At 43.7% G+C, this 245,000-nt stretch overlaps 9 protein-coding genes, 1 long non-coding RNA gene, 6 other non-coding genes and 2 pseudogenes across 28 annotated transcripts in view; 3 read left to right on the top strand and 15 right to left on the bottom strand.

Moving 5' to 3' along the window:
* Window positions 1-29,225: 29,225 nt before the first annotated feature.
* Window positions 29,226-34,001, bottom strand: LOC139373149 (toll-like receptor 13). Its single transcript, XM_071113295.1, has 2 exons — window positions 33,756-34,001; window positions 29,226-33,369 (listed from the first exon to the last, which is right to left on the bottom strand). Exon 2 carries the CDS (start codon window positions 33,339-33,341, stop codon window positions 30,432-30,434), a length of 2,910 nt encoding a protein of 969 aa, XP_070969396.1. The 5' UTR covers window positions 33,342-33,369; window positions 33,756-34,001; the 3' UTR covers window positions 29,226-30,431.
* A 4,330-nt stretch (window positions 34,002-38,331) lies between these two features.
* On the bottom strand, window positions 38,332-69,228 carry LOC139372263 (uncharacterized). Its single transcript, XM_071112023.1, is given in 6 exon segments — window positions 38,332-44,507; window positions 55,905-56,064; window positions 65,538-65,590; window positions 65,691-65,709; window positions 65,711-68,639; window positions 69,021-69,228. Coding segments are annotated over 5 exon segments (6,081 nt in total). The 5' UTR covers window positions 68,612-68,639; window positions 69,021-69,228; the 3' UTR covers window positions 38,332-41,559.
* Window positions 69,229-72,145: 2,917 nt separating this feature from the next.
* On the bottom strand, window positions 72,146-73,144 carry LOC139372262 (zinc finger BED domain-containing protein 4-like; annotated as a pseudogene).
* Window positions 73,145-78,091: 4,947 nt separating this feature from the next.
* LOC139373145 (toll-like receptor 13) lies at window positions 78,092-114,865 on the bottom strand. Of its 2 annotated transcripts, none has more exons than XM_071113293.1 (2): window positions 81,763-82,001; window positions 78,092-81,378 (listed from the first exon to the last, which is right to left on the bottom strand). In XM_071113293.1, exon 2 carries the CDS (start codon window positions 81,348-81,350, stop codon window positions 78,441-78,443), a length of 2,910 nt encoding a protein of 969 aa, XP_070969394.1. In that variant the 5' UTR covers window positions 81,351-81,378; window positions 81,763-82,001; the 3' UTR covers window positions 78,092-78,440. The 2 variants fall into 2 exon arrangements, with proteins under 2 accessions (XP_070969394.1, XP_070969393.1); XM_071113292.1 differs by lacking the exon at window positions 81,763-82,001 and adding an exon at window positions 114,831-114,865 and having other exon boundaries at window positions 78,345-81,378.
* LOC139373146 (toll-like receptor 13) lies at window positions 87,902-90,845 on the bottom strand (annotated as a pseudogene).
* On the top strand, window positions 93,911-124,710 carry LOC139373148 (radixin-like). Its single transcript, XM_071113294.1, has 14 exons — window positions 93,911-94,224; window positions 98,550-98,639; window positions 114,641-114,724; window positions 115,832-115,927; window positions 116,554-116,676; window positions 117,585-117,736; window positions 117,865-117,948; window positions 118,103-118,249; window positions 118,838-118,934; window positions 119,155-119,318; window positions 119,728-119,858; window positions 120,659-120,912; window positions 121,058-121,294; window positions 121,433-124,710. Exons 2-14 carry the CDS (start codon window positions 98,628-98,630, stop codon window positions 121,595-121,597), a joined length of 1,746 nt encoding a protein of 581 aa, XP_070969395.1. The 5' UTR covers window positions 93,911-94,224; window positions 98,550-98,627; the 3' UTR covers window positions 121,598-124,710.
* Window positions 124,711-126,582: 1,872 nt separating this feature from the next.
* On the bottom strand, window positions 126,583-129,113 carry LOC139372261 (probable ribonuclease ZC3H12C). Its single transcript, XM_071112022.1, has 3 exons — window positions 127,258-129,113; window positions 126,952-127,058; window positions 126,583-126,818 (listed from the first exon to the last, which is right to left on the bottom strand). The coding sequence occupies exons 1-3, from the start codon at window positions 127,260-127,262 to the stop codon at window positions 126,583-126,585; spliced, it is 348 nt and encodes a 115-aa protein (XP_070968123.1). The 5' UTR covers window positions 127,263-129,113.
* Window positions 129,114-130,632: 1,519 nt separating this feature from the next.
* LOC139372502 (uncharacterized) lies at window positions 130,633-134,003 on the bottom strand. The gene is made up of 3 exons (XR_011627462.1): window positions 133,949-134,003; window positions 132,193-132,496; window positions 130,633-131,995 (listed from the first exon to the last, which is right to left on the bottom strand). It is a non-coding gene; the product is annotated as an uncharacterized lncRNA (long non-coding RNA).
* Window positions 134,004-141,188: 7,185 nt separating this feature from the next.
* On the bottom strand, window positions 141,189-190,628 carry LOC139373143 (mitogen-activated protein kinase kinase kinase kinase 4-like). 8 transcript variants are annotated; one of them, XM_071113285.1, is made up of 32 exons: window positions 190,135-190,615; window positions 189,716-189,781; window positions 170,079-170,135; window positions 165,388-165,513; window positions 165,103-165,213; window positions 164,574-164,664; window positions 164,261-164,391; window positions 164,021-164,075; window positions 163,788-163,866; window positions 163,126-163,301; window positions 162,692-162,764; window positions 162,231-162,441; window positions 161,539-161,700; window positions 161,348-161,434; window positions 156,599-157,189; window positions 155,196-155,351; window positions 154,364-154,594; window positions 153,568-153,674; window positions 153,343-153,470; window positions 151,867-151,964; window positions 150,929-151,107; window positions 150,450-150,561; window positions 149,933-150,229; window positions 148,227-148,344; window positions 147,812-147,982; window positions 147,400-147,543; window positions 147,142-147,276; window positions 146,916-147,016; window positions 146,652-146,801; window positions 145,465-145,624; window positions 143,744-143,883; window positions 141,189-143,643 (listed from the first exon to the last, which is right to left on the bottom strand). In XM_071113285.1, exons 1-32 carry the CDS (start codon window positions 190,189-190,191, stop codon window positions 143,560-143,562), a joined length of 4,584 nt encoding a protein of 1,527 aa, XP_070969386.1. In that variant the 5' UTR covers window positions 190,192-190,615; the 3' UTR covers window positions 141,189-143,559. The 8 variants fall into 8 exon arrangements, with proteins under 8 accessions (XP_070969386.1, XP_070969385.1, XP_070969387.1 ...); XM_071113284.1 differs by having other exon boundaries at window positions 156,599-157,207; window positions 190,135-190,397; XM_071113286.1 differs by having other exon boundaries at window positions 148,227-148,317; window positions 156,599-157,207; window positions 190,135-190,397.
* A 1,116-nt stretch (window positions 190,629-191,744) lies between these two features.
* Window positions 191,745-199,343, bottom strand: LOC139372501 (LON peptidase N-terminal domain and RING finger protein 2-like). The gene is made up of 10 exons (XM_071112228.1): window positions 198,647-199,343; window positions 197,171-197,289; window positions 196,920-197,057; window positions 196,464-196,788; window positions 196,169-196,274; window positions 195,965-196,079; window positions 195,727-195,848; window positions 195,425-195,583; window positions 194,017-194,329; window positions 191,745-193,752 (listed from the first exon to the last, which is right to left on the bottom strand). Exons 1-10 carry the CDS (start codon window positions 199,341-199,343, stop codon window positions 193,552-193,554), a joined length of 2,295 nt encoding a protein of 764 aa, XP_070968329.1. The 3' UTR covers window positions 191,745-193,551.
* A 6,856-nt stretch (window positions 199,344-206,199) lies between these two features.
* trnan-guu (transfer RNA asparagine (anticodon GUU)) lies at window positions 206,200-206,273 on the bottom strand. The gene has a single exon. It is a non-coding gene; the product is annotated as a tRNA-Asn (tRNA).
* A 377-nt stretch (window positions 206,274-206,650) lies between these two features.
* On the top strand, window positions 206,651-206,724 carry trnan-guu (transfer RNA asparagine (anticodon GUU)). Its single transcript has one exon. It is a non-coding gene; the product is annotated as a tRNA-Asn (tRNA).
* A 307-nt stretch (window positions 206,725-207,031) lies between these two features.
* trnak-cuu (transfer RNA lysine (anticodon CUU)) lies at window positions 207,032-207,104 on the bottom strand. The gene has a single exon. It is a non-coding gene; the product is annotated as a tRNA-Lys (tRNA).
* Window positions 207,105-207,557: 453 nt separating this feature from the next.
* On the bottom strand, window positions 207,558-207,630 carry trnam-cau (transfer RNA methionine (anticodon CAU)). The gene has a single exon. It is a non-coding gene; the product is annotated as a tRNA-Met (tRNA).
* Window positions 207,631-211,018: 3,388 nt separating this feature from the next.
* trnak-uuu (transfer RNA lysine (anticodon UUU)) lies at window positions 211,019-211,091 on the bottom strand. Its single transcript has one exon. It is a non-coding gene; the product is annotated as a tRNA-Lys (tRNA).
* Window positions 211,092-213,229: 2,138 nt separating this feature from the next.
* On the bottom strand, window positions 213,230-213,302 carry trnak-uuu (transfer RNA lysine (anticodon UUU)). Its single transcript has one exon. It is a non-coding gene; the product is annotated as a tRNA-Lys (tRNA).
* Window positions 213,303-216,384: 3,082 nt separating this feature from the next.
* LOC139373142 (autophagy-related protein 9A-like) lies at window positions 216,385-228,663 on the bottom strand. Of its 5 annotated transcripts, none has more exons than XM_071113278.1 (20): window positions 228,504-228,663; window positions 228,047-228,175; window positions 227,134-227,281; window positions 226,986-227,029; window positions 226,641-226,705; window positions 226,369-226,518; window positions 226,007-226,148; window positions 225,754-225,894; window positions 225,495-225,615; window positions 222,237-222,412; window positions 222,015-222,137; window positions 221,681-221,868; window positions 221,399-221,552; window positions 221,008-221,187; window positions 220,616-220,822; window positions 219,960-220,180; window positions 219,755-219,872; window positions 218,749-219,037; window positions 218,495-218,637; window positions 216,385-218,421 (listed from the first exon to the last, which is right to left on the bottom strand). In XM_071113278.1, the coding sequence occupies exons 3-20, from the start codon at window positions 227,237-227,239 to the stop codon at window positions 218,413-218,415; spliced, it is 2,577 nt and encodes an 858-aa protein (XP_070969379.1). In that variant the 5' UTR covers window positions 227,240-227,281; window positions 228,047-228,175; window positions 228,504-228,663; the 3' UTR covers window positions 216,385-218,412. The 5 variants fall into 5 exon arrangements, with proteins under 5 accessions (XP_070969379.1, XP_070969380.1, XP_070969382.1 ...); XM_071113279.1 differs by having other exon boundaries at window positions 228,102-228,175; window positions 228,504-228,657; XM_071113281.1 differs by having other exon boundaries at window positions 227,134-227,284; window positions 228,504-228,655.
* Window positions 228,664-235,405: 6,742 nt separating this feature from the next.
* The window catches only part of LOC139373141 (unconventional myosin-X-like), a 59,697-nt gene continuing 50,102 nt past the window's right edge, over window positions 235,406-245,000 (top strand). The window contains exon 1 of the mRNA XM_071113277.1: window positions 235,406-235,479. Coding sequence (XP_070969378.1) covers window positions 235,459-235,479 — 21 coding nt within the window. The 5' untranslated portion in view covers window positions 235,406-235,458. The remainder of the gene's footprint in view (window positions 235,480-245,000) is intronic.

Genomic DNA, 245,000 nt, shown 5'->3' with positions numbered 1-245,000 from the left:
AGAGGCATCAGCGGTTACAAAACGGGGCTAGCAAAGGGCGATTGCAATTCTATGAATTATGAACAGCTAATTGTTTTTATTCATGAGCTGTGTGATTGATATTAGGGGAAAATGAAAGTCTCTAATTGTCCCCTGATATGAGGAATGTCCTATAGAACTGGACGGTCTGCGAGGTTTCAAATAGACAATTCCCATAGGGCGTCTTTGTGATGGTCCGCTGACGACACATCACTCAAAATAATTCACATTGCATTGTTGTTCTCTGATGGTCTGTGACTTTTTGGTTCGGAGTTGTCTGCCATGCAACCATTGTTGTTACATCCCGAATTCAGAATCAATATGGATATGCAGCTACAGTCTACGGATGGAAAATGAATGTGACTTTAAAAAAAATATCCTGTATATTTTCCACATTTTTCAGAGCGCATGAGATCACCTGACAAGCAGATTTGCTCCACTCTACCCCTCCTCCTTCCCCCCGTGAGGCACCACGTGACCCATAATTAAAACCCAGGAGGGGGAACACCTTAACTGACTCAGGTAAGCGTAAATGAAAAGGCGGGAGGAAAAAGCTGTAATGCGATGAGTGCCAGTAGCAGCAAAGCAGCACATACCTGATGCCATTAAATGCATTTCCCCTGTGTGTCAGCCCCATCCATTTGTCAGCTGCTAACACTGCACGCTTTATTAAAAAAACTCATCCGCTTCAATTAACTGGCCCTGCAAAGCAGTTGAACTCCGCTTTAATCCTGTCAAGATGTTTAAACAGGCAGAGTGTTACATACAGTAGGAGGACATCATTTCAAAGCCCTGTCAGATTTCTTTCTCTCTTAGGTGGAGCAGTGGCACTGTATTGGCCCATGTGAGTTTGCAGCTTTTACCTCGTAGACATGTGCTGCGAGCCTCAGTTCTAGCTCCACTGACGTGACACAAGCTTCACAAGACCCAGTGTGTTTCTGCAGCTTCCTGTGGAGCCTCAACCCCCTCCCACCTCGCCCCTTCTGAGGGGAGGTGGCTGTTGGCACGGTGCTGTCGCCAGGGGAACCTGGGTGGGTGGCGCCGACAGGGTAGGGAGAGAGGTGTAAATTGGGTGAGTGCTGGATGCAAAGCCGTTAGTGGAAGCTGGGGAAGTTTCTCTCGCTGCTTTGTGCCACACACTTACACCCCTGGAGGGGATAGGATGATGAGATGGAGAGAGAAAGAGAGAGCGAGCGAGAGAGAGAGGTGTGGCGGGGGAGGGTCATGGGGTCATGCGATCATGATAGTGATTGTGATTGTGGGTAAACAGGTATTCCCCCCCATCAGCTCCCATTTATCAATTTGACGTTAATGAAATATGAAAATGTAATCAGGGAAACAGAATTTGAAAGGCAAGCAGGTGTGACTCTGCCTTTGATCGTAAGCGCTCCCCGCCGTAATTACGCCCGGAACCGTTCTCCACCATCAGGGGGCCAGTTCCAGATTATGTATTTTTAATCAGAGTTGTTAGCATCCTTGATGGATGCCCATTTACTCAACTCTAACCTTGGATGACGTCTGTCATCTTCACTAGCTGTGCATTAACATGGCTGTCCTGGACATTACTGCGAGGTGAGCCTCCTTCGACAAACCCCCACTAGAGCCACATTTATATGAATATATGCTCCTCTGGCCCCCATGCCTTACCTACAAACTACCCTGATCTACTGTACTGTAGGCTACTGCAGATTCAGCCAATTACCAATGTGGCCTTTGAGGCAAGATACTAAACCCTGGCCATTGTATAAGGGTTGTTTCATGTATGATGAAACCCACATGTATTACGACCTTTCATATGTTCAACCCTCTGCCTAATGATTACATGATACACACTGCGGCTGCATACTCTCAGTAGAACACACAACATGCCACCTAAACATATATCCACACAGTTCATTTAGAGACAAAACGATGTGTGTTTGTCTTCCCAGTGAGTGTGGGCCTAACTGGACCGTGTGCTAACCTCACACAGCTGCATAACCCCCTTGAGGGTGTGTGACACAGGCGACTGTTGAGAAAACACTGACTGCACACTGAGCCTTTCGTTTCCGTACAACAGTGTTCTGGCATACGCAGGCCTAGCGCTACTGCTCAATCTCTGACTCCGTCAGATAGAGTTACCATCAGCTGTATACTGTAGCCTACACTGTCAGGTTGATGTCATTGCATTCCATCGAGTTCTGCTGCTAAGATTTGTTTGTGAAAATCCTAATTTATTCATACCTCAGCTGAAATATACTCTAGTCCACGCGACATGCAGGTTTCATATGCTGGCGGTTTGAAGAACACATGGAATGGAAAACCAGAGCTCCAGTGTCTCTAAATATCCCTGTCAATCAAAACCCGTTTCCTCTGAGTGCGTTTTCTATCTGTCAAGGGTCATAGAGAGTGAGGATGAGGCCTCCTTTCCATCCATCTCTCCACCGCTCCCTCCCTCCCCCCCCGGATCCTCGGAGGTGTATCTCCACCTTGTGCATTTCGTCTAGGCATGACCTGTTGCTAGGTAACCCTGGGTCACAGCTGCACACTAAAGCGGACCCTTTTTTATTTATCAGTGAGTTATGTGGGAGACAGGCTGTAATTTATTAGTTTGATATCGCAAGGCAGAGCAGAGTTTGGGATTATAAAGGAGAGGGCCTATTGCTCATCAGAAAGCTCATTCTGAGTCCATGCTGGGTCCCACTTGACAGCATTCCACTCAGACCATCATAAAATTGTAGATTCACAAGCTTTTTTAACAAGTAAATGATCCAAGTATTAACGGATACAAAACACATGGTAATTGCTTTTTTATAGATTTGGTCATAGAGCAAATGTTGTCTGACCTTCTGACCTTGAAAAGGTAGCTAACTAGTTTCGGTGTAAACTTGTTTCAATGTTTCTATAATTTCATATTTGCTTTGTGAGAGGAATGTTACCAATATGTATTGGTAATGAGGCAGTTATTGTGGAAACAAGTGGCCCTTTTCAGTTTCATACATTTTCTACAATTACATTGACAAGAAGCAAAAAATGAACTGTGTTATATTTCCATGATTTAATCTTGATGTTCCAACACTTTGGTGCTGCATTAATTCCTGCTGCATCTGTTGTAGTTGAATGTGCCAAGCAGGCAGGCATGGGCTCCCTTTCCCTGTGTTTACCTCGTTGGCCTAATGAAAGCACACGGTCGCATCCTGGTCTCACCAATGACGCGCTTTGTTAAATTCTCCCTCTAATGTGCGTGTGATGAATATTTCTCAGATGGTTCCTCTAGGCCATATCTGATCAAAACAAATGCACCTGCACTTTTTGCAACTGCAAGTCCCCTGAGACCAGTAAAAATTGACTCCCTGGCTTCCTCCACGAGGCAATTATGTGCCATCTGTTCCCTTCTTGGTGGTTCCAGCTCGTTTTGTTTCTGCGATTGTTCCCCTAATATCATACCCCTGAAAGTGTTAAAAGAGGGGGGGTACACAAAATGAGGAGTGGCATCGGAGGAATTAATCGAATCTAGTGACAGAACCAGATCCGCACCTTTGAAAGACGATAGTCCCACTGGAGAGAACAGACTATTACCATATTCATGAACTGATATCCAGAGATGCAAAATAATAAGATATAATGTGGAATGTGACTTTTTTTTGTCCATCTCTGGTACTCAACGAATAATGTTATTTTCTTAATTATTTAGCTACGCTTCAGTCGCCCTGTATGCGGGGGAAACCTGACATGACTAGAATTAAATAGATCACATTTGGTAATAACCCCTATGTGGCGTTGTCGTATATGTTTGTAATATAAGGCACGATGCATCACATCATTTTTTGTTACAGTAACTATTGGTCCCATTACTCTCTGTCACACAAACAGAAGCGAGAGGCATGTAGATTTAATTGCACCCTGGTTGGAGGCGGGCGGGCAGCTGGGCTGTGGAGTTTAACAGTCGTATCAATAACATGCGAGGTCTGATACGACTGTGGGCCAATATCATTTCCCATTGATGCTGACAGACCGACGATAGTAATAGTCAGTCAGACGGGCCCAGACGGGCCAGGCAGGGAGCCTCCAGGACTCGGTGTGACACTCAAAAACACGGACGTCTGAGGACCCATCTGTGTCTAGGGAGAAGTTTCACCACGTGTGTGTCGCTCCGTAAAGAAGAGTCGGACAGAGAATGCTGGATCTCAGAGAGGAAATAGCTGTTAGCATCTGAGGCTAAAGAGGAAGCAGAGGAATGAATGGTCTTATCAGTGGTTTGGCGTGGAGGGCGCTCATCTAGCAGAGGACACAAAGATCAACTGGTACTGAGATAGTTAGTTACAGTACATAGTGTTAAGATGTGATGGTAGGCCTACCTATTTAATCTGAGTTTATAATATAACATGGGTGTCATATCTTCCTGACAGCCTTTATGTCAGAGAGCATAAGAAAACGTATCATATCCAAGTTGATAGGTAATATGTTTACTCCCAGACGCATCGGTGCATAAACTACACCTCAGTGTTTCACAGTTCAAACAAGTGCTGGTTCCTTCTTCATGATGAGTCATATTCTTGGGTCCCCCAGGAGGGAGCCTAGCAACAGAACAAACACAAGACAGGATTAAACGCTGATCATAATAAAGAGGACGAGAAGGATAGATACTGTGATGCATGACTGGGAGACCTACCTCAGCACCAGGCCAGCTAGAACAGCAGCGGACCATGGGCCCAAACCAGTAGACCCAGTGTTAGGAACAGTAGTTAGCCACCACAACCGGCCCGGTGTTAGAGTAGTTAGCCACCACAGTAGACCCAGTGTTAGGAACAGTAGTTAGCCACCACAGCCGGCCCAGTGTTAGAGTAGTTAGCCTCCACAGCAGGCCCAGTGTTAGAGTAGTTAGCCACCACAGCAGGCCCAGTGTTAGGAACAGTAGTTAGCCACCACAGCAGGCCCAGTGTTAGAGTAGTTAGCCACCACAGCAGGCCCAGTGTTAGAGTAGTTAGCCACCACAGCAGGCCCAGTGTTAGAGTAGTTAGCCACCACAGCAGGCCCAGTGTTAGGGACCGTAGGTAGCCACCACAGCCGGCCCAGTGTTAGAGTAGTTAGCCACCACAGCAGGCCCAGTGTTAGAGTAGTTAACCACCACAGCAGGCCCAGTGTTAGAGTAGTTAGCCACCACAGCAGGCCCAGTGTTAGGAACAGTAAGTAGCCACCACAGCAGAAACAGTGTTAGGAACAGTAGGTAGCCACCACAGCAGGCCCAGTGTTAGAGTAGTTAGCCACCACAGCAGGCCCAGTGTTAGAGTAGTTAGCCACCACAGCAGGCACAGTGTTACAGTAGTTAGCCACCACAGCAGGCCCAGTGTTAGAGTAGTTAGCCACCACAGCAGGCCCAGTGTTAGAGTAGTTAGCCACCACAGCAGGCACAGTGTTACAGTAGTTAGCCACCACAGCAGGCCCAGTGTTAGAGTAGGTAGCCACCACAGCAGGCCCAGTGTTAGAGTAGTTAGCCTCCACAGCAGGCCCAGTGTTAGGAACCGTAGGTAGCCACCACAGCAGGCCCAGTGTTAGGAACCGTAGGTAGCCACCACAGCAGGCCCAGTGTTAGGAACAGTAGTTAGCCACCACAGCAGGCCCAGTGTTAGGAACTGTAGGTAGCCACCACAGCAGGCCCAGTGTTAGAGTAGTTAGCCACCACAGTAGGCCCAGTATTAGAGTAGTTAGCCACCACAGCAGGCCCAGTGTTAGAGTAGTTAGCCACCACAGCAGGCACAGTGTTACAGTAGTTAGCCACCACAGCAGGCCCAGTGTTAGAGTAGTTAGCCACCACAGCAGGCCCAGTGTTAGAGTAGTTAGCCACCACAGCAGGCACAGTGTTACAGTAGTTAGCCACCACAGCAGGCCCAGTGTTAGAGTAGGTAGCCACCACAGCAGGCCCAGTGTTAGAGTAGTTAGCCTCCACAGCAGGCCCAGTGTTAGGAACCGTAGGTAGCCACCACAGCAGGCCCAGTGTTAGGAACCGTAGGTAGCCACCACAGCAGGCCCAGTGTTAGGAACAGTAGTTAGCCACCACAGCAGGCCCAGTGTTAGGAACTGTAGGTAGCCACCACAGCAGGCCCAGTGTTAGAGTAGTTAGCCACCACAGTAGGCCCAGTATTAGAGTAGTTAGCCACCACAGCAGGCCCAGTGTTAGAGTAGTTAACCACCACAGCCGGCCCAGGGTTAGGACCAGTAGTTAGCCACCACAGCCGACCCAGTGTTAGAGTAGTTAGCCACCACAGCAGGCCCAGTGTTAGAGTAGTTAGCCACCACAGCAGGCCCAGTGTTAGAGTAGTTAGCCACCACAGCAGGCCCAGTGTTAGAGTAGTTAGCCACCACAGCAGGCACAGTGTTAGGAACAGTAGTTAGCCACCACAGCAGGCCCAGTGTTAGGAACCATAGGTAGCCACCACAGCAGGCCCAGTGTTAGAGTTGTTAGCCACCACAGCAGGCCCAGTGTTAGGAACCATAGGTAGCCACCACAGCAGGCCCAGTGTTAGAGTAGTTAGCCACCACAGCAGGTCCAGTGTTAGGAACAGTAGTTAGCCACCACAGCAGTCCTAGTGTTAGGAACAGTAGTTAGCCATCATAACAGGCCCAGTGTTAGAGTAGTTAGCCACCACAGCAGGCCCAGTGTTAGGACCAGTAGTTAGCCACCACAGCCGGCCCAGTGTTAGAGTAGTTAGCCACCACAGCCGGCCCAGTGTTAGAGTAGTTAGCAACCACAGCAGTCCCAGTGTTAGAGTAGTTAGCCACCACAGCTGACCCAGTGTTAGGACCAGTAGTTAGCCACCACAGCAGTCCCAGTGTTAGAGTAGTTAGCCACCACAGCAGGCCCAGTGTTAGGAACAGCAGTTAGCCACCACAGCCGGCCCAGTGTTAGGAACAGCAGTTAGCCACCACAGCAGACCCAGTGTTAGGACCAGTATTAGCCACCACAGCAGGCCCAGTGTTAGGACCAGTGTTAGCCACCACAGCAGACCCAATGTTAGGACCAGTGTTAGCCACCACAGCCGACCCAGTGTTATGACCAGTGTTAGCCACCACAGCCGAGCCAATGTTAGGACCAGTGTTAGCCACCACAGCCGAGCCAATGTTAGGACCAGTGTTAGCCACCACAGCAGGCCCAGAGACTGGCTGGATTCATGCAGCACCCTGAAACACCTCCACTGAACCACATACACTGAACAAAAACATAAATGTAACATGCAACAATTTCCAAGAGTGAAATCTGTGGATCGACGCTGTTGTACACGTTAATCCAGAGCATCCCCAAGCATGCTCAATGGGTGACATGTCTGGTGAGTATGCAGGCCAAAAGGAAGAACTGGGACATTTTCAGCTTCCAGGAATTGTGTACAGATTCTTACAACATGGGGCCGTGCATTGTTATGCTGAAACATGAGGTGATGGCGGTGGATGAATGGCCTGGCAATGGGCCACCGAATTTCGTCACGATATCTCTGTTTATTCAAATTGCCGTCGATAAAATGCAATTGTGTTCGTTGTCCGTAGCCTATGCCTGCCCATACCCTAACCCCACCACTACTACTCTGTTTACAACGTTGACCAGCAAACCGTTCGCCCATACGACACCATACACGCTGTCTGCCATCTGCCCGGTTGAAACCAGTATTCATCCGTAAAGAGCACAATTATCCAGCGAGCCAGTGGCCATCGAAGGTGAGCATGTGCCCACTGAAGTCAGTTAAGACATCGAACTGCAGTCAGGTCAAGACCCTGATGAGGACGACGAGTACGCAGATGAGCTGACAGTTTGTGCAGAAATTCTTCAAATGTGCAAACCCACAGTTTCATCAGCTGTCCGGGTGGCTGGTCTCAGACGATCCCGCAGGTGAAGAAACGAGATGTGGAGGTCCTGGGCTGGCGTGGTTACATGTGGTCTGTGGTTGTGAGGCCGGTTGGACGTACTGCCAAATTCTCTAAAACGACATTGGGGGCGGCTTATGGAAGAGAAATGAACATTCAATTCTCTGGCAACAACTCTGGTGGACATTCTTGCAGTCAGCATGCCAATTTCACGCTCCCTCAATACTTGAGACATCTGTGGCATTGTGTTGTGTTAGAGAACTGCACATTTTAGAATGGTCTTGAATTGTCCCCAGCACAAGGTGCACCTGTGTAGTGATCATGCTGTTTAAACAGCTTCTTGATATGCCACACCTGTCAGGGGGATGGATTATCTTGGCAAAGGAGAAATATTCACTAACAGGGTTGTAAACAAATTTTTTCACAAAATTTGAGAGAAATATGCTTTTTTGTGTGTATGAACATTCCTGGGACATTTTATTTAAGCTCATAAAACACGGGACCAACACTTTGCATGTTCTGTTTATATTTTTTTTCAGTGTAAGATTGAAGGAACAATGATGTTAAAAAGTTTAGTGAACATATACATTTCATACACTTTGTTGTGGAACAGTAATAACATTCCACCATCCTGCAGGTGGACTGCTGTTTATGTAGCATTGGAGACTCAGGATGTTGGACAGTGACGCACTCACCCTCCCAGAATACCGACGGTGACAGTCAGTGGGATGCAGAAAGGTGCTATGAGGGTCTTGCTCTGCCTGTTGACGGCACTCATGCAGACCGTTAGTAAGTGGCCTCCACTAGAAAACAAGAGTGAACAAGTAAAATAAAGTATTCCTCTATACTATTGTAGGCCTACTCCATACCAGAAGTAACTACCAACTCATAGAGATGAAACTACAATTTCATATTTTTTTCCCCCTTCTTTTTTAAACAATTTAATATGTCACTACCAACCTCACTGCTGTTGTGATGGCTATGCAGATGGACAGAGCAACCCCATATGCCACAGCTGGCTGCAGTGTCCGTTGGGTTTTTGATCACTGAAACCAATTGGTGAAAATGAAGAGGGCTGTGCCGGGAAACTCTGCAATGCACGGTTCTTTTCAGGTGGTTTCTCACATTCACCTTTGCATGTATGCACGGGCTGTATTGGTGTACCGAACACGGCTAATTTTGGTTGTTTGACAAAGTTAGTGACACAATTACCCTAGCTAGCTACAGCAGCTAACATGAAAACACACTCTCATTCCTTAGCAGCGGAGTTAGCAAACATTTTTCTCAAAACATTCCAATTCGGAGCGCAATAGAAAAATACGATCGGTTTCAAAAAAGGGGATGGAGTCCCCTTGCTGCTGACAGTTTTTGAATTAGCTTGATTGTTTTAAAATCAATATAAACAATGTAGCTAAGTTGCTCAAGTCAAGGGGAGTTATGCAAATTGCTCAATTACACCCACAGTGCGAAAGCAAGCCAACCCAAACAGATCTATATGGGCTCACAGATATCATCAATATCAGAACAGCAGTAGCAAGTCATTCAAATTATCCTGCCTTTGCTATCTGCCGACATCTAGTGGTTAGAAAGTGCAAGGGAAATTGTGTTCCACCTGTGCTCTCTAAATCTATTTGACTAAGATTGTGCAGCGCCTCCAACATAACGCATCATCATGATGCAGCCTATTTACCTTTTGACAAGTTATAACCTTGCAAGGACATGGGATGGTTGACTGTGGCAATCTGCTTTATAGCGAAACCCACAGTACAGAGATTTTAAATGGGATGGGGCTATCTTACATCTTGTCATGTGATCTGTATTAGGCTAGGGAACTTGAATTTGACAAAGATACACACGGGTTTGAAATGGGTTTGATATGGGTTTGACAGAGAGTTTGTGTGCATGAGAGAAATTGACAGTGTAAGGGAATGTAGAACTATTTTGAAGAGTGAAGAATGGGGAGAAAGAAAGAAAGAGGGATAGCGGGAAAGGGGCTGAAGGGGGTGTGAGGGAGAGGTGTGGACGGGACAGAGGAAGGATGTGACACTGTAGGACGCGGCACAGAGAGCAGTGGAGGAAAAGGAGTGCACCTGGCCCAGGTAAGATCCTTTCTGCTCCATTTAATGAAGGCTAATCAAACTAATAACAAAATACAGGAAGTACTATAACTTTGCATGAATAGGTTTGCACAAGTACTGTGCCCGATATGTCAATGAACTCTTGACAGATTTCTTTGTGCTATAAATTGAAATAGATTTTACTGTAAGTTAACTGTAATGTTTTGGTATTGTAATGTCAACCTTTTCCTTGATTATCGTTTTAAGTAAACCTATAAGGATCTTTTGGGGGATCTTTTAAAGAGGTATTTCTGACATACAGCATTTTGTCAGTTATCATACTTACACAGTAGTGGATGTTGATCACTTGATACTGGTGAAGGTGTCCTCAATAGGAATGTTATCGTTAAATTTTTCCACTCAACACCTCAGCTAGTGCCATGCAGGTCCCTGGGTAACTTAGCAACCAGGGTCCCTCATTCAACATTTAACTGGGTAATGTGAGAGGGGACCGGTAGCTGCACTCTAACAAAGTGACTGTTATTTTTTTCACACGGACACAAAGGCCTATTTTCCCACATTCCATCAAACAAGTACGCGTCTGTACACCTGTCAGTTCTTCTTTGGACTCGTTATATTCAGCAAAATGTGAATTGGGAGGGAAGTTTCTCTTTTCAAATGTGTATATTTTTCCCTGTGATGTTTTGTTCTTTTAAATATGTTTTATTCCAATTGCGTGTTCTGAATGGGTCAATTTGGTTATTTTTTACACAGGTTATCTGTTTTTACACGGGTTATCTGTTTTTACACGGGTTATCTGTTTTTACACGGGTTATCTGTTTTTACACGGGTTATCTGTTTTTACACGGGTTATCAGTTTTTACACAGGTTATCTGTTTTTACACAGGTTATCTGTTTGTACACGGGTTATCTGTTTTTACACGGGTTATCAGTTTTTACACAGGTTATCTGTTTTTACACGGGTTATCTGTTTTTACACGGGTTATCTGTTTTTACACGGGTTATCTGTTTTTACACGGGTTATCAGTTTTTACACAGGTTATCTGTTCTTACACAGGTTATCTGTTTGTACACGGGTTATCTGTTTTTACACGGGTTATCTGTTTTTACACGGGTTATCAGTTTTTACACAGGTTATCTGTTTTTACACGGGTTATCTGTTTTTACACGGGTTATCTGTTTTTACACAGGTTATCTGTTTTTACACGGGTTATCTGTTTTTACACAGGTTATCTGTTTTTACACAGGTTATCTGTTTTTACACAGGTTATCTGTTTTTACACGGGTTATCAGTTTTTACACAGGTTATCTGTTTTTACACAGGTTATCTGTTTTTACACGGGTTATCTGTTTTTACACAGGTTATCTGTTTTTACACAGGTTATCTGTTTTTACACAGGTTATCTGTTTTTACACGGGTTATCTGTTTTTACACGGGTTATCTGTTTTTACACGGGTTATCTGTTTTTACACGTGTTATCTGTTTTTACACGGGTTATCTGTTTTTACACAGGTTATCTGTTTTTACACAGGTTATCTGTTTTTACACGGGTTATCTGTTTTTACACAGGTTATCTGTTTTTTACAAAGGTTATCTGTTTTTTACAAAGGTTATCTGTTTTTACACAGGTTGTCTTTTTTTACACAGGTTATCTTTTTTTACACAGGTTATCTGTCCTAGATAAATACAAAAGAGAATGAAGATGCATCATGGGATTCTCTATTCAATACACGAGAAACTGTGTTTTTACCCATTCACACTCTGAGGTCACATGTTTCCAGGGGGACCTTATTGTGCAGGGCACTGAGGTAAACTGATACCCCACTCTTTCATCCTAGAAAAAAGCCCTGTTGTTTTGCTTCTGGGGCTGAAAGTTTTCTCTAACTAGGGCTTCATACTTAGCCTACAGTGCTGTGAAAAAGTATTTGCCCCCTTTCTGATTTTCTCTATGTTTGCATATTTTCTATAATGAATGTTATCAGATCTTCAACCAAAACCTAATATTAGATTAAGGGAACCTGAGTTTACAAATAGCACAAAAAAAATGATAGTTATTTTATTTATTTAATTAACAAAGTTATGTAACACCAATTACCAGTGTGAAAAAGTAATTGTCCCCTTACACCCAATAACTGGTTGTGCCACCTTTTAGCTGTGATGATTGCAACCAAACGCTTCCTGTAGTTGTTGATCAGTCTCTCACATCACTGTGGAGGAACTTTGGCCCATTGCTTTAACTCAGCGACACTTCTGGGTTTTCAAGCATGAACTGCTCGTTTCAAGTCCTGCCACAACATCTCAATTGGGATTAGGTCTGGACTTTGACTGGTCCATTCCAAAACTTCAAATGTTTAGCTTTTTAGACATTTTCATGTAGACTTGATTGTGTGTTTTGGATCATTGTTTTGCTGCATGACCCAGCTGTGCTTCAGCTTCAGCTCACAGACAGATGGCCTGACATTCTCCTGTAGAATTCCCTGATACAGAGCAGATTCCATGGTTCCTTCTATTAAGGCAAGTCATCCAGGTCCTGAGGCAGCAAAGCATCCCCAAACCATCACACTACCACCACCATGCTTGACCGTTGGTATGAGGTTCTTGCTGTGGAATGCAGTGTTTGGTTTTCGCCGGGCATCATGGGACCCATGTTGTCCAAAAAGTATACTTTTGAATCATCTGTCCATAGAACATTCTTCCAAGCGTCTTGATGATCATCCAGGTGCTTCCAAGCGCTTTTTTTGGCAAACTTCAGTCAACGTTTTGGACTACTGGCGAAAACCAACAGTCAAGCATGGCGGTGGTAGTGTGATGGTTTGGGGATGCTTTGCTGCCTCGGGACCTGGATGACTTGGCTTAATAGAAGGAACCATGGAATCTGCTCTGTATCAGAGAATTCTACAGGAGAATGTCAGGCCATCCGTCTGTGAGCTGAAACTGAAGTGCAGCTGGGTCGTGCAGCTAGACAAAAATAGAGAAAATCAGAAAGGGGGCAAATACTTTTTCACGGCACTGTATATCCACACACGCCATGCAGATTTTCAAAACCAGTTTCCTCGGACAGTGATATATAATGTACATAACATCATTCTGGTAGCCTACGTCACACATTAGGCATCTGACATGATCTGCTGTCCCTTATAGGCACTTGATGTTTGTACTGAAAGACAGAGCTCAGTTTCAGTGCCTTGAGCAGATAAGCAGTGCTGTCCACATGTGGCGACAATAGTGGTCTGTGTTCCGATTGCAAACAACCATTTTGAGTCATTTAGTAATAAGTGAAACTAAGAGACAATGCTGGTCCCAAGGTGACCGGCGAAGCGTTGAGAGTTACAGCGGCCGAGAAGAAGACAGTGTCAATTGAAAAAAATAACATACAGAAGGTTCTTAGGCTCTATATGTTGTATTCAGAGGTATCTGCTGGCACTGCTGCAGAACATAGTGTCTAACCTAAAGGTCTAAGAACATGGTGATGACATGGGAGTACACACTAGAATACTGAGAAACGGAGTACAGTTACAATGCCTTGTCTCAATTATCATAGGACCACCGGAATGTAACTGAAATAATGAAACCTAAGCACTTTCTAAGCCTGTCTTTCTTCTGCAGGTGAGTCCTAGACATTTGTTTTCTGTTCATTGTCAGAGCAGAAACATACACCTCTTTTTTGAGTCTGTTGTTCTTTGATTACCAAAGTGTCTGTCGCTGTTTGAGTAAAGATGTGGTACAAATCACAGGAGGTTAGTGGCACCTTCATTGGGGAGGATGGGCTCGTGGTAATGGCTGGAGCAGAATTGGTGGAATGGTAGAACGGTTTCAATGTGTTTGAAACCATTCCATTTGCTCCGTTCCAGACTTTATTATGAGCCTCAGTATCCTCCACGGGTACAAATGTAGTCTTTCCTTGTCACTCAAATGTGAGTGAGTCACCCTTTTTCTTGCTGATCATTTTACAGAAATTCAACTATTTCACGCTCTTTCCCCAGGATTCAACAGCAAGCTGAAGATTAAAACATACCAGACCAACAAAAAGATTCTCCAACTTTTCCTCCATGATGATAATGAGTTCTCACTCCGAGAGAAAAGCCTCCTTCCCTGGTCTCTCAGTCCTGGTGTCACCCACCGCCCTGTCACCCACCTCCCCCATACAGCGAGACCTAAACTCCCCCAGGGGGTCCATCTTCGCACCCCTATCCCTTACCGATCCACCCAGCTGGGTGATGCTGGCCCTCTGCAATGTAGAGCAGGGCGAGAAAGAGCTGCAGAGCCTTAGAAAACGACAGACGAGTGAGGTGGAGGAAATGAACCGAGAGCTTGACAACGCCATCATTGAGGCTCAGAGACAAGAGCGCCGACTGCTGGAAAAAGTTGAGCAGGACCACCGAGAAGCCCAGCGGCACCTGGAGCAGGTGAAGAGGGAGAACGCTGCGGCAGTGCGGGTTGGACAGTCCCTGGTGGACCGGCAGCTCCGCAAACTGGGCCAACTGAAGGAGCAGGTCCAGAGATGGGGTGGAAGCAGTGGGGGACCCAATAAGAACCAGCTTCAGAGGGGTGTGGCAGAAGTTACACAGCCTTGGGAAATCTCCCTCTCCTTAAAGAGGGTCACTTTTCAGCCCGGTACGCAGCTGAAGGACGTTAGGTTAGGGGAGGTACAAGTCCAGGATCAAAATCTGAACTACCCTATTGGTGTCTGCGGTGAAACAGGGAAGAAATGTGCTCTTCACTCAGGGGAGATGAAGTTTGGAGACCGTGGATCATTTGAAGTTCGGAAGGACCTTTCATCCACATCAAATAGTGGGAGCATGCGTGTAGTCAGGAAGCTCCGCCTGTCCACCACAGACAAGGATGAGCCAAAGTCACCAGTCTCAAAGCCACCGCTCAGTCCCCGGCATCGAGGAGCATCTCAGTCATCCATGGATGAGGAGCTAGACACACATGGCCAGGACCTTTTCCTGGCTATCCCTCCAATCTCCAGCCAAGGGGAGTCGGAGGTAGACGAACCAGAATGTGGACAAACTGGAATCAAGAAAAGCTCCATCCTCAAGTGTCAGAGAAAGCAAAATACACTGGTTCTCATCCCCAGCGAGGAACCCTCCTGCCCTCCAGAAGGCGGCAGATCTGAACATAGTGACCAACCACAGACCTCTCTCAAGACCAGCCGTGGAGAACCCCATCCCAGGTACAGCCTCCTGGACCTATCTTCAAGATGCGCGCGCTCACATCAAAGCCTGTCACCCAGCAAATCCCCCCGTGGAACATCCACTAATGGGGGAAGTCCCCCATCCCCGGCTGGCAGTGAGGACTGCTACAACTACATCACCATCCACTCTCCTAGTAACAATGTCTCCCTGAACCAGGAACACCGACGCGCCATGTCGATGGCGGACCTCTCCAGGAAGACCCGTCCTTTGATCAATGGGGGAAAGGGTGCTCACCTGGGATTTAAGAGAGACAACCACTCCTGTCTATCATCTGCCTCCTCAACCCTGGAGCAAGGGAATGGATCTGAGTCTGGCGGCAGAAGCCCCACAAGCTCGGATGAAAGAGAATCAAGATACCAGGGAAGGAGTGTAGGTTCTAACTGTGTGAGTCGATCTCTGTCCATGTCGGCTATTGACGCCGAAAGCCACCCTATAGCCAAGGAGAAACAATCAGACAATAGAAGGATAGACAAACCAGAGCCAATCCTGAGAGACCTGGAGGAGGAAGCAGGTTCAAGTGCCTTTGAGTCAGCAAATCTGATCAAGCAGTTTGGAAAGCAGGGCTCAGGGCGCTCCGACTTCAACCTGCCCAGCGGGCTCCACGCCACTGTCAAAGGGCAGCTTTTTGTGGTGGACTGTGGAAACGCCCGAATTCAGGTGACCGACCTTCAGAAGTATGTTGTGCAGCAGGTGTCCCCTACTGGAACTGAGAGATCTGCCCGCATCTGCAACTACTTTGATGTGGCTGTGAACAACAAGGGCCTCATTGCGCTGACCTGTGCTGCAGAGCGTGCCGTGTTGGTGTTCAGCCGTCATGGACGCCTCCTCCAGACCTTCGGGGGTAACATGATAGGATCCACCCATGAAGAGCTAGATGCACCAAGGGGAGTGACCGTCACCCGTCTGGATGAGTTCCTGGTGGCCGACATCAAGCGTGGAACTCTAACTGCCCTGATGCTGGACCCCAAGACAGGCGCCAGGCTGGAGCGCACCATAATCACAGGATTCCACAGGCCCTACCTGGTGTCTGCCTGCCTGACCTCTGGGCTGATGGCTGTGTCTGAGCGGGGCAATGAGACTGGCTGTGCGCCTTGCATCCGAGTGCTGGAACCTGGCTGGAACACCATCCGTGTCCTGGGGTTGTGCTCCGGCATGGGGCCTGTCCTGGCCTGCCCCTGGGGCCTCAGCATCGATAGTGATGGGGATGTCTTGGTGGCAGACTGGGGCAGGTTGCACCGCGTCCTGCTGTACCCTGCCAAGGGCCTAGGCTGGCCCCTTGTTACCCAGGGTCTGAGCAGCCCCCGAGGCCTGGCCCTGCTGCCAGAGGGCCAGCTAGTGGTGTCAGACAGCATGAACCACTGTATTAAGATCTACCAATACAAGTGAGACACTGGCGGGGTGAAGCTGTCAAGATGAGGGTGGAAAGATGAAGATGGTGAAGAAGTAGGCATTCTCTAGTCAACACCGATGCAGATTTCAGTAAATAACAACTACTTTGGCATAATCCTAGAGGATCCTGTTAAGAAGTTCATGTTCTTCTAGAAAAAAAGTGAATCATAAGTCACAATGAAGGGTACAAATTGCAAAAGAAGACAGACTGTATAGAGTTGTGGAGAACAGTAGAGAAGATTACATCTTTATTACCGCAGAGGACAATTTCATTTGCAGCAAACATTTTGGCTTGTTTTTAATTTGCCCATTGTCTTAAATGTGATAATCATAGTTTAATAATGAACCAAATGAAAATGGTGAAGAATAGCTGTATATAGCAAAAATATATTTAGCAGAAGCATAGTTGTATTTTAATAGCTACTACAGTGTAGAGCAGCAGTGAATTATTTACACCATATAACACAAAATTAAGGGTCCGTGCTGTCCGGAACCCTTGGGACATCCCTACCCCATAAATGTTTAAGGTAACGATTAAGGTCAGGGTTAGGTAAGGGTTATGGTTAAGGTTAAGGTTAGGTCTAGGGTAAGGGTAGAGGTTAAGGATACGCTTAGGGTTAGGTTTTAGAGTAGGCATGTCCCAAGGATCCCGGATAGCACTGACCCAAAACTAAGGGTGGAACTTTGTATCTGTTATTAGAGTTCTAGGTATTTCAATGAAAATTCAAGACACATTTTAAATGGCTTGCTGTTGTTATGAGTAGTTGATTACTCACAAAATTAACTAACTGTTCGCAAAATTGGCCATTTTATATAATGTGTAACAACAGGGTATGTGATGTTGCTGTAATTTCACCTCTGCCCCTACAAAAAAAAGATTGCCGTTTTGAAACTGCAGTAAAGTGCAGTAACTGCCATCGATTGTGATATTTTGGACGCAGTAATTGCAAGATTACTGCAGTAAAAAGAAAATTGTATTTTGGACACAGTATTTGCAGCATACTGGGGTTCTACTGCACTCTAACTACATTTATACTACAGTGTACTGCAGTTACTGTACACTGCAGTCTGACTGCACATTTGTTTCATAAGGTTGAAGTCTGAAAGCTTTTGAAATGCTGTCTATCCCCAGTAGTTATGTTGTGAAACACAGTAATGTGTAATAGCCTACGCTATGGTAATGACTTGGAATTGAATACATTTATCATGAGACTGCCACCTCAAATATAATCAAATATACTGTGGATTTAATCACATTTTATGTGTATTGATTGTCAATTACATTGTAAATATTTAATTAAACTTTGGATTGGGTTTAAATCTTTATTGCAATGTACTCGTTCTTTATTTTGACTTGTTTCTTAGAAATCCAGTGTCTAAAGTTTCAAATGATAGAACAAAGATAAGCAAGGGTCCTTCTCTCACAGACTGTTGTTTATCTCCCTGTCTGACTCTGATCTCTGCTCCTACTGTGTGAACTCACTTGTCCAAAGTCCTGGCTAAAAAGTGTGCCACTTGGAACCGAGAAATGATATTTCATCTGACCAAATGATGTTGGCCAAACTAGATTAATGTGTAACATCCCAACAGGTTCAATATTTTACTTTTATCATAATATAATTTGCCATATAAACGTACAGTTGGATTTATACTCATGCTTTATGTGCTCATATTGATTGCATTGTATTAGATGCATATATAAAACAGTTTCCGCTAAATAATTGTTTTGCAACAGCAAGAAGTCCTACACTCCCCCTGCTCTTTCAGTAAACAGAGCACAGAACTACCCACACTCCTACACACAGAACTACCCACACTCCTACACACAGAACTACCCACACTCCTACACACAGAACTACCCACACTCCTACACACAGAACTACCCACACTCCTACACACAGAACTACCCACACTCCTACACACAGAACTACCCACACACAAAAAACACATAGGGAAATCCACCCCCTCACAGGCAGATCCAGTGTAAACGGTCTGGTCAACTCCTGCTCAGGCACCTTTCTCAGCTCAGCTCTCTTCGGTACCTGGACCCAGAGGAGGACCGCTCAACGTGATGCTTCTCTCCCAAACACTCTGCCTGTGCTTGGCACTAGCACTTAGCTATGCTGCGTGAGTACTGCTGATCAACTGCTAAGCCTTTACATGTTAGTCATTTAGCAGACACTCTTTTCCAGAGCCACTTACAGGAGCAATTCGGGTTAAGTGCTTTGCTCAACAGCACATTGACAGATTTTTCACCCAGTCGGCTCGGGGATTCGAACCAGCGACCTTCGGTTACGCTCTGAACCGCTGTGCTACCAAAGTGGCATCCACGTTCAGTGTAGCCACAGCTAAATACACTGCCTCTACATTGCCTCTGTACCATGCTTTGTTAAACTGTTACTTTATTCAACACATTGTGGGCTTCGCTGTGCTGTGTTAAAAAAACACAAAAATAAAAAAATCAAACATGACAGAAGATGCAGGACATTGACCGGTCTGCCACCCCTAGGATCGTAGCCAGAGAGGCCCCACTACCCATCTCCGGCATCGAGGCAGGCATGTGTGTTAACATGTTGTTTTAATAGAAAATTTGCCAAATTTGCTGTCAAAACATATAATCACATGTTAAAGTAATTGTCCAGTGAGTCAATAAAATGATTGACTCATCCGATACTATTTTCTGTGGCCAAAGCATACATTTGAGAAAAAAACACTTCAGAAATGCCATCTTAAATTTTTTATCTCAAACAGACCGTTTCAAAAATGCTTGCTGTTTCCTCATAGAGGATGATATCCTCAGCGTTCTACTCACATTAATATTTGTAATGATCGGTATATGTCAAAACCATTCTGTTGTGTTGGGGTAACTAACACAGAAAATGTGCATATAAACAGACTTAATTTCAAAAAATGTGGAAGGAAAAGTATTTATCTCATATTGGAATTTATTGTAGGTCATATTTCATATAAATCTGGAAACAGGCAGTTACTTTAACTTGACACCACAACTCACAAGTCACCCAAACAATGTTTTTTTAAGGTTCAAATAATATTTTATCACATTATTGTTTAACATTTTTGTATGACAGAGATGAGTTAAATTAAAAAGATGCAAAGAAAACTGAAATGGTATGATTGTATTGCATTCATTCATGAGATAATTAAGATACAGGAAAAATCAAGTAACACATTCAGATGAGTAATTCTACAGTATGACCAGCAAAAATAAGTCTTACAGGTACATGTGATCATGAACGGGATAATTAGGTGTCGTGTCTTAGGTACTGCCGGATTAAGTGATATGACATGCTATTCTATAAAATAATTTCTCCGTAATTAATATTACCTGATTGAGCTAATGATGTAAATGTAATTAACTAGAGAGTCAGGCACCACGAAATAATATTTATAGAGCTGTTATTATTAAAGAAAGAAAGAAAGAAATAAGAAAAGTACTATAGAGTTTATAACTAAATATGAAATCTATACAAAACCTCAAGGTAAAGAAGGAAATAAGACAAGTACTATAGAGTTTATAACTAAATATGAAATCTATACAAAACCTCAAGGTAAAGAAGGAAATAAGACAAGTACTATAGAGTTTATAACTAAATATGAAATCTATACAAAACCTCAAGGTAAAGAAGGAAATAAGACAAGTACTATAGAGTTTATAACTAAATATGAAATCTATACAAAACCTCAAGGTAAAGAAGGAAAAAAGATGAAGGTAGAAAAATAGTGATTTTATAAGCATTACCATTAATTATGAAAATAAATATGTTGCAGTTCATAGGGATGGTAAATGACTGTAGATAATGGATCCCATACTATGCAACATATATAACATTATTGATGAGACTGATTCAAGATTAACCCAGGTTATTGTTAGATAAAATACAGTGGACTCCCGAAGGAGAGATTTCATTAGTACAGAAAACATATGCTATGTTTAGCAGTGTTTTGGCTTTATCTAATCATTTGATGGTTTGTCTTTAAATAGTAGAAAGATGACAAGGGTATATGGCATCTGTTGTGAACCAGGATCATTGAGAGTATCGGGATAATTAAGTTGAACTATATAATTATCTTATAGATTACTAAATAGAAATGTTGAGTTCTATAAAATTCATTAGTGCAAACAGGGAGACAGTGAGACAGTCAGTCAATATTTGGAAACAGAAACCATATCTGGTACTGACAGTATTAGCTGCGGCATCAGGAAGCAGATGCGGATGCGAAAAAGGCCGGTTTTAAACCATTAAAGCAGCAGTTGTTAAAAGAGGAAGTTAAACATAGACATAACTATATTGAAGGATTGTCAGTCTAAGAGCACCAGTGAAAGAGTGGGGGCTCGTCCAGGATCCATGTGCAAATTTATTAGGTCAGTTAGACAACGACACAGGAGTAGGGGAATGGGACTTTACATGGAAGCATATAATGCAAAGAGAGGCTAACCTAGAAAAGACTAGTCAAAGAAAAAAGACAGCCGCAGTGCGAAGAGTGGACACCTCAGGTGGGTTGTCCTGGTTGTGGACCATCGTTGTGGTCCCCATCTGGTGGTCGACCCGGATAGGGTTTCTGCGAATGAAGTCCGCTCCATGGCTGGACAGCAGTTGTCCAGTTGGTGGTCGCTGTTGCAGTCCCCCCCTCTGGTGTTTGACCCGGGTAGGGTGTCTGCAAATGAAGAAGTCCGCTCCATGGCTTGGCAGCGGATGTCCAGATTGGGATCGCCGTTCCGGACCCGTCGTCTGGTCCTCCAGACTGGAAGATCTGGGCAGTAACTTAGGCAGATGTTAACAACGCACACACACTCATGAAATATATCATTACATTTCCTCCCAAATGAGCGGCGTTGTGGTTGTATGGGGAAGTTGTTTATGGCTCTATCACCGAAGAAAATGAAACAAAATGAATGAAAGCATAAACAAAACAAAATATAGTTATGCCCCCTTAATCATCTAATTGGACTGTATTCTATCTACGTCCAAGGTCTTGGCAAAATGACCCTATCATGGCATTGTCTAATGTCATATCTAGGGCTTTCCTAATTTGCGGGGTGTTGCTTAGGGTACTATCCTAAGTTGATAACTATATGATAAGTCTACAGCTGTAAGGCACTAGTTTTGGACAGTCAACAGGGATGACCTATTCGACTTCTGAGAAGAAAACTTGTGATTGCTGTAGCTGTAGAGTTAAAGGCCTCAAAATAAATGTTCAACTTTACTAAGGCTGGTATTTTGCTCGGACCCTTAAGTGATCCTAGCATAAATCCTAATTGGATGTTCCGTTGTGCATGTGAGTTCATGCTTACGCAAGCGCACATGTCAAGGGAAGGAGACCAAGTATCCTGGCAGATTACAACTTGAGAATGAGTCTGACTGAGAATGAGTCTGACGTACTCAGGTAATTTTCAGGTCAATGCCTGGAGGTCAGTCAGAATTGGTGTCGAGTAAGTCTGTAGTGGTTTTACAACCAGTCACTGTCTTCCACTATTGTAGTGGCAGTAGGTATGAAGAAGGATACTTCACAGCTATGTTATCCGCGGAGGAGCTAACCTCATGATGGAAGTACTCTAAGTATTAGACCAGTCGTACGTGGTGTGATCGTGATTCATGACTTCTAATAACTTTTCTCCTGAACGGAGGGTTCTATTTATTAGTGGCGTGTGTTAACCATTGGAAGAGTGCAATGGAGATTCCCTTCCCCATGTTGCACTCCGAGTGACTCCTATGTCGCTACTATCAACAGCAGTTTAACTTGTGAGGTTACTAATCCTCTTACTGAGTGTTGCTGGACTGACTGTAGTATTGGTACTGGTACTCAAGGGGTCCAGTTGTCCTACCGATTTATTCTGAAATGTTATCCTACAGGAATACATGATTAGAGCATTTTACTAGTTGTCTTGTAGTGACTACTACACATCAAATCAAATCAAATGTATTTATATAGCCCTTCGTACATCAGCTGATATCTCAAAGTGCTGTACAGAAACCCAGCCTAAAACCCCAGACAGCAAGCAATGCAGGTGTAGAAGCACGGCAAGGAATGATTATTGTTGCCATTTGTTTTGAAGGTGGACAAGTCCACTGGACTTCCTTTACGACCAGTGTGGTACACCTCAGTACTATCTGAGATGTGTTCTAAGATAATCCCCGTCTAGGGGCCTGTCTGCTCCTCACTGTTCTCAAAGGGGAGTTTACAACTAGATTTGATTTATGCTCTGGTTGCCTCGTAAGGTGTTGTCCGTAGTCTCGACCCCCCTCCACAGGCCTCGATAAGGCTTATCATGGGTCTGGGCTACTATTCCCCCCCTTTGTATCTCGGGATCCCCCCACCAGCGGGTGGTGTTGGTATCTGAGAAAAGTTCGGACCCCATGTACGAGTTGTCAGTGGCCGCGTTATTATGAGAGTGGCTGTAACCTTTCAACCAAATCTCCTGGTGTTTGTGCTTCAACACCCTCAGTGGCTGTCGAGGTCTGTCAGTCACTACCGCGTCCGCGTGTGGCAACCTCTTCAGTACCTGCAAACTGAGATGAGGATGTCGGTCTGTGATATCGCAAAGTGTTTCACCAGTGGGAGTCATCGGGTCAGTTGCTGGAATGACGCCATTAGTGTCATTGTAAGGGTTGACAGTCCCCCACAAAGCGGAAGGTGTGTCATCGGATAATTCATCTCAACTACCGTATTGCAGGACTGCAAGGAGGAGGGAAGTTGCTCATTCACAGAGACAACTGGCTCGAAATCATGAAAATAATTTTCAATCAGATTAGCTGATGGAATGTGTCGAGATATCATAATATCTCCTTGGATCGGATTCTGCACCAAGTGTTTTCTAAACGTCTTTTTCCCAAGGGGTGCTTTCGACAGATACCCCTCGTGAATGACTGCGATGCAGCTAGCGTTAGGGGGAGACAGTGTGGTCGGTGGAGAAGGCACTGTAGATTGTGACCATACCTGGTTGGTTTTCCAATCCATCAATGGGAGTAATCGATCCATCAAGTATGCTCCAAGTAGCAGGTGCACAGTTTCGAGGCTGGTAACATACACAGGGTGAACGAGCGATACGTCCTTGAAGTGTAGTTTCAGCATGACTCTCAATGTGAGAGGCGAGGTAGTCTGAGTGACCCCTCGAAGTGTAGTGTCGCATCGTTCCACTTTTAACCAACGTTTAGTTGGCTTCAAAGCTGTTTTTAGATCATCAAACAATATTTGAGAGATGAGTGATATTGTCGCACCCGAATCAATTAGCGCATGACAAGTTAAGCAGTCCGCCAGGACTGTTTCCAGGTATGGTCGTTTCGATTCGTGTTTAGTGGACATATTCCCTACAAAGTGGAGTGGTCGTTCGCAACGACGTGATGTGTCAATTCTGTTCAAGGTGGAAGCAAATCGACTTTTCAGATTTTGAGTGGGCTTGGCTTTAACGAAGCGTTTCACCTTTTTCTTCGCAACCTTTGTATCAGAGTCTATAGACAAAGCCCGTGGGCATGTTTCTTGATCAAGCGGGCCCTGTATAGGGTCTCGAGTGAGAGCGGGAGAAATTTGAATTTTAACGTCCTGCTGTCCGGTAATTCCTCGTCTAGTCCTTGTGACTTATCTTTTACCCTTTTCTCAAAAGTTTCTCGCTTTAGTTCTTCACGTAGTGGAACTTCTGGAGAACATTGGTCTACGTTTTGATCATCCTTCAACCCTTTGTTACCCTTGTGCTCTGACACTTGGTGTGGGTTGGGTGCAGGAACGTGGTGAACAGGTCGATTGTAGCGGTAGTCGTTTTGATGGCGACGTACTTTACAGTTATTTTGACCGCAGAGGTCATTGGAATCATGGTTTCGTGGTAGAAACTGTTGGTGTGCGTCATCTCTCAACGCTCCAATACCTGATAATGCACCCTCTAACTGGAGTGAGTGCTCCTGGTCAAACTTCAAAACCAAGTGGTCAGGGCTCTTAGCGTTGTGAGCTTTTGATGCCTCAAAAGCTGTGCTTGCAAGCTCTCTGAGTTGTAAGATAGGCAAGCCAACGTGGGCGGCAGGGCCCAAGTAGGTAATGATGGTAGGATACATGTTCGACAGGAACATTTGTTTAAATGGTAACAGGTCTTCCATGCCTGTTTCAGTGAGTAGGCCAAAGTAAGCTGAACGAAGCATATGATAGTAAGCTTGTGGGTTTTCATTCTGAGCTTGTTTGACCGTGTTAGCCAGTGAGCTATCATGTTTGCAAGTTGCAGAACCACTGAATTCTAATTTCAGAGCTGTGGCAAGTTTAGCATAGTCATTTAGCACGTGTTGCTGTTGTAGGCGAATTAACCTTGTCACGTGTCTATTCGACGTTCGCTTCAACAGGTAAACCCTGTCAGAACCCGTAGCGTTCGGGTAGCCATCCAACGCATCCTCTATGTCAGCTAGGAACGTCTCAGTATCGTTTGGCTGACCTGGAATGGGGTCAAAGGTGGGGAAATTCTAGACGAGTTTGTCAAGGTAATCCGCGTCAAGCAGGCGGAGAGGGTTGGCTTCATCCTGTGGGGAAAGTGGGGCCGAAAGGCCAAGAGGAGAAGCCAAGCTTTGGCTTTGTTGGCCAAGATGCAACATATTACTCAGTGCCAAATGGCCAAGAGGAGAAGACTGAGGGACACATGATGGAGGCAATGTCTGAAACCTATCGTCTTCATTCCTTTGAGTACCGGGCTCCGGTTGCTTGGATGGATAGTCACGATGTAGAGCGTGACCATTCTGGACTTCCTCCAGATGGTACCTAGGGGTGGTATTCTGCTGCATTGCAGAGTCCACTTGAGTGCTTAGAACACTGATTTTGGACACGTGAGTGTCGCACTTGCTTCTTTTGGTCTCAAACTTATCTGTCATGGTTTGCAGATAGAGGTCTTGAGTACGGATCGAGAGATTCAGTGATGAGATTTCTTCCTCTTGCTTGGAAATCTGGATTTCCATCTTCATCACCCGAGTTCTCTCATCATTCATTTGGTCAGTGACTTCAATGAGTTCTGCTGATTTGTCATCCAACTTAGTCATTGTGTTCATCAATTGATTGTCTTTGGTCTGCAGAATTTTGAGTAGAACCGTGTTACTCTGAGTAACGTTCAACAAAACTGCCTGCATGTTATCAAATTGCGCGCTCCTGTTTGTAGATAACTCAACAGATTTATCTAGTTTGGAGTGGACTGCATCGTATTTAGTTTTGGCTAAATCGAGTTGTTCCTGGAGACCACGATTTTGTTGAAGAGTTAGTGCTCGTTCATCGTCATAAGTATTTGCAATTACTTTTAATTGTTCCGATTTCAAACGCAGTTCCTCGACTAGCAGAATGTTTTCATTTCCTGCTTTTGTCAATAGTTGCTCAGTTCTCTCCACCTGTCCCCTGACGCAAGAGCACAAAAAAAGAGCTTTGAGGATGGGTGAACTTGATGGAAGATTTGGGTTTAGATGATGCATAGACACAGACACCAGAAGCACTACAACTAGCAACTAGCACTGAAGTGCAACTCGCACTTCAGTGTGAGGATACGAGGATACGCCGCTTTAAAAATATAATTCAGAGCATGGGTTGACTTGGTCCTGAAGAAAGAGTATATAAGAAGCATGCTTTCAATGGAAAGGCATGATAGTGCTACTTGACTTATCACTGACAGACAGCTCGTGATACTTCAACTATCATCAACCTAAAAGGTAAATATCTGACTTTCATACTCTAGAACAATTGTATCTCTTGACTTCTGATTTCTGGATGAGACATACTGAGACTGCTACCCAGTACACTCCTTGTGCTGAATACATCCAGTTCCTAACAGGAGTGGATAAATAGCAACAGTGGTGTTGCAAAGGGTCTTGGTCTCAAACCGTTCTCTTCACTAATCAGTAAATCATAGTACAAACTTCTAGTAGGAGAAACAGATACTGAGTGATTGGATAAGCCTCTAGAACAATTGTGAGTGGAAGAACATACTCTTTGGGGACCAACCAGGTCAACCTACGCTAAGGTAATTAACCGCTTGTTGTAATACATATATAAGGCATTAATAGTAGTAAGTGTTTTGATGATGTTTGATGTTATAGATTAAGAACCAAAAATAAACTGTTTTAACGTGTACAACTGTGTGAACTGCAAACATTGAATAAAAGGTAAAAACTAGACCCAAAACCCTAGGGGAGAGAACACCTCTGACACTCCCAATCTAGGGAAACAAGTCTAGGTTCTACACTAAAGACAATATAATGGTTTGGACAGAATAATAATTTTATTGTAATAGTAATACTCTATATTAATACTCAAGCAGTATTAGTCGACGGACATAGACTGTAAATCGTAACCAAGTTACAGCTTGCGTGAGTCCAGATATAAGAGCATACCAAGGGAAAGTGAAAGTAAAGATTGATATTATCTAGGATCCCGAAACAAGCCTAACGGCATCACACAAGGCTAATCTCCGAATAAAAGGGCAGGATACATAACCAGGTCAGTCTGGACCGGACCTGTGAGTCACCTGTTAGCAGGGTGACATAAGAACTTGAGTGAGACGACTTGTATCACTCTTGACGGGGGTACCTTAACGGTCCTATAGCAAAATCCCCTACCGCGACACCCCTCATGTTAGCCATGTCTGGCACGTGCTTCAGCTGTGCACTGTGGTATTGGACCGATGCCACATTTTTATGGCGATACATTAGTGCAAAAGTGGGGAGTACCATCACAAAGCCTGTGTTTGATGGTTGATTTTGGAGAGCGTTCGCAATTTCGGCAGTTTTTTTCTCACTCATGACATAATTAGGGTTGGTATCGCTGCTGAGGTCAGAGATCAATCCTTTTATGGGTGGAGGTTCACTAATTAGCGGAGGAGTGGTGACCACCTCCTTTGATAGCTTGCACATTATTAGAAAAATTTAGAGGAAATATTTTCCTATTTTGTTCAAAGTTTGGGTTTGCAATTCATTGGAAGCTGCAAAGACAAGTTTAATCTATTTATAGATGTTGATGAACTATCAGTACTGTACCAGTAATGTGGAAGTTGGACGTGAATGTATTTGCAAAAGCAAATTTAATTAATTAATCAATGCCAATGATTAATCCTACCTGGGTAGGCTATCTGGGTATTAAACTTTAATTACCCTGAGAAGTTGCTTCATCTAGGTTAATATGAGAAGTTTAAAAGTGTCTCATTTGATTGGAAGAACATTAAGGTATGTTCAACAATTTAATTTATTGAATTGAATGAGACGATAATCCGTACAATCTCCATTGATTGGATATCATAAGTGTAAACAGTAGATCAAATGTTGGGAACATTCAACACTGTGGTACACTTCTCCCTAAGGCCGAAGCCACATGGGATTCCAGCTGGGGCGGGACTTCTGTCAGTACTGGATTACTGAATGGTTTTGCAAAAACCAAATGTTCCTGATTGATCAATTTAATGATAAATCAGACCTGTATAGGCTAATTGGGAATTAAAATTGAATTAACCTGAGAAGTTGCTTCATCTAGGTTAGTTTGGAAAAAGTTTACAATGTTTTATTTAGAAAACTCATCAATTTGGACATTATTTCAAATATCTATTTCAGAATGTAAATTGCCAGATTTACACTTATTAGTTCAATTGGATAAGACGTTGATATCCGTCTGGATATCATTAGTAATGACTTGAGTGTGACCTGAATAATTCTTCATGAAAGAATATACTAGGGCACATCAACGGTCAATGATTTCACACACTGAAATCAAACGGAACTACCCAGGGCGGGACTTCCGTTCCGCAAGGCGGAGGAATTTCAATGTAGCACAAGAAAACAAAATGGCTATTTCCCTTGTTAGCTTTAGCATGCAAGCTAAATCCTCCCTTGTGCCTGAAAATGCAGCACATAGGATTCCCTTGGCAAGGGAAAGGTTTTACTTATAACGTATTATGTTCAAACCCTTTTCTGCGTTTTTTGACAATGTTTTAACCGGAACACGCGGCAACAACTAAATGCGCCTTGGTCTACTCACGAGAGAGACAGAGATACATATCGCTGGTCAAGCTTACATCTCCTGAATTTCAATCGGCTGGTTCTTTGTCCTTGCTCGACAAATTAATAATGACAGAGCCTACCCGCGTCTGAAACGCACCAGGCAGAAATAGCCCTGCGTTTGGCCAAACACTCTTTTTCTCAGATTTCTATAATTAGCTTTATCAACCCTCAGAAATGTATTCGCTTACGTTATCCACTGACTACGTCAGAGAACAACACAGAGGCGGGGAATCCTCAGCACACACACACCCAATAATGCTTGTCTCTAATCACTCCAAAAATGTGTACGATAAACTTGGTATATTATGTAATCTGCTTTTCTATTTTATACAGGCTGAATCAAAATGAAAGCATCATTCTATTTTAGATTCCTATCAGGGGGCTCCAATAATGTCGTGCCTTTGGCTATGCCGGATTAAGTAACATGACATGCTATTCTATAAAATAATTTCTCCGTAATTACTATTACCTGATTGAGCTAATCATGTAAATGTAATTAACTAGAGTCGGGCACCACGAAATAATATTTATAGAGCTGTTATCTTCCGAATAAACTCTTAAAGACATAGTAATATTTTACATCAATAGCAGTCAATATTAATCGTTACCTTAATTCAGTCTCATCTGAAAGTTGTAAATTCTTGGTTATCTGCACGAACCCTGGCTAACAAGTTGAATCAGCAATACAAAATTGGGTTTAATTATTTATTTACTAAATACCTAACTAATCACACATAATTATACATACACATAATTAAATCATAACTTGATTACAAATTACATCATAAAGGAAAACGTCCCTAGCGGGCGGAACAGATATGACAGCTTGTTACACAAAGAAAAGGGCTGGGTTAGAGTGAAAGAGCGGGAAGAGTGAGGAACAAAGGGGCGAAGCTGTGCTATCGTAAATACAGTATCTTATGCATTCTAAATGACCGCCCATTTGGAAAAGGAAAATGCAATAAATATTTACTCTGAGTTTCGGTAGGTTGGTGGTAGATGGAAGGCCGTGTTGCCCAACCGAGTCCTTTGTCCTTTGAAGAATATCTCTGCTGGTAAATTGAATATGTTGTATAACGTCGTTGTGTGGTAGACGGGATAGTCTGTCTGTTCCTTCCTAACCCTCGTTTGCAGCGGCTGTTGCTAACTCAACGGCTAGGAGGTATCACTTCTGTAGTGAATAAGAGTTCAAAGTCCATACCAATCGCAACCAAAGCTCATGCTGATGTTGGCTTCGTTCTGTAGTTATTATCTGGACCATTCTGACATCGGACCGTCGTCCTCGGAACAGGAGGTTACATTGTCGTCAAGGATTTATATAGGAAGGGAGAGAAGGGCGTGTTTGAAAAGATTTATAGACCATGTCCCTTCACAGGGGCGGGCCACTGATTGAGCAGAGCCCTAACCTTATGAAAACCCAAATCTCACATTTTAGAAGCTAAAATCACATTTCATCCCATCACAAATAATTTAATATTCAAACATTTAAATTGAACAACAATTCCATGTGAATCCGATAACTCTGATGTGTAGACTTTCCACTGTAGAGTTTATGCCATCTTATCATTGATGAGAATGTCTCAGATGACAACCGAACTGACATCATATTCATTAAGTACCACTGCATATGTTCAGTTGGTCGGAATACCAGAATATAGTTAATTTCCCCCCACCTTCTGATGTTCGCAGAATCTCTATGTTAACCAAGGGTTTTGCAAATGTAACATCAGTAGGGTAGAGAGAGGAAAAAGGGGGGAAGAGGTATTTATGACTGTCATAAATCTAAGCCTCAGGCCAACGTCATGACATATGTGTAAGCATTTCTTAATGATATTCTCATGCAGATGTAAAGAAAAGGTTCAAAGTGTGATGGTTGTTTCAAATCAACATGTCACTATCACAGAGCCTGCACCCCAGAGAGGATGGGATTTTCTTCAGCAGGGCCGTCCTTGGTCTCTAAAGCCAGCCGTAGTTGCTGCCAGAAGACCGCGGTGTGCTCCCCAACTCTGGGCCAGCTCAGGTATGTGCGTTTCTTCACTAGCTTCCTCATCCGGTGGTAGGGTGACAGCTGGTGGGTAGGGATCTCCTCCAGGAACACCAGAATCAGGACGTCCTTCTGCTCATCAAAGAGCCGGAAGCTGGCCACCTGGATCTCCCGGGAGCACCACTCACTCTCCAGGTAGCGGTGGCTGATGACACAGATGGTCTTGCGGCTTCCGTAGATGCCGTCCATAATGTTGTCTATGATTGGTTTGCCTGGCTGGAAGTCCCGGTGGTGGAGACACAGCTTCCAACCCTGTTCTCCCTCCAGCTCTGGCAGAAGCTCCCTCAGGACCCAGGGCTCATCGTGGGCGTTGTAGGAAATGAAGGCATCGTACTGACAGCCATGAGGCTTGTGCTTATTCCTTTGCTTGGTGTCATAGAGGAAAGCCAGGAAGAGGTAATAGCCGTAAATGACCTCCCATTTCAGGAAGTGGTAGGCAAAGGATGCTATCAGGGTGAGGAGGACCAGACAAGTGGTAGAGATGTAGTAGTAAAGTCCTAAGTCCACTGTACAGAACTGAAGCTCAACATCCAACAACTTGGTGTCCTTTAGATCGGCAGGATAGTTGCAGGTAAATTCTCCTGCACCAACAACTTGTGTTTGGTTGTTGCTCTCCATCCACTGGACAAACCAAGCATCGCTGCAGCCACAGGTGAAAGGATTATCTTGCATGTCCAGGTATGTCAAGGCAGGGAGAGATTGCAACACTGTCTCATTGACTGTTGTTATGTCATTCTTTCTCACCTGCAAGAAAGTGACTCTACTGAGGTTTGCTCCTTTGAGGAAATCTAAGGACTGAAGTCGGGCTTTGGGCAGATAAAGTCTGTTGAGACTTGGGGTTGGGTGAAACAGCTTTGGAGTGAGGGCTGTGAACTCATTCTTACTCATATCAAGGAACCACAACTGGGGTGTGTGAATGAATGTGTCTGGGTGCAGGTCCTTAATGTTAAGACTCCCTGCCTGGAATGACAATAAAGATGTCAGACCTTCAAGAAAGTTGATTGGTAGATGACACAGTCCCTTGTGACGCTGACTAAATATCAAAAGGTTCTCCAGAGATGTCAGATGAGAGAGGGGTGGAGGGTCTAATTTATCATCATTTACATATGTGATGTAATTACAGGATATATCAAGAGTTCTTAAGTGTGGAAGTCCCGTGAGCACAGTATTTCTTATGTCTATTTGAGTGATCTTATTTGACTGGAGTCTAAGTTCTGTAAGATTCACCAATCCCTCAAAGGCTCCATCTTCAAGACTAGCAATCTGATTGTCAAATAAAAGCAGGGTCTTGAGTGATGCTAAGCCTTTAAAGTCTCCTTTAGAGATTGAGCTCAGCTTATTGTATGACATCGACAAAAATTCTAGTTTGTGCAAACCACTCATGAAGTCATCATTCAAGGCCAGGATTTTGTTTGATCCCAGTTTAAGGATCCTTAAGTCTTTCAAATCCTGGAATACACATCCTGGTAGGTTGGAGATTTGATTGTGGAAAAGAAAGAGTTGTGTGAGTCCTGTAAGATTGGAGAAATCTGAGCAGCCCAGTTTATGGATGATATTGAAGCTGAGATCCAGGAGCATTAGTGTGGATATATTTCTTGAGGCATCTGGTACGGAAGAAAGCCTGTTGTGGCCCAGTCTCAAGGTACTTAGTTGCTCCATTGATCTGAATGATACCTCTGACAGCTGAATAATATTATTATTTTCTAAGTCCACTTCGGTGACTTGTTTACATGACTGCAGAAATTCCTCAGACAAAGCACTTATGTTGTTATGATGCAGTCGGAGCAAGCTAAGTGTGGGTATATTGCAGGCAAAATCAATGAGAGCCTTGACCCTCTCTTCACTAATGTCATACAGTCTCAGATGGACTAATGAGGAGTTGACTGTCTGCAGCACCATAGCCATCCTCTCCAAAGACATCTCAATCCCGCTCAGGTTGAGACTTTTGACGTTTCTCAGAAAAGACCTGTCCAGGACATCCCATTCCATGTGTCCAAGTTGGCCACAGTAGGCGATGTCTAACACCTCAAGGTAAGGAAGAACATCTGTCGTGATCCTGAAGACTCCCAATGGATTCCGGGATAAATCCAACAGCCTCAGCTCTATAGACATGTTTGATATTTCTTGTGATTGGAAAGAGGTGAACCTGTTGCTCCCAATGTACAACTCCTGTAAGTGTGGTAATTGTACGATGGGCTGAACTTCCTTCATATTATGAAGGTTGTTCTTGGTTAAATTCACTGTCTTCAAACTGGAGAGAGGCTGAAATGATGAGGAGCTGATGGTTGCAATGAGGTTGTTGTCCAGATGTAGCAGGGAGAGGTTGGCTAGGCCCTGAAACAAATGGTCTGACAGGGTTGTGAGTCTGTTATGAGCCAGATTCAACTCTCGAAGCGCCTTTAGGGGTAAAAGAGCGTCATTGTCCACTTGAGAGATCTGGTTTCTGGACATGTTTAGAATTTTGAGGTTTGACAGTCCTTTAAAATCCAACCTTCTGATTTTGGAAATATTATTCATGGCCACATCTAAAACACTTACTTTACAAGGAATATTTATAGGCATGACTTCAATATTCCTGTTATAACAGAGTACTTTCATGTTAAAGTTGTCACTGAGATTACCCCGGATTGTGCAGTTTTTCAGGAAGTACCCACATACTGGATCAGCAAGAACCCAGCAATACATCAGGAAACAAAGACAGAGTCTCAGCTGAGAGAATGTAGACCCACTTCGTTCTCCTGGCATGGTTATCTTGAGTGTCATTGTGAGGAGCTTGACATCTACTTCAGATCTAAAGAGAAAAACAAAGACAAATACAGTGACTAGCTGTTACATCATTTGGGGGATGGAAATGTAACATAATTAAACAATTTAATGAAGTTGCAATAACACTGGTAGCTGTTGGTATTGTGGTCCTCAAAATAACTGACAGATTATTATTTATAGGTCATCCAAATTATCAACATAACTCACAAAAAGTTTGCTTTACTGATAAAGACAAACTAGAGTAGAAAGGAAAAAAGGTAAAGACCACTATCAAATTAGAAATGAGTAGATAAGGGTAATAACATTGTCTGAATAAGAATAAAACACACATTTGTATGATATTTTTGAAGAGATAGACCAACAAAAGACAACTAAAAACAGCCAGACTACATAGTAATAATTTTTACTCACAATTGTCAGAGGAAGACAGTCACAGTGAGCACAAGTGCAGCATAGGACTGTAATCACCTGAGTCCCGGTTCTACCACCCTGCTCCAAAGAGCACTTCCCTGGCATTTTACTTCACTAAACTTTATTCAAAATGTATCTTGGTATTTGTCTAGATTGATTTCTCACAAACAGCTACAACACAAGTGAAAACGAAACAGACTGGGTTGACCTGACACACAGTTGACTAAGGGGCTGAAAAGAAGAAGTGACAGAGAGAGAGTCGGGGGGGAAGTCAGGCTTGTTTGCTCTCTCTTGGACCGTATAAAATACTGATGCTGACCATATACGGGAACTTTCCGAGACCTGAGATATTTATTTCCTAGAACTAAGAACATTCTGATCCAAACATCAAACGGGTACTAACACTGACACGTTTTACATTCCAGAGAATGTAATGTTAATTTCTTTATCAGAAGTCGCCTCCAACACTGTTTTCTAGAATTTGGCAGGACATCCAACCGCCGACCACGCCAGCCCAGGACCTCCACATCCGGCTTCTTCTGAGACCAGCCACCCGGATAGCTGATGGGTTCCACAAACTGTCAGAAAGCATCTCATCTGCGTCCTCCTCACCAGGGTCTTAAACTGCGTCATAACCGTCTTTATTGGGCAAATGCTCACCTTCGATAGTCACTGGCATGCTGGAGTGTGCTCTTCACAGGCATTTTAGAGGAGTGGGACAACTTTATGCGAAGTGTGTCGCTCTGCATGAGGCAAATGGTGGTCACACCAGATACTGACTGGTTTTCTGATCCATGTCCTACTTTCTGTGACCAGCAGATACATAGCTTTTTTACCAGTCATGTGAAATCGATAGGTTAGGGACTAATTCATTTATTTAATTTGATTTATTTCCTTATATATTTTTTTTATTTGACCTTTATTTAACTAGGCAAGTCAGTTAAGAACAAATTCTTATTTTCAATGACGGCCTAGGAACAGTGGGTTAACTGCCTGTTCAGGGGCAGAACGACAGATTTGCACCATGTCAGCTCGGGGATTTGAACTTGCAACCTTCCGGTTACTAGTCCAACGCTCTAACCACTAGGCTACCCTGCCACCCCATATGAACTGTAACCCAGTCAAATCTTTGAAATTGTTGCATGTTGCATTTATATTGATGTTCAGTGTAACATAAGGTAAAAGTTATTGAGCAAACATCCCAGAAATGGAGAAAAAAAATAGTAGATCTACCTTGCTTGTATGTACTTTATGGTGTAATATAACTAACATGGATACTGTTTCCCTTTGTGCACTGACTTTCCCCTTGTTATTGTTCTATTTCTCATTCATACTTCATAGACTTTATTTTATCCACAGGTGAGAGGAAAGAAAATGGAATAAAAGGGAGAATGACGTCGCTCTCATATCAAGGTGTGTGTGTGTGTGTGTGTGTGAGTGCATGCGTGCGTGCGTGTGTGCATGTGTGTGTGTGTGTGTGTGTGTGTGTGTGTGTGGCAAGAGTGGTAGTAAAGGTGTCATTCTCAGAAAGAATGAAGGAATATTAATATGAAGAGGGATGGCCAGGGGGATGAGTGAGTTAACATAAGTGAGAATAAGGTTATAGAGAAAACAAACTGAAATTGGACTTGTCTGATCCATCTCACAATTGGACCAAATAAAATACTGACGCTGAACATATAAGGGCACTTATAAGAACTGAGACATTTGCTGGCTGAGCTAGCTAGATATTTCTACCCAGAGACCACCAAAGAAAATCCTGATTGGATATTTTTTTCTCTTCAGTATTAACCTTTCTCTTTCCAACACAAACTGAAGAGATGAATTCAGAAGGTCATACAAATTATTGTAAATATTACATAGAAATTTAAACAGAATTTTGTTTCAAATATATCAATACAATTGTAAATCCTTAGGCTTTTTCTGAAGGCATAGAAAGTCCTCGCGGTTCCCCACTGCTGAATGTCTCTCTCAATTCCTTGGTCAAGGAAGATGACTGAACCACAGTTCTCAGAGACACTTCTGTCTACTTTGTGTAATAACAGTTTGTGTCCAGTAGATGACAAAGTATACAAAGGAATGTGTTCGTAAAGAAATCTCAGAATGCAATTCTAATGCAGCATATAACTTTCAAGATGATAGGTGTTTAGGCTCCCAAATGAATAGCTAAACAAAACCAACTGATGAAATTGAAACCCAGTCCCATAGAGATGACAATTATAAGACTGTCCATAATGTGTAAGTGTTTGGTTAGAATTCAGTGCATTTTCATTGAAGATTATTGAGTCAGGGAGAGAGTCATTTCATTCAGATTCAGATCAGATTGTTTAATAGTCACTAGAACAGGGTTGCAGGTGTGATTGCAGGGTAGAGTGAAAATCTTCGGCTTCGACCTCCAACATGCAGAGCTAGTAAAATAAAATAATGGAAAGGGTGATAAAAACAATAGAAATAGCACTATGTACATAATGACAACAATGGCATGCATGGTTAGATCATCTGTGAAGACAAGACCTTCATGGGAAAGTGTTCAGTGATTTACAAAGCAGGTATGAATGAAGTTTTCACAGACATCATAGCAGACATAGTCCTTATTTGTGAGCCAGAACTGATACCACATTGTGATACAACAGTAGATCTACCTTGCTTGTATGTTCTTTATGGTGTAATATAACTAATATAGATACTGTTTCCCTTTGTGCACTGACTTTCCCCTTGTTATTGTTCTATTTCTCATTCATACTTCATAGACTATATTTCATCCACAGGTGAGAGGAAATAAAATGCAATGAAAGGGAGAATGACGTCTCTCTAATATCAAGGTGTGTGTGTGTGTGTGTGTGTGTGTGTAAGGTTAAAGTTAGAATTAGTGTTAGTGTTAGAATTAGGTTTACGGTTATGGTTAGGAGCTAGGTTTAGTTTTAGGGTTAGTAGCTTGGGTTAGGTTCAGGGTTATGGTTAAGGTTAAGTTTTCGTTTTGGGGTTAAGGTTAGAGTTAGGGTACTCCATCTGTAAATAGCTCACCCAATCTACTTACCTCATCCCCATATTGTTTTTATTTATTTTTCTGCTCTTTATCACACCAGTATCACTACTTTCCCATCATCATCTGCTCATCTATCACTCCAGTGTTAATCTTCTAAATTGTAATTACTTCGCTACTATGGCCTATTTATTGCCTTACCTCCTCACGCCATTTGCACACACTGTATATAGACTTTCTTTTTTTCTATTGTGTTAGTGACTGTACGCTTGTTTATTCCATGTGTAACTCTGTGCTGTTGTTTGTGTCGCACTGCTTTGCTTTATCTTGGCCAGGTCACAGTTGTAAATGAGAACTTATTCTCAACTAACTAGCTTACCTGGTTAAATAAAGGTCAAATAAAAAAATAAAAAGGGTAAGGGTTAGATTTAGGGTTAGGGGTTAGGGAAACTAGGATTTTGAATGAGACTGAATTGTGTGTCCCACATGGTTAGTTCTACAATACTGTGTGTGTGTGTGTGTGTGTGTGTGTGTGTGTAGAAGAAGCAAAACAGGGAGTGGGAGTAAAGGTATCATTCTCAGAAAAAAACACGAATAGAAACACAAAAAAGGGTGTCCTGGGGGATGTTTTAACGAAAGTGAATGAGGAAGTGAGACAGACCAAAATTGGACTTTGTTTGACCTTTATGGTGAAACTAAACTGATATGGATACTTTGTGTGACTTTCCCCTTGTATTTATCGTTCTTTCTCATTCATACTTCATGGATTTTATTTCATCCACAGGTGAGAGGAAAGAATATTGAATAAGTGGAGAGAGAAGGACATAAGCACTACAGGAGGCTGGTGAGAGGAGGACGACTCATAATAATGGCTAGAATGGAGTGAATAGAATTGTATCAAACACATGGAAACAACGTGTTTATGTGTTTGATACACTCTTAGTAAAAAGGTACTATCTAGAACCTAAAAGGGTTCTTCAGCTGTCCCCATAGTAGGAGCCTTTGAAGAACTCCGGGTAAAACCATTTTGGTTCCAGGTAGAGCCCTTTCCACAGAGGGTTCTACATGGAACCAAAAGGGTTCTACCTGAAACCAAAAAGGGTTCTACCTGAAGAACCTGAAGCTGCTGAAGAACCCTTTTGAAACCATTTATCTAAGAGTGTACCATTCCATTTATTCTGTTCCAGCCATTACATTGAGCCCATCCTCCTCAATCAAGTTGTTACAAGCCTCCTGTGATAAGGACCTGTCTGCCACCTCTAGGGCAGTAGCCAGAGAGGCCCCACTGCCCATCTCCGGCATCAAGGAAGGCATGATGACATCAAAGTGTATGTGGGCTCTGAGTACTACCACTAGGAGACACCCAGGCTACTGGCTTTCAGCAGGATCCGCCCAGAGCCTAACAAAATCCCCCCAGACATGATGGGCTGTGTGGAATAGTCAGTGTGTGTGCGATCACTGTTCGATGAATAACAACTGTGAACATCTGTACAACATGGTGTCTTATTAGAAAATTATCCAAACCTGCTGTCAATACATATAATCACGTGTTAACTCAAACAACACAATACACAAGTCACTCGAACAATGTTCTTTGAACGCTTCAATTGATACTTTATTATCACATTTTATGCTGAACATTTTGTATGACAGATATCAAATGTACAAATAAACTGTAAAAGTGTGATTATATTGCATTAATTTAGTAACAAAATCAATAATATCTATGACAAGGAAAAAATAAGCTAATATGATCATGAATTGGCTTATTCAATTTACAAATATAAGCATTTCCTACCCTCTAAAAATGTTTTTGGATAAAATATTGAATTCGCCCTTTACTACTAAAGCCCATAGAAACGCATTGAATAACATACTCATAAATGTAAAAATAAAATAAAAAGACTTTCCAAAAATAAATCATACGGAATAAGGTTTTTGATGTGTCTGTCCCAGTGCTTAATTTAGCCTTTAGTTAATTCTCCGGCCCCCAGAAAGAAAAGTAACGTGAAAAAGTAAATTTTTAAGGTGGGACTAATATTCTAAGAGTTGATTTTGGTTGGTTTGACCCGGGTTATTGGTTTACGTAACATTGTAAGCAATGTTTGAGACCAACGTGTGGCCTTGGCTGTGTGAGAAGCGGTCAGTATGTCTCACATAACTAGAATAAGTTTCACTTTCTATGACCTCTCTCCCTCTCTCTACTCTGATAGACATGAGCCTGCAACTCACATCTCTCATTTATTTCCTCATAGAATCATAGCCATGCGGAGGATTCTGAATGAACTGCAGCACCCTTGATACATTTAAATACATTTGCCAAAGTTATATTATTACTGCTGTCTGTTCAGAAATTGATTAAATCATTCAGAATAGCCCACTACACCATAACAATAATGTATAATTTAGTGACAGAGGATCAGTAGCTGTGGATTGTAACCTAATAAACAAAGAATAGCCTACATCCGGGAACGAGTGGCAAATCTGTCAGTGAAAAAACACCATGCAGAAAAAACAGGCCTTTCGCAATATTTGAATATTTTAAGTTCAAATCAAGCGAAAACACAGGTTGTAAGGCAAATTACTCCTGCTGAAAAGAGAAGACTCTGCTGTAGGCTACCAAAATATTTGATCAACTTCGAAGTATTATTTTTACAAAAGAGAGAGCGAGAGGGAGAGGCTTTTGGCACGAGCATCGGCCATCACCAGCGAGGTAGCTGAGTGAGTCAGTCAAACTGGAAGCATTTTTAGGACTATAAGGACTATAATTTGCCTACAATATGTGTCTTCACACAACTAGGCCTAGACTATTGATGGATTCAAGACAAGGTCGTTTTTAATTGATCTCAGATTTCTCAGTTTGTCAGTGTCAAAGTAGCCTGTCATTTCGATAATTTTTGCGGTACTAAAAAAGATTCTGGCAAAGTCTCCAGTCAGGTAAAATGACATAAAATTGCTGAAATTCATTTATAAAAGACTAACATTTTCCCGGACCCAAGGCTACTAAACATGTTCTCCATGTGTGCAACTTCTATAAGTGCCTTAATTCTACTGCTCTGCTCTATGCCACTACGCAAATGTGATGATATGCATGCAAAGATTTATTATGAGGGTAATTAATTTTTTTCATTCGTTCCGGTACCTTAGAACTCCCCAGGTCACCTGACTCTCGAACTCACTTTTTATTGTTCCGGCACCTCCCGATTTACAAATTAAGCACTGGTCTCTCCGATATCTAGGAGATACAAGAAAGCTGACTTTTTAAAATATATATTTTTAAATGTAACCCCTTATTTTTGTTAGAAGAAAACTACCTTCATACTTCAATTAGTTTGTATGGGTTACCTTCAGCTGAGACCTGTTACAAAACGGAGAACATCACCTTGTTCGTAAAAGTCTCCCCTTTCCATAGAGTGGAATCAGGCTGGTTTCCCTTCAGATCAGGCCTGTGTCTTTCCATAGAGGGGTCATAATAGTTTGTAGGCCAAACCGTTTCGGATGTTTCATGGTCTGACAAACATCGCTGTAGCTCAGCCACCTTCCACTGCAGATGCGGAAAGCCAACATAAACGGTTGCAAACCTAGTCTCAGAGCATTTCGTATTATTCTGTATGTACAGTGCATTCGGAAGGAATTCAGACACCTTGACTTTTCCCACGTTTTGTTACGTTACAGCCTAATTTTAAAATTGATTAAATAGGGTTTTGGTACCCTTCCCCAGATCTGTGCCTCAAAACAATCCTGTCTCGGAACTCTAGGGACAATTCCTTCGACCCCATGGCTTGGTTTTTGCGCTGACATGCACTGTCAACTGTCGGACCTTATGTAGACAGGTGTGTGCTTTTTTAATCATGTCCAATCAATTCAGTTTACCACATATAGACTCCAGTTAAGTTGTAGAAACATCTCAAGAATCAATTGAAACAGGATGCACCTGAGCTCAATTTCGAGTCTCATAGCAAAGGGTCTGAATACTTATGTAAAAGGTATTTCTGTTGAAACATTTTATTAAACTAGCTTCAATGTCAAAAAAACACATTTTGCTTTGTCATCATGGAGTATAGTGTGTATGATTATTTTTTATTAATTTAATACATTTTAGAATAAGGCGTAATGAAATGTAGGAAAAGTCAAGGGGTCTGATTACTTTCTAAATGCACTGAAAATCCGAAACAGTCCATTTAGTATGGTATGTTAGTTTTGGCATAGTTGCATATGACAGATGGGTGGGCATATGGTTGCGAGATCGAATCTCATCACGGACAACTTTAGCATTTTGGCTAGTTCAACTACTTACTACTTACTAACTTTTTGCTGCTTTGTAACTACTTAGCTTATTAGCTAAGTTTTGCATTAATACCATAAAAAATACCATAAAAAACATAACATATCAAACTACATTTGGCCTTGAAGATAAATGTACAGAATAATATCAATTTGCTCTGAGACCCATGCAAAGAAACTGATATCTCTAGCTTAAACTAACTTTGATGGGGATTTTTTTCATATGTTACTTAGATTGACCCATGGGCACATCAATACTCTTAGGAACTTCTTAAAGATGCACTCCATGATGATAAGCACAATAAAATCATAACATACTGTATAGTATGAAATACATTTGTAACATATCGTAAGAATAGGCAAAAAACACTTTAGATGACGTGATACACAGAAAACTGGGACCACTTCTGGCTCGTGAGCACCACTTTCAAAACAACTGGCTGAAATTAGACAAAAGTGTGAGAGTGCATCTTCAATATTCTCATGTAAATATACAGAAAAGGTTCAGAGTGAGGTGTCACTATCAACGTGTCACTATCACAGAGCCTGCACACCAGAGAGGATGGGATTTTCCTCAGCAGGGCCGTCCTTGGTCTCTAAAGCCAGCCGTAGTTGCTGCCAGAAGAGCACAATGTGCTCCCCATTCCTGGGCCAGCTCAAGTACGTGCGTCTCTTCACAAGCTTCCTCATCCGGTGGTAGGGTGACAGCTGGTGGGTAGGGATCTCCTCCAGGAACACCAGAATCAGGACGTCCTTCTGCTCATCAAAGAGCCGGAAGCTGGCCACCTGGATCTCCCGGGAGCACCACTCACTCTCCAGGTAGCGGTGGCTGATGACACAGATGGTCTTGCGGCTTCCGTAGATGCCGTCCATAATGTTGTCTATGATGGGTTTGCCTGGCTGGAAGTCCCGGTGGTGGAGACACAGCTTCCAGCCCTGCTGTCCCTCCAGCTCTGGCAGAAGCTCCCTCAGGACCCAGGGCTCATCGTGGGCGTTGTAGGAAATGAAGGCATCGTACTGACAGCCATGAGGCGTGTGCTTTTTCCTTTGCTTAGTGTCATAGAGGAAAGCCAGGAAGAGGTAATAGCCGTAAATGACCTGCCATTTCAGGAAGTGGTAGGCAAAGGATGCTACCAGGGTGAGGAGGACCAGACAAGTGGTAGAGATGTAGCAGTACAGTCCTAAGTCCACTGTACAGAACTGAAGCTCAACATCCAACAGCTTGGTGTCCTTTAGATCGGCAGGATAGTTGCAGGTAAATTCTCCTGCACCAACAACTTGTGTTTGGTTGTTGCTCTCCATCCACTGGACAAACCAAGCATCACTGCAGCCACAGGTGAAAGCATTATCTTGCATGTCCAGGTATGTCAAGGAAGGGAGAGATTGCAACACTGTCTCATTGACTACTTTTATGTCATTCTTGCTCACCTGCAAGAAAGTGACTCTACTGAGGTTTGCTCCTATGAGGAAATCTAAGGACTGAAGTCGGGCTTTGGACAGGTACAGGCTGTTGAGCCTTGGGGTTGGGTGAAACAGCTTTGGAGTGAGGGCTGTGAAGTCATTCTTACTGACATCAAGGAACCACAACCGGGGTGTGTGAATAAATGTCTTTGGGTGCAGGTCCTTAATATTGAGACTCCCTGCCTGGAATGACAATAAAGATTTCAGTCCTTCAAGAAAGTTGATAGGTAGATGAGACAGTCCCTTGTGACGCTGACTAAATATCCTGAGGTTCTCCAGAGATATCAGATGAGAGAAGGGTGGAGGGTCTAATTTATCATCATTTACATATGTGATGTAATTACAGGATATATCAAGAGTTCTTAAGAGTGGAAGTCCCGTGAGCACAGTATTTCTTATGTCTGTTTGAGTGATCTTATTTGAGTCCAGTTGAAGTTCTGTAAGGTTGACCAATCCCTCAAAGGCTCCATCTTCCATACTGGCAATCTGATTGTCAAATAAAAACAAATTATTGAGTGATACTAAGCTTTTAAACTCACCTTTTCTGATAGAGCTCAGTTTATTGCCTGCCATCAACAAAGTCTCAAGTTTGTGCAACCCATTCATGAAGGCATCATGCAAGGTCAGGATTTTGTTTGATCCCAGTTTAAGGATCCTTAATTCTTTCATATCCTGGAAAACACATCCTGGAAGGTTGGAGATTTGATTATGGAAAAGAAAGAGTTGTGTGAGTCCTGTAAGATTGGAGAAATCTGAGCAGCCCAGTTTATTGATGATATTGAAGCTGAGATCCAAGACCTTCAGTGTAGGTACATTTCTTGTGGCCTTTGGCACGGAAGAAAGCCTGTTGTGGCCCAGTTTCAAAGTCCTTATCTGCTCTAACGGTCTGAATGAAAAGTCAGACAGCTGAAAAAGATGAGTATTTGAAATGTCCACTTCTATCATGTGCTTACATGACTGCACAAATTCCTCAGAGAGATTACCTATGTTGTTATATTCTAGTCTTAGCACATTGAGTGTAGGTATATGGCAGGCAATATCAGTGAGAGCCTTGACCTTTAGCCTTGAGCCGTTTACAAGGTCTTGCAATCTCAGATGGACTAATGAGGAGTTGACAGTCCGCAGTACCATACCCATCCTCTCGAAAGACATCTCAATGCCACTCAAGTTGAGACGTTTGACGTTGCTCAAAAAAGACCTGTTCAGCACATCCCATTCCATGCTTCCAAGTTGGCCACAGTAGGCGATGTCTAACACCTCAAGGTAAGGAAGAACATCTGCCGTGATCCTGAAGATTCCCAATGGATTCCAGGATAAATCCAACACTCTCAGCTTTAAAGAAGTGTTTGATATTTCCTGTGACTGGAAAGATGTGAATCTGTTGCTCCCAATGTACAACTCCTGTAAGTGTGGTAATTGTACAATGGCCTGAACTTCCTTCATATTATAAAGGTTGTTCTTGGTTAAATTCACTGTCTTCAAACTGGAGAGAGGCTGAAATGATGAGGAGCTGATGGTTGCAATGAGGTTGTTGTCCAGATGTAGCAGGGAGAGGTTGGCCAGGCCCTGAAACAAATGGTCTGACAGGGTTGTGAGTCTGTTATGAGACAGACCCAGCTCCTGAAGAGCATCTAGGTGTCCAAGAGCCTCATCATCCACTTGAGAGATCTGGTTTTTGGACATGTTTAGAATTTTGAGGTTTGATAGGTCTGTAAAATCCAACTTTTCGATCTTGGAAATCTTATTCATGGCCAAGTCTAAATTGCTTACTTTCCGCGGAATATCTAAAGGTATGACTTCAATATTCCTGTTATAACAGAGTACTTTCATGTTAGAGGGGTCACTGAGATTACCCCGGATTGTGCAGTTTTTCAGGAAGTACCCACATACTGGATCAGCAAGAACCCAGCAATACATCAGGAAACAAAGATCGAGTCTCAGCTGAGAGAATGTAAGCCCACTTCGTATTCCAGGCATGGTTACCTTGAGTGTCATTGTGTCAGAGGCTTCCCACTGAGCCCACACTGGTTGAATCAACGTTATCTCAATTTAATGATGTTGAACTCACGTGGAATAGACTTTGAATTGACGTCTGTGCCCAATGGCTTGCCGTCTTCTTCAGTTCTACAGTAAATAACAAAGAATAATATAGTGACTAACTGTTACATTTGGGGTCCTGATATATAGCATAATTAGACAATCGAATGAAATTGCAATAACATTGATAGCTGTTGGTATTGTGGTCCTCAAAATTTCTGACAGATTATTAATGATAGGTAATCCACATTTTCAATATAGCTCACAAAAAGTTTGCTTCACTGATAAAGACAAACTACAGAACCAGTCAAAAGTTTGGACACACCTACTCATTCAAGTGTTTTTCTTTATTTTTTTACTATTTTCTGCATTGTAGAATACTAGTGAAGACATCAAAACTATGAAATAACACACATGGAATCATGTAGTAACCAAAAACACGTTTAACAAATCAAAATATATTTTATATTTGAGATTCTTCATAGTAGCCAACTTTTGCCTTAATGACAGCTTTGCATACTCTTTGCATTCTCTCAACCAGATTCACCTGAAATGCTTGTTCAACAGTCTTGAAGGAGTTCCCACATATGCTGAGCACTTGTTGGCTGCTTTTCCTGCGGTCATCTCATCCTGCGGTCCAACTCATCCCAAACCATCTCAATTGGATTGAGATTGGGTGATTGTGGAGGCCAGGTCATCTGATGCAGCTCTCCATCACTCTCCTTCCTGGTCAAATAGCCCTTACACAGCCTGGAGGAGTGTTTTGGGTCATTGTTTTGTTGAAATACTATATAGTCCCACTAAGCACAAATCAGATGGGATGGCGTATCGCTGCAAAATGCTGTGGTAGCCATGCTGGTGAAGTGTGCCTTGAATTCTAAATAAATCACTGACAGTGTCAAAAGCAAAGCACCCCACACCATCACACCTTCTCCTCCATGCTTCACGGTGGGAACCACACATGCAGAGATCATCCGTTCACCTACTCTGCGTCTGCATCTCAACACAACGGTTGGAACCAAAACTCTCAAATTTGGACTCATCAGACCACAGGACAGATTTTCACCGGTCTAATGTCTATTGCTCGTGTTTCTTGGCCCAAGCAAGTCTCCTCTTGTTATTGGTGTCCTTTAGTAGTGGTTTCTTTGCAGCAATTCGACCATGAAGGCCTGATTCACGCAGTCTCCTCTGAACACATGATGTTGAGATGTGTCTGTTACTTGAACTCTGTGAAGCATTTATTTGGACTGCAATCTAAGGTGCAGTTAATTGCCTATTTTTGAGGCTGGTAACTCTAATGAACTTATCCTCTGCAGCAGAGGTAACTCTGGGTTTTCCTTTGGCAGTCCTCATGAGAGCCAGTTTCGTCATAGCGCTTGATGGTTTTTGCGACTGCACTTGAAGAAACTTTCAAAGTACTTGACATTTTCCGGATTGATGGATTTTCATGTGGATGATGAACTGTTGTTTCTGTTTGCTTATTTGAGCTGTTTTTTTACATAATATGGACTTGGTCTTTTACCAAATCTTCTGTATTCCACCCCTACCTTGTCACAACACGACTGATTGGCTCAAACACATTAAGATGGAAAGAAATTCCACAAATTAACTTTTAACAAGGCACACCTGTTAATTGAAATGTATTCCAGGTGACTACCTCATGAAGCTGGTTGAGAGAATGCCAAGTGTGCAATGCTGTCATCAAGGCAAAGGGTGGCTACTTTGAAGAATCTCAAATCTCAAATATATTTTGATTTGTTTAACACTTTTTTGGTTACCACATGATTCCATATGTGTTATTTCATAGTTTTGATGTCTTCACTATTATTCTACAATGTAGAAAATAGTACAAATAGAGAAAAACCCTTGAATGAGTAGATGTGTCCAAGATTTTTACACGTACTGTTCATCAGAGAGGATAAAAGGAGACCACTATCAAATTAGAAATGAGTAGAAAAGGGTAAAAACATTGTCTGAATAAGAGAAAACACAAAACATATTGTATCATATTTTTTTTAGGAGATAGACTTGCAAAAGACAATGAAAAATATAGGCAAAATACATAGTAATTATTTTTACTCACAATTGTCAGATGACAGTCACAGTGAACGCTAGTGCAGCATAGGACTGTGATCACCTGAGTCCTGGTTCTACCACCCTGCTCCAAAGAGCACTTCCCTGCCTTTAAACTTCACTATATTAACCCTTTGTTTAAAAAATAGTTTTGTCTTGGTCTAGGATAGATTTTGACTTGTAAGCAGAGATCCAGCACAAAGTGACTGGGTAGACTAGACACACAGTTGATTAAGTTAAAGGGACAGAGGAGGGGAAGTGAGAGAGAGAGAGAGAGAGAGAGACAGAGAGAGAGACTCAGTGAGCATATGTAGCCTTGCTATTGAGAATGGCCGCCTTAGGCAGACCTGGCTCTCAAGAGAAGACAGGCTATGTGCACACTGCCCACAAAATGAAGTGGAAACTGAGCTGCTCTTCCTAACCTGCTGTCCAATGTATGACCATATTAGAGACACATATTTCCCTCAGATTACACAGATCAACAAAGAATTTGAAATCAAATTTGAGTTTGATAAACTCCCATATCCACTGGGTGAAATACCACCGTGTGCAATCACAGCAGCAAGATTTGTGACCTGTTGCCACAAGAAAAGGGCAACCAGTGAAAAACAAGCACCGTTGTAAATACAACCTATATTTTCTCTTTTGTACTTTAATTATTTGCACATCATAACAACACTGTATGTAGACATAATATCACATTTGAAATGTCTTTATTCTTTTCAAACTTTTGTGAGTGTAATGTTTATTACTGTTACGTTTTAATTGTTGGTTTCAGTTTAGCATATTATCTGCTTCACTTGCTTTGGCAATGTTAACATATGTTTCCCATGCCAATAAAGCCCCTTAAATTGACATCGACATTGAAATAGAGAGAGAGAGCGTGAGAGAGAGAGAGGGAGAGAGAGAGAGAGAGAGAGAGAGAGAGAGAGAGTGAGAGATAGAGGGAGAGAGAGAGAGAGAGAGAGAGAGAGAGAGAGAGAGAGGGAGAGAGAGGGAGAGAGAGAGAGAGAGAGAGAGAGAAAGAGAGATAGAGAGGGAGAGAGAGAGAGAGAGAGAGAGAGAGAGAGAGAGAGAGAGGTGTCATTTTCAGAATTTTTGGGGGAGGACAGTCGATTTACCATAAGTGAGGAGGAAGTGAGAAGAAAGTTATTGAGCAAACATCCCAAAATTGGACATCAGAAGAAAATACTGTTGCTGACCCCAATAATAAAGTGAATTTAGAATTCAGAAATCATTTCTGAGAACTAAGATCCAAAGCACATTCTGATCCAAAATTCTAACTGGTACTAGCACTTACTAATCACCAGCTGTTGATGAAATACAAAATGCTTTGATTGCTGCTCACCCAAACCAGTAAATCTCTGAAACATCAAGTTATGTCTTATTGCTTGGTCAAGGAAATGTCTAAACCCGTGTTTTAGATGACACACTTCTTCGTGTCTCCTTAGTGTAATAACAGTTTATGTCCACTAGATGACGGAATATGCAAAGGAATGGGTTAGTAATGAAGGATCGGGATGGCAGGGAAAGCAACATGGATAGTAACTTTTTCAAGAGGATACGCATTTTGGCTCCCGACAAATATAACCAAACAAAGTCAACTAATGAAATGTAAACAAAGAGTTTCACAAAGCTGAACATTATAAGTATTAGACATTGGTCCTGAATGTGTAACTCTCATGTTTGAATTCATTGCATTGCCTTGGAAGATTATTGAGTGAGGGAGAGTTATGTGTGTGATACTCTGTGAAGACAAGACCTTCATGGAAAATGGTTCCGTGATTTACAAAGCAGGTATGAGAGAAGTATTCACAGACATCATAGCAGACATAGTCTTTATTTGTGAGACAAAACTGATGTTCTTTATGATGTTCTATATGGTATTGTGGTCCTCAAAATAACTGACAGATTATTATTTATAGGTCATCCAAATTATCAACATAACTCACAAAAAGCCTGCTTTACTGATAAAGACAAACTACAGTAGAAAGGAAAAAAGGTAAAGACCACTATCAAATTAGAAATGAGTAGATAAGGGTAATAACATTTTCTGGATAAGAATAAAACACACATTTGTATTATATTTTTGAAGAGATAGACCAGAAAAAGACAACTAAAAACAGCCAGACTACATAGTAATCATTTTTACTCACAATTGTCAGAGGAAGACAGTCACAGTGAGCACTAGTGCAGCATAGGACTGTAATCACCTGAGTCCCGGTTCTACCACCCTGCTCCAAAGAGCACTTCCCTGGCATTTTACTTCACTAAACTTTGTTCAAAATGTATCTTGGTATTTGTCTAGATTGATTTCTCACAAACAGCTACAACACAATGTGAAAACTTAACAGACTGGGTTGACCTGACACACAGTTGACTAAGGGGCAGAAAAGAAGGGGCAGAAAAGAAGAAGCGAGAGAGAGAGAGTCGGGGGGGAAGTCAGGCTTGTTTGCTCTCTCTCACAGTTGGACCGAATAAAATACTGATGCTGACCATATACGGGAACTTTCCGAGACCTGAGATATTTATTTCTTAGAACTAAGAACATTCTGATCCAAACATCAAACGGGTACTAACACTGACACTTTTTACATTCCAGAGAATTTCATGTTCATTTCTTTACCAGAAGACACCTCCAACACTGTTTTCTAGAATTTGGCAGGACATCCAACCGGCCTCACAACCGTTGACCACATGTAACCACACCAGCCCAGGACCTCCCCATCCGGCTTCTTCACCTACGGGATTGTCTGAGACCAGCCACCCGGATAGCTGATGAAGCTGTGGGTTCCACAAACTGTCAGAAAGCATCTCATCTGCGTCCTCGTCATATTCACCAGGGTCTTAAACTGAATGCAGTTTGGCGTCGTAACCGACTTCAGTGGGCAAATGCTCACCTTCGATAGTCACTGGCATGCTGGAGAAGTGTACTCTTCACAGCCATATTAGAGGAGTGGGACAACATTCCACAGGCCACAATCAACAGCCTGGCCAACTTTATGTGTCACGCTGCATGAGGCAAATGGTGGTCAAACCAGATACTGACTGGTTTTCTGATCCATGTCCTACTTTCTGTGACCAGCAGATACAGTGCCTTGCGAAAGTATTCAGCCCCCTTGAACTTTGCGACCTTTTGCCACATTTCAGGCTTCAAACATAAAGATATAAAACTGTATTTTTTTGTGAAGAATCAACAACAAGTGGGACACAATCATGAAGTGGAACGACATTTATTGGATATTTCAAACTTTTTTAACAAATCAAAAACAGAAAAATTGGGCGTGCAAAATTATTCAGCCCCCTTAAGTTAATACTTTGTAGCGCCACCTTTTGCTGCGATTACAGCTGTAAGTCGCTTGGGGTATGTCTCTATCAGTTTTGCACATCGAGAGACTGACATTTTTTCCCATTCCTCCTTGCAAAACAGCTCAAGCTCAGTGAGGTTGGATGGAGAGCATTTGTGAACAGCAGTTTTCAGTTCTTTCCACAGATTCTCGATTGGATTCAGGTCTGGACTTTGACTTGGCCATTCTAACACCTGGATATGTTTATTTTTGAACCATTCCATTGTAGATTTTGCTTTATGTTTTGGATCATTGTCTTGTTGGAAGACAAATCTCCGTCCCAGTCTCAGGTCTTTTGCAGACTCCATCAGGTTTTCTTCCAGAATGGTCCTGTATTTGTCTCCATCCATCTTCCCATCAATTTTAACCATCTTCCCTGTCCCTGCTGAAGAAAAGCAGGCCCAAACCATGATGCTGCCACCACCATGTTTGACAGTGGGGATAGTGTGTTCAGGGTGATGAGCTGTGTTGCTTTTACGCCAAACATAACGTTTTGCATTGTTGCCAAAAAGTTCAATTTTGGTTTCATCTGACCAGAGCACCTTCTTCCACATGTTTGGTGTGTCTCCCAGGTGGCTTGTGGCAAACTTTAAACGACACTTTTTATGGATATCTTTAAGAAATGGCTTTCTTCTTGCCACTCTTCCATAAAGGCCAGATTTGTGCAATATACGACTGATTGTTGTCCTATGGACAGAGTCTCCCACCTCAGCTGTAGATCTCTGCAGTTCATCCAGAGTGATCATGGGCCTCTTGGCTGCATCTCTGATCAGTCTTCTCCTTGTATGAGCTGAAAGTTTAGAGGGACGGCCAGGTCTTGGTAGATTTGCAGTGGTCTGATACTCCTTCCATTTCAATATTATCGCTTGCACAGTGCTCCTTGGGATGTTTAAAGCTTGGGAAATCTTTTTGTATCCAAATCCGGCTTTAAACTTCTTCACAACAGTATCTCGGACCTGCCTGGCGTGTTCCTTGTTCTTCATGATGCTCTCTGTGCTTTTGACGGACCTCTGAGACTATCACAGTGCAGGTGCATTTATACGGAGACTTGATTACACACAGGTGGATTGTATTTATCATCATTAGTCATTTAGGTCAACATTGGATCATTCAGAGATCCTCACTGAACTTCTGGAGAGAGTTTGCTGCACTGAAAGTAAAGGGGCTGAATAATTTTGCACGCCCAATTTTTCAGTTTTTGATTTGTTAAAAAAGTTTGAAATATCCAATAAATGTCGTTCCACTTCATGATTGTGTCCCACTTGTTGTTGATTCTTCACAAAAAAATACAGTTTTATATCTTTATGTTTGAAGCCTGAAATGTGGCAAAGGGTCGCAAAGTTCAAGGGGGCCGAATACTTTCGCAAGGCACTGTACATAGCTGTATTCCCAGTCATGTGAAATCCATAGGTTAGGGCCTAATTAATTTATTTCAATTGATTTATTTCCTTATTTGAACTGTAACCCAGTCAAATCTTTGAAATTGTTGCATGTTGCATTTATATTGATGTTCAGTGTAACATAAGGTAAAAGTTATTCAGCAAACATCCCAGAATTGGAAAAGAATAGTAGATCTACCTTGCTTGTATGTACTTTATGATGTAATAGAACTAACATGGATACTGTATTTCTCATTCATACTTCATAGACTAAATTTCATCCACAGGTGAGATGAGGTGAGGTGTGTGTGTGTGTGTGTGTGTGTGTGTGTGTGTGTGTGTGTGTGTGTGTGTGTGTGTGTGTGTGTGTGTGTGTGTGTGTGTGTGTGTGTGTGTGTGTGTGTGTGGTAAGATGGTAGTAAAGGTGTCATTCTCAGAAAGAATGATGAGTGAGTTAACATAAGTGAGAAGAAGGTTGTAGAGAAAACAAACCGAAATTGGACTTGTCTGATCCATCTCACAATTGGACCGAATAAAATACTGACGCTGGACATATAAGGGCACTTCCTGAGAACTGAGACATTTGCTGGCTGAGCTAGCTAGATATTTCTACCCAGAGACCACCAAAGAAAATCCTGATTGGATATTTTTCTCTCTTCAGTATAAACCTTTCTCTTTCCTACACAAACTGAAGAGATGAATTCAGAAGGTCATACAAATTATTGTAAATATTAAATAGAAATGTAAACAGAATTTTGTTTAAAATATATCAATACAATTGTAAATCCTTAGGCTTTTTCTGAAGGCATAGAAAGCCCTCGCGGTTCCCCACTGCTGAATGTCTCTCTCATTTCCTTGGTCAAGGAAGATGACTAACCAGATTTCTCAGAGACACTTCTGTCTACTTTGTGTAATAACAGTTTGTGTCCAGTAGATGACAAAGTATACAAAGGAATGTGTTCGTAAAGAAATCTCAGAATGCAATTATAATGCAGCATAGAACTTTCAAGATGATAGGTGTTTAGGCTACCAATGAATCACCTAACAAAACCAACTGATGAAATTGAAACCCAGTCCCATAGAGATGACAGTTATAAGACTGTCCATAATGTGTAAGTCTCAGGATAGAATTCAGTGCATTTTCATGGAAGATTATTGAGTCAGGGAGAGAGTCATTTCATTCAGATTCAGATCAGATTGTTTAATAGTCACTAGAACAGGGTTGCAGGTGTGATTGCAGGGTAGAGTGAAAATCTTCGGCTTCAACCTCCAACATGCAGAGCTAGTAAAATAAAATAATGGAAAGGGTGATAAAAACAATAGAAATAGCACTATGTACATAATAACAACAATGGCATGCATGGTTAAATCATCTGTGAAGACAAGACCTTCATGGGAAAGTGTTCAGTGATTTACAAAGCAGGTATGAATGAAGTTTTCACAGACATCATAGCAGACATAGTCCTTATTTGTGAGCCGGAACTGATACCACATTGTGATACAACAGTAGATCTACCTTGCTTGTATGTTCTTTATGGTGTAATATAACTAATATAGATACTGTTTCCCTTTGTGCACTGACTTTCCCCTTGTTATTGTTCTATTTCTCATTCATACTTCATAGACTATATTTCATCCACAGGTGAGAGGAAATAAAATGGAATGAAAGGGAGAATGACGTCTCTCTCATATCAAGGTGTGTGTGCGCACGTGCGTGTGGAGGGTTAAGGTTAGAATTAGTCTTAGTGTTAGAATTAGGATAAGGGTTATGGTTAGAAGCTCGGGTTAGTTTTAGGGTTAGGGTTAAGGTTAAGTTTTGGTTTTGGGGTTAAGGTTAGGGTTAGGGCAAGGGTTTGTTTTAGGGTTAGGGTTAGGAGCCAGGGTTAGGTTTAGGATTAGGGTTAAGTTTTGGTTTTGGGGTCAAGGTTAGGGTTAGAGGAAATTAGGATTTTGAATGGTACTAAAGGAATAAAAATGAAGGAATAGAAACATAAAGAAGGGTGTCCTGGGGGATGATTTAACAAAATAAATGAGGAAGTGAGAAAAAGTTCATGAGCAAACAGACCAAAATTGGACTTCTGAATAATTGTATGACGGTGAAACTTTATAGTGAAACTGAACTGATATGGATACTTTGTGTGTCTTTCAATTGTATTTGTTATTCTATTTCTCATTCATATTTCATAGACTTTATTTCATCCACAGGTGAGAGGAAAGACCATTGAATAAGTGGAGAGAGAAGGACATAAGGACCACAGGAGGCTGGTTAGAGGAGGACAGCTCATAATAATGGCTAGAAAGGAGAAAATGGAATGCTATCAAACACATGGAAACAACGTGTTTATGTGTTTGATACACTCTTAGAAAAAAGGTGCATTCTAGAACCTAAAAGGGTTCTTCGGCTGTCCCCATAGTAGAAGCCTTTGAAGAACTAGTTTTAGTTCAAGGTAAAACCCTTTTGGTTCCAGGTAGAGCCCTTTCCACAGAGGGTTCTACATGGAACCAAAATGGTTCTACCTGAAACCAAAAAGGTTTCTACCTGGAACCTAAAAGGTTTCTCCTATGGGGACAGCTGAAGAACCCTTTTGGAAAAAAAAATTCTAAGAGTGTACCATTCCATTTATTCTGTTCCAGCCATTACATTGAGCCCATCCTCCCCAATCAAGGTGTTACAAGCCGCCTGTGATAAGGACCTGTCTGCCACCCCTTGGGCAGTAGCCAGAGAGGCCCCACTGCCCATCTCCGGCATCAAGGAAGGCGTGTGCAGCCTACATCAAAGTGTATGTGGACTCTGAGTACTACCACTAGGAGACACCAAGCCTCCTGGCTTTCAGCAGGATCCGCCCAGAGCCTAACAAAATCCCCCCAGACATGATGGGCTGTGTGGAATAGGAGTCAGTGTGTGTGCGATCTCTGTTCAATGAATAACAACTGTGAACATCTGTACTCAATGGACAACATGGTGTCTTATTAGAACATTTGCCAAATCTGCTGTCAAAACATAAAATCACCTCACCACAATACACAAGTCAATGTTTTTTTAAAGGTTCAAATAATACAATCTAGCTCCATCAAAGATACAAGCATTTCGCTACACTCGCATTAACATCTGCTAACCATGTGTATGTGATAAATAAAATTTGATTTGATTTGATTTAACTAATCCAAGATTTATCGTCGGTATTGTTTCCAATGAGAGCAGAACAAGCAAGGAGGTGGCCAGAGCCCAGCACATGCTTGTGAGATCCTATTGGCTTGTTATAGCATGTATTTGCATATATCCTTTAGGGAAAGTCTACTCTGAAGTGGGAATGTTCAATAACTCAATTCACCCTTGCACTCCTAAACAGCTCGATTTAAAAAAAAACTTTGGCAAAGGATCAAGTCTACAGAACTTAGATCATTCTGTCCGTAACAGACTATACACTACATTAGAAGTCGACCGATTATGATTTTTCAATGCGGATACCGATACCGATTAATCGGCCGTAATATATATATATATACAGTCTTGGCCAAATGTGTCACGTTCTGACTTTAGTTCCTTTGTTTTGTCTTTGTTTTAGTATGGTCAGGGCGTGAGTTGGGGTGGGCAGTCTTTGTTTGTTTTTCTATGTTGGTTTTTGAGTTTGGCCTGGTATGGTTCTCAATCAGAGGCAGGTGTCGTTAGTTGTCTCTGATTGAGAATCATACTTAGGTAGCCTTTTTCCACCTGTGTTTCGTGGGTGTTTATTTTCTGTTTTGTGTGTCATCACTAGACAGGACTGTTTCGTTTATTTGTTCTTCCTAGTCGTTCTTTTGTTTAGTGTTCCGTTTTGATTATATTAATAATCATGAACACTTACCACGCTGCACCTTGGTCCTCACCTTCTTCCACCGACGACGGCCGTTACAAAATATTTTGAGAATGACAAATATTAATTTTCACAAAGTCTGCTGCCTCAGTTTGTATGATGGCAATTTGCATATACTCCAGAATGTTATGAAGAGTGATCAGATGAATTGCAAAGTCCCTCTTTGCCATGCAAATGAACTGAATCCCCCAAAAACATTTCCATTGCATTTCAGCCCTGCCAAAAAAGGACCAGCTGACATCATGTCAGTGATTCTCTCGTTAACACAGGTGTGAGTGTTGACGAGGACAAGGCTGGAGATCACTCTGTCATGCTGATTGAGTTTGAATAACAGACTGGAAGCTTCAAAAGGAGGGTGGTGCTTGGAATCATTGTTCTTCCTCTGTCAACCATGGTTACATGCAAGGAAACACGTGCCGTCATCATTGCTTTGCACAAAAAGGGCTTCACAGACAAGGATATTGCTGCCAGTAAGATTGCACCTAAATCAACCATTTATCGGATCATCAAGAACTTCAAGGAGAGCGGTTCAATTGTTGTGAAGAAGGCTTCAGGGTGCCCAAGAAAGTCCATTAAGTGCAGGACCATCTTCTAAAGTTGATTCAGTTGCGGGATCGGGGCACCACCAGTACAGAGCCTGCTCAGGAATGGCAGCAGGCAGGTGTGAGTGCATAGCTCTTGTAATGTAGATCCAGGGCGGTTGCCAGCACCAGGCACTTTGTCTCCTCAGCCTTGGAGAACCTCCTTGTCAGACTGTCCAACAGGGTCTCCGTAAAGTTTGATGCCTTGAGTAGAAGAACCCTCCTGCTGCAGCATCAGCTTCAGCACCGACACACTGGGGATGATGCATGCGGCAGTAGAGTTGGAGTGGCTCATCTCCAGTGTCACCTCCTCCATAGGTGCCATAGTCTCAATTAGGTTAGAGACAATGTCCCACTGTGCAGCAGACTAACTGCTGATGTGTCCGTATTCACCTGCATACACTTTCAGTGCACGCCTCTGTTCAAACATCCTCTGCAACATGTGTAGTGTTGAGATCCAGAGAGTTTGAACTGCTTACATGATGCTGTGTTTGGGAAGGCCAAGCTCTTCCTGAATGGCCCTCCCCCTCTGTTTGGCCAGTACAGAGTAGTCAAAATGAGTTGCACAGCTCTTCAACATGGCAATAATGTCTAGCACAGCTCTCTGACTGGATAGGCCATCATTGATTACAAGCTGTAGGGTGTGTGCACTGCAGCTGAAGTCTGGAAGCTCTGCCAGTCTCATACCTTTCACCATGTTTGCCCCACTGTCCCTGAGGACCAGCACTACACATTCTGTGTGGATTTCCCAGTATTCCAACATAGTCAAAAACATCTCTCTTATGTAGTTTCCTGTGTGTGATCCAATCATAGTCTTGACATTCAGCACAACCTGCTTTCTTGTCCAGATATTGTCAATGAAATGTCTAGTAAGGCTCATTAGGGACTCTGTAGTGCCTGACCAGCAGGCAGTTGTGAATGCCATGTGTGGAGTGTTCACTGGTGCCACAAGATTCTTCACTTTCATCACAACTCTTTCATGTGTTTTATCTAGCATTTCTGATCAAAATAATTTTTCATCTTTGATCCTGGGTTCAGCAAGAGTAATCAGCCGCTGAAAACCAACATCAGACACCACTGTGAATGGCTGGTTGTCAGTGGCAATCATCTCAATAATTGTTTTATCCATCTTCTTGGCCCTTGGGTCTTTGTCCTGCCATTTTGCTTGTTTATTAAAAAGTTGTATGATTGTAGCCTGCGATGTCTGTGAATTGTCTGTATCACATTTTCCTTGTAAAGAATTTGCGTTAGCTTTTTTCATCATTGGACTTTTGGATGGGTGTTCTTATGGTGATTCCACAGGTTAGTGATATTTTTTGATTTAGCCGTTCCCGGCGCCGACAGAGATGGCCGCCTCACTTCGCGTTCCTAGGAAACTATCCACTTTTTTTTGTTGTGTTATTTCTTACATTGGTACCCCAGGTAATCTTAGGTTTCATTACATACAGTCGGGAAGAACTACTGAATATAAGAGCAACGTCAACTCACCATCAGTACGACCAGGAATATGACTTTCCCGAAGCGGATCCTGTCTTCCACCCAGGACAACGGAATGGATCCCAGCCTGCGACCCAAAACAACGACATCGTAAAAGAGGCAAACGAAGCGGTCTTCTGGTCAGGCTCCGGAGACGGGCACATCGCGCACCACTCCCTAGCATACTACTCGCCAATGTTCAGTCTCTTGACAACAAGGTTGATGAAATCCGAGCAAGGGTAGCATTCCAGAGGGACATCAGAGACTGTAACATTCTTTGCTTCACGGAAACATGGCTCACTCGAGAGACGCTAACGAAATCGGTGCAGCCAGCTGGTTTCTTCACGCATCGCGCCGACAGAAACAAACATCTTTCTGGTAAGAAGAGGGGCGGGGGCGTATGCCTTATGATTAACGAGACGTGGTGTGATCACAACAACATACAGGAACTCAAGTCCTTCTGTTCACCTGACTTAGAATTCCTCACAATCAAATGTCGACCACATTATCTACCAAGGGAATTCTCTTCGATTATAATCACAGCCGTATATATGGCCCTGAACAAACTTTATTTGATTCTTTGCAAACTGGAAACCACATATCCTGAGGCTGCATTCATTGTAGCTGGGGATTTTAACAAGGCTAATCTGAAAACAAGTTGTAAATTGTATCAGCATATCGATTGCGCAACCAGGGCTGGTAAATCCTTGCATCATTGCTATTCTAACTTCCGCAACGCATATAAGGCCCTCCCCTGGCCTCCTTTTGGAAAAGCTGACCACGACTTTGTTGCTCCCTGCTTACAGACAGAAACTAAAACAAGAAGCTCCCGCGCTCAGGTCTGTTCAACGCTGGTCCGACCTATCTGATTCCACGCTTCAAGACTGCTTCGGTCACGTGGACTGGGATATGTTCCGCATTGCTTCCAACAACAACATTGACGAATAAGCTGATTCGGTGAGCGAGTTCATTAAAAAGTGCATTGATGATGTCGTTCCCATAGCAACGATTAAAACATTCCCAAAACCAGAAACCGTGGATTGATGGCAGCATTTGTGAAAAACTGAAATCGCGAACAACTGCTTTTAACCAGGAAAAGGTGACCGGAAACATGACCGAATACAAACAGTGTAGCTATTGCCTCCGCAAGGCAATCAAACAAGCTAAGCGTCAGTTTAGAAACAAAGTAGAGTCACAATTCAACGGCTCAGATACAAGAGGTATGTGGCAGGGTCTACAGTCAATCACGGATTACAAAAAGAAAACCAGCCCCGTCACGGACCAGGATGTCTTGCTCCCAGGCAGACTAAATAACTTTTTTGCCCGCTTTGAGGACAATACAGTGCCACTGACAAGGCCTGCAACCAAAACCTGCGGACTATCCTTCACTGCAGCCGAGGTGCGTAAAACATTTAAACGTGTTAACCCTCGCAGGGCTGCAGGCCCAGACGGCATCCCCAGCCGCGTCCTCAGAGCATGCGCAGACCAGCTGGCTGGTGTGTTTACGGACATATTCAATCAATCCTTATCCCAGTCTGCTGTTAACACATGCTTCAAGAGGGCCACCATTGTCCATGTTCCCAAGAAAGCTAAGGTAACTGAGCTAAACGACTACCGCCCGTAGCACTCACTTCCGTCATTATGAAGTGCTTTGAGAGACTAGTCAAGGACCACATCACTTCCACCCTACCTGACACCCTAGACCCACTCCAATTTGCTTACCGCCCAAATAGGTCCACAGACGATGCAATCTCAACCACACTGCACACTGCCTTAACCCATCTGGACAAGAGGAATACCTATGTGAGAATGCTGTTCATCGACTACAGCTCAGCATTTAACACCATAGTACCCTCCAAACTCATCATCAAGCTCGAGACCCTGGGTCTCGACCCCGCCCTGTGCAGCTGGGTACTGGACTTCCTGACGGGCCCCTCCCAGGTGGTGAGGGTAGGTATAACAAGATATCCACCCTGCTGATCCTCAACACTGGGGCCCCACAAGGGTGCATTCTGAGCCCTCTCCTGTACTCCCTGTTCACCCATGACTGCGTGGCCATGCACGCCTCCAACTCAATCATCAAGTTTGCGGACGACACTACAGTGGTAGGCTTGATTACCAACAATGACGAGACGGCCTACAGGGAGGAGGTGAGGGCCCTCGGAGTGTGGTGTCAGGAAAATAACCTCACACTCAACGTCAACAAAACAAAGGAGATGATTGTGGACTTCAGGAAGCAACAGAGGGAGCACCCTGCTATCCACATCGATGGGACAGTAGTGGAGAGGGTAGTAAGTTTTAAGTTCCTCGGCGCAGACATCACGGACAAACTGAATTGGTCCACCCACACAGACAGCGTCATGAAGAAGGCACAGCAACGCCTCTTCAACCTCAGGAGGCTGAAGAAATTTGGCTTGTCACCAAAAGCACTCACAAACTTCTACAGATGCACATTCGAGAGCATCCTGTCGGGCTGTATCACCGCCTGGTTTGGCAACTGCTCCGCCCACAACCGTAAGGCTCTCCAGAGGGTAGTGAGGTCTGCACAACGCATCACCGGGGGCAAACTACCTGCCCTCCAGGACACCTACACCACCCGATGTCACAGGAAGGCCATAAAGATCATCAAGGACAACAACCACCCGAGCCACTGCCTGTTTACCTCGCTATCATCCAGAAGGCGAGGTCAGTACAGGTGCATCAAAGCAGGGACCGAGTGACTGAAAAACAGCTTCTATCTCAAGGCCATCAGACTGTTAAACAGCCACCACTAACATTGAGTGGCTGCTGCCAACACACTGACTCAACTCCAGCCACTTTAATAATGGGAATAGATGGAAATTGATGTAAAATATATCACTAGCCACTTTAAACAATGCTACTTAATATAATGTTTACATACCCTACATTTCTCATCTCAAATGTATATGTATATACTGTACTCTATATCATCTACTGCATTTTTATGTAATACATGTACCACTAGCCACTTTAAACTATGCCACTTTGTTTACATACCCTACATTACTCATCTCATATGTATATACTGTACTCGATACCATCTACTGCATCTTGCCTATGCCGTTCTGTACCATCACTCATTCATATATCTTTATATACATATTCTTTATCCCTTTACACTTGTGTATAAGGTAGTAGTTTTGGAATTGATAGGTTAGATTACTCGTTGGTTATTACTGCATTGTCGGAACTAGAAGCACAAGAATTTCGCTACACTCGCATTAACATCTGCTAACCATGTGTATGTGACAAATACATTTGATTTGATTTTGATTTGATTTGCTGACCCCGTGCTTACATCTTTATCACAAATAAGACACCTTGCTTCCCCTGGTGCAAATTCAATGTAATAGTCCCACACTGGTGCTCTGCCATCTGTAAAATGTATATAATTGTACACACACGCACACACATACACACACACACACACACACACACACACACACACACACATACACAGTGACAAGGATACTGAAGAGTCTGCTTAGGAGACACAAATACTCTCAACTGTTTGAATAATGAAAATAGAGTTTAAGTTACCTGTGATGAATGTTGAAAACAAAAACTGTCATTTCTTTATGCAGGAAATCCTATTTTAATAATGGCCATGGTACAAATTGACTACCAAAGTGTGAGTCATAATCCCCATTATACCTTCCAGTAAAATCTGAAAAGTGATTCCTTCATTCATTTATTCCATCTGATATTTTTATATTGACTTCAAATAAGGTCTGGGTTTCGTGTCGGCTTACACCACCTTGACAATTTGATAACTGTGTAGATATCCATAGGACAAAGTAACTCTAATCAATATTGACTAAATATAAGCGAAGATTTAAAAACAATTGTAGAGTGGCTTTATGAAAATATTTTGACAAACGTTACCTTATCCTAGTGAGATTTACACGAGTATCAAAACGCTGAGGCGGTTTAAGCACTAAACAGACCTTATTTGAAGTAGATCAAGACATTCTCTATGGAAGACATGAACGGTAAAATAACGAAGGAACCCCTTTCAAGTTCAGCCGCAAGTTATTACAGGAATTATAACGCGTCGACTATTTCTCTCTATACCATTTGTATTTCATATACCTTTGACTATTGGATGTTCTTATAGGCACTATAGTATTGCCAGCCTAATCTCAGGAGTTGATAGGCTTGAAGTCATTAACAGCGCTGTGCTTCAAGCATTGCGAAGAGCTGCTGGCAAACGCAGGAAAGTGCAGTTTGAATGAATGCTTACGAGGCTGCTATTGCCTACCACCGCTCAGTCAGACTGCTCTATCAAATATCAAATCGTATACTTAATTATAATATAATAAACACACAGAAATACAAGCCTTCAGTCATTAATATGGTCAAATCCAGAAACTATCATTTCAAAAACAAAACTTTTATTCTTTCAGTGAAATACGGAACAGTTCCTTCAAATTTATGTCATAATTATGTAGAGTTCTGGCAAATTAGTTTGCATCGAGCCAGGCAGCCCAAATTGTTGCATATACCCTGACTCTTTGTGCAATGAAAGCAAGAGAAGTGAAACAATTTCACTAGTTAATATTGCCTACTAACATTAATTTATTTTAACTAAATATGCAGATTAATTGATCGACCTCTACACTACATGACCAAAAATATGTGGACACCTGCTTCAAGAACATCTCATTCCAAAATCATGGGCATTAATATGGAGTTGGTGCCCCGTTTGCTGCTGTAACAGCCTCCATTCTTCTGGGAAGACTTTCCACTAGATGTTGGAACATTGCTGCGGGGACTTGCTTCCATTCAGCCACGAGCATTAGTGAGGTCGGGCACTGATGTTGGGCGATTAGGCCTGGCTCGCAGTCAGCGTTCCAATTTCTCCCAAAGGAGTTTGATGGGGTTGAGGTCAGGGCTCTGGGCAGGCCGGTCAAGTTCTTCCACACCGATATCAACAAACCATTTCTGTATGGACCTCGCTTTGTGCATGGGGGCATTGTCATGCTGAAACAGGACAAGGCCTTGACCAAACTTTTACCATATAGTTGATAGTACAGCATCGTCTAGAATGTCATTGTATGCTGTAGCATGAAGGTTTCCCTTAACTGGAACTGAGGGGCTTAGCCAAAAGCATGAAAAGCAGCCCCGGACCATTCATTCGGGCAGGTAGCATTCTCCTGACATCCGCCAAACCCAGAATCATCTGTCGGACTGCCAGATGGTGATGCTTAATTTATCACTCCAGGGAACGCGTTTCCACTGCGCCGGAGTCCAATGGCGGCAAGCTTTACACCACTCCAGTCAACGCTTGGCATTGCGCATGGTGATCTCAGGCTTGTGTGCAGCTGCTCGCCCATGGAAACCCATTTCATGAAGCTTCTGATGAACAGTTATTGTGCTGACGTTGCTTCCAGAGGCAGTTTGGAACTCAGTAGTGAATGTTGCAACCGAGGACAGACCATTTTAACGAGCTACGTGCTTCAGCACTCACCGGTCCCGTTTTGTGAGCTTGAGCGGCCTATCATTTCGCCGCTGAGCCTTTGTTGCTCCTATATATTTCATCTTCACAATAACAGCACTTGCAGTTGACTGGGGCAGCTCTAGCAGGGCAGAAATTTGTCACACTTCCTTGTTGGAAAGGTGGCATCCTATGCCACATTGAAAGTCACTGATATATTCAGTAAGGCCATTCCACTGCCAGTCTTTGTCTGTGGAGATTGCATAGATTGCATAGCTGTGTGCTCAATTTTATACACCTGTCAGTCACGGGTGTGGCTGAAATAGGAGAATCCACTCATTTGAAGGGGTGTCCACATACTTTGCATATATAGTGTATTTTCTTATCATATTTTATGCTGAACATTTTGTATGACATATTATAATTAAAATATGCCAATAAACTGAAATAGTTTGATTATAGTTTGCATTAATTTCTGAGATAAATGAGATCAAATGTAAAAATCAAGAAAATCTATGACAATGAAAAAAAAGTATCACTTATTCAATTTCCCATTACACATTTAAGCACATGTTACAAATATAAGCATCTCTTAATCTCTTAACTAAGCTAACATAAGGAATTGTTTTAAATGGTTATAACATAGATCTTTTGGGTATTACATTTGGAATTTTATGACCCCTTTAAGTTTCAAAAAAATATGTTAAAAAATGATTTGATAAAATATTGAATTTGCCCTTTACTATTGTAGCATATAGAAACGCATTGAATAACATACTCATAAATTACTAAAAAGACAATCCAACAAAAATCCTAAGGAATAAGGTTTTGAAGTGTCTGTCATATATGTAGAAGATCTAAGGAAGCTCAGGAAATGTTTCTGTTTTTTTGGACACATATTTAACCCCTTATTTTTGTTGGGGTTAAAGTGTTCTCCGTACTTCCATTCGTTTCTATGGGTTACCTTCAGACGAGTCCCATGAAACTTGTGGGGATCGTAGAGTAAAACAGAGAACACCATCATGTTAGGGAAAGTCTGCCCTTTCCATAGAGTGGAACCGGTAGATGAGATGAGTCCGAGTGTCTTTCCAAAGAGGGGTCATAATAGTTTGTAGGCCAAACCGTTCGGACTCTACGGACGTTTTCGTGAGAAGATTTTCAGGATATCTCATGGTATGACAAGCTTGGTAGCTTGGTCACCTTCCACTGCAGATGCGCAAGGCCGACACAACAGGTTGCAAACCTGGTCTTAGAGCGTTTCGTATTATTCTGTACTTAAATCCGAGACACTCCATCTAATATGGTATGTTACGTTTCTCATGATTACATAAGACAGATGGGTGGGTGTATAACACAAATGTCTAGCAACCAAAAGGTTGCAAGTTGAAATCTCATCATGGACAATGCTAGCTAGTTAGCAACTTTTCAACTGCTTACTACCTTTTAGCTACTTTGTAACTACTTAGAATGTTAGCTAACCCTTCCCCTAACCCTTACCTTAACCCTTTAAACTAACTCCTAAACTTAACCTTAACCCCTAGCTTAGCTAATGGTATCCACCTAGCCACCTAGCTAGATTTCATAACATATATTATGTTTTGCAAATTTGTAACATATTGTACATATTGTGACTAGGGGGCAGTATTTTCATTTTTGGAGAAAAAAAACGTTCCCGTAGTCAACGGGATATTTTGTCAGGACAAGATGCTAGAATATGCATATAATTGACAGCTTAGGATAGAAAGCCTGAGAAAAATCCAATCCGGAAGTGCCTCATGTTTTGAAAGCGCTGCGTTCCTATCTGTCCCTAATGAGCAGTGAATGGGCTATCAACCAGATTACTCTTTCTCCATATTCCCGAAGGTGTCTACAGCATTGTGACGTAGTTTTACGCATTTATGTTGACGAATACCCGTAAGCGGCTACATTGCGCAAGTGGTCACCTGATGCTCCCAGAGAAATTCTCTCGTAAAATACAGAGGTAGCCATTACTCCAATTGGTCCTACTGAAAAACGATAGATATTTGAAAAACACTTTGAGGATTGATTATAAACAACGTTTGCCATTTTTCTGTCGATATTATGGAGCTAATGTGGAATATTTTTCGCCGTTTTCGTGACTGCAATTTCCGGGCGATTTCTCAGCCAAATGTGAAGAACAAACGGAGCTATTTCACCTACAAAAATAATATTTTTGGAAAAAAGGAACATTTGCTATCTAACTGGGAGTCTCCTGAGTGAAAACATCTGAAGCTCATCAAAGGTAAACGATTTAATTTGATTGCTTTTCTGATTTCCGTGACCAAGTTACCTGCTGCTAGCTGGACAAAATGCTATGCTAGGCTATCGATAAACTTACAAAAATAATTGCCTAGCTTTGGCTGTAAAGCATATTTTGAAAATCTGAGATGACAGGGTGATTAACAAAAGGCTAAACTGTATCTCAATATATTTCATTTGTGATTATCATGAATAGGAATATTTTCTAGGAGTATTTATGTCCGTTGCGTTATGCTAATTAGTGTCAGGCGATGATTACGCTCCCTCATGCGGGATGGGGAGTCATTAGAGGTTAATACCTTAATATATACCATACAAAACATAACATATCATACTTAATGTGGTCTTTCAGATAAATGTACAGAATAATACGAAATGCTCTGAGACCAGGATTTTTTTATTATATTACTTTGATTGATGCATTGGTGCGTCAGTACTATTAACGATTTCTTAAGATGCACTCCAGGATGCAGGGCACAGCAAAATCATAACATACTATTATGATTCATTAGATTCGTAACATGTCATATCATACAAATGAGTTTAAAACACTATAGATGACGTGTTACACAGAAAACGAGGACCACTTCTGGCTCGTGAGCACCACTTTCAAAACTACTGGCTGAAATTAGACAAAAGTTTGAGAGTGCATCTTCAATATTCTCATGTAAATATACAGAAAAGGTTCAGAGCGTGATGGTTGTTTCAAATCAAGGTTTCACTATCACAGAGCCTCCACCCCAGAGAGGATGGGATTTTCCTCAGCAGAGCCATCCTTGCTCTCTAAAGCCAACCGTAGTTGCTGCCAGAAGACCCCGGTTTGCTCCCCAGCTCTGGGCCAGCTCAGGTATGAGCGTCTCTTCACTAGCTTCCTCATCCGGTGGTAGGGTGACAGCTGGTGGGTAGGGATCTCCTCCAGGAACACCAGAATCAGGACGTCCTTCTGCTCATCAAAGAGCCGGAAGCTGGCAACCTGGATCTCCCGGGAGCACCACTCACTCTCCAGGTAGCGGTGGCTGATGACACAGATGGTCTTGCGGCTTCCGTAGATGCCGTCCATAATGTTGTCTATGATGGGTTTGCCTGGCTGGAAGTCCCGGTGGTGGAGACACAGCTTCCAGCCCTGCTCTCCCTCCAGCTCTGGCAGAAGCTCCCTCAGGACCCAGGGCTCATCGTGGGCGTTGTAGGAAATGAAGGCATCGTACTGACAGCCATGAGACAAGCGTTTATTCCTTTGCTTGGTGTCATAGAGGAAAGCCAGGAAGAGGTAATAGCCGTAAATGACCTGCCATTTCAGGAAGTGGTAGGCAAAGGATGCTACCAGGGTGAGGAGGACCAGACAAGTGGTAGAGATGTAGCAGTAAAGTCCTAAGTCCACTGTACAGAACTGAAGCTCAACATCCAACAGCTTGGTGTCCTTTAGATCGGCAGGATAGTTGCAGGTAAATTCTCCTGCACCAACAACTTGTGTTTGGTTGTCGCTCTCCATCCACTGGACAAACCAAGCATCACTGCAGCCACAGGTGAAAGGATTATCTTGCATGTCCAGGTATGTCAAGGCAGGGAGAGATTGCAACACTGTCTCATTGACTACTGTTATGTCGTTCTTGCTCACCTGCAAGAAAGTGACTCTACTGAGGTTTGCTCCTATGAGGAAATCTAAGGACTGAAGTTGGGCTTTGGACAGGTACATTCTGTTGAGCCTTGGGGTTGGGTGAAACAGCTTTGGCATGAGGGCTGTGAACTCATTCTTACTGACATCAAGGTACCACAACCGTGGTGTGTGAATAAATGTGTTTGGGTGCAGGTCCTTAATATTGAGATTCCCTGCCTTGAATGCCAATAAAGATTTCAGACCTTCAAGGAAGTTGATAGGTAGATGACACAGTCCCTTGTGACGCTGACTATGGATCTGCAGGTTCTCCAGAGATGTCAGATGAGAGAAGGGTGGAGGGTCTAATTTACCATCATTTACATATGTGATGTAATTACAGGATATATCAAGAGATTTTAAGCTTGGAAGCCCCATGAGCACAGTGTTTCTTATGTCTATTTGAGTGATCTTATTTGAGCCCAGGTTAAGTTCTGTAAGGTTGACCAATCCCTCAAAGGCTCCATCTTCCATACTGGCAATCTGATTGTCATATAAAAGTAAAGTCTTGAGTGATGTTAAGCTTTTAAACTCTCCTTTTCTTATAGAGCTCAGTTTATTGCCTGCCAAATTCAAAGTCTCAAGTTTGTGCAAACCATTCATGAAGGCTTCATTCAAGGTCAGGATTTTGTTTGATCCCAGTTTAAGGATCCTTAATTCTTTCATATCCTGGAAAACACATCCTGGAAGGTTGGGGATTTGATTATGGAAAAGAAAGAGTTGTGTGAGTCCTGTAAGATTGGAGAAATCTGAGCAGCCTAGTTTATTGATGATATTGAAGCTGAGATCCAGGGTCTTCAGTGTAGGTAGATTTCTTGTGGCCTTTGGTACGGAAGAAAGCCTGTTGTGGCCCAGTTTCAAAGCACTTATTTGCTTTATTGATCTGAATGAAAATTCAGACAGCTGAGTAAGACCAGTATTTGATATGTCCACTTCTGTCATGTGTTTACATGACTGGAGAAATTCCTCAGAGAGATTACCTATGTTGTTATATTCGAGTCGGAGCACGCTGAGTTTAGGTATATGGCAGGCAATATCAGTGAGAGCCTTGACCTTGAGCCTTGAGCCTTTGACAAGGTCATTCAATCTCAGATGGACTAATGAGGAGTTGACAGTCTGCAGTACCATACCCATCCTTTCGAAAGACATCTCAATGCCACTCAAGTTGAGACGTTTGACGTTGCTCAGAAAATACCTGTTCAGCACATCCCATTCCATGCGTCCAAGTTGGCCACAGTAGGCGATGTCTAACACCTCAAGGTAAGGAAGAACATCTGCCGTGATCCTGAAGATTCCCAATGGATTCCGGGATAAATCCAACAGCCTCAGCTCTATAGAAGTGTTTGATATTTCCTGTGACTGGAAAGAGGTGAATCTGTTGCTCCCAATGTACAACTCCTGTAAGTGTGGTAATTGTACGATGGGCTGAACTTCCTTCATATTATAAAGGATGTTCTTGGTTAAATTCACTGTCTTCAAACTGGAGAGAGGCTGAAATGATGAGGAGCTGATGGTTGCAATGAGGTTGTTGTCCAGATGTAGCAGGGAGAGGTTGGCTAGGCCCTGAAACAAATGGTCTGACAAGGTTGTGAGTCTGTTATGAGCCAGACCCAGCTCCTGAAGAGCCTCTAGGTGTCTGAGAGACCCATTGTCCAATTGAGAGATCTGGTTTCTTGACATGTTTAGAATTTTGAGGTTTGATAGGCCTTTAAAATCCAACTTTCCAATTTTGGAAATGTTATTCATGGCCACATCTAAAACGCTTACTTTCCGTGGAATGTCTTTTGGTACGACTTCTAGGTTCCTCTTTTCACAGAGTACTTTCATGTTAGAGGGGTCACTGAGATTACCCCGGATTGTGCAGTTTTTCAGGAAGTACCCACATACTGGATCAGCAAGAACCCAGCAATACATCAGGAAACAAAGAAAGAGTCTCAGCTGAGAGAATGGAGAACCACTTTGTTCTCCAGGCATGGTTATCTTGAGTGTCATTGTGAGGAGCTTGACATCTACTTCAGATCTAGAGAGAAAAACAAAGACGAATCCATTAACTAACTTACATCCTTTGGGGGCTGGAAATGTAAAATAATTGAACAATTCAATGAAGTTGCAATAACACTGGTAGCTGTTGGTATTGTGGTCCTCAAAATAACTGACAGATTATTATTTATAGGTCATCCAATATATCAACATAACTCACAAAAGGTTTTCTTTACTGAAAAAGACAAACTAGAGTAGAAAGGAAAAAAGGTAAAGACCACTATCAAATTAGAAATGAGTAGATAAGGGTAATAACATTGTCTGAATAAGAATAAAACACACATTTGTATATCTTTGAAGAGATACACCAGCAAAAGACAATTAAAAACAGCCAGACTACATAGTAATCATTTTTACTCACAATTGTCAGAGGAAGACAGTCACAGTGAGCACCAGTGCAGCATAGGACTGTAATCACCTGAGTCCCGGTTCTACCACCCTGCCCAAAAGAGCACTTCCCTGGCATTTTACTTCACTAAACTTTGTTCAAAATGTATCTTGGTATTTGTCTAGATTGATTTCTCACAAACAGCTACAACACAAGTGAAAACTAAACAGACTGGGTTGACCTGACACACAGTTGACTAAGTGGCAGAAAACAAGGGGCAGAAAAGAAGAAGCGAGAGAGAGAGAGTCGGGGGGGAAGTCAGGCTGTTTGCTCTCTCTCACAGTTGGACCGAATAAAATACTGATGCTGACCATATACCGGAACTTTCCGAGACCAGAGATATTTATTTCCTAGAACTAAGAACATTCTGATCCAAACATCAAACGGGTACTAACACTGACACTTTTTACATTCCAGAGAATTTCATGTTCATTTCTTTACCAGAAGCCGCCTCTAACCTCCATTTCTCATTCTTACTTCATAAACTATAAAATGTATAATCTGTCTCATATGAAGTGTGTGTGTGTGTGTGTGTGTGTGTGTGTGTGTGTGTGTGTGTGTGTGTGTGTGTGTGTGTGTGTGTGTGTGTGTGTGTGTGTGTGTGTGTGTGTGTGTGTGTGTGTGTGTGGAGGGTTAAGGTTAGAATTAGTGTTAAGTTTAGAATTAGGTTTAGGGTTATGGTTAGGAGCCAGGGTAAGAGGTTAAGTTTTGGTTTTGGGGTTAGGGTTAGAGGAAATTACGATTTTGAATGGGACTAAAGGAATAAAAATGAAGGAATAGAAACATAAAGAAGGGTGTCCTGGGGGATGATTTAACAAAAGAAATGAGGAAGTGAGAAAAAGTTAATGAGCAAACAGACCAAAATTGGACTTCTGAATAATTGTATGACGGTGAAACTTTATAGTGAAACTGAACTGATATGGATACTTTGTGTGACTTTCCCCTTTTATTTATTGTTCTATTTCTCATTCATATTTCATAGACTTTATTTCATCCACAGAGGGGAAAGACTTTTGAATAAGTGGAGAGAGAAGGACATAAGGACCACAGGAGGCTGGTTAGAGGAGGACAGCTCATAATAAAGGCTAGAATGGAGAGAATGGAATGCTATCAAACACATGGAAACAACGTGTTTATGTGTTTGATACACTCTTAGAAAAAAGGTGCATTCTAGAACCTAAAAGGGTTCTTCGGCTGTCCCCATAGTAGAAGCCTTTGAAGAACTAGTTTTAGTTCAAGGTAAAACCCTTTTGGTTCCAGGTAGAGCCCTTTCCACAGAGGGTTCTACATGGAACCAAAAGGGTTCTACCTGAAACCAAAAAGGTTTCTACCTGGAACCAAAAAGGTTTCTCCTATGGGGACAGCTGAAGAACCCTTTTGGAACCATTTTTTTCTAAGAGTGTACCATTCCATTTATTCTGTTCCAGCCATTACATTGAGCCCATCCTCCCCAATCAAGGTGTTACAAGCCGCCTGTGATAAGGACCTGTCTGCCACCCCTGGGGCAGTAGCCAGAGAGGCCCCACTGCCCATCTCCGGCATCAAGGAAGGCGTGTGCAGCCTACATCAAAGTGTATGTGGACTCTGAGTACTACCACTAGGAGACACCAAGCCTCCTGGCTTTCAGCAGGATCCGCCCAGAGCCTAACAAAATCCCCCCAGACATGATGGGCTGTGTGGAATAGGAGTCAGTGTGTGTGCGATCTCTGTTCAATGAATAACAACTGTGAACATCTGTACTCAATGGACAACATGGTGTCTTAGAAAATTTGCCAAATCTGCTGTCAAAACATAAAATCACATCACCACAATACACAAGTCACTCAAACAATGTTTTTTTAAAGGTTCAAATAATACAATCTAGCTCCATCAAAGATACTGGTAACTAATCCAAGATTTATCATTTCAATTCAATTCACCCATTTCAATTTCAATTCACCCTTGCACGCCTAAACAGCTCGATTTAAAAAAATGTTTTGGCAAAGGATCAAGTCTACAGAACTTAGATCATTCTGTCCGTAAAAGACTATACACTACATTAGAAGTCGACCGATTATGATTTTTCAATGCGGCTACCGATACCGATTAATCGGCCGATATATATATACAGTCTTGGCCAAATGTGTCACGTTCTGACTTTAGTTCCTTTGTTTTGTCTTTGTTTTAGTATGGTCAGGGCGTGAGTTGGGGTGGGCAGTCTATGTTTGTTTTTCTATGTTGGTTTTTGAGTTTGGACTGGTATGGTTCTCAATCAGAGGCAGGTGTCGTTAGTTGTCTCTGATTGAGAATCATACTTAGGTAGCCTTTTTCCACCTGTGTTTCGTGGGTGTTTATTTTCTGTTTTGTGTGTCATCACTAGACAGGACTGTTTCGTTTATTCGTTCTTCCTAGTCGTTCTTTTGTTTAGTGTTCCGTTTTGATTATATTAATAATCATGAACACTTACCACGCTGCACCTTGGTCCTCACCTTCTTCCACCGACGACGGCCGTTACAAAATATTTTGAGAATGACACAAATATTAATTTTCACAAAGTCTGCTGCCTCAGTTTGTATGATGGCAATTTGCATATACTCCAGAATGTTATGAAGAGTGATCAGATGAATTGCAAAGTCCCTCTTTGCCATGCAAATGAACTGAATCCCCCAAAAACATTTCCATTGCATTTCAGCCCTGCCACAAAAGGACCAGCTGACATCATGTCTTTGATTCTCTTGTTAACACAGGTGTGAGTGTTGACGAGGACAAGGCTGGAGATCACTCTGTCATGCTGATTGAGTTCGAATAACAGACTGGAAGCTTCAAAAGGAGGGTGGTGCTTGGAATCATTGTTCTTCCTCTGTCAACCATGGTTACATGCAAGGAAACACGTGCCGTCATCATTGCTTTGCACAAAAAGGGCTTCACAGACAAGGATATTGCTGCCAGTAAGATTGCACCTAAATCAACCATTTATCGGATCATCAAGAACTTCAAGGAGAGCGGTTCAATTGTTGTGAAGAAGGCTTCAGGGTGCCCAAGAAAGTCCATTAAGTGCAGGACCGTCTTCTAAAGTTGATTCAGTTGCGGGATCGGGGCACCACCAGTACAGAGCCTGCTCAGGAATGGCAGCAGGCAGGTGTGAGTGCATAGCTCTTGTAATATAGATCCAGGACGGTTGCCAGCACCAGGCACTTTGTCTCCTCAGCCTTGGAGAACCTCCTTGTCAGACTGTCCAACAGGGTCTCCGTAAAGTTTTGATGCCTTGAGTAGAAGAACCCTCCTGCTGCAGCATCAGCTTCAGCACCGACACACTGGGGATGATGCATGCGGCTGTAGAGTTGGAGTGGTTCATCTCCAGTGTCACCTCCTCCATAGGTGAAACTATAAGGTTAGAGACAATGTCCCACTGTGCAGCAGACTAACTGCTGATGTGTCCAAATTCACCTGCATACACTTTCAGTGCACGCCTCTGTTCAAACATCCTCTGCAACATGTGTAGTGTTGAGATCCAGAGAGTTTGAACTGCTTACATGATGCTGTGTTTGGGAAGGCCAAGCTCTTCCTGAATGGCCCTCAGCCTCTGTTTGGCCAGTACAGAGTAGTCAAAATGAGTTGCACAGCTCTTCAACATGGCAATAATGTCTAGCACAGCTCTCTGACTGGATAGGCCATCATTGATTACAAGCTGTAGGGTGTGTGCACTGCAGCTGAAGTCTGGAAGCTCTGCCAGCCTCATACCTTTCACCATGTTTGCCCCCTGTCCCTGAGGACCAGCACTACACGTTCTGTTTGGATTTCCCAGTATTCCAACATAGTCAAAAACATCTCTCTAATGTGTGATCCAATCATAGTCTTGACATTCAGCACAACCTGCTTTCTTGTCCAGATATTGTCAATGAAATGTCCAGTAAGGCTTATTAAGGACTCTGTAGTGCCTGACCAGCAGTCAGTTGTGAATGCCATGTGTGGAGTGTTGACTGGTGCCACAAGATTCTTCACTTTCATCACAACTCTTTCATGTGTAGCATTTCTAGCATTTCTGATCAAAATAATTTTTCATCTTTGATCCTGGGTTCAGCAAGAGTAATCAGCCGCTGAAAACCAACATCAGCCATTTTGCTTGTTTATTAAAAAGTTGTATGATTGTAGCCTGCGATTTCTGTGAACTGTCTGTATCACATTTTCCTTGTGAAGAATTTGTGTTTGCTTTTTTCATCATTGCTTCCTTATGGGCTTTTGGATGGGTGTTCTAATCGTGATTCCACAGGTTAGTGGTATTTTTTTATTTAGCCGTTGCTGACCCCATGCTTACATCTTTACCACAAACAAGACACCTTGATTTCCCTGGTGCCAATTCCATGTAATAGTCCCACACTGGTGCTCTGCCATCTGTAAAATGTATATAATTGTGCACACATGCACACACATACACACACACACACATACACATACACAGTGACAAGGATACTGAAGAGTCTGCTTAGGAGACACAAATACTCTCAACTGTTTGAATAATGAAAATAGAGTTGAAGTTACCTGTGATGAATGTTGAGAACAAAAACTGTTATTTCTATATGCAGGAAATCCTATTTTAATAATGGCCATGGTACAAATTGACTACCAAAGTGTGAGTCATAATCCCCATTACACCTTCCAGCAAAATCTGAAAAGCGGTTCCTTCATTCATTTATTCCATCTGATATTTTTATATTGACTTCAAATAAGGTCTGTGTTTCGTGTCGGCTTACACCACCTTGACAATTTGATAACTGTGTAGATATCCATAGGACAAAGTAACTCTGATCAATATTGGCTAAATATAAGCGAAGATTTTTTTTTTAAATTGTAGAGTGGCTTTATGAAAATATGTTGCAAACGTTACCTTATCCTAGTGAGATTTACACGAGTATCAAAACGCTGAGGCGGTTTAAGCACGAAACAGACCTTATTTGAAGTAGATCAAGACATTCTCTATGGAAGACATGAACGGTAAACTAACGAAGGAACCCCTTTCAAGTTCAGCCGCAAGTTATTATAGACATTATGACCGACGACTATTTCTCTCTATACCACTTGTATTTCATATACCTTTGACTATTGGATGTTCTTATAGGCACTATAGTATTGCCAGCCTAATCTCAGGAGTTGATAGGCTTGAAGTCATTAACAGCGCTGTGCTTCAAGCATTGCGAAGAGCTGCTGGCAAACGCAGGAAAGTGCAGTTTGAATGAATGCTTACGAGGCTGCTATTGCCTACCACCGCTCAGTCAGACTGCTCTATCAAATATCAAATCGTATACTTAATTATAATATAATAAACACACAGAAATACAAGCCTTCAGTCATTAATATGGTCAAATCCAGAAACTATCATTTCAAAAACAAAACTTTTATTCTTTCAGTGAAATACAGAACAGTTCCTTCAAATTTATGTCATAATTATGTACAGTACTGGCAAATTAGTTTGCATCGAGCCAGGCAGCCCAAATTGTTGCATATACCCTGACTCTTTGTGCAATGAAAGCAAGAGAAGTGAAACAATTTCACTAGTTAATATTGCCTACTAACATTAATTTATTTTAACTAAATATGCAGATTAATCGATCGACCTCTACACTACATGACCAAAAATATGTGGACACCTGCTTCAAGAACATCTCATTCCAAAATCATGGGCATTAATATGGAGTTGGTGCCCCGTTTGCTGCTATAACAGCCTCCATTCTTCTGGGAAGACTTTCCACTAGATGTTGGAACATTGCTGCGGGGACTTGCTTCCATTCAGCCACGAGCATTAGTGAGGTCGGGCACTGATGTTGGGCGATTAGGCCTGGCTCGCAGTCGGCGTTCCAATTCCTCCCAAAGGAGTTTGATGGGGTTGAGGTCAGGGCTCTGGGCAGGCCGGTCAAGTTCTTCCACACCGATATCAACAAACCATTTCTGTATGGACCTCACTTTGTGCACAGGGGCATTGTCATGCTGAAACAGGACAGGGCCTTGCACAAACTTTTACCATATAGTTGGTAGTACAGCATTGTCTAGAATGTCATTGTATGCTGTAGCATGAAGGTTTCCCTTCACTGGAACTGAGGGGCTTAGCCAAAAGCATGAAAAGCAGCCCCGGACCATTCATTCGGGCAGGTAGCATTCTCCTGACATCCGCCAAACCCAGAATCATCTGTCGGACTGCCAGATGGTGATGCTTAATTTATCACTCCAGGGAACGTGTTTCCACTGCGCCGGAGTCCAATGGCGGCAAGCTTTACACCACTCCAGTCAACGCTTGGCATTGCGCATGGTGATCTCAGGCTTGTGTGCGGCTGCTCGACCATGGAAACCCATTTCATGAAGCTTCTGGCGAACAGTTATTGTGCTGACGCTGCTTCCAGAGGCAGTTTGGAACTCAGTAGTGATTGTTGCAACCGAGGACAGACCATTTTAACGCGCTACGTGCTTCCGGTCCCGTTTTGTGAGCTTGAGAGGCCTATCATTTCGCAGCTGAGCCTTTGTTGCTCCTATATATTTCATCTTCACAATAACAGCACTTGCAGTTGACCGGGGCAACTCTAGCAGGGCAGAAATTTGTCAAACCTCCTTGTTGGAAAGGTGGCATCCTATGACGGTGCCACATTGATCTATTCAGTAAGGCCATTCCACTGCCAGTCTTTGTCTGTGGAGATTGCATAGATTGCATAGCTGTGTGCCTGATTTTATACACCTGTCAGTCACGGGTGTGGCTGAAATAGCAGAATCCACTCATTTGAAGGGGTGTCCACATACTTTGCATATATAGTGTACTTTATTATCATATTTTATGCTGAACATTTTGTATGACATATTATAATTGAAATATGGCAATAAACCTAAATAGTTTGATTATATTGCATTAATGTATGAGATAAATGAGATCAAGTATAACAATCAAGAAAACCTATGACAATGAAAATTCAATTTCCCATGAGACATTTAAGCACATGTTACAAATATAAGCATCTCTTAATCTCTTAACTAAGCTAACATAAGGAATTGTTTTAAATGGTTATAACATAGATCTTTTGGGTATTACATTTGGAATTTTATGACCCCTTTAAGTTTAAAAAAATATATTAAAAAATGATTTGATAAAATATTGAATTTGCCCTTTACTATTGTAGCATATAGAAACGCATTGAATAACATACTCATAAATGACTAAAAAGACAATCCAACAAAAATCATAAGGAATACGGTTTTGAAGTGTCTGTCATATATGTAGAAGATCTAAGGAAGCTCAGGAAATGTTTCTGTTTTTTTGGACACATATTTAACCCCTTATTTTTGTTGGGGTTAAAGTGTTCTCCGTACTTCCATTCGTTTCTATGGGTTACCTTCAGACGAGTCCCATGAAACTTGTGGGGATCGTAGAGTAAAACAGAGAACACCATCATGTTAGGGAAAGTCTGCCCTTTCCATAGAGTGGAACCGGTAGATGAGATGAGTCCGAGTGTCTTTCCAAAGAGGGGTCATAATAGTTTGTAGGCCAAACCGTTCGGACTCTACGGACGTTTTCGTGAGAAGATTTTCAGGATATCTCATGGTATGACAAACACTGCTGTAGCTTGGTCACCTTCCACTGCAGATGCGCAAGGCCGACATAACAGGTTGTAAACCTGGTCTTAGAGCGTTTCGTATTATTCTGTACTTAAATCCGAGACACTCCATCTAATATGGTATGTTAGGTTTCTCATGATTACATAAGACAGATGGGTGGGTGTATAACACAAATGTCTAGCAACCCAAAGGTTGCAAGTTGAAATCTCATCATGGACAATGTTAGCTAGTTAGCAACTTTTCAACTGCTTACTACCTTTTAGCTACTTTGTAACTACTTAGAATGTTAGCTAACCCTTCCCCTAACCCTTACCTTAACCCTTTAAACTAACTCCTAAACGTAACCTTAACCCCTAGCTTAGCTAATGGTATCCACCTAGCCACCTAGCTAGATTTCATAACGTATATTATGTTTTGCAAATTTGTAACATATTGTACATATTGTGACTAGGGGGCAGTATTTTCATTTTTGGAGAAAAAAAACGTTCCCGTAGTTAACGGGATAGTTTGTCAGGACAAGATGCTAGAATATGCATATAATTGACAGCTTAGGATAGAAAGCCTGAGAAAAATCCAATCCGGAAGTGCCTCATGTTTTGAAAGCGCTGCGTTCCTATCTGTCCCTAATGAGCAGTGAATGGGCTATCAACCAGATTACTCTTTCTCCATATTCCCGAAGGTGTCTACAGCATTGTGACGTAGTTTTACGCATTTATGTTGACGAATACCCGTAAGCGGCTACATTGCGCAAGTGGTCACCTGATGCTCCCAGAGAAATTCTCTCGTAAAATACAGAGGTAGCCATTACTCCAATTGGTCCTACTGAAAAACGATAGATATTTGAAAAACACTTTGAGGATTGATTATAAACAACGTTTGCCATGTTTCTGTCGATATTATGGAGCTAATTTGGAATATTTTTCGTCGTTTTCGTGACTGCAATTTCCGGGCGATTTCTCAGCCAAATGTGAAGAACAAACGGAGCTATTTCACCTACAAAAATAATATTTTTGGAAAAAAGGAACATTTGCTATCTAACTGGGAGTCTCCTGAGTGAAAACATCTGAAGCTCATCAAAGGTAAACGATTTAATTTGATTGCTTTTCTGATTTCCGTGACCAAGTTACCTGCTGCTAGCTGGACAAAATGCTATGCTAGGCTATCGATAAACTTACAAAAATAATTGCCTAGCTTTGGCTGTAAAGCATATTTAGAAAATCTGAGATGACAGGGTGATTAACAAAAGGTTAAGCTGTATCTCAATATATTTTATTTGTGATTATCATGAATAGGAATATTTTCTAGGAATATTTATGTCCGTTGCGTTATGCTAATTAGTGTCAGGCGATGATTACGCTCCCTCATGCTGGATGGGGAGTCATTAGAGGTTAATACATTAATATGCACCATACAAAACATAACATATCATACTAAATGTGGTCTTTCAGATAAATGTACAGAATAATACGAAATGCTCTGAGACCAGGAATTTTTTATTATGTTACTTAGATTGACGCATTCGTGCATCAGTACTATTAACGATTTCTTGAAGATGCACTCCAGGATGCAGGGCACAGCAAAATCATAACATTCTATTATGATTAATTAGATTCGTAACATGTCATATCATACAAATGAGTTTAAAACACTATAGATGACGTGTTACACAGAAAACGAGGACCACTTCTGGCTCGTGAGCACCACTTTCAAAACTACTGGCTGAAATTAGACAAAAGTTTGAGAGTGCATCTTCAATATTCTCATGTAAATATACAGAAAAGGTTCAGAGTGTAATGGTTGTTTCAAATCAAAGTTTCACTATCACAGAGCCTGCACCCCAGAGAGGAAAGGATTTTCCTCAGCAGAGCCATCCTTGGTCTCTAAAGCCAGCCGTAGTTGCTGCCAGAAGACCCCGGTTTGCTCCCCAGCTCTGGGCCAGCTCAGGTATGTGCGTCTCTTCACTAGCTTCCTCATCCGGTGGTAGGGTGACAGCTGGTGGGTCGGGATCTCCTCCAGGAACACCAGAATCAGGACATCCTTCTGCTCATCAAAGAGCCGGAAGCTGGCAACCTGGATCTCCCGGGAGCACCACTCACTCTCCAGGTAGCGGTGGCTGATGACACAGATGGTCTTGCGGCTTCCGTAGATGCCGTCCATAATGTTGTCTATGATGGGTTTGCCTGGCTGGAAGTCCCGGTGGTGGAGACACAGCTTCCAGCCCTGCTTTCCCTCCAGCTCTGGCAGAAGCTCCCTCAGGACCCAGGGCTCATCGTGGGCGTTGTAGGAGATGAAGGCATCGTACTGACAGCCATGAGGCGTGAGCTTATTCCTTTGCTTGGTGTCATAGAGGAAAGCCAGGAAGAGGTAATAGCCGTAAATTACCTGCCATTTCAGGAAGTGGTAGGCAAAGGATGCTATCAGGGTGAGGAGGACCAGACAAGTGGTAGAGATGTAGCAGTAAAGTCCTAAGTCCACTGTACAGAACTGAAGCTCAACATCCAACAGCTTGGTGTCCTTTAGATCGGCAGGATAGTTGCAGGTAAATTCTCCTGCACCAACAATTTGTGTTTGGTTGTCGCTCTCCATCCACTGGACAAACCAAGCATCGCTGCAGCCACAGGTGAAAGGATTATCTTGCATGTCCAGGTATGTCAAGGCAGGGAGAGAACGGAACACTGTCTCATTGACTACTGTTATGTCGTTCTTGCTCACCTGCAAGAAAGTGACTCTACTGAGGTTTGCTCCTACGAGGAAATCTAAGGACTGAAGTCGTGCTTTGGACAGGTACATTCTGTTGAGCCTTGGGGTTGGGTGAAACAGCTTTGGCGTGAGGGCTGTGAACTCATTCTTACTGACATCAAGGTACCACAACCGTGGTGTGTGAATAAATGTGTTTGGGTGCAGGTCCTTAATATTGAGATTCCCTGCCTTGAATGCCAATAAAGATTTCAAACCTTCAAGGAAGTTGATAGGTAGATGACACAGTCCCTTGTGACGCTGACTATGGATCTGCAGGTTCTCCAGAGATATCAGATGAGAGAAGGGTGGAGGGTCTAATTTATCATCATTTACATATGTGATGTAATTACAGGATATATCAAGAGTTCTTAAGTGTGGAAGTCCCGTGAGCACAGTATTTCTTATGTCTATTTGAGTGATCTTATTTGACTGGAGTCTAAGTTCTGTAAGATTCACCAATCCCTCAAAGGCTCCATCTTCAAGACTAGCAATCTGATTGTCAAATAAAAGCAGGGTCTTGAGTGATGCTAAGCCTTTAAAGTCTCCTTTAGAGATTGAGCTCAGCTTATTGTACGACATCGACAAATATTCTAGTTTGTGCAAACCACTCATGAATGCATCATTCAAGGTCAGGATTTTGTTTGATCCCAGTTTAAGGATCCTTAATTCTTTCAAATCCTGGAAAACACATTCTGGAAGGTTGGAGATTTGATTGTGGAAAAGAAAGAGTTGTGTGAGTCCTGTAAGATTGGCAAAGTCAGGGCAGCCCAGTTCATGGATGATATTGAAGCTCAGATCCAGGATCTTCAGTGTAGGTAGATTTCTTGTGGCCTTTGGCACGGAAGAAAGCCTGTTGTGGCCCAGTTTCAAAGTACTTAATTGCTCCATTGATCTGAATAAAAGCTCAGAAAGCTGATTGATATTATTATCACATACGTCCATTTCGGTCAACTGTTTACATGACTGCAGAAATTCCTTAGAGAGAACACTTATGTTGTTATGATGCAGTCGGAGCAAGCTAAGTGTGGGTATATGGCAGGCCATATCAGTGAGAGCCTTGACCCTCTCTTCACTAATGTCATACAGTCTCAGATGGACTAATGAGGAGTTGACAGTCTGCAGCACCATACCCATCCTCTCCAAAGACATCTCTATCCCGCTCAGGTTCAGACGTTTGACGTTGCTCAGAAAAGACCTGTCCAGCACATCCCATTCCATGTGTCCAAGTTGTCCACAGTAGGCGATGTCTAACACCTCAAGGTAAGGAAGAACATCTGCCGTGATCCTGAAGATTCCCAATGGATTCCGGGATAAATCCAACAGTCTCAGCTCTATAGAAGTGTTTGATATTTCCTGTGACTGGAAAGAGGTGAATCTGTTGCTCCCAATGTACAACTCCTGTAAGAGTGGCAATTGTACAATTGGCTGAACTTCCTTCATATTATAAAGGTTGTTCTTGGTTAAATTCACTGTCTTCAAACTGGAGAGAGGCTGAAATGATGAGGAGCTGATGGTTGTGATGAGGTTGTTGTCCAGATGTAGCAGGGAGAGGTTGGCTAGGCCCTGAAACAAATGGTCTGACAGGGTTGTGAGTCTGTTATGAGCCAAACCCAGCTCCTGAAGAGCCTCTAGGTGTCTGAGAGACCCATCATCCACTGAAGAGATCTGGTTTCTTGACATGTTTAGAATTTTGAGATTTGATAGGCCTTTAAAATCCAACTTTCCAATTTTGGAAATGTTATTCATGGCCACATTTAAAACGCTTACTTTCCGTGGAATGTCTATAGGCATGATTTCTAGGTTCCTTTTTTCACAGAGTACTTTCATGTTAGAGGGGTCACTGAGATTACCCCGGATTGTGCAGTTTTTCAGGAAGTACCCACATACTGGATCAGCAAGAACCCAACAATACATCAGGAAACAAATACAGAGTCTCAGCTGAGAGAATGTAGACCCACTTTGTTCTCCTGGCATGGTTATCTTGAGTGTCATTGTGAGGAGCTTGACATCTACTTCAGATCTAAAGAGAAAAACAAAGACGAATACAGTGACTAACTTACATCCTTTGGGGGCTGGAAATGTAACATAATTGAACAATTCAATGAAGTTGCAATAACACTGGTAGCTGTTGGTATTGTGGTCCTCAAAATAACTGACAGATTATTATTTATAGGTCATCCAATATATCAACATAACTCACAAGAAGTTTGCTTTACTGAAAAAGACAAACTGGAGTAGAAAGGAAAAAAGGTAAAGACCACTATCAAATTAGAAATGAGTAGATAAGGGTAATAACATTGTCTGGATAAGAATAAAACACACATTTGTATGATATTTTTGAAGAGATACACCAGCAAAAGACAACTAAAAACAGCCAGACTACATAGTAATCATTTTTACTCACAATTGTCGGAAGAATACAGTCACAGTGAGCACTAGTGCAGCATAGGACTGTGATCACCTGAGTCGCGGTTCTACCACCCTGCTCCAAAGAGCACTTCCCTGGCATTTTACTTCACTAAACTTTGTTCAAAATGTATCTTGGTATTTGTCTAGATTGATTTCTCACAAACAGCTACAACACAATGTGAAAACTTAACAGACTGTGTTGACCTGACACACAGTTGATTAAGGGGCAGAAAAGAAGAAGCGAGAGAGAGAGTCGGGGGGGAAGTCAGGCTTGTTTGCTCTCTCTCACAGTTGGACCGAATAAAATACTGATGCTGACCATATACGGGAACTTCCCGAGACCTGAGATATTTCCTAGAACTAAGAACATTCTGATCCAAACATCAAACGGGTACTAACACTGACACTTTTTACATTCCAAAGAATTTAATGTTCATTTCTTTACCATAAGCCGCCTCCAACCTCTATTTCTCATTCTTACTTAATAAACTTTATTTCATCCACAGGTGACAGGAAAGACAATGCAATAAAAGGGAGATTCTCTCTCTAATGAAGGTGTGTGTGTGTGTGTGTGTGTGTGTGTGTGTGTGTGTGTGTGTGAGTGTGTGTGTGTGTGTGTGTGTGTGTGTGTGTGTGTGTGTGTGTGTGTGTGTGTGTGTGTGTGTGTGTGTGTGTGTGTGTGTGTGTGTGTGTGTGTGTGTTTGTGTGTGTGTGTGTGTGTGGCAAGAGTGGTAGTAAAGGTGTCATTCTCAGAAAGAATGAAGGAATATTAATATGAAGAGGGATGGCCAGGGGGATGAGTGAGTTAACATAAGTGAGAATAAGGTTATAGAGAAAACAAACCGAAATTGGACTTGTCTGATCCATCTCACAATTGGACCGAATAAAATACTGACGCTGAACATATAAGGGCACTTCCCTTAGAACTGAGACATTTGCTGGCTGAGCTGCTAGATAATTCTACCCAAAATGCTCATTGGATATTTTTCTTTCTTTTTTTCTCTTCAGTATTAACCTTTCTCTTTCCAACACAAACTGAAGAGATGAATTCTGAAGGTCATACAAATTATTGTAAATATTACATAGAAATTAAAACAGAATTTTGTTTCAAATATATCAATACAATTATAAATCCTTAGGCGTTTTCTGAAGACATAGAAAGCCCTCGCGGTTCCCCACTGCTGAATGTCTCTGTCAATTCCTTGGTCAAGGAAGATGACTGAACCAGAGTTCTCAGAGACACTTCTGTCTACTTTGTGTAATAACAGTTTGTGTCCAGTAGATGACAAAGTATACAAAGGAATGTGTTCGTAAAGAAATCTCAGAATGCAATTATAATGCAGCATAGAACTTTCAAGATGATAGGTGTTTTTGCTCCCAATGAATCACTTAACAAAACCAACTGATGAAATTGAAACCCAGTCCCATAGAGATGACAGTTATAAGACTGTGCATAATGTGTAAGTCTCAGGTTAGAATTCAGTGCATTTTCATGGAAGATTATTGAGTCAGGGAGAGAGTCATTTCATTCAGATTCAGATCAGATTGTTTAATAGTGACATGAACAGGGTTGCAGGTGTGATTGCAGGGTAGAGTGAAAATCTTCAGCTTTGAAATCCAACATGCAGAACTAGTGAAATAATATAATGAAAAGGGTGATAAAACAATAGAAATAGCACTATGTACATAATAACAACAATGGCATGCATGGTTAGATCATCTGTGAAGACAAGACCTTCATGGGAAAGTGTTCAGTGATTTACAAAGCAGGTATGAATTAAGTTTTCACAGACATCATAGCAGACATAGTCATTATTTGTGAGCCGGAACTGATACCACATTGTGATACAACAGTAGATCTACCTTGCTTGTATGTTCTTTATGGTGTAATATAACTAATATAGATACTGTTTCCCTTTGTGCACTGACTTTCCCCTTGTTATTGTTCTATTTCTCATTCATACTTCATAGACTAAATTTCATCCACAGGTGACAGGAAATAAAATGCAATGAAGGGGAGAATGACGTCGCTCTCATATCAAGGTGTGTGTGTGTGTGTGTGTGTGTGTGTGTGTGTGTGTGTGCGCGCGTGCGGAGGGTTAAGGTTAGAATTAGTGTTAGAATTAGGTTTAGGGTTATGGTTAGGAGCTAGGGTTAGTTTTAAGGTTAGGGTTAGGAACCAGGGTTAGGTTTATGGTTAGAGTTTAGGTTAAGTTTGGGTTTTGGGGTTAGGGTTAGGGCAAGGGTTAGAGGAAATTAGGATTTTGAATGGGACTGAATCGTGTGTCCCCACAAGGTTGGTTGTGTGTGTGTGTGTGTGTGCGCGCGCGCTCACGTGCGTATGTGTGTGTGTGTGTGTAGCAGAAGCGAAACAGGGAGTGGGAGTAAAGGTGGAAACAACGTGTTTGATACACTCTTAGAATAAAGGTGCTATCTAGAACCTAAAAGGGTTCTTCGGCTGTCCCCATAGTAGGAGCCTTTGAGGAACTAGTTTTAGTTCCAAGTAAAACCCTTTTGGTTCCAGGTAAAACCATTTCCACAGAGGGTTCTACATGGAACTAAAAGAGTTCTACCTGGAACCAAAAAGGTTTCTCCTATGGGGACAGCTGAAGAACCCTTTTGAAAAAAAAAATCTAAGAGTGTACCATTCCATTTTTTCCGTTCCAGCCATTACAATGAGCCCATCCTCCTCAATCAAGGTGTCACAAGCCACCTGTGATAAGGACCTGTCTGCCACCTCTAGGGCAGTAGCCAGAGAGGCCCCACTACCCATCTCCAGCATCAAGGAATGCAGGGCAGAGTAGCCTAGTAGTTAGAGTGTTGGGCTAGTAACCGAAAGGTTGCAAATCTGTCGTTCTGCCCTTGTTCCTAGGCTGTCATTGAAAATAAGAATGTATTCCTAACTGACCTGCCTAGTTAAAAAAGAAGGTGGGGCTTATTCTTACAAAAGAGAGAGACCATCACCAGTGAGTCAGCTGCGCATCATTGGGTGAGTCAGTCAAACTGGAAAGCATTTTTAGGACTATATTTTCTTCTGCATATTGTAGCCTACAATATGTGCCTTCACACAACTAGGCCTAGACTATTGATGGATTCTAGACAAGGTCGTTTTTAATTGATCTCAGATTCTCCTTTTGTCAGTGTCGAAGTAGCCTGTTATTTCGATAATTTGTGTGGTGATAAAAATGATTCTGGCAAAGTCTCCAGTCAGGTAAATGAAATGCATTTATAAAATGCAAACATTTTCCCGGACCCCAGGCTACTAAAAATGTTCCCTTCCATAAGTGACTCAATTCTACTGCTCTATGCCACTATGCAAATGTGATGATATGCATGCAATGCTTTATTTTTAAGGTAATTCATTTTTTTCATTCGTTCCAGTACCTTAGAACTCCCCAGGTCACCTGACTCTCATGCTCACATTTTGTTCCGGCACCTCCCGATTTACAAATTAAGCACTGGTCTCTCCGATATCTAGGAGAAATAAGAACGCTGAATAAATCTTTTTGTTTTTTGGACACATATTGAACCCCTTATTTTTGTTGGCACAAAACTACCTCCATACTTCAATTTGTTTGTATGGGTTACCTTTGGATGAGACGTGTGACAAAACAGACAACATCATCATGTTTGGGGGAGTTTCCCCTCTCCATAGAGTGGAATCGGTGCTGGTTTACCTTCAGATGAGGCCCATGTCTTTCCATAGAGGGGTCATAATATTTTTTAGGACAAACCATTTCGGGATATTTCATGGTCTGACTAACACCGCTGTAGCTCAGCCACCTTTCACTGCAGATGCGGAAGGCCGACATAGGTGGTTGCAAACCTGGTCTCAGAGCATTTCGTATTATTCTGTACGTACAGTGCATTTGGAAAGTATTCAGACACCTTGACTTTTCCACATTTTGTTACGTTACAGCCTAATTTTGAAATGGATTAAACAGCTTTTTTCGCCCTCATCAATCTACACACAATGCCCCATAATGACAAAGCAAAAACAGCTTTTTTGAAATGTTTGGAAATATATTATAAGAAATTTAAACTGAAATATCACGTTTACATAAGTATTGAGACCCATTACTCAATACTTTGTTGAGGCAACTTTGTCAGCGATTAAAGCCTCAAGTCTTATTCTTGGCACATCTGTATTTGGGGAGTTTCTCCCATTCTTCTCTGCAGATCCTCTCTGTCAGGTTGGATGGGGAGTGTCACTGCACAGCTATTTTCAGGTCTCTCCAGAGATATTCGATCGGGTTCAAGTCCGGGCTCTGGCTGGGCCACTCAAGGACATTCAGAGACTTGTCCCGAAGCCACTCCTTCGTTGTCTTGGCTATGTGCTTAGGGTCGTTGTCTTGTTGGAAGGTGAACCTTAGCCCCAGTCTGAGATCCTGAGCGCTCTGAAGCAGGTTTTCATTGAGGATCTCTCTATACTTTGATCCGTTCATCTTTGCCTCAATCCTAACTAGTCTCCCAGTCCTTGCTGCGGTAAAACATCCCCACAGCATGATGCTGCCACCACCATGCTTCACCGTAGGGATGGTGCAGGTTTTCCTCCAAACGTGACGCTTGGCATTCAGGCCAAAGAGTCAATCTTGGTTTCATCAGACCAGATAATCTTGTTTCTCATGGTCTGAGAGTCCTTTATGTGCCCGCTGAGGAGATGGTTGTCCTTCTGGAAGGTTCTCCCATCTCCACACAGGAATTCTAGAGCTCTGTCAGAGTGACCAATGGGTTTTCGGTCACCTCCCTGAGCAAGACCCTTTTCCCCTGATTGCTCAGTTCGACTGGGCGGCCAGCTCTAGGAAGTCTTGGTGATTCCAAACTTCTTCCATTTAAGAATGATGGAGGCCACTGTGTTCTTGGGGACATTCAATGCTGCAGAAATGTTTTGGTACCCTTCCCCAGATCTGTGCCTCAAAACAATCCTGTCTCGGAGCTCTACGGACAATTCCTTTCACCTCTAGGCTTGGTTTTTGCACTGTCAACTGTGGGACCTATATAGACATAGCCTTTCCAAATCATGTCCAATCAATTGAATTTACCACATGTGGACTCCAGTCAAGTTGTAGAAACATCTCAAGAATGGTCAATTGAAACAGGATGCACCTGAGCTCAGTTTCGAGTCTCATAGCAAAGGGTCTGAGTCTTTATGTAAAAGTTATTTCTGTTTTTTTAAATTATTATATTAGCTCAACCCTTCAAAAAACCTAATGTTGCTTTGTCATTATGGAGTATTGGGTGTAGATTTATGAGGATTAAAAAAATAAAAAATTCTACTAAGGCTGTAACGTAACAAATTGTTGGAAAAGTAAAGGGATCTGAATACTTTCTGAATGCACTGTGAATCCGAAACAGTCCATTTAGTATGGTTTGTTAGGTTTGTCATCGCTGCATATGACAGATGGGTGGGCAAATAACTTAAACATCTAACAAATCTCATCACGGACAACTTTAGCATTTTAGCTAGTGAAGAACTGTTCAACTACTTACTACATTTTTGCTAATTAGTAACTACTTAGCTTATTAGCTAACCCTTCCCCTAACCCGAAACCCTTTAACCTAACTACTAAACTTAACCTTAACCCCTAACCCTAGCCTAGCTAACGTTAGTGAGTTAGCTAACATTAACCACCTAGCCAACTAGCTAGATTTCAGAACATATATTATGTTTTGCAAATTTGTTACATATTGTAAGTTTTGTATTAATACATACCATACTAAACATATCATACTAAATTTGGCCTTGAAGATATATGTACAGAATAATATGAATTGCTCTGAGACCAGTTTGTCGGAAGCAGTGGATTGAGAACCAGCCCATGCAAAAAACCTGATTAAACTGACTTTGATGGGGATTTTTTAAAATTATGTTACTTAGATTGACGCATGGGCGCAGCAATACTCTTAGGAACTTCTTAAAGATGCACTCCATGATGATAAGCACAATAAAATCATAACATACTGTATAGTATGAAATACATTTGTAACATATCATAAGAATAGGCAAAAAACACTTTAGATGACGTGATACACAGAAAACTGGGACCACTTCTGGCTTTCAAAACAACTGGCTGAAATTGTACAAAAGTTTGAGAGTGCATCTTCAATATTCTCATGTAAATATACAGAAAAGGTTCAGAGTGAGATGGTTGTTTCAAATCAAGGTTTCACTATCACAGAGCCTGCACCCCAGAGAGGATGGGGTTTTCCTCAGCAGAGCCGTCCTTGGTCTCTAAAGCCAGCCGTAGTTGCTGCCAGAAGACCCCGGTTTGCTCCCCAGCTCTGGGCCAGCTCAGGTATGTGCGTCTCTTCACTAGCTTCCTTATCCGGTATTAGGGTGACAGCTGGTGGGTAGGGATCTCCTCCAGGAACACCAGAATCAGGACGTCCTTCTGCTCATCAAAGAGCCGGAAGCTGGCCACCTAGATCTCCCGGGAGCACTACTCACTCTCCAGGTAGCGGTGGCTGATGACACAGATGGTCTTGCGGCTTCCGTAGATGCCGTCCATAATGTTGTCTATGATGGGTTTGCCTGGCTGGAAGTCCCGGTGGTGGAGACACAGCTTCCAGACCTGCTTTCGCTCCAGCTCTGGCAGAAGCTCCCTCAGGACCCAGGGCTCATCGTGGGCGTTGTAGGAGATGAAGGCATCGTACTGACAGCCATGAGGCGTGAGCTTATTCCTTTGCTTGGTGTCATAGAGGAAAGCCAGAAAGAGGTAATAGCCGTAAATTACATGCCATTTCAGGAAGTGGTAGGCAAAGGATGCTACCAGGGTGAGGAGGACCAGACAAGTGGTAGAGATGTAGCAGTAAAGTCCTAAGTCCACTGTACAGAACTGAAGCTCAACATCCAACAGCTTGGTGTCCTTTAGATCGGCAGGATAGTTGCAGGTAAATTCTCCTGCACCAACAATTTGTGTTTGGTTGTCGCTCTCCATCCACTGGACAAACCAAGCATCACTGCAGCCACAGGTGAAAGGATTATCTTGCATGTCCAGGTATGTCAAGGCAGGGAGAGATTGCAACACTGTCTCGTTGACTACTGTTATGTCATTCTTGCTCACCTGCAAGAAAGTGACTCTACTGAGGTTTGCTGCTATGAGGAAATCTAAGGACTGAATTCGGGCTTTGGACAGGCTGTTGAGCCTTGGGATTGGGCGAAACAGCTTTGGAGTGAGGGCTGTGAACTCATTCTTACTGATATCAAGGAACCACAACCGGGGTGTGTGAATAAATGTGTTTGGGTGCAGGTCCTTAATATTAAGACTCCCTGCCTGGAATGACAATAAAGATTTCAGTCCTTCAAGAAAGTTGATAGGTAAATGAGACAGTCCCTTGTGACGCTGACTAAATATCCTGAGGTTCTCCAGAGATGTCAGATGAGAGAAGGGTGGAGGGTCTAATTTACCATCATTTACATATGTGATGTAATTACAGGATATATCAAGAGATTTTAAGCATGGAAGTCCCGTGAGCACAGTGTTTCTTATACCTATTTGAGTAATCTTATTTGAGCCCAGGTTAAGTTCTGTAAGGTTGACCAATCCCTCAAAGGCTCCATCTTCCATACTGACAATCTGATTGTCAAATAAAAGTACATTCTTGAGTGATGTTAAACTTTTAAACTCACCTTTTCTGATAGAGCTCAGTTTATTGCCTGCCAAATTCAAAGTCTCAAATTTGTGCAAACCATTCATGAAGGCATCATTCAAGGTCAGGATTTTGTTTGATCCCAGTTTAAGGATCCATAATTCTTTCAAATCCTGGAAAACATATGTTGGGGATTTGATTGTGGAAAAGAACAAGTTGTGTGAATCCTGTAAGCTTGGAGAAATCTGAGCAGCCTAGTTTATTGATGATATTGAATCTGAGATCCAGGATCTTCAGTGTAGGTAGATTTCTTGTGGCCTTTGGTACGGAGGAAAGCCTGTTGTGGCCCAGTTTCAAAGCACTTAATTGCTCTATTGATCTGAATGAAAATTCAGACAGCTGAGTAAGACCAGTATTTGATATGTCCACTTCTGTCATGTGTTTACATGACTGCAGAAATTCCTCAGAGAGATTACCTATGTTGTTATATTCGAGTCGGAGTACGCTGAGTGTAGGTATATGTCAGGCAATATCAGTGAGAGCCTTGACCTTTAGCCTTGAGCCGTTTACAAGGTCTTGCAATCTCAGATGGACTAATGAGGAGTTGACAGTCTGCAGTACCATACCCATCCTCTTGAAAGACATCTCAATGCCACTCAAGTTGAGACGATTGACGTTGCTCAGAAAATACCTGTTCAGCACATCCCATTCCATGCGTCCAAGTTGGCCACAGTAGGCGATGTCTAACACCTCAAGGTAAGGAAGAACATCTGCCGTGATCCTGAAGACTCCCAATGGATTCCGGGATAAATCCAACAGTCTCAGCTCTATAGAAGTGTTTGATATTTCCTGTGACTGGAAAGAGGTGAACCTGTTGCTCCCAATGTACAACTCCTGTAAGTGTGGTAATTGTACGATGGGCTGAACTTCCTTCATATTATAAAGGTTGTTCTTGGTTAAATTCACTGTCTTCAAACTGGAGAGAGGCTGAAATGATGAGGAGCTGATGGTTGCAATGACGTTGTTGTCCAGATGTAGCAGGGAGAGGTTGGCTAGGCCCTGAAACAAATAGTCTGACAGGGTTGTGAGTCTGTTATGAGCCAAACCCAGTTCCTGAAGAGCCTCTAGGTATCCAAGAGCCCCATTTTCCACTTGAGAGATCTGGGTTCTGGGCATATTTAGAATTTTGAGGTTTGATAGGCCTTTAAAATCCAACTTTTCGATCTTGGAAACCTTATTCATGGCCAAGTCTAAATTGCTTACTTTCCGCGGAATAGCTATAGGTATGACTTCAAGATTCCTGTTATAACAGAGTACTTTCATGTTAAAGTTGTCACTGAGATTACCCCGGATTGTGCAGTTTTTCAGGAAGTACCCACATACTGGATCAGCAAGAACCCAGCAATACATCAGGAAACAAAGACAGAGTCTCAGCTGAGAGAATGTAGACCCACTTTGTTCTCCTGGCATGGTTATCGTGATTGTCATTGTGTCAGAGGCTTCCCACTGGGTACACACTGGTTGAATCAACGTTATTTCCACCTAATTTCAATGAAATGATGTTGAACCAACGTGGAATAGACGTTGAATTGACGTCTGTGCCCAGTGGATTGACGTCTTCTTCAGTTCTACAGTAAATAACAAAGAAAAATATAGTGACTAACTGTTACACGATTTTGGTGCATATTACATAATTAGACAATCTAATTAAATTGCAATAACATTGACAGCTGTTGGCATTCTGGTCCTCAAAATAACTGACAGATTATTATTGATAGGTATTCCTATATATATCAACATAGCTCACAAAAGTTTGCTTTACTGATAAGGACAAAGTATAATAGAGGGAAAAAAGGAGAAGACCACTATCAAATTCGAAATGAGTAGAAAAGGGTAAAAACATTGTCCGAATAAGAGAAAACACAAAACATATTGCATCATATTTTTTAGTAGCTAGACAATCAAAAGACAATGAAAAACATAGCCAAAATACGTGGTAATCAGTTTTACTCACATTTGTCAGAGGACAGTCACAGTGAACGCTAGTGCAGCATAGGACTGTGATCACCTGAGTCCTGGTTCTACCACCCTGCTCCAAAGAGCACTTCCCTGCCTTTAAACTTCACTATATTAACCCTTTGTTTAAAAAATAGTCTTAGTCTTCGATAACTTTTTGACTTGTAAGCACAGATACAGCACAAAGTGACTGGGTAGACGAGACACACCGCGTTGATTAAGTTAAAGGGACTTAAACAACCACCCGAGCCACTGCCTGTTCACCCCGCTATCATCCAGAAGGCGAGGTCAGTACAGGTGCATCAAAGCTGGGACCGAGAGACTGAAAAACAGCTTCGATCTCAAAGGCCATCAGACTGTTAAACAGCCACCACTGACATTGAGTGGCTGCTGCCAACACACTGACTCAACTCCAGACACTTTAATAATGGGAATTGATGGAAATTGATGTAAAATATATCACTAGCCACTTTAAACAATGCTACTCAATATAATGTTTACATACCCTACATTACTCATCTCATATGTATATGTATATACTGTACCCTATATCATCTACTGCATCTTTATGTAATACATGAATCACTAGCCACTTTAAACTATGCCACTTTGTCTACATACCCTACATTACTCATCTCATATGTATATACTGTACTCGATACCATCTACTGCATCTTGCCTATGCCGTTCTGTACCATCACTCATTCATATATCTTTATGTACATATTCTTTATCCCTTTACACTTGTGTGTATAAGGTAGTAGTTTTGGAATTGTTAAGTTAGATTACTAGTTGGTTATTACTGCATTGTCGGAACTAGAAGCACAAGCATTTCGCTACACTCGCATTAACATCTGCTAACCATGTGTATGTGACAAATAAATTTGATTTGATTTGATTTGGAGAGAGAGAGAGGAAATGTGTCATTCTCCTTTTTGGTTGAGGAACAGACGATTTACCATAAGTGAGGAGGAAGTGAGAAGAAAGTCAATGAGCAAACATCCCAAAATTGGACGTCAGAAGAAAATGCTGTTGCTGACTTCAATAATGAAGTAAACTTAGAATTAAGAAATCATTTCTGAGAACTAAGATATAAAGCTCATTCTGATCCAAAATTCGAACTGGTTCTAGAACTTACTAATCTTCTGCTGTTGATGAAATACAAAATGCTTTGATTGCTGCTCACCCAAACCAGTAAATCTCTGAAACATCAAGTTATGTCTTATTGCTTGGTCAAGGAAATGTCTAAACCAGTGTTTTTGAAGACACACTTCTTCGTGTCTCCTTGGTGTAATAACAGTTTATGTCCACTAGATGACGGACTATGCAAAGTTATGTGTTAGTTTAAGAAGGCTCAGGATGGCAGGGAATGCAACATGGAATTAGTAACTTTTCAAGAGGCTGGCTATTTAGGCTCACAACAAATATAGCTTAACAAAACCAACTGATGAAATTTAAACAAAGAGCTTCACAGAGCTGAACAATATAAGTATTATAAATTTGGTACATATTTTGTAACTCTCCTGTTTGAATTCATTGCATGGCCTTGGACGATTATTGAGTGAGGGAGAATTATTTGTGTGCAGTGGTGTAAAGTACTTAAGTTACAAAATACTTTAAAGTACTACTTAAGTAGATTTTTGTGGTATCTGTACTTTACTATTTATATATTTGACTACATTTACTTCACTACATTCCTTAAGAAAATATTGTACTTTTTACTCCATACATTTTCCTTGACACCCAAAAGTACTCGTTACATTTTGAATGCTAAGCAGGACAGGAAAATGGTCCAATTCACGCACGTATACACCAATAAATCCCTGGTCATCCATACTGCCTCTGATCTGGCGGACTCACTCAACACACATGCTTCGTTTGTAAATTATGTCTGAATGTTGGGGTGTGCCTCTCTGGCTTTCCGATTTTTTTTTTAATGGTGCCATCTGGTTTGCTTAATATAAGGAATTTAAAATTAGTATATTTTAAACCAAATAGCTTTAGACTTTTACTCAAGTAGAATTTTTCTGGGTGACTTTTACTTTTACTTGAGTAATTTTCTCAAGTATGATGATTGGGTACTTTTCCCCACCACTATTAGTGTGACAAGAACTTCATGTTAAATGGTTCCGTGTTTTACAAAGCAGATATGAGAGAAATATTCACAGACAATCATAGCAGACATAGTCTTTATTTGTGAGACAAAATTTATGTTCTTTATGATGTAATATAACTAATATAGATACTGTTTCCCTTTGTGCACTGACTTTCCCCTTGTTATTATTCTATTTATCATTCCTACTTCATAGACTATATTTGATCCACAGGTGAAAGGAAAGAAAATGGAATAAAGGGAGATAGAAGTACATGTCTTACTCATATTAAGGTGTGTGTGTTCAACCTGGCTTCAGAACAATTCGTAGGATTTGGTATGTTGATTTTCTCCCTCCATTTAGTATGATATATTGTGTGTATACACCAATGAGTGTATACACAACTATGACTGTATAGTGTACACCCACTGACACTGTTAGAATACTCTATTTTAAAGTTGGGGGAGTTCTCATCGCTGCTGCTGAGCAGAGCAGAGCGCGTACCCCCACATATTAAATCAACCACGCCTGGCCTCGACTAGTCCGACCGCCATATTGAATGTCTTCGCAAATCGCCTTACGGTGGATCTCAATTGCACGGTTTTCTCACTCATGTCCGTTCTAAACAGGCTTCACGAGCAAATTGGAGGTGACAAGAGTACATTAAATATATTCGTATAGTTTACAGCGTGGATAACCTGAAAGCATTGAATTCTCCGAATTGTGTCGGTCTTTGAAGCTGTAGTTCTTCACCAGAGGTGAGTTTGTCTCCTTTGAAGAGCTTCTGCAAGATGATGGAAAAGGGACGATTTTTGTGTACTCCGCGTGTTGTAAAAGTTGGCTAAGGCAGGCCTTCATTTCAAACTTAATACTGATACATGTGTGAGAGAAATAAAATGTATTTATCTCTGAAAACCGTTTTTTGGAAGATAAGCTACTTTTATTATTTGCGCAGTAAGAGTTTGCACTTAGATGAAAGCACAACATTAGGCTATGGGACACGCGGTCACATCTGTCTCGCGAAGATTTCAAAACCTGACTTATCTTGCTTGCAAAAACGTTTTTGTTAGTGTGACATGCACTGCCTCGTGTTTTTAGAACTGAAACGTAGCCTATAATATCATTCCAGTTTTCCCTAGCCATAGTGCATCATTATTAGCAAGTATAATTTCATTTCATTCGTTGGGTTAACCTGTTACAATGTAGCATTGGCGCGTTTTGACGGTTGTCATCTATTGCAATGGGAGGCTAGTGACTAGTGTAACCAGTGTTGCAATGATTGTAACAATTTTGCTCGACGCGATCACGGTCTATACATTACAGTCTAGAACAAATAATTCCGTTACTTTCTACAGGCGCCAATACTTTAGTAACGTTACCCCAGTGCCATAAACACCGGTCCTACCCAACGTTTTTTATGCATGACCATATTTTTGTACTGTACATAAGTGCTTGAACCCTCTATCTTACTAAACTTAACTCAATTTACCATCTACTTGAAACATGTTGAGGGTCATTAATGGTAATGAGTATGCACTTGAAATGAACCAAATATTGGGAGTGTTTGCCCATGACTCAATGCATTGCATCAGAGGTGCAAACAATGTTACAACTTATCACTGACGGTCTGATAGGGCTGGGACTTGTTAGTGTCATTGGCAAGCAAACCAAACATAAAGCATATTTAACTTCTCTCCATTTTATCCCTCCATTACCCAAAAGGCTCAGGCTTTTCTGTTTACATCTACACGGCCAGCGCCCCTGTCTCAGTGAGCCATAGCTCCAGCTGACCTGCTCTCACATGGGGCCAAAGCTGTCACTTACATCACAATGGCTAACTGTGAACTTTAACACATTTCCACAAAGCAACTGTATAGATTATGCAGAGGTTGTTGATTCTGCTCTTCACAAGTCCCCATTGTCAGCCCTAGCTATGAGAACTCAATTTCCCAGTTGAATAACATCAGTATACACTAAGTGTAAAGGCGTTATCACTTCATGCTTCAGTTTGACTGGCGTCTAGCTGGTTGAACCGAACGAGTGTGCTCGCATAGTCCCTTACAAGACCTTTTTTAGAAAAACTAGAAAAAAGCGTCAATAGTACTGTTTGTGCACCTTGAGATGCTGTAGACAATATACGCTTCCTCAAACTAGTTAGAATTAATCTAAAATTACTCAATTAATCTGTAATTCGTTTTGACTTTTTTTCCAAGGATGTTTGGTGCAGTATTTCTCAAGTGAAAACATTTGCATGAAAACAAGTCGCGTCTTGTTGAACGGCAATACACTTAATTGAATAATCCCTACTGTTGACCAATCACCTACGAAGGGGCCCTGACTTCGGCTGCCTACTTCGGCTTGTTTCAAAAAACTGTTTTGGATGGAATGCATGCAGAAGCCGTAACACTGGTGTTAGTCGAAAAGCAGCACTGGGCAAAAAGGGTCAATATCAGGGGGTGTCTTTATCAGTATTGTCGTGTCTTTACTATCATTAAATGAAGACTTTTAGTTTTTATCAAAGATTCACTGTAATTAGTATTACTCAATTAAACTGATTAATCATGTAACTGTAATTAACTAGGAAGTCAGGGCACCAAGGAAAATAATTCAGATTACAGTTATAATTTTCCTAATACAACTTTTCAGATATTTTCATATCTGATCAATAGTCTTCTGAATTAATGAATTATTTATTTTTACCTCCCGTTAGTCTCATTCCAAACATTGTAAATGGATGGTTATCTGCACAAACCAAGTCTTCACTATGAGTCATCTATACATCAATTGTCTTAAATCACTTATTTATTAACTAACTAAACAGTCCCAAATCACATTACACAATTTTACAAACAGTATCATCCTTACTCATTCATCTTATACACCAATTAGATGTAAACCTCATATCTGAGGCTATTATATAAACAGCGTTATGGTAATATGTCCGTATTGTCTCCCATGAGTTCCACACAATTGTACCAAACGGACCAGTTCGTAGCTGGATTCTTCACCGATCTTTTATACCTTCTCCAGAACATACATGTTGTTTGGACCTCAAGTTCTGTGAGGTGGAAGAAATTCCTTTGTTCTCTATGAAAATTCACTCTGTCTCTATACTGTGGCCATGAGGAGATAATCTCCTCCAGGAATTTACGACCTCTCTCTGACCACAGCAGCCTGTGTGTAGGAGACAGGGAGAGGGGGATGGAGCTTGTTGTACCCAAAGAGGGCAACGTCATGACAGTATATATCCGGATATCTGACATTTCATTAGATATAAGGAGTAGACATGCTCCAGAAACGTATGTCCTTCATTTAATATATTGAGATAGGATATTCTCCCTAATGGGACAGTTTCTACAGGCATCCAATCCGGACCTCAGAAATCTCCCTACTACTGTATGAGTCCAGGGAGATATCTGGGGTGAGATCCCTTCAAGACATGCCCCTGATGAGCGTGCACCCGCTTACATATTTGTAGAACATTTTAACTCAGGAAATGGTATGTGTCAACATGCTGACATATCTTAGCCTTTATGCTTAGTCATGAACTAATCCACATACTTTCAGAAATGTATCCTATCTGTAGTCACTACCTGATCATTTATGGATCCGTACTTATCCCCAAATAATTCATTTCAATAGATATCCTTACATGATATGTAATATTCATCCTCATATGTCTGATCGAAAATGGACTAAATCAGACTCATGATCAATGTCCAGCATCCAAATGATTTGACCTGTTCAGGCACCAAAAATCATTGTGCTTCTTCACATGAAGGGGACATATCTGAGCATACAGCACCATATTCAGTAGTAGGCTACAAGGCACGGAAAAGCAAATGTTGTCAGATTTAATCCAAATCCAAAGAAATATGTTACTTCTTTTTACAAAAATGCAGCATAGTAAATCCAGAGCTCCAATCAGAACACCTGTTTTCTGTAAAGATACAAACGTAGGCCAATCTTTGCTAAAAATGTATTTGATTTATTTAACAGAAAATAAGTTGCACGCCCTCAATCCCCCTGCCAGCCCTGTTTGTTAAGGGCGATGTGTGCAGATTGGGTCGTCAGCGGCGGTCCCTGGCAGTCCAGACCCTACGGTGGTAGTGTTGGTCTGTGATCCACTCCAAACTGTCAATGCATAAGTCATTCATCAAAATTGTCGATATTGCAAGAAAATATTGTAATTTCGTATAATCATCCAACAAGGTAGCTATGTACCTGCTTCATTCATGATGAGAAAACGAACTGGTACAAACTAGCTAGCCAAGTTGCTGGTTAGCTATCTTATATTAACCAGTAATACAAAACACACCCAAATATATTCCCTGAAGAGAAAGAAATGTTATTTGTTAGCTAGCTAGGCTACCAGTTAGCTTTTACGCTCCCCCAAATTAGCTAACCTTCTTGTTGCTAGGCTACCAGTTACAGTGCTTTTAGCTTGCGGTTTTGCGTGTGCCTTTAAGTAGATGGAATACAAAAAGTTCACCAAGTGTCAAAGAATTATATGGATTTAATATTTGTAAAATTATTGAACATGTCCTCAAAATTCAAATAAGCATCAGAAATTGTCCTTATTTAGCATATCAAAAAGCATATCAGGATACTGATTATGAACCAGCATATGCATTGCTGGTGCCGAGAAAATATACTATGCAGGCCTACTGTCAGTATTTGTCATCATATAGAGAAAATAAGATGTCCACATAGGCCTATCTCGGGATATCTAATGACTCAATATCCGGCCATATCATGTATGATATCCGGAGGGAATCCCAAAATGATTTGTGCATGAAATAGAAATATGGATTTCATATTTGACAAATTATTGAGCATGTGCAGAAAACTCAGAAATCCATCAGAAATGGTCATTTATGTATTTCTGTCCTTTGGTGACCCTGACACCACAGTGACAATATCATCGTCACCCTCTCTACCCACTGTCCTAAACTCCCTTTCCTCTCTTTCATCCGTTCCCATTTGCCCTGGTTTCTCTGTCTCATCCATGCGTCAGCTGTTCTACCTGCATTAGATCTGCTACAATGTCCCCATAACTGAACTGATCTTCTCTGTCTCCCAGGTCCTGTGAAACAGGGAAGCTATCCGTCCTGTGAGTTGTCTTCTCAGCTGCCGGGTGAAGGGAGGAGAGGAGACAAACATGCCGAAACCGGTAAGACCTCAGAAACTGAACTATGAACTGAATTATAATGCAGTGGAAAGGACGAGATAACCAATTCTAAACCATCTGTGGTCTTCATTGGACAGACTGCTTCCTGTCCAGTCGATGGGAGCTTAGTTTGTACTGCTGGCAACACAAGGGATGTGGTTTGACTTCCTACTTGGGCCACATGCACTGACCTGACTATTGACTGTGTAAGATGCTCTGGGTAAGACTAGTGTCTTGAGTGTACGGGAAGTGTGTATGCGCTTGTACCTCCCACCCTTGCCCTTGATGGTTCCCTTCCAAGACCCATGGTGTGATGTATTGTAGGCCTGTGTGTATGTCTGCCTCCCAGGCTCTCAGCCCATCTCAGGCACAGACACAGGGCCAGAGGCTCTGCAACACTGCTGCTATTGTTTCCAGCTAATTGGACAGAGAGAATACCAGGGCCCTCTGCTGTACAAGAAACGCCAAAACAAACCGTTCAATGCAGTGCATGGTGTCAGATGTCCACTGAACATTCTCACTGTTTCTCCTAGTTTCTCTGTTCATGTCTTAAGAAGCAGGTCGGGACATGGAGTTAGAGGATGAGTCATGTGGTTATGTTGCACAACTCCTGCTTTGATTTAATTCTTAGTTATAAGGGGTTTGGTTTACGGTCCCTGGAGGAAAACTCTGTAGGGGAGAGAGTGTTTTGGAAGCCCTGGTAGGGGAACTGTTCTTGCCTGAGACTGAAGTTAAGGAGGGCTGGTTTAGGCTCTTGTCAAATGATTAAGATGGCAGTTGGCTATACACACTCCTCTCTCCTTGTGGATATATTGGGAATCTGGGGTGGTGGGGGAATGGCAGTGGAGAGAGGCGCAAACATGCACTGATGATGTCGTTATCCTCTGACTCTGTCTCCTGAGTCATCAGTGCACCGTCCCAGCACAGCGCATAACAGGAACAGGCCAGGCATCCTTTTCTATAAGGACAATGTCACTGTCAAAAGCACTAGAAAATAGTATGTCTCCCAGAGTTTGTCAGCCACCCAGGGGCTACTCAAAGGCTCTTAAAAACTACCATTAATCCTTAGCCTACAATTCCCATGCCCCCACGGCAATCTAATTAACATACAGTGCATTTGGAAAGTATTCAGCCTCCTTGACCTTTTTGACATTTTCTTACATTATAGCATTATTCTAAAAAACATTCTCATCATTCTACACATAATACCCCATAATGACAGTGAAAACAGGTTTCTCAATGTTATCAAATTTATTAAAATAAAAACAAAAGTAATTTACATAAGTATTCAGATTCTTTGCTATGACTTGAAAGTGAAGTAGTTCATCCTGTTTCAATTGATCCTTCAGATGTTTCTACAACTTGATTGGAGTCCACCTGTGGAAAATTCAATTGATTGGACATGATTTGGAAAGGCACACACCTGTCTATATAAGGTCCCACATTTGGCGGTGCATGTCAGCAAAAACCAAGCCGTGGAGTCGAAGGAATTGTTCGTAAATCTCCGAGACAGGATTGTGTCGAGGCACAGATCTGGGGACGGGTACCAAAACATTTCTGCAGCATTGCAGGTCCCCAAGGCCTCATTGTTAAATGGAAGAAGTTTGGAACCACCAAGTCTTTCTAGAGCTGGCCCCCCTGCCAAACTGAGCAATTGGGGGAGAAGGGCCTTGGTCAGGGAGGTGACCAAGAACCAGATGGTCACTCTGACAGAGCTCCAGAGATCCTCTGTGGAGATGGGAGAACCTTCCAGAAGGTCAACCAGCTCTGCAGCACTCCGCCAATCAGGCCTTTTATGGTAGTGGCCAGACAGAAGCCACTCCTCAGTAAAAGGCACATGACAGCCCACTTGGAGTTTGCCAAAAGGCACCTAAAGGACCCTGATCATGAGAAACAATATTCTCTGGTCTGATGAAACCAAGATTGAAATCTTTGGCCTGAATGCCAAGTGTCACATCTGGAGGAAACCTGGCACCATTCCTATGCTGAAACGTGGTGGCAGAGGCATGCTGTGGGGATGTTTTTCAGAGGCAGGGACTGGGAGACCAGTCAGGATCGCGGGGAAGATGAATGGAGCAAAGTACAGAGATCCTTGATGAAAACCTTCTCCAGAGCAGGGGTGGGGTGAAGGTGGGGGTTCACCTTCCAACAGTACAACAACCCTAAGCACACAGCCAAGACAACGCAGGAGTTTTTTCCGTTCAAGTCTATGAATGTCCTTGAGTGGCCCAGGCAGAGCCCAGACTTGAAAATAGCTGTGCAGCTACGCTCCCCATCCAACCTGACAGAGCTTGTATTTTTTTGGATACCTTAAGGGGTCTTAAAATTCCAAATCAAATATCTAAATAATTATTGGTTTGACCATCTTAAAACAATTCCATATGTTAGCTTAGAACCCTTCCCCCAGCTTAGAAGGGTCTTAGACTCTGGGTTAACCCAGCTACAATTCATGATGGGGTCAGTTAACCTGTTTTTAAAATTGCTCTGAGGATGGAACATTTTAATATGTTCAAAATGGCTTTGGGAAGTCAAATGGCTCATAACTCATAATGGCAGACTGCTAGGTAGAGCTGAGAGGCCACGTGCTTGTTTTGTACCCCAGGCCAGGCCTGTGTTTTGCTGTGCTGGTAGCCTACCTCTGGGGTAGTGGTAACAGTGTGAGGTCAGGGGGGTTGGGGTAGCCTATACTGAATAACCTGCATTATTCATTGGACATAAGAACTGCCACACTCTGACCCCCCCCCCCCTTCCCGTGAGCTCGGCGGGGGTGTGTTTGACCCAAAAGACCCCACAGGAAGGGGCCCCTGCAGGGACGTGCCTGTTTTAAAAAAATAAAAAAAACTTGTTTGCTGCAGAAGGGGTTGAGTGTGAATTGGGCCCATATAAATGGGCTGTGTCAACATCCTGTGGAAGAAGGGTAAGGGTCGAAGTAGGGTGAGGGGCTGTAAGTGGGGGATGGCTAGCTTTGTTTTCCTGCTCTATTTCTGTCTGCTAGTGAAAGCTCTGCAAGGCCATAGTGAGCTCTGAGGGCCTTGGTGAGCTCTGCCATATCACATAGATAAACCAACAACACCAAGTTGGAGAAGCATCCATTATCCTCACTCCTGCCTGTCGAAGTCCAAACAAACTGACTGGACCCTAGTTAACGTTCTAGCCTGCCCAGCACTGCACAGTCCAGGGCTGTGTTCAGTACAAAAATGTCATGTTTAATTTAACTGAAACGGTGCTGTACCGAACAACCAGTTGAAAAACCGGGAGGGGTTGGATTGTGCGTTCAAAATCCACCGCTGCCCTTTTTAAATATCACTCATTGCTTCAAGCCACACCCACCGACCGGTGCAAACGTATCTGTCCAAGTACATACCAGAACGTTTTGGAAAAATGTGTTGTTCATTACAAACCGTTCCACAACGTAGCAAACGTTCAAGCGAACTGAACACACCCCTGTTCTATGAGTCTGAGTGGAGTGCCTCCTGATCCTGAGTACATGTGTAGGTGGGGGTCCTCCCCTCTCTCCCCAGTAGGGGGGTTAATCAGCCGGACAGACAGCTGCTCAGTGCCCAGCGGGCCAGATTAGCAACTCCTCTCTGACTAAAGGAGAGCAGTCCTGTGTGTGTGTGTACGCTTGTGCGAGGCCTCTCGGCAAAGCCTTTGTAAACAGCTTATGGACAAACAGCTGCACATTTACTGAGGGGGTTGTCTGAGAGAAGACTCATCCTCTAAACAACATGGAGAGATACCATGACGAGCAACAGGATAAAGATTCTGACTGAAAAGTGGCTCAACTAACTTCTCTAGAACTCTCTCTCATACACACACACAAACTGTGTGGTCCAATAGGCCTTCCCTTTATCACCACTCTATTCATGCATGGCCTCTGTGGCATTCGGCTGTCCACATTTAGCTCTGCCCTACTGGCTCAGTCACATGGATGGTGGGAAACATGACCGCTAGAGGCAAAAGACGGATCCCTTTGACCATGTCCCTCACACCCACACACACCTGATCACACTCCCAATTGACTTATATGAGTCCTCCTTAGATTTTTGTGCCGTTTTCTTCTAGGCCAGAATCAGAACCGGTGCTATCTCCAAGAGAAAGTGCTGCTGTACTTTTTTTATTTTTATAGGTTGAAATCCACCAGTGGTGTTTTCAGAGGACATGATTAGCTGTGTGGGTGCTGTAGCACGTCTCTCCTCCCCCTTCCTTCTGTCCACACACGGGACAGCCAGGGATTATGGAGAGCCGTCTGTCTGCCTGGCTATAGCTAGACTACTCTCTTCTCCTTCACACTCCGTGGGCTAGTTGTGTTTTTGGCTCAGATACATATATGCAGGCATACACACACGCAAGCGCTCGCCACACACATACAGAGATACAGACAGACAGGCAGACGCGCACACACACAGGGTGAAGTCTAACAAAGGTCAGCACTTTCACAGCTGATTGCTGTTGGCAGGCAGCCCCCACACAAACATCAGGAAAGGGACATACAAGACTTCTGTCGGAAACACAAGTTAAGCACTTGACTCCCCATAACAGCTTTGTCACTCTGATACCCAACAAGGCGTCCGTTTGTCCTGCCGACACTGCATGTTGCTACTTCATTATGTAACGAGACAAAGGCATGGTCTGTCCGAGTCAGTTTATCACTGTTGATTAGTTCTTTAGGAAAGACTTGTTACTTTTAACCCTTTAACGAGTACGATCATGTATTTGTGATCATTGTTGAGTGGTGCCTGCAGCGTATGATCACAAATGTGTTTGAAACAGTAGCAACAAATGTCACCTTTTATTGTAAAAGATAAATGCGAACTTCCATCATCCAAACAGCACGGAACACATCCACAGCATGACAAGTCATGTGCTCTGGTTCTTGTATACACTAACAAGTACATCAACAATTTGTAATATGCTGAAAAGTGGCTAAACTAACAGAAGCAAAATTCTTTGATGGCGGCCATGTTTTTGTTTCTTTGATGCGCCGGAAACTCCCCAATCCCAGAAAGTTCAAGACAAATGGGAACTCTGGGGGGGAGCTCTGACTGGGGGAAATTGTTTTTGCACTGTCATCCAACTTGGAATTTCAACTCGGGAACTCGTTCCTCTTTCTAGAGCTCTGACTTTCTGGCCTGAAGATCATTGACGTCATGATTTTATCTAGTATTTGTCAGAGTTCACAGGTGTCTTGAAAGCCCCATAAATCAGTCGAGTGAACTATCCCTTGTTATAACGTCTTTGGTCTGACAGATGCTTACATGACAACCAGAATGCATTGTATGACGTCAAGAAACATGGCGCCACACATAGCCGGCAAATAGCTTAGCATTAGCTCATCATAATCAGTGCAACATTCAAAGTAATTTACACACATGTCCATTACAATCTCTGCAATAATTCAGAAAGCAGGATTTGCCACCAGTACTTGAAAACGTGAATAAAACAGTAAATACATTAGGATCCATACATGCATACGGTGTGCTACAGCAGAAAGGACAACACGATATACAGAAAATAGAAACTTACTTTGATAGGAACGCACACATATCTAAAGTCCAATTTGTAAGGAAAACAAACATGAAAGCAATGCGGGTGCTGTGGGAAAATGTTGTGTAAGACCTGTTCGGACTAGATGTGCAATGTCTTCATACTTGATCTGGGTAAGTGCTTGGGCTCTCGTTGAAGAGAGAAGTTTGTTCGACTCCGTAAAGCCTCAAACAAATTGTCTGCAACAGCGAAATGGGCTGCTACTTATGTGAATTAACGAGGAGATGGAAAAACTTGTTAGAATATCATTTGAAATTAAGCTTGCCTTGGTTTGAGGGCAGCATGTGTAACTGTTCTGTTGTGTAACAATCACAACAATCAATTTTGTAACAGTGAGAGCATTCTGACATCACGCACGTGAATAAACTCACGCAGGGGCGACGGTTTGAGATTTTCCTCCACCTCTAAATTTTGCTCGCCTGAAGTAGAATATATTGTGATAAATTGCAGGCCACACTACTTGCCTAGAGTTTTAAGCTATACTTTTCGTGGCTGTTTATTTACCACCACAGACAGATGCTGGCACAATGACCGCACTCAGTCAGCTGTATAATGAAATAAGCAAACAGGAAACCACACACTGAGGCGGCGCTCCTAGTGGCCAATGCAGGGAAACTTTAAATCAGTTCTAACAAATTTCTATCAACATGTTAAATGTGCAACCAGCGCTAAAAAAATTCTAGATCACCTGTACTCCACACACAGAGACGCGTACAAAGCTCTCCCTCGCCCTCCATTTGGTACATCCGAAAACAACTCTATCCTCCTGATTCCAGCTTACAAGCAAAAATTAAAGCAGGAAGCACCAGTGACTTGGTCTATAGCAAAGTGGTCAGATGAAGCAGATGCTAAACTACAGGACTGTTTTGCTATCACAGACTGGAAAATGTTCTGGGATTCTTCCGATGGCATTAAGGAATACACCACATCAGTCACTGGCTTTATCAGTAAGTGCATTGAGGACGTCGTCTCCAGTGACTGTACTTACATACCCCAACCAGAAGCCATGGATTACAGGCATTCGCACTGAGCTAAAGGGTAGAGCTTCCGCTTTAAAGGTGCTGGAAGCTTACAAGAAATCCTGCTATGCCCTGCGATGAATCATCCAACAGGCAAAGCGTCAATACAGGGCTAAGATTGAATTGTACTACACCGGCTCCGACGCTCGTTTTATGTGGCAGGGCTTGCAAACTATTACAGACTATAAAGGGAAGCACAGCCGCGAGCTGCCCAATGACAAGAGCCTACCAGACGAGCTAAATCACTTCTATGCTCGCTTCGAGGCAAGCAACACTGAGGCATGCATGAGAGCATCAGATGTTCTGATGACTGTGTAATCACGCTCTCCGTAGCCGACGTGAGTAAGACCTTTAAACAGGTCAACATACACAAAGCTGCGGGGCCAGACAGATTACCAGGACATGTGCTCCGGACGTGCTGACCAACTGGCAGGTGTCTTCACTGACATTTTAAACATGTCCGAGTCTGTAATACCAACATGTTTCAAGCAGACCACCATAGTCCCTGTGCCCAAGAACACAAAGGCAACCTGCCTAAATGACTACAGACCCGTAGAACTCACATCCGTAGCCATGAAGTGCTTTGAAGGCTGGTAATGGCTCACATCAACACCATTATCCCAGAAGCCTAGACCCACTCCAATTTGCATACCACCCAAACAGATCCACAGATGATGCAATCTCTATTGCACTCCACACTGCCCTTTTCCTCCTGTACAAAAGAAACACTTATGTGACAATGCTATTCATTGACTATAGCTCCGTGTTCAACACCATAGTACCCTCAGCTCATCACTAAGCTAAGGATCCTAGGACTAAACACCTCCCTCTGCAACTGAATCCTGGACTTCCTGACGGGCCGCCCCCAGGTGGTGGGATGGGTAGCAACACATCTGCCACGCTGATCCTCATCACTGGAGCTCCCCAGGGGTGCGTGCTCAGTCCCCTCCTGTACTCCCTGTTCACCCACGACTGCATGGCCAGGCACGACTCCAACACCATCATTAAGTTGCAGACGACACAACAGTGGTAGGCCTGATCACCGACAACGACAAGACAGCCTATAGGGAGGAGGGCAGAAACCTGGCCGGGTGGTACCAGAATAACAACCTATCCCTCAACGTAACCAAGACCAAGGAGATGATTGTGGACTACAGGAAAAGGAGGGCCGAGCATGCCCCTATTCTCAACGATGGGGCTGTAGTGGAGCAGGTTGAGAGCTTCAAGTTCCTTGGTGTCCACATCAACAACAAACTAGAATGGTACAAACACACCAAGACAGTTGTGAAGAGGGCACGGCAAAGCCTATTCCCCCTCAGGAAGCTAAAAATATTTGGCATGGGTCCTGAGATCCTCAGATCCTCAAAAGGTTCTACAGCTGCAACATCGAGAGCATGGTTGCATCATTGCCTGGTACGGAAATTGCTTGGCCCCCGACCTCGAGGCATGACAGAGGGTAGTGCGTACTGCCCAATACATCACTGGGGCTAAGCTGCCTGCCATCCAGGACCTCTACACCAGGTGGTGTCAGAGGAAGGCCCTAAAAAGTGTCAAAGACCCCAGCCACCCCAGTCATAGACTGTTCTCTCTTCTACCGCATGGCAAGCGGTACCGGAGTGCCAAGTCTAGGACAAAAAGGCTTCTCAACAGTTTTTACCCCCCAAGCCATAAGACTCCTGAACAGGTAATCAAATGGCTACCTGGACTATTTGCGTTGTCCCCCCCAACCCCTCTTTTACGATGCTTCCACTCTCTGTTTATCATATATGCATAGTCACTTTAACTATACATTCATGTACATACTACCTCAATTGGCCTGACCAACCAGTGCTCCCACACATTGGCTAACCGGGCTATCTGCATTGTGTCCCGCCACCCACCAACCCCTCTTTTACGCTACTGCTACTCTCTGTTCATCATATATGCATAGTCACGTTAACCATATTTACATGTACATACTACCTCAATCAGCCTGACTAACCGGTGTCTGTATGTAGCCTCGCTACTTTTATAGCCTCACTACTGTTATTTTTCACTGTTTTTTATTTCTTTACTTACCTATTGTTCACCTAATACCTTTTTTGCACTATTGGTTAGAGCCTGTAAGTAAGCATTTCACTGGAAGGTCTGCACCTGTTCTGTTCGGCGCACGTGAGAAATAAACTTTGATTTGATATTTTGAAAAGGTTAGGAAAGACTTGTTACTTAACGGGGGCCTTGTGGTGGTTGTTTGGTTTATTGGTGTACATAATCTCTTCTAATCACATCCTCTGACTGACAGCTAATTGAGGGAGGGGACCTGACTGGAGTTCCTTAGAGGAAACACCTCAAGTAACCTTAACCCAGGAGGTCACCCACCATGAGAGGAAGTTGAACTTGCTAGTACTTTTATAGGTTGCTTAGGACAGGCATTAAAGCAGGGATTTGGAAGTCTAAATGCCTTTTATGCTCGCTTCGATGAATATAACACTGTCTTGCATGAATGCCCCTGTTTTTCCGGATGACTGTGTGATCTCACTCTGAGGCCGATGTGAGCAAATCGTTTCAACAGGTTAACAATCAGACTGAATACCAGGGCATGTTCTCAAAGCATGCGCAGACCAGCTGGCAAGTGTTTTCATGGACATTTTCAATCTCTCCTTGTCCCAACATGTTTCAAGCTGATCACCATTGTCCCTGTTCCCAAGATCTCCAAGGTAACCTGCCTAAATGATTATTGCCCTTAGAGCAACTATGTGAGAATGCTGTTTTATAGACTACATCTCAGCCTTCAACACCATAGTCCCCTCCAAGCTCAACACCAAGCTAGGGACACGGGGACTGAACACCTCCCTCTGCAACTGGATCCTGGACTTCCTGGCAGGTTGGCCCCAGGTGGTGAGGGTAGGTAACAACACCAACGCTGCGCTGACTCTCAACACGGGGATAGGCTAACGACACCGGTGGTAGGACTGATCACCGACGGTGATGAGACAGCCTATAGGGAGGAGGTCAGAGACTTAGCACTGTGGTGCCAGGACAACAACCTCTCCCTCAATGTCATTGAGACTAAGGAGCTGATCGTGGACTAAGAGGAAGCGTTTGTTGCTGAACTGGTATTAAAGGCCCTAACGTGTGTCAGGAAAACATTACAAGGCTACCTGCCGCCCCTGATATCAGCATGACACAACAGGAACTGGGATTCGTCGGACCAGTCAAAGGTTTACAAGTCCTCAATTTTCCAGTGTTGGTGAGCGCATGCCCACTTGAGCTACTTTTTTTTCTTAGCTGATGGTAGTGGAACCTGGTGTAGTCATCTGCTGCAATAGCTCATCTGTGAGAAGGATCAACGAGTTGTGCGTTCCGAGATGCCGTTCTGCACACCATTGTTGTACTGCACCGTTATTTGCCTGGTTGTGGCCTGCCTGTTAGCGTGCACGATTCTTGCCATTCTCCTTCAACCTCATCAATAAGCTGTTTTCGCCCACAGGAATGCCACTTACTGGATACAATTGTTTTTTTTGCGCCATTCTCGGTAAACCCTAGACACTGTTGTGCATGAAAAGCCCAGGAGGGCAGCCGTTTCTGAGATACTGTATCTGGAGCGCCTGGTGCTGATCATGCCACGCTCAAAGTCACATTTTGCCCATTCTAATGTTCAATCAAACAGTAACTGGATGCATGTCTGCCTGCTTTATATAGCAAGCCACAGCAAAGTGACTCGATCCATTTTTGTGAACGAGGGGTATACTTAATAAAGTGAGTGTACACCGCACACACATACCGACACGACCACATAGTGAAGTATGTTGCTATGAAAATCAAGCATGTACAGTGACTTCGGAAAGTATTCATTTTCCCACATTTTGTTACAGCCTTATTCTAAAATAAAATGTAAAACAATCTTTAGCAATCTACACACAATACCCCATAATGACAGTGAAAACAGGTTTTTAGACATTTTTGCAAATGTATAAAAAACACATACTTTATTTACATAAGTATTCAGACCCTTTGCTATGAGACTCAAAATTGAGCTCAGGTGCATCCTGTTTCCATTGATTACCCTTGATGATTCTACAACTTGGAGTCCACCTGTGGTAAATTAAATTGATTTACATGACTTGGAAAGGCACACGCCTGTCTATATAAGGTCCCACAATTGACAGTGCATGTCAGAGCAAGAACCAAGTCATGAGGTCGAAGGAATTGTCCGTAGAGCTCCGAGCCAGGATTGTGTCTAGGCACATATCTGGGGAAGGGTACCAAAACATTTCTGAAGCATTGAAGGTCCCCAATAACACAGTGGCCTCTATCATTCTTAAATGGAAGAAGTTTGGAACCACCAACACTCTTCCTAGAGCTGACTGCCTGGCCAAACTGAGCAATCGGGATAGAAGGGCCTTGGTCAGGGTAGTGACCAAGAACCTGATGGTCACTCTGACAGCGCTCTAGTGTTCCTATGTGGAGATGGGAGAACCTTCCAGAAGGATAACCATCCCTGCAGCACTTCACCAATCAGGCCTTTGGCCACTCTACCATAGACGGAAGCCACTCCTCAGTAAAAGGCACATGACAGCCCGCTTTGAGTTTGCTAAAAGGCACCTAAAGACTCTAAGACCATGAGAAACAAGATTCTCTGGTCTGATGATTCAGGCCAAAGATTGAACTCTTCGGCCTGAATGCCAAACGTCACGCCTGGAGGAAACCTGGCACCATCCCTACGGTGAAGCATGGTGGTGGCAGCATCATGCTGTGGGGAAGTTTTTCAGCGGCATGGACTGGGAGACTAGTCAGGATCGATGGCAAAGATGAATCGAAGAAAGTACAGAGAGATCCTTGATGAAAACCTGCTCCAGAACGCTCAGGACCTCAGACTGGAGTGAAGGTTCACCTTCCAACAGGACAACGACACTAAGCACACAGCCAAGACAACGCAGGAGTGACTTCGGGACAAGTCTCTGAATGTCCTTGTGTGTCCCAACAGAGCCCGGACTTGAACCTGATCTAACGTCTGGAGAGACCTGAAAATAGCTCTGCAGCAGCGCTTCCCGTCCAACCCGATAGAGCTTAAGAGAATCTGCAGATTAGAATGGGAGAGAGTCCCCAAATACAGGTGTGGCAAGCTTGTAGAGTCCTACCCAAGGAGACTCCATGCTGTAATCGGTGCTTCTACAAAGTACTGAGTAAAGGGTCTGAATACTTATGTAAATGTGATTTTTCAGTTTCTTTTTAATTACGTTAGCAAACATTTCCTAACATTTTTGCTTTGTCGTTTTAGGGTATTTTGTGTAGATTGATGGCGGGGGGCACAATTTAATCAATTTTAGAATAAGGCTGTAAAGTAACGAAATGTGTAAAAAGTCCAGAGTTCTAAATACTTTCTGAAGGCACTGTACATACACTTTTACACTCATCATTTGCCTTTCTTCATTTTACTTGTATTATTATCAATCCTCATACGTAGTCACTTTACTGTATCTACCTCAAATACCTACCTGTTATCTGCCTCAGATATCTGCCTCAGATTTGAAATATCCAATAAATGTTGTTCCACTTCATGATTGTGTCCCACTTGTTGTTGATTCTTCACAAAAAAATACAGTTTTATATCTTTATGTTTGAAGCCTGAAATGTGGCGAAAGGTCGCAAAGTTCAAGGGGGCCGAATACTTTCGCAAGGCACTGTATATAGCTCCACATTGAGCCAGTACTGGTACTCTCTGTATATAGCTCCACATTGATCTGGTACTCTCTGTATATACAGTGGGGCAAAAAAGTATTTAGTCAGACACCAATTGTGCAAGTTCGCCCACTTAAAAAGATGAGGCCTGTAATTTTCATCATAGGTACACTTCAACCATGACAGACAAAAATGAGGGGAAAAAAATCCAGAAAATCACATTGTAGGATTTTTAATGAATTTATTTGCAAATTATGGTGGAAAATAAGTATTTGGTCAATAACAAAAGTTTATCTCAATACTTTGTTATATACCCATTGTTGGTAATGACGGAGGTCAAATGTTTTCTGTAAGTCTTCACAAGGTTTTCACACACTGTTGCTGGTATTTTGGCCCATTCCTCCATGTAGATCTCCTCTAGAGCAGTGATGTTTTGGGGCTGTTGTTAGGCAACACAGACTTTCAACTCCCTCCAAAGATTTTCTATGAGGTTGAGATCTGGAGACTGGCTAGGCCACTCCAAGACCTTGAAATGCTTCTTACGAAGCCACTCCTTCGTTGCCCGGGCGGTGTGTTTGGGATCATTGTCATACTGAAAGACCCAGCCACGTTTCATCTTCAATGCGCTTGCTGGTGGGAGGTATTCACTCAAAATCTCATGACACATGGCCCCATTCATTCTCTACTTTACACGGATCAGTCGTCCTGGTCCCTTTGCAGAAAAGCATGAGGTTTCCACCCCCATGCTTCACAGTAGGTATGGTGTTCTTTGGATGCAACTCAGCATTCTTTGTCCTCCAAACACGACGAGTTGAGTTTTTACCAAAAAGTTATATTTTGGTTTCATCTGACCATATGACATTCTCCCAATCTTCTTCTGGATCATCCAAATGCTCTCTAGCAAACTTCAGACGGGCCTGGACATGTACTGGCTTAAGCAGGGGGACATGTCTGGCACTGCAGGATTTGAGTCCCCGGCGGCGTAGTGTGTTACTGATGATAGGCTTTGTTACTTTGGTCCCAGCTCTCTGCAGGTCATTCACTAGGTCCCCCCGTGTGGTTCTGGGATTTTTGCTCACCGTTCTTGTGATCATTTTGACCCCACTGGGTGAGATCTTGCGTGGAGCCCCAGATCAAGGGAGATTATCAGTGGTCTTGTATGGCTTCCATTTCCTAATAATTGCTCCCACTTGATTTCTTCAAACCAAGCTGCTTACCTATTGCAGATTCAGTCTTCCCAGCCTCTACAATTTTGTTTCTGGTGTCCTTTGACAGCTCTTTGGTCTTGGCCATAGTGGACTGTTTGAGGTTGTGGACAGGTGTCTTTTATACTGATAAGTTCAAACAGGTGCCATTAATACAGGTAATGAGTGGAGGACAGAGGAGCCTCTTAAAGAAGTTGTTACAGGTCTGTGAGAGCCAGAAATCTTGCTTGTTTGTAGGTGACCAAATACTTATTTTCCACCATAATTTGCAAATTAAATTCATTAAAAATCCTACAATGTGATTTTCTGGAAAAAAACATTTCTCATTTTGTCTGTCATAGTTGAAGTGTACCTATGATGAACATTACAGGCCTCTAATCTTTTTAAGTGGGAGAACTTGCACAATTGGTGGCTGACTAAATACTTATTTGCCCCACTGTAGCTCCACATTGATCTGGTACTCTCTGTATATAGCTCCACATTGAGCTGGTTCTTTCTGGATATATAGCTCCACATTGAGCTGGTTCTTTCTGGATATGTAGCTCCACATTGAGCCGGTACTGGTACTCTCTATATATAGCTCCACATTGAGCCGGTACTGGTACTCTCTGTATATAGCTCCACATTGAGCTGGTTCTTTCTGGATATATAGCTCCACATTGAGCTGGTTCTTTCTGGATATATAGCTCCACATTGAGCTGGTTCTTTCTGGATATGTAGCTCCACATTGAGCCGGTACTGGTACTCTCTATATATAGCTCCACATTGAGCCGGTACTGGTACTCTCTGTATATAGCTCCACATTGAGCTGGTTCTCTCTGGATACATAGCTCCACATTGAGCTGGTTCTCTCTGGATATATAGCTCCACATTGAGCTGGTTCTCTCTGGATATATAGCTCCACATTGAGCTGGTTCTCTCTGGATATATAGCTCCACATTGAGCTGGTTCTCTCTGGATATATAGGTCCACATTGAGCTGGTTCTCTCTGGATATATAGCTCCACATTGAGCTGGTTCTCTCTGGATACATAGCTCCACATTGAGCTGGTTCTCTCTGGATACATAGCTCCACATTGAGCTGGTTCTCTCTGGATACATAGCTCCACATTGAGCTGGTTCTCTCTGGATACATAGCTCCACATTGAGCTAGTTCTCTCTGGATACATAGCTCCACATTGAGCTGGTTCTCTCTGGACGTATAGCTCCACATTGAGCTGGTTCTCTCTGGACGTATAGCTCCACATTGAGCTGGTTCTCTCTGGAATATATAGCTCCATTGTGTATTTTATTCTTGTTACTTTTTTAGTGGTATTCTTTTTAAACTCTGCAGCATTGAAGGGCCAGTAAGCAACCATTTCAAGGTAAAACATACACCAGTTGTATTTGCCGCATGTAACAAATACAATTTGACTTGATTTGTCTGCCCAATATACATCTGTTAGCATGTTTGGTAGATAGGAAGACGTTTATCATAGTTCTAGCTCTAGTCTACTTGCCTTTTCCCGTGCTTTACTAGGATGCAGGTGGAGAGGGTGCTTTCATAGGAGAATGCTGAATAGTTAGTGGGGCAGAGCGAGCGTACAGGAGGTTTCATGGCTAATTAATGCTAGCGAGACAGAGGCAGATGCACAATCTCTACAGTGTGATTAATGTGAGAGTCACAGTACTGTGCTGGATATTGAAAAGTTTTCTGGATAATTAATGACGTGTGTGTGTGTGTGTGTGTGTGTGTGTGTGCACAGCACTGTGTGTTAGGGTAAACGGGGATAGAGAATGTGCGTGTAGTATTCCTGTCCTGAGGTTTCATGGGTAATTCATGATAAGAAGAGGGGAGAGCAAGGGAAGCTGCTTTTCTCAGTGGGCGACTAAGGTACTGTAACTACACAGTAATGTAGTAACACTATGGATTGGAGTGCATCTGGCCACCACTCTGCATCATCTTTCTCTCTTGCCAGGGTGCTGCATCTCTTTCTCTCTCTGTATCTCACTGTGTATCTAATTTATTTTCCCCTGTCTCTCCAGTGAGGTGTGTGTCAGTCACTGAGGATGCCCTCGCGGTCAGGCCTGTTCTGTCAGCTGTGTGTCAGGTCTGGTGCCAGGCCAGACTAGTGCAGCTCAAACAGCAACAGCCAATGGCTGGCCTCGCTCCTCTGCTCCGCCTCACAGGGAGGAGGAGGCGGCCGTAGGAAGGGGAGCAGTCACTCAGTGCTGAGAGGGCAAAAAGACACACACACACTTTTGCATACACAGGCACTGCATTAGCCCATGCACACACACACAGACAACGCTCCTTCAGTTCTCTGTCTTGCTGGAAGGCCTTTTGTTGCTCCCTTGAAGAGGATTCAGTCTAATGCACTAAAACTGAATATTAGTTTGTTCATTTCCACCAAAATGGCTGACTCACTGCCATTTTAAATGTGTTAAAGCTGCGTCTGACACTTCCTGAAACGCTGACCATGGCACACAGTGGTGACGGTTTCACGTGAAAAGTTGACAGCCTGCAGTACAGCAACACAGTGAATGGAAATGTACATGCAAACTGGCAAATAACATGCAAACTTGTTTTGTAGATTAATGTGCGGGTCACCACCATGGATGCAGAGCTGGAGTTTGCCATTCAGCCCAACACCACTGGCAAACAGCTCTTTGACCAGGTAAGCAAGGACCAGGACTCGATACAAACTGAGAATTCACATAACTTAACCTAATAGAACTATAGTATGAAACATCATCTCATGTAAGATCAAGTGGGTGCTTTACCTTGTTCCTGGATGAGGTTCATTTCTCCCTTTTGTTGCTATTATCATGGAAGATCAGTCTTTTGATATACACAGTCCTGATTGACGTGTAGTCAGTTACTGTTGTCATAGTACCAGTACTGTTCTCCTGTCATGATGGAGCAGCATTACTGACAGCATTGCTGTAGTTTCACAGCTTTGAGGGTGCATTGGAGGTCATTGAAAGACAGACTGTTTTCGGGATCTTTATTGTTGGCTAGATCTTTTCTGCAACTTCTCAGCCTGACACTGGAGGAGGATGCTGTAATGTCCAATCCTCATTTCTATCCCTGTTGAGGTTCCTATGTGCCTGTACAGCTACTCTGTAACACATGTTAGCGATATCGCCTTGACCACAAACAGTACCAGAGCATTTTCTCACAAACAGAAGCTGGAGAGTACGTAGGAGGGCTGAAGAACTGTAATGAATGAGGCCATTGACATGTGCAGGCAGGTGGCGACTGTCCTGGACTGTGTGTCCAGCTGTCTTCTCACACTTCAGTGTGTTTTGTATTCCCAGTACACACACAGTCCATTTCCAGGGATTCATCAGGAGTTATGGACGTCCGCCTCATTGCCCTCCTCTGCAGTAACAGGCGGAGTGAATCTAAGTAGCTTGTTGCTGCGTGTCAACTGGCTGACCTATTAGTCACCATCCCAGAGTTTTTAACGGTGAGCCTGAGGCCCATTATGGAGAAGCTATGCCACAGTGGGCTCATCGCTGCCGAGGAGCCTCCAGTCAAGCGGAGGCTAAAACACCCCTCTCAATCTCTATTAAACCCGCATTGCAGTATTTATTTACACAGTAGCATGCGAGCCTAACTTCCATCCTAGTCGCACACAATCTGATAACTTTTGTCATGAAACAAATGGTTGCTAGCATGTTGCGTTCTATGACTTTTCACATGAGAAATGTATGACTTTTTCAGTAATCCCACCCTCCCAACTGTTTAATGGTGGAGTATTGTCTGATGTTGTTAACAGGTGGTGAAGACGGTGGGGCTTCGAGAGGTCTGGTTCTTCGGACTGCAGTACGTGGACAGCAAGGGTTACAGCACGTGGCTGAAGCTTAATAAAAAAGTGAGTTCTCTCTCTCTCTCTGTTTCCAGAGCGGCTGCCAGCAGTCAGTTTGAGCTGGTTATTAGGCTGTCGTCAGGGGGCCTCAGATGTGTACTTTCACAGGCTTCCTGTGAAGACCCTCCGAACCCCAAAAAACTGCTCTGAAGTGCCGTAAAAGACAGCGCGAGAGAGAGTGTGTCAGTGTGTGTGTGTTGGAACTTGTTCAGTAGTCGTAGAGCAGTGTGGTTCTGTCAGGGTGATCTACAACAGGATTTATTTTAACAGCTGTCTCCAGTGGAAAGTGTTCTGATTCTAGGCCCCGGAGTCTGGGACGTAAGCGGCTGTAAAGAGGGTCCAATCCTATCACTAATTAGGACAAGATTAGATAACATAAGTTTGTTCATACCTTTATGGCGTCATAACCAACTTCTATGATTTACCTTCATAGCCCAGATTATAAAGATTAGATTGTAAAGCTTCTGGATCAAAGATGGATGCTTACTTATTAGCCAGCCACGTTTTTGTTTGTCAGTGCAGATAAAGGAGAGGAGACAAGGCGATAGAAGGCACTTCAGACTACTGAGACTTGTCTACCTCCTAGTGGTCTTGTTGTCTGTACAGGGCTTTAAAGGTGTTGTCCTCTCCAGGTGACAGCCCAGGATGTAAAGAAGGAGAACCCTCTGCAGTTTAAGTTCCGGGCCAAGTTCTTCCCCGAGGACGTGTCTGAGGAGCTGATCCAGGAGATCACACAGAGACTCTTCTTCCTGCAGGTAACTGACACCAGTTGTGTTCTAATACTCATATTAACCACACTATTTGTGAGGTAAATTGAGAATGTAGAATGCTTATTGGTCATAGTATGGATATATTTAGTATGCCCAAAGTTCCCAGGATGTTGTAGTACATTAGCCAAAATACGAAGTATACAAGTATACAAACAGTGGACACTATTTCTGCGCTTTTAGGGCCCATAATGCAATTCTTCAGAATATGGGCGCGGCTTCACAGCATTTTCAAATTTGGCGTGAAATATGCCGAAGTCCGGCGAGAGCAGATACAAATTCAATGCTTTAACTAATTATGACAAATGTAATAAGTTACCGACAATTTGTTAGGTACGCTAGCCTTATAGCATATCATTAAAGCAGTTGCTTGTATGTACTGGTATGTTAGCTATCTACCTAACGTTAATTGGCTACTAATACATCGAACTTGCCAGGATTTTAACTAACTACCCAATGTTTATTGACTTGATTATTCACGGTATGCTAAGTGTATAGTCGTTGTGCATTTTCAATGGACATTGTTAATTAAGTCTAGCTAGTAATTAATAACAAGCAAGCAAGAAGTTGCAAAGCCACAGCATCAACTTCCGGTGGACCGGCGAAGCACTAGTACACTCAACTGAATAGGATACCGTTTGTTTAGTGTGCTAAAATGAACTAATAGTATGGGTATTCGAACACAGCTTCTGTCAAAACACACTGATGAGTTCTAAGTCATCAGTATTTTAAGTCTTGACGGTCAAGAACAGACATACTCGTACTATGTTTACTCGTAGTGTCTTAATGCCAAATCCTTCCTAAATTCAATGCTCAGTGGGTGAGGTGAGGTCACATGACCTCTACTTTATTTTTCTCTTTCTGTTTTCCACTCTCCTTTTGGCTTCTCTGACCAGGTAAAGGAGGCCATTTTGAACGATGAGAACTACTGTCCCCCGGAGACTGCCGTGCTGCTGGCATCCTACTCTGTCCAGGCCAAGTACGCCGACTACAACAAAGACAGCCACAAGCCTGGCTACCTCACCAATGACAGACTGCTGCCACAGAGGTGAGTGGCCACTGGCCAGAAGCAGGGATGTCCCGGAGTCATGCACCATCCACATACTAACAAGGAATCCTGGAATGTTTTTTAAAAATTGTATTCAAATTTCCTCTGGAATGTTCTATGTTGTGTAGAGTCCTGGAGCAGCACAAGCTCACCAAGGAGCAGTGGGAGGACCGGATACAGACCTGGCATGAGGAGCACCGAGGCATGCTCAGGTCTGTGTGGATTTCCTTCTCTTTCTCTGTGTTAGTTTATGAGGGTTATTGGGAGAGGTGTTTTTGTCTCGTAGAGGATGCATTTTTCTGAATGGTTCCCCCACAACGAGACAGTTCAATGTCAGAAACGTAACGCTGACGTGTTTTCCCCCAGAGAGGACACAATGATGGAGTACCTGAAGATAGCTCAGGACCTGGAGATGTACGGAGTCAACTACTTTGAGATCAAGAACAAGAAGGGGACAGAGCTGTGGCTGGGAGTGGACGCCCTGGGACTCAACATCTACGAACACGAAGACAAGTCAGTCTCACTACTACAGCTGTATCAACCATGGCTGGCCTATTGGAAATCTACTGTAATGATAAGCAGATGTTTAATCAGATTTCGCCTAGTTGTTCTACTTTACAAACTGGTTTGAGAGTGTTGGGGTGACTGAAAGATGTCCAAGAAGGAAAGAAAGGGAAGGATGAGTAAATGTTATTTTTAGCAGTAGAGGAGAGAGGGGTGGGGGAAGAGAGTAAGTGGGGTCTGTTACTCTTCCTGTCTTCCTCCCATTCGTGGGTGGGACACGACTGACACAGCTTTGAAATGGTTTCCTGTCCTGCCACTCAGACCCATTCCCTTTCCCAACACTGACCGCAGATCAGCTGGTAGACAATAATTCAGTGCCCATCTCTTGAGTAGAGACTTGCATTGGCAGGACTGGAATTTGATCACAGATCAGTATAATATACTGCAATCGACATGGATTTGGACGTCTCTAGCATATCATCGCCATCTGCTGGCATCTTTTATAGCACAATATTTTACACCCCAAAATAAAACTTAATTTTGAGAATTGAAAACTGTCTGTGTGCATCAATGACCAAATATCAACATCCCCCCCAGACTGACACCAAAGATTGGCTTCCCTTGGAGCGAGATCCGAAACATCTCCTTCAATGACAAGAAGTTTGTCATCAAACCCATCGACAAGAAAGCTCCAGTAAGTCTCCCTTTGTCTGATTTTTTTTTTCCCTATACGATCCCAAAACAACAAGATGTGGGTGGAGGCACAGATCCCTTTTCCAGAACACTTTAAGAAGTAGTAGTGAATTATACTCTAAAGAGTTTATCATATTCTCTGTTGTCAAACATAGTAATCTCATGGTCTACCTAGCCATCCTAACGGTTTCCCCTGAACCCGGTCTCCTGTGTCCCTGTAGGACTTTGTGTTCTACGCGCCGCGGTTGCGGATCAACAAGCGGATCCTGGCTCTGTGTATGGGGAACCACGAGCTGTACATGAGGAGGAGGAAGCCTGACACCATCGAGGTGCAGCAGATGAAGGCCCAGGCCAGAGAGGAGAAACACCACAAACAGCAGGAGAGGTACAGGAGGAGCACACACACACACACACACACACACACATCTTACGCAAGCACACGCACTTTACTTTCAGAGTCATGGCTATATGTTGACAGAGATGAAAGCCTATGTAAAGATACATTTGTGTTGTATAGTTGTACCTTTCTAACAAACAACCATATCAACTTTTCAGAATATTTTATAAAGTCAATATGAATCATCCAGAATGTTGATATTACATGCAGACGTTAGCAGGACATCATGTACGATACATTGCCATGTCAGTTTGATACTTTGGATATTACAGTACACTTTAATAAGATACAAAATCACCATTGATGTGACGATGAAAAACACACCCATATAGTGCTTCGTTGCAAGGGTTCATTTCCTAGCAGTTAGATGATATATCCCTTCATCAATTCCTGTCAGAGCCCAGCTGGAGAACGAGAAGAAGAAACGAGAGCACGCAGAGAAAGAGAAGGAGAGAATAGAGCGAGAGAAGGATGAACTGATGGAGAGACTGAGGCTGATCGAGGACCAGACGATGAGGGCCCAGAAAGGTATCAGTCTGCCTCTTCCCACAGCGCCCCTGACCTTCAACCCACTAAAGTTCCTCCTATCTCTGTACTAGTGAAGACATGTTATAAGGCCAGATTAATTCAGCCTTCATGCAAATAAGAGCCTTTTGCTCCTCTTATTTGCCTTAGGGAATTAGATATTTACTTTGTGTTTAAAATCTTTATTGTCCCAGGGCAATATCAGGTGCAAATGTTGCACTGTTGCAAATGTTGCACTGTTGCAAATGCTACGTAAACCTGTCTTCACCTGGAGTGTTTTCGTGGTGTTGATAGGATGTGGGCTCAACATGGGGCTGTTGGTTGGTCAATGTCAGTCAGTATGCCAATGGGACCTGACCCTAACCTTCTAGACTGGTCCTCACTGCACCACGGTACTAAACTCTCATCTCTTACTTCTTATAGGACTGTTCTCAGCACCAGGTAAACATTAAGTCCACTCAGAAACACTTATTTAAACCCTCTCCCTCCTGACCCTTCCACATGACCTTATAGACTTGGGTGGTGTGTTGAAAGAGAAATCCATGTTGTGCTCTTTTTGTTCCGTACTGTTTTTACTGTTGTGTGGGTCCTCTCTCACTTTTTATAGCCATTTCCTGTCTTATTATATAATTTTTCCTTTGTTCTTAAAGTTGATCACATTTGTGAGATCATGGCTGACTGAGCCTCTCATTGGTCACATTTTACAAATTGTGGGTGCTGCTGGACATGGTTTGAGGAAGAAGACATTTTTTTTTTTTTTTTTGATGTCTAACGGACTTTGTGTATTTTGTTCATGGTCACAGAGTTGGAGGAGCAGACACGTAGGGCCCTGGAGCTGGAGCAGGAGAGGAAGAGAGCCAGGGAGGAGGCGGAGAGGCTGGAGAGGGAGAGACAGGCAGCGGAGGAGGCCAAGGCGGAGCTGGCCAGGCAGGCCGCTGACCAGATGAAGAACCAGGAACAACTGGCCGCTGAGCTGGGCGAGTTCACTGCCAAAATAGCCCTGCTGGAGGAAGCCAAGAGAAAAAAGGATGAGGAGGCCACTGAATGGCAGCAGAAGGTAACTACCTCTCTACATTCTGTGTCCTGGTTACAATATAGACTCTATAGAATCAGTCTGTTGTATACAGTATGTTGTACTGAAATTGTTCCTGAATAAGTCCCATAACTCCCCTCTTCTCGTCCCTGTCTCACCTTCTCCCCAGGCCATCTCAGCCCAGGACGACCTGGAGAAGACCAAGGAGGAGCTGAAGACGGTGATGACGATCTCGTCGACGCCAGCGGGCGGCTCCACTGAGAGCGAGCACGAGGAGCAGGATGAGAACCACGCAGAGGACGCCGCCGAGCTCTCTCTGGAGGGCGTGAGCGCCCTGGACCTGCGCAGCGAGGAGGAGCGCGTCACTGAGGCCCAGAAGAACGAGCGCCTCAAGAAACAGCTGCAGGTCAGCCCCCTCTGACCTCTAACCTTTAACACCACAAGACCCGATGACCTCCACTTAAAGGGCTTTGTTTAGTTGCTGGATGGCGTTAACTGGCATTGAGAGGTTTCAATCATCTCTCTCTACTCTCTCTTCCCCCAGGTGTTGAGCTCAGAGCTGGCTGAAGCCATAGACGATACCATGAAGACCCAGAATGACATGCTTCACGCGGAGAACGTGAAGGCCGGGAGAGACAAGTACAAGACCCTACGTCAGATCCGCCTGGGCAACACCAAGCAGCGCATCGACGAGTTTGAGTCCATGTGATCTGGTCTGGGTTCCCCCATCCGTCCATTGGCGACTCGCTTTTCGTCAAAGCAACAGGCGCTGTCCCTCCTACACTCCCCCCTTTTCCCCGTACCCATAACCGCAAAGGTTCCAGAGGGCACGGCCGCCACCGCCTCAAACTTTGCCAAAGCTCTGCCCGCATCTCCATCAGGAATCGCCCAATCGGGTGCAAGCAACGCTTTGCACCGTTCTGAACATGCTATTCTCCTTATATTGCAAAGAATACGTCTGTGCTTTGCTTTCAAATATCTAATACGGAGACACAACAAAAACCAAAATGGGGAAGATTGGATTTTTAAGCGAACAAGGCCATCGGAAGCTTTTTTTGTTGTTTTTGCCGGTAAGCTAGTATGCAATGCTTTAGTGTTACTGACTCTGTCTTCAGTTGAACGTATTGATGTTGTCTGGTACTTTCAAAACCGTTTTTGTTCTGATCTATGATTCTGACACGTTTTATTGAAGCCCTGTTTCTTAAGTTCTCTGTGCTCATTGGTCCAAGGCTGGTAGAGAGGCTTGTGTTAGTTATGGGATCGATCCATTCAGTTATGTTGTGAACAATTTCAAAACATTGAATTGTTTTAACAAATGAGCCTATGGGTAACAGGGTTGACGTGTTATGCCCGACCCACTCCGTCTCCTACCACAAAATGGCCAAAAAGAGTAGAACCAGCTCACCTGCTTTTACACTATCATTTGACTATTAGATGTTCAATTTTTCTTTTGGAGAAAAATATATTTAGAAAGGAATATTTTCAACATATTAAAGTGAGAGTTCAGTTGTCGTAACAGGGTTGACCTTTAAAATGAGAGACCAGGTTTTTTTTTTTTGTAAACTTAAAATGAATCACTAATCACATGAAATAAAGTCTTCAGAAATGTCTTCGTCAAAGCAACAAAATAACTATTGCTGAACAATGATGGTGAAAGCCTGGGGAACTGTTGATGTTAAGTGGGTTAAAGTCTTCCTGGAAGTCGGAGGCACGGAGAGGAATGTAGACTTTTGCCACTAAGTCTTTATTCATATAAAAAATCTGATTTATTGAATTTACCGTGGAGTCTATATTAAAGGGCACTTCATTGAAAAGAACAGGCTTTTTAAAATTCTATATTGATGCACCATTTCTACTTAAAATATCAAAGGGATGCAAAAAGGAAGTGGCTTTGTGGAACGGCCCTACTATCTAGACTGAGCATCAGTGCAAAGCCACTACACCAGTCTTGAGGAGAGGTGTGAGTCTTGATGAATAAGTTGTAGAATATAGCGAGATTTGATTTGGTGCTCAAGGATACATAATGTAGTAAAGCACATTTGGTCGGAGATAAGCTGATCGTATGATGAAGATAAGCTAATTGGTTAGGCGTGTGCGCGTAGGTAGGAAGAGAGTGAAAGCTGTTTGTTTAGCTCCTGTGAGCTGACTCCTAGTGTTTCATGTCCAGTCACCATAGATGGTTTTTACTGTCTACCAGCTCACAAAGGCCCAGGAAAGATGGACAGAGATGCTTAAGTGCCGTGAGAGTGCCAGTATGTCTCTGTCTCTGCATCGTAGTAACTTTTGAAGAGGTATACCATGGTCTTTCTGGCTGGAGAGCACATGAAAACGTCAGTCCTTGTCGGAGAAGAGATCTCTACCTCAATACTGTAACCACAGTGACTGACCCAATCAAACACTCAGTCTCAATCCCCTCCCACAGATTCTGAGTTTTGACTGTGGCTTGGCTAGTTCAGACTAGGAGGCGATGTTGCTTTATTGGTTAACATTTCAACCAAAATAAGAATGCTATTTTTATGCCAGATGTACTTTCAAGCGGTGACTCATTCAAGTGTCACTAGTGGAGACAATTGATCAAAAAATGTTTTACACGGTGGCCTCTTTGATACATCTACCTTTTGTTTTGTGTTACTAAAGTTTCTCTGAACTACACCTAAATTATCCAGAAGATCAAAGGTCAAGCAATCCAGCACCAAGGACGCGGCTGTGAGTCTGTATTTTCTGTAGTGGACAGTTGTGATACTGTGCAGTAGTGAGGTTGAGGACATCAGTGACCCAGGCTGTGTAGACATGGTGTCTGTGTCCTGTGGTAGTGGAGCTGGTTTGACTGGTTATTGTTAAGAGCTGTTTGGACACGGGACCTGCATCTGTCTGCTGACAGCCAACTGGGGCCAGAATAGGACAGTCATGTTTCTTCTCAGCTGCTGGACAGATCTGCTCACTGTTCTCTCTGCCACAGCTGTCAGCAGGATGGATGGAAACCCAATGGCAGAGTGCCACCAATTTAGGACTGTGAAGAGACAGACGGGTGCAGATGTCAGAGGTGAATGTGCCCCCCTATCTATTTGCTGTCATTAGAGGGACCCAACCTCTTGCCCCCTTTTTTTCAGACCTTGATCTTTTCTCACACAACCTTTTTACTCGATCCAACTCAAATTAACTCCAGTTTTGTGGATAAATGTTACTGATGCGTTTTGAATGAACCGGAGTGTTCAGTTTTTATTTGCAATCAGATGACGTGATTATTTGTTATGCTACACTAGATAGGTGGTTTAAGTTGAGATCTTTAAAGCCAGAGTTTTAATAAAATAAAGCACTTGTTTGGATCCGGAGGACACTGAAGGGGCTTGACCCAAACCTGCCTTTTTGTTAACCCAGTGAGTGTCCAAATATAGGGGTTGTATTTGCCATAGCAGGTGAAAAAAAAACTGTGCTTCCAACTGTTATTTTTTTGTAATGTGTTCCAAGATCAAACTATCTACCAGCATGCATCAGTAGCTCACTGGAGGTGAAAAGAGAACTACTCTACATGCCACCATCCCCCATATTGTTGAGTTGTGCTTTTCCCATTGGCTGAGCCTGTTAGCCTGCTTGTTTGACCTCCAATGAGAACCGTGATGCCTCTTTTGGAAACAGCGGTCATGTTTGCTGTTCAGTTTTTCCTTACGTTTATAAAACTAGTGTTTCTGTAAGATGGACACAGATGGACCTCAGTCCATTGGTTTCACAATAAAAGTAAAAAATTACGTTTTTGTTTACCAATCATTTAAACAAACTACATTTTATCTCTGACACCAGTAAAAGATATGTTTAAGTGATTTTGAATGTGTCAGTCCTTCTTTAGACATTAACCTCAAACAACACTGTTCATTCATGCAGGGCAGACAATTCCATCTTGATGCTTAGTGATAAGAACATGCAATGAGCAGTTGATGTACATTTTCAGATCTAAAGATTTTCTCACAAAAAGCAGTGTCATATCTGGTTAACTGCCACAAACATCTGATTACAACAGGAAAGGTCAAGCCAAATTAACCATTTAGTTAACTACAGTAATTGACTTTTTGTCGCACATCAAATATTTTGCTCATTGCCGTTTTTCAAACTTGTTCTGACAGCTCAACCTCGATGGAAGAATGAATTGTTGGATTAAACCATAGACATTGTATCTGTCCCATTATGGAGTCTGAGGTCACGGGTAGCGCCATTGCGGCCGTTTCCATTTTCAAGTAGTCAATTTTCTTTGAGTTGGCAAACATGGAAAGGGTACATACAGTCACCTAGAGTGTGTTTGAACAGGCATACAGTCAAGGTTGGTGATTTACTGCCACCTGCAGTTATGGAGTGTTTCCTCACGCGTATAATTCATTGGTTGACCCCTCCCGATGACCTGGTTGGAATTATGTGATCCTTAACCCATAGGAAGTCCCACCCAGCTGACTACTTCAAAATGGTGAAAGGTCTCCATGGCGCTGCCCATGCTAAAACAGGCTTTTGCGCACTACAGTCCATCTCTGGATGAAACCATGTCAGTCCGTGTACAGGGGAGTCAAATAAAGTATTTGGGGCTGGATAAAGGTGTGTCACACAGGGTTGCCAGTTCAATTCCAAATGTGATTAGTTATAACAGTGCAAATATGTGAAAAAACAAGTGGTGCAGTGCACTGGGACGGATCAGGTGGTCACAGGTTCTAATCTTGATGAGGCCGGAGGTTTGAAGCCTGGTCTGTTGGATTAAGGTTGATTTTTTTTTAACCCAACCTAATCACATTTGTCTCTGCCCTCAGAATTAGATGACAGGACAACTCCAATCTGTAGTAGAGTAAATGTTATTCTAGTACATCATGAAATTCTTGGTCTGGTGTTCTGGAAATTACAATGACTGACTATTTGCGTCACAGTGTAGGACAACTCATCACATCTGACTGCAAGACTGCATTACCAACAAAACAAGGACAACCAATTGTTAATGAAGAATACAAACCAAAACTATATTTAATAGGCATGGAGTTGTCAAGCTAATAGAATACAACAGAACTGATACATCAAGCTCAACAAAACAAATCTGATACAATAAGATTGAAAAGACACGAACACTTGAATAAAACATGGGTAACACTTTAAGGGTCCGTAATAAACAAAGTTAATTATAAACCATTCATAAGGCATTTACAAACAGTACACACCATTTATTAATCATCCTGTCAGTTTATTCTTTTACCAAGTACTCCTGAAATGTCTACCAATGTCAAGCCCCTCTTTTTGGGAGAAATGACACGTCACTCAATATGTATAAAGTATAAATAGCGCTCACTTTAGATTAGGGGCTTCAAAAAGACAACTAATGTTTAATTACAGACTATTAAAAGAAAGTGTTACCAAAACATGCATAAGTTTGCTGAACATGGTTCAGAGTATTACATGTGTCGTAAAGGCATGACTTTTTGCCCTCACTGACACAGTGCCAGAGAGAAGGTTCTTCGTTACAAAATAAAAAGGTTGTATTGTTTTTTAACCAACCCACTGCATATTTCAGGCAGAGGGACCTAGAGGGTCATCAGGAGACATAGGGAGGAAGTGAGAGAGAGGAGAGGAGTTTGGAGAGGGAGAGAGATTATTAACATACTTAATCCTATACAGCCAAGCATTAGCATAATGAACATCATACCACTTCTAGGCTAAGGCGGAGTCGTATCACTCCTTCCTTACTTGTCGTTGACAAACTGAGTACATGAGCAGCCGCTCGTCAATTAACTTCTTCCACTCTGGCTTCTCACAGGCCAGGTCGCGGTAGTTGTCGTTAGAGACGATGATGCCGTTGGACTTGTAGGCCAGCTTGACGATGAAACGGTCGTCACCCGGCGACCCTGGACCCGACAAGACGGAGTGAACACCAAGATCTTGTCCTTCTCCAGACGACGCAAAGTATCCTGGTCTAGACACACAGACAGAGACACAGACAGACAGAGACACAGACAGACAGAAAATTGGAGAACCGTGTAATCCAGTGAGCACTGAGGCCCATCTGAGAGTTCACCTACGTGCGTGTGTGTGTGTGTTTACCTGTGATGAGGGCATCAGGGCGAGACTGCTCTTTCTTCCAGGACGGCACAAATACAGTGATGTCACGGTGACCTCGCTCCAGGAACCAATCAACAGCCAGCTGGATGCTGTAGCAGGAGAACACCTTATTGCCGTGGCTACCAGAGACAGACGTTAACTACCTTACAGGCTCTAGCATCATATCAACAATATGTAGGTGACTTTGACAACAGTTACACAACTACCTTAACATAGACCAAGCAACGGGCTACAATGGAGGAAATAGGCATTGTGTGTTTTCTGTAATCATGGTGCATAGACCCTCACCTCATTGCCACGTTGCTACCGTCCAGGACGACGGGCCGCAGGTTGTCCTTGTCCCCAAGGAGGAGGTCTGTCTAATAGGGGGAGTCTGACCTCCCCTGCTGCGCCTCCACATACCCACAGGTAGAAGAGGAGGAGCAGGAGGATGAGGGGGCGGGCTGTGAAGCTGTGGACCCAGTCAGCTGTTGGTTTGTCTCTGCCTTTACGGCCCAGTTTGACCAGCTCTCCCAGTATGTTGTTGATGAGTGTGTACGGTCCCAGCTTGGCCAGCACCAGCTCCTCTGCGTAGCCCAGCTTCAGGGCAAACTCCAGCTTGGACTGGTGCTCCCTCAGGGCTTCCCCGGATGAAGGCTCCCCCGACAGAGGGTCAGGAGGCCCCTCGGACCCCAGGTTCACACAGGGAGTCCTGTGTTGGTGGATGTTTGGATCAGGCACACCTCCATCTAGCTCAGATACGGACACTCCTCCAGCCGGGTTAGAACCAGTGCTGTTTCAGGCTGAATCTGGGTCACTGTCAAAGCCAGCGCTCTCCTCCCTCTCCTTCCCCCCAGGCGTGGGCAAGCTGCAATTTCCACTGCCCTCGCAGGCTGAGGCCTGACCCCGGAGGACCACTCCCACCACTTCTACCCCCGTCTTACCGTGTCCACGTGAGTGAGTGAGAGAGAGGTTCAAAACAATTGAAAGAGTATTTCAGTGAGTAAAGCCAAAAGACCAGTTGAGTTCCATTACACAAGGCTTGACTTCAGTTCAAAAACAATAGGGAGGGAATCCATGCTCATAAAATGTCTCGTTAAAGTTTGAATCTCACGAGACATACATCTCATACACACCTCTGGGGTCAGTAAACTGATGAGAAACTTCAACAGGCTTGACTCTATCGACACCTGGGAGATTCATTTCTTGGCTTTAGTGAGAACAGGTAGACGGATCTGTGAGCTTCACCCGAGAGAGCAGAGAGAGAGAGCAGAGAGAGACAGAATAATTGAATATACTAAACTAATGATCCTCCATAAACCAATATTTTACATTTTGGACAAATTGTACTGCAATAAATACAGATCTTGACATATGCTCTGCGACAGACTGCTGTCTTACAATACTTCCCATATGTTTCCTATGTTTTCATAGTAAATAAGGCCATGTCTAGGCTACTCAAACGCTGAACCATATTTGGTTGTTGGATGTGACTAGCTGACCTGAGCCGAGCTCCCCAGCAGGGCACAGATTGGCTGAGACAAAGCGGGGTGCGATCCTGGGGGTGCCCTGTCCTAATTAAGAGGGGCCAGCCACAGCGTGCCACCTCCCGCCCAGCCCACGTCACAACACATCAATCTCAGGGGAAACAGAGGCTGCTCTGTTTAAACACAAATAGCCGTTATGTGTTGGGCTAAGGCCCGACTCCCCCCGTGCTTCAGGAGCATATGGTTCCTCCCCTGAGTCACTCGTTTGAACAGTAAAGGAACAGGAAGTAAATCAATAGAAACACTCAATGGTAACAATGGTAAATAAACTGCCATTTTCAAACAGGGGTTTCAATAGATCTCTTGTATTGTGAAATGGATTTGAAGAACCCCAACCTGGATGGGCACTATAAACAACTGCATATTATAATTTCACAAGAAATAACAGTCAGTGTATAGCCCACGGCATCATCATTTAGTCATAACTGTGCAACAATGTGGCTACAGGGCATCATCACGTTGGCAGATACATCTGTTGAGTCTGCAGCCTCTAGCCTTTTAAAGGTTTCCTAAAACCTCATCTAAATGTTTTCATGTCTGCTAAAATGTAACATCCCTTTAAAGGTGTCATGGTGGGGTGGGAGGATGGGAGTGTGTGCATTATATGAAAGAGGGCTGCTTAGCAACATGGCCCAGGGTTGCTAGGCTGCAGCGGTTGAAAGAATGTCCCCTAAAAAATATTCCAAGACAGATCCAGAGCTGGAATAATTTAGTATTCTGTGCACAAAAGGAAGACCTGGGGAATAGGGGCCGCTCAAGTGTGTCTGACTGACGTTCCCCAACAATACAACTGCCAGTTGCACTCTGGGTCACCTCCGGTGCAGCCATTGTCGGGTTGGTGCTCTGAGCGCCCGCCGCCTGTCCACAGCCACAGAAGGGGGACTGGGTTGTGTTCTGTAGGCGACGAGCCTCTCAAAGCAACAGTCCTCCTGATGGGATGCAGAACATGCAGTGGAGGGTGTCCGGCCTGCTCTGAGGCCTTAGCTCATCATCTTTCAACGCGTGTTCTCCAGATGACCTAGTTACCTGTTAATAAGGGGAGAGATGGACGGCAGAGATTTGAAAAAGACTTCGGTCACAAAGAGAGCAGGGAGAAAGGGTTTCAGTGTCTCTCTCTCTCTCATCATCATCACCCCAGAGGCTCCCAGGAGCTGCTTCAGACATGCAGATAATCCAATGTCGACAAGAAAAACCAAAACGCTGTTACAGAAATCGTATGTTGTGTAGCCTACAACCTTTTCCTTGGAATAACGTAGCTCATTATCAGTGACAGCATAACTATCAAGCTGTGTGGACTATGATGTCATGCCTTGTTGGACAGCCGCCAGGCTCAACTGCCGTTTCATTCGATAGCATCTTTCAAACATCAGCCCAGAGTCCCTCCTCCTAATATTGGCGGTCCATTCATTGATTAAAGCACCGAAGCAGTAGACTAATGAATATGTAACACAGGGCTTTGGGCTGGGAAGACAGCGGTGTGTGGGATGGGGGGGGTCTGGGTGTTCCCTCCTTGGCGTTGGTGGGGAAGGGGGCTGTCTGCAGAGCAGGGGCGAAAATCTGATATCAACTTTGGAGGGGACAATTACATTAAATTCTCTCAAGAGCAATTCCCGAGGGGGACACCAAAAGTAGTGCTGTAACACAGTAATATGTTAAATGTATATTGAGGAACCATAATCACTACTACTGGATAATTGATAGGTACAGTAGTTAACTGAAGGGTTGTCCCAACTTGTTAAAATGTTTAAATCATTATAATACTACTACTAATAATAGTTATAGCAGTGTTCCTTATCAGTCCAGTATATATGCAGGTATTTGTATTTGCAACCAGCAATACCAAGAAAGGCCAGTAGGTGGCAATGGTACTGTACACTGAATGGGTGCAGTTTTCATAAATACAATGAACATGATGTGATCTCATCTAAGACTCTCCATTGAGAACTATCACAAAGTTGGTCTCCGTATTGAATTGACCTTTTTATTTGACTTTCTCTGATGCATTAATATAGTCATTCAATATGTGCCATTGGCCTGAGCCTACTACAATAGCTTTACAAGAACAAAAACCTCAATAAGTACAGTTCTAAAAGTGAATGAGCTACTTCAATGAATAACCCAAATAAATCAACCAAAATATCCTTCAAAAATACTTATTTATTGTTCAGTCAGTGTCTCAACTCTTCAAACAGCAGCTATGGACAAGTATGTCACACTAAGTATGCAATTTTAAATAAAATAACATCAAATAAATCATTAGTAAGTGTACTGTCATGTACTAAAAACTAACAAACAAAAGAACAAATATCATACTATAAACAAGGTGTGTGTCCCCTAGTGTCCCCCCTGGTGTAATTGCAAGGGGTCAGTGAAATAAAAAAGTATAATGAAAGTATTCAGCACAAGGATTCAAAAAAGGTTGAGAACCACTGCTATACACACTACTGAACAAAAGAACTGAACATACGTTTGCAGGTTTCAATGGATCCAACAAATTGCTGGCAGATATTTTCCCTCAAGACTATCCAGCCTGTCATGATTTACTTTACAGATAACTACGGCGTTCAGTCTCTCTTGGCCCATGCTAGCCCGTAGCCAAGTCTTTAACATGCGGAGTGCATTGAAACTCCTCTCAGCCTCACATGAAGACATTGGCTCCACAAACAAAATTCTGATCAAACAACCCCTCGCACCTCCACTGGAAGCCTTCTGAGGACCTCTGCTGCTACAGGTGTATTTGTTGCAAAAGAGAGGGATCTGCACTGAAAGAGAATCTATGTTCAGCTCAGGGTACTGATCTAGAGACTCATCCAACTCCCCTGTGAGAAGCGCTCTTTCCAACTTTTGCAGGACGTTTAGACTTTCCTGGTAAAAGCGGTCGCCAAACTGAACCTCCACACCATCCAACACTTAAAAAAATTCTGCCCTATAGTGATCCACTGCTTTGCCAGCAAAACGTCTTGAGTGTGTCTCAATGGATTCAATCCATGTTGTTGCTTTCTCATACAGTGCAAGGTAGCTTTCGTCATTTCTACTGTTTACCCCACGTGCTGGATAACTGGACACTGATTGGATTTAGCTGGTGTGCTGCGACAGTTACAAAGTGGCGGTGGGTTTGGCAGTTTTGATGTGCTGTGAATTTTTCAATGGCTTTTCTCCAGTTCCTAAATCCTGCACTAATGAAGGCAGCATCTGCTCTTTGGCCAAAAGATGGCTGACTTGAAAACCCTTGGCTACACTGAAAACACAACACTCCTTTTACTGATGGATTATAATGTAGCCAGGGGAAATCGTGAAAGCATCTCTCTTGAAACGTCAACACTCTGTTGGCAAGAGTTTGTGGTTCTACAAATTGTTTGTGTGGCTGATATGGTTTTGTCCCATCACGGAGGTAACTGTATAGTGCTGCTGGCAACAAGGGTGACACCTGGTCCTGCCGTGGCTGTGACACTGTCCTCTGAAGTCTCTTTCCCTTTCACCACCCTCACCGACTCAGTCTCCTAGAAAATAAATAATGTGTTTGCCATACCTACCAGTACCCAAAACTACACAATTAATCACAACAGCAATACCATTGTCTTAAACAAATCTTAGTTCAGTCACCAGTTTAAGTTGAGAGGCATGGCATTTTCAAATTATGTCCCTATTTAAGTCTAAAAATGAGAGAACCTTTCATAATGTTGCCAAACAAACTTACCTGAGACTCCCTGTCCCTGCCCATCTGTCCCCAGCTCTGCTGTCTGTGTGCTCTCTGTACCCAGCTCTGCTGTCTGGCACACAGACAGCTCTGCTGTCTGTGTGCCATCTGTCCCCAGCTCTGCTGTCTGTGTGCCATCTGTCCCCAGCTCTGCTGTCTGTGTGCCATCTGTCCCCAGCTCTGCTGTCTGTATGCCATCTGTCCCTAGCTCTGCTGCCTGTATGCCATCTGTCCCCAGCTCTGCTGTCTGTATGCCATCTGTCCCCAGCTCTGCTGTCTGTATGCCATCTGTTGCCTGCTCTGCCTAATGACAGCATTGTGAAACATTTCCATTAGCATTTCACTTCTTTCTAATGAACATTTTATCAACTAGTCTTTGAGATATTAGGCTACTAGGGTTCTTACTTTGCGTTTTGGTGTACTGAGAAATACTCTGATGTCCGTCTTTTTTCTGCCATTTTTCTACCTGGCTGGCTACACACACAGTGTGCAGGTTATTTACAGTAGGAGATGGGCATCTATCATTCTAGATGGACTTCGATCTTAAAGGTTGCTAGCTAGTCAGCTAGCAAATGTGACACGGATTGCAGTGACAAGGGTTGACAGTTGGATTAGTTCACAATTTACACAACGTATGCTGCAACCTTCTGTAAGTTTAATATAGTTTGTTTCATATTGGCTGGCTTCCAACAATAGCTGCATTTGCAGAGCTAGCGAGCACCAATTCCGTTTCTGTGGTGTTTGCTATAATCTTTGATATCTTCAGTTTATTCCAAGATCGGCACACAGGTACTTCAAAGTGCCCTAGCGACAATGTAGATTTTGCAACGAGACCATTAAAGATATTTAGAAGAGAGTGTAGTTCTGTTCAGTTTATCGCTAACCTTATCACAGGGACTTCGAAGCACTTCAGCTGCATGCTGATCTTGGAATTTATTTTACCAGGTAGGTTGACTGAGAACACGTTCTCATTTGCAGCAACGACCTGGGGAATAGTTACAGGGGAGATGAAAGAGACAATTGTAAACTGGGGATTATTAGGTGACCGTGATGGTTTGAGGGCCAGATTGGGAATTTAGTTAGGACACCAGGGCTAACACCCCTACTCTTACGATAAGTGCCATGGAATCTTTAATGACCTCAGAGAGTCAGGACACCCGTTTAACATCCCATCTGAAAGACGGCACCCTACACAGGGCAGTGTCTGTGGGGTATTGGGATATATATATATATATTTTTTAGACCCGAGTAAAGAGTGCCTCCTACTGGCCCTCCAACACCACTTCCAACAGCATCTGGTCTTCAGAAGCAAGCCAGCAGTGGGATGCAGGGTGGTATGCTGCTGAATTAACTGACGATAGCAAAGATTCCATCTTTGACGACGCCACATAGCTCTGCAAATTCAGCTATTGTGTGCGAACCCTGCCAACATAAAACATCGCTATGGTGCGATTGACTGGAGTAACCTCACGTTAGTTACGTGCATTGAGTGCCTTTCAGACGGTAGACACGTACTCTGTTACCTTGCCAGCTAAGGAACACTACATTGCATTGCTAGTTTCTCTCATTGACTCAAATAGCTGCTAACACTGGTTTATGTTACTGTAGCTAGCTAGCAAACATCAGCTAACCACTAGCTAACATAGAGAGTGACCTGTAATTTAATGAAGACTGGTGACGGTTAAAAATGTGTCTTCTTGTATTGAGTGGTAGAAGTAAAGAAATATCTAACATATCCTTTGTTTGAACTACTTACTGGAGGTCAGGCACCAACGACAGAGTCTCAGATTCCCCACACACGCAGAGTACCTGCATCATGTGTCAGTACTGAGCGCTGGGAGGCAGTGGATCAAACCATTGTGAGGTAAAGGGCGGGGGGTCTCAATCTTTTGAAACTTAAAAACGCCCTAAGTGTCTATAATCAGCACAAGTGCTTTCACTGCATATTATTAATATTATTGGAATTACATAGTTATGTTTACAGTGATATATTGGGGGGGGGACAAATCATATTTTTCCAGGATGGGGGGGACGCTCAACCGCCCCCCGCTGCGTCCGCCCAGCCAGACAGAGTCAAGTGACACTAGGATGAGAACATTCTCTTCTTCATCCTAAAAAAAAAAATCACAACATTGTCCCTTCCCCATCTCATCACTCATACTCCACCACCCAGCCAGTGAGAATGTTTCTAGTACCTTCATCTCAGTGGACCAGTTTTTCCAGTCATGCTCATCCAAAAGTATTTTGAAGCAGAGCAATAAACAAATGATTAACCTTAATTTTAAAACCAAACTATTATCAAACTGGCCAAGTCTTCAATAGCGTCTTAGAATTTAGAACGAGGCCTAAACCACAGACATGAAGCTTAGTTTGATTCTCATTCACTTTCAGAGAGATTATTCCATCAGAGAAAGTAAGAGGAAACAACTGTACTCCACAATAACCTAAATGACAGAGTGAAGAGAAGAAAGCCTGTTCAGACTAATAACCTAAAACACAAGGCCAAATCTACACTGGAGTAGTTTACCAAGAAGACAGTGAATGTTCCTGAGTGGCCAAGCTACAGTTTTGACTTAAATCTATTTGAAAATCTATGGCAAGACCTGAAAATGGTTGTCTAGCAATGTTCACAGAATGAATGGGAAAATGTTGCACAATCCAGGTGTGGAATGCTGTAGGAGAAAGACTCACAGCTGTAATCGCTGCCAAAGGTGCTTCTCCAAAGTATTGACTCGGGTGTGAACATTTAGGAACATTTGATTTCTGTATTTCATTTTCAATAAATGTGCAAACATTTCTTAAAACTGGTTTTCACTGTCATTATGGGATATTGTGTGTAGATGGGTGAGAATTTGTTTATATTTAATCAATTTTGAATTCAGGCTGTAACGACAAAATGTGGAATAGGTCAAGGGGTATGAACACTTACTGAAGGCTCAGTATATCTAGGTCAAATTCAGACTTTCCTAATAGATGATTCTTTTCAGTATGAAGTGAAGCATAACTTGCTACAATCTCCTCACGATGTGTTATTTTTCACTAAACTGTAAAACCAGAATAAACTAAATGTTGAAACGAAAATGTGCACAGTCAGCGTCTCAAAACATACACCCTCTCGTGCTAAAAGTCCCTTAAAAGAGGCTGTGAAAAGACATTTGCCCCAAAGCCCTGTGAGAGCCCTATAAGAAAGAGAAACCTGTCACCAGGTGTGGTGAGACAACGTGTAAAAGGTGACCACTCCACTGGTGAAGAGACATGCCCTTGGTCAAACATAAATCACTACAGATTCCAAGGAAAAATAACACATGAAGGCCTAATTGGGTACAGCTAAATACTTGTTTTCTTAAAACTCTTAGAATTCTGTCAGAAGACATTTGACATAAGCCTATTGAAATGCTGCATTGAAACAGACATGGTTTAATGGGAAAGATTGCCTAAAATAGTTAAGGCCTAATATCTCCACTTACCCTGACCTCAGCAGAACATCCAACAGCCAAACAAAGCAAACCTCTTTAGTAAAATGTCCTTAGGGAGATAACTTGGTTCATTCCAGCATTAGAGAAAGCTTTTGGAAGTTCATAGATCCCTGCTCAACAGATGTGAGCAAAAAATTAAGTATTTCACATTCCAAACACTTCCTACTCTTCAAAGCCAAAATCCAAGGATAGTGTGTTGATCATAAGGCCCAGTTTTTTTTCCAAGCCAGTCAGGCAGGTTGAACAATGAGTGGCTCAACAGATGGAGCTACAATGTCGACCATTCCTCGGATAGACACTTGTTGCCTGGCTTCACCAATGGGAGTGCAGTGACCTCACAATGAGACACACAAACGCAGACAGGCAGACGCATATGAACCCATTCTCCTATAGGCATGCGCAGACAGACAGACACACAAACAGACAGGCAGACGCATATGAACCCATTCTCCTATAGGCATGCGCAGACAGACAGACACACAAACAGGCAGACGCATATGAACCCATTCTCCTATAGGCATGCACAGACAGACAGACAGACACACAAACAGACAGGCAGACGCATATGAACCAATTCTCCTATAGGCATGCACAGACAGACAGACACACAAACAGACAGGCAGACGCATATGAACCCATTCTCCTATAGGCATGCACAGATAGACAGACAGACAGACAGACAGAGACAGACACACAAACAGACAGGCAGATGCATATGAACCCATTCTCCTATAGGCATGCACAGACACACAAACAGACAGGCAGACGCATATGAACCAATTCTCCTATAGGCATGCACAGACAGACAGACACACAAACAGACAGGCAGACGCATATGAACCCATTCTCCTATAGGCATGCACAGACAGACAGACAGACAGACAGAGACAGACACACAAACAGACAAACAGACACATATGAACCCATTCTCCTATAGGCATGCACAGACAGACAGACAGACAGACAGAGTCACTCTGAAAGGCTCTTCCCTTGTGTGACCAATGAATCAACGGGGAGGTGTATGGCCAATAATAGAAGCAGACAAAGGGAGCCATGCAGGCAGCTGCAACATGAGGCCAGCACTGCTAGAACACAGGCCTGGGGTGAGGAACACCTGGCTAGCTGGGGAACTGCAGCAGCTCTAACCCCTTTGTTTTTGGCTTGGTTGGGGTGAGGGTCAGGGTTACACACTTCTACTGGGGTAAATCATGTTAAAAGCACTGCATGTCCTTACAGAGAATAAAAGAGGAGAGGGGGGAGTCGCAGTGGGGTGAAAGGGGACAGGATGGGCATGTAGGGTGGGCTGGAATGAGGATGAAAAGGGGGACGTTTTTATTGTTGCGGGAGGCACACTAAGGGAAATTACTTAGAAGCACAACAAAAATAGTTTAGTTCCTGAACTTTAAGTTGGGATAAACACTGCACGTATTTAGGCTAGAGAAAACAAAGGCACGTTTAAACAGAGTTGGTGGTACTGGACATAACTTTTTTTTATAAACAAAAGTAAAAATGCTCCCAACTGTGACTTGTTTATCTGACACTCACATAAGTCACTGTTGGGACTGTGAGCGTGTCATAGTTGTGTTTTAGCACTCAGTATTACCTTGGCTGTGTAATAGAACCACAGCAGCTGAGGAGAGCAGAGTAGCCCGGGCAGATGTTTGAGGGCTGGAGGCAAAAGTAAAGCTGACCCATGGTACTATAGAACAGTCTAACACAGCAGACCAGGAATCTTCAACTAGATTCAGCTACGGGCCAATTTCTTCTTAAGCAGATGGTCGGGGGCCTGGAACATAATTACAAATCATTTGTAGACTGCAAATGGCCCACAAGAAGTCCAAACAAATATATGTTTGACTTTAACAATCATTTCAATCTTTGCTTACAACCAATTTCGGCCACGGGGCACTAGTTGGGGAACGCTGCAGTAGTCCATTGACCGTAAACTGCCAGCCTCTCTCTGTTACAGCGCGGCTTAGAGACCATCTGCCCCCTCGGCTTAAAGTAAACAGGTGTCTTTACAACAACTGCTGGAGGTCCACCAACATACTGTATAACAGTCTAATAACACAGTAGCCCATTGACCATCAGCCACTCTGTTACAGTGGCTTAGAGACCATCTGCCCCCTCGGCTTAAAGTAAACAGGTGTCTTTGCAGCAACAACTGCTGGAAGTCCACCTATACCCCGATTTGCATTCTGAGCCACAAATTAATGGCATTCCTCAAAAAGGCAGCAGGTCTTCAACACAGCACTCCAAACAGTTTCAAAGGTTAGACGAAGATTTGGTTTCAAATGTTTTTTCAAATCAGGAATAGGCCTCGGGCAATAGGCCCAAACTACACAAATTAGGATTAAAAAGACAAGTAGTGAAGTAGAGTGTCGGGGACACTTTTACGAGAAGACCCTGCGCTACCGGTGTCAAAGGGAGCAGAAGAGGGCCCTATGGCCACCGTCATAGAATTAGGAATTAGAATAGTAATTTAATAGCATACAATGCCTTGCGAAAGTATTCGGCCACCTTGAACTTTGCGACCTTTTGCCACATTTCAGGCTTCAAACATAAAGATATAAAACTGTATTTTTTTGTGAAGAATCAACAACAAGTGGGACACAATCATGAAGTGGAACAACATTTATTGGATATTTCAAACTTTTTTAACAAATCAAAAACTGAAAAATTGGGCGTGCAAAATTATTCAGCCCCTTTACTTTCAGTGCAGCAAACTCTCTCCAGAAGTTCAGTGAGGATCTCTGAATGATCCAATGTTGACCTAAATAACTAATGATGATAAATACAATCCACCTGTGTGTAATCAAGTCTCCGTATAAATGCACCTGCACTGTGATAGTCTCAGAGGTCCGTTAAAAGCGCAGAGAGCATCATGAAGAACAAGGAGCACACCAGGCAGGTCCGAGATACTGTTGTGAAGAAGTTTAAAGCCGGATTTGGATACAAAAAGATTTCCCAAGCTTTAAACATCCCAAGGAGCACTGTGCAAGCGATAATATTGAAATGGAAGGAGTATCAGACCACTGCAAATCTACCAAGACCTGGCCGTCCCTCTAAACTTTCAGCTCATACAAGGAGAAGACTGATCAGAGATGTAGCCAAGAGGCCCATGATCACTCTGGATGAACTGCAGAGATCTACAGCTGAGGTGGGAGACTCTGTCCATAGGACAACAATCAGTCGTATATTGCACAAATCTGGCCTTTATGGAAGAGTGGCAAGAAGAAAGCCATTTCTTAAAGATATCCATAAAAAGTGTAGTTTAAAGTTTGCCACAAGCCACCTGGGAGACACACCAAACATGTGGAAGAAGGTGCTCTGGTCAGATGAAACCAAAATTGAACTTTTTGGCAACAATGCAAAACGTTATGTTTGGCGTAAAAGCAACACCCTGAACACACCATCCCCACTGTCAAACATGGTGGTGGCAGCATCATGGTTTGGGCCTGCTTTTCTTCAGCAGGGACAGGGAAGATGGTTAAAATTGATGGGAAGATGGATGGAGCCAAATACAGGACCATTCTGGAAGAAAACCTGATGGAGTCTGCAAAAGACCTGAGACTGGGACGGAGATTTGTCTTCCAACAAGACAATGATCCAAAACATAAAGCAAAATCTACAATGGAATGGTTCAAAAATAAACATATCCAGGTGTTAGAATGGCCAAGTCAAAGTCCAGACCTGAATCCAATCGAGAATCTGTGGAAAGAACTGAAAACTGCTGTTCACAAATGCTCTCCATCCAACCTCACTGAGCTCGAGCTGTTTTGCAAGGAGGAATGGGAAAAAATTTCAGTCTCTCGATGTGCAAAACTGATAGAGACATACCCCAAGCGACTTACAACTGTAATCGCAGCAAAAGGTGGCGCTACAAAGTATTAACTTAAGGGGGCTGAATAATTTTGCACGCCCAATTTTTCAGTTTTTGATTTGTTAAAAAAGTTTGAAATATCCAATAAATGTCGTTCCACTTCATGATTGTGTCCCACTTGTTGTTGATTCTTCACAAAAAAAAATACAGTTTTATATCTTTATGTTTGAAGCCTGAAATGTGGCAAAAGGTCGCAAAGTTCAAGGGGGCCGAATACTTTCGCAAGGCACTGTATATGGCCACTGTGCTCTCTGACCTTTTATTTGACCCCGCTGGCCTTTCAATTACAAGGGCCACATCACCACTGACCTCCAGCCATCTCAGTCAACATACACTGTCATGTTCAGTAGGCACAAAACAGGAAGAAAGTTCAGGAAATGTTTAGAAAATTATTTATGCCCTAATCAAAAACTGGTTTAATAATTGTCAGTTTAATTACTTTTGACCACTGACCAGTAATGACTACTATTGACAGGCTGCCTCCAGCCTTGGCAGAGAGGGCCAGGTCGGTGAAGAGCAGTATCAGGAGTGTTGTGGTCCATTGGGCCAGGGTGAGGACCTGGAGGCAGGCAGGAGAAAAGGGAGAGACCCTCATGGGACTTGGCCAGCTGTTGGGCCAAGCCAACTCATTGCCCAGGCCAGTCAGCACGCCCAATTGTGAATGGTGGCTTCTGTTAAAAAGCATCAAATCTTTCATGAGGCCTCCATGCTCATGTCTGGGGTGCAGGTGCCCCTCTCTCTTACAGCTGAATGGACAAGAGGAGACAGTGGGACACGTGCAGGCTGGCCTGGGTAACACACACAGAGCCTGTTATGATCTAGATCGCTAAATGTCTTACTTAAAATGCAGAAGAAATTCACTCACCAGAGGTAGGTAGCCAAGTTAGCAGCACTTATTTGGTGGTCCTGACATGTTCTAGTCTACAGTGACAACAGCTACTGGGCGTGGTATTCGACACAAAGTTGGCTGGCTAAAATGAATAGTCGACAAATGCAAAATGATACCGTTTGTGGGTTACCTAACTAGTTAACGTTAGCTAGCGTTGACAGGTTTACAGACTGCCTGCAGCATCGCTGCTTCCTTTTTGAAGTTCGACGTGTAATTCATACCGAAATCATGATAGTCAGACCCACCAGTAACATCGTCCAAGCTAGCTACATACAAACGGCGAGTCAAATTTATGCCAAACTTGAACATTTCTTATCATGAAACAAACCTTTGTCATGATGCAGTTCACATGCTGATGCAGTTCACATGCTGATGCTTGACATAAACATCCGTCTCGATTTGTCTGGCAGACAGGCGACAGCACAGACAGGCTGACAGCACAGACAGGCTAGAGATAGGAGCATTGCGCGGTACAGGGTCATCTTGTGGTGAACTGACATAAGTACAAGGAGTCTTTAATTAAAGGTGTTACAATTTGGAAATGTCATGCAACATTTACTTGAGGTTCTTTTACATGGTTTGTATAAATGTTATCATATTTGAAACACTTAAAATACAATATCTCCATAATGTTTCTTAGGCTCAGATTAAAAATGACATTCAATTTGTTTACAGCCCCACATTTATTTCACACATTAGAGAAGACTGAATGCTTTATGTTAAAGGGTTACAAAACTACCACACACAATTTAGTAAATTACTTAGGATTTTATTCAATGGAAAAAAGACCTTGAGGAAAATACAATAATTCCCATAATACACAGAGGGCATAAATTAGAGTAGCATGGTAGAAACACTTGTCACCTGGCACCTGGGCAGCAGAGAAACATGCCACAGCCAAGGGCACACTGCTGTGTTATCCAGAAAAATCAGTGATTTAAACTCAGAATCTTGTCATTTTTGAAGTGAATGAACAGAGGTTGAGGGTCATTCCTGTACATGAACCTCCAAATGATACAAAAGCTAAAAAAAAAAAGGGAGAATTGCCCTAAAACAAAAACATAAATATTTATATTGATGCACATTGGTTTAACAAAACATTGCCTCTGTAAACACTATCAACATAAATGTGTGCATTAATTTAAAAACCACTGCAGTCGCATAATTATAAGGGTAATACAAATGACAGAAACAAACTAAATCTAGGAGTTAAAAATGTTATCGATACTTTCTGTAGTGGTTTGTAACACTGTTAAAATGTGTGACTTGTGCCATCTTGGCATGGCACCGCGTTTCACAGATTTGCAGAGGAAAAAAGCATCTCATTTCTATATTCTTACAGGCCTCTTTAGAGGATGTGACAGTCCACTACAGTGGGTCAAGCTTTGGAGGGACATGTAACCCTAGAGACATGATTTCCATTCTTTAAAAAAACATGTGTTCATACAAACAATCTAACTGTGGTGCCAGTCTATGTCAGAAGACCAGGACAGTGGAGCTCCTTGCTGTTGCTTCAGACTGGTACCCAGGCTAACCAGGAAACATTAGGACAAACAAGTGGCGTCCGATTTTTCACTAGTTGGATCAAGAGGCGAGAGGAAAACAAAAGAAATAACACCAGGAGCTGCTGGGGTTTGGAAAAGCTTCCAGGTTGTTGTCGTGTTGCTTTAATCCATAGCATACTACTTCCTGGACTGGGACAGACTGTACAAAACAAAAATGTCCCCTTCTGCCCTCAGAGTCAAGATACTAAAATAATGCAGACAAGCTGAGGGGGTGAAGCTACCCGACTATGTTAGTCTGTTGGTATTAAAATAGGCCAACATCGAATTACAACGATTTCACAAACGTATCAAAATGGGGACCATGCTGCTTTATAATAGTTTTTACATTTAATAATTCAATCGCACTCAAAATGTCAGATTTTGATACATTTCCTTTAGGACTTCTGAGCAAAACCTAATGCATTTGTCACAACATATTGTACAAGTAGCCACAAACGTAAACCTGAATTCAGTGGAGGGGCCCATTAAAATGAAAAACAAACAAATCGAAAGCTGTGGTTGCTGATACATTTGGATATGTTGTGGATTTTAATGCTTCATCTACAAATCCTTAAGGTATATTTAATCTTGACACTTGTTCCATTGAATACCCTGGTCATCATGCTACCAAATGGTGGGTCAAAGTCACAACTCATGACCAAGACCGTTCTCTAGAGTCTACTGTACATATCAACCCATTCACAGTTTGCCCAACACGACCAAGGAGAGGCAATGTGGCATGTTAAAGTTGAGGGAGGCTGGAAAAGACCCTCAGGAGTATATGGGACTGGAAAGGCCCCTATAAGGTTGCAGTGTCCTATTAAGGGTTAAGTCGACATCTTTGATGAAACTTCTCTCCACACTTCAACCCTGTTTGAACCTTTATCAAGAGGAAGGCCGGAGTGAAAAAGTCAAGCACGACCCATTTGAAAATGGACCCATGTGGTGGCAACGGCATGTCAGTCAGAGGAACTGATCTAAGAAACGCTCAACACAGAGGTTGACCTGAACATGACCTGGACTAAACACAATAACAAACTACTGTATGACCTTTCACCTGTCTGGTGCTATAAGGTCCCCTTTGTTATTTTCCTCCCTTTCCATCCTCTGTCACACACACATAAGCCCCTCACTCTTCTTCCAATAGAGAGACATTAACATCTACCAGTGTTTTGAATAAGTCGGGCTCAGATCCCTACTCCCACTGGTGTAGGAGGTAAGGGGAGGCTCTAGTAGGGTTTGGGGGCGAGAACCCAGAAAAGCTGATGACGTCTGTTGTCAGAGCAGAGTGGCCAATGGGCATGATGACAGCACTACCAACTGACAAACAAACACAGTCCCATCAGCCTATAGGGACCCCGTGGCCTCCCCTTCATGATTTCAGTTTGTTTATCGTGCAATTGTCTTTTCTTATTTGAAACAGGTGATATTTAGGTATCGCGCCGCCTCAGAGCTCAGTGAAGCTCGCTACTCCAGTTGTACGTCAAGTTCAAGATAAATCATTGTCATGAATCATCATTATGGTGGAAATAAACCGAGGGGTGCTGTCTTCATGCTGCTGGGTGTGTGTGTACACTACCAGCTAAGCAGGGAGGTACGGCCCAGGGTCATGAAGTAGACCTGGCTGGAACCTCCAGAGCGCACCGACGCAAAGAACACCTGCAGGACAAAGACAGTGTGAGAGAGAGTGTGTGAGAGTAGCGTCATTATCAACATCTCTAAGCAAGTAAGCAAAGTGTGTGTTGTACGCAGAACTCACCTTGTCGTTCCTCTCACACAGGAACTTGAGTCGCTGGGCTCTCTTGTGCATGAAGACCCCATCCAGGTGTCCTGTCTCCACAGACCTGATCTCTATGGCCTTCTCCCCCCAGCCCATGATCTGGTTAGACCTAATGTAGGCTACACACACAGACGGACAATCAAGTTAGTAAGAACATGTGTTTGTGTGTGTACAGTGCATTCGGAAAGTATTCAGACCCCTTCACTTTTTCCACATTGTTACATTACAGCCTTATTCTAAAATTGATCTACACACAATACCCCATAATGACAAAGCGAAAAACAGGTTTTTACATAATTATTCAGACCCGTTGCTATGAGACTCGAACTTGAGCTCCGGTGCAGCCGGTTTCCATTGATCATCCTTGAGATGTTTCTTCAACTTGACTGTTGTCCACCTGTGGTAAATTACATTGACTGGACATGATTTGGAAAGGCACACACCTGTCTATAAGGTCCCACAGTTGACAGGGCATTTCAGAGCAAAAACCAAGCCATGAAGTCGAAGGAATTGTCCGTAGAGCTCAGAGACAGGATTGTGTCGAGGCAGAGATCTGGGGAAGGGTACAGAAAATGTCTGCAGAACTGAAGGTCCCCAAGAACACAGTAACCTCCATCATTCTTAAATGCAAGAAGTTTGGAACTACCAAGACTCTTCCTGGAGCTGGCCGCCCAGACAAACTGAGCAATCGGGGGAGAAAGGTCTTGGTCAGGGAGGCGACCAAGAACTTGATGGTCACTGACAGAGTTCCTCTGTTGAGATGAGAGAACCTTCCAGAAGGACAACCATCTCTGCAGCGCTCCACCAAATCAGGCCTTTATGGTAGAAGGGTCAGACAGAAGCCAATCCTCAGTAAAAGGCACGACAGCCTGCTTGGAGTTTGCCAAAAGGCACCTAAAGGACTCACAGACCATGAGAAACAAGATTCTCTGGTCTGATGAAAGCAAGATTGAACTCCTTGGCTTTAATGGAGGAAACCTGGCACCATACCTACAGTGAAGCATGGTGCTGGCAGCATCATGCTGTGGGGATGTTTTTCAGCAGCAGGGACTGGGAGACTAGTCAGGTTGAGGGACAGATGAACTGGGCATAGTACAGAGAGATCCTTGATGAGAACCTGCTCCAGAGCGCTCAGGACCTCTGACTGGGGCAAAGGTTCACCTTGCAACAGGACAACAACCCTACGTACACAGCCAAGACAACACAGGAATGGCTTGGTCTCTGAATGTCATTGAGTAGCCCAGCCAGAGCCCCAAATTGAACCCAATCTAACATCTCTGGAGAGACCTGAAAATAGCTGTGCAGTGACGCTCCCCATCCAACCTGACAGAGCTTGAGAGGATCTGCAGAGAAGAATGTGAGGAATTCCCCAAATAAAGGTGTGCCAAGCTTGTAGCGTCATATCCAATAAGACTCAAGGCTGTAATCGTTGCCAAAGGTGCTTCAACAAAGTACTGACTAAAGGGTCTGAATACTTATGTAAATGTGATATCAGTTTAGTATTTTTTTATAAATCTGTTAATTTCTAAAAACATGTTTTTCGCTTTTTCGTTATGGGGTATTGTGTGTAGATTGATGAGGGAAAAAATCTATTAAATCCATTTTAGAATAAGGCTGTAACGTAACAAAATGTGGAAAGAGTGAAGGGTCTGAATACTTTCTGAATACACTGTGAGTCCCAGTGTGTGAGTGTTACGTACCCACTGAGGTGGGCATCTCGCCCCACTGCAGCACCACGTCTTTGGTGATGCGTCCGTAGGTGTTAACGTAGACACCCTCGTCCTCGTAACACACCAGCAGCTCAATACCATCCGTGTTGGGCAGGATGATGATGGCATGGGACTGGATATTGGTCTGGATCTAAAGGAGGGGGGGGGGGGGGGGCAGAGCATCTACGGTGTGATCTAATGAATATGCCCCCAGATACATGGGTTGAATCTCAAACCGAAAACTTGGCCCTTAAGTCCTTTTTCGAGTGGCTACTAGCTGTTGTGTTCGACAGTGATCTCTCCAGTCTGCCAGTGTTTTGGCCAAAATGAACATTGAGACGATACACACGCCATGTCCCAACTGAAACTTTTCTATGTCTATTTGCGAGCATCGTCTTCTGCGACCTGTTCCTGTAACACGGCTCATTTGCTATGAAACACGGACACCGGGTTCCTTGGGCAGACAGACTCATACTCCGATAGACAGTGAGAAAGTTATAAAAACAAAACATCTCCATATTCCTGCACAAAATATGTGCAAGTAAATCGGTCGCCAGTGATTTCATCAGCTGGTTTTTTAGCTTGTTGTAGCCTGCCGCTAGCTAGCTTCACTGACAAACATAGGGAATTTCAGTTAGCACTAGCTAAGGATGTTGGGCACTGCACTGATAAACAGCATGTAGCTTGTCACTTATTTACGATAGTTTGACAGCTTGTTGTAGACATGTCCCCAGTAGTCAGTCCGCACTTCAACATATTTCCAAAGCACCAATCGCTATGTTGGGTCAGATAAACGCACAGCATTCACTAAACTCCTTAGCTAGTTGTAAAATTCTGTCACTATGACCTCAGAATTAAACTTCAAAATGTATTAAATGTTTTGATTTATCTTGACCTATTCTGAAAAATGTTTGAGGGAGAGGAAGTAGTGACTGTTGTTGCAAGTTAACATGCTAAAATTAATGGGAAGAAGTTGCTGCCAAGGGCATTGAGTCGGAATGGGATAAAGAGGCTTCCGAAGGGATGACTCGACAATTAGCGTTTGAGATTGGCTCGATTGACTCGTGAACGTGCATACCGAGTGGTGAAAGTGTTTGGTTTGAGATTCGGCCATGGATTGGTGGAACAAAGAAAAACAGGAAGCAGAGGAACGAGACGGATAATAGATGGTCTCTTACATGTGTGGGCAGGTAGATGTCGTACACCGCCCCAGAGTCCACGTCCACGGCATGGAAGCCGTTGCTGGAGCCGTAGATTACCTTTAACCTCTGACCCTCCTCCACCGTCAGGTCAACCAGCAGGGGTTTGTGCACCAGGTCACCAAACGACTGCAGGAGGAAGACAGTTACAGAATACACCTTTAAGTTCATATTTGTAGTGGGAATGTGAATGTAAACCAATGCCATGGTGGTCCGACTGCAGCCTTTGCCAGTTTACAGTACCTTGAAGGCCATGAACTTGTGGTACGGCTTGGGGGCCCACGCATAGACCTCCACGGAGTTCTTCAAGGCAAGGACCAAGAACTTGATCCTCTCATATTTCACTGAAATCAAGAGAAAACACGTTTTTATTTCTGACCGCTCGTCAAGATTGGACTTGGACATGCTACATACAGCCTTGTAACAAGAGAAATGTCATTCCTGATGGTAAATGGGGAGTGGAACATACCGACTTTGTAGTGTACGCAGCCCTCCAGCTCTCCTACAGTGACCCAGCCCTGCTTCTTCTCCACCTCTGGGTCGTTGTGGAGTATCTTGTTCCTCAGCCAGGACAGGTAGTACACACGCAACTTATTCTTCTTCCCTGTGTGTGTGTGGGGGGGGGGGATGGTGAGATAGAAAAACAAGAGAAAGAGAGAATGAGTTGGGAGCACAGGATAAGTCAGGAGAGTGTATTCGTGTGTCTGTGCACCGCCGTGGTCCGTACCTGATATAGTGACCAGGACGTTGAGTCCCTCTAGGACATCCATCTGCTGGATGCGCCGTCGGCTGATGAGGGGGTAGACCTTCCCCTGACCGCTACGGTCCAGCAGCATCAGACCACTCTCTGTCCCCACCAGCAGGTTGACACCTGGGAGAGGACAGGGACACACACACACCAGTCAGAACCCAGGGGGAGGACAGGGACACACACACCAGTCAGAACCGAGGGAGAGGCAGGTCTGTCATGCTTGTCATTAAACCTATGATGGATTTCCTATAAATGTTATCCACCCATTCATCCATCCTATCAGTATATACATATACACACATCCATCCTATCACATCCATCTATCTATCTATTCATCCATCGATCAACGCTATCCTTCTACTCAGCCACCTCTTCCTCAGGTACGTACCCCATAGTGCAGCACACAGGATCTCAGAGTTGAACCTCTTCTTGTACTTGCGGATCTCGGGCGTGTCGCTCTGGGGGCGTGTGTTGACCGGGTTCACATTGACCACAGAGCCTTTACGGGACGGGTCAGCCCTCAGGGCGTCCACCAGCCGCCCGTCGTTCCCGAAGGCCGCTGTGGACACCAAAGGTCAGAGGTCAAAGGGAGAAGGGGCAGGGCTTTGCTATCCCTTGTTGATCATGCTCTGTATTACACTTCCTGTGCCAAGCGTGTTCTATGTATAGGTCAGTGTATACCAACTCCTAGTTACTGACCCAGAGATGATTCTATTGTTAATGGATAAGAGGAGGACTGGAGAAAAGAGAGCTGATCCTAAATCAGCATTAAAAGGGTAGAGAAGGAAGAGGTGGTGACTCACCCATGTTGTTGAGGGAGCTGCCGCTGGAGGGGGAGACCTGCAGGAGGCGCGGGTCGATGAAGGGGGTGAAGGAGGAGGAAGACTTGTGTTTCTGCATGGTGTTGCTGGCCGAGTGGGTCTGGCGACACAGGCACGGGAGTGAGAGCAGAATACACACACACAACAGTGGATAGATATAATAAGAATGTTGGGTGCTTATATTTGTCCTGTTTCAAGTGTGAAATGGAAATGCGTTTTTTGCATATCCCAACTCCCCCCGAGACACCCTCAGAGAGTGGGGTCACGGCCAGGGATCAGACATTATTCGTTGTGACACTGGAGCAATTAGGGTTAAGTGCCTTGCTCAAGGGCACATCAACTGAATCTTTACCATGTCGCTTCTGGGATTCGAACTAGAGACCTTTCGGTTACAGGCTAAGCTACCTGCCGCCCTAAAAGATCCCCATCTACCTGTAACTCAACCTGGTCTGCTACACTATCAGTATTGGCTAAGCCTATTTCTCCTTGGCTTCATACTGTCAAATATTACAATATTGTTTATTGTATAATCTGTTTGTATTAAAGAATACTTTTTACCCCAGCAGGGGGAGCTATGGCAGCTGCAGTGAGTCTGGTTCGATCTCAGCAACGGATTCCTTTTACTGCGCTCATGACGTTCTATGATAGACATGTTCAAGGCTGAATAGGATTTATAGTAGCCAATTAACAGTACAATAGGAAGGGCCTGCAGGCTTGGCCAATCTAAAACTGAGAATCACTCAGATCTGCTTTAGAAACCACAGGGCTTCATAAAACACTATCTACACACTGAGTTCTGTTACAGTACGCTGTACATCAGGACATTGCTCATCATCTGGTAATGAAACAAGACATCTACTTTACGGACGGCAAAAACAAAACAATAAAAACACACAAAACGCATGGGAAGATTTGACATGCAGTTGTTGTTGGAAGCAGACATGAAAAACAAGGTTAGTGACTTAAAAGGAAAGCAGAACCAACATGGAAGACGAAACAAAGATGGCGTGTTCAGGATAGAAACAGAAATTCGGAGAGAAATGGGATGAGAGGTGATGAAATATGGAAAGTCAAATTGCCAGTGTAAAGCACACACATTTGATCAAACACCACCATCAAAACGCAGCAGTTTATCATTAGGCTAAAAGGTAGCCGCGCTGTTCAGTGTCTTCCATGATAGTAGCATTATCATGCTAACACACACCTTTAGTTGGCCAGTAAAATCCATACAAGCTGGGGTTGACCAAAAGCACCGCACACCAAGCATGCTAGCTACCACCCAGGCGCAGCCTACTACTAAACTGCTAGAGTGAAATGACATCAAAGCACTAGGGCCATGGAGAGATGGGAGATGAAGTCCAATGAGGTGTTCCACAACCTCGTTACCCCTGACAAGATGGACTACATAGACTTCACCTCCCAGCTTGCACCTTGGCAAAATGTTTTACAAACGCTCTCTAGACTAGTAAAACCGCTTGCTCATTGCTAAGGTCCCACACTAGGTGGCGCTAGTGTTAGAGGCAGTGCCATGACTAATATTCAGAAGGTGCAGCAGCCCAGAGATCATTAGTCAGTTCAGTCAGCCAGCCAGCAGGGGACAGAGTAGACAATCACCAGAGAAGCCAGCCAACAGGGGACAGAGTAGACTGAACAACCAGAGTAGCCAGCTTAAGGGACAGGGGACATACCTCGATGGCAGTGAGCTTGTCCAGGGGGGTCTGGGGGGACATGGCTGGGCTGACATGGCTGGAGGAGGAGGAGGGGGAGTTGGAGATGGAAGAGGAGGAAGAGGTGGGGGAGTGGTGGCTCTGCTGAATAAGGTCTGGCAGCAGGTGAATGCGGCCGGCAAAGCCGTTTTTCTCCTGGTGACCATTACCAGGACGGGGAGGAGGAGTATGCGCTTGAACGGCTTGACTGTGAGCCACACTGGGACCGGAGGAGGATGAAGAGACATTGACCGCCAGGCGCTTTATGTCGCCCGCGCTCTGTAACCAAGAACAACCTCAACGTCTATCTCCTTGTTTTCCACTAGTAACTGTACATGACAGTGTGCTTTACCAGCAAACCAAGACTCAACATAGGAAATCAAACAAGATGATAACTGAAACCAGGGGTGGAAGTGGGTGGGGGAATATATGGCTTACATTTAGTACTACAGACAAAAGAGAGAAGACTGGTTGTTATGAGGGTCTTCTGCAGTCCTACCTGTCTGATGACCAAGGTGCCATCCTTGGAGGGTGTGGTGAGGTCGTTCTCGGAGTCGTCGTGGGCCAGTAAGGTCTTCAGGGATGCAGTCTCTCCGTTACTCAGACCTCTCCTGGTGGAAACAGTATGTCTCATATTCAAACCAATTATTAATAATTATTGGGACCTTTCAATGACCCAAATGACTCCCCTCTTACAAGTTTTTCTATGCTATATAGTATATATTATATGATCGACTTTTCATGTTGATATAATATAACATCAAAGTGTGCCGACTGCGCCATCTGAAAACCTATTTTTAGGGCAGTATCACTAAGGCCTTGAGTTCATAAAGTGTCAGTGTGCTGATCTATGATCAGTTTTGCCTTTCAGATCATAATGAATGAGATTACACGGACGAGAGGAAACCTGATTGCAGACTAAGACGCTTTGTGAATACGGGCCCAGGTCAGAGTTGAGAGGTCAGAGTTGTTACGTACCCGGCCCTGGTATCCTCTGCTCCCGAGGTGGACTCGTCTGCGGCGTCCTGGTCCACTTCTTCATCGTCGTCTTCGTCAGTGGTGCCCGACTCCTCGCTGGAGGAGGAGTAGTCTGTCACCTTGTGGGGGGGCCGCACATCCTCCACTGCCCGCAGCTCTTTGGCCAGGGCCGTCAGGTCCTAGAGGTCAGAGGTCAAGGAGGGGTCAAATAAGGCTCGGAATATTTTCAATACTCCCTTTCCTAATGTCATCACTGATTTAAACCATGTCAGATTATTGAATACTAGTCTTACAGGGAGAGGATGCATTGTCAAAGGATTGAATCATTCCCCCCATACATTAAGGCCATAACATTAACCTCAGTTAAGAGCTAGCCAACATAGGCTACTGAAAACAGTGTGATGTGCCAGGTGAAGACTGGACTGGTGAGTAAGAGAAACTGGATTGGGACGGAGCAGGCAGGAGGCAAGAAGACAGCAGGGAGAGCGGCGGGTCAGAGGTGCATAGTCAGCCAATCACGTGGCAGCCAAGGGCAGCCAAGGAGAGGAGGACCAATGAGGCAAATGGAAAAGCGATGGAATTGGGCACCGAGCTTCTCACAGAACAACCCTCTTCTGAAACGGATTAGCATACATGGTGGCCCATGCAGTGTGGAAATAAGCATAGCAACAGCGCATGACATTCTTATGCACACTTGCTTACCACGTCACCCTATACAATTCCCCCCATAATCACATCGTTGGAGTAATGGGATGCCACAGGTTGTCGTGTCATGGCCCATAGGGAACACCAAAAGATAAGACAACGGGATAATCAGTCATAGAAACACCACCACACTGTTACTGTAGCAGGCTGCAGTGCTGGCCTGGTTTACAGCCAGATGCAGGGACCACTACTACAGCAGTATGTGGATACAGTCATAAGAGAGAGGTTCTTACGGCTGGCCGGTTGGGTCGGGCAAAGTCCTTCTTGTCGTCAGGCTTCTTGGCAGCGTTGTCGGGGCGTTGCAGTGGGGAGCCCTCAGACTTAGACGATGCTGGAGGAGAGGATGGTAAACCAACATCAGTGGAAGACCTACAAGATACTAAATGCAGTATTGTACATCCAGCATTCTCTGTGTGTGTGTGCGTGTGTCTATTCGTGTGTGTGTGTCTATTCGTGTGTGTGTGTCTATACGTGTGTGTGTGTGTGTGTGTGTCTATTCGTGTGTGTGTGTGTGTGTGTGTCTATTCGTGTGTGTGTGTGTGTCTATTTTTGTGTGTGTCTATTTGTGTGTGTGTGTGTGTCTATTCGTGTGTGTGTGTGTGTGTGTGTGTGTCTATTCGTGTGTGTGTGTCTATTCGTGTGTGTGTGTGTGTCTATTCGTGTGTGTGTGTCTATTCCTGTGTGTGTGTGTGTGTGTCTATTCGTGTGTGTGTGTGTGTGTCTATTCGTGTGTGTGTGTGTGTGTCTATTCGTGTGTGTGTGTGTGTGTGTGTGTGTGTGTGTGTGTGTGTGTGTGTGTGTGTGTCTGTATGTGTGTGTGTCTGTGTGTGTGTGTGTGTCTGTCTGTGTGTGTGTGTGTGTCTGTCTGTGTGTGTGTGTCTGTCTGTGTGTGTCTGTCTATTTGTGTGTGTGTGTGTGTGTGTGTGTGTGTGTGTGTGTGTGTGTGTGTGTGTGTGTGTGTGTGTCTTCGTGTGTGTGTGTGTGTGTGTCTATTCGTGTGTGTGCGTGTCTATTCGTGTGTGTGTGCGTGTCTATTCGTGTGTGTGTGCGTGTCTATTCGTGTGTGTGTGCGTGTCTATTCGTGTGTGTGTGCGTGTCTATTCGCGTGTGTGTGCGTGTCTATTCGCGTGTGTGTGTGTGTCTATTTGTGTGTGTGTGTGTGTGTGTGTCTATTCGTGTGTGTGTGTGTGTGTGTGTGTGTGTGTCTATTCGTGTGTGTGTGTGTGTGTGTGTCTATTCGTGTGTGTGTGTGTGTGTGTCTATTCGTGTGTGTGTGTGTGTCTATTCGTGTGTGTGTGTGTGTGTCTATTCGTGTGTGTGTGTGTGTGTCTATTCGTGTGTGTGTGTGTGTGTGTCTATTCGTGTGTGTGTGTGTGTGTCTATTCGTGTGTGTGTGTGTGTCTATTCGTGTGTGTGTTTGTGTCTATTCGTGTGTGTGTTTGTGTCTATTCGTGTGTGTGTTTGTGTCTTTTCGTGTGTGTGTTTGTGTCTATTCGTGTGTGTGTTTGTGTCTATTCGTGTGTGTGTTTGTGTCTATTCGTGTGTGTGTTTGTGTCTATTCGTGTGTGTGTTTGTGTCTTTTCGTGTGTGTGTTTGTGTCTATTCGTGTGTGTGTTTGTGTCTATTCGTGTGTGTGTTTGTGTCTATTCGTGTGTGTGTTTGTGTCTATTCGTGTGTGTGTTTGTGTCTATTCGTGTGTGTACACTCACAGCGTGCTCTGAACCTCTCCCCAGAGCCGGCCTGGGAGCTGGAGTTGGAGGAGCCAGAGGAGCTGCCACTGCCGGGCCTGGGAACCAGCTTCTCCACTCGGTCCCACAGCAGACGTGGCTCCGCATTACTGGAAGACACAGGAGAGATTGAAAACACACACTTCCCCATACCCACCCCACGAACAATTGAACTTTTTCAAACACCACACAGAGTTGACCGCCTACCTGCCGGCGCTCCTCTGTACTGCCTGGTTGCTAGGCGGGGCAGAGGCCTGGAGAGGAGAGTCTCTGCGTGACAACACAGGGGACCTGGACGTTGTCCTCACTGGAACCTGTGGTAGACAAGACAGACGCCCTCACACACCTGGCTACAGGAGCATAAACTACCACCACCACACAGCAGGGCCTGGCACCGCTGCATAGCCCCAATCCCTCTTCTACCCCTACAAATAGATCGCTGGATCATTTTATTTATCTACAAAGACATGGATATTGGTAATGGACCCAAATCATTATTCAATAGCTATGATCTATTATCCCCACCAAGCAGTGGTCTGTTCAGGGTTTTCCAAACTCAGGAAACCCTGGTCTATGTATTGGTTTCGGTCGGCCCTCCGTTACATTAGTGAACAGTGAATATGATGGGCATGCAGGATGTACACGGTGAAGTACTAGAAGAGGAACAACTCATGAAGCCATGCAGGACCATATGGTGTGTAGTTAGCCAGTGGAAGCACAGCACTGAGTAAAGCTAATTACTATAGGGACTACAGTACAGTACACTGGGACAATTGCAGCTACAACCAGGAGTTACAATCAGTCACTGATTATGCTACTTATTGTAGCTCTACACTATGCTGTGGGACATAGCCTTATAATGGCGAAGGCAAAAGCCCCCAGTGCAATCCCACTGGTGTTGAATGGGACACCCAGAGAGGCTGTAGCCATGGCTAGCTTGCCCTTGAGAGGGGACCACAGATGGGGGCTGAAAAAGGAGGTCCCCTGGGGTGTCCTTTCTTACCCTGGGGGGCACCTCGTCGCTGGGGCCCGAGGCGGGGGGCTGGGGGTCAGTGCGTGCAGCTGATGGTGCGGCAGCAGAGGGGTGAAGGTGGTGGTTGTGGGGCTCCTGGGAGCGCAGATGGAGATGTGCAAAACTAGGAACCGCGGGTTCACTGAAGGAATGGGAGCGTGACACGACGGGGGGCGGGGCGGCGCTGCTGCTCTTAAGAGCGGCCAGGTGGGACCACTGGACCTTCCAGACAGACAGACACACAGAGGGGAGAAAACAGGGGGGAGGTAGGGGGGAGAAGGTCAAACCACAGAGTGAAGGCACAGAGATGATGGACATGGCTGAAAACATATGCATATAACAGACATGCATTGCACATACAGAGGTCATGCAGTCTGAGACGTACACATACAAAAGCGACAACAGAAACCGTCAAACAGGTTCACGCACAAAAACATGTAGAGTGGTGACAAATAACAGGACAACAGATAGTTAAATGGCACAGTAAGAGGGGCACGGAGATGAGTGAAGGGGAGATGAGGAGCCAATCACATGCAGCCTCCTCTGGCATCCTGGGTAATGTTTATCACGGCACTGAAGGGACAACCTTTTGCTCAGGTCAATTAGTGGAAGGTTCCAGAAATCCCATTATGACACAAATGAGTAGATCTACTGACATCACAGAGTATGTCATTGTATTGGGACCTCTACTAGCTCACCCACAGAGATACATCATTCCATATCTGTGTGGGTGCTAGACTGGACAACTTGTGGCGTCAATGCCTTGCTGTCAGATAACCTACTGTATGGAGAGAGAGAAGGCAGGGAAGGATGAGGGGTTTACCTGTGGTTCCATGGGTCGGTGCATGGCAGGCGGAACAGACTCGGAGGAGGAGCTGCCGTTAGAGAAGGGTTCGGAGCGGGGGGGCACGGGGGGCTGCTTGGTGGGTGGGGCAGTCTGGGGGGAGCCCTGAATGTTCTTTCGGAAGCGCTCGTCGGCCTGGGAATGCAGGACACAGACAGACAGACAGACAGGGTCAGTGAGGATCAGCGAGGTCAAGGTTGAGGCATTAACGAGACGACAAAATACACAAGGAGAACGAGGAAGAGTCAACACTGAAGCCGACGCCTTGTTATCGACAGGGAGGGAAAGTCCGCTGACATGCACACGAACCCACCTCAGACAATCTGTTAATGACATCTTACACCTCTAGGGGAGTCATCCCAGAGAACACAGTCTCTCTCTAGGACCCAGCAGCACACATACGTTAGTGTGGGACTGAGCTGACCACATGCATGACAACCTCTACAGTCACTTACCTGAAGAGTACAAGGCACAGCCGCATAACAAACCATCACGCTTATTTAGTAGGTATGGGAGTGGAAGACAAGAGCAGGAACCCCGACTACTCCGTGTGCTTTTCAACACTGCGGTAGAGACAGCAATACAACTGGTAATTCACAAGAATGTGTGAAGCTTCGACTTAACATCACCTACTGCTTAAGGCTATATCAACTCAAGCCCGTTGATTTAAATATTTGTGTTACATTCAGGTATGGCAACTCAACTGTGAATGAAAGAAATATGAAAGAAAAATAGGTGCATTTTTCACTAAATTAATTATAGCTAACTAATGGCAAGAGAAAATGTACCGTGTTCTGCGTAAGCAAACCATTTGGTCCTAAACGCAAAATGATGTTGACAGAGATCCAGCTTGGAGCGCTTCAGTCTATACTTAGTCTTTTTCTTGCTCAGTCTTCTCAAGATTCAGACACGTCATCCTCAAGACGTTTTAGTAGAGAAGCATCAGATAGTCAAGCAAAGACTAGAGCCAGAAGTGAAGCAACACAGCTGTGCATTAGTTCAGTTTTAGAGAGGCGGTGGTTGTGAGCGACTGGCTTTCTTTTCTCTGACTGTCCTCGCTCCTCTTAGCCGGAAGGTCAAACAAAATGGTTGGCTGAGAAGTCTATTCACTAATCATTTTGAGTCGCGCCACCGAATCAGAAACAGACAACATTGTTATCCTTGTAAGGTAAAGTTAGGCTATTTTGTGTCGCATACATTAAACGCAGTTGTGTGAAGAATTAAACACTATTTTAAGATGATAACTGAAAGAAAAAAGAAAACCATAGCTCCAGCTCACACCACCAGGACTAACATAACACGCTGTGTGGAGGGGGGGGGCAGCTAGAATAGAAGTAGCAGCAGGCAGCAGGAGAAGGAAGTGACGTTGCGTTGGGGTTCACCTCTCTGATTGGCTGAGGATCACCGAGAGCGTCGCTAGGCTCCGAGCGGTCGGTCTGTGGGGACTTGGGGCCGTCAAAGCCTCTGGTCTGTGAGGGTTTAGTAACGTCTGTGGACTGGGTGGCTAGGGCATCGATATTGTCAGAGGGGGTATTTTCTGAGTCTTCATCAACACTGTTTGGGGACAGTTTCTGAGGGGCCTTGGTAGTGTTATCCCGGGACGTGGTTTGTGGGGACTTTGTGGTATCCGAGGACATTCTCCGTGGGGCGTTAGCAGTGACGTTGTCCAGGAAGTGGGTTTGTGGGGACCTAGTGTTATCGCAGGACGTTCTCCGTGAAGCAATTGCATTAACATTGTTGAGGAAGTGGGGTTGTGGAGCTGGGGCTCTATCGCCCACGGGGCCTGGGGACCTTGTCGGAGGGGCTTTGTTAGTACTGTCAGGGGACATTCTCTTGGGGTCGTCAGTCTTTTCGCAGGGCTGCGGTGGTTTATTGTCGTGCTGGAGGGACAGCAGATAGGCCTGCTCCTGCTGCAGACGCTTGTGGAGACGCTCTGCCTTCCGCTGCTCCTCCAGCTCCCGCCACTTGAACTCCTGATGCAGAGTGCGCGGCTGAGTTGAGGCACATTAGACATGGGGGAAAGAGGCTAATGGCATGTGTAAGCTAATGCTACCGCGGGGGGTATTTCAATTAAATGAAGCACTTGAAGACTATAGAACTAAGCTGAATCAAAGATGAAGTAAACTTGAAAAATTAAAGCCTACAAACATGTTATATAAAGTCTACATTAAGATGCAGATTCTTTCATTTCATTACCCACAAATAAATTAATGTTACAACTTTCTTTGGCGAGTAATAGAAACAAAGTTGAGGATTGGGTGAATAGTGTGGAATGGTTCAATTTATGGGAAGCAAGACAGAATGGGCAAAAAAGACAGAATGAGCAATAAAGACAAAATGGGAAATAAAGACAGAATGAGCAATAAAGAAACATAAAAGGTGATTATATATATATATACATATATATATATACATATATATATATATACATATATATATACATATACATATATATATATACATATATATATATATATATATATATATATATATACATATATATATATATATATATATATATATATATATATATATATATATATATATATATATATACATACATACATACATACATACAGTGCCTTGCGAAAGTATTCGGCCCCCTTGAACTCTGCGACCTTTTGCCACATTTCAGGCTTCAAACATAAAGATATAAAACTGTATTTTTTTGTGAAGAATCAACAACAAGTGGGACACAATCATGAAGTGGAACGACATTTATTGGATATTTCAAACTTTTTTAACAAATCAAAAACTGAAAAATTGGGCGTGCAAAATTATTCAGCCCCTTTACTTTCAGTGCAGCAAACTCTCTCCAGAAGTTCAGTGAGGATCTCTGAATGATCCAATGTTGACCTAAATGACTAATGATGATAAATACAATCCACCTGTGTGTAATCAAGTCTCCGTATAAATGCACCTGCACTGTGATAGTCTCAGAGGTCCGTTAAAAGCGCAGAGAGCATCATGAAGAACAAGGAACACACCAGGCAGGTCCGAGATACTGTTGTGAAGAAGTTTAAAGCCGGATTTGGATACAAAAAGATTTCCCAAGCTTTAAACATCCCAAGGAGCACTGTGCACGCGATAATATTGAAATGGAAGGAGTATCAGACCACTGCAAATCTACCAAGACCTGGCCGTCCGTCTAAACTTTCAGCTCATACAAGGAGAAGACTGATCAGAGATGCAGCCAAGAGGCCCATGATCACTCTGGATGAACTGCAGAGATCTACAGCTGAGGTGGGAGACTCTGTCCATAGGACAACAATCAGTCATATATTGCACAAATCTGGCCTTTATGGAAGAGTGGCAAGAAGAAAGCCATTTCTTAAAGATATCCATAAAAAGTGTCGTTTAAAGTTTGCCAAAAGCCACCTGGGAGACACACCAAACATGTGGAAGAAGGTGCTCTGGTCAGATGAAACCAAAATTGAACTTTTTGGCAACAATGCAAAACGTTATGTTTGGCGTAAAAGCAACACAGCTGAACACACCATCCCCACTGTCAAACATGGTGGTGGCAGCATCATGGTTTGGGCCTGCTTTTCTTCAGCAGGGACAGGGAAGATGGTTAAAATTGATGGGAAGATGGATGGAGCCAAATACAGGACCATTCTGGAAGAACCTGATGGAGTCTGCAAAAGACCTGAGACTGGGACGGAGATTTGTCTTCCAACAAGACAATGATCAGGACATAAAGCAAAATCTACAATGGAATGGTTCAAAAATAAACATATCCAGGTATTAGAATGGCCAAGTTAAAGTCCAGACCTGAATCCAATCGAGAATCTGTGGAAAGAACTGAAAACTGCTGTTCACAAATGCTCTCCATCCAACCTCACTGAGCTCGAGCTGTTTTGCAAGGAGGAATGGGAAAAAATTTCAGTCTCTCGATGTGCAAAACTGATAGAGACATACCCCAAGCGACTTACAGCTGTAATCGCAGCAAAAGGTGGCGCTACAAAGTATTAACTTAAGGGGGCTGAATAATTTTGCACGCCCAATTTTTCAGTTTTTGATTTGTTAAAAAAGTTTGAAATATCAAATAAATGTCGTTCCACTTCATGATTGTGTCCCACTTGTTGTTGATTCTTCACAAAAAAATACAGTTTTATATCTTTATGTTTGAAGCCTGAAATGTGGCAAAAGGTCGCAAAGTTCAAGGGGGCCGAATACTTTCGCAGGGCACTGTATATATACATACACACACTGCTCAAAAAAATAAAGGGAACACTAAAATAACACATCCTAGATCTGAATAAATGAACTATTCTTATTAAATACTTTTCCATTTACATAGTTGAATGTGCCGACAACAAAATCACACAAATATTATCAATGGAAATCAAATGTATCAACCCATGGAGGTCTGGATTTGGAGTCACACTCAAAATTAAAGTGGAAAACCACTCTACAGGCTGATCCAACTTTGATGCAATGTCCTTAAAACAAGTCAAAATGAGGCTCAGTAGTGCATGTGGCCTCCACGTGCCTGTATGACCTCCCTACAACGCCTGGGCATGCTCCTGATGAGGTGGCGGATGGTCTCCTGAGGGATCTCCTCCCAGACCTGGACTAAAGCATCCGCCAAATCCTGGACAGTCCGTGGTGCAACGTGGCGTTGGTGGATGGAGCGAGACATGATGTTCCAGATGTGCTCAATTGGATTCAGGTCTTGGGAACGGGCAGGCCAGTCCATAGCATCAATGCATTCCTCTTGCAGGAACTGCTGACACACTCCAGCCACATGAGGTCTAGCATTGTCTTGCATTAGGAGGAACCCAGGGCCAATAGCACCAGCATATGGTCTCACAAGGGGTCTGAGGATCTCATCTCGGTACCTAATGGCAGTCAGGCTACCTCTGGCGGCCCCCCAAAGAAATGCCACCCCACACCATGACTGACCCACCGCCAAACCGGTCATGCTGGAGGATGTTGCAGGCAGCAGAACATTCTCCACGGCATCTCCAGACTCTGTCACATGTGCTCAGTGTGAACCTGCTTTCATCTGTGAAGAGCACAAGGCGCCAGTGGCGAATTTGCCAATATTGGTGTTCTCTGGCAAATGCCAAACTTCCTGCACAGTGTTGGGCTGTAAGCACAACCCCCACCTGTGGACGTCGGGCCCTCATACCACCCTCATTGAGTCTGTTTCTGACCGTTTGAGCAGACACATGCACATTTGTGGCCTGCTGGAGGTCATTTTGCAGGGCTCTGGCAGTGCTCCTCCTGCTCCTTCTTGCACAAAGGCGGAGGTAGCGGTCTTGCTGCTGGGTTGTTGCCCTCCTACGGCCTCCTCCACATCTCCTGATGTACTGACCTGTCTCCTGGTAGAGCCTCATTGATGTGCCATCCTGGATGAGCTGCACTACCTGAGCCACTTGTGTGGGTTATAGATTCCGTCTCATGCTACCACTAGAGTGAAAGCGCCGCCAGCATTCAAAAGTGACCAAAACATCAGCCAGGAAGCATAGGAACTGAGAAGTGGTCTGTGTCACCACCTGCAGAACCACTCCTTTATTGGGGGTGTCTTGCTAATTGCCTATAATTTCCACCTGTTGTCTATTCCATTTGCACAACAGCATGTGACATTTAGTCAATCAGTGTTGCTTCCTAAGTGGACAGTTTGATTTCACAGAAGTGTGATTGACTTGGAGTTACATTGTGTTGTTTAAGTGTTCCCTTTATTTTTTTGAGCAGTGTATATACACATCTCTCTCTCTACTAATTTCCTCAGGATGTGAATGTAACCAGAGACACCGACCGAGAAACATAGGAACTCCATCTTCCAGTAGGGTATTTGACAAATCTATACAACAGCTAACATAAACCATATATCATACAATATGGCCATAACACCTTGCCTTGATTACTATCCATGTTCTAGAAAAGAGCTTGCTCCTAAATGTGCGATCCAGTCGTGAATACAGGGTCTTTCTCAGTGGGGTACAACATTTACAACGTTGTCAATACAAATGTAATAGAATACAGCTCCAGACACCATTCCCTGTTCTACTTTACAAAGACTCATGGGTGTTCTACGTAACCAATTTCTGAACGTTCTGTAACGTTGCGCCCTCCTGAATGTGCCCCTGGAGAGTAAGAGTGGTAGGATGCAAGTTTCTTACCAGGAGCATGGCCTGTTCATGGAGCAGCTGCTGCTGCAGGATCTCCAGGTGCCTCTGCTCCTCTTCCAGCTGCCGACGAATGTACTCCTGTCAATCAAACACAGCCTCCGTGATTGGATGAAATACAGGAAGTGACAAAACGGCCCAGCATGTAGGCCAATTAGAGTGATTCTTGTCACTTAAAGACCTACCTGCTCACGGTCGCTCCTCCTCTTCTCCTCTTCCGCCCTCCGGCGCTCGTCGTCCTCTTTCCGCCGTCGTTCCATCTCCTCCATGCGCCTCTTCTCCTCCTGCTCGCGGCGGCGCTGCTCACGCTCCTGCTGCCTCCTCATCTCGCGCTCGCGCCGCTGTTGCTGTGAGGCACCAGGAGGGGGCGACAGAGAGAGAACCTCAGGGATACGACACACAGGGAGAGCTGAAATTCTAGTTGGGATTCCCTGTTCAAAGATATTATGAGATATCACTGCTACTATGGCAATGATTGTCCACAGTAGCAGTGATCTGAATGATTTGAGGAAAACAAGAGGATGGGAAGTCAAATACAGGCTTTGGTGAAATGATCAAGCAAGGAGCAGCTGTCTATAGATCTAGAAATATAGGACACCTTTCATCCTTGTAATGGCAGTCTGAGACAGCATGGGCTGCGTCATCGTGGGCTATCCAAGTTTGACCCTCTATGGGGTGATCACAGTTTCTCTGTCCAATCGTGGCTGCAGGATCAACCTACACCCTGCCCATTTCTTGAGACAGCAGAACTAGCCAATCGAGTTGTACAGAGCATGCAACACCTCGCACTGTACTCGCACCTTCAATTATACATAAAAGTTTTACTTAAACACTTTTCACTTTTTTTAATCTATGAATCAATGTTTATTAACTCTACCTCCTCCAGTCTCCGCCTCTGCTCCTTCTGTTGCTCAATGCGTTTCTGCCTCTCGGCCAGTAGTTGGCGCTTGTACTCCTCCTGCTCACGGAGCTGCTGCTCCTGCAGGAGCTGCTGTCGGCGCAGCGCCTCCGAGCGCTCCTTGTTCTCCTGCTGCAGCCGGATGAAGTCCTTACGCAGCGTCGACTCACCCGGCATGTTCACTATGGAGCTGCAGGGAGGACGAGCGGAAACGAGGGAACAGTGAGTTAGTTCAAGGGAACAGTGAGTTAGTTCATGAGTTAATTCAATGGAAATGGCGAGTTAGTTCATGACTTAGTTCAAGGGAATAGTTAGTCAGTTTCTGTGTCAGATGGGTGGAGTTGTTTAGAAATTCCAGGTAGGCGTGAGGAGTGCTATCCCGCTATATTGTGAATTGCAAAATTAATTGTGTACATCAACGTGTAACACTAAACCATTACCTAGGCTCTCCCTCTTGCTCTCCAGCATCCTCCTCTTCCTCCTCACTCCCGCTGTACTCATATTCAGTCTCATCTGAAAAACAATACGTGGATAGTGTGACAAGATGTAGAAACATGGGCTATTCAGTGTAAAGCACGTTAAAAAGCCCAAAGCAGATGTCATCTCAACATCAATCATTTCTGGGTAACAATTAAGTACCTTAATGTGATTGTTTTCAATTCAAATGGTTGAAAACAAATACAAATAGCTTCTTAGCAAAGAGCAATTTATACAACCAAAGTATCTGGGATTGGTCTGAGTGGGGAAAATGGTTTGGAACTCTCTTTCATTGGTCTATTAACTAATTTACCACCTGGTGATTTCACCAGGTAGGAAAAACTCCATCCCACCAAAACAGGCAGACATTTCAGGCAGTCTTTTCAAACTGACTCACCTTTCTCCCCCCTCTTCTTCTTGGTGCGGTCGATGTGGTCTTTGAGCTGGATGCGGACCTGCCTCTCGTTGGGCTGGTCCCTGATGAAGGGGTGCTTGAGCAGCTGCTCGGTGGGGGGGCGCTGGTTGTAGTTCTTCACCAGGGAGCCCTCGATGAAGCTGCAAAACTTCTTAGACCTGAAAGAGGAAGGGGGGGGGGGGTCAAGACAGATGAGGCCGCTAACGAGATAGTCGTATTACCACCAGTAATCATGTAATCTAAGGGGCTTGTCTGACATAAAATAAATCTATCTCCTACAACCCACTGACAAGACAACAAATGACAAACTAAACTGGCAAAAGAGCCTGAGAAACCCCACGTCTGAAATAGGAAGAACCTGTTTTATCCATTTAGACAGAAATCCAGTGAGCCTTTCATAACTTAAATACAATGAATATTCTGGGAAAACCCTGTCTCAGAAGAAAAGCGGTCATAATCGTAAATGCACCGGTGCCAGAGGAAAGTCTGAGGGTTGAGTTTCCCCCCGGAACGCGGGCTGAGGAGCCTCGCCGTGAGCCAACAGGCCTTCCTCCCATGTGCCACAGCTGTTCAGAGAGGAGGAGGAGGGAGGAGAGCGAGAGAGGAGACGTCTAAACCCAGCAGACAGAATCTTGGTAACTTACCACTTCTTAGACTTGAGTCGCGGGGGAGGGTTCCTTGGGATGAGGAAGAGTGCTCGCATCGGATGCATGTCGCACAGCGCTGAAAGTGAACACACACACCAGAAGGGATTAAGGAGGGAATCAGTATAAACATGACAGCGAGAAAAGCAAAAGACAAGGGCAGAAGGAACCAATAGAGAGTTGCCATCTAAAAGAGCCGATAGAGGTGGGACCTGGGGAAGGAAGGTACTTACGAGGAGCTCCTTCGGCCATTTCAATGGCAGTGATTCCAGTGGACCATAAGTCACTCTGAGAGACACACAGTGAGAGAGGCATCAGACATAGCAACACACACACTACATCAGTACTGAAGAGCAACATCGTCGACCCCACATCGTACCAGTAGCTAAAGATGTCAAGGAGGACATAGGGGGCCAGGTTCATATATGGGCTAAAACATCTGAGTACTGTGTGGAAGAGGGCGAGGGTCATACTCTGTAGTCGTAGGTGGCCTCAGGGTTCTCGTCACAGGCGATGACCTCGGGCGCCATCCAATAGGGTGTCCCGATGAATGTGTTCCTCCTCCCCACCGTCCGGTCCAACTGGGCACTCACGCCAAAGTCCACTGACAAGACAACCAATCAGAAGAGACAAGTTGAAACTAGTTATATACAACTGCATTGCAGTAAACACCGAGACTAGGTGACTGGCTAAAATAGCTGTGATTTTGGAGCTGAGATTGGCAGCTGCAGGGTTTAGACCAATCAGGGTTGTTGTCTGTAACGTACAAAACATAATGTCACTCACCAAGCTTGACCTCAGCGTTCTCTGTGAGCAGGACGTTCTGTCCCTTGATGTCACGGTGGATGACGTGGTGGGCGTGCAGGTGGGCCAGTCCCTGAAGAGGAGGAGAGGGAGATGTGTAGAGGTGAGACCACATGTCTATGACCAGAGCATTGATGTAGTGGAGGGTAAAGATTTCACCGTTCTATTGACATGTGTATTACGCAACGAACAAGGAGACTGAAGACAGGAGAAGGTTAAAGGAAAGAGGAGGGGATGGAGGGGGCCGGAGGGGAGGATGGAGGGGGCCGGAGGGGAGGATGGAGGGGGCCGGAGGAGAGGATGGAGGAGAGGATGGAGGAGAGGATGGAGGGGGCCGGAGGAGAGGATGGAGGAGAGGATGGAGGGGGCCGGAGGAGAGGGCCGGAGGAGAGGATGGAGGAGAGTATGGAGGGGGCCTTAAGAGAGGATGGAGGAGAGGATGGAGGGGGCCGGAGGAGAGGATGGAGGGGTCCAGAGGAGGGGATGTATGGAGGGGGCTGGAGGGGCTCACCCGGAGGATTTCTCTGGAGATGTAGGCGATCCAGTCCTCCTTGAGCTGGTTGCCTTTAGTGTTCTTCACCAGGTCTGTGATGGAGCCTGCCCCACAGAACTCCATCACCAGCTACAAACAAGAAACACACACACACACACACAGAGATGAATACATAAGCACTTCTAAGGCTAAATGAGTGTCAAAACAGTAAAAGACTTTGGGATATTGCTCTGACTTATGCTGCTGTAGATATAGCAGTTCTGAGTATTCAGCCAATGGGAAACACTCCTGCTAGACACTCACCCACAGTTGGTCATCATGCCCCGGGGGACTCTTCTTGATAAAAGCACCATAGTATGTGGCAATGTTCCTGTGATGGGAGTACTTCTTGAGCATATTGATCTCCAGTTTGATTTCCTCCTCCTCGTCCTACAGACACAAGACACCATTAGTCATTAGATAAAGAGAGAAGGCCGGGGGAGGACGACGTCTTAGGAAAACAACTATCGTGTGTGTGGACGGTTACAGATGGATAATAGTCAATCATTTCCCACATTCCACAAAGGCCAAGTCTGGCGGGGGTTGGTAAGTGCCTTTGTAGGGGGGAATTAAACCCTCATTCATCGACGGCCCCTAAGCAATGTGACATGTCGGCTACGCAGTACCCACACTGCCCTAACGACTTCTTTGTTTGGGAATTAATGATGTGTGTATCTCATTGTGTGTGTGTGGTCCATGGCAGACAGAATCCATTATCCTATCTGTAAACCATCTCTCCACACGACTCAGGGGTGTGAACATTTCAACTAAATTGAGATCCTTAACATTGCGAAAAATCCCAAACAGAAACGGTTTTCTTTCCACAAAATTAAAATCACAGTGCAGTTACATATCATGTTCTGTGTTGCAGAGTAACCAGGCTGTCAAAGGCCTGGGGAAAGTTGTGTCATTTAAATAAAAACCAGAGACGAAGAGGAAAACTTTAGGCTACTTTGGTGAATGTGTGAATCCAGGAAGACGAGACATTGCGAGAGACAGATGACCAAGACATATGAGCACGGTTCTGCCTGCCCTCGCCTGCTCTTTCCCTTCGCTAATGATGCGAGCGTGTACGGCATTCCATTGTGAGACACAGCTTTAGATTGCCGATAGATCGGCCCAGTGCACGGTTCTGACCGTCTGCCTGGTGGCCGACCTGCCTATACTGTGCACCGCTCTTCTCTCGCCATCCCTCACTATGAAATATGCGAGTGTTTTGTCTTCACAGAATTACGGCAACTTAACAGTCTCCTCCGTTCTAAAAAAGACTTAAATCTTAGGAGTCACATGGGAGTCGACTCTCCAACATTATGCCATCGTAGTTAACGGATGGGAAAAGACAGAAAGGCAAGCGACAGCAGCTACGCTCTGTATGGCAATACTTTGAGAAGTTAAATGAGAAGGAAATGCAAACTTTGTGAGGTGGAATTGGGGTACAGGTGCAATGCTTAACCACCTGGAAAGGGACGCACCGTGAGACCCAAACTGTTGCTGGCAATAGCGCAGCAGCATTGTGAATTTATTTAAAAAAAAATGTTTTGTACATTTATAAAGACTTTTCATTTGTCACATCTCTAATACGACTGTACATGTATACATCAAATCCCCTCAGCTGGAACTCCATTAGAGCCCTGCCTACACATTTATTTCCAATTACAGGAGAGAGAATTATTTATTTTTTTAAATCAAGGCTTTTCAGCAGTAGAATATAATGTCAATGTGCTATCCCCATATCCATAACCGACACACACACAAATCAAAATGGGGTTGTACACATCCAAGACCTAAACAGCCACACAAAAACAGCCTCCCTCCCCCACCTCACATGAAAACGGCGAGGAAGACAGCAAAAGGTCACCCCGCCAGTAGCTTAATCTCTTCTGTTGCAACAACTTAAACAATGATTAACAGTGACACCAATTGACACACAGCGAGTGTTAAACCCCTTGCCTTACAGAAAGCCCTGGTGGAAAGGAGGAGTCTGGACGATGGGGACATTGGTGCATAGCGATGCACAGTTACTGTGATGGCGGTGGTGCGTTTAAAGATGCACGTAGGTACACGTGGGAGAGCAGAGCACGGAGCTGGCTAACAGTGCTGCCCAGGACTGCCATGCCCACCTCTCCCTCTCCCGGCAACAGTAACAGTTTGCTAGGACAACAGTGAGCTGCTGTTGAGATAACAAGTGCTCTTCTACCTGGCCGGGTGAAGCTACAGAGTCATTCATACTCATATGACTGTACTTCTGTGTGTGTGTGTACGTAACCTGCCTATAGAGGTGAATTACTACATCTATCCAACATATCTTAGACTAGAGGCTATTTCAGGGCAGGTGTATGACCACGTAACAGCTGGGTGGAGTCGGTCGTCACTCGTTACCACAGACAAAGTAATAAACCCCACCTATTTCTACAATTTATCTTCTTAATTTTTATTTTATATTAAGGCTAACCTTATCAACAATGCTAACTTTATGCCTAACCTTAAATTAAGACAAAAAAAAACTCATTTTTGTTTTGGTCAATTATAGCGATAAACCTTTTTGGCTTTGTGGCTGGGGTAACTAGTGGAAACCAGGTGAGACATGCCCTATGACACCCATTGCAGGAAACAGTTAGGCAACACATCAGAGCCTTACTCATGACAGTCAGCAGGGAGTGGCAGACAGGGGGCAAGTCAGGGCATAAGAACAGAGAAACTGGTCTAGAACCAGAATGACCACATTGGCATGCAACGGAATTGAGAATTTTACTTAGGCAATGTTTAAGAGTTAACGTTATGTTAAACAACATGGGCCACATGGAAGGGCTATACTGCAACGGCTATATCATAAAACTAACCACAGGTCCCTTGGGATGGGGTGGGGGTTCTCATTAGGGTGTGTGTGTGTGTATATATATATATATATGTGTGTGTATGTGTGTGTGTGGCCCAGCTAGTTCCATATTCACTGGGAGGTCCTATTTCAGTAGATAAAAGCAGAATGCCACAGAGAGAGCAAAGGGCTGCCCTCCTGCCTGCCTGCCTCAAAATGACGTATTTTAGCCATAAAACATCCCGCTGGCTTTAGCTGTAATGAGCTCTGCTTATTATACTGAGATTTACGAGCGGCTGATTACGGAGAAGTCAAAGTTCTTCCTGAAATGTAGACAGGACCTCAAATAATTTCCATGTAGACTAGCACATTCTAAATGAGGAGTTGGCTAACTACACTACAAGACCACTACACTACATGCACGTTGAACACCTCATTCCAAAATCATTGGCATTAATATGGAGTTGGTCCCCCCTTTGCTGCTATAACAGACTCCACTCTTCTGGGAAGGCTTTCTACTAGATGTTGGAACATTGCTGCAGGGACTTGGCTTCAATTCAGCCACAAGAGCATTAATGATGTCGAGCACAGATTTTGGGCGATTAGGCTTGACTCAGTGGCCGTTCCAATTCATCCCAAAGGTGTTTGATGGGGTTGAGGTCAGGGCTCTGTGCAGGCCAGTCAAGTTCTTCCACACCGATCTCGTCAAACAATATCTGTATGGACCTCGCTTTGTGCACGGGGGGCATTGTCATGCTGAAACAGGAAAGGTCCTTCCCCCAAACTGTTGCCACAAAGTGAGAAACACAGAATCGTCAAGAATGTCATTGAATGCTGTAGCGTTAAGATTTCCCTTCACTGGCACTAAAAGGGCCAGTTCAAACCATGAAAAATCAGCCCCAGTCCATTATTCCTCCTCCACCAAACTTTACAGTTAGCACTACACATTGAAGCAGGTAGCATTCTCCTGGCATCCACCAAACCCAGATTCATCTGTTGGACTGCCAGATGGTGAAGCGTGATTCATCACTTCAGAGAACGCATTTCCACTGCTCCAGAGTCCAATGGAGGCAAGCTTTACACCACTCCAGCCAACGCTTGGCATTGTGCATGGTGATCTTAGGCTTGTGTGTGGCTGATCGGGCATGGAAACCCATTTCATGAAGCACCCAACAAACAGCTCGTGATGACGTTGCTTCCAGAGGCAGTTTGGAACTCAGTTGTTGCAACCGAAGACAGGCAACCGAAGACAGGCAACCGAAGACAGGCGATTTGTACCTGCTTCGGCACTCCCATTCCGTCAGCTTGTGTGCCCTACTGCTTTGCGGCTGAGCCGTTGTTGCTCCTAGACGTTTCCACTTCACAATAACAGCACTAACAGTTGACCGGGACAGCTCTAGCAGGGCAGACGTTTGACAAACTAACTTGTTTTGAAAGATGGCATCCTATGACGGTTGAATGTCACTGAGCACTTCAATAAGGCCATTCTACTGCCAGTCTTTGTCTATGGAGATTGAATGGCTGTGTGCTCAATTTTAAACACTGAAATAGCCGAATCCACATACTTTTGTATATATTGTGTGTGTGTGTGTGTGTACATATATGTATACATACATACGTACGTGTATATACACACACACATACATACATATACATACATACATACATACATACATACATACATATAGAGAGAGAGAGAGAGAAGGCTAAAATACATCAAGAGCTTGTACTTCCCCAATTGAAGTCAGCATTTTCAAAATATTTACTTCCTCACAGAAACAAACATTTATATTAATTACATTTTTGAATAGGCTAAGACACTTTCAACAACCCTGGTTAAAGCTCTGTGTCTCAATCTCAATGTAATAACCCTGCAAAACCACCTGACGCGAGGCCAATTATCCTTTAATCGGAGGCCCAAATAAGACAATGGTCAGCTGATCTGAGAGACCTGGTTGACAAATAAAACAGGCAGAGCGGGCAGTTTGTTTTGTTTTGAAATGTGAAAGGTCATCTCAGCTCAGGACTACATTGTTTCACCAATAGACCCGGCCATGTAACATCCTCCTTGAACAATACACACACACACACACACACACACGGTGGGGGGAGGGGTTACAGTTCGTCTGAACTTCTTTACCTCTGTGACGTCCATGACCTTGATGGCGGCCAGCTGTCCAGTTTTGACATGTCTCCCCTGTAGAGACAAAGAGAAAAGGAGAAGATAGCAGGTTAGTCATCACGAGGTTGACCGAGGGTAACAGTAATACACTGATCAGCTGGGTTAGGGTTAATAAGTGTGTGTGTGTGTGTGTGTACGCGCCACCTGAACTTGCTAAACATGCCTTCTTACAGTAAACCCCATCTTAGCCATGTACATAGTGACCTATAATCTACAGGTGACCAACCGTCAGAGTTCTTTCCATAGACAACCATCACTTCGATTCAGTCCACTGTGTACCGTCATGTGGCTGGTTAAGCCTAGCATAGATACAGAACAATCACTAGCATCCAAACAGACAGACATGGACTGGGGCTACAATCTCTGTGCTGAACAAACATTCCCACAGTCCTCTCTCAGCACCAGTCACTACTTACATAAACAGAGACAGAAATAGTCTCTTACCCTCCCCTCAGTCGCAAACCCCTCAAAACAGATAAAAGCTGCTAATAATTATCCGGATAAAACCAAAAAATGGGGATTTCCACTGCTGTGGGACTGCAGTGTGTATGATAATGGTCACAGCAGTGTTGTTTTTGATGATAGAAGCAGCTGTGTATCTGAACAAGAAACACACACTTGACGACCATCTCTGGACCGTCGCCTATTATGATCCACAGTCAATTGAAAAAAAAAACGCATGGTTAATTACAAAAGCCGAGCAACTTATTCTCTCCAGCTACGGATGAGACAAAAACCAAGCAGCTTATTCTCTCCAGCTACGGATGAGACAAAAACCAAGCAGCTTATTCTCTCCAGCTACGGATGAGACAAAAACCAAGTAGCTTATTCTCTCCAGCTACGGATGAGACAAAAGCCAAGCAGCTTATTCTCTCCAGCTACGGATGAGACAAAAACCAAGCAGCTTATTCTCTCCAGCTACGGATGAGACAAAAACCAAGCAGCTTATTCTCTCCAGCTACGGATGAGACAAAAACCAAGCAACTTATTCTCTCCAGCTACGGATGAGACAAAAACCAAGCAGCTTATTCTCTCCAGCTACGGATGAGACAAAAGCCAAGCAGCTTATTCTCTCCAGCTACGGATGAGACAAAAACCAAGCAGCTTATTCTCTCCAACTACGGATGAGAATAAAGCCTCCATGCCTTTACTCTCTGGACTTATAATCCTCTCAACTTTGATCCCGGGGCCACTGTCTATAAAAACATCAGTGACATTACTTATAACTCGAGTCAGGCAAGCCTTTGGTCGAGGTGAAAGGTCACAGGTGCATTGGAGAGGTTCAGTTTTCACCCTCTGCGGGCCCCCCCGCCCCCGCGAGCCCAGAGAACGCAGTCCTTAAGCATGATGCTTGGGTGACAATCTTTGGAAGAAAATGTGGGTTTTATCCAGAAAATGAAGAGGAATCACCGTAACATTGTTGGATATGTAGGCCAATTCACTACTCGTGACGTGAATGTATTTTTGTGACCACTGATTTCTCATGTCTGAGATTCAGGTAATGGGGCGGGGTGGACTAGAAAATAAAGCAGGAAGGAATGCAGGCTATAGACAGGAAGAGGAGGATGATCGATCAACCAATCGGTGTGAGATAAGGCTTCAGGAGGACCCACATTGCTCCAGCCAGTCCCCTCTCTCATATCAGTCCTAAACTCCCCTCCACTATCACACAACACAGTCACCTCAACTCAAGCCCCATCCTCCAATCCCAACCTGCTGGAGCTGAGCTACAGGGGCCTTGTCTGGACACAGCAGCCAGGGAAGGAGCTGACTGACTCCGGGGTCTTTAGTGGGCCCCTGGTCTGATACGGTGGCCCTGGAGAGGTAACCTGAAGCAGGGGGTTATCACTGAGCAGGCAGCTCCAGACACTTCATAAAGCCCCTAACCACGGCCAGATGTGCTGGCATCTCTCCAACTCTAAAGACTGGAGCTCAGCAGGCGGACAGACAACCTCCCCGCTTCTTAGACTACAACCAGAGGGAGACAAGATCACACTGACACACTATTTAGCTAGTAGGCCATTCAACACAGTCTCTCTACAGACCACTGAAACCCTCTCCTCTGTTCTTCTACATTCATCCAGTAAAACCAGAAGAAAATCCCACGGGGTCCCATTCCTTCCTTGTAATCCTTCTCAAGTCAACTATCCTCTGGCAACACGTAGGCCATCTCCCACTAGAGGCGGAGCTTCCCAGAGGAATGACAGAACGCTGAAATCACTTTACGTCATCCTACACGGTAGTAAAATAGAGCAAACCAGTTTGTTGTGAGCTAATGGACGGTCATCCGTCCATGTTGTTACTGCCATCCATCCATGCCACACACTGCTAAAGCATATAGCCTAGCTGCCATAAAGGTTGGCCAAGCACATCAGAGGCAGTGAAAGGGGAGGTGAGCTGGCTGGTAATGGGGGGCTAATAGCACCAGGGGGAGGGGTCAGATGAAGATGTAAGGTGACATTTGAGCAGGGAGAGAGGGGGTGGGTAGAGGGGGAGAGTATGAGGGGGGGTACAGGCATTGGGTGACGAGCTAATCCACCTTAGGGCAGGCAATGTATAGGCTAGGCTACACCTCACACACACACACAGAAAGTATAAAACACACAGAGTAGGAACGTATATTGTTGCCTCAACACAAACCAGACGAGCAGTGGCAAGAGAGAGATGGTCTAGTGAGCAGCAGCACGAGACGGCCCAGACAGTCTGTACTATACTGTATCTACTACACATACCAGCCAACTGACCCACTGCTGACCCTACCACACTAACAGACCCTGTCTGTACTGTATCTACTACACATACCAGCCAACTGACCCACTGCTGACCCTACCTCACTAACAGACCCTGTCTGTACTGTATCTACTACACATACCAGCCAACTGACCCACTGCTGACCCTACCTCACTAACAGACCCTGTCTGTACTGTATCTACTACACATACCAGCCAACTGACCCACTGCTGACCCTACCTCTTACAACCACCAGAACACACTATGGATGGGGGGGGAACAGAACAGACAAAGGCGGAAAGAGATGGGGGGAGAGGTCGTGGTTTACTCCATGGTACAGCATGTAGATAGATGTCTGTGCATTCTCCGATCGGATATAGACCCACACGTGACAGAGTCAGCGAGAGACTGAAGGAGTTGAGCCAGCCACTTCAGGCCAGTAGAGAAGCCAGCCGAAGCTGAGCGGGCTGTGAGAGGAGAGACCAGTCAATAATGCAGCTGCTATTGATCACAGTGCAGCTGCTACAGCCTCTGAAGAAACACGCCAACAGAGAACACGTTTTCCTTCAGCACTTGGAGAGAAAGGGCTGTGGTCTCAATCGAAGAGGCGACTCTAAATTCCTAATAGAGTATCAGCCATAAAAACTGAGTTGCGTTCAATAAACTCAAAGTGTGGTCTACTTCACCTGCTTGTCTGCGGATTGAACCGACGAGGTGCTACGTGAGAAACCTGACACCGAAAGGAAAGTCTGTTGAAGCTCAGACTGGGCTACAGCCCCGGGTGGGAAGGCCGTCTCGTTCGCGAGGGGCTTTTGTGTCTCGCCCCTGTATGATAATGAGGTGGCCCAGCGGGTCGCTCCTCACGCACACTTACACACAGACAAAGCAGAGTTGTGTTCAGGCAGTGGTGTGGACGGCCCAGGGGCTGTGTGGGTCTTGTGACAGCCATTAGAGCAAGGGCCAGAGCAGGGGGGAGAAGAGACAAAGAGCTGCAGCAGACTGTGTGTGTAGGGAAGACACACACACACACACACACAAAGTGTGAGCACATGGACAGATCAGGCTAACTGTATCCAAACAACAACAAAAATAGTTTTTCTAAATATTAGCTAGGTGGCTTGTATGAGGCCAGGAAACTGGTCCTCACATGCTAGGAATGTATTTCCTCCACCATTATAATGAAAAGGTGCCTCAGTCCCAAAACACAAGATTTTTGCGAGGAGAACTGATGACGTCACCCACTGTATGCACTTTCTGTAGCCTGAATGCGTCCTGACTGAGGTAGCCGAGACAGATCGGAACACAATCAGACCACAAAGCAACTTTTGTGCGTCTAGACCATCTTTTCAATGCCTTCCTTGTATTCTGATAGCAGAAGTCGCATGTAAGTGTAGACATGACCAGACGCACCTAGTAGTCACATGACCAGACGGACAGTAGTCTGTCCCTACAGATACGCTAATCCATTTGCAATTCCTTTAGTGTTGCTCGTTAGCTAAAACAGGTTATCTGGCTAGTTAGCTACAGTAGTTAGCTACTGCCATCAGTTGTTGTGTTATCATATTTTGCTTATCCCACAGTTTATAAAAATACATTCTGACATTTGAATATAGGGAATCTGGACACGGTAGACATTTAAAAATGTAGGTGTAGATTCATGACGCATTCAGAATTCCATAATCAGAACACTAAAGCTGCATGAACTGTCAAGTCTAGACAGGGCCTCTGAAGAAACAGGGTGAGACCGTGGCCCTGTCACAGAGTGGATGACACGTTCAACACCAGATCAGCTGATTGATCCCAGAGGGATTGGCTTCAATGGCTGTCCATCACTGGTCTGTGCACTCAAATGGAATTGAAGCTAAGGTTTCCAGCATTAGTACCAAATACCAATACTACCTTGCTAGATCAGATATTAAAGGGGCGATCTGTGATCATTTTTGTACCCGAGAAGGTAATAGGAGCTAGACTACAGTCTGTGCAGACACCATGGGGTTAACCCACTGAGACATGCCTACTGCCTATGGCCCTCCACTCCCATTCCCAGCATACTAACCTACAATTGTGCCTCCACCAACTGTGGAAGGCTAGGCTATAAATAGCGGTTAAACCACAGCTAGCACCATTTAACTGAGCAGGCCCGGTTAGCTTCCTGCTGCATAGCGCACATTAACAGGCCTGTGTACTGGAGCTCAACACCGCTGCTTGGAGCCCCTCAGAGACATGTTTCCAAAGCTACACACACACCTACATAGATCTGTTTATAGGAGAATGAATGTTCAAAAGGATCTCTAACTTGTCTTCATACTGGTTCCATTTTGGTCCCTCGCCCGTACCACTTTGGGGTTAAGCAGATCTGACCGAAAAACTATTAGCGGACTGGGAGGATCTGGGTACACCAAAGGGCCTAGTGGATGTAACAGGAGAGAAAAAAAAATGGACCCAAGGCCAGCATCATCCTTGCCGCTTCACTCCTCCTCCTGGGTTGGCCAGCCAGCCTTTAATGTGCGGAGTCCTCCCAGCAATACACAGTTTGTCCTGGGAGGTTAGTGCAGAGCGAATAACCAAAATTACAATGATTTTTTCCCGCTTTTTAAACAATTAATTGACCGACGTCAGTTTAATTATAACAGTTCCAGTCATTCATTTTTTTGAGCTCAATGCAGTTTCTCTGGAGATAAATCAGATCTAGCCTGAATGTGCGATGTAGTAGGGGGGAAATGTTCTACATACAGTACCAGTCAAAAGTTTGGACACACCTACTATTATTTCAAGGGGTTTTCTTTATTTGTACTATGTTCTACATTGTATAATAATAGTGAAGACATCAAAACTATGAAATAACACATATGGAATCATGTAGTAACCAAAAAAAAGTGTTAAACAAATCAAAATATATTTTTTACATTTTTCAAAGTAGCCACCCTTTGCCTTGACAGCGTTGCACTCTCTTGGCATTCACTTAACCAGCTTCATAGGTAGTCAGCTGGAATACATTTCAATTAACAGGTTTGCCTTGTTCTGGAATTTCTTTCCTTCTTAAATGCATTTGAGCCAATCAGTTGTGTTGTGACAAGGTAGGGTTGGTATGCAGAAGACAGCCCTGTTTTGGTAAAAGATCAAGTCCGTATGTGACTGACCGCCTTGATTCCGTGTTATGTAGCAACATTCGAAATTGTGGTGTTTTTTTTTTTTTTACATTGGACATAAGCAGAGGCACAGAGATACACAGCGGTATATCATACACTGCATTTGAGGAACAATGGGAAAGAAATTCTGCTTTGAAACTTGTAACTTCACTTTTGAGAAAATTACCTTTGAATGTTTTGGTACCTGCTGGAGAGCTTTGTCTACACCCATTCAGCATTGTTCACACCCTCTTAAGCTTTAGCCCCACCCATCTCTCCATGGATTGATCTGAGCGTTCTGTCCTAACAACAGTCAAGCACTCAAGCTAACTGGCTAACATGAGAGAACCGTTCACTGACCATTTTACTCACCCTAACAGAGCTAGTTAGGCAGTTTTTTTGTCATCCAGAGCGTTGGTGACTGCAATGCTTTATCTTGGCCAGGTCGCAGTTGCAAATGAGAACTTGTTCTCAACTAGCCTACCTGGTTAAATAAAGGTGAAATAAAAATTTAAAAATACATTTAAAAAAAATAAAAAACTGTGCTGCTGGCAACAATTTACGCTTTTTTGCCAACGGCAAAATTAAAACAGGCGTTAGGCGTTCTTAAATTCATCAGTTATTCTGCGCTCTCACACAGAGGAGTGCTCTGAAATCAGAGTAGATAGCCAGAGCAAATTTTTGAAGACATGAAGGTGAGTCGAACTGAAAAAATGTGAACTTTCACAATTTCTTCAACCGCAGTCGCAAAAATCATCAAGCTCGATGATGAAACTGGCTCATGAGGACCGGCACAGGAAAGGAAGACTCAGTGTTACCTCTGCTGCAGAGGATAAGTTTGTTACAGTTACCAAATAAGCAATTATCTGCACCTCAGATTGCAGCCCAAATAAATGCTTCACAGAGTTCAAGTAACAGACAGATCAACCTCAATTGTTCAGAGGAGACTGTGTGAATCAGACCTTCATGGTTGAATTGCTTCAAAGAAACCACTACTAAAAGGACACCAATAAGAAGTAGAGACTTGCTTGGGCCAAGAAACATGAGCAGTGGACATTCGACCGGAGGATATCTGTCCTTCTGTCCTCTGTGTCTATGTGAGACACAGAGTAGGTGAACGGATGATCTCCGCATGCGTGTTTCCCACCATGAAGAGTGGTGGTGGTGGTGTGGTGGTGCTTTGCTGGTGACTCGGTCAGCGATTTATTTAGAATTCAAGGCACACTTAACCAGCATGGCTACCACAGCATTCTGCCATCCCATTTGGTCGGCGCTTAGCGGGACTCTCATTTGTTTTTCCAACAGGATAATGACCCAACACACACCTCCAAGCTGTGTAAGGGCTATTTGACCAAGAAGGAGTGTGACGGAGTGCTGCATCAGATGACCTGGCCTCCACAATCACCCGACCTCAACCAATTGAGATGGTTTGGGATGAGTTGACAGCAGAGTGAAGGAAAAGCAGCCAACAAGTGCTCAGCATGTGGGAACTCCTTCAAGACTGTTGTAAAAGCCTTCCAGGTGACTACCTCATGAAATTGGTTGAGAGAATGCCAAGGTAGTGCAAAGCAGTCATCAAGGCAAAGGGTGACTACTTTAAAAGAATCTCAAATATATTTTGATTTGTTTAACACTTTTTTGGTTACTACATGATTCCAGGTGTTATTTCATAGTTTTGATGTCTTTATTATTCTACAATGTAGAAAATAGTACAATAAAGAAAAATCCTTAAATGAGTAGGCTTGCCAAAACTTTTGACTCTAGTTTAAGGGAGAAAATGTATTAATTAACTACAATAACCATAATCCATTGCGCTCTTACTAGTCCGGTCTTTATAGGAACTGAGATGGAGAGAAGAATCTCGATCTGAAAATACATGATCTAAAAGAGAGCTGATATTCAGCAGTCATAAAAGAATGCCTTCTTTGCTTTGATGAACTACTGAAATAGTGATTTTGTCAGACAGCGTAGGCTGCAGCTCTACAGAGATGAGATGACTTGGAATTAAATAGTCATCAAATAAAACGTCATGAAATTGTATTAATTGTTTTATTCTGTGTTACATCATTCAACCCACATAACAACCCACATAATGCAAAGTGCATTTAACGTCCACCCCAAAAATATACCGAAAACAGTGATTATTTGTAAAGAATCGAACCAAAAACTCTCAAAAAGGACTAAAATCACTCAGCATTAGTTGGAGGATACCCACCTCCATACGGACAGACTGCACCACCACACCCTGCCTGGTCTACCCCCTCCACTACCCACATGGCAGCCTGGGTAGATGGCTAAGTGGTACAGAGAGGAGAGATGGGGAAGAGGAGGAGGAAAAGACAGGGAGGGGCAGAGACTGGGGATGTCTAGACGATTAGGAGGCAGACAGGTGTGCTTGCGTCTGTGTTGCATCATCCGTCACTGGCAGTTCTCCTTTGTTTAGCTCAGGACTGAGTTTAGAAACCTTGCTCTACGGTGATGTCATGGGTTTAGATCCTGGGAAGTTTGCCTTTCATTCAAGGAAAAATGAAGCGCCGTTAAATTATCTTCATCCTTATGTCTCCAATATTAAAGACAGCTTAAAGTGAGGAAATTGAAATCCCAACTACAAGTTTCTGATGCCATTTTAGGACAGATGAAATGTGAAAGCAAAGCCAATATAAAGGCAATAGCCCAAATACAATATGGAAGCTAGCCCAGTATGGTTCCTTTTCAGCGTTACTGCCACAGAGGGTTCGATGTTGCTCATGACCTATGACCTTTCCTCTGTACCTGCAAGGGGGGGGGGGGGGGGGGGGGGGGGGTGTTACATGTGGCCTCTATCACAGAGACATGGCACTGTGTCAAACAGAGTGTTGGAACCAGTGACCCTCAATGTGCACCTTACAAATAACAGAACTGGGCCAAGCTATTTAAAGCTGCAGCAGACCTCTCACCCTGGGTCCACACAAACCTGCCAAGTCCTTCCCCTGGCAAAGCGGACATGGGCGAGAGAGCGAAAGAGTGGGGGAGAGAGGGTAGGGGGATGATTTGAGGTTATGAGCAAGCAGGAGAAGTAAAAATGGTTTACACACAGGTAAAATGAGGGAAGGGGGCAAGAGAAGGGAGAGAGGGGGAAGGAAAGCAATGGAGTGCAAAAGAGTGAGGTCACAGGAGCTGCCAGCACCACGGGACTGTGGGTATATTCCCCCAGCATCCCTGTAGATTCGGCTGACATGGACTGCAGAGTAGAAGCCGGTGGGTGGTGAGGGAAGAGAAAGAGGCATGATGTTTAAGAGAGGTTGGCACATCATAGGGATTAAGAGCGCTAGGGCACCACCAGCCCTGCAGGCCTGACTGACAGAGTGGCTGGCTAACTAGGTCTATATATGGCCATTCTGTACAGCCCAGTAGAGGGAATCCTCCCCCACATACCAGGCACCAAAGGAAGAACTTAATGAATTCTTCAGGTTTTGTTTTTATCGCTATCATTTTCTCTTCTCAGACACACCGGAGGGCTCTCCATCCCATCTCTCAGTGCCAGCTGGTCTGGGGCCAAAGAAGAGATCAGACTGATCTGAGAATCCCATTGTGGAGTCAGTCAGTGCAGGAAGAGGCTTTTCAGGGGTATAGAAATAACATACAACTTCAGCCTACCACCACAATGGGACTAGGAGGTCATGGCCTGTGTAGTAGTAGGCAACAAAAAATAATGTAAATGATGGTGGTAATATGAAGACACTGCAAATTCAACAACTAACTGTATTGAGATGTAGGACCACTACATATAGTCCGGATCAACCATACAAAGCTGTGCACATCGGAGACCAGCATGGATATTGATGACTTTCTCCTTAATGAGACAACGGCCAATAGTTCAGTGGCTAGGGGAGCACCATGAAGACACCGGCTGCTGAAGATGGGGTTGGCTGGGGAGGAAGAACCACTGCCACTTTGTGGGTATTGAGAAGAGGACTGAGTTCCCACAAACACTATGTCAATGCCGTTCAGGGAGATTGTAGTGCTGCAGCAAGCCATAACCCCCAAGCATGTATTTCGCCTCCCTCCTATTTCAATGCTTTTAGTGCAATTGGGACTAGTACCAGGGTTTATCATAAGCAATTAATTAAGAAATATTGAGAGACAGAAGGAGGGGGGCGCTGGCAGTACGATTTGGTATAAAACAATGTGATTGGGGGAAATAGCCTAAGCTATTGCATCCACAACTAAAGGATCCGCCATTTTGAAATGTTTAGTGTAACATTACAGCAGCCAGCAGCACCACCACATTGACAATTTTGAGAAGGGTCCTCCAGTAAAAATGTAAGTGAGAAACGGTATCTACTAGCTTTCATTCCAGTGCAAGGTGAGAATTAGGGATGTTACTGGGTAACCTCTGTCGAAACGACATTTGGACTGGTCTTGCTTATCATTCTATTGGTTTAATTTGCATAATTTAGTGGAAATAAATTGGCATGTATGTATTTTCGTTAGACGCATCTTTTTATCACATGCGCACAGCATACAGATCCTAGTTCGAGGAGCGGAATAGCCCATCACCTGTCAGACAGCGCGAGAGCACCTCAAAAAGCTGGTACTGGACTGTAACGTGTGGTTTTAGAATGTTTTTGAGATGGCCACTATAAAAAAAAAAGAGCTACTATTTTTATTTCTCAATCTCAACTCATAATTCAAGCTCGCTTGCCATTCGGAAGGCATAGGCTATAGTCAGGCTAACAATGCGTCACCAATCACTTTGCAACGTGAGCGTCAGGCAGTATAATTGTTTGAAACCTAAACGTTTTACTTAACTTCAAATAATGAGGCATATGTTACCTTACTTCAAAGTAATCCAACAACAAAACCACTTCTCCATGCAAGTCATACGTTTATAGGACAAATATGCTCACGTTAAATCCATTTATGAGTATCCTGACGCGTCACTTGTGTCCAAATCTTCATGTTAATTTTTATTTGGTATTCCAACAACATGCGGGAGAATAGCCACTAACTGCTACCTGAATAGTCTATATTCAGTAGTCGAGATCCCCGGTATAGCCCTCGTCTCCCCTAACCTGCAGCAGATGTGTTCATAAATGCGCTGCTACTCACATAAATGTTTCAGAGATGTCAAGTTACGATGTCAAAAAAACAATGATGCGTGACTCTGGTTCTTTTTCTGCGTTTGGTCCGGACTGCGCTCTCACCTGCAGCGAACCGCACCAACGTACAAATTGAATCAGACCAAAATCACCCTTTTAGAGAGAACCATGCTGCATTGTTTAGTACAGTGAAAGTTCACACCAGTCCAAACGAACCGAACTAAGTAAGTAAACGGTCTAAGGGGTTATACCCCCCAGATTGGGGGGGGAAAAAGCACACCAAACCAACTTGGTGTGAAAGCCCCCTTACAGGCTGACTACACCATTCACGTCATGTGCGTGAGCATTGCAAAATACATTTAGAAATCTGTTATTCAATTATTGACCCACACTACTCGCACCAACGAACGTCTGCGTTGCCACGGGCTAAAATACAAGTCAGTTCTATTTCTGACACATATCGCGCTGCAAGTCCTGCCTCTCCCATCTCCTCATTGGTTTATAGAAGCAGGTACCCACGTGCCATCTCCTCATTAGTTATACCCACATGGGTGACTGAAAGAAAATAGGTCAGTGGCGGTAATGCACCTAATTTATGAAAGTTGCCAATCGCAATATAAAGTCAAGAGAAGAAAAGGCCTGGAAGGAGTGGAGATTACTAGAAACGATTCGGTTGACCGTTTTGTGTGTGGAATAATTGGTGGAGTAGAGGACCTTGTGCATTTCAGGTAAAGTAACAACTCAATGTTTATATCCCAGGACAAATTAGCTAGCAACAGCAAGCTAGCTAAATAGTACAAATTAGCTAGCCATTGCAAGCTAGCTAGCTAAATTGCCATAAATATTTAATGCTTTTCGACCTGTCCCCAAATTAATATAATTAGTTCAGTCTGTTTTGATATTTAACCTATCTATGGTATGTGGGATGCTAGCATCCCACCTGGCCAACATCCAGTGAGATTGCAGAGCGCCAAATTCAAATAAAGAAATACTCATTATAAAAATTCAGAAAAGATAAACCTATGTAAAATAGTTGTAAAGATTAATTTCTTGTGAATCCAACCACGGGGTCAGATTTCAAAAATGCTTTACATCGAAAGCATACCTTACGATTATTTGAGAATATAGCCCCGCAGACAAATCATTACAAACAGTAACCAGCCAAGTAGAAGAGTTACAAGTCAGAAATAATGATAAAATTAATCACTTACCTTTGATGATCTTCATATGGTTGCACTCAGAAGACATTAATTTATTCAATAAATGTTAATTTTGTTCGATAAAGTCTGTCTTTATATCCAAAAACCTCTGTTTTGTTTGCGCGTTTTCTTCAGGAATCCACAGGCTCAAACGCAGTCACAACAGGCAGAAAAAAAATCAAAATTGTATCCGTAAAGTTCATAGAAACATGTCAAAACGATGCTTATATTCAATCGTCAGGTTGTTTTTAGCCTAAATAAATCGATAATATTTCAACCGGACAATAACGTCGTCAATATAAAAGGTAAACAAGAAAGGCACTCTCGGTCATGCGCATGAAAAAGCCCTGTGACACGGCAGGAGGGTCCACTCATTCAGACATCTCTTACTCCCTCATTTTTCAGAATACAAGGCTGAAACAATTTCTAAAGACTGTTGACATCTAGTGGAAGGCATAGGAACTGCAATTTGAGTCCTAAGTCAATTGATACTGTAATGGCATTGAATAGAAAACTACAAAAACAAAATAAATCTTACTTCCTGAATGGATTTCTCTCATGTTTTCGCCTGCCAAATCAGTTCTGTTATACTCAGACACCATGATAACAGTTTTGGAAACTTTAGAGTGTTTTCTATCCAAATCTATCAATTATATACATATCCTATCTTCTGGGCCTGTGTAGAAGGCTGTTTAATTTGAGCATGCTTTTCATACAAAATTCCAAATTCTGCCCCCTACCCTAGAGAAGTTAACCTGTGTGTCGTTACCACATTTGGTGTGGGGGACAAAATAAATGTATGCACAATGGCACACGCGCGCAGCCTGTTTGGGTTCCGTGTTAGTTTCTAACTGAGATTTTCCATCTCTGTCACATATGGAAGCGGTCGCATTAGGCGAGCTGTTTACAACTGTTCACCCGCAAATTGCATTTTGGCAAAAGTTTCAAAATGACATTTTAATTAATTGCTGCTTTATTACAGGAACTGCATGTTCAATAATAGGCTACAGCCTTTTGACTGTAAGACGATAGGCTTGCTATTGTTGCATCTTTCCATTAAGCTCTTAAATGAAAAATGTCCTTCCTTGTATGCATACATAGCAGGCTAGTTTCTGTTGAAAAAAATGTAATGTTTGTTGACCGGTTAATGAGGGTGGGTTAGTCGACAGCAATATTTACCGAAATTTGCATCCCTAGTAAGCATATAAAATGATGTCACCCTTCCCTGGACTGTCACACCCACATATTGACAGTTAGATAAGACTTCAAAAAGGTCATTCAACTGGTTGGCCAAGTCAATCTAAACCCCAGAGCTACCACTGAGCTTAACAGTAAGATCTAAACCTGGCATGAGCCCCAGACAACAATCACTGCCACCATGCCTCTGCTGCTGCGATTGGCTGCAGGCATTTGAATCCAGAAGAGCCACATCGTGCCGCACAGGGCTGTGATATGGCATTTCAGTTCTTAGAGTGCCTGCAACCCGCGTCTGTCAAAAGCTCCAAATGAAAAGGTCAGTCATTCAGTATGTTATCTGGGCTAGCTGCATCAATCAGGCTGTCGCGTCTGGTTCTGAGATGAACAGTGTCAAAAAAACATACCCACAAGGCAAACAGTTTGAAAACAAAAATAACAAAACAGAAGGTGACATATATGAGGTAGTTCCCCCCAAAAACGTCAGCGTTTCAAAACTGTAATTCAATGCAAGAAATTAGCTTGGGCCTTCAGAAAAGACGAAATAGACTGCTTGATTGTCTTATTGTGAGAGGTTTGAATGGGTGAAAAACTACTTTGCAAAGAAGAAGAAAAGCCTCACAGAAAGAGATAGAAAGTTGTATTTCCGGAACAGGGCTAGTTGATTATTCAGCATTTGAGACCCGACTGATGAACACATCCTTTCAGTGGGTCTGGTGGTGGTTCCCAAAGAGAGCCAGAGACAAAACCAGCTTTGTAATGAAGCTGCCTGGCCATGCAGGCTCTGTCTGGGGCCCAGGACAGCTGCTCCTCCTCCTCCAGTTCCAGCTAGCACCCCTCAGTCAGACCACACGCTCACTCATCTGTCTGATAGTTAACTAACAGTGTTACTGCACTGACCTGGCATTGGTGTCAGGCAGCTGATGGAGGTAGGGGAAAAAAACACACAAACACATTATATACACTGCTCAAAAAAAGTAAAGGGAACACTAAAATAACACATCCTAGATCTGAATGAATGAATTAATTATTCTTATTAAATACTTCTCTTTACATAGTTGAATGTGCTGACAAAAAAAATCACACAAATATTATCAATGGAAATCAAATGTATCAACCCATGGAGGTCTGGATTTGGAGTCACACTCAAAATTAAAGTGGAAAACCACACTACAGGCTGATCCAACTTTGATGCAATGTCCTTAAAACAAGTCAAAATGAGGCTCAGTAGTGCATGTGACCTCCCTACAACGCCTGGGCATGCTCCTGATGAGGTGGCGGATGGTCTCCTGAGGGATCTCCTCCCAGACCTGGACTAAAGCATCCGCCAACTCCTGGACAGTCCGTGGTGCAACGTGGCGTTGTTGGATGGAGCGAGACATGATGTCCCAGATGTGCTCTTTTATTGGGGGTGTCTTGCTAATTGCCTATAATTTCCACCTGTTGTCTATTCCATTTGCACAACAGCATGTGACATTTATTGTCAATCAGTGTTGCTTCCTAAGTGGACAGTTTGATTTCACAGAAGTGTGATTGACTTGGAGTTACATTGTGTTGTTTAAGTGTTCCCTTTATTTTTTTGGAGCTGTATACAGTGCCTTGCGAAAGTATTCGGCCCCCTTGAACTTTGCGACCTTTTGCCACATTTCAGGCTTCAAACATAAAGATATAAAACTGTATTTTTTTGTGAAGAATCAACAACAAGTGGGACACAATCATGAAGTGGAACGACATTTATTGGATATTTCAAACTTTTTTAACAAATCAAAAACTGAAAAATTGGGCGTGCAAAATTATTCAGCCCCTTTACTTTCAGTGCAGCAAACTCTCTCCAGAAGTTCAGTGAGGATCTCTGAATGATCCAATGTTGACCTAAATGACTAATGATGATAAATACAATCCACCTGTGTGTAATCAAGTCTCCGTATAAATGCACCTGCACTGTGATAGTCTCAGAGGTCCGTTAAAAGCGCAGAGAGCATCATGAAGAACAAGGAACACACCAGGCAGGTCCGAGATACTGTTGTGAAGAAGTTTAAAGCCGGATTTGGATACAAAAAGATTTCCCAAGCTTTAAACATCCCAAGGAGCACTGTGCAAGCGATAATATTGAAATGGAAGGAGTATCAGACCACTGCAAATCTACCAAGACCTGGCCGTCCCTCTAAACTTTCAGCTCATACAAGGAGAAGACTGATCAGAGATGCAGCCAAGAGGCCCATGATCACTCTGGATGAACTGCAGAGATCTACAGCTGAGGTGGGAGACTCTGTCCATAGGACAACAATCAGTCGTATATTGCACAAATCTGGCCTTTATGGAAGAGTGGCAAGAAGAAAGCCATTTCTTAAAGATATCCATAAAAAGTGTTGTTTAAAGTTTGCCACAAGCCACCTGGGAGACACACCAAACATGTGGAAGAAGGTGCTCTGGTCAGATGAAACCAAAATTGAACTTTTTGGCAACAATGCAAAATGTTATGTTTGGCGTAAAAGCAACACAGCTGAACACACCATCCCCACTGTCAAACATGGTGGTGGCAGCATCATGGTTTGGGCCTGCTTTTCTTCAGCAGGGACAGGGAAGATGGTAAAAATTGATGGGAAGATGGATGGAGCCAAATAAAGAACCATTCTGGAAGAAAACCTGATGGAGTCTGCAAAAGACCTGAGACTGGGACGGAGATTTGTCTTCCAACAAGACAATGATCCAAAACATAAAGCAAAATCTACAATGGAATGGTTCAAAAAGAAACATATCCAGGTGTTAGAATGGCCAAGTCAAAGTCCAGACCTGAATCCAATCGAGAATCTGTGGAAAGAACTGAAAACTGCTGTTCACAAATGCTCTCCATCCAACCTCACTGAGCTCGAGCTGTTTTGCAAGGAGGAATGGGAAAACATTTCAGTCTCTCGATGTGCAAAACTGATAGAGACATACCCCAAGCGACTTACAGCTGTAATCGCAGCAAAAGGAAGCGCTACAAAGTATTAACTTAAGGGGGCTGAATAATTTTGCACGCCCAATTTTTCAGTTTTTGATTTGTTAAAAAAAGTTTGAAATATCCAATAAATGTCGTTCCACTTCATGATTGTGTCCCACTTGTTGTTGATTCTTCACAAAAAAAAAATACAGTTTTATATCTTTATGTTTGAAGCCTGAAATGTGGCAAAAGGTCGCAAAGTTCAAGGGGGCCGAATACTTTCGCAAGGCACTGTATATATATATATATAAATAACACACATACATACACACACATACATATATATATACACATACACACACACAAAAGTATCTGGACAAACTTTCAAATTAGTGGATTTGTCCATGTCAGCCACACCAGTTGCTGACAGGTATATATAATCAAGCACAGATCCGTGCAATCTCCATAGATAAAAACTGTTATTCTACTGCCCTTATTGAAGAGCTCAGGTGACTTTCAACATGGCACCATCATAGGATGCCACCTTTCCAACAAGTTAGTTTGTAAAATTTCTGCCCTGCTAGAGCTCCCCCGGTCAAGTGTAAGTGCTGTTATTGTGAAGTGGAAATGTCAAGGCAAAACAGCTCAAGCCGCAAAGTGGTAGACCACACAATCTCACAGAACGGGACCGCCGAGTGCGGAAGTGCATAAAAATTGTCGGCCCTCAGTTGCGAAACTCACTACCGTGTTCCAAACTGCCCCTGGGGGCAACGTCAGCACAAGAACTGTTCGCCTGGAGCGTCATGAAATGGAATTCCATGGCCGAGCAGCCACACACAAGCCTAAGATCACCATGCACAATGCCAAGCGTTGGCTGGAGCGGTGTAAAGCTTGCCTCCATTGGACTCAGGAGCAGTGGAAACGCGTTCTCTGAAGTGATGAATCACGCTTCACCATCTGGCAGTCCGATGGACAAATCTGGGTTTGGCGGATGCCAGAAGAACGCTACCTACCCCAATGCAGTGCCAACTGTAAAGTTTGGTGGAAGAGGAAAACGGTCTGGGGTGTTTTTCATGGTTTGCGCTAAGCCCCTTAGTTCTAGCGAAGGGAAATATTAACGCTAGAGCATACAATGACATTCTAGACAATTATGTGCTTCCAATTCTGTGGCAACAGTTTGGGGGGGGGCTCTTTTTCTGTTTCAGCATGACAATGTCCATGTGCACAAAGCGAGGTCCATACAGAAATGGTTGGCCGGGATCGGTGTGGAAGAACTTGACTGGCCTGCACAGAGCCCTGACCTCAACCCCATCGAACAACATTTGGAACGCCGACTGCGAGCCAAACTTAATCGCCCATCATCAGTGCCCGACATCACTACTGCTCGTGGCTGAATGGAAGCAAGTCCCCGCCGCAATGTTCAAACATCTAGTGAAAAGCCTTCCCAGAAAAGTGGAGGCTGTTATAGCAGAAAACAGGGTACAAACTCCATTTTAATGGTCATTATTTTGCAACGAGATGTTCAACGAGCAGGTGTCCACATACACTGTGTACATAACTGGGCTACATATTAGCCTAGTTTATAACCTGCAGTTCACAGTACAGTCTCAATAGAGGAAGGGGAATAATTGATTGAAACAAACTGCCTTTATTTGGCATGACAATTATGTAGGTTAGAAGTTGGCATACAGTAAACCTCTGACATCCAATGGCTTTGGGACTGTCTGTTGTGAAAATGTACAGCAAACCTGAGCATGTCGACCTAACTGTCTGCAGAACAGAAAATGAAGACGTATGAATTTCAGGCTAAAAATATTATCCCCTGGTTCTCCATCTTTCAAATCAGCTGCCACAGGCAAGTTGGCTTTACTTGGAATCATTAGAACAAGGATGTCCTCCATTTTGCGGAACTAAACAGGCACATACACAGCCAGCCCGGGGCCCTTTTGCAGGACGTCCATTCTATTCCATGCAGTGTGGAAGAATGGCTAAGGCTCTGCCTGACTATAAATAGCGAAAGATAGCATAAGGCCCATATGAGCCTTTGATGTAAACGTTTTAACGCACCAATTCCAATAAACTCTAGTCAATCATTTGGTGAAATTTAGAAAGAGACGTAAAGAGATTGAGAGTAAGTGACAAAAGCCTAAAAGTAAATCATTCTCTCCACATAGACCCATGAAGCCATCTGTTCATGGAAGGAAGACGTTTGCTAGCAAGTTTTCCATTACAAACGGGGTCACATGACCAAAAGAAAACAGCATTGGTCTTTAAAGCCCTCTGTTCCACAGGGTTGGATCAGATGAATGGTCCTGCTTTTCCGTTTGAACATCCAGACTACCACTGTTGATTCTCCTCAGTCAGGAGTCCAGACTACCCTGCTCCTGAGAGTTAAGAGAATAGCCCCAGGACACAGCACTGCTGCAGCCCCTGTGAACCACCCTGCTTAACAGACTTTCCAGTTGTTTTCAAGCTCTGCACAGTGTTGCTAGCCTGACTGTTTGAAAGGAGGGGTTAAATACAGACCAGACCTTCCAATGGAAATGAGGGTACGGGGAAGAGAGGTAGGTCACCAATAGGTGGGTCAGACTCATCCTCATAATCCAAGAGACGGAACCCACCAAATTCTCCAAAAAGGTACATTTCAACAATCACTTTAAACAGTCACTATGATCATTTTCACAGAGAAACATGACACCAAGAAACAGATGGTTGAGAGAGGGGAGAAAGCCTGCTGTGTAACACATGATATTTTACTTAACCAAATTGTCTGAGGCAAGTCCTAGTTTGGATCATCAGGCAGCAGTAGTCGATTCCCTTTCCCCCTCTCTCCGCAGCAGGATGTGATGTAGGACATGTGCTGCACTTTAAAAACACTCATAGCAACACCTGTCTGCAAACCCAGTTGCCATTTACTTCTAAACCAATCTAGAATATTCATGGAAATTAACAGAAAAAAAGTCAACTTCAGAAACAAATCAACTGAGCGTTAAGGCCTAACCTGGGTAGAAGATGAGAAACAGAGGAGCTTGGATTAATGGAGTGGTGCATGGATTGATTGCAAGCTACCTTCCATATTTCACCAAATATGTTTTTACAAGCAATAATACACAGAGGGACATCACCTTTACCAATCCAACCAGGGATTATTTGGGTGCAATGGCAAACATCCTGACGAGACATCTTGACATGAATCTATTCCATCACACAAGCATGACATCTGGATGTGTTTGATGCAGTTTTGGCATTGATCATCGATGTAACGTTAGCTATTTAGTGTCAGAAATCAGAATCGAAAATTAGGCCACAGACGAAGAAAATAATATATATTGGAACAAACCTTGTATACTTGTCCATAGGTGCCATTTCCGACCACTTCCACCAATTCAAAAATCCCTGCTGGATCCTGAAACGAGTCAAAGAAATATTTTTTTTACACAACCATAAAAAAAAATGAAAATGCTTTTGAATAATTGTTGCAAAAATGTGACCTAGATTAACGCAGCTGTTGCGCCCTGATCTCCACAACATGCCAAATGCATTTCGAACAAAGGAAAGCCAGACAGCACGACAGCTTTCTCTCGATCCGAATAATAAATACGCCTCCCAGAAATGGTAACCCCGAAAATGTCTCCATATTTTATTGGGTAAAACTGTTCGCATTGTTTTATATAACGTTAACTCGCTGTAGTTGAATAGATTAAATCTGGGGGTAGCCTCATCTTTAAATAAAAGACACTGCCCTTGTCCACCACTCACCCGCAATGAAGCCAGGTCTATTTCGACCAGACTTTTAGCCGGAGAGTCGTTCGCCATCTTTTAAATATAAACCGATCCTTCCTTCGCGTTGTGGAATCTTTGATGTGGTATCATTTGCGGCGCATCTTTGTAGAAAAATAACCCCTCGAGTATTCCTCTTTGTGGTCCGCTACTGTTGTCGAGGACACTAGGCTACTCCATGTTGAGGTGGCAGCTCGGCCCTTCGCTCGTTCAACTCCCAGTTCTGCTCCTCCTCGCTCCCTGGCTAGTGAGAACCGCACAAACACAGGAAGCCGGTCGGGAATCAGAGGGGCAGGGCCTTGATGCAAGAACCGGGGAGTGGGTGATTAATCAGTAAAGAAATAGAGATACAAAGCTATTTCTATTCTTCTCTGCCTCATCTAGGCCCTAAAAAAACAAAACAAATTTTTCATGTAAAGAACGAAGGATGTCTGTACAGAATAGGTGCGAGAGAAAAGGCGAGGCAGGCCTCTATCGCACAGAATCATGGACATGCGCACGTGAGCCATCGGTGTCAATATTCGTAATCATGGGTGTGGCAAGGGAACGATCGAACGAGCCTGAGCGGAGCGTGAACTGAAAAGTCATTATTTGCTATGTATGTGCTACCGCATTAGGCTACCCTCATTGAGAGGCGTTCATACATTGTCGTTTGAGCTCCATGTGCTGTCCCCCATGATAAATAATTGTCTATATTTAGTTATTAGGAAAGGTACAGCGGACACACTGCTCACTGTGTACTATTAGGGGAGTCTCGACCCCTCATCCTAAAGCAGTACCCCAGGGTGATATTTCCCCTACCTGCTTCCTTTTCTCACTTCCCTTTTCGTTATTACTGATATGTATACAGCTGATCCTGTCTCAGTCAATGGGCATCTGGTCAAAGACCCCCTGATATTTGCCTCATATTCAGACACCTTTCTATGGTTGCCCCGTGCTTCATAACATCAGTGTGGTGGCAACTCACACATGGAACCTGTTCTTTCCTACTATAAGATCATGTACAAAATGGCAAGCAACAACGTTTCTTGTGAAGAAGCCGTCCTTATCCCATGCACATCAAGGGGTTAAAAAAAAGAATAACTGGACAGATAAAAATGGTCAGAATTCAATAAATATTTATTAGGCTATAAAACAGATGGTTCAAAGAGACCATGCCAAAAAGATCTGCAGATCATTATTTTCCCACTGTTCAAATAGACCCCCTTTCAAGACACAAACCGTGGCCTGACTGTTGAGGGTGACATTGATGGTAAACGTATAACTATATCGAATGGTTTGAATAATACAAGTTTTGGGCCTGATGAACACACAAGTAACAAAATCATACATTTAAAAGGTATAAGTTAAGATTCATTGAATGCAATTTTCACATTTGTGTTACCAAAAATGTAGTGACTGAGCAATTTCTGCAAATGTGTCTGGCACACAGGAGGTTGGTGGCACCTTTACTGGGGAGGACGGGCTGATGGTAATGGATGGAACGGAATCGGTGGAATGGTATCAAATACATCAAACATGGTTTGCAGCCATTCCATTCGCGCCGATCCAGCCATTATTAGGAGCCGTCCTCCTCTCAGCAGCCTCCACTGGTCTGGGAGAATGATGGCGTGTGTGTTTATCAAGAGGGTTTGGAAATGAATCAATTCGGGAGAATCCAGATCCTTCCAACATGGTGATGACGGAGCACGGAGGTGACTCATTGTCTACAAATATGACATGTCGTCTTCAGTTCTGACTTCTAAGTAACCCAAATTACTCACCTGGCTGCTTCTCCAAGATCTGACTGTGTGGGTGAGATATGCCAAGTCACAGAAGCTTTTAATGTGGTGACCACACAGTACACCAGTCCTTACAATTTGGAATATGGCATATGTTGTGCCTTTGCCCAGGCCTCTTGACAACCTCTGGTTGTGGGGGGAAATAGACCCACTGTGTGATTTTGGAATAGACTCATGTAGATAACTATGAAGGCGAGTGTCTATGCATGCCTCAGAACAGCACATTGGGAAAAAACACCACTTGGCCTCATTGTTACTGTAAAAAACAAAAATGTTACTGTACAGCACATCAAACTCATTCCGCAGAGTGCCTGAAGCGTTTCGCTCCACCCTTGTACTTGATTGATGAATTAAGGTCACTAATTAGCAAGGAGCTCCCCTCACCTGGTTGTGTAGGTCTTAATTGAAATTTAAAAAATTAAAAAATGCAATCACTTGGCCCTCTGTGGAATGAGTTCGACACCCCTGCTGTACAGCATCCAGTGATGAACATTCCCTTAAGGGACTTCAACCTGGGACCAGTCTGTCTAAATCAGAACACAGCAGTGTTGCTGGGAAAACACACCATGGAGAGGCTGAAACCATTAGTTCCGATGTGCAATTGAGCAAGCTGAAAATCATTGGTTAATTAATCAAGATGGTTGACGAGCTATGAAGCCACTTATAAAGACATGATTTAGGCTTACTATATTTAATCAAGCTTTGATTCATTTAACTAAACTAGGCTGTTGAATGACAGGAGTGTTGTCCTACTGTCCATTGTCTTTGTGACAGAGAGGAAAGGGGTGGATCTGTCCTCCGCAAAAAACACCTGTTCAAATGTAGGGTTGTCTGCACTGATCGTCTTTGCTCACACTTACCGCCACCCTGTGGCTGTTTGGTGCTACTACAATGTATGTGCTGCTATTTTTCACTTGCTTGCATCAAGCGCTCCCTCCTGACATGATTACCAACATACAGTAGAACATATTGTTCCAGTAAGTGATGGTGTGCATTCTATTCATTATGTCCCATAGAAAAACGCTACATTTCTGTACATGAAAATTGGCTTCACATGACAAATAGTAGAAAAAAAACATATTGCAAAAATAAATTATGGCCTCATTTGTACACAGGCCAACAATAAAATAAGAACAAAATAAACGAATGTACCACACATGACAAATCTGGACTTAATGAAATTGACCCAAAGATATGTGCGCAAACCTGACACACATTTATGTGTTTTGGTTGGGTAGGGCTAGTCCATCGATCCTTTTTGTAAGACTCAAGTAGAACCCATTCCTGAGATCATGAACAACACTGCTGAATCATTCCCACTGTTGAAACTCTTTATCTGAGGCTAGAGCTTCAGAGGAAAATGGAGTATCCTCTCCCTTCTTCTCCAGGGCCCAGTTTTCCAAAGATTATCTATCCGGATGTCATCTATCAGATAGGATTAAATGCATAGAAATATAATGAATAGAACAGAAAAATAACCGACTTCAACGGGGACTCCCGTTCTATTCATTATATTTCTATGCATTTAATCAGAGCCGATAGGTAACTTTTGACAATCTGGATTTCTCCTAACTGGGCCCAGATTATTCTAAACTGATCACCTCTCGGGGGGCCACTACAGTGATGATGATGCTGCCGCTGCTGAAGATGGTCGCCGCGGTGGAGGGTGTTTGCGTGTGACGAGGCTGAGCACGCGGCGGGTAGTGCTGAGGCGCTCTCGGAGGGTGGTCATGGCCAGGATGCTTAGCTGGGCTCTCTTCTCCAGGGGCAGTACAGCCAGCAGCCACCAACACCATGCAGGACCACTGGCACCCCCCTGAGAACCCAGAGGCAGAGTGTGGTCGGGTTAGTGAAGACAGGACACAGAGAATTATTCCATATCACAACCAAAAAGTGTCTATGGCCAAGATTGCACAGTTTAATCAGCTTTCATAAAGGTGAATTCTTAGAGGAACCGATATGGGTATTTAGATTTAGCTGGGTGGCTCTATAGGGTCAAAGTGTCTCCTGACCAGGCAACGAAACCAGGGAAACCTCAGAACCCGAGTTCTACTGTCCATATCGGCTGACTTTATCTTACCTGAATGTCAGGGTCTTTGTCAGGCAGCTGTCCAAAGTGGCTGACGATCTGGTTCTTCATGTTGTCTTTGAGGGAGGTGAACCAGGTGCTGGCCTGCTCGTACACACAGTCATGCAGCTTCTGCAGCTCCGCCAGCTCCTCTCCCTCCACCTTCTGGTCCTCCAGGTGCTCTATCTTGGCTGTGTTGTAGCCGTCACGGTGGCCGTGGCTCAGCACTCTGAAGCGGGACACTCCGACCGTGTCGACCACCGAGCGCCCGTCTGGTTGGAACTTCACGTCTTTCACCTCCAACATGCAGCCGTAGTCTGCGAAGCTGTGGCCAGAGAAACGCAGGGTATACACATGTAGGATCTTATTGTGAGCCATTTTGCTACAGCAGAACAATAAAACAATAAAATTCTGCAGCAACTGGAAATGTGAATTATTATGTGGATTATAATTCATGGACATTTCTGTAGGGGTTGATAAGCTTTTTCATTGGGGAAAATCAAGTCGAATTTACAAGCTTTAGAAACCTTTTTAAAACTCCAAATGCACTACAAGTTTGCATTTCCTGCTGTGCAGGGAAATTCTCTGCAGCAAAAAAAGAGAGTAATCAAATGAAGATCCTACATCTGCATTATCCATTGGCTCACGTGAATCTGTTGGGGTGAAAGTGTGAGGGATATAGGCTAGTGTAGTGGAGGTAGTTCACAGAGCTACACCTGTGAGGATGAGTAACTATGATGAAAACCTGTTAGCACTCAGATAAAATGTCTAGGGTAGGTTTTAGTTCAGTGGGATAACATGGTCTTGAATTGAGTCGCAAATACAGGTTTGCTACCCTTTTGGTTAAACTAGTGTCAAGGTGTTTTGATGGCTGTGTGGGCACAGGTTAAACTAGTGTCAAGGTGTTTTGATGGCTGTGTGGGCACAGGTTAAACTAGTGTCAAGGTGTTTTGATGGCTGTGTGGGCACAGGTTAAACTAGTGTCAAGGTGTTTTGATGGCTGTGTGGGCACAGGTTAAACTAGTGTCAAGGTGTTTTGATGGCTGTGTGGGCACAGGTTAAACTAGTGTCAAGGTGTTTTGATGGCTGTGTGGGCACAGGTTAAACTAGTGTCAAGGTGTTTTGATGGCTGTGTGGGCACAGGTTAAACTAGTGTCAAAGTGTTTTGATGGCTGTGTGGGCACAGGTTAAACTAGTGTCAAAGTGTTTTGATGGCTGTGTGGGCACAGGTTAAACTAGTGTCAAAGTGTTTTGATGGCTGTGTGGGCACAGGTTAAACTAGTGTCAAGGGGTTTTGATGGCTGTGTGGGCACAGGTTAAACTAGTGTCAAAGTGTTTTGATGGCTGTGTGGGCACAGGTTAAACTAGTGTCAAAGTGTTTTGATGGCTGTGTGGGCACAGGTGTAAAACCTCCACTCACCCTTTGATGTCGTCAGCGATGCACATTCCAAACTGCTTGGTTCCCGTCTCCATAGAGCGTCGGATCATCAGCCTATAACACGGCTCGAAGACTTGCAGGGGGCAGGGGATTGTGGGAAATGCCATGGTGCAGATGAAGATGGGCACTTCCTGGGCCAAGCTGCAGAGAGAATAAAATGTGGGTTAAACCACTAAATATGATATTCTGCCCAAATAATATTGTATCATAGGATTCTAAAACATTGTCAGACATTATGTTTTGAGAAGGGATTAGGGGCTGAAATGTAATGAGGCCTGACTCACTTTGAGAGCTCTGCCATTTCTTCCTGGTACACCTTGCTCCTCTCAGCCAGCTCCTCAGACAGGTAGCGCTGCAGCACCTCCTCCATCAGCAGGGTCTTATGGTACCCTCTAGTGGCCAGGTACTGCAATTACAACAGATTCAATCAGATAACAAGGGGAATTTTGGTCATTTTGTCTTTCAGTAATTGATATTAATTTCCAATAGTAGTGAAGGCAGGTCTGTGTGGTGGCTATTTACCTCTGTAATGTTCTCTTTACACAGGGGGCAGTTGGGGTTGTGGTCCAGACAGCGCTCAAGACACTTCATGCAGAAGGTGTGTCCACAGGGGGTGGTGACTGGCTCGTAGAACAGCCTGGAGAAAACGCATGGGGGGGAAGGTTTTAATAACTACGTAGGGAAAACTGGACCTACAGACAGGGTGTGTGTGTGTGTTTGACTTACCTCATACAAACAGAGCAGTCCATGTCAGAGCTATCCAGGAGCTGAGGGGGCACCTCTCTCCTCTCACTGCAACAAGCAGCAGGCACCTGGGATGAGCTTGACTCATCTGAACACAAGACTCAAAACAAATACATTTACATTATATTATTGCTGAGGTTTCTATATGTTTATAATGATTGCATTCACACAACAGTAAGATACTTTGCAATATTTTTGTTCACTAGTATTACTTTTAAAAAATTTGGCTTTTTGGCAAAAATAAATAATTGCCTATTGGAATGGAGGGGTTGGGTACCTTTTCTGGGCAGCTTGTTGGGAGGTGCAGAGCCTATGGGTTCGTCTGAGAACTTCCTCTTTAGGCCAGGGGGGAGAGGTAAGGCAGCCACAACAGAAGCCAGGGTCTTGGAAACCTCACATGAGGACTTGGTCTCTGCTCCAGTGTCAGACAAACTGTCTCTACGGCCAGTTGGGGTATGGCTCCATCTACGAGGGGTGGAATGGAGGGAGTCGAGAAGATGGGAGGCTGGTTTGAGGTGGGAGGCGTGGCCTGTTGGGTGGAGGCGAAGTGATGACATGGGGAGACCGTCTGTCTTGAACGTGGAGAACATCTCACTCAGCATCTACAGGGGGGAAAGAGACATAAGACAGTGACTAGCAGTCACCGCAGTCAATCGGGCACACAAGTGGTTGCGTAACTGGTTAGGGGAACTAACTAATTCAATTGAATATAACTTCAATGCTATAGAAACACAGTGGAGTCGCTTAACTTTTGCGTTTCCAGCTTGACTGAGGTCCAGTCTGGCTTCAGAGCCAGACAGTAGAAGTATTCTTGCAGGGCCTCTTCATTATAACCGGCTTTGTTCAGAGCCAGGGCCTTCACGTAGTGAGCCTGAGAACACAAACACACAAAACCCCAAGTACCACAGCGTCTTTCAGGTTCATTTACACAAAACAATTTGGGTAAATGTGTTAATGTCAGGAAACAGTTGCGTGTTTTCGTACCTTGGGAGAGAGGGGCGTCAGTCGACACATGGCGTCTCCATCCTGTAGGGCCTGTCTGAAGTTGTTCATCGCCATATGCAGCTCTGCCCGTCGGGCCAGCAGCCCACACATGAAGGGGGCTGTGCAGAGAGAACATGAAACAAACATTAGTTAAGAGTCAGATTCAGTTTAAGTTATTCACATATCTCCAGCACCTTCCATTGCTCATGTTCATTGTGTCAACGTCTTAAAACCAGGACAACACCAGGCTGTATGGGTTTGAAGACCGTTAATTGTGAGTTTGTCGTTGATATGTCATTACTTAACAGCTATAACTGTATTCATAACACTTTTACAACCCCCCTGAGAGGGTAATGAGGGTAATGGGGGTAATGGGGGTAATGTGTTACAAGCTGTATGTTGGGCAGAATATTATTTCAGAAGATCCAGGTCATATGGAACTAGTTCTGGGCTAGGTCATGAGTTGAAGCTGTTCCACCATTCCTGCCCTCAGAACGTGACATACCTCTATCCTATTACCTTGTGGGCTGAGGCCTACGTTACTGTTGGGTAGAGATTAGAGAAAGGAGTGTCACTTCTCAACGCCCTGTCATTAAATGTTTTGTGTGTGTCAAGACAAAAATGTCTGCCTGTGTCTAACACCACAATGCATTTGTCTATGCAACGCCTGACTTATTTGGAAACCATAGCTACCTATGCAGGAAATAAAAAAAGGTAGAAGCTTCCTTTCTGCCTACTCTGATTCCTAGACTAGAGTTCCCTCAAACTCCACAGGCATTTCTCTACAAACCAGGTCAGTCCAAATCATGAATCTTCTGGCTGTGCTATTATGGCAAAAGTGCATGACTTTACTTACACAACTCATGCCTTAGCTGAGCTTGTCATCATGGTGTGATGATGTCAATATATCCCAACCTCTATCTGGTATAGTTTGTGTTATGAACGTGGCACAGGTGTTAACTTAACCCATAACCACTGGTTGATTCCCTCACCCAATCACTACACTGGTGGCAGTGATGGGATAATCCCTGCAGACCAGGGCTGTTCGCCTTCCATCAGTGATGTCAATAACATGGCTTTGACCTTAGGGGTTGACATAACCTATTACAAACCTATGCACGTCACAGAAGTGGGTTCCGTGCTTTTATTTCAATGTGCACAGAAAGATCATGCAAAAAGAATGATGATGTCATGTTATAGGGACAATCTTCAGTTGCTACATTCATTTTTGGACTTAAAATGTATGTTATGTACCCATTGATTCTTAAAGAATATAACTAAAATGGCTCATGAGCTTAGTTCAATAGCAGAACCCAAGATGCAAGCTTATTTTACTGCAATGTTAGTTATGTCTTATGAATTTGAGTGATTACATTTCTCCAGCCCCATCCCTCAGATTTTTACTAAAACAGTGTGGCTGAATACGCGTTTGTCTCAACTGCGGATATCCCCTTTAAAATACGTTTTTAATTTTACCTTTTTCAAGAGCGTAGTTGTATTTTTCAAGTGCGTTGATAAAGCCCTGTTCGTTCCGCATTCTATCCCCTTCAAGCCAGCATCGTCTTGCTTCACTCTCTGCACAAAACCATTTACTCAACAGCCCACTGAGTACTACATTCACTTTAAACCCGATTGGCTTTAATTCTCTATTTGTTTTGTTCAGTTTGTAACGACAGAATTCACATTCTTTGACACCGTCATCCTCAATGCATGGTTTGCAGAATGTATGGCCGCATTCCAAAGTTGTTGGCTCGATTAACAAGCCCTTGCAAAGCCGACATGAGAACAGGTCCAACGAATGCTCATCCTCGGAAACCCCATTGGAGTCTGTGCATTCTTTTAGGCATTCTTTTACGCGCAAAGTGTGCGCAATACAGTCAACGAGAGACCCTAGTTCGTTTGGTCGTAACCTGTCCAAGTTGGCGGCGGTGCAGTATGAATCCAGAGCCTCCGCTATCCGCCCTGCACGGCTGAGAGCATCCGCATTCAGAAGGCAGAGGCTCCGGTCCGGGTGTCGGAGGTCCGCCAGCTGGGAGCCGTATATCTCAGCAAGGAGGTTGAAGTCCCCAGCACGGAAGGCTTCCCGTGCAACTGCCAGCATTTCTGGACTCAAGCCCGCAGCAGTATTGTCGTGGATAAAATAATCCAAGTGGTTTTCCAAACGAACATCCATATCAGTGAAGTCTATAACATCTATGTAAAACAAATGTGTGCATTCAAATAAAATAAATGGATTGGTGAATAGAGACAGACCGAGAATTGACTTCGTCCAAAATCACTGGTTGCTTTTTATGAAACCTGCTACACTGAAAGTTTGTATAACCTCCTGAATTAAATTACGAGCGATTGGAGAGCCATTCTAAATGCATTTTGGGCTTCAAATTAATCAACGCAAAATAAATCAATAAAATAACACCCATAAATTGCAAAGGTAGACGGTCACCGTTAACCTAATTGTACTGTGAACTAGGTGAATGCGCGGCGTTTGGTAATGGCCAGTGACTTCAAGGGAGCGACCCCATTGGTGTGTTATGGTTCTTTTTTGTGTTATGTGGTTCGTTTTATAATGGACAGGAGGTTGTGTAAGTGAACATTTCTGATGAATGGAAAAGGTCCGTTTCTTGGCGATTATGACATGGATACATCTAACTAGGATACAGTTCCTTATTTCTAGAGTCGAGCCGTATAATGCAAAGGGTCTATATTTGTTCGAAGTAGCTTAGCTTTGATCAAGATGATTTAAAAAAATTGTAAGCCATTTTTTTTTTACATAGACGAGAAATAGTGGGTCACTGAAAGTTTATAGACTAAACATATTGTTATTTATTTATCAGACGTCATTATTCATGAAAAAAATACCCTTTGCTATTGATAGGCTAATGACAGTTACTGCGTTTGCCAAAGCTTTAACTCAAATCTAATTGTATTGTTCACATGGACATATTTAGCATATGCTATTGCGGGTGCAGCGAAATGCTTGTGTTCCTAGCTCCAACAGTGCAGTAGTATCTATCAATTCACAACAATACACCCAAATCTAAAATTAAAATAATGTAATTAAGAAATACATCGATTTTAGGACGAGCAATGTTGGAGTGGCATTGACTAAAATACAGTAGAATACAGTATATACATATGAAATAAGTAAAGCAGTATGTATACATTATTCAAGTGACTAGTGTTCCATTATTAAAGTGACCAGTGAGTCCATGTTAATGTACATAGGGCAGCAGACTCTAAGGTGCGTACGTACACTGACATCCCAACATACACACATCACGCGCAGACATGCATACTGACGCCCCACACACCCATTGACACTCACCACATACGCTGCTGCTACTGTCTATTATCTATCCGGTTGCCTAGTCACTTTACCCCTACCTATATGTACATAGCTACCTCGATTACCTTGTACCCCTGCACATTGACTCAGTACTGGTACTCCTTGTATATAGCCATGATACTTTTACTTGTTGTTATTCACTGTGTATTTATTCCTCATGTCACTATTTCTATACATAGGTATGTTTTTACCTTTATCTTAACTCTGCATTGCTGGAAAAGGACCCGTAAGTTAGCATTTCACTGTTAGTCTACAGTTGTTTAAGAAGCATGTGACAAATACAATTTTATTTGACATACAGTACGTACGTACGTACATACATACATACATATGTACACACAGGTAACTGCCAAAATAAAGGAAATACTTGAGTAAATGAGGGACACGAAGTATATTTAAAGCAGGTGCTTCCACACAGGTGTGGTTTCTGTGTATACACAGTTACAGTTGAAGTCAGAAGTTTACATACACCTTAGCCAAATACATTTAAACTCAGTTTTTCACAATTCCTGACATTTAATCCTAGATAAAAAATTCCCTGTCTTAGGTCAGTTAGGATCACCACTTTATTTTAAGAATGTGAAATGTCAGAATAATAGTAGAGAATTATTTATTTCAGCTTTTATTTCTTTCATCATGTTCCCAGTGGGTAAGAAGTTTACATACACTCAATTAGTATTTGGTAGCATTGCCTTTAAATTGTTTAACTTGGGTCAAATGTTTTGGGTAGCCTTCCACAAGCTTCCCACAATAAGTTGGGTGAATTTTGGCCCATTCCTCCTGACAGAGCTGGTGTAACTGAGTCAGGTTTGTAGGCCACCTTGTTCGCACACATTTTTTTAGTTCTGCCCACACAAAGCACCCCCACAACATGCTGCCACCCCCGTGCTTCACGATTGGGATGGTGTTCTTCGGCTTGCAAGCCTCCCCCTTTTTCCTCCAAACATACTGATGGTCATTATGGCCAAACAGTTCTATTTTTGGTTCTCCAAAAAGTACAATCTTTGTCCCCATGTGCAGTTGCAAAACCGTAGTCTGGCTTTTTTATGGCGGTTTTGGAGCGGCAGCTTCTTCCTTGCCGAGCGGTCTTTCAGGTTATGTCGCTATAGGACTCGTTTTACTGTGGATATAGATACATTTGTACCGGTTTCCTCCAGCATCTTCAAAAGGTCCTTTGCTGTTGTTGTGGGATTGATTTGCACATTTCACACTAAAGTACGTTCATCTCTAGGAGACAAAACACGTCTCCTTCCTGAGCGGTATGACGGCTGCGTGGTCCCATGGTGTTTATACATGCGTACTATTGTTTGTACAGATGAACGTGGTACCGTAAGGCACTTGAAAATTGCTCACAAGGATGAACCAGACTTGTGGAGGGCCACACTTTTTTTCCTGAGGTCGTTGGCTTAAGTCTTTTGATTTTCCCATGATGTTAAGCAAAGAGGCACTGAGTTTGAAGGTAGGCCTTGAAATACATCCACAGGTACACACACCTCCAATGACTCAAATGATGTAAAGTAGCCTATCAGAAGCTTCTAAAGCCATGACATCATTTTCTGGAATTTTCCAAGCTGTTTAAAGGCACAGTCAACTTAGTGTATGTAAACTTCTGTGTGATACAGTGAATTATAAGTGAAATAATATACCTGGAAACAATTGTTGGAAAAATTACTTGTGTCATGCACAAAGTAGATGTCCTAACTGACTTGCCAAAACTATAGTTTGTTAACAAGAAATTTGTGGAGTGGTTGAAAAACGAGTTTTAATGATTCCAACCTAAGTGTATTTAAACTTCCGACTTCAACTGTATCTGTATACACACACAGAGTAGTTGGGGTCAGACGCAGGGACAGCCACAGTACAGTGCCCCTGGAGCAGTTTGGGGTACGGGGTGGGTAAAGTGCCTTGCTCAATGGCACAACGGCGGTAGGCATTTCAATGTATTTCGCAAAGAGACCTGTTCAAGATGGCATTGGTCTGAAATGTTACAAAAAGAGCCATGTTATAAAAAGTAGCTCCAGTTCAGAGGGCCCACCCTTTCATATTTTGCCTAAACTTGCCCAGTGGCAGCACTTGGGTGCACCTCAATTGTCTAAACAAATTGACGTTCCCCAAATTCTTTGAAGCTGGCACTACCTCTAGATTTCATATGGCCCCTTAGATATGGGAAATATCTATTGTTCGATACGATGCCTGTAATATTCAATATATATTCAGTTCTGTTATATGACATTTTCTTAAATGTGCTAACTGGGTGACCGTCAAGTCTACCATGCTTAAAAGACACCATAACGTTGTCATAGAACAGTATTTCATGTCACCTGCCTGCCAAACAGTGTCACATGCTTAGGGCACACCAAAAAAAATGGCAATCTCACTTCATCAGAGCAGAGGCAGAGAGTGGGGGAAGGGAGGAAGTGGTTACAAGAAAGCACTGAATGTAACAATGTGTTTATTGGACTATTAATAGCAGTTAGAAGTGAACACTCACACAGTGGTCCATCAGCATTTAATGTCCCCATTCAGTTGAACAGCAGGCTGGGGCAGCTTGTTTTACCATGGCAACGCTGTTGGTCTTCAGTACTACAGTCTTGGGACGAAACGCAACTTAAATCTACAGTAGGTTAGGCTTTGAAATCTGATATCTGAACAATGAGCAACAAGGTGTCTGCTCTTGGTTGCGTCTACTCCCCTTTCATTGCACGATTTAATTGGGCCATATGATATTACTGATCCATAGTTTTACGTTAGAATGCGGGACAATTGCATCTTGACGGACGGGCGCCACGTAGGAATGACGCTACGAGACAAGAAATCCCTGATCTGAAAGAGAACAAAGACAAGTTTTACATTAATCCTTATTACCATTTATTGGTGACTTATCTGTCAAACATAGGATAAAAGGTCAACAGGAGGAGGTCAATCGGAAGCTGTAATTTCTCGTCATGAACAGTGTCTAGTTAGGATGATCAAAATTCATCATCCTCATCCTCATTAGCGTGCATTGAACCACACTCAGCCAAACAAAGAAATACAACACAGAATGCTCACCCAAATCACACCCTGACCAAACCAAATAGAGCCAAACAAAGAAATACAACACAGAATGCTCACCCAAATCACACCCTGACCAAACCAAATAGAGACATAAAAAGGCTCTCTAAGGTCAGGGCGTGACAACATTGTAGAATAATAGTGAAGACATCAAAACTATGAAATAACACATACGAAATCCTGTAGTAACCAAAAAAAGTGTTAAACAAATCAAAATATATTTTATATTTGAGATTCTTCAAAGTAGTCACCCTTTGCCTTGATGACAGCTTTGCACACTCTTGGCATTCTCTCAACTAGCTTCATGAGGAATGCTTTCCCAACAGCATTGAAGGAGTTCCCAGAATCTCAAAAATAAAATATATTTTGATTTGTTTAACACTTTTTTGGTTACTACATGATTCCATGCATGCACCCCTGAGGGGCCCCAGTGTTGAGGATCAAGGTGGCAGATGTTTTGTTGCCTACCCTTACCATCTGGGGGCCGCCAGTCAGGAAGTCCAGGATCCAGTTGCAGAGGGAGGTGTTAAGTCCCAGTGTCCTTAGCTTAGTGATGAGCTTTGAGGGCTGAGCTGAGCTTTAGCATAATGTACAGCATTCTCACATACGTAGGTGTTCCTTTTGTCCAGGTGGGAAAGGGCAGTGTGGAATGTGATTGAGATTGCATCATCTGTGGATCTGTTGGGGCGGTATGCGAATTGGAGTGGGTCTAGGGTTTCCGGCATGATGGTGATTATGTGAACCTTGACCAGCCTTTCAAAGCACTTCATGGCTAACCGACGTGAGTGCTACGGGGCAGTAATCATTGAGGCAGTTAACCTTCGCTTTCTTGAGCACAGGGACTATGGTGGTCTGCTTGAAACATGTAGGTATTACAGACTCGGTCAGGGACATGTTGAAAATGTCAGCGAAGACACCTGCCAGTTGGTCAGCGCATGCTTTGAGTACACTTCTTAGTAATTCGTCTGGCCCCGCAGCTTTGTGAATGTTGACCTGTTTAAAGGTCTTGCTCACATCGGCTATGGAGAGCGTGATCACACAGTCGTCCGGGAACAGGTGGTGCTCTCATGCATGCTTCAGTGTTGCTTGCCTCGAAGCAAGCATAAAAGGCATTTAGATCATCTGGTAGGCTCACGTCACTGGGAAGCTCGCGGCTGGGTTTCCCTTTGTAGTCCGTAATATTTGTCAAGCCCTGCCACATCCGACGAGCATCAGAGCCGGTATAGTAGGATTCAATCTTAGTTCTGTATTGACGCTTTGCCTGTTTGATGGTTCGTCTGAGGGCATAACGGGATTTGTTATAAGCGGCCGGATTAGGGTCCCGCTCCTTGAAAGCGTCAGCTCTAGCCTTTAGCTCGGTGCGGATGTTGCCTGTAATCCATGGCTTCTGGTTGGGAAATGTACATACGGTCACTGTGGGGACGAGGTTGTTGATGCACTTATTGATGAAGCCGGTGACTGAGATAGTTTACTCCTCAATGCCAATTCTTTAAATTTATTTGACCTTTATTTAACTTGAATCCCTGAACATATTTCAGTCTGTGCTAGCAAAACAGTCCTGTAGCTTAGCATCCGCATCATCTGACCACTTCGGTATTGCACGAGTCACGGGTACTTCCTGCTTTAGTTTTTGCTTATAAGCAGGAATCAGGAGAATAGATTTATGGTCAGATTTGCCAAATCAAGTTTTGTTTGAGTCTCTGTGTGTGGAGTAAATGTGTTCTAGAGTTTTTCCCCCTTTGGTTGCACATGACATACTGGTAGAAATTAGGTAAAACAGATTTAAATTTGCCTGCATTAGAGTCCCCGGCCACTAGTAGCGCCACTTATGGCCTTATATAGCTCGTTGAGTGCAGTCTTAGTGCCAGCATAGGTTTGTGGTGGTAAATAGACAGCTAAGAATAATATAGATAGTAGATAGTGTGGCCTACAGCTTATCATGAGGTATTCTACCGCAGGCGACCAATACTTCGAGACTTCTTCGAGACTTCTTTAATATACCAGCGGTTATTAACAAATAGACACACACCCCCGCCCCTCGTCTTACAAGACGTAGCTGCTCTGTCCTGCCACAGTGCACGGTGAAGCCAGCCAGCTCTATATTATCCATGTCGTCGTTCTGCCACGTCTAGGTGAAACATAAGATATTACAGTTTTTAATGTCAAGTTGGTAGGATAGTCTTAATCGTATATCGTCCAGTTTGTTTTCCAATGATTGCACGTTGGCCAATAATACGGAGGGTAGTGGTGGTTTACCGACTCGTCAGCGAATTCTTACAAGGCACGCCGCCCTCCTCCCCCCTTTTCTCCATCTTTTCTTCACGCTGATGACGGGGGTTTGGGCCTAGTCTTTACAAAGCAGCATATCCTTCGCGTCAGGCTCATTAAAGAAAAAATCTTCGTCCAGGTCGAGGTGAGTAATCTATGTTCTTATATCCAGAAGGTACTTGACCTATCCACTGATCTACTTGAGAACCACTGGTCTACCCTATGGGTTAGTGCTATTCGGGATCCTTGGGACGTCCATACCCTAAACCCTTACCTAACCTTAACCATTTAAAATGTGGTAGGGATGTGCCAAGGCTTCTGGATTGCAAGGACATATTTATTAGGGGGCAAAAAGTTGCTTCGTCCCTGGGTGGGCTCGAACCACCAACCTTTAGATTAACAGTCTAACGCGCTAGCCGATTGCGCCACAGAGACAGTTCCACCATGTTTATGTGACCATTATTAAGAATGTCACAATCTCCGTGTCAGACCAATTCATCTGTGTATTCTGTCAGACTCGGGGTGCTTTTCAATGCTAAGTGGCTTCCTTTGTTACACATGCACTGCTCTGAGAAGACCTGCACCAGTAACAATCTTTTCAGAGCCTCTGCTTTTCCCTTTTCAGTGCCTTGCTCCAGCACGGCAGCACCCACAGTAGGCTGAGCTAATGAGTGATTAGTGTCAACATCCTGAGACTACCTGAAATACAAATCACCCCTTACCGTTGCTCTCTAAACTCTAAAAAAGATCCGACAGACACCCAACTTCAGTCATGCAGATTTGTAGGACGTTTTATTCTAGGTGGTTTCACCGTCTCTGTGGCGCAATCGGCTAGCGCGTTAGACTGTTAATCTAAAGGTTGGTGGTTCGAGCCCACCCAGGGACGATACATTTTAATTTTCTCCTTGAACCTCTGGTTCCTCAAATATTATGAAAAAAGCAGTGACATGCTGGAGATTCATCAATGCTTTTGCAAACCTCTTTCCATAAACACATATACCAGTACTTTACTGCCATGACAGAATTAGTGCTGTTGCCTATATCATAACCTCAGCACCCAGAACAGAATGCCAGGAGACTAACATCTGCCATAACTACTGTGAAAAGTACTCTCAATCATACTTTCATTTTAGTAAAATACACAAATTCCAAGTTCACTATCCTCTCTGCTGCTGTCCTTACAAAAAGACTTGCGCCCAACGTGGGGCTCGAACCCACGACCCTGAGATTAAGAGTCTCATGCTCTACCGACTGAGCTAGCCGGGCACTGAAGACCACTGCATTCCTCAGAGTCTAAAACGATTTCCCACATCAGCAACTCCTACTTCAATAATAAATTAAGAGTATGGGTGGAGCCTGGTCAGAAAGACGAGCGAACTAGTTCGGAAAAAAGACAGGACAACATAAATAGCAATCGCCACACGGGATCCCAGCACCTTAATTGGGGAGGACGGGCTCGTGGTAATGGCTGGAGCAGAATAGGTGGAATGGTATCAAATACACCAAACACATGATTTCCAAGTGTTTGATGCCATCCTATTGTCCTGTTCCAACCATTATTATGAGTAGCCTCTACTGGATCCCAGTTTCAACTGCTACCACTGTCAAACACAGAGGCATACACAAAATGATGATTCTGCATAAACATTATTAAAATATATATATATTGTCAAATGTATAAAAACATATCTCAACTGTAAAATTACAAGAAAAGATGTCTGCCCCGTGTGAGGCTCGAACTCACGACCTTCAGATTATGAGACTGACGCGCTGCCTACTGCGCCAACGAGGCCTGAAGACCACATGTAAATAACATGATTTTTAAAGACAAAGACATCTGTTTGAATGATACATTTTAATAAGCTAACAAGGATGTTGCAACACCATAAACATAACACTGTACAGCCCTTCTAAAACAGATGTTCCATTCAAATTCAAGTAAAACTTGCGGTGGCCCCCAATGGCAGCAGAGAAGCACAGCAAGTGTGCACAATACAGGGCAGTGCCGTTTATATCTGGGTTGCATCCAGTTTATACTGACCAACATCGCACTGGATGAATATAAAAAAAAGTTTAAATGTTCGGCTGCGGGTGATGGGACAATTATTTTAATAATTCAATGGATGGTTTGTGTACAAAGGTGATAACTAAAGTGTCCATCCATTATTCTGAATTTTCAAATCTGACTTCTCTATGTGGCCTTCTATGGAATTAGTCTTTCTGGGCCGGACGTCACTTAAACTGCAGTACTGATGCAAAACTATAGGAGCAATGGAAACCATGCTTCTAGACTGGAACCCTGGCCCCTTGGGCAGCTCCATTTTGAAGTAGTCCATTATCTTCTACTACTTCTATGAGTTGGTAAACAAACTAAAAGGGTGCATACTGCCACCTGGAGTGTGCCATTTGAATGGGTATAAAGTCGAGGTTGGCAAATTACTGCCACCTGCAGTTATGGAATGTTCGCTCGTGAGTATAATTCATTGGATAGGCTCCAAATGACTCAAATGGAATTATGTGATCCTTCCTTAACCCATAGGAAGTACCACCCAGTTGACTACTTCAAAAAGGTGAAAGTCTCAATGGAACCAGCCATGCTAAAACTGGCTTTTGGGCACTAGAGTCCTCTATAATTCTCTATGGGATAGACAAAGGAGGGTCAATGCAATGAAAATAAATGGTGCAGTGGTGGGCCACAAAACATATAAACCGCATGGTACCATTTATACTGCCTTGAGTGAGAGTCGCTAATCCCGAACAGAGCATAGCCTCGCTTTATCTCGCCAAGGCCAATCTGTCAATATGAACAGAGCATAGCCTCGCTTTATCTCGCCAAGGCCAATCTGTCAATATGAACAGAGCATAGCCTCGCTTTATCTCGCCAAGGCCAATCTGTCAATATGAACAGAGCATAGCCTCGCTTTATCTCGCCAAGGCCAATCTGTCAATATGAACAGAGCATAGCCTCGCTTTATCTCGCCAAGGCCAATCTGTCAATATGAACAGAGCATAGCCTCGCTTTATCTCGCCAAGGCCAATCTGTCAATATGAACAGAGCATAGCCTCGCTTTATCTCGCCAAGGCCAATCTGTCAATATGAACAGAGTATAGCCTCGCTTTATCTTGCCAAGGCCAATCTGTCAATATGAGCAGAAAAAGAGACATTAGAATACAGTCTGTAATAAACCAAAAACATCTCTGAAAATACAAGATTGTAAGCCTAAATAAATATATGCCTACATGTTTTACATACAATCAATGTCTATTTTCATGAGACTCATAACGAGCAACAGTTGGCCCATGCATGCTTTTTTTAAAATCAAATCAAATCAAATTTTATTTGTCACATACACATGGTTAGCAGATGTTAATGCGAGTGTAGCGAAATGCTTGTGCTTCTAGTTCCGACAATGCAGTAATAACAAGTAATCTAACTAACAATTCCAAAACTACTGTCTTGTACACAGTGTAAGGGGATAAAGAATATGTACATAAGGATATATGAATGAGTGATGGTACAGAGCAGCATAGGCAAGATACAGTAGATGGTATCGGGTACAGTATGTACAAATGAGATGAGTATGTAAACAAAGTGGCATAGTATAGTATAAAGTGGCTAGTGATACATGTATTACATAAGGATACCGTCGATGATATAGAGTACAGTATATACGTATGCGTATGAGATGAATAATGTAGGGTAAGTAACATTTATATAAGGTAGCATTGTTTAAAGTGGCTAGTGATATATTTACATCATTTCCCATCAATTCCCATTATTAAAGTGGCTGGAGTTGAGTCAGTGTCAGTGTGTTGGCAGCAGCCACTCAGTGTTAGTGGTGGCTGTTTAACAGTCTGATGGCCTTGAGATAGAAGCTGTTTTTCAGTCTCTCGGTCCCAGCTTTGATGCACCTGTACTGACCTCGCCTTCTGGATGATAGCGGGGTGAACAGGCAGTGGCTCGGGTGGTTGATGTCCTTGATGATCTTTATGGCCTTCCTGTGACATCGGGTGGTGTAGGTGTCCTGGAGGGCAGGTAGTTTGCCCCCGGTGATGCGTTGTGCAGACCTCACTACCCTCTGGAGAGCCTTACGGTTGAGGGCGGTGCAGTTGCCATACCAGGCGGTGATACAGCCCGCCAGGATGCTCTCGATTGTGCATCTGTAGAAGTTTGTGAGTGCTTTTGGTGACAAGCCGAATTTCTTCAGCCTCCTGAGGTTGAAGAGGCGCTGCTGCGCCTTCTTCACGATGCTGTCTGTGTGAGTGGACCAATTCAGTTTGTCTGTGATGTGTATGCCGAGGAACTTAAAACTTGCTACCCTCTCCACTACTGTTCCATCGATGTGGATAGGGGGGTGTTCCCTCTGCTGTTTCCTGAAGTCCACAATCATCTCCTTAGTTTTGTTGACGTTGAGTGTGAGGTTGTTTTCCTGACACCACACTCCGAGGGCCCTCACCTCCTCCCTGTAGGCCGTCTCATCGTTGTTGGTAATCAAGCCTACCACTGTTGTGTCGTCCGCAAACTTGATGATTGAGTTGGAGGCGTGCGTGGCCACGCAGTCGTGGGTGAACAGGGAGTACAGGAGAGGGCTCAGAACGCAACCTTGTGGGGCCCCAGTGTTGAGGATCAGCGGGGAGGAGATGTTGTTGCCTACCCTCACCACCTGGGGGCGGCCCGTCAGGAAGTCCAGTACCCAGTTGCACAGGGCGGCAGCTGCAGCTAAGAGACCCCTGAAACGAATTAGTGCAGATTGGCATTTTTTTTTCTTGGACATAAATAAAATACTTGCCTACTATATTATTAGTGATGTATCAGTTTATATTCTGTGTGTGATACCAGATAGCTTAATAACAGCTTGTAGCTGAGCATAGGCTCCGATCCATAGGCCCAACACAAGGTTAGCCATTGGCCTACTTGCAAATCTGACAACCAACCCCTTACATTTTTTTGGTAAAGTACGGCATGCATTTCAAATTTAAAGTATGCAACAAATGCGTGCGTACACTTTAGAGCCGCGGAAGAATTAGATCTTATTTTTGTCTGTCCACAAATCTCTTTCGCAAGCTTACCTGTTCAACCGAAGTCACTTCTCTGAAAATTATACGGCACGTGATTTGCGTAATTGAACTACCCATCATGAGAAGACACAAGATTGAGACCCCTGGAGAGAAAACGTTATCGCCCGAACAGGGACTTGAACCCTGGACCCTCAGATTAAAAGTCTGATGCTCTACCGACTGAGCTATCCGGGCTCTGTTTTACGCAAGGGGAACTGCCATTACAAATGACCAATGTTAGAAATGATGACCTGTATTTGTCAGAGATTGTAACCAACCCAAACACTGGAATTGACTGCTCCTACCCGACCTCAACCCAGTTGCAACATAATACTAGGAAGGTGTCTTTAATGCACTGTGTATATTTATATTCCGGTCTCTGACATTGCTCGTTCTTATTTTTTTATGAACTACATGTGTATTGTTTTTTTACTAAGTATAGCTGCACTGTTGGAGCTAGAAACAAGCATTTCACTGCACCTGGAATAACATCTGCAAATCTGTGTATGAACCAATAAACGTTGACTTGAAGATTGTTGCAACACCATAAACAGAACAATATAGCCCATTGGTTCTCAATCCTGGTCCAGGGTACCAAAAAGGGGTGTACATTTTTGTTTTGCTCTAGCACTACACACTTGATTCAAATCATCAAATTGCAGAGTTGATGATTTGAATCAGGTGTGTAGTGCTAGGGCAAACAAATATGTACACCCCTTTGGGTTCCCAGGACCAGGTGGAGAACCACTTGCTATAGTCCTCAAAACGGTCATGGCTAGACATATTTTGTCAAATTAACATAAATAGTTGAGTTTTGTATTTTAGCTAACCCTAACCTAATTATCATAACCGGCGGAGTACATTATCATAACCTGCTACAAAAAGTGAAGTCTGAAGTTAATTTGACAAAAGCTAGAACCCTTCTAGCCATGACGTAAAATAGACGTTCCACTCCCATTCAAGTAAAATTTGAAACCCAGTGGCAACAGAGGGCGCACATTAAGAAAGGACAAAATGGATGGTCAATGCAATGCACATTTCAACCGTGAAGTCGTGGGCCATAAAACATGAAAACCGCATGGCTTAGCATTACCGAATTCAGCGGGAGTTGCTAATGCCGTAGGCTACAAAACCAGCCAATGCTCGCCTTCTCTGGCCAGCCAAGGCCAATCTGTCAATATTAGAATAACACCGAACCCAAACCGGCTGCGCTCTTGCGCTTTCGTGCATACATTTATTTTGCCCCTCCCCACTACACCAAACGGGATCAAGACACGTAGGTTAAAATATCAAAACAAACTCTGAACCAATGACAGTAATTTGGGGACAGGTCGAAAATCATTAAACATGTATGGCTAGTTAGCTTGCACTTGCTAGCTAACGTTAATTTGTCCGATTTTGCTAGTTCATTTGTCCTGGGATATAAACATTGCGTTGTTATTTTACCTGAAATGCACAAGGTCCTCTACTCCAACAATTAATCCACACATAAACTGCAAACCAAATCGTTTATAGTCATCTCTCCTCCTTCCAGGCTTTTTCATAGTTTAATTTATATGGTGATCGCATCTAAACTTTCATTGTATTACCAGACTACCGGCAAAACAGTTCGTCTTTCAGGCATCAGAAATAGTTATATTTTAGCCTGTGGCGTTGCAGACGCTTGTTGGCTCGAGCAATAATTGAATAACATGGATTTCTAAATTTATTTTGCGACGCTCGCGCACACGACGTGTCCGGTCTGGTCAGCGTTCAAGGTCTCTAGTAAAACCGAAAACTCCTGAAAAAAACTGACTGTGAGCCTAAATATAAATAGTCAAACATGCATGCACAAGCCAGCTGTGCTGTTTTTCCTCTGCATTCAAGACTGAGTCCTAGTCCTGGCCTGCAACTTTGTTAATTAATACATTTATTGTACATAAAAAAATTATTGGCTACTATATTATTAGTGATGTATCCGCTTATTAATAGCAGATCGCTTAATAACAGCTTAGCCGAGCATAGCCGACTCAAATCCATAGACTGGATGCACTTCAAATTTAAAGTATGCAAAAATATGTAACAACAAATGCCGAGGACGAATTATATTTTGTTTTGTCCACTCTTTTGCAAGTTTACATGTTCAACAGAGGTTCTCTGAAAATTGTACGCACGTGATTTGCGTAACTGAACCACATATTATGTATGAGTGGTTATACGATTCTAACACCCTGGAAAGAAAATGGTGTCGCCCAAACAGGTACTTTTGAAAATTGTACCACATGTGATTTGCGTAATTGAACAACCCATCATGAGGAGTCACAAGATTCTAGCACCCCTGGAGAGAAAACTATCGCCCGAACAGGGACTTGAACCCTGGACCCTCAGATTAAAAGTCTGATGCTCTACCGACTGAGCTATCCGGGCTCTTGTAGGATTAATCGCCATTATATATAATAAACAACGTTATAAACTCTCAAAAATGATAGAGAACACAAAACAAATGTCCTTTAAAAGCGCTTTGACGAGCGGGACAGGAGTCAACGTTGACACTGATGTGTGGGACAGGACAGGAGTCATTGTTGAGTGGGAGTAGCCTGCCACCTGGTGGTTTAGTCTTGACTGGTCAGTTGTTTTGTGGGGTACTTGTAATTAAGAGAAAGTTGTAGATTATAGATTAACCGGTAAACACTGTATCAATATCATACTTTTATTATGATTGCTAAATACTGTTCAATTTAAACACTTGCACCCCAAGCCCACCTTCCCCAAAACACTTGTAAATGTTGGACTATAACTGGTGCCTTCCTGTATTAGGGTGGTTTAGGGTTAAACGCCCCGCTTCTGTAATTCTCACACAAACCACTTTGTCTCCCAAAAGTGTTCAACATTTTCCCTGGATGCCACTAGTCTTTCTCAACAAAAAAATGCCATCTGTCTCATCTCAACTTTCTAAGTCACTCCAACAAAACGATTATGAGGTATGTTTGGGGCAAAATGCCCCCAAGGCAATCGATGCAAGTCAGTGGTACCCAGCATTTACTAAATCATTTCTAAATCATCTATAAATAACTTCTTTGAGTTACACAATCAATTCTGAGATACTTTAGGATTACTTGGACAGGATGTGGGGAAATAAAAAGATCAAAACCTCATAAAATAGATTTCCATCCAATTAGGGACAGACTTTCATGTGAATATTCTAAAATCCGCATAAAAACAATATGCGCATTTTCCCACCGGAGATGTGTTTCCATCAAATTGACTTGTTGCTGATTAAAGGTTCTGCGTGATGATATAGTGCACATAAAATACCTTTGCAGTTAAATTGCCATGTACCAAATAGAAAATACAAGTTAAATGGGTGTCCATCGCATTTTCAACTCTACTAGTGGTTTTGCCACACTCTGGTATTGGCATATGCACTCTAGCCCAGGGTTTCCCTAACTCCGACCGAGGGCCTCTGTTGGTCAATTTCTTCAACAAATGATCAGGTCTATATAATTATCAAACATACATTAGTATGGAAAGGAAACACAGACTTGTTAACTATTAAAATACTAATTTTAGTAATACTATTGTATGCAGACGTTGATACAGAGTACAGTACAACAGTATATGGTAGCTCTCCCCAAGTTCTGCAAAATGTCTAAGACATCCTGTAACTCATATAGCCTCCCCAATCCCCCTTACGTAACTTTCCCTAGCAACAACATTTTAATAAATCTGACCTCCCCCTGACAGCAGCTATCATCTTATTAGCAAAGAAAAACTCAGAAGTGGGTTTGACTGAAACCTGACCTTTCATCACAAGTATAGAGTCATAACAATGTGAACGAGTGTAAGCATCTTCTGACAGGTGGCTGGTTTCATCAGGTCTATGGCAGCTTGTGTTCTCAGAAAACCAGATAACCACAGTGGGATCCAGACAGGAGGAATCTGAATTTAGACGCCTTCTGATAGTGTCTGAAGGTCACAACACTCAAAAACAGGTTCTCACACACACACACACACACACACACACACACACACACACACACACACACACACACACACACACACACCTCCTGAAGAGGAGACCTTACAGTTTATCATAACATCATGTATTAACCCTTTAAAAGGTATAAGACCTTCTGCATCTCCCCTGGGTGCACTTTTTTCCCCCTTCTTCCTAGCACTCACTGTACAGCGGATTCAAATAACCAACTCATCATCAAGCTTTGATGATTTGAATCAGCTGTTTAGTGCTAGGGCAAAAACCAAAACCGGCACCCAGGGGGAGCCCCTGGGAGGGGAGGGATCAGATTGGGGAACCCTGCTCTAGTCAACAGTGCTATCAGCGTGCTGTTAGATAGAGCACATATACGGCTTACGTCAGCGATGGGAAACTCCAGTCCTTGGGGCTTGATTGGTGTCACACTTTTGCCAACTAACACACCTGACTCCAATAATCAACTAATCATGATCTTCAGTTTAGAATGCAATGAGTTTAATCAGCTGTGTTTGCTAGGGATGAGGGAAAGGTGTGACACCACTATCGGTCCCCAAGGACTGGAGTTTCCCATCCCTGGCCTACATGATTACATGATGATATTATTATTATGGACAAAAGAACAAGATTATATTTATTTGTCAAACGGCAGCCATGCACCGATTATCATCTCACCAGAATAAGATCCTCAATATTTTGGAAAGGAGCATCAATCTCATCACCTTGCACTTTACAATACCCTTTGAAGTTCATCATAATTTATTCAATATGTAACCTAATAAACTGCATGCTTTCCCGATGAGTCGTAGTGGAAGGACCCCGCGTGACTCCAAGTTTACTTAAATATGATGGCTATTATATCAATATTTGGAATTAAAGGGTTTCCACTGACATTTTTTGCATAATTCATTTTACCAACATAAAAAGATCTCACCTTGTCTAGCCTATTTTATTTTGTCGACATTTGGAAAGTTAACTGAAAATGTTGTTTCAATCAGGACTGTCATGACATTTATGTACTTTACTAGCATAAAAAGGTTGGATGGAAAGCTGGTAATTGTGAGGATATTAATAGTGAGATGTGCAATGTCATTTTGTTTTCCAATATTTTATTTATTCAATTAAAATAAGATACCTAGACATTAGCTTTTAAGAGTCAATTACAAAACAAATGCCACAATAAAACATTTCAAATTGATTTGAACACATTCATCTTCAGGGGGCATTTTGCCCTGTAGACAGGGGCGTTTTGCCCCGTAGACAGGGGCATTTTGCCCCGTAGACAGGGGCATTTTGCCCCACTTTCTAAAGTTTCTGTTCTTATACCCCCAAAAAAGAAACTGCCCACTTAAGGGGGGCGTTTTTCCCCCAAGTTACCCTATACTTATGCTAAATGTTTATCCTATTCTACTGCTCCATTTACTTTATGTTCTTATATGTTATTATTTATTACAAGTAAGCATTTCATTGGACGGTGTATACCATGTGTATCCCGTACATACAAAACTTAAACTTGAATTATAGTTATTAAATACATTTTTATTGATGATTTACAACTGTACAAAATGGCAATTTACAGGACAATCTATAAAAAGAAAAACTAACAGGCTATATGTGTCAGCTCAGGCATTCTACTACCTCGTTGTTAAACTTGTTCCACTGTGTCCCAGGAGACCCTTTACATTATTCAGATTCCTTCTATTTTCATCCAGGCTCTGATTCAGATTGGACTCTCTGGCTGGCCACTCAATTACATGAATATATCAATCAATGAAGCGAGCAGCGCTGCAGACCTTTGCCATCTAGAAATGAATACCCAGCTGTAGAGTCTCTGACTGTATCTATTGGAAGCATCTGTCATCTTTAGCCTGGTCCCAGATCTGTTAGTGCTGCATGGTCGACCATATGGGGGCTGGTTATACATCACCTCAACAGATCTGGAACCAGGCTAGTCTACTTGTGAGTCCAGAGTCAGTGTGAACCACAAAAACAAAACAGCTGTAAATCACCATGCATCTCAACCTCAACTCTCTGCCGGTGGCACAAGCCCCGGTTGAAATAAAGTCATGCAAATATGAACTGATCAAAATCAATATACTGACAATGAAAAGTGACATCCTTTGGATTCAATAAAAGTCAATAAGGTGCATTCTTTCTGCCTCAGACAGTTGGGCAGAAAAACATGTAACTTGTCTGATGATGCTGACTAATCTATCCAGCTATTAGTGTTGATTGAAGGTTCATTTCTGTATAGTTATGGGATGTTTGTGCTTAAAGGGGCAATCTGCAGTTACTATACCAATTTTTGGACATGTCCATTTTTGGATATAAACCCATTGATTCTTGGAGAGTATTCGTTATAAATGCCCCATGAGCTTAGTTCAACTGTCGTACCCCATCAAAAGCCAAAATATAAACTTGTAAATGTAACAAAAACACTGTATCGTCTCAAAACATGGTTAAAAACGGAATGGATGGTCAGTCCTTGCATCCACAGCTCTGTCAATGAATTTGAGTGTGGTTCCATTTTTCCAGCCCCATCCTTCAACCTTTTACTGAAACAGTGGAACAGTGGTGAGGGGTGCTTTGTATCATTTCAACTGTGGATTGCCGCTTGAAGCGCTTAAATATGGCACCGAAGAGGCTGAAGTTACACGTTCCAACCAGCCCGGTAAGTTTGCCATCTTTCATTTAAAATATTGTTTGTATGACACAAAATCAATAACTATGATGCGTTTCTTGTATATCCCTATTTATTAACCATCTCCACCTCGATGATATACTGAGAACAGTCCAGCGTCCTGATTTGATTCATACCAGTATGTCTATGCACGCGGTGTATATCGGTTTAGTGCCTGCTTCATGTCTAGGAGGTCTTTGTACAACAAGATTGTACAAAGACCTCTTAGCAGACCAATCTACCGCCCAATCCCCTAGGATTCCTAGTGCCAGTGTAGGTATACTTGAAAGTGCAATAAATATAAACAACACAAAGAGAAAAAACAAAGAATTAAAAAATGACAAACTACTAAATCTTTTTTTTTTTTAAAGGTACATTACTGGCAGTTTACACCCACACCTGATTTGCAAATGAATGCAAGAAGAAAAAGTAATTTCTGGATAGAAGTTGCCCTTTGGCACAGATCTAGGATCAGCTTACCCTCCCTAAATCCTAACCTTAACCGTTACGGAGAGAAACCATAAAGCTGACCTTATATTAGTGTCTAGGACGCAACTATAAAAGCCGATAAATATGCTACGGGTTCCATGCTGTCAGTTATGATGAAGTCATCAACCACCCGTCACTTGATTGGCTAAAGTGTCATCCAAGGAAGGTGTCAAGAAAAAGTCCTTGTCATCTTCACACGGTTACTCGATTGTTTTTCTCTAGCCTAGAGTGAATAACACGGCATGCTGCTATCCCACAGGTCTATCCATCTGGGGTCAAAGGTGAAGCCATGTTCGAAAGTTCACAGATGAGCAGGAAGTTGTTCTCTGGTAGGATGAGGATGAGGGTGGGTAGGTAGGTGGGATCTCTCTGGTCAGTTACGTCACCTGAGGAGAGAGGGAAACAATGGTATGGAACCCCATACACAAACACAAGATCTGTGTGTGTTTGTGTAAATACCTTGTGAGTGTTGGGAGGCATGTCGTCCTCTGAGCCCTCCTCAGGTACAGTGTCGGGGTGTCGGCCTCCACGTCCCTCCTCTGCCCAACCCCCCATGGGCACACGCGCTGACCTCACCACTCTGCCCCCCGGGCCAACAGAGTCTGGAGGAGTGACACACACACAGTGATATTGGTATGATCCATATCAGTCATCTTCAATATCATTACATATTAGGGAATGAGAGTATCATTTTTTATGGTTGTCATGGTTACCCGTGTTTCCCCCGGAGCGACGCTGGCTGTTGCTCTGGAGTGGTGTCACTTCCTGCCCCGGTGTGGTACCTCGGTCAGGGTTAGGGCCCGAGTTAGAGCTGGGGATAGGGCCAGGGGTGGAGATAGGGGTGGAGATAGGGAAGGTGTGTGAGCGGGGGATGGGGTTTCGGGGGTTAGGGTTCCCTCCTCCTGAACCCCCCTCCTCGGTGACGCTGTCACTACTGTCGTCACTGTCCTGCCTGTGCCAGGTGTGCCGGGACAACTCCCCTCCAGACTGCTGCTTATGGAGCTACATAGAGGGATGGAGAGGGGGAGAGAGGAAGTGGGAACAAGGAGAGAGAGGGGAGAGAGGAAGTGGGAGGGAAGTGGGAACAAGGAGAGAGGAAGTGGGAGGGAAGTGGGAACAAGGAGAGAGAGGGGGGAGAGGAAGTGGGAGGGGAGTGAGAACAAGGAGAGAGGAAGTGGGAGGGAAGTGGGAACAAGGAGAGAGAGGGGAGAGAGGAAGTGGGAGGGAAGTGGGAACAAGGAGAGAGGAAGTGGGAGGGAAGTGGGAACAAGGAGAGAGAGGGGGGAGAGGAAGTGGGAGGGAAGTGGGAGAGAGTAAGTGGGAGGGGAGGGGGAGAGAGGAAGTGGGAGGGGAGGGAAAAAGAGGGGGAGAGGAAGTGGGAGGGGAGAGAAGAGGGAGAGAGGAAGTGGGAGGGGAGGGGGAGAGAGGAAGTGGGAGGGGAGGGAAGGGGGAGAGAGGAAGTGGGAGAGAGGAGAGAAAGGGAAAAAGGGGGGGAGAGGAAGTGGGAGGGGGGGGGGAAGGGGGAGAGAGTAAGTGGGAGGGGAGGGAAGGGGGAGAGAGGAAGTGGGAGAGAGGAGAGAAAGGGAAAAAGGGGGGAGAGGAAGTGGGAGGGGAGGGGGAGAGAGGAAGTGGGAGGGGAGGGAAGGGGGAGAGACATTTACTTGACGCTCTTTATTGCAACATTTTTAAAACCATCCAGACACAGACAGACAGACAGACCTCATGTATATAGAGTGCGTGGATGCTCATCTCCGTGGAGGCGTATTCTGATAGGACGAGACTAGTCAGTTGACCTTCCCACACACTACTGCCTGAACTAGCAGTTCGAGCATCAGTACTGGTGGGGGGGAGAGAAAGAGAGTTAGTTGATTGACGGTTAGTTGATAGATTGCTTGATTAGTTTTGGGAGGAGTGTGGGCTTTACCTCGATCCCGGCATGGCTCTGCTTGCAGAAGAGGCGTGTCCGGCCGACCTATGGGTGGAGCTACAGCTGCCCCTCGTGCTGCTGACTGAGAGGGAGCGCAAGGCTGATGCCCCGTCACTAACACCCACCGGCCCGTGATCGGTCAAGGAGCCGTCCCGCCCCAGATGAAGAGAGGCCAATGAGGGGGGACCTGCCAGGAAGTTAGCTATCAGACTCCTTGGCTGAGAGAGTGAGCGAGACACACACACACACACACACACACACACAGAGAGAGAGACAGAGAATTTTATTTTTACCTTTAACACCAGTGTAAACAAAAAAACTCAGAAATGTATACAATGTTAAACTTGAGATCAAAATTGAAGTGTCAATGTATGTATTGGCATGTCTGTCTGTCTCCCTACCTCTGACCCCGACAGTGAGGTGGGAGTGTGTCTGTCTCCCTACCTCTGACCCCGACAGTGAGGTGAGAGTGTGTCTGTCTCCCTACCTCTGACCCGGACAGTGAGGTGAGAGTGTGTCTGTTTCCCTACCTCTGACCCGGACAGTGAGGTGAGAGTGTGTCTGTTTCCCTACCTCTGACCCGGACAGTGAGGTGAGAGTGTGTCTGTCGCCCTACCTCTGACAGTGAGGTGAGAGTGTGTCTGTCTCCCTACCTCTGACCCGGACAGTGAGGTGAGTGTCTGTCTGTCTCCTGTAGTCTCTCTCTGTACTCTCTCCTTCAGCTGGCTGATGAAGTGAGTGGTCTCGGTGGGGGGCTGCCACTGGGGGTTGGTGATGGCAAAATGCATCAGGGAAAGCTCAGTCTTCCCATCCTCCGCCTGTTGGTAAATAGATGCCTCTGTCTTCCCCTCAGACATCCACTGGAGGGAGGAAGAAGTAAGAGAAAGGAGAGAAGGAAGGAGTTAGGGACGGGAAAGGGTGAGAGAGAGAGGGAAAGAGAGTCACTATTTATGCATTGCCCATCTGTGTGTGTGTGCGTGTGTGTGTGTGCGTGTGTGTGTGTACATATGAGTCGTGTGTGTGTGTGAGAGAGAGAGAGTCTCACTGCGGGGTGTCCGTGCTGTCTGATGTCCATCTGAGCGAAGGAGCAGGTGTCTCCCACCCCTACCACCTCCACGGTGAAGTTCCTGAAGAAGTCAATGATCTCCAGAGACTTCCTCCTCAGACTGAAGATCAGGATGAAGGGAGTCACCAGGGGGCTGGTCAGCTCCTCTAGGATAAACACCTGGACAGGCAGAGGAAAGGTTAAAACACCGCCCCTGTACATAATCGTCTTCATTACAACCTTAAAAGGGAACACTGATCCTAGACCAGCACTTCTAATCGGAGACGCTTTGTGAATAAAGGCTCTGGTCAGGTAGAGAGGAATATGCTATGTGCTTCAGAAATGACTCATAAGTTCATGCTTTATAAAGGGTGGCTATAGTGCTACTCACAGCCTTGTACTGGAAGAGCTGTGAGAACTGGTCTCGTGTCTCGTAGCGATGGGCGTTGCCCTGCCAGTGGTCTGGCATGTAGTGGATGTGAGCCAGGATCAACCTGAGCAGCTGCTCTGGACAGTAGACCAGGTGTTTGTCTGGGATAAAAGACCTGAGGAGAGAGGGAGAGTGTGAAAGAATGTACCAAACCCTTCAAAATGACCTAGCACACAGACAAACACACACACACAGATAGACACACACAGAGACAGACACACACAGAGACAGACACACACACACCTGCAGACAGTGATACACACTCCCAGCAGGGTGATGGACGACAGGACGTGTTCCACGGCGAGGACGTCTTCGTCGTAGATGGTCAGCGCAATGAGGACAGCCAATAGGGAGCCAGCAAAAAACGCCACGTTCTTAGCCACAACTGTCAGCAACGGGGACAGGAAGCAGTTCATATACCTAGAGGACGCCTGGAGGTGGGACACACGCACGGAAGTGAAGAACATCTGGCATTTAGACACCACTGACAGCAACAGACAAGAATCAGTTCATCAATTTCACAAAAATTACCTTACACACCTTTTATGTGTGTGTGTGTGTGTGTGTTCATTCCTACTTTGTAGCCCTTGCTGAGCCGTGACATCAGTTCGTGGTCCAGCTCATTGAAGTGACGAAGGTAACATCGACCGTACAGAGACCAACACCTCGCTCCCAAACTACCTGGCTCACGCTTTATCACCTACACGCACGCACAAACACACACACACACAAATAAATGAGCTTTACAGCATCTGCTACACCTCCATAACGGAGCACAGCGGTGTGTGCATGTCCCTACCTCTGTATAGCTGAAGAAGGCATACAGTATTTGCCAGACCAGCACGACAGGACAGAGTAAGAGGTTGGCGATGCCGATCCACAGTATACGTGATGCCAGTTTGTCTGCCAGCTCCAACCTGTTACCACCTCTCTTATACTGCGGCTTCAAACTCCACTCACTCTCAAACAGAGAGCCTGGGAAGAGGGGGTGAGAGAGAGAGAGAGAGAGAGACACAGAGAGAGAGAGAGACAGAGAGAGAGAGACACAGAGAGAGAGAGGGAGAGAGAGAGAGAGAGGGAGGTGAAAAGTAAGGATGCACAATATACAAAATTGGTGAACATATCGGAATCAGCCGATATTAGCTAAAAACGGCGACATCGGTATCGGCCCGATGTCTAGTTCAACGCCGATGTGCAAAACTGATGTCAAAGCTATATAACGTAGGTAGATGAGGTACATACCTATATAAACGTAGGTAGATGAGGTACATACCTATATAAACGTAGGTACATGAGGTACATACCTATATAAACGTAGGTAGATGAGGTACATACCTATATAAACATAGGTAGATGAGGTACATACCTATATAAACGTAGGTAGATGAGGTACATACCTATATAAACGTAGGTAGATGAGGTACAAACCTATATAAACGTAGGTAGATGAGGTACATACCTATATAAACGTAGGTAGATGAGGTACATACCTATATAAACGTAGGTAGATGAGGTACATACCTATATAAACGTAGGTAGATGAGGTACAAACCTATATAAACGTAGGTAGATGAGGTACATACGGTACATGCGGTCTAAGACACTGCATCGCAGTGCAAACGGCGTTGCTACAGATGCTGGTTTGAGAACCGTGCCGACCACAACCTCCCCAGAACCATGAGGCGATGCACAATTGGCCCAGCGTCATCCAAGCTAGGGGAGGGTTTGACCGGTCAGGATGTCCTGGTCTCATCACGCTGTAGCGACTCCTGTGGCGGGCCAGGCGCATGCACGCTGACACAGTCACCAGGTGATTCCTCCAAGACAAAATATTTTTTTGTGGATGGGTATAATTTGTATGTATAAAATGTATAATATTCATATTTAAAATGACTAAAATGGGGTAATTTTGTATACATTTATTTAAATTTGCATCGGGCCGCTTCTAGGGGGATTCTGGTAAGATGCCGGCGAAGTCGGCTGAATTCTGGTAGACGGAAACGGCCCGATGTACTTGGGCCAATTCTAGGCAGTCATTCATTTTGATTCTGGGCCGAGTCCGACACCCGGTTCAATCAGTTCCGGTCCCCCAGAAGAGGGCCGCTTCTAGGCCGATTCCTCATTGCTAGCTAGCCAGCTACTTAACCCTTTTGCCCAAAGATAACGTTATATGCAGCCAGCTAGCTTCACCTGACTAGTGAGGCTCAACTGGGCCTGGGTTAGGTGTTGTGAGTCTAGCCACAATAAGGATTAGGCACAATAGTGGAATTTGCGGTTTGCCTTCAAAATAAAAGTACCTCTTTGAAAGTGATGCAGAAGGTTACAATTGGTGGAATCATGCCACATTTAGACTAGATCATGTTAAACAAGGTTGGAATGTGAAGCAATGAAATGGGGTATCAGTCTACTCGGTGACACTCACAGAACATAACTGAAGAGTTTACGCAAATATTAGCATTGTAGCTATTATCGCGGGACAGTGACTGTGTGAAACCACCTCCCCAGTCAGCCTATTGTGTGTATTGACATTCATATTGCACTGTACAGCTTTACCTAAGGTTTGGTGATCAATGAAATGGTGTATCAGTCTACTCAATACCCAATATATTTTTTCCAGACCCCAAAACATCCACGCAGTATGGTTTTTCCTCTGGAATAGTGTTCAATACACATAGGTTGACAACAAATGTGGCTCAATTCACAGTTGTTTCAGAGTCCCGCAATAAGAGCTACGACACTAATGTTCTCTGGGTGTCACTGAGTAGACTGATACTCCATGTCATTGATCCACAATCCACAGGTAAGGCTGTACAGTGAAATAAGTATGCCCCCATGCAATTCTAAAGTATAATACATCCAGTGTGATTCCAACAGATTTTTCAAATTAACAAATTATTGTCTTTTGTTGATTTTATATAACATTCCAACCTCGTTTAGCATGATCTATTCAATTATGGCATAATTCTACTATTTGTATCACAGTCAATGACAAACTTTTATTTTGAAGGCTACCCGCAAAGTCCACTATTGTGGCTAGCTTCACATAGATGGGTCCGACCACCATTAATCAAATAAGAACGGTCTTATAAATTAGGGTTATTTTGGATGGTGACACCTAGCTATATATTCAGAAAGCTAACTGTAGCTACTGAAACAGATATCGTTTTGCTGTTTTTGGGGAAGAACATTGTTTGCATCCATCAACTAGCTAGCTTTTTTATGACCAGCACTGTAGGTGCGCGAGACAACTTTACCAGCATCGTAGCATACGTATCGATGAATCGTTGTGACATATGAAATAAGAGTGATAGTGTAACCAATGTGTAATAACTACGTAAAAAAATGTATGAACGCGTTAAATGATTATGTGACCTGCAGTCATATTCAGGTCCTGATTGGTCAACAAGCTTATTTGACACATCAAATAGTGTTATTTGACGTGTATCTTTTTTGACACGCAAAGACACAAACGGCATTCATAGAAATCCTGGTTGAGAATGAAACAACTGAACAAATGAACAACGAAAGAGCACCGCAAGTAAGTGAAATAAATAGGTTTTGATGATGTTTTTACTGGTAATGGGGACATACATAAATCCCAACAAAATACATTTTTGGTCAGTGTGGTGTGTGTGTGTGTGTGTGTGTAACCTATATTTAACTACTCAGTTAAGAACAAATTCTGATTTACAATGACACCCTACCCCGGCCAAACCTGGACGACACCGGGCCAATTGTGCGCTGCCCTATAGGACTCCCAATCACGGCCGGATGTGATACAGCCTGGATTCGAACCAGGGACTGTAGTGACGCCTCTTGCACTGAGATGCAGTGCCTTAGACCGATGCGTCCATGTGTGATAACTATTTAACTGTACTAGAATGCTTGCCACTAAAATGTTTAATATCGATATGGGGTTTTTTTTGGCAAGGAAAATATTGGATATCGGTATCGGCCAAAAATGTCATATCGGTGCATCACTAGTGAAAAGTGTACCAAACAAAGCGTACCAAGCACAAGCACAAACTACAAAACACACACACACACACACACCAACCTGGCCCCCAGAAGAAGATGAGTTCAAAGTTGTACTTGAGGCCGCGGGTGTAAAACACACTCTCCCCGAGCAGTGGCGGGCAGAAACGCACGGGAAGGAGGGACTTATTTACCATGGCAACCTGGAGGAAGAAGAAAGGGATTTAGGTGTTGTTGTTTTTGGTTGACAGGTGGTTCAGTAGCAGGAGTACAAGCAAGGAATGGTAAAGAAGCTGTACTCTGACAATAACACAAACACACGTGAGTGCACACAGACACACCATGTAGTTTTTGAAGCGCAGGATACGGTGGTATATGTCCAGTTCTGTGAGTTCTTTCTTGTGGATACAGATCTGGTGTTCCTTCTGGATCTCAACGATCCGGGCCTGAACCTCCTGCCATGTGAAGTATGGCAGCTCTGCCTAGAGGGGGGAGGAGGAGAGGGGGAGGGGAGAAGGAGAGGCAGTGTGGAGATCAGTAGTTGAACCAGTAGGTTGAAGACACGCAGACAGACACACACACACACACACTCACCATGCTCATCTTGAGTGCGTTGGTGTAGAAGGAGCGTATCTCCCAGTAGCAGCAGACGTTGTAGATGAACTTGATGAGGCGATGCAGCCAGAACACTCCAGATATCATCAACACAAACATCACTGCCACATTGTCACGGATACTGGTGGGGAAAACAACAATCAGGTTGTCATGGATACTGGCGGGAAAACTACAAGCGGGTTGGCATGGATACTGGCGGGAAAACAAACAGGTTGTCACGGATACCGGTGGGAAAACAACAAGCAGTAAGGACAATTTCCAGCATTCCTTATCAACTTGAGTGCTAAAGATCTGTTAATAAAGTGTTTATACTGAATTTATAAAGCATTTATAAGCCTTACCTTGCACCGCAGACGTCCACAGGCAGGAAGGCGTCAGGCAGTGTGACTTTGGAGGAGTCGGTGTGGTTGACAAACTTGTTAGCGAACAGAATGTCATAGTCCACACAGTTAGCCAAGAAGACTGTGAATCCTACCACAAACAGCAACTGGCTACAGAGGGGGAGAAAGGGGGAAAGAGGAGAGAGAGAGAGAGAGAAAAAAAAAATTACCCCTCAGGACACCGACATGGACCACATAGAAGACACACACATACACACACACAGTGTACTTACACCAGCTCAAAGACCTCTCCCAGCAGCATACAGGTGAAGCCATTCTTCTGGTGCAGGTTATAGACGTGTCAGGGGTCAAGGATCAGATGATGACATAAAAGTAGCATGTGTCCTCTCATAATGAAAGTCTAGTCGGCTATAGTATTAACTCAGGTCACCAGCTCAACATTCTTCCTCCTGGAGAGCTAGTGGGCATGCAGGCTTTTATTCCAACCCTGTTCTTACACACCAGATTGTATTTTTCTCCTGGAAGGTGTTGACCCTCCTGGTCTTAAAATAACCCCTGGGGTAGTTGTAGTAGTGAATGATCCGGGAGTACAGAGACACAGAGGGGTAAAAGGATATCCTCTGGAAGAACAGGTCCAGGTTCTCTATGTGGTGCCACGGGGCTGCAGAGAACAGTCAACAACAAAAACAGGTTAGTGTGTGTGTGTGTGTGTGTGTGTGTGTGTGTGTGTGTGTGTGTGTGTGCGCATCTACTTAAGAGCTTTACACTTGTTTCCATCAGGTATGTGCACCAGTAGGTTCTCCTCTCCGGTTGGAGAGTCGCTGTATGAAGCCTCTAGGCGCTGGTACTCTGTGTCAAAGTGTGCCGCCATGGTAACCACAGCTTCAGTTACCCCCAGCAATCAAGCCCCTAGCTACTGATTGGACCAGTGGACCACAGAAAGGGTGGGAGAGAGAGAAAGAGAGATCAGTGCCATAAATCCACAGATGGTTATTGTAATACAGACTATGTGTATTTCACTTCCCTCATCTGCACTGGATTGAGTAACAGAGGGAGCCTCTTTCAGACATCCACCTATCCGGCTCCTCACATGAAAGTAAATAAAGGAGAGGAGGCGAGGAAAGGAAGCCATACCACACCTGTGCTCCATCCATCACTGGAACCCGGATGTAGCAATGCTTGAAAGACACGACAGACAGACAACTGACAGGTGTGGATATAGGCACACAAAAGCAATTCTTGCAGCAAATAATAGGCCATAATACCACAAAAGTTCCATGACCGTTTGCCTAGTATACAACAGCCTACGTTAATCATGTTGGCCAATGTAGACATGTCACTGGCAGAACGCTGCTGACACAATGGACTGTGTTGCGAAACGTGCTCTGCGACTCGAGCGGAATCACAACCACAGACATTGAGACAGACAGCGTTTTAAACCACATTATAGCCTACGGCTCTAATTTTACTCCCCTGACAAATTGTGAGCGTCAAAAACCAAGTGTATTAATGATTTTCGACCAACGTGCGCAGCGTGGCTTTAATTGATATACAATGGGAATTCCTGATCCAGCTTGTCTTTTGAAAGGCGACAATGACACGCAGCCTCCTCCTATGCTATAATCTACATGTAAGTGTAAACATTGTTGCATCTTCGAGTCCTCAGCAAATAGCTTACCTGGCAAATGATTCGGCTACACGTATTTAGGCCTACATACAAGAAAATGGCCCACCTTTGTTGACCAAACATAGATTAGCTCCATTCCAGGATTATTACACGTTAGGGGATTGCCGCTTACATTTCACCCTACAGAAAGAGAAGATGGAACATTTACAATTCTAATATTATGAAATTGCAACGATAAACCTATCCCACTGCTTGCAATATAGCAATGATTTTATTTTATAAAGCACACACACAACGTTAGCTAGGCAGCCCGGGAAAGTGTAGGCAGATGTGCTATCCTAATGAAGAACCGAAACCGTGAAGATTATTTGGTTCTCAGGATACTCAGGATAGCAAAATGCTATTGTTGAAAAAAATGTGCTTGTTTAAGGCAGATCGACAGAAACATCACAATGATTTAGCTCTATATTTTTATACTACACTCGACTATTAGTCTGTCGCAGCCTACCTTTGACACGTCAACGGCAGGCGGTCTAATCGTCAAGGAGAATTGCGAGCCCTTTTTTAGAAGACGTCTAGGTTTTGTTTTCGTGTTTCTTTTTGAGTCTGAGGCGACATTTGGTTTCATTTCTGAAAACACATAATGTACACCGATGCCTGTCACGGCTGATGGATACCTGGTTTAGCCAATCAGAAGAGTGTTTTTCACAAACGGGAAGAAAACAGCCAGTCATAGACAGTAAGAGGCGGGCTCTCAAAGCTCCTGGTTCGGCTTTTATGACACGCCCTTTGAACCTCACACAGGGTTTATGCCATGCAGGTTTTGGTTAATGGTCAATTATTATATTCCTCCATATTTTGAATTAAATGTAAAGCAATCTCATCTATCGTCATCTAAAGCGCAAAAGTATCTAGACTACATGTAGTTCCTGACGACGAGAAAACTTCAATTATGAATTGAATGTACAGTCATTATTTAAAAAGCCTATATGATATTTATGGGCGCGCCTCTAAATTTAATGAATGGTATTTTACCGCCACTTGGTGAATATGTATGGTATTACAATAACATTGACACAGTCGGAGGTGCTGCTATACTAAAACTAACCTCAGGGTTGCGCTATAAACCCAACCTACTGCTAAAGTTTGAAATTGCATTGGCTGTGCCGTACAGTCTAATGATGAAATCGATTAGACTCCCAATTACATGTATCTGCTATTAACCAAGTTGTTTGTTCTAAAACAAGCCATATAGACATTGTGGAGGGTGTGGTTGAGAATATTCATAATGTGACTGTGGGCCGCTGGAGTGACAGCTGGCCTTTTGTTCAGTGTGTCTGTTAACACTGATGGACACGTGTGTGTTGCATATATAAGCAAACTATTTGGCCATCTGTTTCATCCTTTCATCCTCCTCACATCGCTCTCCATCTCACCTTCTACCCCTTTTCTCTCGCTGTCTGTCTTTGTGTGCGTTGTGTGCAGGCGTGTGTACATGTGTGTGTCAAATCAAATCAAATCAAATTTTATTTGTCACATACACATGGTTAGCAGATGTTAATGCGAGTGTAGCGAAATGCTTGTGTGTGCGTGCAGGCGTGTGTACATGTGTGCTTGTGTAATCTGCTCATTATAGTGAGTAGGGCTATTAAATCTGGGGCGATTAGGATTCATTTGGGATAATCTGATAAAGTCTGTCCAAGACAGAAACACTACACTCTTAGGAAATAAAAGTGGTATCTAGAACCCTTTACATGGAACCCAAAAGAGTTCTACCTGGAACCAAAAAGGGTTGTCTTATAGGGACAGCCGAAGAACCCTTTTTTCAAGGAGTGTACAGTTTATAAACACACACATCTATTCTGACAACAACCCCTAGTTGGTACTGAGATGCTAATATGATGACATGGCAATAGTCCTATGGGCAACACCTTCTGTCCATAACACAGGCCTCAGTGTGTAAAACAACCTTAAATGCAGTGTACTGACGAATGAACAGTATGTTTCTGAAAAATAGGCCAACAAACCCAAGATAGTTAAGTGGCTGGATCAAATCACATTTTATTTGACACATGCTTTGTGAACAACAGCTGTAAACTAACAGTGAGATGCTTCGTTGCAGGCTCTTCCCAACAATGCAGACAGAACAATATAAAAAAAAGAGCACACAATGAGTAACGATAACTTGGCTATTTACACGGGGTACCAGTGCCGAGTTGATGTGCAGGGGTATGAGGTAATTGAGGTAAATATGTACGTATAGATAGGGGTAAAGTGACTAGACAGGATAGCTAATAAATGACTCAAAAGAGTTAGTGCAAAAAGAGTCTATGAAGATAGTTTGTTTAATAGTTTCCCAGAATATTTAGCAGTATTATGGCTTGGGGGTAGAAGCTGTTCAGAGTTCTGTTGGTTGCAGACTTGGTGCATCGGTACCGCTTGCCGTGAGGTAGCAGAGAGAATAGTCTATGACTTGGGTGGCTGGAGTCTTTGACAATTTTTAGGGCCTTCCTCTGACACCGCCTGGTATAGAGGTCCTGGATGGCAGGGAGCTCGGCCCCAGTGATGTACTGGGCTGTACGCACATCCCTCTGTAGTGCCTTGCGGTCGGATGCCAAGCAGTTGCCATAACAAGCGGTGATGCAGCCAGTCAAGATGCAATCAATGGTGCAGCTGCCCATGCCAAATCTTTTCAGCCTCCTGAGGGTACTTGTTGTGCCCTCTTCAAGACTGTGTTGGTGTGTGTGCACCATGATAATTCCTTCGTGATATGGACACCGAGGAACTCAAAGTGCTCAGCGATCAGCTCCTTTGTCTTACTGACGTTGAGAGAGAGGTTGTTGTCCTGGCACCACACTGCCAGATCTCTGACCTCCCTGTCGGCCGTCTCATCGTCGTCGGTGATCAGGCTTATCACCGTCGTGTCGTCAGAAAACTTGATGATTGTGTTGGAGTTGTGTGCGGCCACGCAGTCATGGGTGAACAGGGTGTACAGGAGGGGACTAAGTATGCACCCCTGAGGGGCCCCAGTGTTGAGGGTCAGCGTTGCGGATGTGTTGCCTACCCGCAACACCTGGGGGTGTCCCGTCAGGAAGACCAGGATCCCATCAAGAAGTCCAGGACCCAGTTGCAGAAGGAGGTGTTTCATCTCAGGGTCCTTAGTTTAGTGATGAGCTTTGAGGGCACTATGGTGTTGATGGCTGAGCTGTAGTCAGTGAACAGCATTCTCACGTCGGTGTTCCTTTTGTCCAGATGGGAGAGGGCAGTGTGGAGTGCAATAGAGATTGCGTCATCTGTGGGTCTGTTGGGGCGATATGCAAATTGGAGTGGGATAGATGTCACCAGGGGTACTCTTCTCCAGTCGGAGAGCAAACAGACGGCAGAGACATTGCCAAAGTTCACATTTATTTAGGACTGGTAGTTGGACATGGTAAAGGTTGGTGTGTGTGTGGTTCTGTAACTAAATGAGATGTCATAAGCAGGTTACATAACATGAAAAGATAAACAACGTGCTCCAATCCACCTCATAGAAACTTAAATTAGGTTCTGGATCCTCGGAAATAATCCAAAGAACAGAAATAGGACAGCACTCCGGTAAATAAACGTACATTTTTACACGACATAAAAGGTGATAAGGATAAACCTATTAAACCAATACAGCTCAAATAAAGAAAATAGAAAATGCAAAACAAAACTTGGACAAACATGTTACGACTTCTATGAATGGTGAGTGGAGGAGTCAAGCGCAGAGAGCAGGTAATTCCGTACGTGGATATTTTATTCCAAAAACAGTGGAGACACGGACATGCGAAACACAAGGGCGCATGAAACAACCCGTCCAAAAATACAAAGGACTAAAACTGTCCGGAAAAATATAGATCACACTAATACACCAAATAACAGAGAACAAGCCCGCACAAATACCCAGCGGGCCTAGTGCCCTTAAATAGCCTACAAACAAACACTAACTCAAAACAGGTGTACCCAATAAACAGAAACAAACGGAAAGGGAATCGATGGCAGCTAATAGGCCGGCGACGACGACCGCCGAGCGCCGCCCGAACAGGAAGAGGCACCATCTTCGGCGAGATTCGTGACAAAACACAACTGGAAAGAACAGAGAAATGGCTTGACAGGCTCGTTCACACGTCTAGTTTGTATTTAAAGCCTATCAGGCCAGTCCTGATAATTAGTGACAGGTGTGTGATTGCATGAGAGTGTCAACAGGTGAAATCAACTTGCCTGATCAAGTTCATCTCAGCAAATTGCTGCTCCACTCTGAGGGCTTTTTTACAGTTTCACTGTCATTGTTGTTTACAGATGTATGAATGGGCTGACATGCCTAACTAAGCTGTGTTCGTGTGCGTGCGCACGTGTGCATGCGCGGCTGAAGGGGATATAGCTGATTAAATTATCTCACTGTCTGTAGGGCGCCAGGAGGTCGCCACGCCAGATAATTTAGTAAGAAGACATGCTGTCATTGGTGTGTGTGTGTGTGTGTGTTGTGGGGGGGAGTCCCCTGTGGTGATAGGGGGTATCCAGGATGAAGTAATCTCTCATGGGATTCTTAATTAGATCGCACCCCCCTTCTCCTACTGCATTTCCCTAAATACCCTCACCCCTCTCCCCCTTCCCTCCCCCTCTGCCTCCCTGAAAGACCAGAGCAGACGTTGAAGAACCAGTCAGAGGAGACTGACACACATACTCATGCAGATGCATACTGTACATGCACACACTAAAACATGCATAACAGTATACACACAAAAGTGTCCACTATACAGCATTCAAGTAGCTTTGTGTCAGTGGGTTTTGAGTAATGTGTTTGTGATAGTAGGGGGGATGGGTTAGTGAGATACATTTTCTGTCCTCTATGTTTGAGTCAGTGGGTTTTGAGTAATGTGTTTGTGATAGTAGGGGGGATGGGTTAGTGAGATACATTTTCTGTCCTCTATGTTTGAGTCAGGGGGTAATGAAATAATGAATGGTGGGCAGAGGCGGGATGGAGGTCAGTGTTGTGTGTGGGGGGCAGATCAATTTACTGTTCACACACACAAACACACACACACACACACACACACACAGAGGACAAGTACACTAGAGTGTCTAGTTTTAGAAACAGACGCCTCACAAGTCCTCAACTGGCAGCTTAATTAAATAGTACTTGCAAAACACCAGTCTCAACGTCAACAGTGAAGAGGCGACTCCGGGATGCTGGCCTTCTAGGCAGAGTTCCTCTATCCAGTGTCTGTGTTCTTTTGCCCATCTGAATCTTTTATTTTTATTGGCCAGTCTGAGATAGGGCTTTTTCTTTGCAACTCTGCCTACAAGGCCAGCATCCCGGAGTCGCCTCTTCACTGTTGACGTTGAGACTGGTGTTTTGCGGGTACTATTTAATGAAGCTGCTAGTTGAAGACTTGTGAAGCGTCTGTTTCTCAAACTAGACACGCTAATGTCCTTGTTCTCTTGCTCAGTTGTGCACCGGGGCCTCCCACTCCTCTTTCTATTCTGGTTAGAGACCGTTTGCGCTGTTCTGTGAAGGGAGTAGTACACAGCGTTGTACGAAATATTCAGTTTCATTTGATTTGATGTGTTGTGGCGAACCAGTCGCCTTATATCTGCTTTTGGTCAGTTATCTTATGCCTCAATGTTGCAATACTGGCGACCCCGTGATGCTGAGCCCAATATCTCCTCATCTTTTCCACAGAATCGTGGAGGGCCTGACATGTCAGAGCAGAGTGCAGTGGCGAGATCTCTGATTGGTCAAAACATCTCAGATTGATGCCGATGGGGACAGAACCAGATACGACTGGTGCTTCATGAACCCTGGCTGCGTCATAGTCCTGCCTCTTGCTTCTTCCCAACTGTCAACGGAAGGTTTCCACTACTTGAAAATATGTGACCATGTAAGGTTCAAATCTGAAGATGCTGTTTCTTATAACTGATCTGATACAAGCTTCTCTCCCCACTGGCTAATTCACACCAGTCACAGACATTTGAGTCATTTTGCAGATGCTCTTATCCAGAGCGACTCACAATAAATAAGCTTTTGTTCTTGCGCATCACAAACACACCTGATTCAAATATTAAACCAATCAAGGTTTTCTCTCTGTCTGGGCCATAATTAGCTGAACCAGGTGTGTTACTGCAGGGCTGGAATGAAACCCTGCACACCGGGTAACTTTCCAGAACCCGAGTTGGATAGTTTTCCCTCTATCTCTCGCTCGCTCTATCTCTCTCTGTCTCTGTGCTCACTCTCTCAGATGAATAGCCTGTCGGTGTCCTCTCTTTTTGTCTCTTATTTCAGACGGTTATAAATGTGTATCGAGACAGAAAAGATAAAGAACGTAGTAGAGAGAGAAAGAGAGAGGTTGATAAAAAATATATTTACAGCCATTTCCCCTAAAACTGATTGGCTTTGACATTGTGAGGGATGGGATTTCCCACAGACAACATGTGACATGCCTAAAGGGCATACACATGCAGAGAGACTGAGAGAGACAGATAGAGAGAGATGGAAGGGAGAGGGCATCTTATCTCTTCTGGCCCTGAGGGTGGTTTCTGTCCCAGGTAGTCCACAAATGGTGGCTTTTTGGGAAAGTTCACATAATGAAAGGGAAAAGGGGATACCTAGTCAGTTGTACAACTGAATGCCTTCAACTGAAATGTGTCTTCCACATTTAACCCAACCCCTCTGAATCAGAGAGTTGCGGGGGGCTGCCATAATCAACATGCCCAGGAAACAGTGGGTTAACTGCCTTGCTCAGGCGGCAGAGTTACAGATGTTTACCTTGTCAGCTCGGGGATTCGATCCAGCAACTTTTCGGTTACTGGCCCAATGATTAACTGTGTGTGTGTGCGCGCGCGTGCGTGTGTGACTCTCAGCTCTGTTTACATCCTGTTATTTTCCTCCTCTTCAGAAACAAACAGAATTCCTGAGACGAGGATAACATGTCATCTGTTGTGGTGGCGTCAAAGAGTTTGGATAAATATGTGCAAGCGATGATAACGTTGCTACCTCACTCTGTCTCTCATAATCATTATCCTTACCATTATTCGTTTTCACACAAACATACACTCGGTTGCGTCTCGGTGGAGTCCGTCAGTTCAGGGCCAGGACTGAAGAGGGAACCGTTGGATTCCCTGTTCGGGATTTATTAGACTTTTTTTTTTATAACGGTACACACGGAGAAGAGGTGTGTGTGTGTCCTCTCTCTCTCTCTCTCTCTCTCTCTCTCTCTCTCTTACTCTCTCCGTGTTCACGTTGGGTGGGAACACACATCAGGGATTGTAGCCGTCCGGATTTAAATCGGGACGTTTACAAATGAATGGAAATCACCACCGAACAGGACCACCACCCACCCCGAGCTCGCCCGATGCCCGCTGTAATTTAGCTCCCCGTTAACACCGGCACGCGTCTGCCAACCGATTGACTTCACGAGCGCCGGGCAGCAACATAGAGAAGAATGGAGGCGTTTTTCGCAGAGGTAAGCTGGGATGAGAGAATCGCTTTTCCCCCGTTTAACATTATATTTCCCGGGTACTGTTTGGCCTAGGGATAGAAATATGAAATGACATGGTAGCCTGTCATAAGACCCGTTGTGTGAATATAGTTTTGACATTTTATTTGGTGTAGGCAATGATGGTGGTTCAACAAGAATCCATATATGGCCGACCCTCGACAGACACAAGCATAATAAAACTATTCGGGTAGGCTACGGGAGAAAATATAGTAGGTGTAGGTTATGTGTCACAATATCGAAAAAAAAATGCTTTCTCGCTCGCTCGCTCTCTCTCTCTCAATGTAGGCCAATGTCATCAACACAAGTGAACCTATCATATTAGACAAAAGTCTACTGTCAGGATGTGCTAAAATGGCACCACACCACTCATAATGTAGCCTGCACTGCTATCCTCATCTGTCCATTCTCTCAGAGGAGGAGAGGGGTAGCCTCATTGGCTAAATGCAGGCTGACCAGAAAATAGTATTTCCATAATGCTGCGTTTCGGATTAAGACCAATCTGTTAAGGGAGAAAAGCGTGGTATCGTTACTAGTCAAGCTACTAACCTACTGGGGTATTAGTGTCTATACGAGTATGATCAGGGTGGGGTGGGGGGGTCTTTCTACCTTCTCTGGGGTGGCTGTGTGGGGCTGTGTGGGGCTGTGTCTCGGGGAAGGAGGATGGGAGGTGTGGCTATTGCGGGATTTGAGGAGGGGGGTGGAGAGAGGAGGAAGATGAGAGGGTGGGTGCTTCTGTACGATGAAGGCGAAATGGAAGGATACGAATTGACTGTAGGTGAGACAGCGAGTTGCGATGGCTATGGTTGTTATTACGGATTATTAACTCCATGTCCGAAGTCAATTCAATTCAAAGGGGTTTTATAGGCATGAGAAACATACGTTTACCTTGTCAAAGCAAGTGAAATTAACAAAAGTGAAAAAAAAAGATTTACAGTAAACATTGCACTCATAAAGGTTTCAAAGGCGTTTCAAATGTTATAGTATAAACCATGTACAGTGTTTTTAACAATATGGAAATCTCTCTCTCTCTGTCTATCCTGACATCTGCTATTAGATGATTGATGAAACATCCCCGTCCCTCTTTTACGTAGCACTGGATTCCGTCACTGCAGAGAGAGAGAATCTCTCATGTCTTGGTGTTTAAATTGCGTTGTTACCGATTCTCCCAGATCAATAAACAAATTTACGACTTTTCGCTCCATCTCTTTGCCGGCGGCCTAACAGAGCTCTCGTCTGGTCACCAGTTTGCTAGCCTACTGAGTTTGGCCCAGTAGAAAACCTTATTCCATAAACTACATGTGTTTTCTGCAGGATAATCTATTATACGTTAATATATTGACAGGTTGTTGTGACAATCTAAGCCTAATAGGTTTAGACATGTGTAACCGATGTGAAATGGCTAGCTAGTTAGCGGTGGTGCGGCTAATAGCGTTTCAATCGGTGTCATCACTTGCTCTGAGACCTTGAAGTAGTTGTTTCCCGTGGTTTGCAAGGGCCCTGACCTTTGTGGCACGATGGGTAACGATGCTTCCTGGGTGTCAGTTGTTGATGTGTGCAGAGGGTCTCTGGTTTGAGCCCAGGTAGGGGTGAGGAGAGGGACAGAAGCTACACATGGTTGGTGTGTTCTTTGTTTCTAACACATAAAGGCAGCATTCTTCCCCAATTCACCCCATTCAGGCCTGGGGATGAATGGTGCCAACCTTCCCACCTCCTCCTCAGTCCTTCTTTCTACTTTCTTCCCTCCTCTTTTCTCCTCACCTCTATCTCCTCCCTCTTTCTAAGTCATTCCGTCATGGTGTTGTGGTTTTCATTTCTAGCACAAACAAACACCTCACACACACACACACACACACACACACACACACACACACACACACACGGCTTGTCTCGTCTGTGCATTAATGTGTTATCCTCTAACTGTAGGCTACTTACCTCCATCCTTGTTTATCTCGATCTGATATAGCTTTAACAACCGCCCCTTCTCACTGTGACGTCATTCATTCTGTGTGCGTGTACACTACCAGTCAAAAGTTTTAGAACACCCCCATTTTCCCAGTTTTTATTTACATTTTATTGAAAGTCCAGTGAATAACCTGAAATGAGGTAAACTGCCAGAGGTTAAAAAAAAAACATTTAAAAAAAGTTTGGGTTACCAAAAACTTATAAACAAGGTACATTTCAGAGTTATAAAAAAAAGGCTTTTTTCAGGGAATAAGTAAAGGGTTAACAACTTACAGCTGTTCTGCAGCAATGGACCTAAATTAAGCCTTGAAAGTTGACGCTAACAATCCCTACAGGTGTCCCAAGTTTTGTTGATTACTTTATACTGTCTGTATAAAAGCAGTGTTGGGACAGACTGTTACTACACCCTCTGTCTGTATAAAAGCAGTGTTGGGACAGACTGTTACTATACCCTCTGTCTGTATAAAAGCAGTGTTGGGACAGACTGTTACTACACCCTCTGTCTGTATAAAAGCAGTGTTGGGACAGACTGTTACTATACCCTCTGTCTGAATAAAAGCAGTGTTGGGACAGACTGTTACTACACCCTCTGTCTGTATAAAAGCAGTGTTGGGACAGACTGTTACTACACCCTCTGTCTGTATAAAAGCAGTGTTGGGACAGACTGTTACTACACCCTCTGTCTGTATAAAAGCAGTGTTGGGACAGACTGTTACTACACCCTCTTAAGCATTATTTGCACTGTATTGTTACTGCAGGAAGTAGTATATTGCTATCATAATATATAGAAAAATGCAATTAACAAAGGAAGACTGGCAGACCATTATAACCCTTAAGTGTAGCCAAGGTGTCAGTGAGTACAGTTTCCTACACCATCAAAAGGCACTTGGAGACTCTGACAGACCCAAAGCCACAACAGAATCAGAAGACAAGTTTCTGAGAGTCAACAGCTTGCGTGATAGGCGACTCACAGGACAACAGCTTCAAGCACCTCTTAACACTGGTCGAAGTCAGCAAGTCTCCGTTTCAACTGTGAAGAGGAGACTTCGAGCTGCAGGTTTGACAGGTCGAGTGACAGTATGAAGGCCATTGCTAAGATGGCAAAATAAGAAAAAGAGACTTGCCTGGGCCACGAAGCACCGCCAGTGGACTACTGAAGACTGGAAGACGGTCTTATGGACCGATGAAATCTTCGGTTCATCACGCAGGGTTTTTGTCCGCCGTCGAGTAGGTGAAAGGATGGTTCCTCAGCGTGTGACACCAACTGTCAAACATGGAGGAGGAAGCGTGATGGTCTGGGGCTCTTTTGCTGGAACCAGAGTCGGTGACTTGCGCAGAGTGAGTGGCACCCTGACGCATAATGGCTACCACAGCATTTCACAGTGCCATGCAATTCCATCTGGTGTGCACCAAGTTGGTCAAGGGTTCATCCTACCTGAAGATAATGACCCAGAACATACCTCCAGGCTATAGGGTTCATCCTACAGCAAGATAATGACCCAGAACATGCCTCCAGGCTATAGGGTTCATCCTACAGCAAGATAATGACCCAGAACATGCCTCCAGGCTATAGGGTTCATCCTACAGCAAGATAATGACCCAGAACATACCTCCAGGCTATAGGGTTCATCCTACAGCAAGATAATGACCCAGAACATGCCTCCAGGCTATAGGGTTCATCCTACAGCAAGATAATGACCCAGAACATGCCTCCAGGCTATAGGGTTCATCCTACAGCAAGATAATGACCCAGAACATGCCTCCAGGCTATAGGGTTCATCCTACAGCAAGATAATGACCCAGAACATGCCTCCAGGCTATAGGGTTCATCCTACAGCAAGATAATGACCCAGAACATGCCTCCAGGCTATAGGGTTCATCCTACAGCAAGATAATGACCCAGAACATGCCTCCAGGCTATAGGGTTCATCCTACAGCAAGATAATGACCCAGAACATGCCTCCAGGCTATGGGGTTCATCCTACAGCAAGATAATGACCCCGAACATGCCTCCAGGCTATAGGGTTCATCCTACAGCAAGATAATGACCCAGAACATGCCTCCAGGCTATAGGGTTCATCCTACAGCAAGATAATGACCCAGAACATGCCTCCAGGCTATAGGGTTCATCCTACAGCAAGATAATGACCCAGAACATACCTCCAGGCTATAGGGTTCATCCTACAACAAGATAATGACCCAGAACACACCTCCAGGCTATAGGGTTCATCCTACAGCAAGATAATGACCCAGAACACACCTCCAGGCTATAGGGTTCATCCTACAGCAAGATAATGACCCAGAACACACCTCCAGGCTATAGGGTTCATCCTACAGCAAGATAATGACCCAGAACACACCTCCAGGCTATAGGGTTCATCCTACAGCAAGATAATGACCCAGAACACACCTCCAGGCTATAGGGTTCATCCTACAGCAAGATAATGACCCAGAACATGCCTCCAGGCTATAGGGTTCATCCTACCTGAAGATAATGACCCAGAACATGCCTCCAGGCTATAGGGTTCATCCTACAGCAAGATAATGACCCAGAACACTACCTCCAGGCTATAGGGTTCATCCTACAGCAAGATAATGACCCAGAACACACTTTCAGGCTATAGGGTTCATCCTACAGCAAGATAATGACCCAGAACACACCTCCAGGCTATAGGGTTCATCCTACAGCAAGATAATGACCCAGAACATACCTCCAGGCTATTGGGTTCATCCTACAGCAAGATAATGACCCAGAACACACCTCCAGGCTATAGGGTTCATCCTACAGCAAGATAATGACCCAGAACATACCTCCAGGCTACGTCAGAACTACCTTAGAGGAAAAGAACAAGACGGTAGGCTTCAAATCGTGGAATGGCCAGCACAGTCTCCAGACTTAAACCCCGTCGAGCTGGTTTGTGATGAACTGGGAAAAAGGGGGAAAGCAAAGCAACCTACAAGTGCAACACATTTGTGGGAGCTTCTGCAACAGTGTTGGGAAGAACTTTCTGAACAATATTTTATTTCCATTGTAGAAAATGTGTGTTCGGCTGTTATGTCAGCAAAAGGTGGCTACTTTTATCAAAAGTCAAAAATGTAGATACAATTTTGTTCAACAAAACTATTTCATGATTTCTTTTTTGTCTCCAATTGTCTATCTGTTCTATGCTTTAGTTTCAGAGTACATTAAGAGATTAAACTGTGTGAATTTCAATAAAAACTGGAAAAATTAGGTTCTAAAACTTTGGACCGGTAGTGTGTGTGTGTGTGTGTGTGTGTGTGTGTGTGTGTGTGTGTGTGTGTGTGTGCCTGTGCATGTGTCTGTCTGTCTCCATGGGTGTTGTTACAGATGTAGTAAATTCTCTACACTGTGACTCAACACATCACACCTCCGTATCCCTCGGCAACAGTGGAAGGGGAGGCCTGGCCGATAGGGGTCCTAGTGTCCCCCACCACATAAATACACATTGTAAAGATGACACTGTGTGACGTGTTGGACATTCATTCCCTGTCTTCTTTCTCTCTCTTGCTCCCCATCTCCTTTACCTCTCTCTCTCTCTCGCTCTCTCTCAATTCAATGTCAATTTAAGGGGCTTTATTGGCATGGGAAACAAATGTTAACATTGCTAAAGCAAGTGAAGTAGATCATGAACAAAACTGAAATCAACAGTACAAATTTACAGTAAACATTACACTCACAGAAGTTCCAAAATAATAAAGACATTTCAAATGTCATATTATGTGCAAATAGTTAAAGTACAAAAGGGAAAATAAATAAGCAGAAATATGGGTTGTATTTACAATGGTGTTTGTTCTTCACTGGTTGCAAAAGGTCATAAATCTTGCCGCTGTGATGGCACACAGTGGTATTTCACCCAATAGATAAGGGAGTTTATCAAAATTGTGTTTGTTATTAAATTCTTTGTTGGATCTGTGTAATCTGAGGGAAATATGGGTCTTTAATATGGTCATACATTTGGCAAGAGGTTAGGAAGTGCAGCTCGGTTTCCACCTCATTTTGTGGGCAGTGTGTCTTCTCTTGAGAGCAAGGCTATGCTCACTGAGTCTGTACATAATCAAAGCCTTCCTTAAGTTTTGGTCAGTTACCGTGGTCAGGCATTCTGCCATTGTGTACTCTCTGTTTAGGGCCAAATAGCATCATAGTTTGCACTGTTTATTGTTAATTCTTTGCAATCTGTCAAGTAATTATCTTTTAGTTCTCTCATGATTTGGTTGTGTTGCTGTCCTGGGGCTCTGTGGCGTCTGTTTGTGTTTGTGAACAGAGCCCCAGGACCAGCTTGCTTAGGGGACTCTTCTCCAGGTTCATCTCTCTGTAGGTGATGGCTTTGTTATGGAAGGTTTGGGAATCGCTTCCTTTTAGGTGATTGTAGAATTTAACTGCTCTTTTCTGCATTTTGATAATTAGCGGGTATCGACCTAATTCTGCTCTGCATGCATTATTTGGTGTTTTACATTGTACACTGAGGATATTTTTGCAGAATTCTGCATGCATAGTCTCAATTTGGTGTTTGTCCCATTTTGTGAATTATTGGTTGGTGAGCAGACCCCAGACCTCACAACCATAATGGGCAATGGGTTCTATGACTGATTCAAGTATTTTTTAGCCAGATTCTAATTGGTATGTCGAATTTTATGTTCCTTTTGATGGCATAGAAGGCCCTTCTTGCCTTGTCTCTCAGCTTGTTCACAGCTTTGTGGAAGTTATCTGTGGCGCTGATGTCTAGGCCGAGGTATGTATAGTTTTCGTGTGCTCTAGGGGCAATGCTGTCTAGAGGGAATTTGTATTTATGGTCCTGGCAACTGGACCTTTCTTGGAACACCATTATTTTTGTCTTACTGAGATTTACTGTCAGGGCCCAAGTCTGACAGAATCTGTGCAGAATATCTAGACGCTGCTGTAGGCCCTCATTGGTTGGGGACAGAAGCACTAGATCATCAGCAATCAGTAGACATTTGACTTCAGATTCTAGAAGGGTAGACTGTTCTTGTGCCCTCGCCAATTCGTTGATATATATGTTGAAGAGGGTGGGGCTTAAGCTGCATCCCTGTCTCACCCCACAGCGCTGTGGAAAGAAATGTGTGTGTTTTTGCCAATTTTAACCGCACACTTGTTGTTTGGTTAAAATTTGCAAAAAACGCACATTTCTTTCCACAGCGCTGTGGGGTGAGACAGGGATGCAACTCTCTCTCTCTCTGTCTGTCAAACCCAGTGGCTGGGGTAAACTCTATACTGTGCAATGTTGATTCACTGTAAGCACGAGAGTGGCACATATTGTGTGTGTGTGTGTGTGTGTGTGTATGTGCATGTGTCCATGCCTGCAGCTGTGTGTGTGTGTGTACACTATGAACTAATATATTCACTCTTATTAAAAGGTCTGTTCTGAATGAGTTATGGCTGCCAGACCCCCACTCTTTACATCATGATGAATTAGACAGAGGACACACACACACACACACATACACTCACACACACACACACACACACACACACACACACACACACACACACACACACACACACACACAAACACACACACACGACTTATTTAGCCGGCAGAGACCAACCCTCTGGGGGTCCTTTTCATCATCATTTCATTTATTTTCATTCCTTCATGATCCCTCAATCTCTCCCTCAGAGCAGGCAGCTGTCCCTCCCTCATAGAGTTCCACTCTCTCTCTCTCTATCATCCCCCTTCCTTCCTTCCTTCCTTCCTTCCTTCCTTCCTTCCTTCCTTCCTTCCTCTCTCTCTGTCTGTCTGTCATCCCCCTGTACAGTATCTCTCCCTCTATTCCTTCCCCCTTTCTCTCTGGACAGAGAGAGAGATGGCGATGGGGTCCAGATCTCAACCGAGGGCGGGATTCCAGCTTTAGTCTCTAAACCTGGCAACCCAGGCAGAAAACCTGACGCCACACTGGCAACCCGAGCGTGAAATGTCAGGTGACATTCTCCTTCTGTGGCCTGCACAACCCCCCCTCATATTTTGATCAGTGGTGCGAAAGTCTGTGTCCTTGTGTGTGTGTGTCTCTCACTTTCTTTCTCTGTCTGTTGACTTCTGTGCAATGTGTGGCAGTGCTTCCCCTACAGATGTATAGGCGGTGCCTCTCTCTGTTGGCCCTGCCTATAAGGATGAGTTGGGCTTCTATTGGTGCAATTGGTCATTTTCATGCCAGAGGATTTAGATGTTGCGTAAGGGGCCTGGGCACCCTGCCTGGATATTAAACTCAGGGAAAGACTGCTGTGTAGTTTAGTGTTTAGTGTAAAGCGGGAAGGGTATGTTATAGTCATGCATAGAGTGTATGCTGATTCATTGGAGAGGAGAGAGAGAGAGCAGTCGCTTGAGATGTGTGACCTATTTTCAGTAGAACCAACCGCATTCGTTCTGCATCAGCTCTGCCTCTCTCCGTCGCTCCGTCTCCCGTCTCGCTTGTCTCTCTTTTTCCTCCCCCACAATCTCCGATCTCTTCATCCCTGGTACATGCCCCCGGCCAGCCTCTCTCGCTCTCTTTCTCTCTCTCTCCCCTCTCTTTCGCTTTCCCCCTCTCTCTGTTTGAGAGTATGGGAGTAGTTCTCCATCTTTACAGCTGTCTTTCAAACTCACTACGAACACCAACTCCCAGTGTCCTCAGTTGTTTTCTCAACAAAAACACCATCTCCCAGCAACCTCAAGGTGCTAAAATCTAAAGGGTTAGGTATGGGGTTCCCGAGCGGCGCAGCGGTCTAAGGCACTGCATCTCAGTGCTAGAGGTGTCACTGCAGACCCTGGTTCGATTCCAGACTGTATCACAATCGGCCGTGATTGGGAGTCCCACAGGGCAGCACACAATAGGCCCAGCGTCATCCTGGTTAGGGTTTGGCCGGGGTAGACCGTCATTGTACATAAGAATTTGTTCTTAGCTGACTTGCCTCGTTATATAAAGGATAAATAAAGAAACATTTTTTGTTGTTATCCCATTTAGTAGGCTATTTTACACCTCCTTTCCTGTGCTGCTTATTTAGTCTGCTGTTTCCATGGCGCTCTGTCTCCATGGCGTTGCCATGGAGCCTGGTTGCCATGGCATTTCTGGGGTTTGACTGTAGTTTAATCCAAGATCAGAGAGAATGTGATAATTAGCCAACTGCTCGAAATTAGGCTTGAATACACACACTCACGCACGCACACACACACGCACGCACGCACGCATACACTCATGTACACAATACACACCCAGGTTAATCCGCCAGGCTGCTGCCTCTCTGTGTGTGATGGGGTCTAAGTTGCCATGGTGTGTTTTAGCTGGTTCAGAACAGTCTCAGATGAATCATTAATGTGTTCTGAGTCACAAGGGACCGAAAGGAGCTCCAGCTTTAAATAACCTGAACTGCACTGAATACGCAAATGGAAGTCATTATACTAATCATAACTAATCTACTACAATAGCTCAATAGACTCCCTAATGTGTGTGTGTGTGTGTGTGTGTTCACGGCCAGGTGTTTGGTACCAGTGGAACTAACCCTACTGGCC

Source organism: Oncorhynchus clarkii, chromosome 18 (assembly GCF_045791955.1).
Source record: "Oncorhynchus clarkii lewisi isolate Uvic-CL-2024 chromosome 18, UVic_Ocla_1.0, whole genome shotgun sequence".
Taxonomy (NCBI): Eukaryota; Metazoa; Chordata; class Actinopteri; order Salmoniformes; family Salmonidae; genus Oncorhynchus; species Oncorhynchus clarkii.
The sequence above is the reverse complement of the archived record's forward strand: the minus strand, read 5'-3'. Positions and strand labels throughout refer to the sequence as shown.

Bases quoted from the DNA above. Each gene is read 5' to 3' on its own strand.
- LOC139372501 (XM_071112228.1), bottom strand. From the start codon at position 199,343: ATGGATGTTCGTTTGGAAAACCACTTGGATTATTTTATCCACGACAAT. The intron at 197,058-197,170 runs GTACGAAAACAC...TTGTGTTCTCAG, and splicing joins TGACGCCCCTCTCTCCCAAG to GCTCACTACGTGAAGGCCCT. The intron at 193,753-194,016 runs GTAAGATAAAGT...CTGGGTTCTCAG, and splicing joins ACAAAGACCCTGACATTCAG to GGGGGTGCCAGTGGTCCTGC.
- LOC139373145 (XM_071113292.1), bottom strand. From the start codon at position 81,350: ATGACACTCAAGATAACCATGCCAGGAGAACAAAGTGGGTCTACATTC.
- LOC139373148 (XM_071113294.1), top strand. The intron at 115,928-116,553 runs GTGAGTTCTCTC...TGTCCTCTCCAG, and splicing joins GGCTGAAGCTTAATAAAAAA to GTGACAGCCCAGGATGTAAA. The intron at 119,859-120,658 runs GTATCAGTCTGC...TCATGGTCACAG, and splicing joins GACGATGAGGGCCCAGAAAG to AGTTGGAGGAGCAGACACGT.
- LOC139372261 (XM_071112022.1), bottom strand. The intron at 126,819-126,951 runs GTAAACACACAC...TGTCTAGACCAG, and splicing joins CCCTGATGCCCTCATCACAG to GATACTTTGCGTCGTCTGGA.
- LOC139373143 (XM_071113284.1), bottom strand. From the start codon at position 190,191: ATGGCGAACGACTCTCCGGCTAAAAGTCTGGTCGAAATAGACCTGGCT. The intron at 147,544-147,811 runs GTACGTACCTGA...GTCCTCTCCCAG, and splicing joins CCTGTGTGCTGCACTATGGG to GTGTCAACCTGCTGGTGGGG. The intron at 143,884-145,464 runs GTACGTAACACT...CTGTGTGTGTAG, and splicing joins CGAGATGCCCACCTCAGTGG to CCTACATTAGGTCTAACCAG.
- LOC139373149 (XM_071113295.1), bottom strand. From the start codon at position 33,341: ATGACACTCAAGATAACCATGCCAGGAGAACGAAGTGGGTCTACATTC.
- LOC139373142 (XM_071113278.1), bottom strand. From the start codon at position 227,239: ATGGCGGCACACTTTGACACAGAGTACCAGCGCCTAGAGGCTTCATAC. The intron at 221,553-221,680 runs GTGTGTGTGTGT...CTCTCTCCTCAG, and splicing joins GTGTGTATCACTGTCTGCAG to GTCTTTTATCCCAGACAAAC. The intron at 220,823-221,007 runs GTGAGACTCTCT...TCCTCCCTCCAG, and splicing joins GACAGCACGGACACCCCGCA to TGGATGTCTGAGGGGAAGAC.